Source organism: Homo sapiens, chromosome 5 (genome assembly GCF_000001405.40).
Source record: "Homo sapiens chromosome 5, GRCh38.p14 Primary Assembly".
NCBI classification, from domain to species: Eukaryota; Metazoa; Chordata; class Mammalia; order Primates; family Hominidae; genus Homo; species Homo sapiens.
The window spans coordinates 123,448,716-123,737,073 of record NC_000005.10 but is presented as its reverse complement, the minus strand read 5'-3'; the positions used below and the strand labels follow the sequence as shown (position 1 = coordinate 123,737,073).

At 36.3% G+C, this 288,358-nt stretch overlaps 1 protein-coding gene and 2 pseudogenes across 59 annotated transcripts, besides 8 other annotated features; 1 reads left to right on the top strand and 2 right to left on the bottom strand.

Annotated features, from left to right (window-relative positions):
• On the bottom strand, positions 99,602–101,011 carry KRT18P16 (keratin 18 pseudogene 16; annotated as a pseudogene).
• Positions 107,718–108,219: an enhancer, noted in NCBI's record as "H3K4me1 hESC enhancer chr5:122964549-122965050 (GRCh37/hg19 assembly coordinates)". NCBI's record gives its function as "activates a minimal SCP1, AML or CMV promoter by ChIP-STARR-seq in naive H9 embryonic stem cells {active_cell/tissue: H9 hESC(naive)}" and the evidence as "EXISTENCE:reporter gene assay evidence [ECO:0000049][PMID:30033119]".
• Positions 120,025–224,897, bottom strand: CSNK1G3 (casein kinase 1 gamma 3). 59 transcript variants are annotated; one of them, XM_017009060.2, is made up of 16 exons: positions 224,504–224,897; positions 222,526–222,666; positions 191,233–191,657; positions 186,772–186,846; positions 183,927–183,967; positions 179,510–179,579; positions 163,533–163,681; positions 161,111–161,345; positions 148,921–149,006; positions 148,563–148,647; positions 146,516–146,664; positions 145,660–145,755; positions 141,940–142,035; positions 132,244–132,350; positions 131,712–131,735; positions 120,025–122,732 (listed from the first exon to the last, which is right to left on the bottom strand). In XM_017009060.2, the coding sequence occupies exons 3-16, from the start codon at positions 191,408–191,410 to the stop codon at positions 122,678–122,680; spliced, it is 1,446 nt and encodes a 481-aa protein (XP_016864549.1). In that variant the 5' UTR covers positions 191,411–191,657; positions 222,526–222,666; positions 224,504–224,897; the 3' UTR covers positions 120,025–122,677. The 59 variants fall into 59 exon arrangements, with proteins under 59 accessions (XP_016864549.1, XP_016864548.1, XP_047272711.1 ...); XM_017009059.2 differs by lacking the exon at positions 222,526–222,666 and adding an exon at positions 204,421–204,505; XM_047416755.1 differs by lacking the exons at positions 141,940–142,035; positions 222,526–222,666 and adding an exon at positions 204,421–204,505.
• Positions 187,213–187,352: an enhancer, noted in NCBI's record as "active region_23006". NCBI's record gives its function as "activates an Ori minimal core promoter by ATAC-STARR-seq in GM12878 lymphoblastoid cells {active_cell/tissue: GM12878}" and the evidence as "EXISTENCE:reporter gene assay evidence [ECO:0000049][PMID:35858748]".
• Positions 210,914–211,101: a silencer, noted in NCBI's record as "fragment chr5:122861667-122861854 (GRCh37/hg19 assembly coordinates)". NCBI's record gives its function as "represses an EF-1alpha promoter that drives an FKBP-Casp9 reporter gene in an ReSE screen in K562 erythroleukemia cells {active_cell/tissue: K562}" and the evidence as "EXISTENCE:reporter gene assay evidence [ECO:0000049][PMID:32094911]".
• Positions 223,576–223,725: an enhancer, noted in NCBI's record as "active region_23005". NCBI's record gives its function as "activates an Ori minimal core promoter by ATAC-STARR-seq in GM12878 lymphoblastoid cells {active_cell/tissue: GM12878}" and the evidence as "EXISTENCE:reporter gene assay evidence [ECO:0000049][PMID:35858748]".
• Positions 224,246–224,315: a silencer, noted in NCBI's record as "silent region_16276". NCBI's record gives its function as "represses an Ori minimal core promoter by ATAC-STARR-seq in GM12878 lymphoblastoid cells {active_cell/tissue: GM12878}" and the evidence as "EXISTENCE:reporter gene assay evidence [ECO:0000049][PMID:35858748]".
• Positions 224,486–224,575: a silencer, noted in NCBI's record as "silent region_16275". NCBI's record gives its function as "represses an Ori minimal core promoter by ATAC-STARR-seq in GM12878 lymphoblastoid cells {active_cell/tissue: GM12878}" and the evidence as "EXISTENCE:reporter gene assay evidence [ECO:0000049][PMID:35858748]".
• Positions 224,756–224,965: an enhancer, noted in NCBI's record as "active region_23004". NCBI's record gives its function as "activates an Ori minimal core promoter by ATAC-STARR-seq in GM12878 lymphoblastoid cells {active_cell/tissue: GM12878}" and the evidence as "EXISTENCE:reporter gene assay evidence [ECO:0000049][PMID:35858748]".
• Positions 225,126–225,185: an enhancer, noted in NCBI's record as "active region_23003". NCBI's record gives its function as "activates an Ori minimal core promoter by ATAC-STARR-seq in GM12878 lymphoblastoid cells {active_cell/tissue: GM12878}" and the evidence as "EXISTENCE:reporter gene assay evidence [ECO:0000049][PMID:35858748]".
• HMGB3P17 (high mobility group box 3 pseudogene 17) lies at positions 267,858–268,476 on the top strand (annotated as a pseudogene).
• Positions 268,477–288,358: the final 19,882 nt, after the last annotated feature.

Genomic DNA, 288,358 nt, shown 5'->3' with positions numbered 1-288,358 from the left:
AACAGGTAATTCACAAGAAATAAGCCTTCAAATTGCCAATAAGTATGAAAAAAGACTCAACCTCACTGGTCCTTTGGAAAAGCCAAGTTAAAATAACAATTATATTAAATTTCCACTTATTATTTTAACAGTAATTAAAAGAATTGTTAATAACCACAGGTGACAAGGCTGTGGGCAAATATGCATTTCCATAGGCCCAGAGTAAAGGTATAATTTGGTACTGTTTGAAGATCAATTTGGTAGTATCTACTAATGTTTAAAAATGCATATGCACTTTGACACAACAACCATACTTCTAGCAATCTATACTACAGAATAGTCTAATATGCACACAATAATAGGGCAATATTAAATTGAGATCAAGGACACTCAAAGACATTGTAGTATAAAGACTTTAGGTTCGAATGCTGCTTTTGACTCATTGGCTGTGAGATTATGGTCAAGCTGCAAAATCTCTGAGCCTCAATATTCTTATCTGTAAAATGGGAATGATTATGGGACCCAGTTTATAAATTCCTTGGAAAGGAACGATTAAATAATTCTTGGAAAGGGCTTAACATAGGGCATGGCACCTCATAAGCCTTTAGTAAAAAAAACTTTTCTTCATCTTCTGCAGTACTTTCTAGAACTTGAAATCGTACCTATCATATAACAAGAGCTTCATAAACACTTGTTGAAGGAATTTCATATTACTGTTTTTCCTGCAGGTTCATTTCCCCTGCAATACGATTTCCGTGGTGGATGCTGTCATCTCTGATGTGCCACTGAGGCCTCCTTCAAGATGCTATGAGTTCAGTCAGCAGCCAGCATTCCATTGCAGACCCCTTCAGGAATTATCTTAACTGAATAAAGCCACCTGGTTCAAGGACACAACGCCTTCCTAAGGTGGTCCACATTTAAGTGATTTATTGACATGAGGACTTAGCCCATCCCTCTTGTCCTAACTTGGTAGAGTTTTGAGAAGTCATTCTACCTCCAGAACTCCCCACAGGGTCACCTGAGGTTCCAGCTGAGAAAGCATTGCAGCTCAAACTCTCTCTCTCCTAAATCCTGCTTTCTTTTCCCTCCCAGGTGTTGGTCTTAAGAACGCACCCTAACAAACCCCCTAACTGCTAATCTCTTCTGATTGGCTTCTAGAGAAACCCAATCTGTGACCGTCTCTAACACCTGAATCTAATGTACAGGATCCTCTCTTGTAATAGCCTATTGTTATCCCTCATCACAATTTGTGAATAATAGCAATAATAATAATAATTTTGTATTTAATATCTCCTTAACTAGACTATGAGTTAGCTACAGACTCTGTTTTTATTTAAAATTCTCATATTTTATCATAGAACTTTTAATTAATTTTGACCTTTAAAAATATTGCATAAAAGTATTTATCATGATTACTAAGCTTTTTTGTGCCTCCTTAAATTTTGTGCCTAAGGTAAATGACTCATTCACTTCATCCTGGTCCCAACTCTAGCAGTAACCACATATTTTTGTTATCGTTGGTTTGTTGGTTGGTTGGCTGTGTGTGTGTTTTTTGTTCATTTTTGACACACCTAAGGCAATGCCTGATATATAGTAGTCACTCAATAAACATCTATCAACTGAATAAATAAATGAATTAACTGCAAGAATTTTCATTACAATGCTGTTTGTGATAGATGAAATGTAACAATAAATGAAAGTTTACATTATGATGTATGCTATATAAAATTTTTCAAAAAATATATACATAATACATATATATGCATGCTAACATGAGAAAATTTGTAATATATATTGACAAGTTAAAGAGAAAATTGCAGAATAATATATATAGTTTGATCTCATTCATGGACAAATACATAGAAAGAAAAATAGATGATAGATAATAGAGATAATCTGAATATAGCATATTATATAGCAAATGCTAACAGAAGTTACCTTACATAAGTGAATAGAATTGTAAGTTTGAGAAAGGATATAGAGGAAAACTTATATCCAGTACTATATGTACTTCTGAATTGTTTGAATGTCCAAAGAACCTACATGCATGTTAGTTTTATAAGGTTTTTAAATAAAATTTTTCAAAAATATTTACTAACTCCAGGAAGTCTTCTGTATTGGAATACTGCCGAATACCACTTTGTCGTGAGCCTTCTTACCACAGGGCACTGGCCTCCACTTGTTTGCATGATGCACCATAAGGCCCAAGTGATTCACATCTATGTGTATTCTGTCTCACTCACCAGATGGAAAAACTCCTTTAAGGCTGAAACTGATAGCCCTATTTCTTATGGCTTTCCAATAATATAGTTCAATAGTACTCTACTGTTGTATCTAAGGTTATTTCTGACCACCTTATAAATATGAGGCCATGTTGGTCTTTCTTATAATATTTGCATATTGCATACAAATCTGTTACTGTGAGATTTCTTTTATATGTATGCCTCATTTTACATGTATGCCTCTTTATATACATGTTAGAAATTATACTAAGCAGTAGGCTGAACCAAAGTTATAAAAAACAATTATGGGCCTGTTTTAGTTAGGGTTCTCTAGAGGGACAGAACTAATAGGATATATGTATGTATGGAAGGGAGTTTATTAGGGAGAATTGGCTCACACAATCTCAAAGCAAAGTCACATGATAGGCCATCTGCAAGCTAGGGAAGAAGGAAGCCAGTAGTGGCTCAGTCCAAGACCAAAGCCTAAAAAGCAGGGAAGCCAACAGTGTAGCCTTCAGTCTGTGGCCGAAGGCCTGAGAGCCCCCAGCAAAACACTGGTGTAAAATCCAAGAATCCAAAGGCTGAAGAACCTGGAGTCTGACATCCAGGGGCAGCAGGAATGGAAGAGAGCATCCAGCATGGGAGAAAGATGAAAGCCAGAAGACTCAGTGAGCCAGATTATCCCACCTTCTTCAACTTGGCTTTGTTCTAGTGGTACTGGTAGCCCATTGGATGGTGCCCACTCACATTGAGGGTGGGTCTTCCTCTCCCAGTCCACCAACTCAAATGTCAATCTCCTCTGGGAACAACCCTCATAGACACACCCAGAAACAATACTTTACCAGCCACCTAGGCATTCTTCAATCAACTTGACACTAATATTAACCATCACAGAGCCATACCTACATATTCTGCAGGTTTCCTTCCCATAGGAGTTTCCATGCACCAGTTTTACTTATGGTAAAACTAAAATAGTATCATAGGATAACAACTAAAATAGTATCATAGGATGTCAAACTTTAAGAGAAATGACTACAAAACAACAACCAATTAAGTATGTCATTAATCTCTATCATCTGTAAAACTTTCCAGAAAGTATTGAATCAGACAAAAGAGGCAACAATAACCCATGACAGATTTTTAGTAAAGTGTCTTATACTGTACTGCTGACAAAGACATACCCAAGACTGGGAAGAAAAAGAGGTTTAATTGGTCTTACAGTTCCACATGGCTGGCGAGGCCTCAGAATCATGGCGGGAGGTGAAAGGCACTTCTTACATGGCAAGAGCAAGAGAAAATGAGGAAGAAGCAAAAGTAGAAACCCCTGATAAACCCATCAGATCTCACGAGATCCATTTACTATCACAAGAACAGCACGGGAAAGACCGGCCCCCATGATTCAATTACTTCCCCCTGGATACCACCCAGAACATGTGGGAATTCTGGGAGATATAATTCAAGCTGAGATTTGGGTGGGGACACAGCCAAATCATATCATTCTGCACCCTGGACCCTTCAAATTTCATGTCCTCACATTTCAAAACCAACCGTGCTTTCCCAACAGCCCCCAAAGTCTTAACTCATTTCATCAGTAACTCAAAATTCCACAGACCAAATTTTCATCTGAGGCAAGGCAAGTCCCTTCTGCCTATGAGCCTGTAAAACCAAAAGCAAGCAGTTACTTTTTAGATACAATGGGGGTACAGGTATTGGGTAAATACAGCCATCCCAAATGGGAGAAATTGGCCAAAACAAAGGGGTTACAGGGCCCATGCAATCCCATAATCCAGTGGGGCAGTCAAATTATAAAGCTCCAAATGATCTCCTTTGACTGCAGGTCTCACATTCAGGTCACACTTATACACCAGGTTCTCATGGTCTTGGGCAGCTCCGCCCCTATGGCTTCACCGGGTACAGCCTCCCTCCCAGCTGCTTTCACTGGTGTGGGGTGTCTGCAGCTTTTCCAAGCACATGGTGTAAGCTGTCCATGGATCTACCATTCTGAGGTCCAGAGGACAGTGGCCGTCTTCTCACAGCTCCACTAGGCAGTGCCCCAGTAGGGACACTGTGTGGGGGCTCCAACCCCACATTTCCCTTCCACACTGCCCTAGCAGAGGTTCTCCATGAGGGCCCTGCCCCTGGGGCAAACTTTTGCCTGGCCATCTAGGCATTTTCATACATCTTCTGAAATCTAGGTGGAGGTTCCCAAACCTCAGTTCTTGACTTCTATGCACCTGCAGGCTCAACACTATGTGGAACCTACCGAGGCTTGGGGCTTCCACTCTCTGAAGCCACAGACCAAGTTCTACATTGGCCCCTTTCAGCCATGGCTGGAAGAGCTGGGACACAGGACACTAAATCCCTAGGCTGCACACAGCATGGGGACCCTGGGCCCAGCCCATGAAACATTTTTTCCTCCTGGGCCTCTGGGCCTGTGATGGGAGGGGCTGTCATGAAGCTCTCTGACATGGCCTGGAGACATTTTCCCTATGGTCTTGGGGATTGACATTAGGTTCCTTGCTACTTATGTAAATTTCTGCAGCCAGCTTGAATTTCTTTTCAAAAAATGGGTTTTTCTTTTCTACTATATCATCAGGCTGCAACTTTTCTGAACTTTTATGCTTTGTTTCCCTTTTGAAACAGAATGCTTTTAACAGCACCCAAGTCACCTTTTGAATGCTTTGCTGCTTAGAAATTTCTTCTACCAGATACCCTAAATCATTTCTCTCCAGTTCAAAGTTCCACAAATCTTTAGGGCAGGGGAAAAATGCTGCCAGTCTCTTTGCTAAAACATAAAAAGAACCACCTTTGCTCCAGTTCCCAACAAGTTCCTCATCTTCTTCATCTGAGACCACCTGACCCTGGACCTTATTGTCCATATTGCTATCAGTATTTTAGGCAAAGCCATTCCCATTCAACAAGTCTCTAGGAAGTTTCAAACTTTCCCACACTTTCCTGTCTTCTTCTGAGGCCTCCAAACTGTTCCAACCTCTGCCTGTTACCCAGTTCCAAAGTTGCTCCACATTTTTGGGTATCTTTTCAGCAACACCCTACTCTACTGGTACCAATTTCCTGTATTAGTCCATTTTCATGCTGCTGACAAAGATATACCCAAGACTGGGAAGAAAAAAGGTTTAATTGGACTTACATTTCCACATGGCTGGGGAGGCTTCAGAATCATGGCAGAAGGCAAAAGGCACTTCTTGCATGGTAGTGGCAAGAGAAAATGGGAAGAAGCAAAAGCAGAGACCCCTGATAAACCCATCAGATCTCATGAGACCCATTCATGATCACAAGAATAGTTGGGGAAAGACCAGCCCCCATGATTCAGTTACCTCCCCCTGGGTCCCTCCCACAACACCTGGGAATTCTGGGAGATACAATTCAAATTGAGATTTCGGTGAGGACACAGCCAAACCATATCATATACAAGGATTTTTTATTTTTTTTACTTTTAATTTTTGTGGGTACATAGTACATGTATATATGAGGTACATGAAATATTTTGATACAGGCATGCAATGTGTAATAATTACATCATGGCAAAGGGGTATCTATTCCTTCAAGCATTTATCCTTTGTATTACAATCAATCCAATTATTCTCTTTTAGTTGGTTTAGAAAATTACAATTAAATTGTTTTGGTTATAGTCACCCTCTTGTGCTACTAAATACTAATTAATATTTATTCTTTCTATTTTTTTAATTTTGTGGATACATAGGTAGGTGTATATATTTATGCAGTACTTGAGATGTTTTGATATAGGCATGCAATGTGAAATAATCACATCATGAAGAGTGGGGTATCCATCTCCTCAAGCATTTTGTGCTATCAAATAGTAGGTCTTATTCATTCTTCTTTTTTTTTTAACCCATTAGCAATCCCCACCTCCCATCTAGCCCTGCACTACCCTTCCCAGCCTCTAGTAACAATCCTTCTACTCTCGGTGTCCATGAATTCAATTGTTTAATTTTCAGGTCCCACAAATAAGTGAGAACAAATGATATTTGTCTTTCTGTGCCTGGTTTATTTTACCTAATATAATCACCTTTAGTTCAATCCATGTTGCTTGCAAATGACAGGATCTCATTCTTTTTGATGGCTGAGTAGTATTCCATTATGTTCTACATTTTCTTTATCCAGTCATCTATTGATACACACTTAGGTTACTCCCATATCTTGGCTATCATGAGCAGTACTACAACAAACATGGGAGTGCAGATAGTTCTTCAATATATTGATTTCCCTTCTTTTGAGTATATATCCAGCAATGAGATTGCTGGATTACATGGTAGCCCTATTTTTCATTTTTTGAGAAACTTCCAAACTGTTCTCTATAGTGGTTGTGATAATTTAAATTGCCACCAGCATTGTATGAGAGTTCCCTTTTCTCCCCATCTTTACCAGCATTTGTTATTTCCTGTCTTTTGGATAACAGCCATTTTAACTGGCTTTTATCATCTCTGGGGTGGGATATCTCATTGCAGTTTTGATTTCCATTTCTATAATGATCAATGATATCGAGCACCTTTTTATATGCCTGTTTGTCATTTGTATGTCTTCTTTTGAGACATGTCTATTCAAATATTTTGCCCATTTTTAATTGAATATTTTTTCTATAGAGTTGTTTGAGCTCCTTTTATATTCTAGTTATTAATCTCTTCTCACATGGGTTATTTGCAAATATTTTCTCCCATTTTCTGGGATGTCTTTTCATTTTGTTGTTTCCTCTGCTGTGCAAAAGATTTTTAACTTTATGTGATTAAATTTGTCCATTTTTGCTTTCGTTGCCTGTGTTTGTGAGATAATACTCAAGAAATTTTGCCTGAACCAATGTTCTGGAGAGTTTCTCCAAAGCTTTCTTGTAGTGGCTTTATAGTTTGAGGTCTTAGAATTAAGTCTTTAATTCATCTTGATTTGATTTTTGTATGTGGTAAGAGATAGGGGTCAAGTTTCATTCTTCTGCATATGGATATCCAGTTTTCCTAACCAAATTTATTGAAGAGACTGTCCTTTCTCCAATGTATGTTCTTGGCAACTTTGTTGAAAGTGAATTCACTGTAGGTGTATGGATTTGTTTCTGGTTTCTCTATTCTGCTCCATTGGTCTGTGTCTCACTTTTATGCCACACCATGAAGAATGGGGTATCCATCTCCTCAAGCATTTTGTGCTATCAAATAGTAGGTTTTATTCATTCTTTTTTTTAACCCATTAGCAATCTCCACCTCCCATCTAGCCTTGCACTACCCTTCCCAGGCTCTAGTAACAATCCTTCTACTCTCTGTGTCCATGCTGTTTTGGTTAATGTAGCTCTATATGGTACAATTAGAAGTCAGGAAATGTGATTCTTCAGTTTTGTTCTTTTTGCTCAGGATAGCTTTGCTTATTCTGGGTCTTTTGTGATTCCATATAAATTTAAGAATTTTTTTTTCTATTCTGTGAAGAATGTCATTGGTATTTTTATAGGGATTGCATTGAATCTGTAGATTACTTTGGGTAGTATGAAGATTTTAACAATATTAATTCTTCCAATTCATGAACATGGAATATCTTTCCCTTTATTTGTATTCTCTTCAATTTATTTCATCAGTGCTTTTATAGTTTTCATTGTAGAGATCTTTCACTTCTTAGGTTAAGTTAATTCCTAGGTATTTAAGTTTATGTGTGGCTACTGTAAATGAGATTACATTTTTAATTTCTTGTTCTGATTGTTCACTGTTGGCATATAGAAATGCTGATTTTTGTGTGTTGATCTTCTGTCCCACAATTTGTCCATTTCCTCTAGATTTTCCAAATTATTGGCATATCATTCCTCACAGTAGCCACTAATAATTCTTTGACTTTCTGTGGTATCAGTTGTGATTTCTCCTTTTTCATTTCTGATTTCTTTGGGTCTATTCCCCTTTTTATCTTCATAGTCTGGATAAAGGTTTGTCAATTTTGTTTATGTTTTCAAAAAAACAAACTTTTTGTTGACCTTTTGTATTGTTTTCTTCAATTCAAATTCATTTATTTCTGCTCTGATCTTTATTATTTATTCTAATTTGGGGTTCAGTTTGTTCTTGCTTTTCTAGTTCTTTAAGATGCATCATTAGGTTACTTATTTGAAGTTTTTCTTCTTTTTTGATGTAGACACATAGCTATAAATTTCCCTCTTAGTACTGCTTTTGCTGTGTCTCATAGGTTTTGGTATGTGTCTCATAGATTATGGTATCACTTGTATCTAGAAATTTTTCTATTTCCTGTTTAATTTCTTCATCAACTCACTGGCCATTCTGGAGCATTTTTATTTAATTTCCATGTTTTTGTATACTTTCCAAAATCCCCCTGTTGTTGATTTCTAGTTTTATTCCATTGTAATTAGAGAAGATGCTTGATATTATTTCAATTTTTTTGCATGGTTTCAGACTCGTTTTGTGACCTAACATACGCTCTATCCTTGAGAGTAAGCCATGTGCTAAAGAGAAGAATGTGTTCTACAGGCTTTGGATAAAATGTAATGTAAATAACTATTAGGTCCATTTGTTCTATAGTACCGATTAAATTCAATGTTTCTTTGTTGAGTTTCTGTCTGGGAGATCTCTACAATGCTGAAAGTGGGGTGTTGAAGTTTCAGCTATTATTGTCTTGAGGTCTATCTCTCTCTTTAGCTCTAATAATATCAGTATTTCCTTCATATATTTGTGTGCTGCAGTGTTGGGTGCATATATATTTAAAATTATTATGACTTGTTGGATTGACCCCTTTATCATTATATAACATTATATAATGACCTTTGTATTTTCTTAGTTTTTCTCTTGAAATCTATTTTGTCTAATATAAGTATCGTTACTCCTGCTCTGTTTGGGTTCCTTTTGCCATGGAATATCTTTTCCATTCTTTTACTTTCAGTATATGTATATCTTGATAGGTGAAGTGTGTTTCTTTTAGGCAATAGATTATTGAGACTTATTTTTTTAAATCCATTCAGCCACTCTAATACTTTCATTAAAGAGTTTAGTCCATTTACATTCAATATTATTATTGGTAAGCAGGGACTTCTGCAATTTTGTTGTTTTCTGGTTGTTTTATGATCTTCTCTTCCTTCTTTCCTTTTTTCCTGTCTTCCTTTTAGTGAAGGTGATTTTCTCTGTTGGTATGATTTAATTTCTTGCTTTTTGTCTTTTGTGTATCCATGTTGTTCAATCTGAAGTTACCATGAGGCTTGCAAATACTATCTTATAACTCATTATTTTAAACTGATGACAACTTAACACTGATTAAACAATTAAAACTCTACACTTTAACTTTGCCCACCTGCTTTATAAATTTTTTTCTCTTTATGTCTTATCGTACTGTATCTTGAAAAGTTGTAGTTATTTTTTACTGGTTTATCATGTAGTCTTTCTACTTAAGAATAGTTTACACACCACAATTACACTGCTACAATATTCTATATTTTTCTGTGTATTTACTATTACCAGTGAGTTTTGTTCCTTTGGATTCTTCCTGTTCATTAACATCCTTTTCTTTCAGGTTGAAGAGCTCTCTTTAGCATTTCTTGTAGGATAGGTCTGATGTTGATGAACTCCCTCAGCTTTTGTCTTGGAAGATCATTATTTCTGCTCTGTGACCGAAAGATATTTTCACCAGATATGCTATTCTAGGGTAGAAGGTTTTTTTCCTTCAGCACTTTAAATATATCATGCTACTGTCTCCTGGCCTGTAAGGTTTCCACTGAAAAGTCTGCTTTCAGATGTATTGGAGCTCTATTTTATATTATTTGGTTTTTTTTTCTTTCTGCTCTTAGGATCCTTTTTTTATCCTTGACCATTAGGAGTTTGATTACTAGATGCCTTAAGATGGTCTTCTTTGGGTTAAATCTGCCTGGTGTTCTATAACCTTCTTGTAAATGAATGTTTATATCTGTCTTTAAGTTTGGAAGGTTCTCTGATATTATCCCTTGGAATAAAGTTTCTACCCCTCTCTCTCTCTCTACCTCCTATTTAATGCCAAAAACTTAGATTTGCCCTGTTGAGGTTATTTTCTAGATCCTGTAGGTATGCTTCATTCTTTTTTCTTTTGTCTCCTCAAACTGTATATTTTCAAATGGTGTGTCCTCAAGCTAATTCTTTCCTCTGCTTGATCAATTCTGCTATTGGGTGACTCTGATGCATTCTTCAGTACGTCAACTGCATTTTTCAACTCTAGAATTTCTGCTTGATTCTTTTCAATTATTCAAATCTCTGTTATACTTATCTGATAGGATTCTGAATTCCTTCTTTTTATCTCTAATTTCTTTGTTTCCTCAAAATAGCTATTTTGAATTCTCTGTCTGAAAAGCCACATATCTCTATTTCTCTAGAATTGATCCCTGGTGCCTTATTTAGTTCATTTGGTGAGATGATGTTTTCCTGGATGATCTTTATGTTTGTAGATGTTCGTCAGTGTCTGGGCATTAAAGAGTTAGGTATTTATTGTAGTCTTCATAGTCTGGGCTGTTTGTGCCTTTTTTTTTTTTTTTTTTTTTTGAGAAGGCTTTCTAGGTATTCAAAAGGACTGCACCACAAGCCCAGTATCACTGTGGTTTTTACAGACTCATAGAGGTACCACCTAGGTGGTCTTGGATAAGATCTAGAAGAATTCTCTGGCTTACCAGGTAGAAACTTTTGTTCTTTTCCCTTACTTTCTCCTAAACAAACAGAGTCCTTCTCTCTCTCTCTCTGTGCTAAGCCACCCAGAACTTGAGGTGTGGTGATGCAAACACCCCTGTGGCCACTGCCACTGGGACTATGCTGGGTCAAATCTGAAGTCAGCACAGCACTGGGTCTTGCCCAAGGCCCAACGTAAGAACTACCTGGCTACCATCAATGTTCACTCAAGGCCCTAGAGCTCTATAATCAGCAGGTCATGAAGAGAGCCATGTTTGTGTCCTTTTCTTCAGGGTGTCAAGTTCCCCCAGGCCCCAGACAGATCCAGAGATGCTGGCTGGGAGCCAGGCATTGGAATAAAAAAACCTGAGAAATTTGCTGGATGTTCTATTCTGCTGTGACTATACTGGCACTCAAATCACAATATAAAGTCCCTCCCACACTTCATTCCCTTTTCCACAAGCAGGGGAGCCTCTCCCTGTGGGCACAACCACCCCCATCCCATGGTAGGGGAGTTCTTCTAGGCCACCACCAACATTCACTTAAAGTCCAAGGGCTCTTCAATCAGTTTGTGGTGAGTGCTGCCAGGCCTGGGACTCATGTTTCAGAGCAGTGGGGTCCTCTCTGGCCCAGAGCAGGTGTCTAGAATGCTGTCCGAGAGCCTTGGCCTGGACTCAGGGAACCCAAGAGCCTGCTTGCTGCTCTATCCTACTGTAGCCAAGCTGGTACCTAAGGTGTAACAAATTTCCCTTTACTTTTTCCTCTGCTTTTCTCTAACAGGTGTCTTTCACTGTAGCCACCACAGCTGAGAATGTGCTGGATTACTATAGTCAGTATATCTCAGAACCCGGAGTCTACCATATACTACCTGGACATTGCTGATGGTTATTCAAGGCCCAAGGGCCCTATATTCAGCAGGTAATGAATTCTGCTAGGATGGGGCCCTTCCCTGCAAGGCAACAGGTTCCCTTTTGGCCCAGGGTGTGTCTAGAAATGTCATCCAGGAGCTAGGGCCTGGAATGGGGACCTCACAACTCTGCCCAGTGCCCTATCCTATTGTGGCCAAGATGAAGATAAAGTCCTTTTTACTCTTTGCTCTCTTCTTAAGTGGAAGGAAGAAGATACTTTTATTCCTGTGAGCTTCACTGCCAGGTGTTGTGGGAGGGATGGTACAAGCTCTCCTTTAGCTGCCCAACTGGTACCTCCCTAAGTCACATGCAACCCTAGTCCTCTTGGCCCAGCTCAACACTAACAGTTGCCTAGAAATTGCAGTCCCTTTGTCCTAGACTGCTTTTGAAGATTTAGGACCCCAGAGCACTTTGGGGCTGCAATGGCAAGGCTTGCCAAGAAGCTCAAGCTTCAATTGATGGGATGGGCAATTCCTTTCTGGCTAGGTCGGGTCCAGATGCTCCCTCCATGCACAGACAGTGGCTGAGCCCAGCACATCTTTGATCTCCACTATGACAGAGCAGCAATGACTTCAATGGAAAGTCCCCCGGTCGCTGCACTCTCCCTCCCCCAATGCATAGACCCTCCATGCTGCATGGCCATTGCTGGGGGATGAGAGAGGGATGGTATTGGTAATCTGAGACTGTCTCTTCTCTCCCACCCTCCTCAATACCTCTTTCCATTATATGAAGTTAAAACCAGATGCTGTGATTGTTCACCTGATGTTTGGTTCTTGAGACAGTGCTTTTCTGTGTATTCAGTTGTTAAAATTTGATGTTCCTGCGGAAGGTATGAACAGTGCAGGTTCCTATTCCACCATCTTATTCCCTCCCCCTTATACAGTGGTTTTATCTTTCTTCTTCTAACTCTTGATTCTGGAGATGGTTCAACATGTTCTTCCAGATCCTGGAATTCCCAGGGGAGTGAATGGCTAGATGCTGATGGGCATGGCTGTGAAGACTTGGAGAAGACAAAATTAAATGATTTCCCAAGAACCAAGGTCACTGAGGTTTACCTTTATGTTTCTCTTAGTAAATGTCCTGCAGTTTCTACCTGTCTTAGATTACATTACAACATCGTTCTTGAAAGTTGACTTATGTTTGTGTACAGCCTAAAGTGAATAGAGTAGATCTAAACGTGAGTTTAAATCTCTGAATGCAGAGATATTCAATATAATTCATTCTTATTATATTTCCTGTTGACAACACATTAAATTTGGAGACCAATTGCATTTAAAATTTCATTGTTCCCATGTCTGCATTCAGATTTAGAATCTAACATTCTTATCTGCAGGCTGCAAGATTGTTTAGATTCTAAACTTTCTGTTGGAGGATGGCGAAGAATATATTTTAAAAAGTTAATGGGGAGATTTTTTTAAACCTGGCTTCTGACAGTTATAAATTTTAAAACCTCATTTTAGCTTCCAGTTAAAACTAATTGTCTTTATTTAATGCTCCAATTAAAAATGAATGTGAGCAACTGCAAATGTTAAGATTAGCACAGACACCTAAGAGGAAAAAAATAGTCGTAATTCTCTGGTTTATGTTGAAGTAAACATGCTTCAAATTCTTTTTTCTTTTAAATAAAGTCACTCAACGTTTACCACTTATTTGTTATCCATCATCACTTACTATTTCTCAACCAAAATTTTCTTGTGCATTTTATGCTTACTTTCCTGCATGTCATTGATAGTGCAGATAAATTAACATAATCATAAAAGCATACAGAAAACAGCATCTAACATGTCATTGAATAGCCAAGGCCCAATTTTACTTGGAACCCCTTATAATCAATGTCAGCTCAGAGAAATGCTGATTCCTTTTCATAAGAGTCAGTGCATAATCATAATCATAATCTGGAAAGACAGAAAAGTCATACCGGAAGTAAGTGCCAGATTTAGCGCACACTGTTGGAAGTCACACTTTTATCCTCAAATACAAAGGTTGAAAAGATCATGCTTTGGATAAATTCTGTCTTATAGGAGAATATTCATGTGTCTTAATTCTAGTTTAGGATTGAGAGTTGTTCTAAATTTTTCTTCTTTTCCCTAGAAAATTCAAAACAACAATTGAGATATTGAAGCTCTCCACCGACTGGGAAAATAGTAAGTTCAACAAATAAATTTATAAATAATATAGCCCAGAAAATTTTCCTAAAAATTTCTTCCTCCCTCCTTACAGATGCTTAACTTAAATGCCGAGGAGTATGGAGCTACTTCTTTCATTTCACCGGAAACTAATTGTAAATGCAAAATAATGTGCTTCTTGAACTGCAGCTCTACCTCTCCATTAACAGAATTGGCTCTGGAAACATGGTGTAACCAAGAATGAGTGAGGGCTTTGGCATCAGAAGAACATCAGGGTTTTGCTTTTTCTCTTCCCATTCTTCAGCCAATTATTTACCTTTTCTGAACCTCAGTTCCATCATCTATAAAATGGTCAAATGAATTGTCTACACAGTAATGCACGTAACACAATGACATGGTACATAAGGTTGCTCAGAGGGTAACTTTTTCCTATTGTTTCCCTTTTGTATGATTGTATCTTTTCACAGCATGGCCTATTTTCTTTATAGCAAGGGCACTAGCAGCATCTGCCATGCTGGGAACATTTCGCAAGTATTCAGCAGCATCCTGGATTACTAAAGGCACGAACTAGGACTCTGAATTACCAAAGAGGTGAACAAAATTATACACTTAGTGATGACTCAAGTCCTTGGGAGTGAATTAACATTTACCTGTTCTAACTAAATATCTCATTGGGTAAATTGTTGGCAGATGTTGAAAGAAAAAAAATTGCTATGAAACAAATATGATTTTATCAAATGAGCTAAGCTCTGATTTTTACTTTATGTTTTTGCAGAAATAAACATATCTATCACATCAGTGAATTTATGCTAGGCTTCTTAATATTAATATTCTATTTTAGAGATTTTTTTTTCAAGTGTTCCTTTTTTTTTTTTTTTTTTTTACAAAATCCTGATCTAGGCTTGCTGCTAAGAATACCAAAATGACATTTTAAAAAACATTGAAACTCTCCATCTATTGGGAATATAATAAATACCACCAATAAATTCATAAATAATACAACCTAGAAAACATTTCTATAAATTTCTTCCTCCCCCCATTCCCACTGAACCGGCAACTTATGTCCCTGAGGCATTCGAAAGAGTGACCAGAGTATTACAAATGAAAGTATAGCAAGGTAAGCAAAAAGGAGACAACTGATTCCTCTGGGAAAAAAAAGGTCAGCACTTACCAAAATATGTATCCCCAAGAGCACACAGAAAACCAAACCACTACAGCATTCTTGACTTCATAAATACCGAAAGAAAAGGGAAGAGAGCATGTGTTAACCACTCACACCCCCTCATTAAAAGGGGTTTGGCATATGAAAGATAAGCTATTGCCAAAGTAGCAAAAAAGACTTTTTCAGGCCCTACACCCAAAGTCTATCTGACACAAGGGGCCACAGCATGACACTAAAAATGATGTGCTTCCTGCCTAGGAAATGATACAGATGGCCGTGCCTGACTGAGTGCAACAGTAGTGTAATGGCAGGCTCTGAAGGCTGCTTTATTTGGTAATTGTTTGGGAATAGGTCTCTATACTAGCTACATAATTTCTCACAGGGATGCTATATCATCTGAGAGCTTCAATTCTATTCACCTGGAAAATATAATCTACAATGAGGAAAAAAAAAAGTGTACAACAGCATGACCATGTCGTCTCTACAAAGCGAAAATGCCTGCAGTAAAGAACGACACACTGATTTAAGCGCTGCTGTCAACATTTGCTTCCTGTGGGCTCCAAGGACCAATACACTCTTGCAGGGAAGCAAATTTGGGTCTTATAGACAGACAAAGCTCCTAGAACTGATTATTCAGTCAAGTCCCTAGGAACTCTTAACACGTTTCATATTTTTCAATTTGAAAGAATGTACTACTCATCTAGAAACCTCCTTTCTCCCAGAAATATAATCCATCAACAAAAATATGACATCGGCAAAAAAAAAGGAGAATTAAATGTCATCCTATTTACTATTACCTTTTGAGTGTCCTGCACATTGATGTATGTCTAATATCTAGCTGCCTGTCTAAAAATAATCATTACTCAGCAGTACCATTCTCACCCGTCACAGTGAATGACTCAGTAAAATGTTGCTGAGTAGGGATCTCAAACGCTACCAGTCCTGATAAACGGCATCACAACAAGGTTCATCCCAGGAAGTATGTATTTAGAGAATTGATCTAAGACAAATGCACTAAGAGAGACAGACCGACAAATCCAAATTGTTTAGATAGATCTTAGCTCTGGTGACAAGTTCTGATATATTAATAGATTTTCAATTTTCATCATGTCATTGGATATTATCACTTGGAAATTACCATTCATTTTAATGTTATAAATTGTCCTGACATTTTTAGCCAATGACTCAGACCAGGATAGAGCTAGGAGCCTTAAATACATTGTCACTCTTTAGAACTGACATTTATGCCTACCCTACCAATTTCTATAAACATTCAAACTTTTGAGGCAGATAAAAACAAACAAAAATGAAAAACCACCTGTACAAATTGGAATGAAAGGAAGCTGATTAATCATAGGCTGCTAGTGTGGGTCACACAAAAGTTGGTGTAGCCCACCTGAAAGATTCAGGAGACTAGAGCAAGTTTCCACTTCATTTCACTTCACAGTGTCAGCTCTTTTTTGGCTCCAGGCACTGTTCTAGGCCCATGGATAGAAAGGTGAGTAACACCAAATTCTTACCCTCAGCAACCTCTCAGTTTATTAACAGAGAAAAGATAAAACACAAACCTTTACAAAACTCATAATAAGAATATTTAAGAGGGTCATCTGAGGAGTTAAGAAGGGAGGAGGGAAACCTGATTCTTTCTTCAGAGGATACTGGAGGGATATGAAGAGTTAAGCAAGTCTCAAACACAGAGGAGCTCACACTTCACCATGGCATGTGATGAGGGAAGGTTCCTGCCTCAGAATATTGTTGAGGGGATCAAATAATGTCATTTGCTGCAATGGGTGGAACAAATTACTCACTGTTGACTTAAAATCTGTGAACATTATTTCTGTCATAATTATATTGCCTTGGAAGAAGATAGGTGCTCAGGGCTCTTCATGCCCAGTTCATCCTCTTCCCATTGGGTGGCCCCTCTAATGGGTACATCAGTGGCTGCAGCAGCAGCTTGACCTGCACAGTGAGATGCCTCTTTTTATGCTACAATGTACATGAAGGGATGTATATCCATATGTACCTAGAGGAAATGTAGCATTTAAACTAGTATGCTGTGGCTCCTCATAAAATGCTGATTTATCAGACTTCATGCCAGTGATCTCATTGGGTGGAAATGTTTGATTAAAACAAGTCTTTCCAACTGGATTATTTTTGTTTAAGGTATTTATGCCAAAACTTCCTTTATGCGTTCTCCTCAATGGACTGTGTTATATGGACCCATCACTGCTTTTTGTTTCTCCCTGTGATTTTATACCACTCAAAGAAGCCCGTAGCAAGTTCCAAGTAATGGAGTGTGAACTCAAAAACCCTTTGATTTTAGAACTGAATGAAGTCCTAGAGGACAGTGTCTATAGGCAATTTCATATAGGATTGTGACTGCCGCCATGCAGCAGACTCCTCACCCCATAGTTACCTCCCCAACTGCCAATCAGTTCCTTTCAAGACAACCTCTGTAACTATATTCCACAGAAATAGGGGGTGGAGGTAAAAGTCACTTAACATGTTCAACAGTGATATTTCATCTCTTATTCTCTCCCTTTCAGACCTGGATATTACCACATAATATTTGTTTTTAAATAACTATGTAATACAGCAGTCCCCGACTTTTTGGCACCAGGGACTGATTTCATGGAAGACATTTTTTCCGCAGATAGGGGAAGGAGGAGGATGGTTTCAGAATGAAACTATTTCACCTCAGATCATCAGACATTAGACTCCCATAAGGAATATGCAAGCTAGATGCCTCACATGCACAGTTCACAATAGGGTTTGTACTCCTGTGAGAATCTAATGCCACTGCTGATCTGACAGGAGGTAGAACTCAGGCAGCAATGCTTAAGTCATCCACCACTCACCTCCTGCTGTGCCGCTCAGTTCCTAACAGGCTGCAGACTGGAACCAGTCTGTGGCCTGGAGACTGGGGACTCTCGATGAAATGGATTCCATAATATCTATTACTTACCTGAAACAATTTTTCCTTTTTGCTAGAACACATGGATTCATGTGGCTGTTGTTCTTGTGTGAGGCATTCTAAGGTATCTGTGACCTTTCAGAGACATGGGCTGTCTCTTGGAAAGAAGAGAAAATAACACTGAACACTCTTAGCATGTCTCGATTAAAGTCCCTTTGTTTAGAAATCATGCTTACGTTCTGGTGTACACCAGAAACACCATTCACATTTTCATTAATTCACCAATAAATTTAAATAGCTACTATGTGCCAGGAACTGTCCTAGATGGTTGGCATACATCAGTGAACAAAATAGACCAAGACTCCTGCCATCATAGATCTCACATTCTAGCAAAATCATACTGGGTTAAGACAGAATGATATTATAGACAGAGAAAATGATGAACTAGTTGACAAATAGTGTTAGCTGTTCATCCATCTGGAATACAATAAAATTAGATTCCTACCTCACACTAGACATAAAAATCAATAACCAGTAGACATTTTCATAATTCAAAAAAAATTTCTAGAAACTTAATGTAGGAAAGAATTTTTTAAACAGGACACAAACCAAAATCCATATTGTTATAGTTGAGTATATAATAGTTAAAAGCTTCTGCAAACAACAATCAAACCACAGATTGTGAGAGGGCACACAGCCAGGAAAGAATTTTGTATCCAGGAAGCATAAAGCATTCCTAGAAACTAATGGGAAACAAAGATAAAAAGATCAATTCCTTAAATGGGCAAAAAATATGAGAACTAATTCATAGAAGAGAAAATTTGGCTAGTAAATAAACTTATGAAAAAACGTTCAACTCCTAAAGTTATAAGGAAAGTGCAAATTAAAACAGCAATGAGATACAATTTTACACCCATTAAGTTGGCAAACATCTTAAAGTCAGACAGTACAAAGTGTTGATGAAGATGTGGAATAATAGGACTTCTCATATACCACCTGGGAGAGAGAAGATTGGTACAGGTATCTTATAGAGCAATTAGGTTATAACAAGTAAACTTAAAAGATGTTGAGCTTACACTCTATTCCTCTGGAGAAACTTGCATGCATACACAAGCAGACCTGCTTAATAATGCTTCGCACAGCACTATGCAAGAGCAAAAAACGGGAAGCAAATTAAAGGCTTATTAACAAGGGACTAGATGTATCACAGAATATTCAACAATGGAAAACTCTGACTGTTAAAATGAATAAATTGGGGTCACATTAACATGGAAAGTCCTCAGAAACATAATGTTGTAAGAAAACATGAGTTGTAGAAAGACACATACAGTACAGTAACGGTTTTCAAAATCTGTAAAAAATACACCAATTAGGGAGTAGAGATTCATACCAAAAGTACTTTCAAAAACCATTAAAATAAAATACATCAAATTCAAATCCATGATAGTGGTTATTTCTGTATGGGGGACAGAGGAATAGGGCTGGGGAGCAATATTCAACTGTGAAAAGACAAAATTACAACAAATTTAGTTTAAGGATTTAATTGGCTTTTATTTGCAATTCTAGAATCGAGCGACACTCTATCTATAAAATAGAATGAATGGTCCAATGAGCCAAGCAGAGGTTGTCTTTATAGGCAGAAAAAGGGCTGAAGCAAGCAGAATCAAAGAATAAAAAGCAGATTGGTTGTTTTGAAGTTACTTTCCTAATAGGGTTAAAACAGGAGACTTCCTTATTATGCTGACTCAGGTGGAATGGAATCTCCAGCTGTCTGGAAAACTGGCCTGTTTAAAGTTCAGTTGGATTATGTGGTACATAGCATAAGTGACTCCACTGTGGTTTGGCATAGTCTGCTGGTGCCTAGTACAGGAGGCTACTCCAAAACAATAGCCTCTCATAAACTTTATTTAACACAGCAATCCTAAACTCTTACTGTAAAGATTTGAGATTTAAAAAAAAAAAATCTGAAGTGAATATGTAACATCTTAAGATTTAACAAATCTGATTGGTAGATATGTAGATGGCCACAATGTTGGCGTCTATACTTTCCCACAAACGTAAGAGTTTATAACATTATTGATTTTTAAATAAAATAAAATAAAATAAGATTAGATGAAATTTGTTTCATTGTACCTGAAATAAGGCAAATAGAATTTGAGAACATGGGCTCATACTACCTACTCTGAAGAAAGTAATTTTAAAAATCAGGCCATGTTCTATTTTCCACTTGTTCCTGCCCCCACTCCCAGAGTAGACCATTCACTGGCTATCCCTGCAGTTGGTGGCAGCTGGCTGCTGCCTGCATGAAAAACCCCTTTGCCATTGACCCCACCCGCCACTGCCCACAGACTGTTTGAACCTGTAGAGAATCTATTTTCAGGAAGGAGTGGGAAGAATAGGAAATCATCCTCTAATACTTGGTCTTGCAATCTATAGGGAAGAAACTGACACAATTCACTGGCCGTTCTCTATGTTTCATTTTCTTTGTAATTCCCATTTTGTTGCATTAAGAAAAAGAATCAAGGTATGACCTTTCCCAGACAGAACAGACATTGCCAATAGAAACACAAAGTACTAATAGTAAATCATTGCTTACCCTTCTTCAAACCTATCTTAAAGTTTTTTAAATACTGGCTTCATTTATTTGTTTTAATTTCCATAGCTAATAGGTTCATGTATCATCTTGTCTTAGGCACTGCACACCACTTCCTTTGTGAAATGACATCACCCTTATAAAGGCAAGCAATTTAGTATCATCTTTCTTTTCCACATTACACTCATCTCCCTAGTGAGGTAGAGAAGACAAGCATCCAGATTATATAAAAATCCCTAGCCAATAAAACCTAAGGCCTTTTATATCGTTGGGATGTTTGTCTCCTTCAAATCTCATGTTGAAATGTGATTTTCAGTGTTGGAGTTGGGGCCTGGTGGGAGGTGATTTGATCATGGTGGTGGGTGCCTCAAGAATGGTTTAGCACCATCGCCTTGATAAGTGAGTTCTCACTCAGTTCATGTGAGATCTAGTTGTTTAAAAGTGTACGGCACCTGCCCCCTTGCTCTGTTGCTCCTGCGCTTGCCATGTGACATTCTGGCTCCCTCTTTGCCTTCTGCCATGACTAGAAGCTTCCTGAGGCCCTCACCAGAAGCCAAGCAGATGACACCACCACACTTCCTGTATGGACTGCAGAACTGTAAGCCAACTAAATCTCTTTTCTTTATAAATTATGCAGCCTCATGTATTTCTTTATAGCAACGCACAGAAAAAGGCCTACTGCAGGTTTAAATACAAAGTTTTGTTTTATTACATTATTATATATCATATTCTTCAAAGATGGTTTTTAAAGCACTAAGATTTTTTGAATAGCTTTATATGTTTAACTGGTATCAATGGATACTTTTTTTTATAGTTAGACTTCTCCACGTTTTACTTTTTTCTTTTTATGTTTAATCAGCAAGGACTGTGCTTCCCAAACTTTAATGTATATATTAATCACCTGGAGATCTTGGGGTGGGGCTTGAGAGTCTGCATTGCTAGCAAGCTCCCAGGTGATCCTGATGCACTACCTTTGAGCAGCAAGAAGCTCAAGTACATTTTTCAAGGATGGGTAAATAGTAAATTACCCAAGTCTTTGCATATTTGAGAGTGTCTTTCTATTGTCTATATATATGAATAACACCTTCACTAGGAACAGAATACTTGAAGCATAGACTTTCTCCCTCAAATCTTTTTGGTTAGATGCTTTATTATCTTCCAGCATTCTGCGTTGCAGGGAATATTGAGGATTACTTTCTATGAGCCCCTTAGAATATAAGACCAATTATTTTTTCTGCCTGGAAGCTTGAAGGAGGGTTTTTTTAAGTCATATAAATTCAAAATTTTGTCAGAATATGTCTAGATATATTTCTACTTTCACTTAATTTGGTCACAAACTTAATTTTTAATTTGAAATTAATAACTTTTTCAAACTTATAAAAATCTTTCTATTATGAATATGTTGAAAGGACTAAAGAAAACCAGTGTATAAACAATTATAGGATACAAAGTGGCAAATATGTGAGATAAACAACTCAAAACATCTAATGTACAACATAAGGACTATAGTTAATAGTAGTGTATTATATTTAAGATTAAAGCTGTTTTGCCATGGGAGGAAGAATTGGTAACTATATGAAATGACACATATGTTAATCTGTCCCACTGTAGTAATCATTTACTATATGTATCTTATAGCATCATGTTGTGTACCTTAAATATGCACAATAAAATTTATTTTAAAAAATAATTAAAGCCAGAAAGTGAGAAGACAAGCCATAAACTGAGATAAAATGTTTGCAAAAGACATACCTGATAAAGGACTATTGTGCTAAATATACAAAAGTACTTTTAAAACTCAATAACAAAATGAACAACTAGACTGAAAAACATCCACACAGCTGAACAGGTATCTTCCAAAGAAGATACACTGATGTCAAATAATCATATGCAGAGACTTGACATCATACCTCATCAGGGAATTACAAATCAAAGCTGCACTGAGATACCACTATACATCATTAAATGGTGAAAATCCAAAACACTGACAACACTAAGTGCTAACAAGAATGTGCAACAACAGAAATCCTCATTCATTGCTGACAGAAATGCAAATAGTACAACAAGTTTGGCAGTTCTTACGAACTAAACAGATTCTTACTGTAGAAGCTAGCCATCGTACTCCTTGATATTTATCCATTATTTGAAAACATATATCTATATAAAAACCTGCACCCAGATGTTTGTGGCAGCTTTATTCATAATTGCCAAAACTCAGAAGCAACCAAGATATCCTTCGGTAGGTGGATGGTTAAATAAACTACAATATATATAGACAACAAAATATCAAACAACATTAAAGAGAAGTTAGCTGTCAAGCCATGATGAGACATGAAGGAACCTCTATTAGTCCATTCTCACACTGCTAATAAAGACATACCCAAGACTCGGTAATTTATTTTTTAAAAAAAAAAGAGGCTTAATTGACTCACAGTTTTGCAGGGCTGGGGAGGCCTCAAGAAACTTACAGTCATGGTGGAAGGGGAAGCAAACACGTCCTTCTTCACACGGCGGCAACAAAGAGAAATGCAGAGTGAAGTGAGGGAAAAGCCCTTATAAAACCATCGGATCTCATGAGAACTCACCATCACAAAAACAGCGTGGAGGTAACTGCCTCCATTATTCAATTACCTCCAACTAGGACCTTCCCACAACACCTGGGGATTATGGGCACTACAGTTCAAGTTGAGATTTGGGTGAAGACACAGCCAAACCATATCAGAACCTTAATTGCATATAACTAAGTGAAATCCTCACAACACGTGGGGATTATGGGAACTACTGTTCAAGATGAGATTTGGGTGAGGTCACAGTCAAAGCATATCAAAACATTAATCGCATACAAGTAAGTGAAAGAAGCTAATCTGAAAATAATTATATCTGTTTGGCTCCAACTTTATGGCATTCTGGAAATGGCAAACCTATGGAGATACTGAAAGAATCAGTGGTTTCCAGTTTCCTAGCAGGTGAGAGGAATAAATCAGAGCAGAGAAGATTTTTATGGCAGTGAAGTTATTCTATATGATACTGTAATCGTGAGTACATGTCATCATACATTTGTCAAAACCTGTATAATGTACAACACTATGAGTGAATCGAAACTAACTATGAGTGATATTTGTGTGTCAATGTTGGTTCATTGGTTACAAAAAATGTAATTACTCTGATGTGAGATGTTGATGGTAGAGGAGGCTGTGTGTGGGGAGGATTGTATATGGGAGCTCTCTGTACTTTCTGTTAAATTGTGTTATGAACCTAAAACTGGTCTAAAAAATAAGACCTATATATTCAAAAATTAAAGGAAAGAATGACAACAATTCTCACATAATGACAACAATGTCTCACAGAATAGAAAATATCAATAGAGAATTAGAAATTATAAGAGGAACAAGGAAATTCTGGAGTTGAAAAGTACAGTATCTCAAATAAAAAATGTATCAGAGGGACTCAACAGCAGATTTAACCTGGCAGAAGACAGAATCAGCAAACTTTAAGGTATGTCAGTTGAGGTAATCCAGTCTGAGAAACAGAAAGAATAATGAAGAAAAATAAATAGCGCCTCAGAGATCTTTGGGAAGCCATCAACCATACCAACATATGCCTAATAGAAATCTCAGATGGAAAAGAAAGAGAGAAAGGAATAGAAAGAGTATGGGAAGAAATAATGGCTGAAAACATTAATCTACAACCCAAGAAGCTCAGTAAACTCCAAGTAGAATAAATTCAAGGATATCCACACCTAGACACAGCATAATTAAACTCTTAAAGACGAAGAAAGAAAAAAATTTTGAAAGCAGCAAGAGAAAAATGACCCATAATATACAAGGGATTATCAATAAAATTAACAGCTGATTCCTCAACAGAAACTAGAGACCTCAAGAGAGTGAGTTGACAAAATCAACACACTGAAAGAAAAAGATAGGCAGCCAAGTATTCTATATGCAGAAAAATTATCCTTCAAAAATAAAGGAGAAATTAAGATATTTTCAAATAAACAAAATTGAGAGAATTTATCACTATCAGGCCCAGTCTTCAAGAAACACTAAGGGATTCCTTCAAGCTAAATGAAAGGACACAGGAGTACAACTTGAGTTCACACAAAGAAACAAAGGACACTGATAAAGTTAATTACATAGGTAAATACAGGACAGTACAAATATATTTTTATAATTTGTTCTTCTATCTGATTTACAGGACAGCTGTATAAAGCAATTATTATAAAACTATAGATGATTACAGTATGTAAACATGTAATCTGATAATAATCACACAAAGAAGTGGGGAGAAAATGAAGATATACTAAAGCAAAGTTTTGTGTACTATTGAAATTAAGTTGGTAATAATGCAAACTAGACTATTTTTAGTTAAGATATTAATTTTAATTCCCAGGACAATCACTAAGAAAACAACTCAAAAAATATAGTAAAAGAAATAACAAGAGAATTTTTCCCTAGACTCATTCATACCCAGAGTCTCACCCATACCTGATTAAGATAATTTAGAAGATGAGACTTGTAACTTTGAGTGGATGACATTTAGATGGGGCTGATGCTATGAGCTGAGGCTTTGAGGGATGTTGGAAGGAGCTCTATGTATTTTGCATGTGAGATGTTACGTGAATATCGGGAAGCCAGAGGACAAACTGCAGTAGGTTTAATAGTGGTCCCCCAAGAATTTATGTCTAGGCCCTAATTATCAGAACCTGGACATTATCTTATTTGGGTGGGGGGAAGGTGTCTGCAAATGTAATTAAGGATCTTGAGGCAAGTTCATCCTGGATTACCCAGGTAAGCCCTAACTCCAATGATAAGCGTGCCTAAAAGAAACAGAAGAGGAAGAGGGGCAGGGGAGAAGGAAACGATGGCAAACTCCAAAAGAAGGTGAATTAGAGATTGGAGTAACATGGCCACAATTCAAGGAATGCTGATAGTCACCAGTTGGAAGAAGCAAAGAACAGGTTTTCCCTTAGAGCTAGAGGGAACATGACCCTCTTAGATTTCTGATTTCTGGCCTCCAGAACAGTGATAGAATACATTTCTGTGGCTTTAAGCCACCAATTTGTGGTCATTTGTTCTAGTAGCCATAGGAAACTATTTCATATTCCAGTCGAAAGGTAGAGATTGGCAGAACGGATTAAAAAAGAAAGAAAAATCATGACCCAACTATATGAGATCACACTTTAGACCAAAGACACAAAAATGTTGAAAGTAAGAGGGTGGGAAACAATACAATACTATGCACGCAAGAACCAAAAGAGAACTAGAGTTACTGGCTATACTAATATCCAGTGAAATATACTTTAAGACAAAAATTGTTAGTAGAGACAAAGAAAGACATGATAATAAAATGGTTAATCCATCAGCAAACATGACAATTATAAATACATATGCATCTTACAACCAAAACCCAAAATGCATGTAGCAAAACTGACAGAATTAAAAAAAAACCAGACGATCCAAAAATAATAGTTGGAGACTTCAACACTCCCACTTTCAATAATGGATACAACAACTGAACAGAAGATCAATAAGGCTATTGAATACTTTAACACTATAAACCACTTAGACCTAGCAGACATCTACAGAACACTCCATGCAGCAATAGCAGAATACACATTCTTCTCAAGAGCACATGGAACATTGTCCAGGTTAGACAAGATGCTTGGTTATAAAACAAGCCTAACTAAACTTAAAAGGGCTGAAATTATACAAAATACATTCTCTGACTAAAATGGAAGTCAACAGAAATCACTAACAGAAGCAAACTTGGGAAATTCACAAATATATGCAAATTAAATACACACTCCTAAATTACCGATGAATTAAAGAAGAAATCAGAAGAAAAATTAGAACATATTTTTAATGAAATGAAAAACACAACATACCAAAACTTACAAGTTACAACTAAAACAGTGCTTACAGGGAAATTAATAGCTATAAATGCTCATATGGATAACTATGTTAGTGGGATAATACTTATGAAATATTAATTGATGAGTTGTTTCTAACTTCTATTATTTCTCCTTGGGTTTCCCAGCACTCACTTCTCAAGGTAGCCAGGGAAAATACATCATTATTTTATCCATATTAAATCATTTAATCATCACAACCCTAAGCTATAAGTACTATTATTATCTCCATTTCACCAGTGAGGGAAAGCACAGAGAAGTAACTTGTCCAAGATCACAGAACTTATAACTGAGAGACAGGGAATGAAACTTAAAATGTCTGGTATGTAAAGACAGGATGAACTCAGCTAAAGGACTCAATAGTTGGCTTCTGAGTTGCAAAATGAAAGTTTAAATTTTTTAGTAATATACCACAACTTGGCAAACCATGGCCCATGGTCTGTTTTCGTAGGGACCATGAGCTAAGAATGTTTTTTCAATTTCTAATTTGTTTTCCAAAAGTCCGAAGAAGAATATTTTGCGACCCATGAAAATTATATAAAACCATTGCTGGTGGTGTTTGTCTTGTCAGAATAGAAGCCAAATAGCCTCACTTATCATGCCATACAGCAGTTCCATGGTTTAGCAGTGGTAAAGTTTTATTCCTATTTTTTTGGTTCAGGGCCAAGACTGAAATTTTTCTAAGTGAAAACTGCCCTCAACTGTGATTATCAAACACTGAATGGATTTTGAAGTTAGTTTTGTTGAAGACTTGACAATATTTCTATACTTAAAAGTTTTCCTTCAGATTTCTAGCTCTGGCTGTGACAATGTAGATGATACTGGGCTAACTCTCATGCTGAATGCAATTAGGAAAGCTGAACAAAGTATTTAAAAATTACTTCAAGGCATTACAGAGCAGTCAATGCAGGCAGTATTTAGGGGACTGCATGTTCCTTGAACAAAAGGAAACACAGGAAATGAACTCTATAATCACTTTGGCTTTTTTTCCTAAAAACATTTCCCAATTTACAGAGCTGAAGAATAAATGGAGCCCTAGCAGAAGCAGTGGTCTCCCTGGGCTCACAAAGCAGATCTCCAAGAAAGGGCAGCCAAAGAGATTAGAATGTAAGGGCAAAGACTCAAGGAGCAGGGACCCGAGAGAAAAGAACCTCAAAATCTGCAAACAAATTCCTCTTTTGTAGTCAGCTGACACTAAATTGCATGTGCACAGGATTGTGCTACAGAAAGTCCAGAAGAGAACAGCAGCTGGGAGGTTAAAAACCTCAGCACCAGCTGAGCTGCCTCGTGGTGCTGGAGAGACAGGGGTAGAGTTCAAGGCCCCAGCCATGTTAGAGGGGCTGGAATTTCTGTGCACCCAAACGGTCACATCAAAGTATGAGGACTACATTCTAGGATTAAGAGAGAAATATGAACCCTTTAAAAAAAAGCCATTTACAGAATCAAAATGATTTGCTGTATTCATCCCTCTGTCAAAAAAAATCAACCCTCTTTGGTCTAGTTTTCCCCCAGCATATGGTCTATTTGGGGATGGTCTATTACCAGCTGTGAGCTGATAAATGTTGCAAAACCATCTTGGTGGTGGGAGGGCATATCCTGATTTATAGCATTTATTTATTTCCCTTGTGTAAATACTTCCACTATGACCAATTTCAAGTTAGCAATGTGACATCATGAACAGAGATTTGGGAAGGGATGTATACAATTGAGTCTCACCAGCGGTGTGCACCAGCTCCAGAACACAGCTATAATCACACACCTAAACCCTGTATTTCACATCTTCAACCCAAATAAAAAGGAAAGAATGACCATAAACCCAAATCTGTGTAATAATTTATCATTTGTTTTAATATTTGGAAATGTTGAATTCATTTGAATAACTCCCTTTTCAGAGATTTTCTTTTCTATAAGGTGAGACTTAGAAGATAATATTATTCTTGAACATAATTTCTTCCCTAGGCTACAGCCTGAGTCTCTCTCTTTCAAAGACAAACAAAAGAAGTGACTTGGACACCAATGAATAATTTTTCCATTGATTTGCCTTAAACAGATGGTGATTAAACATAGTTCAATTCAACAAATATTTATGGAATGTGTACTCTATTTAAGTCACTCTGCAATGTAATGAAGGGTTTCCCATGTCTTCAATTATTCTTATCAAAACGAATATTCAACAGCCTAAAAGAAAACTTGTAAGGAAATATTTATTTCTAAAGATTGCAGAAAGGAGGGGGGAACCTACCCAAAGCAAAGAGCAGGGATATAACAGCATACATGATGAGTTGGAAAGACCAGAAAATGAAAACATTGTGACTCCAAGTCTTCATTTGTTGTCCTTCTGTGGCACATGACTCAGCTTGAAATCATTCCCACCATGACCCATGCCAAAAAGAGACAACGCTTACATTTTGATTTCATTAATCTGGGACCTTATTATCTTATTTTTGGCTCTCCTCCACTATCAGGGAAGAACCAGACAAGTCCTCTGGGGCAGTTCATGTATGCCTAACTCACTTGTTTTCCAACACTTAGGAAAATCATCCGGCCAGGCATGGTGGCTCACTCCTGTAATCCCAGTAATTTGGGAGGCCAAGGTAGGCAGATTATATGACGCCAGGAGTTCAAGACCAGTCTGGCCAACATGGCAAAACCCCGTCTCTATTAAAAATACAAAAATTAGGCAGGCATGGTGGCACACACCTGTGGTTATGCCACAGCTACTCCGGAGGCTGAGGCATGAGAATCACTTGAACCCCAGAGGCAGAGGTTGCAGTGTGTCGAGATCGTGCCACTGTACTCCAGCCTGGGCAACAAGAGCAAGACTCTGGCTGGAAAAAAAAAAAAAAAGGAAAGGTATCCTTGCTCTTCTTGAAACCCTGGCCTTATAATGCATTTTCTCCACAACACAGTCTTTCTTTGAGGAAGAATGATCCTATTGATTCTCTAGAAGTGATGGCTTGATGTCCCTTTGCGACTTGATGTAGAAAAACATATTCTAATATTAAATTATCTAGCCTGCTGAAATGGAGCCACTATGTTTTCCCTGGCTTATGTGATCCCACTTGTGCCAAATTCTACTTAGCTTTGTTATGTTTAGTTTATCTGTCATAGTAATGTGGAAAAGTGTATCAGTTCCCTACTGCTGCTATAACAAATTACCACAAATTTAGTGGCTTAAAACAACACAGACTTATCTTACTGTTGTGAATATGAGAAATCTGAAATTGGTCTCACTGGGCTAAAATGAAGAAGTCAGTACGACTGAATTCCTTCTGGAGTCTGTAGAAGGGAATCATTACTTACCTCTTCCCACTTCTAGAGGCTGTCTGCATTTTGTGGTTTGTGGCCCTTTTCTCTACCTACTAAGCCAACAGTGACCAGCCAAGTCTTTCCCACCTCACATCACTCTGACACTGACTCCCCTGCCTCCCTCATTTACTTATAAGGACCCATCTCAAATAATCTCCCCATCTCAAAGTTATCTGACTTAGCAATCTTAATTCCATCTGCAACCTTAGTTCCCCTCTTGCCATGTAACATGGCACATTCACGAGTTCCAGAGACTAGGACATGGACATTTTAAGATGGCCATTTTTCTGCCTACTGTGGAAGGGGAGAAGGTAACAGTGAGTTTCAGCTAGAAAAAGACCAAAGAGTAAAGAGTACACAGAACATTTTACAAGTCCATTTTTTCTCAAAAAAAGTAATTATACATTGTCATTCTGAAAATGAAAATACCTAATTTTAATGGACAATTCTTCATCCTGCATGTGCATGGTTGAGGTACATTTTTTTTGCAAGTGGAATGCCCTTAAAAATGTCTGCATTGCTACAATAGAGAGGTGCTTAATCTATTGACTGTTCTTCAGAAGTTGCTTCATGTGACCCTGAAGTTGAAGCATGAAAGTCAACATTCCACAGCCAAGAAGACAGATACCCAAAGGCATGATGAAACTCACCTACATTTTCACACTTAGTGACTGAGAGACCAACTTCAAAACCCTGTCTCTTGACTCCCAATTCAGGGTTATTTTCCTCTACAAGACCACATACCAGTGACTGAGGATCCTTGGTAACTTTCTTACTATTGGCATTAGGGAGAAATTGAGTATAAAGTCCATTACTTTAGAAAATTAAAGAACAGACATCTGAATGCTACCATAAGTACTGATACAATTTATTGTTGCAAGGAGGCTGAGTAGACCACAACTTTGTTCTAAATGTTCCTGTGACAGGCAATGTTGATTGGCTGACTCCACAGTTATTCCAAATTCCCTCGTAGGATAGAGGTTGAAAAATACTCATTTTTTCCTACTGCTCAATGAGAAAAAAAATAAGAACTCTGCCAAAGGATTGAAAGATACTCTGAGAAAGCTTTTGCCTTCATGGTTAAATTAACAATCAGGCCTAGATTTCCTCTTCCTTTTTATTCCTACTTGGAGATAGGCTTTTTTTTTGTTTGTTGCTCTATCCAGAGCATCAGAACATTGGCTGGAACATAAATATTTATTGGATAAATGAATAAATATTTTTGAATGGTGCCAGAAGTTACAGCAGCTACTTGAGACTTAAAAGGAAATCGGGAGAATTCCAGAAACATCATCCTTGACATCATGGTGTCACTGAATTAATACCAACAGCTGCTCCTCTCCATATTTCTTGTTATATGACAAGATTTAACTCCACTTGATATTTTCATATGCCAGGTTTTTTGTTCCTTGCAGCCAAAAGCATTCCTTCTCAACAGAGTCACTTGGTGTGTTGCAACTCCTCAAATGAGACATATAAAAATAGCCTTCTTTAGTATGAGGGAAATGTATGGGGTAATGGTAATCTTCAATATCTTGATAGAGGATCATGTATGCATTTTTCAAATCTTAGTAAATTTAACACTTAGGATTTGTGCATTTAATTATGTCTAAATTTTAATTCAAAGAATAGAAGCCACAAACAAGTATTGAATTCTGGTTAATAAAATGCATCATGAAGTTTTTACACGGAAGTATACAGGTATCTGTAATTTACCTTGGAATGAATCAAAAAAATAAGCTATGGATTGATGGATTGACAGAAGGATTGATAGACATGTAATAAGCAAGTATTTTCTAAAAAAAGTTAGAGCCAAGTAAGATGTATTTGGGAGTTTACCCTAAAATTAGTTCAACTTTTCTCTCCATTTGATGATGTTCATAATATCCTCATCTTATAAACATGTACCAGAGCTACAGAAAATGATGTTTCTGAAATTTTTACTTTATGTGAGACTGAGTAGCTCTCTAGCTAGGAGTAGTAGGAAATGGCTTACTACACATCTACACACATCTGAAAGTGTGTAGTAACCATATGGTTACATCTGAGGGTGTGTAGTATCCATTGTACTAATCTACCCAAAATGAAATTCTCAATGGTAATTTCTTTTTGAACTTGATAAAATTAATACTAAAGTTTCCTGGAAGAATGAATAGATAACAATCATTATGAATTAAGAAAAAAAGAGTAAAATGGAAGAATTCATTCAACTGTACATTAAAATAATAGAAGAGTAATGAGAAGGCATTTACCCTGATTGAAATATAATATACTCTATTTTTGGAATTATGGCATATAATATATTTTTTAAAACTTTCTGGAAATACTGGGTGACATGTAACTGACATCCTTTTAAAGGCATGACTGAGATATTAAAAAAAAAAAAAGTAAGGGAAGTCTCTGAGGCCAAAACCCCAGAGCCCAACTAAGAACCTCTTGCCAATTACTCCCTGTCTGACATAGAACACATTTGACCATGATGGAGTGTGAGAATAGAGACACCAAAAGGAGAAATTATAAAGAATAATTTTTTTAAGTAAGAACTACATTGGAAAACAAAGATAGCTTTATGGGCAAGTGTGAAGATGATCATATAAATAAATAATCTCCAAAATATTGACATTATGGTTTGATCAGGAAAAAGCTATTTTGAATTCTAACCCCCACCACATATGTTTATTCATATATTAAATATTATACAATATACAAAATGCTAATATATTATGTATATTATAAAAGCACAGCCAGAATGAAAATTTAGGTTGGGTACCATGGCACATGCCTGTAATCCTAGCATTTTGAGAGGATGAGGCTGAGGCGGGAGGATCATTTGAGCTAAGCAGTTCAAGACTAGCCTGGGAAACATAGTGAAACCCCACCTCTACAAAAAAATAAAATAATAAAATAATGAAGAAAGAAATGTAAATTTAAAATTTAAAATAGGAGTTGTCTATATGTGCACACATATGTGTGTGTATGTAGGTGTATTCTAATATGGATTATCCTGAGCACTGCCTGGGATGCCCACACTCTCCTCCCCTACTTTGTTGTTTTTGTTTTTGTTTTTGTTTTGTTTTTGTTTTTGAGATGGAGCCTCACCCTGTCGCCAAGGCTGGAGTGCAGTGGCACTATCTCGGCTCATTGCAACTTCCTCCTCCCAAGTTCAAGTGATTCTCCTGCCTCAGCCTCCAGAGTAGCTGAGATTACAGTCACATGCCACCACACCCGGCTAATTTTTGTATTTTATTAGAGACAGGGCTTCGCCATGTTGGCTAGGCTGGTCTCGAACTCCTGACCTCAGGTGATCCACCTGCCTCAGCCTTCCAAAGTGCTGGGATTACAGGCATGAGCCACCGAGCCCGGCCTACTCTCCTCCTCCCCCACTTTAGAAACCCTTGGTCTTTATGAATCTATGTCATGTAAAGTAAGGATAAATTAGTTAGAAAGTCCCATGTCCTTTGACTTCCTGGCTGATGACTGAATTTATTTCTTTAGTTTTAGCCTATAGCATAAATAATTCCTAGTTATTTTCCTGGGAATGCATTTATTACAAAACGTGAAGCGAAAGCATGGAAGCAGCAGCTAACTCAGTGGGGAAGAGATCAATGTGGAAAGCAGAGAAAAGCGTTCTAAGTCCCGAGGTCCCTGATGGCAAATATCCTTCTTTTAGGGACATAAAGCCGTTTACTTGGGAGGAATTTATAGCACATAATTTGACAAAACTAGAATATTTCTCATTTCTTACATGTTTTATTTTTAAATAAACAGTTAATGATCAGCCTACTTCTTTATTCCAAATAGATAAGAGAATAAGCCACAGTATCTTCCACCCCAATCATCTACACATCAGTTTTGGTGCAACTGGCTGGCTGGACAGCCCCCACTCTAACTTTTGCCACTCCCATTCTCCTCACACTCCACCTCTGGTCAAAAAGAATACGCCACAGATGAAGGTGAAGAATTTCTGGGTATTATATTTCTTTTACCCCAGCTGGATTGAGGAGTTGGATTTTTTTAATTCTGGAATTTTCCATGCTTCTAATCTTCCTTAATCATTAAAAACAACCCTTAAAAAAAAACTTTGGATTATTTCGAATTATATTCTTTCAATTGCTTTTGCTATTTTCCATTCATTTTTGTAATCTTGAGGATATAGCTATTTCAGCTTTGAGTAAATGTCATTAATAAAATTCAAAATAAAATCTGATAGTTTTTCTTAGCTTTTACAGAAAATTAAATTCTAGCTAATCTAATGAGAAAAAGAATTAGGATCGAAAGTTTGTTTTTTGTTGAGCTGTTTGTGAATATATGGAAAACTCCTATTCTTTCTTTCAGGTGTAGCCCTAATGCAGTCTTCTTTCTCTCCTGACACAGATGTGGGCTAGAGCTAGGATTGATTGACATACTCAAAGCTTCCCTTGCCATTCCACTGCAACCACACATCTATAAGTCAAACACCACCCACAGCTGCAGCTTCCAATCTCCTTTTTAAGGAGGAAGAGTTATTCCAAATACCACATAATAGACAGTATAACTCTTGGCGTATCAAAAGCCTTTGATTTTTACTTTAAAAGTTGACAAACTTTCAAAAATAAATTTTATGTTCTAATTCAAAAGACATCAGACATAATGTGATATATTATTGGTAGATTCGGAACTATCATGATGAATACCAATTTCCATACCTTCATATAAGAATGAAATAATGCCCTTAACATCTGTGGGAAATCCAAATCAGCCCAGACATGTATGCTTCTTAAATTCACATTCATTTCTAATCTTGTTCTTGTCCCTTTCCTCCCCTTCTCTTGTTATGAATTCCTTTATGGCCAATATGTCTGAATGCAGGGGCTCTTTTACCAACTGGAAATCTGTACCTCGTAATGGACTATAGCTTAGAAAACAGAAGCCATCCTGTAAGTGGTAGTGGATAGCCCTCATGAGAGAACCTGGAAGATATTCCTATGAAAAGTGTAAGGTACTCTTACCTAATTTGGTTGTTTATCAAACTCTTGGCTATATTTGGCTTTCAGCTGTAATACAAATTGTGAATGCAGGGAAGGTAAAATATCATTTAAGAACTAATCCTCAGAATATTCATGTAATAGCCCAGAGTATATCAGTATCTTGAGTGGAAAAACCAAGGCTCCAAGCAAAAATTTCTTATCCAAGTCACATTAAATCCATTATCATACTGAAAACTGAACTCATGCATTCATGCATATACTAAGTAGGTCTGTGTCCACTTGGAGATTAATAGATACTCTGAATTTTGATTACACATTACTCAGTCTGCTCTTCTAGCCCACAATCTCTAACACTTCATTTCACTCTATGCCTTAGAAATGTATTCCATTGAGAATTTCTAGGCATGTGCATGATGCCAAGAAGTCAGAATGAGTATGGGTCAACCCCTAAATTGGAGATTCTTAAGTAAAACAGGCAAAAAGTAATGTATAAACTGACCAAAAATAATCACATCCCCTTGAAACCAAGTATTTACTTTAAAAGATTAGGGCAATTTTTCTGCTTCCTGAATTGTTGGGATTATAACTCCAATTCTTCACTTACTTGGACTTTGCCAGATTTGGCTTCAAATCATGTGGCACTGATGTAAAACACACCCAGAGACCTACCATGAAGTTCAAGCACCAGGAAAGCAGCACCACAAGGAACAAGCAAAAAGTAGCAAAACAGAAAAGTTAACCACTCCCAGGATTTCTAGAACACAAAATCCGTAAGAGGCGAAACCAGCGAATCTCTCCTACATGGGAAAACTTTGTCTTATGGGGAATTTTCAGGCACAAAAATAACCCATGTGACAAATAAAGATGATAGAAACAGGTAGCAAAATCCTACAACGGGCAAGAATGCATCTGGTGTCATCTGTGACACCAAATTTCAGATTCTCTCTCACGTAGAAAAAGAGTGGGCTTCAGCCACAGGGTGGAGGGACTGCCCATTGAAAACTACATATGGTACCTCTAAAATGGTATACTGTCCCCACTGTTTTTTTAGAACAACTAGACCTGAAAATCTGTTCTGAATGGAATAATCCCCTTAAGATCTGTGTTTGGTTCCTCCCTTACTGAACAGCATCATCTCTCCGCTCTCCTTTCTACAATGTAGTGATGAATAAACTAAGTGCAAGAAAACCGCACTAATATGAGTGGAATCAAATAGATCAGGCAGGCACAATGGCTATGTTTCAGGAGGCTGGATAATTCAGGATTAAAATATGTGCCTCTGTATGCCAAGATGCAATGAGCATCCCAGCCATTTCATTCAGCAAATCAAATAGTCTCTCTTTCTCAAAGACGACCATGTTGTGGAGCAAATACATTTAGGACCAGTGTTACCGGAAGCAAAAGAATGTTTTTCCTAAGTGCCAGAAAACAGGCGATTTAGACATAAGCAAACAGCCCAAAGAACCTGCCTGACTCTTCCCTGGCAGAGGAGAGCCACAAATAAGGCAATAACATTTCAGTTTCATGAGTCAGATGCTAGAGAATGAAAAGATTTCCTCTTTCTGCTGTGGGTCATTGTGGGGATGACTTCAAGAGATATCACCATGGAGTTCACACAGCACAACAAGCACAACAATGGAAACTTGGAATGGCAGCATTGCCTGCTCTCTAACGTGCCAAATCCCTTATGTTAGCTCTTATACACATGCTATTTGCTTAGAGTATTATTTTTTTCCTCCTCATCTCTGCAATTTTGATAATAGTTTCTTTCCCATAAGTTTCTTATCTGACTGCAGAATCTAGTGGCCTTATAAGAATAATTGAAGAAACGTAAAGCCTCTCATTACCAACCAGAGAGCCTTAAATACATGTACCATAAATGTTTGTGGAATCAAACTTTGCTTAATCAACATCTGTTTGAGGCAAATAAATGTAAAAGTTATTCATTAGGGTCCAGGTCATCTCCACTATTTGAATTTGGGTAAGATTTGCTCCTGCTGTAGTCCAAAGGAGAAGTTATATTCATGAATATTTAATTAGTGCCACCTTTTAGAAAAAAAAAAAAAAACTAAAAGGAGAGCAAATAGCAGCTGCTTTCTAAAACCTTACTCTTTCTTGCATCCTCAACCTCCAATAAGAATTCTATCCAACCATGCTGCATATACAGATGTTTTAACTTTCCTCCCTGTGGCAACAATTGTAGAGTTTGTCTTACAACTCCAGCCCAACTCTTTTGGAATATACTCCACTGACAATTAGGGCAGGAAAGCTTAGGGCTCCCAGGCACTGGCATAGCTTGGGCTCCTTCCATGACCCAGTCTCTACCAAGTAGACACACCCACATGTGATTTGGAAGGCCAGAGGCAGAGCCTCGGCTTGTGCTGCTTCTTTCTGTTGATGAGCACAGCCATGGAAGATATTAATTTCTCTGTTGCAGTAATAATCAAGGACCCAGGGTCGAGTCCTTAGTATGGTGCCACACTGGACCCAGTAAGCCTTTCCTGGGGCCAGAAGAGGAGGACTGAGCAGAAGGCAAGAGAGAAAATATCCAGACTCAAGGTTCCTGACTCACAGCTCAGAAGGAAAAATAAAAACTTGTGGAGGGAGAGACAGCCAGATAGCTGAGGCCTGAATTGCTAAATAGTAAGGCTAGTGCCCTTCTCTCCTAACCTAGGCAGACAGCAACCCTTTTAGAAAAGTCTCACATCTGTGGATATGAACAGACACTTCTCAAAAGAAAACATTTATGCGGCCCAGAAACACAAGAAAAAAGGCTCACATCATCACTGGTCATTAGAGAAATGCAAATCACAACCACAATGAGATACCATCTCACACCAGTTGGAATAGTGATTATTAAAAAGTCAGGAAACAACAGATGCTGGTGAGGATATGGAGAAATAGGAATGCTTTTACACTGTTGGTGGGAGTGTAAATTAGTTCAACCATTGTGGAAGATAGTGTGGCAATTCCTCAAGGACCTAGAACCAGAAATACCATTTGACCCAGCAGTCCCATTACTGGGTATATACCCAAAGGATTATAAATCATTCTACTATAAAGACACTTGCACACGTATGTTTATTGCAGCACTATTTACAATATCAAAGACTTGGAACCAACCCAAATGCCCATCAATGATGGACTGGATAAAGAAAATATGGCACATATACACTGTGGAATACTATGCAGCCATAAAAAAGGAATGATATCATGTCCTTTGAAGGGATATGGGTGAAGCTGGAAGCCATCATTCTCAGCAAACTGACACAGGAACAGAAAACCAAACACTGCATGTTCTCACTCATAAGTGGGAGATGAACAGTGAGAACACGTGGACACAGGAAGGGGAATATCACACACCGGGGCCTGTCAGGGAGGTGAGGGCAGGGGGAGGGAGACCATTAGGACAAATGCCTAATGCATGCAGGGCTTAAAGCCTAGATGATGGGTTGATGGATGCAGCAAACCACCATGGCACACGCATATCTTTGTAACAAACCTGCACGTTCTGTACATGTATCCCAGAACTTAAAGTAAAATAAAATAAAATAAAATAAGAAAATTCCCACATTTAACGTGATGCTGTATTCAACATGAGAGAGATGGAGTAAGTGATAGCTGAGGGCAGATGAGTGTCAAGACAACTATGTAGGGTTCCACTCCAGAATTATATATAAAGAACAATCAAGAATTCTTAGTATCCCACCTTCAACAACAACTAGAGGGGGCAGAAATATTATGGGAGGTGTGAACAGGTAGATATATGAGGTCAGGAGGAGGTAGCTGCAAAGTTCAGAGCTTTTGCAATTAGAGGCAAAAGCCAATTGCCAACATGCACCACACCTCGGTGGATACCAGCGCAGGATGTTCAGGGAACAGGTACACCACGGAACATCACTGCAGGTAACAGAGTGACAGACTGATGCCTAAGTCCAAGCAGGACAAGAACAGATGAATAATACATAAGCTGTCCTGTGAAAATAGACTACTCCCGAGTGGTAGAAAAAGGACACAAGAGAGGCATAAAGAAAATACAGAAGACTGAGAATGTATGCAAAAGTAGCTGAGATAGAAATCAGACTACGATTGTAATAATATTTTAATTTCACTGAAAAGGCACTGATTGGACTGAAAATACTGGAATTACAAAAAAAGAATAAGTTGTCTGGTCAAGACAGTGACTGGGAGAGTAGAGGACAAAATGGAATTATAAAAAATTACAATTAAAGAAAATAAAATTACTTTAAAAAAACACACATCAATCGTTATGTGTAAATTTTGACCCTACTCTCACAGATAGAATTTATTAGTGTTTACCATGTGCCAGTCACAGCTCTAATTAAATATAATGAATATTATGTCATCTTGGTATAGTCTAATTATCTTCATTTCACAGGTAAGGAAACTCAGTCTCACAACTATTAAACAACTTGCCCAAGGATGAACAAAATTATCTATATGATAAAGATATGATAAAGTCATATCTATAGCCAAGCAGTTGCACAAATTATTCCCAATGACTAATCAGTCACTTCAGATGTTTTCTTTCTTCCTCATCCATTTGATAGATACTACAGAGACAGATAGTAATGACCGCACTTTGCACTGTGGGTAGGAAGGGAAGAAGAAAATGCGTCTCCCCAAAGCTGAGATTTTCTTCCCATAACTAGAGTTTGCTTTCCTTGCCTTTTTCTTAACAATATTTCCAACTTCATGAAAATAAAGACTAAGAACAAAAATCAAGGTGTTTGGACATGGAATAGATGGTTGTTGCTATATATTAGACGTGACCCATATCCTCTTCTGGGATTCAAATCACTTATTCTGTCATTAATTTACCAAAAGAAAAGGACCGGCTGTCAGATATTCTTCATCTCTAAGACTTCAAGAAAGAATTATAAAATCAATGTTTACATTATTTTTAAAATTCTAATGTAACATAATTTTAGTGTGGCATAAGATTTAACATAAAATAACTTGCCTATGGCATTTCCTTGTTCTGCCATCCCTTGGGACTAAGCCTGGATGCATTGTTTTGCAATGTTCAAAATTGCAGTCCTCCTTTGCTCACAGCACTTGTAACAGACCAAACAGGCTTATAGCATTCTGGACTCGCTCTGCCCAGCCCTGTCATCCAGATTCCATTCTCTTTCTCTTTGCCCATCAGGCCATCCCGGAAGCTGAGGAGGAGGGTGTGGGTGCCAGCTGTCAGTTCTGAGTTGGAGAGCTGGAGCCAACCCAGGCCCAACTGGGAGCCCAGAAACCGAGCTACCCCAGCCAAGCAGTGCCTGCTTACTTTGCTGAGAGCTTGCAGGGTGCAGTCACTGAACATGTTCTGGATGGTTGTCTTCATAACTCGTGCTGTCATTGTCAGACTGCTGAGCTGGGAACTTTTCCCAGAGGATCAGCAGCATATTTCACTCCAGCTTATGTGCTTCTTTCTGCATCTATTTTTGTATTCAAAACACAGCAATTCTTAGCATGTCCTGTTTGCTTTTGTATACACCCATTATGGAGCCCAAAATATAATAAGCACTCGCTAAATACTTATTGAATAGATGAATGAATAAATGGTAGAATTAATCAGGAACTCAAGGATAACCATGTAAAAATAGATTTAATTTAAAAGCAAGCTTTTTAGCCAGGCCCAGTGGCTCATGCCTGTAATCTCAACCATTTGGGAGGCCAAGACAGGAAGACCGCTTGAGCCCAAGAACTAGAGACCAGCCTGGGCAACATAATGAGACTCCAATTCTACAAAAAAAATAAAATAAATTAGCTGGGCATTTTGACACATGCCTGTATTCCCAGCTACCCATGAGGCTGAGATGGGAGAATTGTTCAAGCTGGGGAGATCAAGGCAGCAGTGAGCCATGACCACACCACTGCACTCCAGCCTGGTGACAGAGCAAGATTGTGTCTCAAAAAATAATAATAAAGCCAGGCACGGTGGCTCATGCCTGTAATCCCAGTACTTTCGGAGGCTGAGGCTGGTACATCGCTTGAGGTCAGGAGTTCGAGACCAGCCTGACCAATATGGTGAAACCCTGTCTCTACTAAAAATACAAAAATTAGCCGGGCGTGGTGGCAGTCACCTGTAATCTCAGCTACTTGGGAGGCTGAGGCAGGAGGATCGCTTGAACCCGGGAAGCAGAGGTTGCAGTGAGCCGAGATTGCACCATTGCACTCCAGCCTGGGCGTCGCAGTGAGACTCCATCTCAAAAATAATAATAATAATAATATTTTTTAAAGCAGCTTTTCTTGAATCTGGCATTGCTGTCCGGATACCAGGGTTCCCAGTGTGGATTCTTGGTGCTTCTCTAACTTTAACATGCATAAGAATCACCTAAAGATCTTGTTGTAATGCAGGTTTTGATTCTTTAGGTCTACGATTGGGCTTGAGTTTCTGCATGTCTGAAAAGCTCCCAGGTGATGCTCTTTACTCAGACAACATTTTCAGTAGCAATGTCCTAATCAATTAATTGATCCCACCGTCATTAGAATCTTAGTGAACTTCTGCGGTCAGGCAAACTTATCCATGGTTAATAAAACAACATGTATGTTTTATATCATAATAAGCAAGAAATAAACACAAAATCAAGATTTCATCAGCAAAGGAATAAATTTGGCTGATATAAAGGACTGGACAATTTCTCTAGTAATTTAAAAGGAGTGTTTACATGAAAAGTTTTCTCACTCCTATACCTCAGAATGAATTTCAAAACTTTCTATAAAGTGAATGAAGTGTTGCCACTTTTGAGTCATGGCTTAAATTCACTCAAGATTGTGAATTTAAGATTCACTGCATTCACTTTATAGAAAGTGGATTTAAATTCATTCAAATCTTCAGTTATGAAATATATTCAAACCAAGGTGTAGTTCTTCCAAACTGCCTCACTAACTTCACTCTCATGAGAAATGGAAAAAAAAAAAATAGTGAAAACCTGATCATCAGCTCACTTGACAGTTAATTTTATGTGGCAACTTGACTGGGCCACCAGATAGATGCTTAGATATCTGATTCAACATTATTTCTGGATGTGTCTGTAAAGATGTTTCTGGAAGTGTCTGTAAAGATGTTTCTGGAAAAGATTCGCATTTTAATTGATGGACTGAGTAAGGTAGATAGCCACTCCCCAGTGTGGGTGGCATCATTCAGTCTGCTGAGGGCCTAAATAGAACAAAAAGGTGGAGAAAAGTTGTATTTGCCCTCCCTCTGCCTTATTGCTTGAGTTGGAACATCAGTCTTCCATCCTCAGTGCCCCCGGTTCTCAGGTTTTCAGACTCAGACTTGGAATCTACACCATTGGCTCTCCAGCTCTCAGGCCTTCAGGCTACAACACTGGCCTTCCTGGGTCTCCAGCTTACAGACACCACATCATGGGACTTATCAGGCTCCATAATCATGTGCCTATACTTTATCATAAATCTCTTTCTAGATTATATATATAAAACATAGAATAAACATATATATACCAATAACATATACACATACACGCACACACTGATTATCTGGAGAACCCTGACTAATATACCAGAAGAGTTTTTAAATGTTGACATTTGTTGTTGACAAGAAGGAGAAAGTAGAGAGTAAAATGGAACTTAAATTAACAGAGTAAATTACAGATGAAGTAGATTGTAGTTTTCCAGAAACTGAAGCCTTTGGAGATAGAATGGAAAGAGACAAGATATTCCTCTGAGTAATGCAAAGCATGATTTTGGAGGAAAATATTCATTTATTTACAGTGGCTTTAGGTCACAGATTGGTATGTAGTGGCTTCTACAAATTAAATAATTACAGGAAAATCTCTCCCTTAAACTTTATGTTTTAGAAACAAATATTTTAAATAGTGGCCATGTTTAACCTGGGGGTTAATATGCAAGCTAAAATCACGATAGGACCTCACTAATAAATACATAACCTAAAATGCAGAGAACTGAGTTGCTCATACTCCCAAGTTTATAACACAGTCATTAATTATTCATATAAGCATCCTCTTTTGCTTCTATTTTTCTTCCTTTTGCCTCAATCTGCACTGCCAATCTCTTCCTAGACCTGTAGGAAATAACTATTGTGTTTCGCATTTTTCCTGGATATGTAGGTATATTTCAAATATGGTACTATTTTGTTGTGTGTTTATGTTTTAAATTTGCCCAAGTAAATGATGTTATAGAACTTGTTACCTTACTTTTTCCTCTGAACATTATGTTTGAAAGATTCATCCACATAACTCTATTTCTAATAGAGATAGAGTTTTGTTTCCTCTGTGAGCATCCCCAATATTTTTCACCCATCTGGTTCCCTAGATACAGTTGCATAGGTTGTCTACAATGCCCTGTTGTACAAATAATGCTTAATCAAATACACATGCCTCCTTAAGGACCAGAACACAAATTCCACAGGATGAGCAGGAGACCTGTGTATACTAAACTAAACTAAAACAACTAAACTAAATATCTCCAGATTACTCTCCAAATTAGCCCTTTGAGTCTGTAGTCTCTGCTTCACATGTTTCTGTATTGGTTCCCTATTTTTTTCTAAGGTTTTGTGGGCTTAGGGGGATTTTTTGTATTCTAGTTATCAATCTCTTCTCAGTTTTTGACTTCTCAAATAATTCCTCCTCACCAGGCATGCTTGCTCAGGCCTCTGATCCCAGCACTTTGGGAAGCCAAGGCAAAGGTAGGAGAATTTCTTGAGGCCAAAAGTTCAAGGCCAGCCTCAGCAACAAAGCGAGACCCTGTCTCTATTTTTTAAATAAGAATAATTTCTCTCAATCTGTTCCTTGTTGGTTGACTTTATTAATGGTGCCCTTTATTAAACAGAAATGTATAATTTTTTATGTGGTCAAGTTCATTTTTTTTTAGTTTTTTTTTGTTTTGGTTCATTGCAACCTCTGCCTCCCAGGTTCAAATGATTCTCCTGCTTCAGCCTCCCAAGTAGCTAGGATTACAGGCACTTGCCACCACACCTAGCTAATTTTTGTATTTTTAGTAGAGACGGAGTTTCGCCACATTGGCCAAGCTGGTCTCAAACTCCTGACCTCAGGTGATCCACCCACCTCAGCCGCCCAAAGTGCTGGGATTACAGGTGTGAGCCACCGCGCCCAGACAAGTTCATTGTTTTGTATCTTATGACATACCTTTGGGCTTTTATATACTAAGTCTTCCGCAATTCAAAATTACAAAGGTGTTTTCTGATTTATTTTTCTTCACTTCATAGTTTTACCTTTCATACATAAGCCTGTAGTCAATTTAAATTATAAATTTGAAAACTAACTTTTTTTTCTGTGTAATGGCCAGTTTTTCCAATATCAATTGATTAAAAAACAATCCTTTTCCATTAGGCCCCCTTCTATCAGATATCAGGTTCCCATGTAAGCATGGGCTTGTTTTAGAGCATTTAGTTCTGTTACATTTCTATGGCCTTGTAGTAGCCTTCAGTTTCTGAATTAACTGACATTTTTCTGAGATAAATCCAACTACATCATAATTATTTTTACTTTCTGGATTCAGCTTGCTAACATTTGGGTAAAAATTTTTACATCTATATTCGTAAGTGAGGGCCATACAAAAGCAGTCTTTCTTGAACTATTGGGAGCAGTTATGATCCCCCTAATTTTTCCCAGGCTATAGAATACAGACTTTGTAGCAGGAATAGATTCCTTGATTTCAGGGTGAGAGTAGGCCATTCTCTGACCATAGAAGATGAATCAGGATTGGTTTAATCTCAGTCATAGGAATTCCACACTCTTCTGCCGGTGATTGCTCTGGGAATCTGCATGTGACCTAGTTCTAGCCAAGGACATGTATTCTGGAGCTTCCCTTCCTTTATAAATAACCGCACTTGGGAAAAGCCCTACCGCGGCCTCTTCCTTTCCTAGAACTCTAGTTTGAGATTGTGAGGCTCTAAGTCACAATATGCAGTATCAACCATTATGAAAAAAATGCAAAAATAAAAAAGATAGAGAAAAAATGGTTAAAAAGAAACTAGGTTTCTGATAGTATCATTAAACAAGTAAATCAATTCTATCAGTTTTAAGCACTGTAGTTTTTATGTGTAAGAAAAGTAATCACTATTTGTTTAAGCATGGCTAAGTTTTTTTGTGATTTGATGCTGAATTCATCCTAAATTATACACTTCTGTCTTATAGTAGGTTTCCCCAGAAATAGACCCTAAGGTAAAGATTCAAGAGTAAAAATCCTATATAAATATTAACAAAGTGCAAAGATATATGAAACAGATAATATATCAAGATCTAATTGGGTTTCTTCTAGTAATATAAGGCTGATTTAACATTTGAAAATCAGTGTAATTCACTCCATCGAAGATTAAATTAGAAAAATCATATAATCATCTCAGTAGATGCAGGAAAATGATTTTATTAAATTAATCATTTATTCATGATAAAAATTGCTATCATGCTAGAAATATATGGGAACAGCTTATTGTGTAAAAGTATCCGTGAATCCTATTGCAAACATCATGGTGAATGGTAAAATATTGAAAGCTTTACCTCTGAGAATGAGGACAAGATATGGATATCTGCTTTCACCACTTCTCATCATCAGAGTCCTAGCTATTGCAATAGGGCAAGGCAAGACAAAAATAAGAAAAAGATTGGAGGAAAAACTAAAATGATCATTTTTTCCAGATGACATGATATTTAGGTATGTAAAAAAGTCCCAAAATATCTACAAATTAATATTACAATTGATACACGAATTCAGAGCAATTACAATATCCCAAATCTGTTTTATGTCTGTATACTAGCAACAAACAAAACTTAAATTTAAAGAAATTTTATAATAACATTAAAAAAACTAACAGCTTGGAAAAAATCTGACAAAATTAAAAAGTCTACAAAATATTACTTAGAGAAATACAGAAACCCTAAGTAAATAATGAGATGTAATACGTTCATGAGTTATGAATCAATATGCAAAGATGTTCATTTTTGTAGTTGATCTATAGAGTCAATGAAATTCCAAACAAAATCCCAGCAAGCATGTTTGTGGAAACTGGCTAATTTAAATGTTATACAGAAATAAAAATGATTGTTATAGCTAAGACCTCTTGAAGAAAAACACACTGGATCACAGACACACCCAGAATAATCAGAGAGAAAAACATATTGGGAAACTTCCACTAATGGATATAAAACCACATTAATCAAGGCAGTGATATATTGGTGTAAAAATAGACAAACCAATGTAACAGAATAGAGTCCAGAGCAAGATGGTAGAATAGGAAGCCCCAGAACCTCCTTTCCCCCAGGGAGACACTGACTCAACCAGAGTACACAGACTATACCCCTTTGTGAGAAATACAGAAAAAAGTTAAGAGGTTACTGCACCAGAGGAGAGCATGAAACCAACCACAGTGAAACCAGCAGGGAAATCTGTGGCACTGACTCACCATTCCAGAACTCCAACAGATCAATAAGAAAAAGACAAATGACCAAATTAAAAATGACTGAAAGATTTGAACAGACATTTTAGAAAAGAATATTAAAATTAAAAATTGCAATAAACAGGCAAAATGTTACTCAACCTTATAAGTAATTAGAGAAATGCAAATTAAAAATCACAATTTGATACCATTACACACTGAATGAAATAGCTGGAATTAAGACTGACATCAACATCAGGTATTCCTGTGAATCAACAGAAGCTCGCATATACTGCTGGTGAAAGTATAAATTGATACAAATAGTTGGAAAACTATTGGTCATATGTAAGGTTGACCATACATATACCTGATAGCCCAGCAATTTTGTTCTCTGTAATTTACATAAGAAAAATTTGTACCTATGTGCACCACAGGTCATATACACACAAAAAAAGAATTTTCATGGCAACATTATTCACAATGGTTAAGATTTGGAAGCAAATCAAATGTCCATAAAGAGTAAAATGAATAAATAAATTACAGTTTATACAATAGGATACCAGGTAGCAATAAAAATGAACAAATTATTGCTACATGCACCACCATAGATGAATCCTGTATATATGATGTTGAGTTACAATAGCAAGATACAAAAGAATGATTTCTATATGGTTCCATTTTTATAAAATTTGGAAACAGGCAAAACTAATCTATGGTTCTTAAACTCAAGGCAATGACTACATTTAGAGAGATAGAGGGAGTAGTCAAGAGAGGAGACACGAAGGGAATTTCTGAGGTCTGCTCCTATCATACTTCTTAAACTGAGTGGTGCTTACATGGGTAGGTACATTTTGTGTTAAGTCATCAAGATATAAACATAATTTGTGCATTTTCCTGTAAGTATGTTAAGAAAAACACATATAGTAAAAATTGTCCCTGTTTCTGCTAACTCCCTTCTACTCACCATTTCTACCATCCAACCCAGGGTAAAACTTTTTCTTTTTGATTTGACTCCCTCTATATTTTATTGTTTTGTGTTTTTTAATTAAATCTTTATTTTGATATGATTATAGATTAACATGCAATTGTAAGAAATAATACAGAGAATTTCTACGTATCCTTTACCCAGAAATTCTACGAATCCTTTACCCAGTTTCCTCTAATGGTAACATTTTGTAAAACTATAGAACAATATCACAACCAGAATGTTGACTTAGATACAGTCAAGATTTCAAAAAAAAGAACAAGAAAAAGATTTCCATCACCACAAGTATCTCTCATGTTATTTATAGCCACAACTGCTTCCCTCCTGCCCCCACCCATGTGGCCAACCTTTGGCAACCACTAACCTCTTTTTTTTTCTTTCTATAATTTTGTCATTTCAAGAATATTATATAAATGTAATCATAAAGTATATAACTATTGAGATTGAGTTTGTTTTAACTCAGCATAATTAGCCAGAGATTCTTCAAGGTTGCTGCATGTATCAGTAGTTCCTTCCTATTTATTGCAGAGTAGTATTTCATGGTTTGGATGTACCACTGTTTTTATAACCATTCACCTATTGTTTCCAGTTTGGGGCTATTATAAACTACTACTGTAAACATTCATGTACATGTTTGTGTAGAACACAAGTCTTCCTTTCTCTAGTTTTAACTTCCAAGAATGTAATTGCTATTTTATGGTACATGCATGTTTAGATTTAAAAAAACTGTGAAACTATTTTCTAGAGTCCTGTGCCATTTTACATTCCCATCTGCAATGTTTGAGGGATCCAGTTTCTCTGTATTCTCTGTTACCATGGTTTTTTTTATTTTAGCCATTCTTATAGGTGTGTAGTGATATATCATTATGGTTGTAATTTGGATTCTCTTGTTGTCCACTGATGTTGAACATCTTTTCATTTATTTATTTACCACCTATGTATCTTTGGTAAAACATCTCTTCATGCCTTTTGCCCATGTGCTGACTTGATTGTTTGCTTTTTTACCATTGAATTTTGAGAATTATTACTATATCTTAGATACAAGTCCTTTGTTGGATATATGGTTTGCTAGTCCTTTTACAGTTACGTGAGTTTTCTACCACTCTGTAACTTGTCTTTTTATTTTCAACAGAGCCATCCACAGAACAAAAGATTTTAATTTTTATAAAGTCTGATTTATCAATTTTTCCTTTTATAGATTGTGCTTTGGCGTCAAGCCTAAGAACGTTTGCCTAGGCCGAGATTCTGAAGTTTTTCTCACATTTTCTTCTGAGAGCTTTATAGTTTTATGTTTTGTATTTTAGTCTGTGGTTCATTTTAACTTTTTGGCTATGGATGTTCCATTGCTCCAGCATCATTTGTTGAACATTCTACCTTAACTCTATTAAATTGCTTTTGCACTTTTGTAAAAAATCAGTTGGGCATGTTTGTGTGGACATATTTCTTAGATTCTCTGTGTTCTGTCCCAGTGATCTATCTGTCCCTCTGCAAATACCACACAGTACAGATTACTATAACTATATAATAATGCTTGAAATTGGGAAGATGATTTTTCTCATTTTATTCTGCTTTTTCAAAACTGTTCCAGCTCTTGCAGTTCCTTTTTCTTTTCAAATAAATTTCAGAATTATCTTGTCTATATCTACAAAAACTCTTGCTGAGATTTTGATAGCATTTGCATTAAACCTTAATCAATTTGACTATGCTTTTCTGCACTGAATTATATGACCATGTGATTTTTCTTTTTTAACCTATTAATGTTGTATATTACACGAATATATTTTCAAATACTGAACCAGCCTTGCATCCCTGAAACAGACCCAACTTGATCACAGTGTATAATTCTTTATTTTGCTGAATTATAGGTGCTAATATTTTAAGTCTTTTTGAATCTATATTTATGAGAGATATTGGTCTGTAGTTCTTTTAGTTTTTGTTCTGTTTTGTTTTTGTATCTGTCTGGTTTTTGTAAATGGGTAACAGTAGCTTCATAATATTAGTTGTGAAATGTTTCTACCTATGCTATTTTCTGAAGCAGATTATGTAGAATTGATTTTAATTAGTGTTTAAACACTGGGTAAGATTCTCCAGGGAAATCATGTAGTTTTAGTGATTTATTTTTTGGGAGTTTATAATTATGAATTCAACTTTCTTAAGAATTTCAACAGAACTACTGAAATTGTCTTTTTCTTTTTGGGAGAGTTGTGGTCACTGGTATTTTTCAAGGAAGTGATTCATTTCATCAAATTTATGTGTGTAGGGTTATTAATAATATTTCATTATTACCTTTTTGATATCTGTGAGGTCTGTAGTGACATCCCTTGTTTTATTCCAAATGATGATCATGTCTACTCTCTTTTTTTGTCAGTGTGATGGTAAGTTTTATGTGTCAACTTGGGTGGGCCATGGTACCCAGATATTTGGTCAAACATGATTGTGGGTATTTCTGGGAAGGTGATTTTGAATGAGATTAACATTTAATTTAATTTTTTTCTAAATTTTGGATTCAGTGGGTACATGTAAATGTTCGTTATATGGGTATATTGCATAATGTTGAGATTTGGGGTATAGATGGTCCTATCCCCTAGTTAGTGGGCATAGTACCCAATAGGTAATATTTCAGCACAAACCCTCTCCCACCTCTCCCCTCTAGTAGTCCCCAGTGTCTATTATTCCCATCTTTGTATCCATGTGTATTAAATGTTTTGCTCCCACTTATAGGTAAGAACATGTAGTATTTGGTTTTCTGTTCCTATGTTAATTTCCTTAGGATAATGGCCTCCAGTTACATCCATGTTGCCACAAAGGATATGATTTTATTTTTTTATTCCATGGTATATCTGTACCACATTTTCTCTGTCCATTACACTACGGATGAACACCTAGGTTGATAACATGTATTTGCTTTCCTGAATAGTGTGGCAATGAACATACAAGTGCATGTGTCTTTTTGGTATAATGATTTATTTTCCTTTGGACATATACCCAGTAATGGAATTGCTGGAATAAATAGTAGTTCTGTTTCAAGTTCTTTGAGAAATCTCCAAACTGCTTTCCACAGTGTCTGAACTAATTTGCATTCCTCTTCTCTGCATTGATATTCTTTGACTTTTTAATAATAGCCATTCTGACTCACGTGAGATGGTCTCTCCTTGTGGTTTTGATTTGCATTTCTCTAATGATTAGTGATGTTGAGAATTTTTTCATATGTTTCTTGACCACTTGTACATCTTCTTTTGACAAGTGTCTGTTCATGTCCTTTGCCCATTTTTAATTGGTTTTGTTTTGTTTTCTTTGTTTTGGGTTTTTTTTAATTTATTTAAGTTCCTTGTAGATTCTGGATATTAGAACTTTGTCAGAGGCACAGTTTGTGAATGTTTTCTTCCATTCTGTAGGGGTTTACCCTGTTGATAATTTATTTGACTGGGCAGAAATTCTTAAGTCTGATTAGGTCCTACTTGTCAATTTTTGTTTTTGTTGCAGTTGCTTTCAGGGACTCAGTCATAAGTTCTTTGCCAAATCTGATATTGAAAAGTGTATGTCCCAGGCTTTCTTCTAGGATTTTTATAGTTTGATGTCTTACACTTAAATCTTTAATCCACTTGGGGTCAATTTTTGTATGGGATGAAATGTAGTGGTCTAGTTTCTTTCTTCTGCATATGGCTAGCCAGGTATCCCAGCACCATTTTTTGAATAGGGAGTCCTTTCTCCAATGCTTATTTTTGTCAACTTTGTCAAAGATCGGCTGGCTGTAGTTGCGCAGCTTTATTTCTGAATTCTCTAACCTATTCCATTGGTCTATGTGTCTGTTTTTGTACCAGGACAATGCTATTTTGGTTACTGTAGTCTTACAGTATAATCTGAAGTTGGGTAATGTGATGTCTCTGGCTTTATTCTTTTTGCTTAAGAGTCCTTTGGCTATTCAGTCTCTTTTTTTGTTCCATATGAATTCTAGAATACTTTTTTCAACTGTGAAAAATGGCACAGTATTTTGATAGGGATAGCATTGAATCTATACATTGCTTTAGGTAGTATGGCCATTTTAACAATATTTACTCTTCTAATCCATGAGCATGGAATATTTTTCCATTTATTTGTGTCAAATGTGATTTCTTTCAGCAGTATTTCATAGCTCTCCTTGTAAAGATATTTCACCTCCTTAGTTGGATGTATTCCTAAGTATTTCGTTTTATGTGACATTATTGTAAGTGGGATTGTGTTCTTGATTTGGCTCTCAGCTAGAATGTTATTGGTGTATAGAAATGCTACTGGTTTTTGTACATTAATTTTGTATCTTGAAACTTTATTGAAATCATTTTCCAGCTCCAGGAGCCTTTTGGCAGAGTTGTTAGGGTTCTCTAGGTGTACAATCATGTTGTCAGCAAGTAGAGATAGTCTAAATTCTTTTCCTATTTGGATGCCTTTTATTTCTTTCTTTTGCCTGATTGCTTGTGCTAGAACTTCTAGTACTCTGTTGAATAGGAGAAAGTGGGCATTCTTCTTTTGTTCCAGTTCCCAAGGAGAATGCTTCCAGTTTTTGCCATTTCACTATGATGTTGCTGTGGGTTTCTCATAGATGGCTCTTATTATTTTGTGTTCCTTCTATGCCTAGCCTATTGAGGATTTTTATCATGAAGGGATGTTAGATTTTATCAAAGGCTTTTTCCACATCTATTGAAATCGTCATAAGTTTTTTGTTTCTGATTCTGTTGATGTAGTGAATCACATTTATTGATTTGCATATATTGAACCAACCTTGCATTCCAAGAATAAAGTCTATTTGATTGTGGTGAATTAACTTTTTGATGTGCTGTTGGATTCAGCTGGCTAGTTTTTTGTTTTGTTTTGTTTTGGTTGAGGATTTTTGTGTCGTGTTCATCAAGCATATTGGCCTGAAGTTTTCTTTTTCTGTTGTGTCTCTGTTAGATTTTGGTATCAGGATGATGCTGGCTTCATAGAATGAGTTAGAAAGGAGCCCTTCCTCCTTGATTTTTTGGAATAGTTTCAGTAGGGTTGGTACCAGTTTTTGTTTTGTTGTTTTTTTTTTTTGTTTTTTTTTTTTTTTTGTACATCTGGTATAATTTGGCTGTGAATTCACCTGGTCAAGGGCTTTTTTAGTTGGTAGGTTTTTTTTATTACTAATTCAATTTCAGAGCTTAGAGATTAACATTTTACATTAGTGGGCTTTGAGTAAAGCAGATTGCCCTCCAGAATGTGAGTGGGCCTCATCCAATCAGTAGAAGACCTGAATAGAACAAAAGACTGATCTATCCTGAGCAAGAGAGAATTCTGCCAGTAGATGGCCTTCAGACTTGAACTGCAACATCAGCTCTTTCCTAGGTCTCCAGCCTGCCATCCTACCCTGCAGATTTTGAAGTTGCAAGCCTTAATGATCACATGAGCTAATTCTCACAAGAGAAATAAAACCTCTCTCTCTTTCTCTATTTATATCTTTATGTCTTCACATTCTATTGGTTCTGTTTCTCTGAAGAATCCAGACAAAGTTGGTCTTGCTAGAAGTGTATCGTTTTTATTGACCTTTTCAAAGAACTATGTCTTTATTTTATTAATTTTCTCTATTGCTTTTCTGGTTTCAACTTCATTGATTTCTTCTCTTAGTTTTATTTATTCCTTCCTTCTGTTTCCTGTGGGCTTATTTTGCTTTTCTTTTTCTAGAGTTTTCATGTGAGAGCTTAGATTATTGATTTGAAACTCTCCTCTTTTCTAAAGTATGCGTTTAGTACTGTAAGTTTTTTTCTCAGTACTGATATAACTATATGCCACAAATTTTGATATGTTTAATTTTATTTTCTTTCAGTTCAGTATATATGTTTATTTCTTTGAGACTTCCTCTTTGACCCATGGATTATCTAGAAACATCTCATTTAGTTTACAAGTGTTTGGAGATCCTTCTGCTGTCTTTCTGGCATTTATTTCTGCTTTAATTTCATTGTGGTTAGAGGACACTGTCTGTATAATTTCAATTCTTTCCAAATTTAGTTCAAATGTTTTAATGGCCCAGGATATAATTTATCTTAGTATATGTTCTGTGGGCACTAGAGAAAATGTGGATTCTGATATTGTTAGGTGGAGTGTTCTATACACATTGATCAGATATAATTGATTAATAGAGATTTTTTTTAGCTATTCTATATTCTCTCTGATTTCTGTCTAGTTGTTCTATCATTGTTGAGAGAGTAACATTAAAGTCTCTAACAGTAATTGTGTACATTTCTCCTTTCAGTTCTATTAGTTTTAATTCACATATTTTCAACTCTTTTGTTCTGTGCATTCACATTTAGGATTGCCACATCTCCATGGTGAAATGACATTTCTATCATTACATGACACTATCTGTCTCTCACAATTTTCTTTGCTCTCAAGTCTACTTTATCTCATATTAATATAGACACATCTGCTTTCCTTCAATTGATCTTCATATCGTATATCTTTTTCTATCCTTTTGCCTTCACCATGACTATATTATTATATTTGAAGTGAGTTTCTTTATTGACAACTTAGAATGGGGTGAGATTTTTTAATCCACACTTTCAATCCCTTTTAATTTGTGTATTCAGAGTATTTGCATTTAATGTAATTATTGCTATATTATGACTTACATCTGTCATTTTAATTTTTTTGTTTTCTGTTTTATCTGTTCTTCATTTCTCTGGGGTTTTTTTCCCCTGCTTTCCTGAAAATTACTTGGATAATTTTGAGAATTCCATTTGATTTAGTTATAGCATTTTGAATGTATCAACTTTGTATAACCTTTCTAGTGGTTATTCCACTACACTAGAACATATATATACCAGAGTCTACTGGTATTGTCATTTCACCAGGTCAAGTGAAATACAGAAACCTTACCTCACTCACCCTCCCCCATTTATTATATAATTATCTTGTGTTTCTTTTACATATATTTAGAACCATATGAAACTGTTACATAATTTTTGCTTCAATCATCAAGCATACTTGAGAAAATTCAAAAGAGAAAGAATGCTTATTGTTTTTAACCATATTTTTGCTGATCATATTCTTTTTATCTTCCTGATGTTCCAGAGCTCCTTCTTTTATTGTTTCCTTTCTCCTCTCCTTTCAGAACTCCAATGACATGAATATTAAGTCTTTTGTATGAGTCCTCCCAATTCTTCTTTTTCAAGATAGCTATAGCTATTCAGAGTTTCCTGTAATTTCACATAAATTTTAAGACTGGCCAGTCTACTTCCAGGAGAAAAACAAAACAAAAATACCAGGTAAGATTTTTATAAGTATAATATTCAATCTGTAGATCAGTTGGGGAATGCTGCCATTACAACAAGATTAAGTCCATAGACATGGGGACATGGGATGTTTTTCCACTTAAATACATTTTATTTTTTTATTTTCAATAATATTTGTAGTTTGTAGTGCGCAAGTCTTGCATGCTTGTCTTTATATCTTAAATCTTAAGCATCCATATGATTCTTTATTTGTAAATTTTAAATAACCTTCGACTATTAGCAATTAGAAATAAAGTCTTTAGCATGCTAACTTTTCTGCAACCCCTTCTCTCCTTCCTCTCTAACTTTGCTTCTTGTGTCATTTCCACATCATTAGAGTAAATACATATATATACTGTGTTGTTATTCTAATCACCACATTTGTTTTAGTCCCAGTTCTGTGGTTAAATATGTGTAATACACACAGAAGGCATTTTTCAATTTGATGAAGTCTATTTTTTTTTCAGAACTATATTCCTTGGATTTTTGGAAGTTATCATCTAGGTTTATAAGTGAAATAGCCTTATGATTTTATTTCTTGTATTTTCATTTGGATTTGTAACCAAGGTTATAGTAGCTTATAAATGAGTTGGATGCCTTTCTTTTTTATATTTTCTATAATTATCTGGATAATACGGAGATATTCTATTACTTAATTTTTTGGTAAAATTCTTCTATCATCTATGAGATTTTCCAGGGGAAATTCTTTGATCTCTTTTGCTGTTTTTTTTTTTTAATGATTATTGGTCTATTTATCTTCTTTCTTTTTCCTCAGATCAATTTTAGCATTTTCAGAAATCACTCATTTCATCTATGCTTTGAACTGTCTGTATATATTTTTTATAATATTTTTCTTATTTTAAACCCTGTGCTATCTGTAATTATTTGGCAATTTTTTCTGTACTTGGGCAATTTTTTCTGTACTTTATTTTTTCTCTCTCTCTTATTGTCTAATCTAGATCAGTCTCCATAGAGGTTTGTCTCTCATAAATCTTTTCAAATCAGTTCTTAATTTTGTTCTCTACTAAAGGCCTTTAGACATAGATTAATAATGCTAATGTTCTCCAGACACTTTGGTTATAAACATTTTTTCTGTAGATATAAGTTCAAAATATAATAAAGCAAATGAATTTTTTTTACATGTAGATAGCGCTCAAGACCAATGGGGTTTCTTTCTTATTATGACCAGTATTTTCATTTGTCTGGCCCTCTTATACATATTTAGTACCTAAATCATGTCATTGTTATCACCATTATTATGATGGACAAATCATTAGAACTTCAAAGTGTCTGAGTTGCCCATGCAACAGCTATCTTCCCAGGGGTCACCACATCATGACAAATAGCATTCTCCCTAAATAAATCATGTTTCCCAAGAAAACAAAAACACTTCTATTGATAAAAATGCATGCTGTGACAGAACTTCCTATATTTACTTGTTTTGTGGTGGTTGTGGTTAAAAAATAAAGGGAAAGCCAAGTGAACTCTTTCAAAAATTTTTTATAGGGGCAATGAAACTAAACTTAGAATCACATGATTTTGTGTGGTTTAGTGTTAAAAGTGACCATAGAAATAAAATAGTTCATTGCCCTCATTTTGCAATTGAGAAAGGCTTGGCCTGGAGAACTGACATATACAAGATGACACAGTGAGAACAAGAACTCTTTCAGACCACTGATTACAGCTTGAGAATAAACTGATTTTTTTTCCTTACTGGAACACACTAGAAAAGAAGCAAAATTCCCAGAAACTACAAACTTAGTAGTGATGGTATTGATGACAGGAGGATGCAGAATTGAAAATGCAAGATGGGAAACAGAACTTAGAGGAAGAATCCTACAAAGCAACTTCAGTGATGGAAACATAAATTTGCAAATGCTGTTTTATTTAAGTTATCATATAATAATAAATGAAAACTATTGTGAATTTTTGTAAATCAAAGCCAAAGTGCCCATTTGTTTTTTATTACTCATATTGGTATGATTGTTCTCACTGTTAAAACAATGATACGGAGGGTGGAGCCAAGATGGCAGAATAGGAACAGCTCCAATCTACAGTTCCCAGCGTGAGCGACACAGAAGATGGGTGATTTCTGCATTTCCAACTGAGGTACTGGGTTCATCCCACTGGGGAGTGCCAGACAGTGGGTGCAGGACAGTGGGTGCAGCACACCATGTGTGAGCCAAAGCAGGGCGAGGCATCGCCTCACCCGGGAAGCACAAGGGGTCAGGGAATTCCCTTTCCTAGTCAAAGAAAGGGGTAACAGACGGCACCTGGAAAATCGGGTCACTCCCACCTTAACATTGCGCTTTTCCAATGGGCTTAACAAACGGCACACCAGGAGATTATATCCCACACCTGGCTCAGAGGGTCCTATGCCCACAGAGCCTCGCTCATTGCTAGCACAGCATTCTGAGATCAAACTGCAAGGCAGCAGTGAGGCTGGGGTAGGGGTGCCCGCAATTGCCCAAGCTTGAGCAGGTAAACAAAGCAGCCAGGAAGCTCGAACTGGGTGGAGTCCACCACAGCTCAAGGAGGCCTGCCTGCCTCTGTAGGCTCCACCTCTGGGGGCAAAGCACAGACAAACAAAAGACAGCAATAAACTCTGCAGACTTAAATGTCCCTGTCTGACAGCTTTGAAGAGAGTAGTGGTTCTCCCAGCACGCAGCTTGAGATCTGAGAACCGGCAGACTGCCTCCTCAAGTGGGTCCCTGACCCCCAAGCAGCCTAACTGGAAGACACCCCCCGTAGGGGCGGACTGACACCTAACACAGCCAGGTACTCCTCTGAGACAAAACTTCCAGAGGAACGATCAGGCAGCAGCATTTGCAGTTCACCAATATCCGCTGTTCTGCAGCCACTGCTGCTGATACCCAGGCAAAGAGGGTCTGGAGTGGATCTCCAGCAAACTCCAACAGACCTGCAGCTGAGGGTCCTGACTGTTAGAAGGAAAACTAACAAACAGAAAGGCCATCCACACCAAAACCCCATCTGTACATCACCATCATCAAAGACCAAAGGTAGATAAAACCACAAAGATGGGGAAAAAACAGAGCAGAAAAACCAGAAACTCTAAAAATCAGAGCACCTCTCCTCCTCCAAAGGGACACAGCTCCTCACCAGCAACAGAACAAAGCTGGACAGAGAACGACTCTGACGAGTTGAGAGAAGAAGGCTTCAGAAGGTCAAACTACTCCGAGCTAAAGGAGGAAGTTCAAGCCAATGGCAAAGAAGCTAAAAACTTTGAAAAAAAATTAGACGAACGGATAACTAGAATAACCAATGCAGAGAAGTCCTTAAAGGACCTGATGGAGCTGAAAACCAAGGCATGAGAACTACGTGACGAATGCACAAGCCTCAGTAACCATGCGATCAACTGGAAGAAAGGGTGTCAGTAATGGAAGACGAAATGAATGAAATGAAGCATGAAGAGAAGTTTAGAGAAAAAAGAATAAAAAGAAATGAACAAAGCCTCCAAGAAATATGGGACTATGTGAAAAGACCAAATCTATGTCTAATGGGTGTACCTGAAAGTGACGGGGAGAATGGAACCAAGTTGGAAAACACTCTGCAGGATATTATCCAGGAGAACTTCCCCAATCTAGCAAGGCAGGCCAACATTCAAATTCCGGAAATACAGAGAATGCCACAAAGATACTCCTCGAGAAGAGCAACTCCAAGACACATAATTGGTAGATTCACCAAAGTTGAAATGAAGGAAAAAAAGTTAAGGGCAGCCAGAGAGAAAGGTCGGGTTACCCACAAAGGGAAGCCCATCAGACTAACAGCTGATCTCTAGGCAGAAACTCTACAAGCCAGAAGAGAGTGGGGGCCAATATTCAACATTCTTAAAGAAAAGAATTTTCAGCCCAGAATTTCATATCCAGCCAAACTAAACTTCGTAAGTGAAGGAGAAATAAAATACTTTACAGACAAGCAAATGCTGAGATTTTTTCACCACCAGGCCTGCCCTAAAAGAGCTCCTGAAGGAAGGACTAAACATGGAAAGGAACAACCAGTACCAGCCACTGCAAAAACATGCCAAATTGTGAAGACCATGAAGGCTAGGAAGAAACTGCATTAACTAACGAGCAAAATAAACAGCTATCATCATAATGACAGGATCAAATTCACACATAACAATACTAAACTTAAATGTAAATTGGCTAAATGCTCCAATTAAAAGGCACAGACTGGCAAATTGGATAAAGAGTCAAGACCCATCAGTGTGCTGTATTCAGCAAACCCATCTCATGTGCAGAGACACACATAGGCTCAAAACAAAGGGATGGAGGAAGATCTACCAAGCAAATGGAAAACAAAAAAAGGCAGGGGTTGTAATCCTAGTCTCGGATAAAACAGACTTTAAACCAACAAAGATCAAAAGAGACAAAGAAGGCCATTACATAATGGTAAAGGGATTAATTCAACAAGAAGAACTAACTATCCTAAATATATATGCACCCAATACAGGAGCACCCAGATTCATAAAGCAAGTCCTTAGTGACCTACAAAGAGACTTAGACTCCCACACAATAATAACAGGAGACTTTAACACCCCACTGTCAACATTAGACAGATCAACGAGACAGAAAGTTAACAAGGATACCCAGCAATTGAACTCAGCTTTGCACCAAGCAGACCTAATAGACATCTACAGAACTCTCCACCCCAATTCAACAGAGTATACATTCTTTTCAGCACCACACCACACCTTTTCCAAAATTGACCACATAGTTGGAAGTAAAGCACTCCTCAGCAAATGTAAAAGAACAGAAACTATAATAAACTTTCTCTCAGACCACAGTGCAATCAAACTAGAACTCAGGATTAAGAAACTCACTCAAAACCGCTCAACTACATGGAAACTGAACAACCTGCTCCTGAATGACTACTGGATACATAAAGAAATGAAGGCAGAAATAAAGATGTTCTTTGAAACCAACGAGAACAAAGACACAACATACCAGAATCTCTGGGACACATTCAAAGCAGTGTGTAGAGGGAAATTCATAGCACTAAATGCCCACAAGAGAAAGCAGGAAAGATCTAAAATTGACACCCTAACATCACAATTAAAAGAACTAGAGAAGCAAGAGCAAACACATTCAAAAGCTAGCAGAAGGCAAGAAATAACTAACATCAGAGCAGAACTGAAGGAAATAGAGACACAAAAAACCCTTCAAAAAATCAATGAATCCAGGAGCTGGTTTTTTGAAAAGATCAAGAAAATTGATAGACCACTAGCAAGACTAATAAAGAAGAAAAGAGAGAAGAATCAAATAGACGCAATAAAAAATGACAAAGGGGATATCGCCACCAATCCCACAGAAATACAAACTACCATCAGAGAATACTATAAACACCTCTACGCAAATAAACTAGAAAACCTAGAAGAAATGGAAAAATTCCTCGACACATACACTCTCCCAAGACTAAACCAGGAAGAAGTTGAATCTCTGAATAGACCAATAACAGGCTTTGAAATTGAGGCAATAATTAATAGCTTACCAACCAAAAAAAGTCTAGGACCAGATGGATTCACAGCTGAATTCTACCAGAGGTACAAAGAGGAGCTGGTACCATTCCTTCTGAAACTATTCCAATCAATAGAAAAAGAGGGAATCTCCCTAACTCATTTTATGAGGTCAGCATCATCCTGATACCAAAGCCAGGCAGAGACACAACAAAAAAAGAGAATTTTAGACCAATATCCTTGATGAACATCGATGCGAAAATCCTCAATAAAATACTGGCAAACCGAATCCAGCAACACATCAAAAAGCTTATCCACCATGATCAAGTGGGCTTCATCCCTGGGATGCAAGGCTGGTTCAACATACACAAATCAATAAATGTAATCCAGCATATAAACAGAACCAAAGACAAAAACCACAATTATCTCAATAGATGCAGAAAAGGCCTTTGACAAAATTCAACAATCCTTCATGCTAAAAACTCTCAATAAATTAGGTATTGATGGGATGTATCTCAAAATAATAAGAGCTATCTATGTCAAACCCACAGCCAATATCATACTGAATGGACAAAAACTGGAAGCATTCCCTTTGAAAACTGGCACAAGACAGGGATTCCCTCTCTCACCACTCCTATTCAACATAGTGTTGGAAGTTCTGGCCAGGGTAATCAGACAGGAGTAGGAAATAAAGGGTATTTGATTAGGAAAAGAGGAAGTCAAATTGTCCGTTTGCAGATGACATGATTGTATATTTAGAAAACCCCATCGTCTCAGCCCAAAATCTCCTTAAGCTGATAAGCAACTTCAGCAAAGTCTCAGGATACACAATCAATGTGCAAAAATCACAAGCATTCTTATACACCATTAACAGACAAACAGAAAGCCAAATCATGAGTGAACTCCCATTCACAATTGCTTCTAAGAGAATAAAATACCTAGGAATCCAACTTACAAGGGATGTGAAAGACCTCTTCAAGGAGAACTACAAACCACTGCTCAATGACATAAAAGAGGATACAAACAAATGGAAGAACATTCCATGCTCATGGGTAGGAAGAATCAATATCATGAAAATGGCCATACTGCCCAAGGTAATTTATAGGTCCAATGCCATCCCCATCAAGCTACCAATGACTTTCTTCACAGAATTGGAAAAAACTACTTTAAAGTTCATATGGAACCAAAAAAGAGCCCGCATCACCAAGTCAATCCTAAGCCAAAAGAACAAAGCTGGAGGTATCACGCTACCTGACTTCAAACTACACTACAAGGCTACAGTAACCAAAACAGCATGGTACTGGTACCAAAACAGAGATATAAACCAATGGAACAGAACAGAGCCCTCAGAAATAATGCTGCATATCTACAACCATCTGATCTTTGACAAACCTGACAAAAACAAGCAATGGGGAAAGGATTCCCTATTTAATAAATGGTGCTGGGAAAACTGGCTAGCCATATGTAGAAAGTTGAAATGATCCCTTCCTTACACCTTATACAAAAATTAATTCAAGATGGATTAAAGACTTACATGTTAGACCTAAAACCATAAAAACCCTAGAAGAAAACCTAGGCAATACTATTCAGGACATAGGCATAGGCAAGGACTTCATGTCTAAAACACCAAAAGCAATGGCAACAGAAGCCAAAATTGACAAATAGGATCTAATTAAACTAAAGAGCTTCTGCACAGCAAAAGAAACCACCATCAGAGTGAACAGACAACCTACAGAATGGGAGAAAATTTTCACAACCTACTCATCTGACAAAGGGCTAATATCCAGAATCTACAATGAACTCTAACAAATTTACAAGAAAAAACAAACGACCCCATCAAAAAGTGGGCAAAGGATAGGAACAGACACTTCTCAAAAGAAGACTTTCATGCGGCCAAAAAACACATGAAAAAATGCTCATCATCACTGGCCATCAGAGAAATGCAAATCAAAACCACAATGAGATACTGTCTCACCCCAGTTAGAATGGCGATCATTAAAAAGTCAGGAAACAGCAGTTGCTGGAGAGGATGTGGAGAAATAGGAACATTTTTACACTGTTGGTGGGACTGTAAACTAGTTCAACCATTGTGGAAGTCAGTGTGGCGATTCCTCAGGGATCTAGAACTAGAAATACCATTTGACCCAGCCATCCTATTACTGGGTATATACCCAAAGTATTATAAATCATGCTGCTATAAAGACACATGCACACGTATGTTTATTGTGGCACTATTCACAATAGCAAAGACTTGGAACCAACCCAAAAGTCCAACAATGATAGACTAGATTAAGAAAATGTGGCACATATACATCATGGAATACTATGCAGCCATAAAAAATGATGAGTTCATTTCCTTTCTAGGGACATGGATGAAGCTGGAAACCATCATTCTCAGCAAACTATCGCAAGGACAAAAAACCAAACACCGCATGTTCTCACTCATAGGTGGGAACAATGGGAACACATGGACACAGGAAGGGGAATATCAGACACCGGGGACTGTTGTGGGGTGGGGGGAGGGGGGAGGGATAGCATTAGGAGATATACCTAATGCTAAATGACGAGTTAATGGGTGCAGCACACCAACATGGCACATGTATACATATGTAACAAACCTGCACATTGTGCACATGTACCCTAAAACTTAAAGTATAATAATAATAATAATAATAAACAATGATATGGGCCGGGCACAGTAGCTCATACCTGTAATCCCAGCACTTTGGGAGGCCAAAGTGGGTGGATCCGTTGAGGTCAGGAGTTCGAGACCAGCCTGGCCAACGTGGTGAAACCTCCTTGTCTCTACCAAAAAAAAAACAAAAATTAGCCAGGCGTGGTGGTGGATGCCTATAGTCCCAGCTACCAGGGAGGCAGAGGTTGGAGAATCACTTGAACACGGGATGCAGAGGCTGCAGTGAGCCGAGATCGCGCCACTGCACTCCAGCCTGGGCGACAGAGTGAGATCTGCCTCAAAAAAAAAAAAAAAAACACGTTTACCTTCAAGTTATCTTTGCAATTATGGAGGATGGGGTGCAAGAAAGAAGGCAAACAGAAAACAGGCATCAACATGACTTTTACTAGGTAATTCTAAGTCATGCCAGCATTTCCTGTCCATCATGTTTGCAATCTAGGAGGAAGAGGAAAAAATATAATGTAATTTTATTTAAACTCAGAGCCTAATCACCAATGACCTTTAATCTCTGAAATCAGTACTACTGCCCATATGCTAAATGCAATTATGAAATTTGATTTCCTATATGTAGTACGCAATGAAACTGTTTTAATTGACACTGATATATATCTGTAATAACTTCTGTAGAAATTAAAAATCAATGCCAATTTCAACTCTCTGGGTAATTTTTTATTGAACAGATAAAAAATTCACATGAGTTCAACACTTGCAAATGGCAAAACAACAAATAAAACAAAAAAAAAACAACAACAAATAAAACAACAAAAAAACACAGCACTCTACTATTATAAACCCAGAACCAGTCTTTAGGCTACAGGGCTTACCAAGCTCATTGAACAAACTTGCTCAACCCTAAGTTGGCTTCAGAATTTAGGGAGACTCCCAAAATGTTCTGACAAGCAGGAACGCCTCAATAACTTTCACATTTTCTCTACTCCTACCCTCATATCAAACCACCAGCACTTCTATGCTTCATTCGCTTTTCTGAGACCTTTTTGTCCAGCCTTAAATGAGATACAGCTGAGGATAATGGAGTAAATCTCACTATAATCAAACTAGGTCCCTGTATTCAGACACCACACACTGGGAGGCCAGGTACACTGACCCAGGTTCCAGTGGTTGGCCTTTGATTAGACTATGCTAACCAGAAGAGTCAACATAAATGAAACAATGTGCATGAATGCAGGAATGCACACACACACACCACTGGGTAATTGGCGAGACAGCTGTTGCTGAAGCTGTTGCAACTTACAGTTGGCATTTATAGGTAACAAGTTCCCAGTACCTTTCATCACCAGTGGGAGGGACAGCATTGTCCTGTGGGCACTCGATATCTCTGAGCACCAGGCAGATTGAAAACAAGCCTCTCCTAAAAGGACAGTCAGCCCCTCTCTGGTGCATTCACTTCAGCTTTTCCTTCCTAAACTGCTGGCTAGAATTTAACAAGACTTTACAGACAGCAAATGCTGCAGATTGGGAAAGCTGTCAGAGCTATTATTTCCTTTTTCTTTCCCACATTGATTTCATTCGAAACTGAACATATCAGCAATTAAGCCTGTCAAATCTAGCATTCAACTTCCTATATAATTTTGAAAGTATTCCCTGTTGTCATCAGGCCGTCTGTGGTTGGGTCCTCTGTATGAATTCCCACAGGGACACGATCATACCAGGGGTCCAAGTCAGGTAGTATCTTTTCCAGGAATCCAAGCCAAGTAGTATTCCTCATAATAAGAAATATAAAGGTGAAGCATAATAAGAAATATATTCTTGTGTTAAAAAGAAGAGGAATAGAAGTGAATTGTATAGCAATAGAAATTGTATTCAGCTGGGTTGGGAAAAACCTGTGCAAAACTAGTGCATGGTCTAATTTTTATAATATAGATTTGTATTTATTTGTAAGTGTGTGTATGTATGTGTGTGTGTGCATACATATATATAGAGGGAGTGCTAGACTGTAACAAATAATAGCATGGTAAGATATATGCTTTTATTTATTTTCACTTATCCATATTTTCTAAGGTTTCTACGGTAATCTTGCATTAGTTTTCTTTTATAAAAAATGTTTAACTAGCGTGAGATGAGCTATAGGAAGAATGTGTGTGGAACATAAATCTCCTTATATAGGGCCAGAAAACCCAACTGTGTATAAACAGAAGGAAATATACAATTGTATGTAAGTAAACATACACAGAGCTCAGGAAAATAGAGTTGAGCCTGTGAAAACAGCAGAGCTGGAATCGCCTCCCCAGAATATTTATATCCACCCACAAAGTTATTTATATAAACTCATGGTCCAAGACTTCCCATGCTACATTCTTGCCATTTACACAGGCCCAGTGGCCCCAGAAGAGCCTCCTTTACAACTCTACTGTTGAGTACTTTAACCTTGCTCTGACATATAAATTCAAATGGCAATATATTATAATATGGGAATCTTCTCCAATCATGGAGCAGAAAAAAAAAGGAAAGTAAAGCCACCAAACTCTTCCAAATGCCATTTTTTTTGGGAGAAATAAGGGGCCAGAGGAGAAGAAGGGGTGGTTTAAAAACAAACAAAAAAATGATTCCCTCCTTTCAAGCCAAAAGCACGAAATCGTAACCGCCTTATAAATTTACCAATTTGTGCTCCATGTAAATCTCAAATGGGAGTTCTCCTAGTGAACCCTCCCCTAGAAAGTTGTTGCCAGGATGTTTATAGAATCATTACTGGTAAGTTTTTTTTTTTCTGCAGGAAAAGTCTCAGCTGCAGCTCCATTATTTGGGGGGTACAAAATGTATTTCAGGAAGCAGTATGCTCTTTTATTTTTTTTAAAGACTAATTCAGATCGTAATTATATTCTCACAAAGAAATTGAGAAATAGGAAATTTTTTTGGTAGATCAATGGCTTTATTCAAGCAACAGCTCATGAATAAATCTCTTTTTAAAGACCTAAAATGTGACACAAGCTCATTATTAAAAAATATTCAAATAACTAAGTATATAGCTTTAAGGGGAAAAGCTGTAGTATAGCATTCTGAACCAGAGCTGCATTCTCAATGATAAATCTTTTTTTTTTTAATTATTGGGGAAAGTACATTTTTGGTTAGATTAAAATGAGATCTGTGAGATCACTTTTCCTACAGATATTTCAACTGTAACAAAATAATGCAACACTAATCTGTAAGACTTTTTCGGTAATAGATGTTTTTCCTCAGTAAATCAATGCAAAGGCTAATTGGGGTGGAAGGTGGCTATCTCTCGTGGTTATAAATACATTTGCATTGCTATCAATCTTTTTTCCACCACCAATGTTAAACGAGGCTGAACAACCTAAAGAGGAGAAAAAAAAAAAAAAAAAAAAAAAAAATTGAAGTTCAATGTTAGCACATAGTAAATGCTGCCATCAAGTGGCCGAATGGAGAGTTGCCCTAACCAAAAAAGTTGTCACCTAAATTACTAACACAATGTTTAAAACCAGGAATCAATCTTACTCATAGTTTGACATATGTTTTTATTATAATCAGGGGCAGTATGCGGTCTGTGGCCCATTTTTGTATGGCCCTCAAGCTAAAAATGTGGCCCATAAAGTCTAAAAAAAAAAAACAAAACAACAAAACTCTGCAAGTGAATATTCCTACAGTAGCTTACTACTAAATCATATGTCCTGATCTCTTATTCTGTCTGTTGCAAGTTATATGTTGGTGACATTGACCTTGGACCATTTAATGTTAAGTCGTTGAATTCTATTTTCTGATGTAAAAGTAAATTGTTTTATTTAGTACTCTGAGCACCTAATATATGCAAACTTCATTTTAATAATTTTCACTTCTCATTGCTTAGGACCAACTTTGAAGTGGATGGGATATGTCTGAATAATAACAAGTAATTTCCCTAAAAGACAACCTAATGCTTTCACATATTAGACAGTGTGAGATACAGCTTTTCAAGTCCTTGAACATCCACCCCCATGTCTCTATGATTAATTGTAATATTAGTGATATTATTTCAATTTCATGTGTCAAGAAAGAAAAGTCTGATATGATGTTGAGAATCACAAAAATATGTACTTTTTTAAGTCAACAGATTTAATAGTGGTCATGAGAAACAAATTTTTCTTTTATTTGCAAAATAACAGATGCAAAGCATTGCCTACAAGTTAGAATGTTTATTCACAAAGACATTATAAATGATGCAGACAAATAGCTAATCATTGCTCAGTGAACAAACATTTTAAGTATGCATTTCATAATTAATAAAATTTTGAAAGTAGGCACAGGTTTTGAGGTTTCCAAAGTTCTATCATACTTATAATATAAAATATTTCTCAAAGTATAGTCACCATTCCTGGCAATGAAATTATAAGAAGTGCTTATTTTTTTTTAACTTTTATTTTAAGTTTGGGGTACATGTGCAGGTGTTTTACACAGGTAAAAACTTGCATCATGGGGTTTTGTTGTACAGATTATTTCATCACCTAAATTTTAAGTCTAGTACCCATTAGTTATTTTTCCTGATAGTCTCCCTCCTTCCAACCTCCACACTCTGATAGACCCCAGTGTGCGTTGTTCCCCTCTGTGTGTCCACATGTTCTCATCATTTAGCCCCCACTTATAAATGACAACATGCAGTATTTGGCTTTCTATTCCTGTGTTAGTTTGCTAAGGATAATGGCCTCCAGCTCTATCTATGTTCCAGCAAAAGACATGATCTCATTCTTTTTTATGGCTGCATGCTGTATGCATACTACATTTTCTTTATCCACTCTGTCACTGATGGGCATTTAGGTTGCTTCCATGTCTTTGCTATTGTGAATAGTGCTGCAATGAACATAAACATGCATGTGTCTTTATGACAGAACAATTTATATTCCTTTGGCTATATATCCAGTAATGAAATTGCTGGGTCAAATGGTAGTTCTGTTTTTAGCTCTTTAAGGAATCACCACACTATCTTCCACAATGATCGAGCGAATTTACACTCCCACCAGAAGTTTATAAGCATTCTTTTTTCACTGCAACCTCACCAGCATCTGTTATTTTTTGACTTTTTAATAATAGTTACTCCGACTGGTGTGAGATGGTATCTCATTATGGTTTTGATTTGCATTTCTCTAACGATCAGTGATATTAAGCATTTTTTATATGCTTTTTGGCCACAATGTATGTCTTCTTTTGAAAGTCTGTTCATGATCTTCACCCACTTTTTAATAGTGCTTTTTTTTCCTGTAAAGTTCCTTATAGATGCTGGATATTAGACCTTTGTCAGATGCACAGTTTGGGAAAATTTTCTCCCATTCTGTAGGTAGTCTGTTCACTCTGTTGATAGTTTATTTTGCTGTGCAGAAGCTCTTTAGTTTAATTACATCCCATTTGTCAATTTTTACTTTTGTTGCAATGGCTTTTGGCATCTTAGTCATGAAATCTGTGCCCATTCTTGTGTCCAGAATGGTATTGCCTAGGTTGTCTTCCAAGGTTTTTATAGTTTTGGGGTTTACATTTAAGTCTTTAACCTGTCTTGGGTTGATTTTTGTATATAGTGTAAGGAATGGGTTCAATTTCAATCTTCTGCATAAGCCAGTTATCCCAGCACCATTTATTGCATAGAGAGCCCTTTCCCCATTGCTTGTTCTTGTCAGTTTTGTCAAAGATAAAATGGTTGTAGGTGTGCGGCCTTATTTCTAGGCTCCTTATTCTGTTCCATTGGTCTACGTGTCTGTTTTTGTACCAGTACCATGTTATTTTTGTTATTGTAGCTCTGTAGTAAAGTTTGAAGTTGGGTAGTGTGATGCCTCCAGCTTTCTTCTTTTTGCCTGGGACTGCCGTCGCTATTTGGTTCTTTTTTGGTTCCATATGAATTTTTAAATGGCTTTTTCTAGCTCTGTGAAGAATGTCAATTGTAGTTTAATAGGAATAGCATTGAATCTATAAATTGCTTTGGGCAGTATGGCCATTATAACAGTATGAATTCTTCCTATCCATGAGCATAGAATGTTTTTCCATTTGTTTGTGTCATCTCTGATTTCTTTGAGCAGTGTTTTATAGTTCTTGTAGAGATATTTCACCACCCTGGTAAGCCGTATTCTTAGTACTTTTTCTTTTTTGTGGCGATTGTAAATGGGATTGTGTTTCTGATTTGGCTCTCAGCTTGACTGTTTTTGGTGTATAGGAATGTTAATAATTTTTGCACATTGATTTTGTATCATGAGACTTTGCTGAAGCTGTTTATTAGCTTAAGGAGCTTTTGGGATGAGATTATGGGGTTTTCTAGATATAGAATCATGTTATTTGCAAACCAGAATAGCTTGGCTTCCTCTTCCTATCTGGATCCCCTTTATTTATTTCTTTTGTCCGATTGTCCTGGCCAGGACTTCCAATACTATGTTGAATAAAAGTGGTGAGAGAGGACATCCTTGTCTTGTGCTGGTTTTTAAGAATGCATCCAGCTTTTGTTCACTCCGTATGATATTGGCTGTGGTTTTATCACAGATGGCTGTTATTATTTTGAAGCATGTTCCTTCAATACCTAGCTTACTGAAAGTTTTTAATATGAAGGGGTGTTGAATTTTATTGAAAGCCTTTTCTGCATCTGTTGAGATAATCATATGGTTTTGTCTTTAGTTCTGTTATTGTGATGAATCACATTGATTGATTTGCATATGTTGAACCAACCTTGATCCTATGGATAAAGCCTACTTGATTGTGATGGATAAGCTTTCTGATGTGCTACTGGATTCAGTTTGCCAGTATTTTGTTGAGGACTTTTGCAGCAATGTTCATCAAAGATACTGACCTAAAGTTTTCTTTTTTTGTTGTGTGTCTGCCAGGTTTTGGAATCAGGATGATGCTGGCCTCAAAGAATGAGTTAGGGAGGAGTCCTTCCTCCCCAGTTTTTTAGAGTACTTTCAGGAGGAATGATACCAGCTCTTCTTTGTACATCTGGTAGCATTCAGCTGTAAATCTGTCTGGTCCTGGGTTTTGTTTTTGTTTTTGTTTTGTTTTGTTTTGTTTTTTTGGTAGGCTATTTAGTATTGCCTCAATTTCAGAGCTCGTTATTGGTCTATTCAAGGATTCAGTTTCTTCCTGGTTCAGCTTTGGGAGGTTGTATGTGTCCAGGATTTTATCCATTTCTTCTACATTTTCTAGTTTGTGTGCATAGAGGTGTTCATAATATTCTCTGGTGGTCATTGTATTTCTATTGGGTCAGTGGTAATATGCCCCTTGTCATTTCTGATTGTGTTTATTTGAATCTTTTTCTGAAGTGCTTATTTTAAAAATTCAGATTCTTAGACCTTATTTTTGACCTATTGAGTCAAAATGTCAAGAAGAAAAGGGACCAGGAATTTAAATTTTTAATAAATCCCACAGGCAACTTGTATGACCTTATAGTTTAGGAACTTCCTCATTGTAGTTAAGGAGAGACTAAACTGATTTTCTCAAGATCTCAAAGCTAGACTTAGAGAATTGGAATCAAAAGTAGAAGCCAGCCTTCCTTACCTCCATTCCAAAATTTCTTACCCCATACTGCATGAACTGGGAAATACTTTCCCATATCAGGTCTCAGCATCCTTGCACTATTACTGGAAGCTATTACCTACATGTAGAGGCATTTCTTAAGTTCTATTTTATAATCCTTTAAAAAGTACAAAAATAAAATGTGCTATGTCATTAAAAATGAGGCATAACATTGAGTTTTTAAAATTATTTGTCATTATTAAAATTAATAATAGCTTGATTTCCTGTTAAAGGCAGCAGTATAAAATTGTCTTTGCTCTATTCTTTACTATGAAACCAAATAATAATAAGGTCAAAAAACAAATCAATAGATAAACCTGATGGTAGATTAAGTGCCCAAAGAAAGGCATAATAATCCTCCTACCAGTGGATGCACACGCATTTTGAATGTGACTTTGCCACCCCTTGAAACTGGTTTGGTCCCCTGACTTACTTTGACCAATAGAATGCAGAAGAACTGATGCTATGTGTCTTTCTAGCCTCAGCCGCCATTAGAGGTCTGCAGCTTCTCACCCTCATGGTACACAGAGATCTCCATGCTGTGAAGACACCCAGGATGAAAAACCATGTGGAGACAAACAGGCCAGACATTTCATCTTTTTCAGCCATCCCAGTTGATCCACCAGCTAACTACAGACACATAAGTGAACCCAGGTGAAACCAGCAGAACTGCCCAATCAATGAATAGAATTAGGAGAAGTAATAAACTGGTTTATTTAAGTCTAAGTTTGGTTTGTTAATAACAATATATCATTAATATGCTAAGAAAAAAACATAAGCCTAAACCACAACATATGAAAAAACAACCACAATGCTAAACCACAGCTGCTGTCAAGTGCAGTGAAAATAATGCAAAGATAGAGGAGAGCTCCATGAAAGACATCACACTCTGCAGGCCTTGAGTGAGGCATTTTTCACACTAGGTGAGAGATAGCAAGACAAAAAGAATCACCCTTTACTTGAATGGCCAACTGACTTTCATATAGATATTGTGGAACCCCGGGTAAACCTTATTTTATACCACACGGTGGCAATATTATCAGGCTGAATAAGAAAGTCTACAGACATTCCCCTTTTCAAGAGAGTGGATGAAACAGGGTGTTAGAGACATTATCAATGGTAAGAAGCCCTGCACAGAAGCAAGAAAAAAATCACTACCAAAAAAGAAAGAAAGGAAGAAAGGAAAGCAGAGAAAGAAGGAAAGAAAATAGAAAGAAAGGAATGATGGAAGGAAGAAAGCAAAGAAGAGGATAGATAGATGATAAAGTAAATAAATACAATTGTGACTTCCCTATGTGTCAGAGATTTCTTGCTAACTCATAGTTGATTTGTATTCATAGGGTAGAATATCAGTGAGAATGTATTCAAAGCCATGGCCTAAAACTCAAACTACCTGCTGTACTCTACTTAGCCTTCCTCTATGCTATCCATCATCAAATAGCTGATTCAGGTGTGCATTAAAGATGAATAATAGTCAGAAAAAAAGTCAGCTTGGGGCATGTACAAAGACAGTACCAAAACCTAAAGAAAAGAACATGGCAAACAGAAGACAAAAAATATGCAATACTGAAACACCAATCAGGCAAAAAATTAACACATAAATCGGGCACTCAAAAAATGGTACTCTTAAAATATCAGGAATTTAAAAAATTATAACCCCTCTGAAACAAGAGTTCAGACAAGATATAATAGGAGTCAAGGGAAAAGATAAGAAAATAGAGGTAATGAAAAGTTATGTGTCAGAGTGAAAAAATAGAAAGAAAAAATAAAACTATTACGTACATGAAGGTTACATTAGAGGCATCAAAAGAAAAAGTCATTTCTGAAAACAGAAAAATGTAAAATAACACAGACTGTTAAAGCATTAGAGGGAAAATTACCATTATGGAACCAAAGGAGATCCAACATGTGTATAATTGATATTCCTAAATAAGAAATATCACAGAATAAATATTCAAAGATATAATAAAATAAAATTGCCCTAAAGTAGAAAAAGAATCAAATGAATAAATTAAATTGGCATTGTGTATTTTTAAGACAACTACTATAGTATAAACTTGGAGATGAATGGAGAAATCATTGTAAAGACACTACCCAACTGTGAGAATTAGAAGTACTATAGAACAAAACATAAATGTAATAGGTCAATTTAGAAATGATAATAGAATCCACTTCAAGTAATATAAGGAAAGAAGTGGGAGGGGAAGTAAGATAAAGAGGAAGCATACTCACCTCAACATCTCTTAGAAGGGGAGTCAAACAGACATTGAATCTTAAAGTAATAACACCTCAAATCATGACTTACATATGTAAACACATTTTTAAAATAAACATCTTAGAGCATAGAGCAATCAAAAAATGATTAAAAACTAAAAGCTTACTAATAAAATTACAAGTTTTAAGTCCAAAGTAGTTGTCAAAATTCTGAATGTAAAGGAGAAGAACATAACCCATGTGTGTGTATATAATCCCCTCATGTTAGATCAAGAAGGAAAAACTTTCTATATAAAATTTTCTGAAAGTCTTGAAGAAAAAGAATGGCAAAGATACACCAGTAAACAAACAGACAGACCAGAAACTGCTGGTCAAAGAGGAGTCAGAGATCCACTGAGTTGTAGTTGAGAGACCCTACTCTTCCCTCATCCATGGCAAGGACAATGAAACCAAAATTTAACACATAATCATAATAAATAATAGCCCAATTTCAACACACCTCACTGCCTCTTTCGATGTTTATTCAACAGCATCAACAATTTTTAAAACCTTTTCACTATATTTGTAAGTCATTTTAAACTGAGAATTTAAACAAGCCTATCCTGAATCAAAGATTTCTTTTTTTTAATAGCTGTATTTCACGGTTGCTTTTACGAAAACAATACTTTCCCTTTTTACATAATTTTTTAAATTCCTTTTTATTCACTGGCACAATTTACTTCTTCACTCTAAAGAGAGGAGAAGAAAAAGGACTATCTGAAAGGTGATGGTAACCCACTGAGTTTGATATTATTTGCATACTTTTCACAATATGGTTCAATGCTTCTTCAAAATGCACTAAAGCGGTCTAACAGCCAGAAAAAAAGCTATGTTATAATCCTCCAGGAAAAGACACCTCCATAATATTCCATGCAGCTTAGGAGAACTCTAAGGCTCATGGAAAATATGAGCTGTTCCTAACACCAGAGAATCATAGGACAACGGGGAAAGTTGTCGTATTCCCCACCAACCTGGGTGTGATAGGTCTTCCTACTGAGGACATGATGACTGGAAATGACAATCTAGAAAATAACTGAGAGCCAAAACAAAAAGCCACCAGGATGTGGCAGGCAAAATTTTCACTGGGAAGTGTCAAGTTCAATAGAGACCATGGATACCACAAGGCTGGACATACTAGTAAGAAAGAAAGTCTCAGCAGAATTTACCAATATGTATCATAAGTGCCCAACCAGAGGAGTAAATGAGTCCAGGTGATTTTAATACATGAAATTGTAATTAATAAAAAAAGTTACATGTACCTAATCTGAGGTCCTAAAATTATTACTAGTTAAGCTGTAACATTTGAAAGTGAATTCATTTTAACCTTTCCACTAAAACGGACCAACAGGTTTTGGGTGAGAGCTTGAGTCAGTAAGAAAAAGATAAATCACCAAGAAGCTGTTCTCTTTTGTTCTCCTGCTGAAATGATTGTACAATATTTACATGAGTTGGTGTGCTTTCATGAGTTGACCAATCCTATCTAAATAAACATTTAAAATGCATATCTTGGGTATTACTTGTGAAATTAGCTAGGAACATTGTTTCCCTTGTGTCTTGAAAGACAGCTGACATGAGTAGTATATTGAAAGGGGGAAGTGGCTGAGAAAGGAAAAAAGCAGATACATGAGAGAACAAAAAGCTGAAAACTGAACGAACACATTATTTTCCTGTAGTCTAGATGTTCACGGGGCCAACAATTCACTTTCAAGCCTTAACTATTTTATTTATTTATTTATTTATTTATTTAGAGACAGAGTTTCACCCTTTTACTCAAGCTGGAGTGCAGTGGGGCGATCTCAGCTCATTGCAACCTCTGCCTCCCCGCCCCCCACTACTGGTTTCAAGAGATTCTCCTGCCTCAGCCTCCCCAGTAGCTGGGATTATAGGTGCCCGCCACCATGCCCAGCTAATTTTTGTATTTTTAGTAGAGACGGGGTTTTGCCATGTTGGCCAGGCTGGTCTTGAACTCCTGACCTCAGGTGATCCACCCACCTCAGCCTCTCAAAGTGCTAGGACTACAGGCATGAGCCAACGCACCTGGCCAAGCCATTAACTACTTTAACAGAATCACTTTCTTGAAAAAGTTATTTGTGCCTTAATTTCATATAGCTCATCACATAAAAATAAAAAGGCCAGCTGGACTTTGCATTCATACATTTTAGGACTGCCACTCTCCCAGTTAGGAACTGTTAAGAAGACAGTTGAGAAGCTTTTGTTTTTAAATCCTGAGGAAAGCAGCAATGATCACAATGAAAACTTGGAGTGCCTCTGTGAGCCAGGCTTTCTCACACATACCATCTCACATAGTTTAAGTGAGAGAATGCAAGGTCTTGAAGAGAAAATGGGATTTGGTTCTAAGGGATGAGGTTGCGGGTGGGCTAGGAAACAACTGGAAATCTCGGAATTAGTGGGGGATGGTTCTGGTTCTTATATAGAAGAGACCAGAATCTCCCTCTAATACGGTGTCCTGATGAGGTTGACTGAGATAAAAATGAATCCTAGGAGGTATGGCCTTGGCTGCTACAGAAGAATTTCCACTGGCTTAGTTGTTTATAGGGAAAACTGATGCTCTGAACAACTGACCAACCCACTTTTAAATGTTCCAACTGGACTGAAACAACGAGCAGGGTCTGATCAACTATGCTCACAGAAAACCAGAGCCCCTAGTCCAGATTTCTGGCCTGATTAAACTCTCAAGGATTTGTTCAGCTCTAGGGTGGGGGAGGGCCTTCCCAGTCATGACTGATATTGGTTGTCTTGCTAACCTATTTGAACAGAGGCTTAGATTTAATTTGACTTAGAAAAATAAAGCAATATGACGTGTCTTACACTTGAGTGTTATGAAACAAATACATCTCTGCCTCAATCATAGTCAACACAAGCTCTCCCTCAGCAAAAATGTATTGTGCTCAAATAACATCACTGCATTAAATGCAACTGTTACCCAGAGTTTTTAGTCTACTGTCATTCTCTTCACACTTTGCCCATAACATGGCTGTTACACAGATTTAAATGAAGTTAAGAAATATTATCTAATAGCAATTAACAGATGAAATTGATGTGAGGATGGGACAGAATTCTAAATTCAAGGCCAACCAGTAAGACTTGCCATTGACTTGCTAAGCTTAGATGTCAGTAGCCCAAGGGCTCTGATAGGTATCTCTCTTTGTGAGCCATTCCAACAGCCCAAACATATTAGAGGCAGTGAATACTGTAGCACTGCACGCAGAGATACTCTCCTCTGATCTTTACATCTTGTGGTTGGCTAAATAATGTCCCCAAAGGTGTTCATGTTCTGATCCCCAGAACCTATAAATATTAATTGATTTGACAAAAGGGACCTTGAAGGTATGATTAAGTTAAGGATCTTGAGATGGGATTGACCTATATTATCCAGGTGGGCTCATGTATTCACAATTATCCTTATAAAAGAAAGTTAAGACACCAGAGGGAGGAGAAGTTAATATGACGACTGTGGAAGCAGAGACTGGAGTGATTGAGTGATAAGCCAAGGAATATGGGCAGTCTCTGGAAGCTAGAAAAAGTAAGAAACAGATTCTCTCCAAAGCCTCCAAAACAAACCAGACTTACCACACCCTGATTTAAGACCAATAACACTGATTCCAGACTTCTGACCTCCAGAAATGTGAGATAATAAATGTGTTATTTTAAGCCACTAATTCTGTGATAACTTGTAACAGCAGTAACAACAAACTAATACATATCTCTTTCTTTCCATATTCAGAGTGGTGGATAATTTAGATTGTGCTTCTTTATGTAGCCTAAGAGTCAAACTGGTCTAATATTAGTTTAATTTTCCCATTCAAATTTTGGAATTCATGCATTTCAGGCTAGAAAGAGAAATGATAAAGCCATCCACAGTGATCATAATGAAAACATGGAGAGCCTACACGTTCCAGGCTTTCTCACACATGCTACCTGGTATAATTCTCACTACAACCCTGAAGGATAGGTGGCAATTTCCCAATATTTTGCAGAAAAGGAAATAGGTCCAGAGATTAAGTAGTTTCTTTCCTCAAAACACATCTCCTCCAAGAAGCTTTTCCCTAACCCCTCTCCTCCCTGTTATTAGGTCGGGTGGTATGACTGGGCTCCCTCACAATCTCACTATTCCCATAGCACTCCGAGTCATAACACTTATCCACTTGTTCACCACACCCACCCTCTCTACACAGCCTTGAAGCCAGAAAACTATGCTTCATTTATCTCTTCTCTATAAAAGTGGCTAGTATACAGTTGGGGTTCAATATATCTTTGATAAAGATATGAATTAAGTACAAAATTAACACAAAATGTAGGAATTATGTAAGTATGCCCAAAGGATGAGGGCCCCTTTGATAGCTCACACACCCATCCAGATAGGATATTAAGAATCTTCTGACCCTCCTACAAGTTCTGTGACCCCAGCCAGTCTTCTCAATTACAAACAAGACTTGATGATATACTTCAAATTCAGAGAAGCAAGGAGGAGATTAAAAACAAGGGAATAATCATCTCTAATTCTTATATCAAGTTGTTTTTAGCTAACACTGTAGCTAAATAGAAAGTTACATAAATTTCTTCTCCTAAACTATCCCATAAAATTCTCAGTGTTTATCTAAGGAACAATATACCATTTCTAGATAAAGTACCTACACTTTTTTTTTGACAACCTACCTTGTTGATAACATTTTTAGTCATTAATTTCAGATTCAGGAAGAGAGAATTCAGCCATTTTTCATAGTCCTGCTGAAATCAGACACATTTCTGCTCAACTGAGCGCAGGATAATGCTCCATGATCTACTCAACTGAAACACATCACCTCAGCCACCATACGTTGCCAACTATTAAAACAAAATGGGAATCAGCTTTGCAACCCAATAGTTTACCTAAAAGTCTCTCTTAGGCAGGTTTGAACTTTATAGCATGAATTTCATTTTGCTGTAAGCTCTTACATTTATATTACTGCTTAACATCCACTCTTCATAGAAATCTGCCCTAACAATTTCAAACTATATTTATTCATGCTGAACAGTCTGCTTAACTACCAGCCTAAAATGCAGTACAGTTACCACAGAAATATTTCCTGTTATTTCAGAACTGTGAAGGTCAAACCAGTTTTATGCAAAGGGAAACGAAATGTTTTGTGTCTTTAGGCTGTGTAGTATAATTTAAATGCTTTCCTTACTGTTTATGGTAGAGCCTTCCACTGTTCTTATTTCCCTGTTTTTTCACCATTGCTCTCCCTTGCCCTTTCTCCCATGCCTTCTCAACTGAGCACGGTTATTTCTACTACTCAGCCACTTATAGAAATTATGTAACATGTACATCCATTGAAAATTTAAGTTAAATGCCACCTTTTCTTAACCAGAAAGCAAGAGTTACATTAATGAAATTGTTCTGCAAACTTCTTTAATCACATAATTAATCCCTTGGATAAAGTAATTTATTTCATTCTCTATACTGTTTTGAGGAGTCAGATAAGCTCACAGAGACTGCCTGTTGTTGGGTTCCTATTAAACTTGCACACAAGAGCAACATAAACCCAGCCCTACTGTAAGTGGCTGATTTCCAATGGAGCCTTACGGCACAGTGACTAAGTGCTTGAGCTCTGGAATTAGAAAGACCTGGGTTTAAAACTTAGTTCTCCCTGTCATTCACCGTGCAAACCTAGGCAGCTTGCCTAGCCTCCTTTGTTCTGCATTCAACAAATTTTTGAGCACTCACTGCTCTATCATCATTATTTCTTGCTCATGGAATTTCAGCAGAGTGAGCCTAGGTACAATTGCAAAATTTGCAAATATTTTCTCCATTGAAAATCCAGTGAGTGCTGAAACCAGGCCAGGACCCCCACAATGTGGCTATAAGTGGGGAAAAAAAAGTTCTACAGGGCCAAGCAGTGTGTCAAAGTTTGGGCCCACAATAGGGTCAACCAAAGCACAACGCAAAAAGAATAGAGCAAACTTAGTTGTGGTTGGGACAAGTATCAATGTCAGGAGAGTCCAGTCTTCTGGCTAAGACACAGCAACAGGTAAAATCCTGGCTATATTCAAAAACAGGCATTTAAGAGGCCTTACAATTGTTCCTTGGTCTTCAGCTACCACTGCACAATTCACTATTACTAGAGATAAATGAGCAAGAAAGAGGTGAAGTTGAGAATTCCCATAAATCTCAGCTTACCACTTTCCTGTATATCACCTTTTTACAGATGGACACATACCTGTGTTATACATGACAATGTCATCCAATATGTGTTTTCCAATTGTAATGGGTTGAATAGGCCCCCAAAATATATGTCCACCCAGAACTTGTGAATGTGATCTTGTTTGAAAAGAGGGTCTTTGTGGATATAATTAAGGATCTTAAGATGAGATCTTCCTGATTAACCAGGTGAACCTTAAATCCAATGACAGTGCCCTTTTGACAGACAGAAAAAAAAAAGAGAGAGACCAGAGGAGAAAGCCATGTGAAGACAGAGGCACAGTAATGGGACCCCAAATAATTAGGCAAGTTAAAAAGCCTGACTCTGCTTCTAAAAGACAAAGCATTTATTCATTCAGCAGATGTTTTATGAAAGACCCAGAATTTGATGGGTATGGTCCAGTCAAATAATATAAGCTGGGGTAGTAGGAGGGTGTTTCTGTGATGAAGTCTACCAGAATACCTTGGGCTTATCCTTAACCTGTGGGTAGCACTGCTAATTCCAGGTCTTATCAACAAATAGATCTGGGATTGTTAATGTCTTAATTTTCCCTTTGTCAGGGTTGTCTCAGGAACCAAGGAAGTACAGAGTCATCAGGAGAAGGACACCAGTGGCTATTACTGTCAGGGCAGTGCCTGGAACAACGCATTACTTCTTCCCTCTTCAGCTTCTTCACCCTATAGGCAGCTGCCACTCATGCTTCCCTGGCACTTTTCCATGGCCTCAGGAATGTGGTAAAAATAAATTCAGACTTTAGTGTTTCTGACTTAAAGTATCATCATCTTTAATACATTGTTTTTAATGCATCATCTTATTGCATTAAAGTGTCCTTAATGCAATATCTCCATTCGAGAAAGAGACTGACAGTGAGAGAGCAATGCTTCCTCCAAAGGAATGGCTTTTGCATATGATCACTGTAAAGATTTCTAGCTAATGTGGCAAAGCTCAGGCTCCCCTCTTTGAAATAAACACAAAACTCAATGTGAAGAAAAATCATAAGTACAAAATATAAATGGAAATATGAAATATAAAGGTATATGTGTGATATGGTTTCACTCTGTGTCCCCATCCAAAATCTCATCTCAAATTGTAATCATCACATGTCAAAGGAGGGACCCAGTGGGAGGTGATGGGATCATGGTGGCGATTTCTCCTATGCTGTTCTTGTGATAGTGAGTGAGTTCTCAGGAGATCTAATGGTTTTAAAGTTTTTGGCAGTTGCCTCCTTACTCTGTCTCTTTCTCTCTCTCCTGCTGGCATGTAAGTCATGCCTTGCTTCCCCTTCACATTCCTCCATGATTGTAAGTTTCCTGAGGCCTCCCCAGTCATGCAGAACTGTGAGTTAATTAAGCCTCTTTTAGTTATGAATTACCTAGTCTCAGGTAGTTCATTATAGCAGTGTAAGAACAGACTAATACAGATAATTGGTACCTAGAGAAGTGGGACACTGCTATAAGATACCTGAAAATGTGGAAGCAACTTTGGAAATGGGTAATGGGCAGAGGTTGAAACAGTTTGGAGGGCTCAAAAGAAGACAGGAAGATGTGGGAAAGTTTGGAACTTCCTAGAGGCATGTTGAATGGTTTTGACTAAAATTCTGACAGTGATATGGACAATGAAATCCAGGCTGAGGTGGTCTCAGAGGGAGATGAGGAACTTATTGGGAACTAAAGGGAAGGTCACACTTGCTATGTTTTAGCAAACAAACTGGTGGCATTTTGCCCCTGCCTTAGAGATCTGTGGAACTTTAAACTTGAGAGAGATGATTTAGGGTATCTGGTGGAATAAATTTCTAAGCAGCAAAGTATTTAAGATGTTACCTGGCTGTTTGTGAAAGTGTACAGTCAAATGCATTCACAAAGAGATAATCAGAAATTGGAACTCATGTTTGTAAGAGAAACAGAACATGTAAGTTTTAAAATTTGCAGCCTGACCATGTGGTAAAAAAGAAAAACCCATTTTCTGGGGAGAAATTCAAGCCAGCCACAGAAATTTCCGTAAGTAATGAGGAGCTGAATGTTAATACCCAAGATAATGGGGAAAATGTGTCCAGGGCATTTCAGAGATCTTCATGGCGGCCTCTCATCACAGGTCTGAAGGCCTAGAAAGGAAAAATGGTTTCATGGGCCGAGCCCCTGGCTCTGCTGCTCTGTGCAGCCTTGGGACATGGCACCGTGTCCCAGCTGTTCCAGCTCTAGCCATGGCTAAAAGGGGCTAAGGTACATCTTGGGCCTTTGCTTCATAGGGTACAAGCCCCAAGCCTTGGTGGCTTCCACCTGGTATTTGGCCTGTAGGTACACAGAAGACAAGAGTTGAGCTTTGGGAGCCTCTGACTAGATTTCAGAGGACGTAAGGAAACACATGGCTGTCCAGGCAGAAGTCTGCTGCAGGGGTGGAACCTTCATTGAGAACCTCTACTAGGGCAATGCAGAGGAGAAATGTGGGATTGGAGCCCTCAGACAAAGTTCCCACTGGGTAGTGGAGCTGTGAGAAGAGGGCCACCTTTCTCTAGATCCCAGAATGGTAGATCCACTGACAACTTGCACCGTGCACCTGGAAAAGCCACAGGGACTCAACACCAGCTTGCGAAAGTAGCCTTGGGGGCTGTACCCTGCAGAGCCACAGAGGTGGAGCTGCCCAAGGCCTTGGGAGCCTGCCCCTTGCATCACTGTGCCCTGGATGTGAGACATGGAGTCAAAGGAGATCATTTTGAAGTTTTAAGATTTAATGACTCCCCCACTGGGCTTTGGACTTGCATGGGGCCTGTAACCTCTTTGTTTTGGCTAATTTCTCCTATTTGGAACGGGTGTATTTATCCAATGCCTGTATTGCCATGTATCTAGGAAGTAACTAACTTGTTTTTGATTTTACAGGCTCACAGAAAGGACTTGCTTTGTCCCAAATGATACTTTGGAATCGGACTTTTGAGTTAATGCTGGAATTAGTTTAGACTTGTAGGACTGTTGGGAAGGCATGATTGTGTTTTAAAATGTGAGAAGGACATGAGATTTGGGAGGGGCCAGGGTGAAATGATATGTTTTGGCTTTGTGTCCCCACCCAAACCCCATCTCAAATTGTAATCATCACATGAGAGGGAGGGACCTGGTGGGAGGTGATTGGATCACAGGGTGCTTCCTCCATGCTGTTCTCAGGATAATGAGTTCTCACAAGATCTGATGGCTTTAAAGATTTTGGCAGTCCCCTACTCCTCCTGCCACTATGTAAGACATGCCTTGACTGCCCCAGTCAAACTCCCTACTTGATACCATCCCCAGAGCGGGTCATACCCTCTTGAAGTCTCTCTTCTAAGTTCTTTTCAACTTTCACTTATGGTACTTGTTGACTATTGGTCTCATGCCAGTATTTAGCCATAGATGGAGTTTACCACCCTCTTTCGTCTGCATTCCCAAGCAGCCCAACTCTGGGAAGACCTGGGCCTGGCACACTGGGGACCACTACCAGCCTCACACCGTCCATGAGCTGGGCCTCAATCAGAAGGACTTGGGCCCCCCATGAGCATCACCGGGGAGTGGGTCTTCAATATGCCACATTTCCTGCACCCTACTGTGGGGCAGGGATTCAATGCTGGGCTCTTCCCTGTTCACTTGCTGTTACTGAGGGAGTCCAGGTTAATTTCTTTTCCTCCACTGACTAATATGCTTAAATTCAGCAGGTTGCCATGTCTGATCTGGTTATGTTCAGAAGGACTTGCCTCCACACCTTCGCCTTCCATCATGATTGTAAGTTTCCTGAAGCCTCCCCAGCCATGTGGAACTGTGAGAAAATTAAACCTCTGTTCTTTGTAAATCACCCAGTCTCAGAGTAGTTCTTTAGAGCAGTGTGAAAACAGACTTATAAAATGTGTATGCAGCCACAATGATGAACCAAACTTCAAGAAGTCAGCCAAAGGTAGTGAGTGTTAGAGCTCATTGAGAGAAGCTGAGAGTGGGATAACGCAGATCTTCAGTATTACAGGGAGATCACCAGATGAAGAGTGAAATCAACAACTCCTTACTTGCAAAGGCAAGGTCTGGGTACACGGCAAAGCACTCACTCCTTATAGCTGTTTGACAACACACTGTGGCAAAGGAAATTGAGATAAATAAGGGGGAAAACCTGATACATTGAAAGAAAAACCCACCTGTTGGGGTGAGAGGAAAGAAATGAGATGGAGAATAGTGACCTGTTCTTGGTAAGATAAAAGGAACACACTACATCAATTCATAAGAAATCTTGTGACATGGGAACTTTCAATGTGACCAAAAAAGATATTCTACTAGATAATAGCAGAATCTAACCCACAAAAGGGGTTTTTTTCTTAAATTTGTAAAGCCTACAAAGACAATTAATTAACACAGCTCACTCTTGCAGCCCTTCTGTTATACTTTATTTTTAAAAGAAATAACCAGTCGACTAAAAAATAACTTTTCAAGCCTATTCTCTTCATCATTGACTGTGTTTCTGTGCCATCTATTCTATTCTTTGCAGCATCTAATGTCTTGATTTCTGTTGGGCTTTTATTTTTCTCTCTCATTTCTTTTTGAGCTCTACCATTTCACTATTTATCTCTTTTTGCTGCTGTATCATTTTTTTTCTTATGGCTTTTTCATCTCTTCTCAATGCTCTTACATCAAAGGACTATATTTTCTTTTATTTTGCTAAATGGTCCATCTTCTCCTACCTCACTTTTTTTCCCAAAAGCCTTAATTCTAAGATGAATAGTAACTAGAAATGAACAAGCATGAAATGTATAAAGCATGGAATGTACTACATATATAATATATTTAATGGAATGTATTATATATTCCATATAAATACACATATATATTAAAGAAATATATATAAAGAAGTACTTCAAGAAAAAAAAGATAGCCAAAAGCTAAGCCAGAAAAACCACATTATAAAGCATATTTTTAAAAGGCAAAGGAAGGTCAAGGAGAAAATAGCTTTTCTATACAATTAATAAAATAAAATAAATAGAAAAAATAAAACCATGATTTAAATGAAGGAAACATTAGAAATATCAAAAGAGAACCTAGACACTAGTGAAAATAAAGTCATAAATATTAACAATCACATTGAGGAAACTGAGCAAAATGACATGAAAAAGAGAAAACACTGCACAAATAGTAGACAGAAAATGAAAGACAAAAGGGCTCCAAAATAGGAATAATTGGTATTGCTGAAAAAGGAAACAAAAGAAATAAGACAATAGTTTGCAAAAAAGGACAATAGAAAAAAAACTTCTATAAAAGACTGAAGAGGCATATTGTGCCCCCTGAAGTTGATATAAAACAATCAACTCCAAAATTTCAAAGATGAACTTAAAAGATACTATAAGCACCCAGGCAAAAAAACAACCAATCAATCAACTCACCTATGGGGTAGGATGTGCAAGGAACTACTCCATTTGCCACGCGAAATCTTTTTTGCCAGAAGACAGTAAAGCAAGTCTACTAAGCCCAAGAGGTAAAAGGGTAGATATTTATTCCCAGCCAACCTATTTTTTATAAACAAAGGCAAATAACATTAATTATTAACCACAAGGAGACTAAAAAATAATTGAAGAAATAATAGTTAAAGGATTGGTAGAATAAATTGATTACACTCACATATAAAAGCTGCCAGACACGATGGCTCACACCTGTAATCCCAGCACTTTGGGAGGCCAAGGAGGGCAGATCGCTTGAGCCCATGAGTTCAAGACCAGCCTGGACAACATGGTAAAACCCCGTCTCTACAAAAAATACAAAAATTAGCCAGGCATGGTAGCAGGCACCTGTGGTCCCAGCTACTGAGGGGCTGAGGTGGGAAGAGCACTTGAGCCTGGGAGGTTGAGGCTGCAGTGAGCTATGATTGTGCCACTGCACTCCAGCCTGGACTACAGAGTGAGACTTTGTTTCAAATTTTTAAAAAATTTGTGAAATAATAAAAATATAAATATTAAAAATTATGAATATATTTTTCAAAAATAATTAAGAAATATTGAGAGGATGAAAGAAACAGTTTGGTATAAGAATGTAAGCACATTGAATTTTTTAATTTTGTAAGGCATATTATTACTAGATTGTTTAAAGTTAATAAATCAAGCAATGGAGATAGTTTAGGATATAAACGGGAACACTTAAAGATACACAAATAAAATAACCAGGCAAATTAAAATAATAGCATATCCTGTTAGCCTATGAGATGGTATGTTGCAATGACTTTAAATCTCCATAAGTCATTCTATAAATTGTGATACCAGAAAAGAAAACTGTTCCAGGCTATTTTTTAACTAAAAAAACTAAATTTTAAGAATTAGGTCAAAAAATAAACATGCAAACATAAATGACTAGCTTAATCATATATTAAAATATATGATAAAGCTATGGTAATTTTAAAAGCTGAGTAAACAAGTTGATTGAACAGAATAAATTCCAGTAATATGTATACAATGGGACTTTATTATATGATAAAAGCTATTTTTCTGAAGCAGTGTTGAGAGATCTGTTGCTCAGTAGCAGTGTTGGAGAAAACTAGCTGCAATCTGGAAATGCATCAACATAGACCCCATCTCACTCTTATCAAAATAAATTCCAAATAAAACAAAAGTTTTAAAAAGCTATAAACATGCATACCCTTTAATTCAGCTATTCTAATTCTAGGAATTCTAGGAATTTTTCCAATTTATATATTTTAACTAATATATGCATGACTATGGAACAATTTATAGGATCCATTTTTAAATTAAAAAACAAGGTACAAAATAGTACATCCAGTATGTTTGTACTTATGTAATCCTACACCATATGATATATATTTGGGTATGTGTGTAAAGTTTACACAAGCATAGAACTTTTCTAAAAAGGGTATGCATAAAATTGAACAATAGTTGCCTCTGGGGAAGAGAGACTAGTAAACTGCATGTCTGGCATCAGAAGAAGACTTTCCTTCATTGGATAATCATATGTACCATTTGGATTTCTATCATTGGCATACATTGTTCTTTGGGTTAATGAAATGATACCTAAACGGCCCAGGTAGCAGAGACAGCCAGAGAAGCTAGGTGCTGAACCGTGCCTCCTGGGACCCTGGGAACACAGGAACAATGAACTTACATTACAAGTTACAGGCAACGTTGATGCAAGTTATAACTTGCTTGATTAATTGAAAGCACTAACTTGAAAGATGCATGGAGTCAGAGTGATATTACACTGTGGTGGTATATCAGGTATTCAAAAAGTTAATTCTTAGTCATTGACCTAACATCATCTCAGCGCTAGGTTGTAAAGACAGGATTACATTCATGGCTTCTATTCTAAAATCTATAATACAGTTTAGGAAAATTATGGAACTTTCCTTCAGTTCCAGATCAAATCTGGCCTTCTTTACCTGAGGGCAGATTCTTTGATTTCAAGGCACAATTAAAATAAACTGTGAAAAATGTCTGGTGATGTCTGAAGCCTCCAATACAAGGGTCACAGTCAAAAACAATTCTTTCGTGGCCAAGTTTAATATGAAAATATTTTTTCCTAATGAATTTGCAGATACTTCATGGAAATAGAGCTCCAGTTACAAGGCAGAGCTTTATCATATTCTTTGTGATAACTCCTTAAGTTTCAGCACTCCCAAAGTGGACTTGGAGCCATATTTTCACAAGAACTTTATTTAAGCCAAAAAGAAATTGAATGTTGTTCACATGAGAATGACATATCCATTCCCTTATGCATTTTTGTGTGTCCAGAAAAAGGCTCCATATTCGATAGTCTGAAAGCATTTTGCAGCTGAAGAAAAGGGCATGTTTTTAGGGCAGATGATGATGGTGCTTTCTACTTGACGAAAGGTAAATAAAGAGGAGTTCAAGGTCTCACTGCAATTTAGATGTAGTTTACTCATCAAGAAAGCTCTTGAAAACCACTCACAAGTTAACTACCTGTCATTTCCTAACTAGACTACAGGTTTCATTTACTATCCTTACAAAACAGGAGGAAGAGCTAGCTTCAGAAACACATTTAGTGTAGAGATTCCAGGGGTTACAAGCTATAAAATCAACAGAAATTTAAAAGAATTTCACTAAATAGTGTTAAGTCCACTATTTATATAATGTTAGTTAAAATGTATGTTTATAATAAATATTTTAATTGTAAAATAGAGAATATAAGTACATTATAATTGTAAGGGGACTGATTCATGTAATATATTAGAGTCCAATAAGTATTTGACTTTTTATTTGCCCATCTTAACCTTATTAGTGATGCAAAATCATGTTTCCAGTTTAACAGACTTCTGTCAACCAATACTTTTCTTTCTCCCTTTTTCTGACAAAGTCCCATTTCATCTGCACCCTATATACATTGAAAATTTATTTTTCATTAGGCTTCTATCATAAAACCAATCCACAAACAATAATTTATTGTTTATCTGTAAAGCACTATGCTAGGCTCTTTGAGATGCCAACATATTTTTGAATAACAAGGCCTCTGATGGAAGGATGCTAGAAAAAAATCCATCTCAGCCTTGTTATCTGAGCATTTAAGCCTCCCAGCCGATTCTAGGTGGCATAGGTAAGTCTTTATAAAAGAAATGCAACCACTTAAATTTCCTTACATAAAATTTGATCCCACACAAACATTTCCCTCCACTTACCACTAATATCTATCTCATATCATACTAATATATTTGTAGATCATTTTTTCACTGGACATTTATAATATTCTACAATATAGTATAAATAAAGTGCGTTTAATTGCAAATCAAAGTTTCAAATTTTGCAAATGAAAGATTCATGATGTCATTGAAAGTGATGTTTACAACTGTTCAGATCACATCCAAAGCTGTTAACAAATAAGGATTTTCTAGAGTTGCACCAGTTAACAAAAAAAAGGCGGGGGGGGAGAATAATTACACATCTTTAATCATGTTTGGGTTTGTTGAAATTCTTGAATATGAGAAGTCGTGACTTGAATCAAATTAGGGAAATTTTCAGTCATTATCTTTTCAAATAATTTCTAAGCCCCATTCTATCTTCTTACCTTCTTGAACACCAATCACACCCATATTAATTCTTTTGCTTTTGTCTCACAGATGCCTGAGGCTCTATTTATTATTTGTAAATATTTTTTAGTGTTCTTCAGGTTAATTTCAATTTCTTTATCTTCAGGTTTAATAACTCTCATGTGTCATCTCCTTTCTGTTATTATGCCCATCCAATGAATTTTTTATTTTAGATATTTTATTTTTCAGTTCTAAAATTTCCATCTGGTTTTTAAAAAGTAGTTTATATTTTTTATGAGGTTTCCTTCCTTTTTATTCTCCACAAGAATATTTGTCTTTACATCTTTGAGTATACTTTTAATAGTCACTCTAAAATTCCTGTTTGCTAATTTTAAACTTGGGCCACTGTGGGTCTGGTTTCTACTGACTGACTCTTAAAAATGAGTTCCATTTTCCTGTTTCTTAATATGTTGAATAACTTTGGATGATATCTTGGGCACTGTCAATGTTAGGTTGTGGAGACTCTATATTACGCTGTATTTCTCCAAAGATGAAGACAACTGCATTTGCTTGTTTTTTTTGTTTGTTTGTTTGTTTGAGCTGGAGTCTCGCTCTGTTGCCCAGGCTAGAATACAGTGGCACGAACTCGGCTCACTGCAACCTCCGCCTCCCGGGTTCCAGGGATTCTCCTGCCTCAGTCTCCCAAGTAGCTGGGATTACAGGTGCCTGCCACCACGCCCACATACTTTTTTTGTATTTTTAGTAGAGACGGGGTTTCACCATGTTGGCCAGGCTGGTCTCGAACTCCTGACCTCAGGTGTTCCACCCGCCTCGGCTTCCCAAATTGTTGGGATTACAGGCGTGAGCCATTGCTCTCTGCCACTTGTTTGTTTCAATACACTCTTAATTAGGTTGTTTTCAAACTGCAAATTCTGTATTTTGTGTGATAGCTCAACTTTCATTTCATTTATTTTATCCTTAACTAAAACCTTCTCTTCACATGTGCAGTTTTCAGGGGTCACCTAGATATTTTATCAAAGATTATGCAAAGAATTTCCTCTCTGGAATTCCCTCCTCACTTTACATTCTCTGTGGATTCTCTGAAGTCTATTGTCTGGTAATGCAGCGCAGAAATACTGCAGATTTTACATTTGCGTTTTAGCTGTACCACAAACCAACTGCTGCCCTCTTCAGTCTTAAAGCCATGAAAATGGGTAAGTTACCCTGTGCCATCCCTTCTTCCAAGTGCTGACAACCCTACGTCTTCCTGTTTTTGTTCGCACTCTAGTTCCAGAGTTTATTGTTGTTATCTATAACCTGATCAGGTCTAGTAAGAGCTCATTCAACCATATCAGAAATAGAAGTTGAAGATTCATGCTTCAAATAAAAAGGTTAAATTAAATGTCAAAAAGTTAAAATAATAACTTTGTCTAATAATTTTGCAAAACTGACTTATTTTATGAGCATACTACAAAACGGAAGTGAAATGTCATATCTTGATAGCATACAATTTTGTTAGAAATGTTGCTCCAGAAACATTAATTCCTTTTTTGGTTTGTACATACTTTCAATTCCAACCTACATTTGCTAAAATTAAAATTGTTATTTTTAAATTTTTTCCGTTTTCATTTTTAAAAGCAAGACCATCAAACCTATCACACTTTTAAAAAGTTGCTATTTACTATAAACCATAGTCTACATTTTATTCAGATTTACTTTACGTAGCTTTCTTTCCAGCATTAATTATCCTCAGTTAAGGAGTAGTTTCTGTACTTTCAGGTCCATCTCATATACCTAAGCATTCCCATTTATGACGGCAATTGGGAATCCTCAGAACTCAGAACAGTAGTATTTTAGACTTCAGGCCTGTTCTCAATCTGCCCTTTAATCCAGTTCCTGAATCAGCCCCACTTTTTGATTAGGATCCTGCTCCTATGTCAAAAGCTTATATTTGGTCTCTCCCATATCTCACATACTTTGATTTTGTTATTTCCTCTCTGGTCTTCCCTCCTGTCCAACATCTTCTGCTATGGTATGGTACAGCTTCTGATATGACACCCAGAGGTCCCTGCCTCCTGGTATTCCTGGTATTCATGCCCTTGTGTAATTCCATCCTCTAAGTGTGAGCTATAGCTAGGGACTTTCTTCTAATGAATATAATACTGCAAAATTTGGGAATGTCAGTTCTATGATTAGGTTACAAATTATTCTGACTTTGTCCTGCTAGTAGACTCTCTCTACTTCCTCCTCAGCTTGCAGTTTGATGAAGCAAACTGCCATATTGGAGAGGCTCACATGGCAATGAGCCGAGGGTGACATTCAGCTAACATTCATTGAGGATCTAAGGACTTCAGTCTAACAGCTCATGAGGAACCAAATCCTGTAAAGAACCACATGAACTTGAACTTCCCTAATCAGGCCTTAAGATGACCACAGCCCAGTCAACACTTTGATTGCAGCTTGTAAGAGGCCCTAAAGTAGAAGAACTAGTTAAATTCTGTCTAGATTCCATCAAAGGACTTCAAACAATGAAAATATAGTATTTTTGAATAGTGGTTCTCAAACTTAAGCAAGCATCAGAATTACCCAGAGCATTTGTTAAAACATAGATTGCTGAGTCCCATCCTCCCCTTATATGATGTTGATGATGCTGGTCTCGGGGGTCACACTTTGTGAACCACTGTTTTAGAACATGACTCTGGTTACATATGGAAAAAAATAATGAGGGAGGAGGGCAAGCAAGGGACCTGTTGAAGGCTATTGTAAGAATCCAGGGGCCCTGATCTAAAAAAGTGGCATTGAGAATAGAAGTAAGTGGGCAAATATGTTAGATATTTAGGAAGTATAATAATCAAGAATTGGTAACAAGTTGGATAAGGAAGGAAAGAAAAAAGCCAGGAATGACTCCTAGACTTCTGGCTTAACAGATTGGGTACATGGTAATGTCGTTTAAGGCAGAAGTGGTTAAAAGTCAGGTAAAAGGATAACTATAAAATGTAGTAACAGGACAGTCACTGGCAACCTTAGTGGGAGCAGTTTCGTTAGAATGAAGGGAAGAGTGAGTGGGCTGTAGCCAAATCACAGTGGAGGAGGTAAGCGGAGACATAAGGTGTATACAACTCTTTAAGAAACTTGGCGACTGGGGAAAGAAATAAGTAAGACTCTAGCTAGAAAAGGACACTGAACTAAAGCTCAGGGTTAGTATTAAGACCAATCCAATCTATCTAATTCATCTTTCTCTGGATTAATTGAGCAGACAGTTCTGTGGATGCTGGTTTGGATAGTGAAAGGAGAAGAGGGAATCTGAGTTCAGATCATGGCAGGTTCTAGAGGGATTCTGGCATTTAGAAAATAGCTGTGCTAGTTAATTGGCAGGGGTGGGATAATGGCATCAGTTCATAGGGCAAAGTGGTGATATGAGGGCACTAAATATTCGTGATCGATGTGAAACTGATAAAATACTTTGCATCTTGATTTATTCATCAAGAGACTTTAAAGTGTACCTTCCTTTTTCTCAATAACTCTGCTCTTAAGATTTATCCTGAGAAAGTAGTTCTAAATATGAACAAGTGATTATGGAGGAAGATGTTCATCACAGCACTTTTTAGAGCAAATAATTAAAACCTTACACACCAAACAATAAAAAATAGATTAAAGAGACTATAGTATAACAGTTTGGTAGAATTATACTGCATTTTAAATGGCCATTTACAAAACGAGTAATAACATAGAAGAATACTTAGAGTATATTATGTTTTTTAAAAGTGCCTAAGGAGTGAGGGACAAGGGATAACACTAGGAGTAAATTATAACTGCTACATTCAGATATTCAAACAACCTGAGGCTTAGTTTTATTTCTTTAAAAAATTCTCATATTTTGGCTATATTTAAAACTTCACAATTCATTGTAAAATGTTCTGCCAACAACAGAGAAAATATAATGAAACTATAGGTACAATGTCCTTGGAAGACCACCATATAAGTAGGAAGGATAAGGTTACAAAAGTATCTGTTTTATTTAATTACTTTTTCTAACCTTATGTTTCCTACATTTTCACAACTCAAGGAGGAGGAGAATGAAGAAGAGAGGTGCCACATGAATTTTTAAGAACCAATTTTGCTGTTTTCTAGCAATAAACTAGATGTATACTCATGGGTCTGGATCACTAGCTAGCTGAATAAAGGAAACTACACTGTGAATCACTTTTCTTCCTGTGGTTAAAACTGAGATCTTCAGGTTCAAAGCAAAGAAGTAGAAAGCAGAAAACCTGAAATGACAGGTAAATAAATGCATACAGTTAACTGTTGATTAATCTTCTCAGGTGCAGGCCTTCCTCTGCACTTTTTATGGTACATCAATCAACCAACTATTTCTGGCGACCCTTAACTTTTCCCAATGGCTCATAAAAACTTTTCCTTCCTGGTTTGAGAGCTTTCATAAAATCAGACTGTTTCTTCCTTGAGACTTCACATCTCACCATAAAATTGACACCTAAGAGGAGTTTAAACATTGCTCATTAAATGTAATACTACTTCATTTCTCTTCTTTTAGGCAGAGTTTTGAGGTGGGAAAGAACATGAGTAATCAACCCAACTATTCTTCTTTTAGTGACTATCATAGAGGTTCTCCTTTTCTTCAAAAAAATGGAGAAAAGTTTGGACACCTCTCAAATCTGAAAGCAGTAGCAGATAGTGGAAACTTAGGATTTGTTGAAGTTATACAGAACAACTTCTATTCAGTTTTGAACATATGTACTTCAACCATTGATGACTCCCAGAGATGGTGAAATAGCCACAAGCATAGAAGACTGCACACACACACACACACACACACACACACACACACACACAAAGAGAGAGAGAGAGAGAGAGAGACCAGTACAGAAAAGATATAAGAAGCAGATTTAGCAGAGTGTTCTTTAGTGTAAAGTAGCCAAATAAAGAGATATAGATGATATGAGAGCCATTTTTATCCTGCAGAACCCTTAAGAGGCTAGGGTCTTGGAGACACAAGGGAAGAAGGTGTTATGGGTGAGACACAGATTAAAAACAGGAAGATGGTTTATAAGTTAATATAAAAAGAAGACGCTCCCTTTTTAACACCAAATATAGAACACTAAAGGCTAGGCACACACCCTTCAATGAGAGACATGCAATGTTTTCTATAGATATTAAACAATCTCAGATGAAAGACACTCACATGTCAATAAATAAGGATGCTCTAGGAAAAATGGCCTCCTGTTTGGCCACTCCAAGAAAAAGACTATGCACAATACACAAATAGATTAGAAGTAAAAAGATAAGGAAAAAGATATCCTGTGCAAACAGTAACCAAAAGGGATCTGCAGTGGGTGTACCAATGCCAGACAAAATACATTTTAAGACAAAAAATATCTTTTTAATTAAAAGGAAGACTCCACATCCACTAGGATGTCCATAATTATTTTTTAAAAATTTTAAATGAATAATAAGTATTAGCAAGGATGTGGAGAAATTGGAACCCTCATATATTGCTGATGGAAATGTAAAAGAGTGCAGTCACTGTAGAAAAGTTTGGCAGTTCCATAAATTATTAAAAATAGAGTCACCATGTAGCCTAGCATTCTACTCAGAGAATTGAGAACATAGGTTCGTACAATTGTTAATAGCACCCCTATTCATAGCAAGAAAAAGGTGGAAATAACTCAAATGTCCTTTAACTAAATGGATAAACAAAATGTGATATATCTATAAAATGGAATTCTATTCAGCCATAAAGAGAAATGAAAGCCATAAAGAGAAATGAAGTACTGATATGTGATGCGACATGGATGAAACTTGGAAACATGCTAATTGAAAGAAGCCAGTTTTAAAGGCCACGTCTTATGTGATTTCATTTATATGAAATGTTCAGAACAGGCAAAGCAATAGAGACTAGAAGTAGATTAGTGGTTGAAAATGTTCTAGAATTAGATAGTGGTGCTAGTTGTACAATATGTAAATGTATTTAATGCCACTACATTGTACACTGTAAAATGGTGAATTTTTATATGAATTTGATCTCAATAAATAAATAGATGATAGTGTATGAGAAGACGTTGGATGATGCCCAATGTATACTTGTGTTCAAAGATAGAGAAACGTGCAAGACTTTGCCTGTTTTAAGATTTTTTAAATTACAGAACAATATTTTTCCAATGATAAAATATCTAGAAGGAAGAACCCTTTTAAGTGAGTGATTGAGAAGTGTTGCTGGTCTGCGTTCATATTCTTTTTGTCTCCTAAAAGTATTATCTCCCTTTCACGTCACATACATTTTATTTACTGTAAGTATACTGTGAAAGCACAAAGGAGAAAAATGTAAACAAAATCTGATTTCCCCTCTAGAAGAGGAAATTTCTATTTGTACTGATATACAAATATATTGCAAATAGAAACTTATACATCTGTGTCTACACCAGCAAATAGACTCAGATCTTAGCTGGTTAAAACATAAAATGTGTTATGTTCCAAAATAAAATGAAACTTTTAATTTATTTTTTCAACTGATGAATGTACAACAAAGAAATCTGAAATCATTTTCCTGTTCTACTTAATTACATTCCTTATTTATTTCCATTAATGAAATCAGTTCAAAGCAATAGAATTTTGTGTATTTTCTTTGTTTTTATTTTGGCTAACACCTGATTTAGGAAAGCCTTTTCCTTTGTATATAATCTTCATAATGTAAATATATAAAACTAGTGGGAGTTTTTGTTTTTGTCCCTTATTTTGTTTTTTTTAATTTTATTTTAAGTTTAGGGGTATATGTGCTGTATACCTATCTGACAGCAAAATGATGTGTTGGATTGATACTGAATTTTTAGATCTTGAACTAACTAGATTTCTACATCTATACAAAAAACAATGTAAGATGATTAATATGGAACATTCATGAAAGGTCAGTACATGCATAATGCATCTAATATTTCCAAGAACTCTTTAAAAGAGCAATTTGCTTATGAAACATTTCTTATGTATATGAAGATATTTTTAAAAATGAATTCTTACCATGGCAGAGGAGGAAAGAGTTCTTCATTTCAACACAAGTTTATAATTCAATCATTTTTAAGTCAGTAACTTTATACATTGCCCGAAGGAAAACTGAAGGCCATGGGTAGCAAATACTATAACAAAATTAAGTTTGAAATAATTATGCTTGCTCTTCGAAATTTTTGAGAACCACCCTTAGTCTCTTGATGGTTCCGTTTTCTCTCAGATAAACAGCAACTTGTGGGCAGCCTCCTCTCAGACTCACTTACATCTCAATCAAACAAAAACACCACAGCCAATCCCTTTCTTACCTCCCTCATACACACCATCTCTACAAAGCCTAAATCTGGGCAGCCCCTTCTTCATTTCACTTTCCCCTTTCTTTGGAATCCTAGCTCATCTTCCCAAGGTTTTATTTTCCTCCACATTCTCTCTCTCCCCAGGAGCTTAGTCTATCCTCACTGATAGATTCTTCCCTCAGTAAAAAAAAGTCAAGCTTCTCCAATCCTAAAAACACAAGCAAAACACTCTCCCTTGATTCTGCTCCTCCCTCCAGTTATTTCTCTATCTCCTTTCCTCTCAGGCAAGCTTCTTGAATAGAGAATTCAAGCAATTCAAAGTCTCTGTTTCCTCACCTCTTCATTCACGTACTTCACTCGTTTTAAATTTTCATTTGAAAATTACATATACATGTGTGTGTGTATATATATATATATATATATAATATCCTCATGATCTGATCACTTCTTAAGAAAAATTATATGTTAAAATATGAAAGTTTGCCTTCTCCATTTATGCCTCTCTTTATCAGGCTCTTAGAAAACTATGCCAAGGCTTTCTCTGGGTTAAAGATGAGCCATCTCCAGGGTAGGACTAAAACATAAAACTTGCTCTTTTATTCCTCTGAAGTAATTTATATACCTTACCATCAGAAGGAAGCAAAAGCATGCAATAGTTTTCACCCATTTTATCTCCCTCAATGTCATGAGAACTTATACATGCTTACAGCTTTGAATATTTCTATGAGAGAAGAAAGGAAATATGCTTCTCAGTGTCCTAAATGTGAAAGGAAAGGTAGGACTTAAATATCATCATTGTTGGTATTTGGTACACAAAAAAAGGAGCATTGGACTAGCTTGCATCATGGAGCTTAATCACAGATAAACCTCTTATAGGGTGATATGGTTTGGATATGTGTCCCTGCCCAAATCTCATGTCGAATTGTAATCCCAGTGTTGGAGGAGGGGCCCGGTGGGAGGTGATTGGATCATGGGGGTGGATTTGCCCCTTGCTGTTCTTGTGACAGGGAGTGAGTTCTCAGGCAATCTGGTTGTTTAAAAGTGTGTGGCACCTCCCGCTTTGCTCTCTCTTCCTCCTGCTCCAGCCATGTAAGTCGTGCCTGCTTCCCCTTGGCCTTCCACCATGATGGTATGATTCCTGAGGCTTCTCTAGTAATGCTGCCAGCCTGCAGACCTATGAGTCGACTAAACTCTTTCCTTTATAAGTTGCCCAATCTCAGGTAGTTCGTTCTTTACAGCAAGGCAAGAATGGACTAATATATAGGGCTGTCTTCACTCTTTAAGTTTCTTAAGTAATTCGAGGAAAGAAGTCACACAAGCAAGAACTGAGAAACTAATGGGAATAATATGTAATAATCACTTTATATCATCTTAAGTAGAAATAGAAGGATTTTTGTTGAAGAGCCTTTCTAGCTGAATCTGTCCCTTGGTGTTCTGAACTTTTCACTCACTGTCTTATAGGAAGAACCCATTAATTAACTTGGGATCTGGTCAGAAGAAGAGTTTTTGCCAATAATTTCCTTAAACACCACACCATCTGACTTCTAACAGTTTTCCATTTTTTTCTTGCATTTATCCACACTTATCTATGGATGTTCACAAAACACAGATAAAACAAGAATTGCATTTCAAACAAATTCAAATGCTATAGGATTTACTTTTACAGTTCTGGCTCCCAAAGCAGCAAGAGTAGGCTAGCCCTGAGAAGACCAGGCAGTGGTCAAGTAATCACTGATTCAGTCCCCAGAATATTAAAGGAAAATACTGTATCTCTTGTTTCAAGGAGACTGACTGGAAAGAAAGGAGAGAGATTGAGGAATAACTAGATGGGAGATCAGCATCAAGAGAGGGTGTTTTCCTTGTTTTTTTACGATTGGAGGGGACTGGATGTATGTGTTTACTGGGGATTGGGCAGTGTTGGCCCAGATCTGAGAAGGAAGGCCAGTCGGAAGCTAAAATAGTGAATATTAAGGTCGTTGAGCAGCATCAGAAAATCAAGTCTTCTGTATCCATTATTTCATGTGATCAACACATTATATGAAAATGCCAAAGGCTAAGAGAATCTTCTTCATAGAATTTTTTAGTTTGTTTTCTTGAAGGAAGGTGTCTTAGTCTGTTTTGTGTTGCTATAACAGAATACCTGAGACTGGGTAATTTATTAAAAAAAAAGACTTTTTTTGCTCACAATTCTGGAAGCTGGGAAGTCCAAGAAGCATGGCATCTGCATCTGCTTGGCTTCTGGGAAGGGTATCATGTTGTGTTACAACATAGCGAAGAAGTAGAAGAAGTGGGCATGTGCAAAGAGGTCAAACATGAGAGTCAACCTCACTTCATAACAACCCGTTCTGGCAGAAACAAATTCATTCCTAGAAAAACTAATCCATTTCCATAAGAACTGTTTCAGTTTCTTGAGAAAGATATTAATCTATTTTAATGACCTAATGATCTCTTAAAGGATGACCTCCCAACATTGTTGTACTGGGAATTAAGGTTCCAACATGAGTTTTGGCAAAGACACCTAGACCATAACAGAAGGACTCCCTTATAGATATAAAATTGAGGCCCAGAAGGACTGAGTGACACAGCTAGTTAGTGGCATGAGGGATCCAGTTCCCTTTCTGAGGCCACTGTGCCACTGCTGAGGTGGAAAAGAAGAAGAGAAAGGAGAGAGGAAACATCTGACACCTACTTAACATGGAATTATTGCCGTCTGTCAGCAGTATTTTCTGTTTTCTGCAAAATAAATTCAATTGCCTCATTGATTTGTTGCCACACATACCTTACTTGCAGAGATTTGAATTACTACAAACATGTGCCCCAGTTTCATGCTGAGTAAATGTGCAATCAGGGTTTTCACACATCATCTTTTGCTTGACATCCCTACTCTCTGTATGACTTAAATGATAATAGCCAATAATACTACCATTCATTAAGTACCTACTGTGAACCTAGGATTTTGTTACAATTAACATATCACATCTTCCTCACCAAAACTCCATAAAATGAGGTTTATTAATTTCCTTCTCGAAATGAGGAAACCAAGGCTTAGGGAGTTAAATAAGTTGCCCAAGGTCACATGGTTTGGAAGTATCGGACCATGATTTAAACACAGGTTTACCCAGCTGTAGAATTCAAATCTTCAACCACACCACCACTCTATGTCTTAATCCTAACTGCCAACTTCTCTTCAGGGTCCCATGTTACCCTCATATCTAAGAGTCATAATTGTCCAAAATCACTAATAATAATTCATCTTTTTGTGAGAGAGCTCAAACTCAGCGCTATTTCTCTCTTTTCTCAGATTGATAGTATTTCGTTATTTTTTCAAATTTATTTATGTATTTTAAAGTGACAAATAAAATTGCATGTACTTATTAGGTATGACATGATACTTTGAAGTATATGAACATTGTGAAATGGCTAAGTCTAACTAAAATATACGTTACTTCACATAGTTATTTTGTGATGAGCATTGTTCAAAAATACAATATATGGTCATTAACTATAGCCACCATGCTACAGATCTCTTGAACTTATTCCTCCTAACTGTAATTTTGTATCCTTTGACCAACATCTCTCTAAATTGCCCCCTCACCCGCTCCCTGCCAAGCAGCCCAGCCTCTGGTAAACAAGATTATTTTCTGCTTCTATGAGATCAACAATTTTAGATTCCATATATGAGTGAGATCATATGGTATTTGTTTTCCTGTGCCTGGCTTATGTCACTTAATAGAATGTCATAGAGGTTTATTCATGTTGTCATAAATAACAGAATTTCCTTCTTTTTATGGCTGAATAGTATTCCATTGTGTGTGTGTATATATATACCACATTTTCTTCACCCATTTGTTCATTGATAAACACTTAGGTTGATTCCATGTCTTGGCTATTGTGAATACACATGGGAGTGTAGATATCTCTTCAACATAATGATTTCATTTCTTTTGTTTATATACCCAGTAGTAGGATTGCTGAATCGTATGGTAGTTCTCTTTTTATTGTTTGAGTGACCTCCATGCTATTTTCTACAGTAGCTGTATTAATTTATATTCCCACCAACAATGTAAAAGAATTACCTTTTCTGTATATCCTCACCAATATTTGTTCTCATTTGTGTTTTTCATAATAGGCATTCTTACAGGAGTGAAGTGATATCTCATTGTGGTTTTAATTTGCATTTCCCTGATGACTAGTGACGTTGAGCATTTTTTCATGTACCCACTGAACATTTGTACATCTTATTTTCAGAAATGTCAGTTTAGGTCCTTTGTTCATTTTTCAAATTGGATTACTTTCTTTCTTTCTATTTAATTGAATTCCTTATACACTTTGGGTATTAACCCTTATCAGATGTATAGTTTGCAAATATTTTCTCCAATTCTGTAGGTTATCTCTTCACTCTGTTTATCATTTCCTATACTGTGAAGAAGCACTTTAGTTTAATGGAATCCCACTTGCCTATTTTTGCTTTTGTTGCCTGTGCTTTTTAGGTCAAAAAAATTATTGCCCAGATCAATATAAAGGAGATTTTGCCCAATGTTCTCTTCAGACAGTTTCATTGCTTTGGCTCTTACATTTAAGTCTTTCATCTATTTTGAGTTGATTTTTGCATATGGTGTGAGATAAAGGTCTAATTTTATTCTTCTGCATGTGGATATCTAGTTTTCCCAACACAATTTATTGAAGACAATGTCCTTTCTCCATTGTATGTTCTTGGCACATTTGTCAAAACTCAGTGGCTGTAAATGTGTGGATTTATTTCTGGGATTTCTACTGTGTTCAGTTGGTCTATGTGTCTTTTTTTTCTTTCTTTTTTTTTTTTTTTTTTTTTTTTTTGACATCCAATGACCTCTGAACTTTTTATTGGCTTCCTGCTCCCCAAAGGGTACCCTGCTTCTGTTGGCTGAATGCCTCAGAACTTTGGTGTCGTGGGTCTCAGACACCACTTTGCCATCCACTGTCCGGTGGGTGGTGGTGGTCTTTTGGATGGTTTGCATGGAGTTGCTGCTGTCCAGAGCATCACCAAAATTGAAGTCCTCGCCATCTTCCAGCAGGCTGCGGTAGGTGGCGATCTCAGCCTCCAGCTTGACCTTGACGTTCAGCAGGTCCTCCTACTCCTGGGCCTGGCGCTGTCCCTCTGCCCGGGTCTGTGCCAGCTCTGACTCCAGGTGCAGCAGGATCCCATTGAACTGCTCCATCTGCAGGGCGTAGCGGGCCTCCACCTCCCTCAGGCTGTTCTTCAGATTCCAAGCTGGCCTTCAGATTTCTCATGGAGTCCAGGTCATCTCCAAGAACTGCACTGTACGTCTCAGCTCCGTGAGCGTCGTCTCAGCAGCTCCAACCTCGGCGGACTGAGTGGTGACCACTGTGGTGCTCTCTTCAATCTGCTGAGGCCAATGCTTGTCCAGCTCCTCTCCGTTCTTCTGAGCCAGCTCGTCATATTGGGCCCGGATGTCTGCCATGACCTTGGCGAGGTCCTGAGATTTGGGGGCATCTACCTCCACCATCAACCCAGAGCTGGCAATCTGGGCTTGTAGGCTTTTTGCTTCCTCTTTGTGGTTCTTCTTCATGAAGAGCAGCTCCTCCTTGACAGCCTCGATCTCTGTCTCCAGCTGCAGCCGAGTGACAGTGTCATCAATGACATTGCGGAGCCCGTGGATGTCGTTCTCCACAGACTGGCGCATGGCCAGCTCTGTCTCATACTTGACTCTAAAGTCATCAGCGGCAAGACGGGCATTGTCAATCTGCAGAACTATGCAGGCATTGTCCACAGTATTTGCGAAGATCTGAATCCTCAGGTTCTGGATGGTCTGGAAGTAATGGCATCAGTCTCTGACCTGGGGTCCCTTCTTCTCCAAGTGCTACCGGATTTTGCTCTCCAGCCTCCGGTTCTCGGTCTCCAGGCTCCTCACTCTGTCCAGGTAGGAGGCCAGGCAGTCTTTCAGGCTTTGCATGGTCTCCTTCTCGTGCTGGATGCCTCCTATTCCTGCCAGACCCCCGGCCATCCCCGCGGCCAGGCCCCCGGACTCCAAGCCGCCCTGGAAGCTGGTGGAGCGGGACACAGAGATCCGGGAACCAGAGCCCCCGGCGCCTGCATAGACTCTGGCTGTGCTGCTGACCAGCCGGGCGCCGTAGCTGGTCGCCTGGACAGAGCCCAGGGACCGCTAGTTGGTGGAGAAGGTGGAGCGAGTGGTGAAGTTCATGCTGTCCGGGGAGGAAGCCGACAGGACCCGACTCCGGCTTTACCGACCTGTTGTGTCTATTTTTATGCCACTGCTATGCTGTTTTGATTACCATAGCTTTATATATTTCGAAGTCAGGTTGTATGATGCTTTCAGTTTTGTTCTTTCTGCTCTAGATTTCTTTGGCTATTCAAGGTCTTTTGTGGTTCCATACAAAATTTTGGATTGTTCTTTCTATTTCTGTGAAGAATGTGATTGGTATTTTGGTAAGGATTGAATTGAATCTGTAGATCATTTTGGGTAGTATGGACATTCTAAGAATGTTAATTTTTCCAATTCATGAATATGGGCTATCTTTCCATTTAATTGTGTCTTCCTCAATTTCCTTCATCAATGCTTTATAGTTTTCAGTACACCTCCTCGGTTAAATTCATTTTTAAGTATTTTTTTTATCTGTTTTGTAGCTCTTATAAAGATTTTTTATTTCTTTTTCAGGTAGTGTGCTGTTAGTATATAGAAACACTGCTGATTTTTGTACGTTGATTTTGTATCATGCAACGTTTCTAAATTCACTTATTAGTTCTAACTTTTTTTGGTGGAGTCCCTAGAGTTTTCTATATATAAGATCATATCTGCAAACAGGGAAAATTTAACTTCTTCCTTTCTAATTTGGATGCCTTCTGTTTCTCCTTTTGCCTGATTGCTCCGGCTAGGATTTCCAGTACTATGTTTAATAAAAGTGCCGAGAGTCTGACTCTTAGCGGAAAATTTTCAACTTTTCCCTATTTGGTATGACTTTAGCTGTGAGTTAGTCGTATATGACCTTTATTGTTTTGAGGTACGTTTCTCCTATACATAATCTGTTGAGATTTTTATCAAGAAAGGATGTTGAATTTTGTCAGATGCTTTTTCTGTATCTATTGAAATGATCAGATGGTTTTTGTCCTTGATTTTATTAATGTGATATATTATCTCTATTGGATTTGCTTATGGTGAATTATCCTTGAATCCCTGGGATGTATCCCACTTGATCATGGTGAATAATCTTTTTAATGCACTATTAAATTTCATTTGCTAGTATTTTGCTGAAAATTTTTGCATCGGGCACATTGTCCTGTAATTTTTTACTTTTTGTAATGCTCTTGTCTGGCTTTGTTGTCAGATCAAAGTGTCCTCAAAATGAGTTTGAAAGTATTTCTTCCTCTTTATTTTTTGAAAAGAGTTTGAGAACACTTTGTGTTTGTTCTTCTTTAAATGTTTGGTAGAATTCAACCATAAAACAATCTGGAACTGGGTTTTCCTTTTTTTTTTTACTTTTAAGTTCAAGGGTACATGTGCACGTTTGTTATATAGGTACACTTGTGTCTTGGGGGTTTGTTGTACAGATAATTTCACCACCCAGATATTAAGCCTAGTACCCATTAGTTATTTTTCTTGCCTCTCCATCCTCCCATCCTCCACCCTCCCATAGGCCCCAGTGTGTGTTGTTCCCCTCTATGTGTCCATGTGTTCCCATCATTTAGCTCCCAATTATAACTGAGAACATACAGTATTTGGTTTTCTCTTACTGCATTAGTTTGCTAAGGATAATGGCCTCCAGCTCATCCATGTTCCTTCAAAGAACATGATCTCATTCTTTTTTACAGCTGTGTAGTATTCCATGGTATATATGTAACACATTTTCTTTATCCAGTCTATCATTGATGGGCTTTTAAGTTGATTCCATGTCTTCACTATTATGAATAGTGCTGCAATGAACATAAACGTGCATGTGTCTTTATGACAGAATAATTTATATTCCTTTGGGTATATACACAGTAATGGGATTGCTGGATCGAATGGTAGTTCTGTTTTTAGCTCTTTGAAGAATCACCACACTGCTTTCCACAGTGGTTGAACTAATTCACACTCCTGCCAACAGTGTATAAGTGTTCCCTTTTCTCTACAACCTAGCTGGTATCTACTATTTTTTGACTTTTTAATACAAGCCATTCTGACTGGTGTGAGGTGGTATCTCATTGTAGTTTTGATTTGCATTTCTCTAATGATTGAGCTTTTTGTTGGCCACATGTATGTCTTCTTTTGAAAAGTGTCTGTTTATGTCCTTTGCCCACTTTTTAATGCAGTTGTTTGTTTTTTGCTTGTAAATTTGTTTCATTCCTTACAGATGTTGGATATTAGACCTTTGTCAGATGACACGTTGCAAAACTTTTCTCCCATTCTGTTGGTTGCCTGTCCACTTCGTTGATAGCTTCCTTGGCTGTGCAGAAGCTCTTTAGTTTAATTAGATTACATTTGTCAATTTTTGCTTTCGTTGCAATTGCTTTTGGCATCTTTATCATGAAATCTTTGCCTATTCTTGCATTCAGAATGATGTTGTCTAGGTTGTCTTCCATGATTTTTACAGTTTTGGGGTTTATGTTTAATTCTTAAATCCATATTGAGTTGACTTTTGTATATGGTGTAAGGAATGGGTTCAATTTTGATATTCTGCATAAGCCAGTTATCCCAGCACCATTTATTGTAAAGGGAGCCCTTTCCCCATTGCTTGCTTTTGTCAGTTTTGTTGAAGATCAGATGGTTGCAGGTGTGCAGCCTTATATCTGGGTTCTCTGTTCTGTTCCATTGGTCTATGTGTCTGTTTTTGTACCAGTACCATGCTGTTTTGGTTACTATGGCCCTGTAGTATAGTTTGAAGTCAGGTAGCATGATGCCTCCAGCTTTCTTCTTTTTGGTTAGGATTGCCTTGGCTATTTGGGCTCTTTTTTGTTTCAATACGAATTTTTAAATAATTTTTTCTAGTTCTGTGAAGAATGTCATTGGTAGTTTAATAGGAATAGCACTGAATCTTTATATTGCTTTGGGTAGTATAGCCACACTTTAATGATACTGATTCTTTCTATCAATTTGTATGAAATGTTTTCCATTGTTTGTGCCATCCCTGATTTCTTTGAACCGTGTTTTGTAGTTCTTATTATAGAGATCTTATTAGCTGAATTCCTGGGTATTTTACTCTTTCTGAGGCAATTGAGAATGGGAACACATTCCTGATTTGGCTCTTGGGTTAGCCGTTGTTGGTGTAGGAATGACAGTGGCTTTTTTCTTTTGACTTTGTACCCTGCAAGCTTAAGGAACCATTTGGCCAAGACTACGTGGTTTTCTAGATCTAGAGTCATGCCATCTACAAATAAGGATAGTTTGACTTCCTCTCTTCCTATGTGGCTGCCCTTTATTTCATTCACTTGCCTAATTGCTCTGGCCAGGACTTCCAATACTATATTAAATAGGAATGGTAAGAGAGGGCAACCTTGTCTCGTGCCAGTTTTTAAGGGAATGCTTCCAGCTTTTGCCCATTCAGTATGATGTTGCTGTGGGTTTGTCATAGATGGCTGTTATTATTTTGAGGTCTGCTCCTTCAAAATCTAGCTTACTGAGAGTTTTTAATATAAAGGATGTTGAATTTTATTGAAAGCCTTTTCTGCATCTATTCAAATAATTCTGTGGTTTTTGTCTTTAGTTCTGTTTAATTAATGTATCGCATTTACTGGTTTGCTTATGTTGAACCAACCTTGCTCCCAGGGATAAAGCCTACTTGATCATGCTGGATAAGCTTTTTGATGTGCTGCTGGATTTGATTTTCCAGTATTTTGTTGAGGATTTTTACATCAATGTTCACCAAGGATATTGGCCTAAGTTTCCTTTTTTTTGTTGTCTCTGCCAGGTTTTGGAATCAGGATGATGCTGGCCTTATAGAACAAGTTAGGGAGGAGTCTGTCCTCCTCAATCTTTTGGAACAGTTTCAGTAGGAATCATACCAGCTCTTCTTTGTACATCTGGTAGAATTCAGCTGTGGATCATCTGATCCTGGGCTTTCTTTGGTTGGTAGGCCATTTATTACTGATTCAATTTGGAGCTCATTACTGATCTGTTCAGGGATTCAATTTCTTCCTGGTTCAGTCTTGGGAGGGCGTATGTGTCCAGGAATTTATCCATTTCTTATAGATTTTCTAGTTTGTGTGCATAGACCTATTCATAATATTCCCTGATGATTATTTGTATTTCTGTGGGGTCGGTGGTAATATCCCTTTTGTCATTTCTAATTGTGTTTATTTGGATTGTCTCTATTCTTTATTAATCTAGCTACTGATCTATATATTTTTGTTAATTTTTTCAAAAAACAGACTCCTAGATTTGTTTATCTTATGAATGTTTTTTCATGTCTCAATCTTCTTCAGTTCAACTCTGATTTTGGTTATTCCTTGTTTTCTACTAGTTTGGGATTGGTTTTCTCTTGCTTCTCTAGTTTTTTTAAGTGATGTTAGGTTGTTCATATAAGATCTTTCTAACTTTTTTGGGGGGCCTTTAATGCTATAAATTTCCTGCTTAACACTGCCTTAGCTGTGTTCCAGAGATTCTGGTATGTTGTATATTCATTCTCATTAGTTTCAAAGAACTTTTAGATTTCTGCCTTAATTTCAGTATTTACCTAAAAGTCATTCAGGAGCAGGTTATTTAATTTTCATGTAATTGTATGCTTTTGAGTAATTCTCTTAGTCTTGAACTCTAATTTTATTGTGCTGTGGTCCAAAAGAGTGTTTTTCATTATTTCAGTTATTATGCACTCGCTGTAGAGTGTTTTGTGTCTGACTGTGTGGTCAGTTTTAGAATATGTGCCATGTGGTGATGAGAAGAATGTATATTCTGCTGTTTTGGGGTGGAGAGTTCTGTAGAACTCATTTATCACATCCATTTGATCCAGTGCTGAGTTCAGGTCCTGAAGATCTTTGTTAATTTTCTGCCTCAATGATTTGTCTGTTACTTTTGGTGGGGTGTTGAAGTCTTCAATGATTTATTGTGTGGAAGGCTAGGTCTCTGTAGGTCCCTAAGAACTTGCTTTATGAATCTGGGTGCTCCTGTGTTGAGTGAATATATATTTAGGATAGTTAGCTCTTCTTGATGAATTGAACATTTTGCCATTACGTAATGCCCTTCTTTGTCTTTTTTTTATCTTTGCTGGTTTAAAGTCTCTTTTGTCAGAAACTAGGATTGCAACCCCTGCTTTTTTCTGATTTCCGTTTGCTTGGTAGATTTTCCTCCATCCCTTTATTTTGAACCTATGGCTGTCATTATGTGTGAGATGGGTCTGTTGAAGACAGCATATCATTGGGTATTGCTTTTTTTATCCAGCTTGCCTCTCTGTGTCTTTTAATTGGGGCATTTAGCCCATTTACATTCAAGGTTAGTATTGATATGTGTAGCTTTGACCCTGTCATGTATTGTTAGCTGGTTATTATGCTGGTTTGTTTGTGATTGCTTTATTGTGTCACTGGTCTGTGTACTTAAGTGTGTTTTTGTACTGGTTGATAACAGTTTTTCCTTTCCATATTTATTGCTTCCTTTAGGAGCTCTTGTAAGGCAGGTCTGGTGGTAATAAATTCCCTCAGCATTTGCTTGTCTGAAAAGAATCTTATTTCTCCTTTGCTTACAAAGTTTAGTTTGGCCGATATAAAATTCTTGGCTGGAATTTCTTTTCTTTAACAATGTTGAATATTGGCCCCCAATCTCTTTTGGGTTGTAGGGTTGCTGCTGAGAGGTCTGCTGTTAGTCTGATGGGCTTCCTTTTCTAGGTGACCTGACCTTTCTCTCTAGCTGCCTGTAACATTTTTTCTTTCATTCTGACATTGGAGAATTTGATGATTACATGTCTTGAGTATGATCTTCTTGTGACTTATCTTACTAGGCTTCTCTGCATTTCCTGAATTTGAAGTTTGGCCTCTCTAGCTAGTTTGGGGAAGTCCTCATGGCTGATTTCCTGAAATACATTTTTCAAGTTGCTTCCATTCTCCCCATTTCTTTCAGGCACACCAGTGAGTTATAGATTTGATCTCTTTACATAATCCCATATTTCTTGAAGGTAATGTTCATTTCTTTTAATTCTTTTTCTCTGTTATTGTCTGTCTTATTTCAGAGAGCCAATCTTCAAGCTCTGATATTCTTTCTTTATTTTAGTCTATTCTGCCACTAATACTTGTAATTGCATTATAAAATTCTTGTAGTGTGTTTTTCAGCTCTAACAAGTCAATTACATTCTTTTCTATACTGGCTATTTTGTCTATCAGCTCCTGTATCATTTTATTGTGATTCTTAGCTTCCTTGGATTGGGTTTCAACATGCTGCTGCATCTCAGTGATCTTTATTTGTATCCTTATTTTGAATTCTATTTCTGTCATTTCAGCCATCTCAGTTCAGTTCTGAATCTTTGCTGGAGACCTAGTGTGGTTGTTAGGAGGAAAGATAGCACTCTGGTTTTTTAAGTTGTCAGAATGCTTGAGCTGGTTCTTTCTCATCTTCCTGGGCTGATGCTCCTTCAGTCTTTAAAGTCGCTGTCCTTTTATCCTATTTGATGAACTAGAGAATTTGATTGTGGTGTAAGATGGTTTCAGTCAGCTGGTTTCATTTATGGAAGATTTAAAGGAGCCATGGCTCAGCTCACAACTCCTGGACTGCATGCTCTAACTCTGGGGAACTGTTATCAGTCCCGAGAATTTGTTCTCTGGCTTCTTGGGATTAGGAAATCACTGCACTGGCAGTGCCGCAGTGCTCCGGGACCACTGTGTCACAGCACTCTGATGGATGGTGCCACTCAAAGCTTTTTGTATGGTGGCAGCAGCAGGATCTGTTCTCATTTGCATGTGCCAGCAGCAGTGGCAGCAGCAGCAGCAGAGCAGGGTGGACTTCTTCTCCGCTGTGGCAGGGTACTGGCGGGTGCTGGGTGCTGGCCTCTGAGAAGGCATTCACAGTAGCAATGGAGGCAGCATGGCTGAGGGTACCTCTGGCAACTATGTGCACAGTGGTGCTGGTGGTGTGGTTAGCACAGGGGGCAGGGTGCTGGTGGGCATAGGACTGGGCGCACCCTCCATGAGCATTCACCCAGGTGGAGATGGCTGCTCAGGGTGGGGAAAGGCCCACTCTTCTCTGTGCCTAGTTTCACTCCCATGGCAGTGTTGTCACAGGGGTGGGGTGCTGGTGGGGGCGGGGGTGCGGCTGGCAGGCTCTGTGCCTGCCAAGGCTTTAACTGCAATGGAGACTTGGCGGGGCTGGGGTGGCCGGGAGCCGGGGGATGGAATGTACTCATGCTAGCATTTCTTCTTGATTATCCAGTTTGTTGGGGGTATAATTGTCCATAATAGCCTTATAATCCTTTATATTTCTGTGTTATCAGTTTTAATGTCTCCTTTTTCCTCTCTGATTTGAGTCTTCTTTTTTTCTTAGTCCAACTGGCAGGTTTATTAATTTCATCTTTTTTCAAAAAAAAAAACCAACACTTTGTTTTTTCATCCTTTCTATTGTTTTTCTAGTCTCTATTTTATTTATTTCTGCTCTGATGTTTATTATTTCCTTCCGTCTACTAATTTTGGGCTTAGTTTATTCTTTTTTCAAGACCTCGAAGTAAAATATTAGGTTGTTTACTTGAGATCTTCTTTTTTGATGTAGGTGTTTATTGCTATAAACTTCCATCTTAGAAGTGCTTTTGCTGCATCCCAGAAGTTTTAGTATGCTGTGTTTCCATTTTCATTCGCCTGAATACATTTTTTAATTTTACTTGTAATTTCTTCGTTGACCCATTGGTTGTTCAAGATGTTCAATTTTCATGTGTTTGTGAATTTTTCAGAGTTCTTCCTGTTATTTTTAGTTTTGTATCACTGTGGTCAGAAAAGATACTTGATATGATTTCAATCTTCTTAAATTTGTTAAGACTTGTTTTGTGACCTAACGCATGATCTAGCCTAGATAATGTTCCATGTGCACTTTAGAAGAATGTAAATTCTGCAACTCTTGAATGAAATGCTCTGTATACATCTGTTAGGTCTATTTGGTCTAAAGCAGAGTTTGAGTCCAATGTCTCAATGCTAATTTTCTGTCTGGATGATTTTTCCATTGCTGAAAGTGGGGTGTTAATGTCCTATACTGCTACTGTACATACTATTATTGTCTATTTCTCCCTTTAAATCTGTTAATACATGTGTTGTATATTTAGGTGCTCTAATGTTGGGTGCATATATATTTATAATTGTCATATCATATCCTCCTGCAGCATTAAGCCCTTTATCATTATATAATGGCCTTTTTCATCTTATTTTACAGTTTTTTACTTAAAGCCTATTTTGTCTAATACTCATGTAATACACATCTAATACTTTTGATTTCCATGTGCATGTAATATCTTTTTTCATCCCTTCTTTCAGTCTATGTGTGTCCTTACAGCTGAGGTGAGTCTCTCATTGGCAGCATATACTTAGGTCTCTTCTTTTTAAAAATCCATTTAGCCATTCTGTGTCTTCTGATTGGATAATTTAACATATTTACATTCAAGGTAATTATTGATAGATGAGGACTTAACCACTGCCCTTTCACTTATTGTTTTCTAGTTGTTCTGTAGATTCTTTGTTCCTTTCATTCTCTTTTACTGTCTTCCTTTATGATTAAGTGTTTTTCTCTAGTAGTATGTTTTCATTCCTTGTTTTTTGCGCACATCTACTATAGGTTTTCACTTTGTGGTCACAATGAGGCTTACCAAAAAAAATCTTATAATCAAAACAAGATATTTTAAGGTGATAACAAATTAACTTCAATTAAAAAAAAACTTTACTTTTACTCCACTACCCCTGACTCTGAGTTTTATCATAATTTACATCTTTCTTGTGTTCAACATCCCTTAACAAATTATCATATTTATTTTTAATAGTTTGTCTTTTAATCTTCACACTAAAGGTACAAGTGATCTTTTTTTACCATGATTACAGTATAATAATATTCCAAATATGATTGTGTCCCTGCTTTTACTAGTGAGTTTTATACTCTCAGATGTTTTCATGTTACTCATTAGCATCCTTTTCTTTCAGCTTGAAGAACTGTCTTTAGCATTTCTTGTAAGACAGGTCTGGTGATGATAAACTTCAGCTTTTTTGTGTGTGGGAAAGTGTTTCTCTTTTTCTCTTTCATTTCTTTCTTTTTTTTTTTTTTTTTTTTTTTTTGAGACAGGGTCTCATGCTGTCACCGAGGCTGGAGTGCAGTGGCATGATAATGGCTCACTGCAGTCTCCGCCTCCCAGGTTCAAGCGATTCTCCTGCCTCAGCCACCCGAGTAGCTGGGATTACAAGTGTATGCCACCACACCCGGCTAATTTTTTGTGTTTTTAGTAGAGATGGGGTTTTGCCATGTTGGCCAGTCTGGTCTCAAACTTCTGGCCTCAAGTGATCCATCCACCTTGTCCTCCCAAAGTGCTGGGATTATAGGCATGAGCTGCCATGCCTGACCCTTCATTTATAAAGAACAGATTATCTGGGTACCATACTCTAATTGGTTGTTGTTGTTGTTGTTGTTGTTGTTGTTTTCCCCTTCACCACTTTGAGTATATCATCCCAGTCTCCTGGCCTATAAGATTCTAGTGAGAAGTCTGCTGCTATGTGTATTGGAATTCCTTTATATGTTATTTGCTTCTTTTCTCTTGCTGCTTTCAGGATCCTCTCTATCTTTGATGTTTGACATTTTGATAATAATATGTCTTGAAGTAGTCCTATTTGGACTGAATCTGATTGAAGACCTTTAACCTTCCTGTAATTAGATATTTATACCTTTCTCCAGGTTTGGAAAGTTTTTTGGCTATCATTTCTTTAAATACACTTTTTGTCCCTTTATTTTTCTCTTCTGCTTCTCTAACTCCTATGGACTCAAATATTTTATCCTTTGATACTTTCTCACAAATTCCGTAAGTTTTCCTCATTTCTTTTCATTCTTTTTCCTTTTTTCCTTCTGTTTATTTTCAAATAACCTGCCTTTGAGTTCACAGATTATTTCTTTGCTTGATCAATTCTGCTGTTTATATTCTCTGTGACATTTTTCATTTTGTTCATTATATTTTTCAGTTCCAGGATTTCTATTTGATTTTTATTATCATTTCATTCTCTCTGTTAAATTTCTTGTTCTGATCACTTATGGTCTTCTTTTTATTGAATTGTTTCTCTGTATTTTCTTGAAGTTCGCTGAAAATGGTTACTTTCAATTCTTTGTCAGGAAGCACATTCATTCATCTCCATTTCCTTAGGGTTGGTCACTGGCACTTTATTTTGTCCATTGGTAATATCATGTTTCCCTGATTATTCTTGATCTTTGTTGTTCATTGGTGTCTGAGCAGAGATTCTAGGTATATCATCTGGCATGCTCTCTAAACCTGGTACCACTGAAGTACCATTGAGACACTGAGGGATGCCCTAATCCTGGGATCACTGCAGCCATATGATGCCAGGCTGGAATCTCATGTCTGCTGAGGATATCATGGAGCTGGGATGTGCCTGAAACTCACAGCTGCTGAAGTCTGCCTTCCAATGGGGGTTGTCCAGAGCCCAAGGCCACTGTAGTAAGCTGTCAGTGATGCATACAGCAGACTGATCTCACCTAATAGAAGCTATGCGTTCCTGCTGATGCCAGGGCACGTCTGGAGGTTCGGTCTGCAGGTACTCCCCTAAAGTCAGGGGTTGTGGGAGGTCTGCCTGGTGCTACCTAATTTTAGGTTTGAAGACAAAGTCCTAGGCTCACTTCTCTTTCCTGCAATTTCATGCTATCTTTTCACTTTGCTGCCTGGGATTGGGAAAGGAGTGACATGGGTAATGTGAAACTGTCCTTTCTACTCCCTTCAATGCATATTTTTAATAATTGTGCTATCACTGGCCCAGCATGGTGGCTCACACCTGTAATCCTAGCACTTTGGGAGGCTGAGGCAAGCGGATGGCCTGAGCTCAGGAGTTCAAGACCAGCCCGGGCAACATGGTGAAACCCTGTCTCTACTAAAAAATACAAAAAATTAGCCAGGCGTGGCAGTGTGTGCCTGTAATCCCAGCTACTTGGGAGCCTGAGGCAGGAGAATTGCTTGAATCCAGGAGACAGAGGTTGCAGTGAGCCAAGATTGCCCCACTGCACTCCAGCCTGGGCGACAGAGCAAAACTCCATCTCAAAAGAAAAGAAAAAATTGTGCTATTACCAAGTACCAAGATGGTTCACCTGACTCACTTAGCTCCTGTGAAGGTATTTTTGTGCATGGATAGTTGTTCAAATTGATGTTTCTGCAAGGGGAAAGATCACTAAAAAGTCCTCTTCTGCCATCTTGCTTTGCCTTTTTCCATTCTTCTCCATTTTTATTTTTAACGTGAATAAAAGAGACATAATCTACTCTGCCAAACTGGTCCTCTTGCAGAATAAAGACTCAGCAGAAGGATAGTCTTGAGCATTAAAGCTTACCAGTCCAGGTACCAGAGCTTGTTTAATACATTTGGATGGAGATCTCTCTATATCTTTAGGACATAGTATACAGAATACAGAGTGTATAGTTTTCTGATTTCCTAAGCACTCCATACTAAGTTTAATATTTCACATTATTTAGGGCAATGCTTTTCAAGCATTTTTAAAAAGAAGAACCCATTTTTGAAACATTTTTCCTGGAATCTTAGTGTAACAGAAGGAAAGAGAGGGTAACAGTAATAACGTAGCAGAAAAAAGTGTAATAAATTGACTATTTAGAAAGGTGCAGCAGGGTTAAAAGAAGTCAAAAAGGCTGATTATATTCCTGGGTGTGGTATTTCACTGGAAAAAGCTGCTGTTGACCAACAGACTTTCTAAAGCCTGGTTATTGGAGCAAGGCACTTGCTGATCAGCTGTTGTCTAGAAGCATGGGGCTGTCATTAACTTGCTTACTTTCAGAAGACTAGAATGAAGCTGTTGTTGACTAGCTTATTTTCAGAAGCATGGCCAATGGATGATGTCATTGATTGATTTTTTTTGTATATTTATTAAAGTTATCTTAAATTAACAGTGGTTACTTGTTCACAACTTCAGGCTTTGGCTAAAATTCAAATAGCCTTTTTCTTTCTTGAATATGAAATGTAAGTACTTTCAAGTCTTACTCCCCACTTTTGGTATTCATTGAAACCTGTAGGAGAGATAAGGGATTGTTCAGATGTTTATTTGTGGAGGAATAATTTTCAGCTGCTGTTACCACATAAGTAATTTAAGCATTCCACATTACTGTGGAGTAAAAATAGCTCTAATTGCCAATATTCTTGCAATTTATCAAAAAAAAAAAGCCTAATAAATACAGGACATTTAGGGCACCTGACAAAGTCAATAAAGGATTCAGGACAAAATACTGTACAAGGAAGACATGATTGATTTTCTACCTATATGACATTTAAAATGAGATTTTCATTTCCAAGACTTAATTTAAGATGGCTAGAATGTAATGGTATAAGAATAATTGACATGTTTAAATGATTTTTTTGCAATGAGGATGAAGGTGAAAATAGAAGATAAAAATCATGAAAGGGATTGTTATATATACCATCTACCATCTGGTTAGAGATGACCAAATGATTCACTCCAGAAAACTGAGCAGGAAGTTTGAAAACAATACCAAGAAGTCTTCACACTAATGCACATACAAGACTATGATCAAGAAGACTTACAAACAAATCAGGGTAGTGTAAGTAAGACATAGAAATCGTTGACATGGTATGATGAGGTTTCTGACTGGAATACACACTTATGAGAAGGAAGGGGCAGAGGAGTATACTGAGAGGATGTATACTTGCAATGAAATTTAGTACACCCAAGGTAAATGCACTGTGGAAAATATTTGAGCAAAGAGAGGGGAAATTAAGATACCATTATGAAAGTACATTACAAAAGGCCAGGCCAGTTAAAGAAAATCAGTATTTAAGCACACAAGTCACTGCCTGACACAAGGTGTTCAAGAGGAGCATAAAATACTAAACATAAAATTGAGTAGTGATAGAGGCCCCCAATTGTCTGGAAATTTCTAATTCTTATTTTACTTCAGCTAGGGTTTCTGATGTTCTCTTTTGTGGGAGCTAAAAATCAATACAATGTATCTCATGGAGATAAAGAGTTGAAGGATGGTTATGAGGCTTTGAAGGGTAGCGGGGAGGGGGGTGGTGTGGGATAAACTGGGGATGGTATTATGGGCACAAAATATAGTTAGATAGAGCTGGGTATGGCGGCTCACACCTGTAATCTCAGCACTTTGGGAGGCTAAGGCAGGCGGATCACTTAAGATCAGGAGTTCGAGACCAGCCTGGCCAATATGGTGAAACCCCATCTCTACGAAAAATACAAAAATTAGCCAGGTATGGTGGTGCACACCTGTAGTCTCAGCTACTCAGTTAAACCAGAGGTTAGCTGAGATCGTGCCACTGCACTCCAGCCTGGGAGACAGAGCTAGACTCTGTCTCAAATTAATGTATGTGTATATATACACACATATACACACACGTGTATATATACACACATATACACACGTGTATATATACACACATACACACGTGTATATATACACACATATACACACACGTGTATATATACACACATACACACGTGTATATATACACACATATACACACACGTGTATATATACACATATACACACATGTGTATATATACATATACACACGTGTATATATACACACATACACATATATACACGTGTATATATACACGTATATACACGTGTATATATACACATATATACACGTGTATATACACATATGTGTATGTATACACGTATATACACATATGTGTATGTATACACATATATATACACACACACATATATACAGTTAGATCTAATGAATAAGATCTAGTATTTGGTAGCACAATGTGGCTATAGTCAACAATAATTTATTACATATTTTAAAACAACTAAGAATGAAATTGGAATGTTCCTGACACAAATGACAAATGCTTGAAGTGCTGGATAACTTAATTACCCTGATGTCATTATTACACATTGTATGCCTGTATCAAAACATCACATGTGCCCCATATAGATACCTATCATGTACTTGTAATAACTAAAAACAAAAACAAAAAAACTTTAAACCCAGAAATTCTGTAAATTCTTTATATGCCTAAAATCTAATCTTCCAGGAAATAGAGAAAGCAAAAATTGAAGCTACTATTCTGTACCACAAAAATGACCAGCAAGAGGAATTTGTTGATAAAGCAGAAGGGTCAGGCACCTTGAGAGAATGTGAGCATCTCATCTTAAGGTCTATGATACCTTGTGAAAAGAACTCAAGACTCTGATTTCATTTCTGCAATGAAAAGTGATCCTAAAAAGCAAAAACGTTTGAGAAAAGAGTCTCCTAACAAGCTCAGCTTTTAAAAGGGTATAGGAAATAAACGTAAAAAAAAAAGGTAACATCTTTAAGGTTTCATATTAGCTCGAGATTCTTTTTAATGCTAAAGCCAACAAAAAAAGAGCTCTATAATCTGTATGTGGAGCCATATGTAAAGGAAAGGCTGAGGGATGAGGAAGAGAATGTAAGGCTCAGCTTTTTAAAATCAAGAATAATCTTTAGCCTGAAAAGTTAAGTGGGGAAAAAGGCAAGAAGGAAATAAAATCCAAAACTCATGTCAAACTCAATCCAATTCCTTTTTTGATGGCATAATGAGAATGAGTGGGCATGGAAACAGACCAAATGGTTTACCTGGATTTCAGCAAAGCTTCTGATAAATAGCTAATAGTAATTAAGTGGTGTTGAAGGACTCATACATTACAGAGAACATTTAGACATGTTATTGGTTCAATGAATACTGACCTTAACATGGACTACAGCTGCTTCAGACAGGACTGATATTGACCTTAACATGGACTGCAGCTGCTTCAGACAGGATTTTGCCTGGTCCTCTCCTGTTGTCATTTTTATCAATAAATTAAAGATTTCGAATTTGTTGATGTCACTAAGTGAGGCAGAATGGTAACTGTACAATGTGATAGAATTAGGGCCCAATATTTTTAAACACATAGAAATAATGGTGTCAATCTAGGAAGACAAAGTCTAATAAACACCAGACCTTATTCTCGTCTTAAAGAGAAGTGTACACACTGTATGAGAAATCAAGGTGTTGCTCAGTTTAAAAATTGTACTTTTAATGAAAGTAATGGTAAATGCATTGAGAGCTATTATAAAGATCATCCACTAATCCTCAGAATCACACTTCAAAGTAGGCATTATCTCCAGTTTAAGGTGAAGAAACAGGGTAAGTGAGTTAACTTGCCACAGTTCTCACAAGAAGTTTAGACTGAAATTAAATTTGTCTAATTCTGACATTCATGCTCTTTCTAAAGCTGCACACTGCTTCAATATCTAAGTTCATACGTGAGCCAGACTTAGACCTCATTTGATTTCTAACTCCCATATGTACTGTGGTTGCATTTTCCATAATATTTTAATTCTTGGTGCTACTTCAAAATGAAATTTTCTTTCATAAAAGGAGGAAAGGTCATCTTTTGGTAAGCAGTTTCATGCAATTAGGTAAAAACTAATTTAATTCAAACATTCAAATCTTTCCAGTGTGGCACAGAACAAATGTTGGCAAACTATGGTCTGCAGGCCAAGTTCAGCCCACCTCCTATTTTTGCTCAGCTCACAAACTAAGAATGACACTTAACATTTCTAAATGGTTGAAAAAAATTAAGAGGGAATTTTATGACACATAAAAATTATATGAAATTCAAATTTTAGTGTCCATAAATAAAATTTTATTGGAACACAGCCATGTTCATTCATTTACACATTGACTATGGCTGCTTTCATGCTACAAAGGCAGAGGTGAATAATTGTGACAGTAACCATATGTGGTGCTTTCATTGTTTTGCACTGCTATTCAACATGCTACAAATCTCAGTGATGGCTATAAAACTCAACAGCATTTCAAGTGTCATACATATTGTCATACGGACATTTTATTATTTTTTATTACCAGTGCATATACATCATGTCAAAAAAAGTTTTAAAAAGTGGACTTTGAGTGTTGCACTTTTAAGGCACAGTGGAGTGTGAATTGTAGTAGAACTATATGGCAAAGCATTGTGTTTATTATGCAATGACACTTTCACTGTGCTCAAAAATATATTTCCAGACTAAGCACTCATCACAATATTCCCAACCCACAGGAAATCAACAGAACAATTAGAAAACTTAAAATGTAGTATCTTATCACAGCATAATCTACTAATTTAAAAAATTAGAATAAGGGTGTAACCAAAGTAACTTTCTGAGTGGCTCATTTGTTAGCCAAGCAAAGACAGCTATATACTGATGGTGAGTTAGAGTTAATTTAATTGTGTTTGATTGTAGCAACCAGAAAGTGGGCCCAAACAAAAACTTCTTTATGACTACTAGCTTTTCAGCAAGAATACTTGCTTGGAGACATGAGGACACTGTGGCAACACCAACAGTTAATTAAAAAACAAGGCAAATGATTTCAAGTAGCTTTGCTTGGCTTTTGGTGAGTCAACAAATGTTACCAATACTGCCCCGTTGTATACTTGAGAAGTCAATGCTGAGTTTGAAGTGACTCAAGAACTAGCCTTTATGAATAGTCTGCATACAATAACTACAGGAAAGAATATTTCAAAGAAGTCGAGAAAACACCAATTTAGTACAACCTGAAGTAGAATCTGCTAAGATGTGTGGCAATTCATGGTGGTAAAAATGTGTGAAGTGGCCAAAAAAAAAAAAAAAAAAAAGAAAAAAAACCCGCATAGCTGAATAAATTGCTCAATGGTTATATGGTGCATTATTCATCAGCAGGTATTTGTGGGAAATATTTGAATTGTCATCCAACTAGTAAAGTCAATGGTAAATTTTATTCACTTGTGATCTTAATCATCATTGGTTCCATTTAGTTTTGTTAGAAATAGAAGTTGAGTATTCTGACTTGCCCAATTACATAGCGGTTTGATGGCAGCAGTAAAGGTTTTTGGCTTTGTTTGTTAGACACAGGATCTCACTCTGTTGCCCAGGCTGGAGTGCAGCAGCATAATCATGGCTTGCTGCAGCCTCGACTCCTGGGCTCAGGACATCCTCCCACCTCAGCCTCCTGGGTAGCTGGGACTATGGATGCATGCCACCATGTCTCGCTAATTTTTTGTAGAAACGGGGTTTTGCCATGTTGCCCAGGTTGGAACGGTAGTTTTATTGTAATTTTTTGAGCTCAGAACCAAGACTGAATTCGTTATGGATGAGGAGAATCACCCTCAAACTATTTTCAAACACTGAATAGCTTTGGAAATTAGCTTTTGCTGCAAACTTAATAATGCTTTCTAATAAATTCAACCTACAATTATGAGGCAAAACAGCACTTACATGTGAAACATACTGTGACAAGGTCATTTTGATGGCAACAAATGTTGTTTAAATCACAAGTAATATCAAGCTGGCTTTATATATTTCCCATGCTGTCAAGATAAGAAACAAGATCTCCATTCCCGCACAAACTTGCAGTGAACGTATTTTCCAAGTTCTACTATAGTTCAAGCTGCATTACTGAACCTTAAGGCAACTGCAAAGGAAATTTTTCTATTTAATTATTCACTTAAATATACAATTGAGCATCCACCTAACCTTCAACAGGAAGTGATTAATATGCAATGTAATGACAGCTAAAAGGCAAATGGCAATAGCAGAATCTAATAGAATTCTATAAATACCTTCCAAATGATGAATATGATCAATTAAAATTACACAATCACAACTGATAACAGTACATGGATGTATCTATTTGAGTGAGAAGATGTTTTCAAAGATGAAATACAAAAAATCACATTACAGGCCAGCATTAACAAATGAATGCTTGCAATTAATTTTGAACCCCAATTTAGTGAGATATCCCCTCAAAATCACTCGATTCTTATCATTAGTAGCCCTGTATCACACAAAAAATTCAAGTATTAATATATTTTGAATTTTATCAATAAAATATATGTGAAAATTTTTCATTCTCATTAAATATATAAAAGCCTCAATTTTGCCTTTTGGCTCACAAAGCCTAAACTTTACCAAAAAAGATTCCAACCCCTAGTCTGGAGAAGTGCCAGAGTGTCTGACCATTTAAGTGAAATCAAAGTATAAATATCCCAATAAACAATTGGTTTAACAAAACCATTTTTATATCCCAATAATATTACCTGATCATTCTTCTATATATAGTCCTTTCTTTGGTTATGATCCATGTAGTCTTATGAACAAGTAAATGTCCTAAGAAAATAATTTATGTGGGTCTGTATTAGAATTGGGCAGAGAAGAAATTAGTTATCCTGAATATCAGCAAATCTTTATAATTCTATTTGCACTCTAGTAGAAAAAAAAGTTTTTAACTCTTCTCAACCAGTTCCATCACCATTGTGTCTCCTCAAGGTCAAACCATGACTCAGGCTCAGCTACTGGGAGAACAATATTCCCTTGTCCATAGTAATTGGCTCAGGGGTGGGCACATCAACCAATAAGGGAATGTCAGTCTTAAGCTTCTGTTGGAAATATTGAGAAAAATGGCCCTTTGTTTTTGCTGAGACTACTAAGATGGTAGGGTAGAAGTCTCAAGCTGCTGGATGACCACTTTACCATGACACATGGAAAGTCTTCCTGACAGTGAAAACAGCAGGGTAGGAAAGCAAAACCAAAAGATATGGAGAAGATTCCTGTCTTAACTCCAGGATTAAGCATGTCTGAAGGCAGTCCTACCACTGAACTTTTCAGTTAAATGAAATAATGTACACTCTTATTGCTCAAGCCAGGTTAAATTCTGTCACTTTCAATTCAAAGAGTTCTGACTAATGCAACTATACATTCATTCAGACTGAAATCCCAATCTTAAAGTCGAATTTTTCTAAATAGAGCCTTTAACAGTTTTGTGTCATCTCCAGATCTTTCTCCTGCTTCTGAAGGTCTCTGCTGCTTAATGGACACAATATTCACAGGGTGAGAGAGGGCTGCTTTGCCTTTTCTTACCTGTAGCATCCCTCAGTAAGTAGCGTACCATTAATGCCATTTTGTAAAATCCCTTAAAGCACCTAGCACAATGATGAACTATGAGATACTGTTAGAAATATGGGCTCCCCATCTACAATGATTTTAAAGTCATTCACTTAAAACTGGAATAATGCTTAATTTCTGTGAACATAATAGTATGATTCCATTCTCAAAAAGGAAAAATGATGCTATTTCCCTTAATTTATCAGAAGATGTATTTAATTATTGCTCTATTAAACAGTTCAGAGAAGTATAATTTTTTTTATATTAAAGAAAGCTTAGATCCTTCCTAGTGTGTGCTTTTTACCACTGGATTTCAAGAAAGCAAAACAAAACATAAAATAACAAAAGCATATTCCTTTAGCTCTGCTTCTCATATATAACAGACTAAATAAACCAAATTTTTATAATTCCTATCTTAAATTAGGGAGTGACATTATTTTACCCATCTTTAGAGGAAATGGGAAAGAGCAAGTTTAAAAAAACTACTTTTATTTTTTTTTATTTCTTTTTCAGTTACATACTTTTAAACAGGGATGTGTTTCATTATTCAGACATTCAGGCAATGTTGACTTCATTAGTGTTGACAGAAAATAAGCATAAAAATGCAAAACATTGTTGGCTTAACCTGAACATACCTGCATTACCTATTATTGACCAGTTTGTGTTGCCAAAAGACTTATTCCTCGGCATTAAAATGGAGCACTTAAAAATATTGCTAAAAAGCAAATGCCTACACACTGGTCTTTGCAGCAAATAAGGGTATTTATACTTTTAAAATATTTTAAGTCCATAATTGGATTAATATACACACCTTCTTATGTATAAGGAGTTCAGATCATATAAACACTGTACAATCCAAAAAACCCTACTGAGAATAAAACTAAATAGGCTTATGATAAGAAATACAGATATTCGCATGTATTTACAAATATCATAGACACACAAGTTTGGTCAAATACTGTAAAGAAAGAAGAAGTGGTTTCACATTATAATGGCCAAAATGTTTATCTACCTTGCTCAAAGCAAATAAAAATATAAACTCAGTATGTAACTCCTGCAGTTTAAGACATCATGACAGTATACAGATAGATAGAAACTGTTGACCAAATTATACAGCAAATGTTTTGTAGGTTAAGTGTAGGTCTTTAAAATAAAAAAAAGATCATTCATAGGATTCATAGCAACAATGATAAACAATGTCCTGATTTGTGGTGTTCATGTGGGTGCCTAATTCATCAAAAAAAAATGCATTAAACTTTTGGCTAATAAGAAAAATAAATTACAAAGTACAATTAAATCCCTGTAAATGCAATAATGAAGTAAAAAAATGTAGCTTTACTTTAATATACATCTTAAATGTTACCTTGAGACAATAAAAATAAATAAGCATGCCTGGAGGCACACACTTAAAGACAACGAAGAGACTGCATGGGAGGAATAAGTAACAATTATATAAATGAAAGATGAATATGAGATTTATTCAAAATAATTATCTTTCTAGCCAGTCTTTGTTTTAACCCTTCTTGAAAATTTTGGCTAGTAGAATGTGACAAAACTACATGTGTGTCTTTATGGCTTAAAACAAAGCATACTTGAAAAGTGGAATGGGCTTCCTTTTTTACAGAATTTTTTGTTGTTGTTGTTGTTGTTCATATGCAGGCACTTCAAAAGACTATGGAGGCAAAGCACCTGACCCATCCTTTCCAAAATATTTTTCAATCATCAAAATTATGCTAAAGAGTAGGAAAATTCCAGAGAATCAGCAAAGTTGAATACAAGAGACTAATGTGCACAGAGGGCATAGAGTGACCCACTTTTTATTGCTGGGGGTCTTTTTTTTAATCAAAGAGCAAAATAATTACACAGACACCATTGCATGGCACATCCAAAGTTTTCTGCTTAAGGGAGAATGTAATCATTCAGCAGTAAGTTTCGGTGAGATTTCTTTAGGCTTCCACCTTATACACTGCAACAAGGTTCACATTTACTACCTCTCCTTAGTGTATTTCTTTATAACTCCAACATACATCACTTTTTAAAGTATTCATTTCTTGCTGTCTAACATACATTATTATTTGGAAGCATAAAGTTACATTGTACAAATATTTTGCATTTTTAAAAATAAGCGCTTTTGCCACTTCTGCAACACAGTACTTCACATAGTGATGCAACAAAAGCGGAGCACATATTTACCACACTCCTTAAGATTCATTTTACCACCACCATCTGCCGAACCCATATTGCTTTTTCCTCAGTACCTCTGGGCAGTGACTGTACCATGATTTCACGGAGAGAATGTTAATATGACTTATGAATAACAGTACCATCAGTAATACTGAAATCAATGCAGATGTCACAAAATATGAACTTCTCAAGGAATAACTTCTTTTAAATATTTGGGCAACTCTGTTTTCTCTGTTGTATTATCCACTGAGAAAAGAAAATTCCTGTTTGATTATGCTCTTACAGAAGTTATAAAAAACCAGATTAGGTATATAACTGGTTGACACTTAAGATACTGTACTGCTTTCTACAACAGAAGAACTTCTGGAAAATGTTCTATGGAACTATATTCATTGATACCACCTCATTGGTCCATTCCATTCACTGATGGGCAAAGCACTCATGTTTTGACAAAACTTTAAAGCTTCCATAAAGGTTAAATTAGAGAAAAAAAAAAAAAGAAAAAGAATGTAAGACAACCACAAAATGAAGTATGAAAGTATGACATTTTTGTTTCTAAGAGTGAGTCCTTGAAAATATACGTGGTCACTACAGAGATGATTTTAATCACAAGACAGCAGATGAACATGTAAGTAACTCCCCAGGATCTGTCTGTGTCCAGAGTCATTTGTGGCGCTGTATGGTTTTCCTTTTCCTTCGTTTGAAAAAACAGCAGCACCTGCAGATGAGGGAAACACTCTTTTTATTTTAAAAGCACTAAAATATCACAAAGTTGACTGTATCACTTTAACTTAAATGATCATAAAAAGCAACAGGCTAGTGCAAGATAAACAGTGATTACACCAATGAAGCATACGTATTAGTGAAAATATGGCAGAGCTATTACTATTATGTTTCATTCACATGCCTTTTAAGAATAGCAAGACATTCTATGCAACATAAAAAGGAGCCATTAAATTCAAAAGGTTTTTCACTAAGAGTAATTAAGAATTTCATTCTATGCATTCTCACCCTTTCTCCCTGATATTTATATGTGACTGTTGAAGCCATTAGGAAGGCAATAATGATCCTAACATTGGGGAGTTTATTCTCACCAATAATCAGTTTAGACTCCAAAAATAAAAAGACACTCCAATATACACTAGTCAACATTTTCCATCATATTAAAAAAGTGAAAGACAGAAAATACATTATATAGAATACCAAGACTGGCAATTTTGAATTCTTTAAGGGTTAAAGAAGGTCAAGCTTATTGAAAGTTTAGTTAAGGTAAAAACTATGCTTAATATTTAAAGTAGCACAATTGAGGTGATTCCATTTTACAAGTCAAAACTGTATATGCAAAAAAATATAATACTGACTTTTATTTCTAGGTGAAAAAAAATCTTGGCTGGGCACAGTGGCTCATGCCTGTAATCCCAGCACTTTGAGAGGCCGAGGCAGGAGGATTGCTTGAGCTCAGGAGTTTAAGAATTCAAGACCAGCCTGGACAATACAGCAAGACCCCATCTCTAAATATCTCTCTCTCTCTAACTACATATACACATACACAAATATCTCTAAATATATATATACACACATACATATATAAATGTACACACATATATTATATTATACATACATACGCACACACACACACACACACACATGCACTGGACATGGTGGCACCCGCCTGTTACCCCATCTCCTTGAGAGGCTGAGGCAGGAGGAATGTTTGATCTATGATTGTGCCACTGAACCCCAGTCTGTGTGACAGGGCAAGACCCTGTCTCTAAAAGAGGAGATGAACACATCAAGGCTGCTGTGGGAAAATGCTGTGGTCTGGTATGAACTGAAAAAATCACTGATCTGCTCCCACCAAAAAAAAAAAAGAAAAAAATTAAATACACATCTATCTTAAATGCCTCACAATCCTTCAAATAAAGGCATGAAGGTATGGCATTTTCCCCTTCCAGACATAAAAGAGTCTATTAAAATATACAACATGACAGACACTACATATAGTTAGGCACCTTTTCTTTTAACCTTTAAACAGTCAACCCCTTCCTAAGGTTGAATTTACTTTTGGCGCAGGCAAGCATGGTTGAGTATCCCTGGTTTCCACTGAAGTCCTCTGTGGGTATGTGGGCATGTTTATAAATCATATTTTGTAATAAAAGCAAAGTATATTTATATACATGGTGATTTCATCATCGAGAGCTGCCAATTCAGACTGTGTATAATATGCCCTTATAAAGATGTTTCTATAATTCTTACTAATCTATATTCATAGAAGAATAGTTTTGGCCAGGAGGGGTGGCTCATGCGTGTAATCCCAGCACTTTGGGAGGCCAAGGTGGGCAGATCACAAGGTCAGGAGTTCAAGACCAGCCTGACCAACATGGTAAAACCCTGTCTCTACTAAAAATACAAAAATTAGCCAGGCGTGGTGACAGGCACCTGTAATCCCAGCTACTCAGGAGGCTGAGGCAGGAGAATCACTTGAACCCAGGAGGCGGAGGTTGCAGTGAGCCAAGGTCGCGCCATTGCACTCCAGCCTGGGCGACAGAGTGAGACTCTGTTCCAAAAAAAAAAAAAAAATAGCTTCAAGTGTCCCACCCGGCAAAAGATTACAGAATATAAAATAACTACTAGGTATGTTTTATATACTTCTGTGAAATAAATGTAAACAGAAATCTACACTGTCCAGTTAAATTACATAATCTCTCTACCCACATTATCTTTAGTCAAAAATAATTTTAAATTATTTATTGTGATTTCTGCCATAATTATGAAACTACTATGAGGGTACTGCAAACCAAATTACACAACTGCATTTTTTTAAGTAAACCAAACAGTAAACACCGACTAGACCGTGGAATGTAAATAATTTAAAATTGTGGACCAGCTGATAAAGATTCAACTAGAAATATATGTAATGATGAATGTTTATCAACTTTACTCTCATGGAGGTGACTAGCAGAAAGAACTGAAATGGATTACCCAGTCAAGAGCCTAGAGAAGAGCTGCCACAGTACAACAAGACTACACATGTAAGAGATTTGATCTGGATTTAAAAAAATAAGTCAAATTTATTTTTAACTGTCAGCTACCTAATATTTCTCAAATCTCAATTACTTTCTAAAAGATAAAATCCTTTACTCCAAATGAACCTTTAAATTTAAGACTTAGAAAAGAGCAGAAAAATATCCAAATAGCAGAAAGCAAGACATAAAAATAGGTATTTAGAAGTGACAGACCAAATACTTAGAATATTAAATTTAAGAATATGGCCATATTTCAATGGAAATTTATTGTTTGATATAAAATTCCTTTAATAATGTTCACTATTCTTAAACACTATCCTTTCAAATTCCAAAGTAGATTCTTTCAAAATTTTCTAAAGTTGTATTAGCCCTTTGAAATGGGCAATTTAATGTAATACACATTTTGATGAACAAGACAAAGTCCCAAATTTTCTACACTTGTATCAGCAATTTACTTTGCTTAGTTTGTATTTCCAGTACTGAGAGTTCTGAGAGTTGAGTTCTGAGAGTTGAGTTCTTTACACTTAAGTAATCTTTCCTTCAACAGTGTTTTACTGAACTACGCCAAGCATTTATTTGAGACTAAATAAGATTTTCAAATAAATTCTAATGGCCCTTAAATTCAAACACAATCTAAAAAGGACATCTATTTTAAATAATTCCCACTAAATAAAGAACGTCCTTATAAAGATTTGCAAAAGTAAAGCTGGCATGCTATTAAAGTTACTACCACCAGAGGACAGCATTGCCTTATGTGATACAAATGCATCCAAATAGACAAGAGAGAGGTTCTCAAAATACGATATACTTACAGAAGTTAGGAAGTAAATTGATGTTTTAACCTTATGGCTTATTTCTTAAGATAAAAGTAATTACCGAAACAGCTAATTTATAGTCTTAGAGATTAAGAAATCAGGTCTCATCTCAATTGCTTCCTCTTCCCCAGCACTTAATCTGAAACAGTGCTGCTCCCATGTAGCCACTTGAGCACACTATTGTTTTATTTTTCTGTAATAACTTACTCCTACTTTGAAATTATTTTATTTATTTATTATCTGCCTTTGCACTAGAATTTAAGCTTCATAAAGGACTGCTCACAGTTATAGCCCAACAAACTGGCACAAAGTTAGTACTTATTTAATAGTGGTCCTCCCACTTCAGCCTCCTGAGTAGCTGGGACTACAGGCGCCGAGCTGGTAAATTTTTTTTTCATTATTTTTAGTGGAGACAACATCTCACTATGTTGCCCAGGCTGGTCTCAAACTCCTGAGCTCAAGCAATCCTTCCACCTCAGCCTCTCAAAATGTGAAGCTACATCTCTACTCTAAAATTCTTTGGGAATATATGTTAAGTCCTACTTATGATGAACTTTAGAAACAACCTTAGTTTCTTTAAATACAATTAGGCAACAAACAGGCAATCAAAATGGATCAAAGTCCTAAAACACATACAGGCTTGTGCTATTGACACCGCACCACCATTTCTCCTTTGTTCATTGCCTTTTTCTTCATATATTTGTATATACTTCCTTCTCTCAAATCCACCCAGAAACTGAAGCATGTTTCCCTATCTGGATATGATGTTCTTATTTATCCCTTCTAAGATGACTCATTGCTCATCCTTTGGTTGAGAGACTGTTGGTACCTCCTAGAACTAACCACGTAGGACTCCAGAACCTAGTTTCTCCTGACCTGGGTTGATGAGTGTACAGAAAGTATATTTTATGGCATCTAATCTTTAATTCTTTGACAAAGAATATTTCCCCTTAAGGTTTAAACCTGAAGTGTAATTTCATATCTCTGGATCTCTTGATTTAAAGAAAAAACGAGGAACCATTTAGCTAAGCAAGAAGAGTTTAGATCAGAGAACAAGATCATCTACAAAATTACTCCAACCAAAAGCCTGCAGGCCCATCTTCATCTCCAATTTCTTCCTCCCTATCCACTTGCAACTAGTCCCTTAAGTCTGAAATGACTTTCAAAATTTTCCCATTTTCTCATGTTGGCTGAGTTCTGAACTTTTCAACTTGCCTCCACCACTGCTAAGCACCTTTTAAAGGACTTCCCAGTCTAAGTCTCTCCTCTCTCCAATCTGCCATCCAAATTGCCCCCATCATAAATATGCCATGCCCTTTTCCTCTCAAATCTCATCAATGATTCTCCATTGACTAAAGCATTAAGTTCACAGAGCTCTTCAAGAATTTTGTTCCCAACCTATTTCCACCCTCCTCTTAGTCTCATTCTCCATTAGGCTTCCTTCCCAGGTGGCCTATACTATGAATGGAAGGAAGGGAAAAGTAAGAAAAAGCAAAAATCTCCTTGTCATTCCCAGAACACACCACGTGGGATTTCTTACCTCAGTATCTTTGCACATGCTCTTCTTTCCACTTAAAATCCATTTGCTCTCTCCCAAAAGAGTTATACAGTCTCTGTCACTTTGTATTATAATTTTTATACCTCTCTCTTCCTCACTGAACTGATCTCTTGAGGAAATAAATTATTCTTTACTTATCTTTACAGTTCTAGAGACTATCAAAGTCCTGAACACTTAGTATTATAGAAACTAAACAAATGGTCCAATACTATAATCTTAAAACATTTTTTAAGGAATAGTTTGTTTACTAGAGAATACTAACCCAAAATAGAAATTATCCATCTAGTTTCATAGGAAAACTTAATTTATATTTTTAAACCATTTTCTGCAATCTGCTGAACCCCAGGAAGTGACATAAGCCTCATAACTGCTGCCAAATTAATTTTCCTAAGGATCAACCTGATCATATTGTTTCTTGGCTTAAAACCACATGTCATTTCTTGGCTTCCTTTCTTGTGCTGAGAAAGATAATGTCCAAATTTGGTTACTGGCTACCAAGGCCCTCTGAGATTGGGAAATTAGCCTATCTCAGTTTTCATTAACGTGTTCATATATTCTCTGCCTGCATGAGTTACTCCTCCAACTGGTTCAATTCTTTCCTTGCGTCAACCTCTTCTCTCTGACTCCTTCTATCCATTTCCCTTGCCAAATCATTCTCATCTTTGAGAACTAGTGTAAATGCATCCTTACCCATGAGGACTTCTCCGATCTTCCCAACTAGGAGGACATACTCCATTTTCTGAACTCCAGTAAAAATTATCCCTTTCCTATAGTGCTAATCATGTAATACTTTGTATTAGACCAATGATCCTTAACCCTGGCTGCTCCTTAGAGTCACCTTAGAAGTTTTTTAAAAATACTGATAACCAGGCCCCACCACAGACCAACTAGTAAAATCAGAAACCTTGAAAATACAGCCTAAGTATTAGTACATCTTTAAAACTCCCTAGGTGACTATAATGTGAAATCAAGGTTGAGAACCATTGTATAAAAGTTGTTAGTATACTTTCCAACCAACTTAATGGTATGCAAACTTTGACATACCTTAATAATCATCACATTACAAAACATGATAATCTGTTCGGTAAATGTTGGAAGAAGGAAAGAGAAAGAATAAAGGATGGTTTCATACTACTTAAAAAGTAAATAATTAAACTAAATTATTTTGTTTTCCTAAGTTCCTGGAAGGAATGATGAAGGTGCTATCATTTGTATTACCTGTCTTAAAATTCTCAGCTACAGTAAACAAGAAAGACAAAACCTCATTACTAATGAAGCTAATCAGCTTTTCCATCATTTTCCATATGGGAGAATAGAGTATTTTCCATCATTTGGAAATCAAGTATTTACCCCAATGAGATACTATTCTCAGGAAACATGAGGATGCTAAAATGTGCATTATAGAATACATTCTAGTAAATGGGGTGGGGTGAGAAGGATCTCTGCTAATTATAGGTAAGAAGAAAGATGAAAAAGAAATTCTGAAAGAAAATTCTAAGCAGGTCCCTAGTTACGTGTCAAATGGTGGCACAGAGAAGAGAAGTATAAGATGCAATTTAGAAAAGGAGCTGGGTATGATGGTGTGCACCTATAGTCCCACCTACTGGGGGGGCTGGGGCAGGAAAATCACTTGAGCCCAATAGTTCAGGGCCAGCCTTGGCAACACAGCAAGATTCCATCTCTTAAAAAAGAAAAAAAATCATGCTCAAATTTCTTAGTCACAGATTAAGAGGGTATGAGGAACACAATAACAAACGTGTAGAAATGTCAGAATAAACCTAAAGAAAAAATCTTGTTTAAATAGAATGTTTAATCAGCAAAGAGGTAGGAAAGTTCTGAGGATTTCTGTAACCTACCTAACCCACCTGAAGTAAGGCTTCACTGATATTATGAGTTGCTATACTTTTTTTAAAACAACCATTTTATTAAGATATTTTTCACGTTATAAACTTTATCCTTTCAAAATATATAATTCAGTGTCTTTTAGTATTCAGAATTGAGCAGCTATCACCACTATCTAATTTTAGAACATTTCCATCACTCCATAAAGAAATCCCATCCTCCTCTTCCCTGCCCTGGGCAATCACTAATCTTTTGATGTCTATGTATTTGCCTATTCTGGACATTTCATTTAAATGGAATCACATAACATGTGGCCTTTTGTGTTTGGCTCCTTTCATTTAGCACAATGTTTTCAATTTCATTTCTTTATATTGTCAAATGGCAGTCCATTGTATGGGTATACCACATTGTTAATTATTTAGTAATGATTTATTAGGACATATAGCCACTAGGAATCTGAGGATGAAAAAATACCTGTTTTCAAGAAATTCAGTAAGTTTCAAGAAGTGGGAAGTACATACAGAGGATAACATAGCAAATGCAGATTTAAGGAACCAATGCTATATAAAGTTCAGAATGGAAAACGGAGCTGCAAAAATAGATGGGCCAGACTATGACAGGTATGAGAAGCCTTGGTGCCATGCCAAGAAATCTGGACATGATGTGGCAGGCAATGGAGAACCCTTCCTATAGCAATAGCCTTCCCACCACTTTCTTCTTTCACATCCTCCAGTGTCTACAGATAGGGACCCAAACACACACCCACACTCATCCCAACTAAATAACTGTGCCATTCTTCAGAGCCACCTCCATCAAGTATTCTCTGATCATCCAGGTCAGGAAGTAATCTTTATCTTTACAAGCTCTAACCATTTTTTAAAATACCTTTTTTATCGTATTAATCACATACTGACATATACTAGTACAACTGCAATCTTCCTGCTGGCTTGTAATCTACTTAAGAACAAGGACAGCATCAGGTATGTCAGAAACCTCAGCAGTGTAACTGCTGAATGAATAAATGGATAAATGTAATAGATTTTATTAAAAGCAAGTCTCCAGGAGGATGTAAACACAGAACAGCCAGTTTCAGTGAAGAGTGTGTGTATGGAAGTAAAAATATAGGACACAGATAAAAGAGGCACAAGCCCAAGAACAGAGATGAGAAACGTCACCAGCAGTTGGAAGAGAAGAAATAAATAGGGGTGATAATAGCTATTGAGTACCTGCCGTGTGCCAGACAAAATACCAGGGCTTTATCACATTTAATTTTCTCAACCTATGAAGTAGGTATTATTAGCTTCATTTTACAGAAAAAGAAACAAGCTTTCTTGAAGGTAACAAATAAGTGGCAGAAACAGGATTCTATAACCTATGTCTAACTGCAAAGGACATGTGCAGTCGAATCTGCCACACCACCACCCTACTTTCCTGTCTTAGGATTGTACCTAAAATTCCCAAACATAAGCTGTTGTTTTTATATTTGATTTAAAAACACACAAGTAAGACTATACTTTCACGGATTTATTTCTGTAGTTCATAAAAATATACAAGTATATAGCTAATTATATCCTGACATACACTAGTCTTAATCTTATGTCAATAAATTCTATAGTCAAAAGTGATTAAAATGGATTCTTAATCACTGCTCTTTAACAAAAAAAAATCCACAAAAGTTTCCTAATTTTGCAGCCAACAAATGAGCATAATTTTGAAAATTATATAAGGTGCCTTTAGATATGAGTAAAATATTTCAAAATTTACTAAACTAAGCAACTTCCTTTATTCACTCCCAGTCTGACTCAAAATTTGTCCTGAAACTGAGAGAAGCATTTTAAGCACAGTATTACAATTAAAGGCAAATGTCAGAAAATAATTTAAATCTAAAATTATTTCTATTAATGTTACTTTCCATAATATCTGCAATTATTAGCAACCATTTAGATGAGGATTTTTAAAATGGCTTTCTCACTACAAGGTTATCATGAAATTTATCAATATTGTACTCAAGGGCAATGATAATTGGTTAGTAAATGAAATACTGTTTTAGTGATACTACTGTGGGGGATGAGATCTGCTACATGTATTTAACAATTGCAAAGAGAAAAAAGAAAGCTTAATGCAAAAATCTATCTTTCTATTTAAATAGCAAATAAAAACTATTATAAAACAAATGCACAAGCACAAGCAGGGTTGGTGTATCATCTATGCAATTAAAAAGTGGCCCCAAATCTATGTCACTTAAAGTAAAAAAGTTGCAGCAGGCAAAAGAGCTCCTCAAACAATTATTTCTTGCTTTTCAGAGCTATCTTAATGATATCAAATACTTTTGAATAACTTTTACCAATTATAATCACTGTGTTGAGAGTTTTGTTTTCAAAAGACACAAAATGATGCTAAATCTTTGAAATTACAGTCAATGGAGCTATTTCTGCCTGCCTACACTTGAGACTCACCACATGTTCAACACTTTCTGGCAGCTATACGCACACACAAAAAAAAAAATACAAGGAAAAAAAAGAGAGAGAGAGAATCAGAAACAGCTCACATTGAAATTATCACATTGTTTTTCATGCTTAATTTTTTCCAAGCAATGTTGTTATAATTTATGTTTTGAAAAAACTAATTCAAAATATTAAAACATGCATTTTATAAAATTAATTTCTTATGCTTACAGAAAAAAGATTGATAGTACATCAATAACTTTCATGCATCAACACTCCTAAAACTCAAAAGCTAAAAATATGTTGTTAATTCCAAATAAGAATTTGAACACAGTTCTTAAATATTTTGTATTATTAAAATGTTTACTGGAATAGCACTATTTTAAACTCATTCTAGTGATTAAAATAATTAAGCATACCACTTGTTTTGCATGCACCTATTCCCTGAAAAAAATTTCCTGAAATAATTGTATGTAACTATAAATCTCAAGCATGCATAATTTAAGAACAAAAAGTTACTAAAACAAGTAAAACAAACACATACTTGGTTTCATCCATCACTTCTACTTCAGTAGGGGCTGTGATGGGTGCATTTGAACGTCCTGCGGTGGGGTCATCTGTGTTTAACTCTCCATTTGTAGAACTTACAACCTGTTTGAAAAAAAAATTTTTTATATATGTATATGTACACACACATGCTCATAAATATACATACATATTAAATAGGTTATACAAGGATAAACATAATTGTTAAAGTATTTCAATTAGAAAGTTAATGTGAGGAACACAAAACAATATGTAGCTGTTCATAACTAAATACAGTAATTGGTCTAGCATTTTATTAAAGATTAAAGTCATCTAATATGCGCTTTTCAACTTACTTCCTTTCCTTATTGAAATCTGTGTCTTCTGTCTCCTTCCCTCTGGTTTTTAAGGCTAACTCCTGCATGTATGTCTCAATCAGTTTCCTCTTGTGTGTCTATGTCCTCTGGCACCTTGCTATATCATGAATTACTTTCCTTGAATATTGAAAAACTTCAATATTACTCCTTCTAATGGATCCTTCACTTCAATCTGCAATTATGCTCAAGTCTCCATTTCAAACTGCCCATTTAAATAGAGACAACACCATTCATTCACCCAGTTGTTCAAACGTAGGGGTCACTGTGATTCCTCTTTAACTTAAAACCCACATCTAATCCATAAATGGCAGATCCTGTTAAATCCTTCTCCAAACATATCCCATATCTAATCAATTCTCACCATCTCTATTACTACAAGGACTCCAGTCCAAGCCACTATGATCTCTTATGTGATTAAGAGCAAAAACCTATTATCTAGTCTTCAGCTTTGTCCCCCACTCAAATGTATTATCCACACAGCAATCAGGGTGCTCCTTTTAAGATGCAAATCACATCATGTATAGCTCTCTGCTTAAAACTCTCCAACTGTTGGCTTCCCGTTTCACTTAGAATAAAAAATCTATATTCCTTACACAAATTGACAAAGTCCCACATGATGTGATGCCTGCCTACCTCTCTGAGCTTACACCATCTTCTCTGAAGCTCACTAGCCTCCATCCAATATGTCGAGATTCTTCCCACTTAAAGGCCTTGGCATTACCTATTGTCACTGCCTAGAATTCTCTTCCTACTTATTAGCTGACTTCTCATCTTTCAGATTCTCAAACAGCATCTCTGAGACAGGCCTTTTCTATCACACAGCTAAAAATTTCTATGCTGACACAGCACAGAAATTATGTTACACCCTATTTTAAATTATTTGTACAGTATTTATCAGTATTCATGTTTTTCTTATTTGCTTGCTCATTTATTTGTTGTGTTTCTTGACATCCATCCCTACCTCCATTAAAATTAAGCTCCAGGATAAGAGAGACCTTGTATTGTTTCCTGCTATGTCTCGCAGAGAATAGGAACTCAATAAATATACGTTGAAATAAATGAATGCATGTATGCATGAATGAAATCCTGAAACAAGATAAAAATGAGGAAATTCCCAAATTCTCCCAAATTCTCTTGTTTCTGCAAATTTACCTTATTATTTCTTCCTTTTCCCTTATCACTAAACTTTTTGGAAAAAAAAAATATATAACTCACCACTTCCATTTTTATAAAATTTTCCATGTGTTTATTCCTTTACTCCTTGCAATCAGTTCTCCAACCCTACATAAGAACTCTAATAAGAGTTATCTTAAAGGTTACTAATGATTCCTAGAAAATGTATTCAGGACACTTTGCTCGGTGCCTCATTTTCTTGTACATCAAATCACTTGGCGCTAGCTGATCATTCTGGAGTAAGATGGGTCTAGACTCAAAGCCTAGCTCTACCACTTACCAGCTATGAGACTCTGGGAAAGATACCTTACCTTGCTAAACCTCAGTGTTCTCAAGTATGAAATGGTGAACAGTAGCATCTAATTAACAAGGTTGATATGAGGGTGAGATGAGATCAATACATAAATGTTAATATATAAAGCACAGTGCCTGGCATATGGGAAGAGGTCAATAAATGGTGGCCATCATTATCACTATGTTTTATCTATAATGATGGCTTCAACTCTCACCTCTAGGTAAAGGACTCCCTGGGCCTAACCACTCACCCATATCCTCAGTTTGCTAAGCCAAGTTTGGCACCTTAAACTCTGCATTTCTAAAGGCAAATTTATCCTACTCCCTCTGAAATGTATTCTCTTCCCAAGGCTCCCATTTCAGTTAAAGCCCTCCCATCTTCCAGACTTCCAGGCTCAAAAATCTAAGAATTCTCTTTGATGCCCCTCCTACCCACTACCTAATCTCTTTAAATGAAATAAAAGGTTAGCAACCCTGTCATGGGCTACAGAGTTGACAACTGACTATTAGACTTAAAAGTAGTATTTATAGTACCTCATATTTCTAAGTTCTTACTTTAGTCTACAACATGCTTAGGCACTGTTCTAGGTATTTGGAATACCAAAGTAAGCAAGATAAACATCCCTGTCCTTCTAGATCTGACACTTTAGTGTAGAGAAACAGGACCCTCTCCAACTCCAAGGAAAGTATTAATATCTACAAATCAACCAACATATTTAACTTAGGAATTGTAGAAATTCAGTTTCCTATATCCTATATGGAATAAGTACTTAGAAATGAACACTGCAGTTGTGCCTACAGCTGAAAACATACAAAACTGCCTTGATAATCTTCAAAGGCAATCTAAAGAAAAGAATATTCTTACATCTAAGCATGCCTCTCCTTTTCTGGGGCACTTGCTTCCCCCTTTCTGTCATTCTATTGAACTGTAAATTTTTTCTCTTTATTTTTCTCTCTCTCTCTCTGAAAACATTTAAAAATAATTATTTTTTCTAATTATTGAACATAATTTTGTTCTTTATTCTTAATTTTGAAAATGTCATTGCCTCTGCACTAAATTGGAAAGGAGACACAAAGTAGTATTCTTATCTCACATATTCTCCACTACCTTGAACAGAGTGCCTGTATCCAGTACATAATCAAACAGTTCACTGAACAATTTCCACTGCTCTTTTCTCAACATACTATTCAACAGGTTTCCTATTCTCCCTTTAGTTCAATGGCCCTAGACAGCTAGCGGGATGCCACCTCAACTTACAGGCAGCTCCTCTAACATGTCTTCCCTTATTTTAAGCAGCATAATTGAAAATGAAAAACTCAGGTAGTCTAAATTCTAGCAACATTACATATTTTCTAGCAACAGTGACTATATATACACTGTAATTATATAATCGGATTTACTTCAGTTCACAGAGGAAGACTTTTTATACCTGACTTTGGTAAACTTTATTTTATTGAAATGTTTCAAACCCCATTTTACCTGGTTGACCAGAACCAGACCAGAAGGAAGCAACATCTTCCTTTAATGTAATTTTTCCAGGGTTTCCCAGATTCCCCAATCCTCTCAGTAAAGGCTAGTATCCCAAGTTCAGAATAGAATCACTGTGGTAACAGAGTTAAGATAGGATACTGCTGTTGACTTTCATAAACTGGCCTATTTAACACCGGTGACTTGAGAGTGTATCATGGCATTAAAATTATTTTCACTTAAAATTTGTGTCTTTTTGCAAAAGGGTTTTACAAAGAAGAAATGAAGATATACTACTGTAAATAATATATCATTATACTCCTGGAAGGCTAAAACAATCAAATATGCACAAATATTTTTATAAGCCAAATTCTAAAGAATAATTCTATTAAAGTGACATTTCTAGAATTATAACTTGAACTAGAAGATGAGTCTCTGAAATACTAGTGTACATCAGGCTGATTTCTTGAAAGCACATAAAAATGACAGATATTCTGAGGTTTGACATTTCAAAAAATAATTCAGGTATTATACAGGATTGTTGTTGTTCTTAAAAAAAAATTCCCTCTGACATTCCCAATTTGACAGGAAACTTAATACGGTTCTTATTTTAAGAAGATAAAAAAAAAAAAAAGGCAACTAGACTCCAGTTTTACTGTCAGAATTTAAGAGGGATGTTGGAAAAACAGCCCACAAGCAAGTGTGAGACATAATTGTAAACTTAACAGATGCCTGACAAATCCAATTCCAAAAGATGTTATTCTTATAGATTTCAGAGTACAGACATAACATATAGTATTTTTATTGTCAATGATTTTTAAAATCAATTAATGTACTTTCCAAATATAATGAATTCATACAAATTAGTTATACTACTGTCTTCCTAATTTCTTTCTTTCTTTTTTTTTTTTTTGAAATGGCATCTTATTCGGTCACCCAGGCTGAAGTGCAGTGGCATGATCTTGGCTCATTGCAACCTCCACCTCCCGGGTTCAAGCGATTCTCCTGCCTCAGCCTTCCAAGTAGCTGGGATTACAGGTGTGCACCACCATGCCTGGCTAATTTTTGTATTTTTAGTAGAGATGGGGTTTCACCGTGTTGGCCAGGCTGGTCTCGAACTCCTGACCTCAAGTGATCACCCGCCTCAGCCTCCCAAAGTGCTGGGATTACAGGCATGAGCCACCACGCCCCTCCTGTCTTCCTAATTTCTATTTGATACCTTGTAAGCAAGATTACTAAGTAGAACCTTGATACAATGTATGAATTAACCAAATATTTTAATTAGCCAAATTCTCATCTAATAATGTATTAGAAATACTAAAACATTATATATTTTATTTATGTATTCAGCTTTTTAAAAAGGCATCTATAAGAAAGCACACTAATGAGATATATTAACAGTTAAAAGAGTGACTTCCAAATAATTTCCTGAACCTGTGCTAAAGTATACATATACTATATGAAACCAACTTATTTACATATCCTAAAGACTAAAGGTATAATTGATACTCTTGGTATTCCAAAAGATGACCCTAAAGCACAGATAGTGACATGCTCACCAACTTTCAACAAAGATAAGCCAAAATGGATTTTCAATTAACTTTCACTTAGGATAATTATTTTCCTTGATCATCCCAGTCTTCAGAGATGTTACTGTAAATGTTATTGTAAAAAAAAAATAAATTCATAATGCTGATTTACCCCAATGATACTAGATAAGGAATTTCCTAAACTAGATGAACTATAAATTATTTATGTAATAAAGGCACATAACCATACTCCCTCCACAATCTCTCTTTTGCAGATTTCAGTACCCCAGAAAACTATGAATAGAAAGATGTGATTGTAATAGTCACTAGATTTTGTTCCTTGTTAATAACTGCATTTTCAAATATTTTGTAGACTGAAACTAGTATTAGAAATGTTTTAGAAAGGTCAGTATTCACGATTAATGTAATTGAGACAATAGTATCTACTATTCCTCTAGACTTTTAATCACGTTTTATTATCATCTCAAGATACATTTATTATCATCTCAAGATAATCCTTTTCAGTTATCACCAACTGTATTTATTTGTTCTGATGCTTCACTGGCTAAAAGATCAGACTGCTTATTACAACAATGAATGTTATTCTTTCGTTTTCCTCAACAATGCCTGGTTGCACAACATATCTGCACCATTTGTAATTCTGCCCCTTTTTCTCCCAAGTGCTCAGAGTCACATTATTCATTAGATTCAAACCAAAGACTGTACAACTATAAGAGATTTCCAAACAATCAGGAGGTATACATAGTACATGTACATAGTACAACCATGTAAAATAGTTTTCCAGCAGTGTCCTTAATGTTTGTCTTTTTCCCTTTGCTTACAGTTGCCTCTATATAGGATCAGATTTTCAGTTTGCACTGAGCTCGATGGATTTGTGCTACAGTGAAAAGCATAGCTAAAATGGAATTAGAGATTACTACTATCTGTTGTCAGTGGTATATTTTAAAACCTAATTTTGGGGATCTTGATTTGCCATGTAGAAACATGTCAAAAAGGGGTAACAACTGAACTTTTCCTTTCCCGTCAGCCCCATACCCAACTAAACTCTACCTTCTAATTCTTTTCAAAGCCTTTCATTTCTTGTTTATCCCCACTACCCAACATTTTTCCTCAACTACAGACTTTTGACAGCTGTATCCCTCATTTAGACTTGTCTCCTTTCAATCTAGTGTCCAGCAAACGCAATCTTTAGAAAACACTAGTCAAATTTGGTCTCCTAATCCCCCTTATGGCTACCCATTATCCTCAGAATAAAGCCAAATTTAGTAACAAGACCCGTTAGATCCTTCATGATTTACCTCCAGCCTACCTTCTCAGTCTCATTTCTCAACACACACCAGCTTGACTAAATCAGCTTCCTCAATATGTCTCTCTCTCCACAACCTTATTCATATTGTCTTCTCTGCCTGGTATACTCCTCTCTTGACCCCTTCTATCTTCAGTTGATTAACTCCCACTGATTCTTTACGTCTCAGTTTAGATGTCACTTTCCCCAGAAAGTCTTGACTCATCCAGGTTAGGTGCTTTTCGTATCAATTCTCCTAGTACCCTGTGCTATCTCCACTTATCACCCTGCCTGTTCATCAGCCTCCTTGACTGACTTCTTCATGGACACAGCCACCATGTCTTTACACACTTCTTTTCATTCAAGAAAACCTACAAGAGCCTAGCACATAATGAACACTTAGCAATTTGCTGAGTAATGAATGGCCAAGAAACTGAATGTGGTAGGTCTGAGTTTCTCAGCCATATTTATTACTACCAATGATTCTAAGAGGGAACCGAGAGGGGCACACTTGATTCCCCTAGGGGTTTTCCAGAACACAGGCTGATACAAAATAAAGGTAGTAGATATCTGAATATTATTCTTAGTCTCGTGAATGGAAAAAGTTTATCAAACGTACAGCTGTATCTTTTTAGCTAGTGACTTAACATGACTGAACTAAAGAGATAAAATAAGAAAAATCCCATTCATCAATGCTTTCTTTTGACTGTACCTCTAATACTTCACTTCCCAGAGATCAATAAAATGAAAATACTACTCAAGTTTCTTAATTTGCAAAAACAATAGATTCTACTTATCTAACACTTCCTAAGCCTCAACATCTATGCTAAATACTTTTTAAATTAAATTTTCATAACAAAACCATAAGGTAGAGGAATTGTTAAAATCCTCATTTACTAATAAATAATCTTGGCACAGAGTTTGAACTCAAATCTGACTGCAGAGCTTAAGCTCTTAATTGCAACATCATCAACCTGGTAACTCTCAACTTGGTAACTCTGTCTGGTCTGCTATATAATAATTCTGGAAAGGCAGGGAGTTCAAATTTAGACTCTGCTGATAACTTCTACTAAAAGTACATGTGAAATAAATACCTGAGGATCTTTCTATAGGTCAAAAATGGCAAGAGGTTTCATCTTACATGTCAACTCTAAACAGCCTGGAATGATTTTCAGTGCTTCACTGACAGCAATGATCAGTTCCAAGGAAAAGACTGCAATGATAGTGAGGAGTGAAAGCCATAGTCTTACCGAGGCTCATTTTAAGTAACTTGATTCTGTTTCTGGATATCCTAAACCTGCGTCACATTTCAATACCAGACAGTGACTTATTAATTAGGGAAATGTCTCTCCTAAAAAAACTATTTGATGACATACTCTTAGTATGTTTATTAAGAATAATTTTTTAATTGCCATATAAAGTCTTTGCATCTCCTGTAAAGCCAATGCTTGAAAGTTTGTTCAACAGGTGATTTAATGACCATTGCACAAATAAGCCCAAGGCAAATTCTTCTCATATTTTTGTATTACTGAAAAGTTTTTTTCTCTTTCTCTCCTCCCTTTATCAAACAATGAGAATAATATTAATAGAACATATTGTTTCCCTTTCTGCCTTCATTCAGAATCAAATATAGTATTCAATTATAATATCAGTTCAAATTTTAGGTACTTTTCTTTGCTCTTATTACGTTTTAATTTATAATTTCATTAGTCCAATTACACAAGGGTCACATTACAAATTTTCAAATAATTTTGAAAGTGTATAGGACATAAATTATAAATGAATTCAGTCTTTATTTTGGAGTGGGAAGGATTCAGGCATGATCCTACTTAGGCTGTCATATTAGTCCATCATATCATGTGTCAGTTAATATTACAAAATACATGAAGTCAATGAAAATACTATTCTTTGTTTTACCTATGTATTTCCATATTACTAGAAACCTATTAAGTTAATCACTTATTGAATATTAGGATGAAGTCAGATGTAGTCTCAGTACGCTGAAAACTCTTAGAAATAATGAGAAACGAGCAATGTTCAAACATCTCTGTGAAAACATGTGAAACAATAAACGTGAAGTAGTGAAATAATGAATGAATAATGAAATTCATTCACCCTTTGACAGTCCAAAGGAATCCCACGAGCCACCTCAAGGAATCACATAAGAGTAAGAAGAGGCTAAGAAAATAAATCTGGTAATGGTACAGAAATGGTAGGAAAATTTTCTAATAGTGCCTTAATTGTTACACTGAGCAAAAACACTTGCACACATACACACAAACTTAAAAACATGTAAACATATACAGATACATACAAAATATAGTTTGTGTTATGCAAATAGAATATATTTGCTGAATTAGCTTTTCTAACTATATGAATTGAAGTCATAAAAATTTTTACAATTTAGACACTCTTGCCTCTAAGTTCTTCACCCTAGACTTTTATAGATCTACTCAAATAAGTCTACCACACATTACTGAAAATTCCATAAACTGCAAAATTCTACAAAAGTACTCCATTATATAATTTAAATTACCTCTAAAATTTAATGATGAGAAAAACGTGAGGGCTCATAAGATTTAATCATAATTTAATTTTTAGAACTCAAATCAAGAAAGAATAGCACCCAGAGTACAGAATCAGTTGATTAAATATATACACTAAGAAAAATGCAAATTTGATAAAATGGCAAATTATTCAAGTGAAAATATGTAAAGAAAAAAATGAAAATGTAAAAAAAATTCTAAATTGAAATGTACTGGGATAACATTTGTTATCTCACTTACTTTAAGCTGGCTTTTAGATTACCTTAAACCGATATTTTAAAAGACAATACGAGACTCAGCAATCTTTCCCTATTTCTACAATATACATAAATGATTAAAATTTATGGGGCAACGGAGGGCAGAATATATATAGTAGCGGTCTCTAAGTGTATAAAAAAGGTGAAAAGAAACAAATCATAAATAAGGGACTGCTTTGAATTTATCTAAAAAGCCATACAATTTATTGAGGGGAGTATTTAATAAACACTTCTTATTAAAATTTCCATCTGATATTTTCTATAAGTACAAACAAAACATGTATTATAAAAATTAGGGTCATGTTCGTTTGAACAATTAATCAGAAAGTACATTCTGAGTACTAAGGATGAAAAAAGATATTTAACTGATTATGTTTGAAGGAGGCAAAGTCAATGAATGGGAAAAAATACAAAAATGTTCTATTAATTTAAGCATTAAAAAGACTGATCTTATTATTGGAAAGTCAAGTTTAATACCTATTTCAAGCATAATACCGTTTGTTTTTCTAATCTGCTATATGACTTAAATATTGTAGCATATAGTTGCAAAAATGAACAAAGGAAAAATCTTGGTATTCCTGATGGTCTTTCTAGACCACGTTAATTTTGGTTTTTCTGGTTAAATAACAAAGGAATAGAATTATGGATAGAGTAGTTCAGCAACAAATTTTCCATTAAGATATGAAATCATGCCATGAGTTCCAAAAAAAAGGGTTAGTTGTATAAATCTGGGTAATAATCACTCATGCAAAAATCAGAAAATACCTGTACCGAGCCACCATGTCTGTCTGCTGCAAGGTGAGCTCTCAAATGGTGGGGATTTGCCTGCTGGGAGTCCCAAGCTGCCCTGTGGTCTGCCGACTGCCATTTATTTAATGCATATGGCATGCATGGAAGAAGAAAAACCCAATATGTTAAACATTTTATCCTCATAATATATAAAACAAACGTATAAAAGGAAATTTAAAATACCCTTACTATTCTGAATCATGGTGCAGTTATCTTTGTATACAGAATGTGGAGTGATTTTAATTAAGTTGCCAAATTGTGTAATGATCAACAATAAAAATAAAATAGAACCATAAAATTTTAGAAGTAAAAATACTTTAGAAATCACAGACTCTACCCTCTAGCTTTATAAATGAACTAATAAAGAACCAGAAAGGTAAAAATGCCATGACCAAGAAAGAACTCCAAATAAATCCTGGGCACACTAGAAGTCCACCCACTATATTTTTACACAGTAGATGTCATCACTGGTTTTCTGATGAGGAGCTATTTTTAGCAAGGTACAAATGATGGCCCTTAAATAACTGTACCTGAGATTCTAAAAATATTTTCTCTCTTGCTTAGTCCCCCATTTCTGATTCTAAGGATAATATGAGAAAACAGAAAAGTTCTTTGAAAAGGGAGAAGCACTATACAGAATACTATGAGAATATGACAAAACAATTTTTTTTCTAAGTGATAATCCTACATATATGAATCTCTCTGCTTCCTTGATCTCCTTTTATCTGGTTCAAATTAAGGAACCCATGTCTATGAAATAATCTGAAAATTCTTGATGTTTTTAGATCCCTTGGCAAATATGCATGGCAATAACAAACATCATAATCTACCAGTAAAATTAAGAGAAGTTTCTTAATAGGGGACAACTTCTGTTTCAGGAAAATGTGGACAACACTAATAAAAAGTAGGGAGAAGAATATACTATTTAAACTTTATTACATGTTTGGTTCTGAATTAGCTGCTTTATATATTACCATATTTTGAGGTAGATATTATCATCCACTTTTACTGATGAAGACAGTGAGACATTAACCACTTCCCCACAGTTACAGACCTACCAAGGAGTACAACAGGAATTCCAACTCAGAGCATAATGCTCTTCCAATAATACTACCTAGCTCCTTACGAAAATTAAATATATTCTAAAGCCTTCAGTACTCTTTTCTTTCTTTTTCAAACAAAGTCATGAAAATCTTGCCACAAAGTGCCAAGCATATTGGAGTATGGGGAGCCTCAAGCATATTGTTGGCCAGAACAACCTTAAGGGGAGAGATGTAAAATTCAAGTAGACACATGAATACATGTTCTGGCACTAAGCTTCCTAAATTGTACAATGCAAAATTACATACTCTGTGGCATAAAGTATGTCATCAAAACTATGACAGTTCTATAATGTCTTTTCGTTAAACCCTCCAAATCCATAACCAGAATTAAGCAGATTTGTAGCTTAAGTTGAAATCAAATCAGATGAAGTCAAGTCTAGACAAGATCAAAGAATAAAAATGATGCTAAAATTGAGACAAACATCTAGGGCAATGCGCAATATTTTGGGGTCATGGAACTCTCTAAGAATATAGTAAGAGCTACACGCCCTCTCCTGAAAATAAACAATTACATGTACCCAACAATTTCAGGATCCCCTCAACTTAACTCATTTATCTAGGGGCATTACAAAGGTTTAAGTCACGTGACATAATCTATCTTCCTCTGGGATTGTGAACTGTGGGTTTCTTGTAGAACTTAAGCTGCTTAGTGGTCTAGAGATATTTAAGAAGTTTTTTTTAAATATACAACTTTTCTATCATGATGAAAGTGTGTATATTCACATCCCAAATTCAATATATAAGCCTATCCTAAAGAATTGCCTAAATATTATATATATGTGTGTGTGTGTGTGTGTGTGTGTGTATATATACACACACACCCACCCTACATTTAGTGCAAGGACTGGACAAATGAAACATGGTTCCTACCCTCAGTGAGCTTATACTCTAGTTAGCAAGACATGTCTGAAAGATGTAGAAAACTAAAAGTCTAAAACATTAGATTTATAATTTAATTCAACAATAGAGGAATTTCACTTATTATAATACCTAACAGCTCAAGTGGAGAATTTCAAAGAATACCGTATTAATCTTCTTCCAAGTACATTCAAGGAATTAACTCTGGTTTATAAAACACAAACTAAGTCTCAACTTCTGAGCCATTTCTTTCTTTATACAGAATCTTTTCACAGCACTCCAGCTATCAACTAATTTTAATTTATATATGAAGTAATTTATGTATGAGATGCTTTATAGTACCAATTTTTCTAAGTCAAAAATTTAATATTAATCTTTTAAAACTGGCCATGCTATATATATATATATAGCATAATATTGTTAAACACTCCCTAAAATGTAGCATTTTATTTTGCTATGATTTTTAACAAGTGGTGTTCTTTCTTTTGATTGTCATCCTGTTTTAATCTTTAATCTTCACTTAAACTTTGATGGGATAAACAATATAAAAGTCAAAAAGGACGGCATACTATCCTTCTCCAAAATGGATTGTAAGAGAAAATTTCTAGACACTCCTTAACTCAGTGTGATAGTGAAATTTTTAAGTCAAAGATGTCTTCGATAAAACTTTTTTACCAAAAAAAAGAGAAAGAGAGAGAGAAAAATTAAAACATTGCCCAAAAATTTCAACAGCTTTCTATTCCTTTACCTGGCCAGGAAACATGAACTCGCTACTTGATCAACTTCTATGCCTTATCTCAGACTGACTCTCTACTCCCTCTCTAATCCATCTCTACCTACCTCCTGCTCCAAACAAATTTGAACCGCTTGCTATTCCTCAAATTCTCTATTTTTAAACTTCTGCTTCATATTTTATATTATTCACTCTCCCCAAAATGCCCTTATCTTCATTTCCCTTTAAAAACTCCATTCATTCTTTAGGTTCATGTCAAAAGCTACCTTTTCCATAAAATCTTCATAGAGCCCCACATATGATCTCCATGCTACTTTATTAGTGTTTCATGTAATATAGCTTATTCTCTTTTTAAATATAGCTATTTCTGTATTTATTGTAATAATAATAACAGTAACAGCAGACACAAGAGTTTTGATTCAAAGCTTACTGTATGCTCTAAATTAACATGCATTATTTCCATTTTATAGATGAGGAAACTGAGGCTTTGACAGATTAACTTATTTGCCCAGGGTCAAGCCATATCCATGTATGCCTGATTCTAAAGAATTGAGTGAACTCTTAGCTACAACACTGCTTTTAGACACTGGTGACAAAATCATTCTTAAAGGTTATACAGTCTTCTTTACTTCTGAATTTCTATAATGTGTAGAACAGTAGCTTTACAATAGCAGAAATTCAATAAATAATTTATTGAACTAAACTACAGTTAGAAAGTCCAAGTGTTATTACAATTCATTCTAATAGGGTATCCAAATACTTCCATTCTAACAGAATATCACATATTCCTAAAAGTTTACACTAATTTGTACCATTAATTAAGGATTTATGATTAAACATTTTAATGCTATTATTAAACTAATAAACAGTGAAATTAAGAGAAAATAGATTATCTATTAAAAATATGTATTTTCAATCCTTCAGTCTGTTTTATCTATTGAAGAAAAAAGTGTATGTTTCAATCATGAAAGGAAGGTATTTCATATCTAAAGGGCAGCAAACCTGGTTTTTGGATTGTTGCATCTTATCTCTGTGTTGATGTGCTTCTCTGTTTGATGACAGAGCAGGATCTTGCTGAACTGCACCCACTGGAGTAGGCTACAATACAATAACAATTGGTATCAATACATTCCATTTTAAAATTCTTATTTAAAATCATTTAGCTGCTTAAAAGAATTAAGGAAAAAAACAAAAGACTGTTAAATAAACTAAGGCTTTAAGTAAAGGCATCATTATCAAAATATGTTGTTAAAGCTAAGAAGGTAAAGCAAAAAGAATATACCTACTTTTTAAAGTGTTTTTAAAATATTCAAATTCTTTATAAAGTACTTATTTTTACATCTACAGAACACTTAATGCTGCCATTACTTTTAGGCTACATTTTCATATCAACATGATAAAAATGTATATGTTTATGCCTCTCATTTCCAAAGCAAATGTATACATAGAATAAACTTTTAAGAAAATTAAAAGAATAAAAAAACTAATAAAATTACTTATTTCCAATATTTTGACTTGAAGAGACTCATACAAATTTTAATTTTCATCAAGGGATTGAAGTATTAAATTAATCATGAGAATATTACACAAAAAAGAGTATATTTGACATTAAGAACTAAATCAGGATGAAAAGTTAAAAGTAACTCTTCATGCTAAAAGGCAAAGAATCCAGATGTAGGGCTTCTGAAAAACTCAAAGAACACTAGTACGGCACTACCTGCAGAAATGTCCCTTAAAAAACAATAAAATGAATCCTTTAAAACAACTATTTGTTCTCAACTCTTTTCAATTGAAGATATTGTACTATTAAAAAGGCAACAGATACTGTAAGTAATATATTATTATATAGAATACTCACCAACTGTTTACCAATCCAGTCATATTCATAATCAAACATATATCCTTTTCGATCAAACAAGTCAGTAAAAAGCTTTCTTAAGTAGTCATAGTCTGGTTTTTCAAAAAAATCTAGCCTTCTTACATAACGAAGATATGTTGCCATTTCTTCTAGAAATAATATAAAAATTATTTGGACTATACTTTTCTTTAATACTCAGTAATAAAATTAAGTATCTAAAAGCACATTGTATTATATAAAAACACTTGAAAAGTAACAAAATTACATTGCAATTTAAATTTTTCTGAGTTTAATTACAACAAAATAAAAAAGAGGAAAAGAAGGAAGGGAATAGAGACACAAGAAAAATGGGAGGTTTAGTTTAACAACCACTATTTTTGCTTCATTTCATTAGGAAAAGCTAAAATTTTCATTTTTATAAGATTATTTTTAATATTTGGTAGTATGAGAAGTTGAATAAGCAGTTTAATAATGCATGATTAATCACAAAGCATCATATTCAGTTTATAAATTTAAAATTTTATTTAAAATACCGGTGAGAACTGATTTATATGAAAGCATCTGTATTGGCTTGCTGGATTTCCTTTAGAATCAGTGACATAAACCAACTAACTAATAGAGAATTCAAATTCCTAACCTTGGCTTTGAGCAGTATTCTAACCAATTAAGCTAACAAAGGAAAGCTAAAACAAATCTCAAAAACATAACACAAGAGGACAGTGTAAGTCTTCTCTTAATTTCTGGTCATATATTTAACAATTATTTGGCGATATACAAATCTCTGCATGCTATTATAATTCCAAAATGTATTAGATACATGTATCTAATACATGCAAAAACAAACAAACAGACAAACAAATATATAAATATAAAACAATGGGCAAAATGGTGAGCAATTAGTAAAGCAGGGCATTTCACCATCAGGGCACAGAAAATCACTACAGTAAGAGATGGTAAGTTACACCTAGCATTCACAGGCAGCCCCAGCCAACAGGAAAAAGATCACACCCAGCACAATGAGGCAACAAAAGTGGTGTGCAGTGACCTTCTTTAGGTGGTGACTCTCCCACTATTCCACTTTCTAGCTAAATACCTGGCTAATTTGATTTGGCAACCCCATTTTTCCCACCTTTATATAGGCTTCCTTAATGACAACTACCCTATCTGCCTACACTAAACTGCTAGTACTATTAACCGACATTTTAAAAAATCTACTTCTAGATATTATAGCAAGAAAGGAAAATATATAATTAAAGTTTGCTGTCAATGAATAATATAAACAAGCTTGAGAAAGAGCTACTTTTGTTATGTTGATAATATTATTATTACATTAATAACGCCAGCATTATACAGGAGAACTACGGAATACTAAAGTGAGATAGGAATTCCGTATTTTATCTTCAAATTTAGCTCTCTTTTCACTTAATGTGGCTGCACAAATAAATCACAGTCATTATCTTAATATACTAACAAGTTATTCTTATTCCTTAATTGATGTAGAAATCTTAAGTAAATTTTTTTTGGCTTAATTTGAGTTGCCATAAATCTACTTGAAAGCAAAATTATTTTCATAAATGCATACAGCTCCCCAATATAAAATTAGCCCCAAACTAGTGAGGTCAGTAAGGTTTTACTGGCCTTACTTAATTTAAGTTTAATTTGAAAACTAAACCAAATCATACTTCACATACCTCCTTTGAACTTGACATTGAGACCCAAATGACTAACACTGAATACCAAAACTTTGTAACTGGCATTTCTTAGCAAAAATTTTAACTCATTAAAAGTATATCACTAAAGAAAATATTACTTCAGCTGGTAATGATCAACACTATTAACAGACAGGATTTTCTTCTATTAATACCATTTGCAAAGCAAATACACAAAGTGTCCCTGTGGGTTCGGCATCAAATGCTGACAACCTTTAAATCATATTTTTAGCTCTTTTTTTTTTAAGCATAGAAAAAAATATGTATAAACTTAAGCAATAAAAATTAGCATTTCTAGTTTTCTGTATATAATGTATCAACCTCACATTATTCATTACCTGGAAAATTTTCACATAACACTTCTATTGGTGTAGCCCGTTTTGTATCTCCAATTTTCTGATACCTCTCCTTTAATGTGTCAGCCTAAAACAGAAAAAAAAAATCTTGAGAATGTGGTAATTTAAAAATTATTTAGCTGGGACTGCACACGGTAGCCTGTAATCACAGAGCTTTGGAAGGCCAAGGCAGAAGGAATGCTTGAGCCCAGGAGTTTGAGACCAGCCTGGGCAACACAGGGAGCCCTGATGCCTACTTACAAAATAAAATTTTAAAATATGAAAACTGTTTAGTTGGAAGACAGGACCTTAATATCTTAATATTTTATGAAATTCAATAAAGAAACACAAAAACAATTACCTTTAAGCCTTGCCAAGGAAGACTGCCTCTCAGAAAATACATGAACATATGACCTAAAGCTTCTAAATCGTCTCTTCTACTTTGTTCTGAAATACAAAAGAAATATAAATTTCACTTTTCTCTAACAGTTAAGAATGGAAGAATGGAGAGTTTGTTCTTTCATTATGTATAAATTAATTTCCAAAAGTTCAACATATAAATACAAAATACAGATCTAGTAACTATAAGTGATAAAATTATATCTATATAAATAATGTTTTTACATTAAGATTATTGAGCATCTTTAAAATATTCCATTATAATTTTTAGATGCTGTTAGAGATTTATTTATCTGCTTAGATGTCTATTCATGGAAGTACAGGCCACGGGGAAAAGAGTTCCATGGTCAGAGTCACTGTATACTACAGCTCTGTCTTAAAGATTCAGAAGGTAACGTATTAAAACTTCTGAGAAATCTAGAATTTAAAATGTTTAACTTTTTCAACCCTGCATTTCCTAAAGTTATATGAGCACAAAACTCCCATGATAAATACTCTCCATTAAATTAAACACGATTATGGAGTATTGTGTGTAATATATTTTAAGAAAAACTTGTGTTTGACACATACCAACATTAATAACCCCTTCACTATCACAAAAAATACTACTTGAACAAACTGTCATTTTCAAGTTGTTGTTGTAACAAAATGTCATTTAGCACATAAGTGAATAAAGATTACAGACTAAGGCTCAGGGAGATGCTTATAAATACTTGCTGACTGAATGATATTTCAATTTTTCTGTCACTGAAGTTAAATACTTAAGATTTCTTGATGTTTCAAAATAATACCAAAATGCTAACTACCAATGAGAAAATACTTTAATAAGAGGATGTCTGTTTATGTGCAAGATGTTTTATCCACATGAACAATCATACTATCTAGGCAGTACTTAATGCTTTCAGAAAAGCAAACTTTTCAAAGTATGGCTCTGAACTAGGATGAAGGGTCAGAAAAGGTTTTGATTTTTACTGTGTAAACATTCTATACTTGTTGATATGGTTTGGTTGTGTTCACACCCAAATCTCATCTTGAATTCTCATGCGTTGTGAGAGGGACTCAGTGGGAGGTAATTGAATCATGGGGGCAGGTCTTTCCCATGCTTTTCTCCTGATAGTGAATAAGTCTTATGAGACCTGATGGTTTTATAAGGAGTTTCCCTGCACAAGCTCTCTTTGCCTGCCACCATCCACATGAGATGTGACTTGCTCCTCCTTGCCTTCTGCCGTGACTGTGAGGCCTCCCCAGCCATGTGGAACTGTAAGTCCATTAAACCTCTTTCTTTTGTAAATTGCCCAGTCTCAGGTATAACTTTATCAGCAGCAGCAGCATGAAAACAGACTAATACACTTGTTTTCAATAACACTTGTTATGATTTAAAGATACTATGTTTGTGTTTTTATTTAATCAATATATATGCTTCCACCAGACTGCAAGTTGCAGAAGTATACATCAAAATTGACAGTCATTAAGGCTACAAGATTGGAAGACTAGAGAAGAGATTTCAACTTCCCATTTCGCATGCTAAAAATGTGATATAACGGAGAGGTTTTTTTATTTCTTGTACTTTTTATTATAAAATGTAAGTATATGCTATTAAAAATAGCAAATTTTCCAAAATAAGTAGTGGCCTTAAAGTCCATCTACATCCACTAATGAAAGTGGGGATGAGAATATGAAAAAAACTAGTTATAACTTTTATAACGAAAATTTTACTTCATTAGATTCTCGTAGTCCTGAGGGTATAGTTTGGTAAGTTTTAACAACAAACACACCTGCATAACTACCACCACAATCAAGAGGCATTTCTAATGCTCCAAAATGTCTCTTGCCTATTACTCTCCCCCAACCCCCACAATACCATCAGCCTCAGGCAACCACTTATCTGCCTTCATCACTACAGATTAGACAGGTGCACATGAATGGAATCATACAGTATAGATTCGTGTCCAAATTCTTTCACTTACTATGTTTTCAGGATTTATCCATGTTGTTACGTGCAACCATAGCTCATTACTTTTTAATGCTGAGTAGTATATTACAATGTGTTTATTCATCTGTTGACAGACATTTGAATAGGTTCCAGTTTGGGGCTATTGTGAATAAAGCTGTTATGAACATTCTTCTTGTACTAGTCTATGTTGACATACATTTTCATTTATGTTGGGTTAATATCTAGAAGGGGGATTGCTACATGATGTTGTAAGTATAGGTTTAACTTTATAAAAAACTTCTATATGATTTTCCAAAGGGGTTATGTCATTTCACATTTCTACCAGCAATGTATGGGAGTTTCAGTTGCACCTGTCCAACCTCTGTATGGTCTTTTAAATTTTAGCCATGCTAGTGGCTATGAAGTATAAGCAGTAATAAATCCTTTCAGAAAAGCAAACTTCAAAGTATGGATTAACTGACTTAATTTGTATTTCACTGGTGACTAACACTGAACTTTATTTCATGTGTTTGCCTGTTTAAAAAATTGGATTGTCTTACTAAAAAGTTGTAATAGTTCCTTGTATATTCTGGACACAAGTTATTTTCAGATATGTTTTGCCAATACCTTTTCCCTTCAAGAAAACAGCTTGCTATTTTTTTGTTTTCTTAAGAGTATGTTTAAAAGAAATTTTACATTTTGATGAAGTCCAATTTATCAGGGGTTTTTTCCTCTTATTTTCTATACTTTTTGATGTCCAATCTAGGAAATCTCTACCCACAAGATCACAAAGATTTTATCCTGTTTTTTCTTCTAGAAATTTTATAGTTATGGTTCCTACATTTAAACCTATTACTCATTTTGAAGTAATTTTTTTTTTTGCTTTTGGTGTGGAGTAAGGATTTAGATATATTTTTTTCAATACTAATATCTAGCTACTCTCATATAGTTTCTTGGCAAAACTATCCTTTCCCCTCGAGTTGCTTTTGCACCATTCTCAAAAATCAATCGGCCATCTATGTATAAGTCTATTTCAGACTCTGTATTCTGACCAACTTATCTGTATCTGCCTTCATATCAATACCACCCAAAATAAACAGAAGGACAAAATAATGACAAATGAGGAAATCAATGACCAATGGACAATCAGTAATGAAAACCAATGAAAACAAAAGCTGGATTGGAAAGTTCAATAAAATCATTAATCCTCTCAGCAGGCTAAAAGAAAGAAACACAAATTACCAATAACAGAAGAAACAGAAGAGGCATCAGAACAGATCCCACAGATATTAAAAGAATGATAAAAGAATACTACGAAACAACTTACATGTAAATTAAACAACTTACATGAAATGGACAAATATCTTGAAAGCTACTAATAACTAAAACTGCCTCAAGAAGAAAATGTGAATAGCTCTGCATCAATTAAAGAAATTAAATTTATTATTTAAAAACTTCCCAAAATACAATCCAGATAGCATCGCTACTGAATCCTATTAAACAGTTAAAGAATAATACCAATTCTACATAAACCCAGGATTGGAAGAGTTCCCAACTCACTGCATTACCCTGTTACCAACAACAGATAAAGACATTACAATTAAAGGAAACTATAAGAAATATTCCTCATAAACACAAACATGAAATCCTTAAAAAGATAATACCTCATGACTAAGTAAGGTTCATTCTAGGAATGTAGGTTTGGTTTAACTTTTAAAAATCAATCAATGTAATTCGCCAAATTAATAGAATAAAATATAAATCATATTGTCATCTCAGATACAGAAAAAGTACTTGACAAAATCCAACACGTATTAATGATTTTTAAAAAAATCTCAGCAAACTAGGAATTACAAGCCAACTTCATCCTGACAACAACTACGAAAAATGTCAACTAACATAATTCTTAAATGATAAAAGACACTCCTAAGATCAAGAACGAACAAAGATGTCCACTCTTACCCTTTCTATTCAGTATTGTACTGGAAGTTCTTGCCAGTACAAAGAAGCAAAGAAACAAAATTAACAGATATTCAGATTGGAAATGAAGAAATAAAACTATTGCTCTTTGCAGACAACAGGATTGTATATGTAGAAAAATCCAAATAACCTACAAAAGGTCTATTACAACTAGTAGGTAAGTTTTAGCAAGGTTACAAGATATAAGGTTAATACATAAAAATCAACTGGGGCCAGGCTCGGTGGCTCACACCTGTAATCTCAGCACTTTTGGGAGGTCGAGCCAGGTGGATAGCCTGAGACCAGGAGTTCAAGACTAGCTTGGGCAACATAGAGAAACCCTAACTTTACAAAAAAAAATTTTTTTTAATTAGCTGGTGGCTGGGTGTGTTGGCATGCACCTGTAGTCCCAGTTACTAGGGAGGCTGAGGTGGGAGGATTCCTTGAGCCTAGGAGGATGACAATGCAGGGAGCCATGGTTGCACCACTGCATTCCAGCCTGGGTGACAGAGCAAGACCCTGTCTCTACAAAATAAAAATAAAAATCAACTGGATTTCTGGGCCGGGCGCGGTGGCTCACGCCTGTAATCCCAGCACTTTGGGAGGCTGAGGCGGGCTGATCACCTGAGGTTGGGAGTTCGAGAGCAGCCTGACCAACATGCAGAAACCCTGTCTCTACTAAAAATACAAAAAAAATTAGCTGGGCATGGTGGCACATGCCTGTAATCTCAGCTACTCGGGAGGCTGAGGCAGGAGAATCGCTTGAATCTGGGAGGCGGAGGTTGTGGTGAGCCAAGATCGCGCCATTGCACTCCAGCCTGCGCAACAAGAGCGAAACTCAGTCTCAAAAAAAAAAAAAAAAAACTGGATTTCTATACTCACAACGAACAAGTGAAAATTGAATTTTAAAACCAATACCTTTACAACAGCATTAAAAAACAGGAAATATGTAAGGATACATTTATCAATGTATATGCAAGACCTATATATAATATGCATATAGTTTAAAAAACTTAAAATACTATACATGTAAAAGTATGCTGAGCCCTACAGTAAGACGCTCTGTTATGGAGAGGAACTCAATATAAAAGGCACTTCCTCTTTGAATTCTATCCAAGGGGAAGCTTTAGTCACATAGTGCCAATAAGCCACGGTCATAAGGTGATCTCGCCTACATGGTTCTATCAGAGAACAGTATTAGTCTCATAACCCACAAAGCATTTCAAAATTCAAGCCATAAATATTAGCTAGTAAAACAAATCTATTACTGAAACTCAGTCTGAAATGCTCTTTACCCTCATAATTTCTTTTTTTGTGTTCTTTCACCAACTGACATATCTGGAAATAAATTTTACCATGTAGTAAGTTACAGAAATCACAGGAAGGCTTTCTCTTTGAAACACAGTAACTAAAGAACACCCCCTAGGGTCTTTAACAGTTCTTTTACATGAAAAAAGTCTCCCAACAGTAATCTGGCCCCTATTAAAGCCTGTTCACATTTTTTAAAGCACTTAACTACAAAGGCCTGTTTGAAAGCGAATGTTTTTCCACAAGGCCAAGAATCATTATAAGAACTCTTGCTATGAGCACCTAAGGAAACCAGAAAGTGATTATTTTTCTTTAAAATAGGTATCATTAAAGATTATTTTAAATAGGTCTTGAAACCAATTAAAAAGGTACATAGTCCATTAAAATTTTCCTCTTCAGGAATATATGTACCATAAAAAATAATCAACACGTATTAAGAGTCTGTGTCCATGTTTCATATATACTATCTTTCAAAATTACAGCTACACTGAAAACAGTTATTTGTAATCCCAAATAAGGAAAGTAAAGCTCAGAAAGATTAAGTGACTACTTCAAAACTAGGTACCTAATAAGTGGAGGGCAAGATTTCAGCCCACTTGTCTGCATTTTTTTCATTTTGGAAAGCATTTCATCACTTAATCAATGTTGATTGGAAACCTTCTGCAATGCTTTTCTATTTAAAAATTCTACTCTTATATCTCAACATTATTTATTTTTCTTTAAATCAGATTTCATTCCTCACTTGCCTAACACTGTTTCCATTTCAATTGAAATTTCAATTCAATTTTCAACAAAAAAAATTCCCTTTTTCGTTAACTCAAATTTATCGATGCCTCACACAGAAGCAGGAAGTTTTCTATGATACATGCATATATTTGCAAAAATAAACTTACTACTGCATTTTCTACCATAATGAAAAACAATGAGGCCAAAAGACATGTTGGCTAAGCAAAGCACAGACATGAGAAGACAAAGCCAAGACAGCTCAAACAACAAAAATTCTCCCTGAATAAAGTTTAAATCATTTCTTATAAGTAAAAAAAAGATAAAAATTATCTACTACAAGGAAGAAAAGGTTCACTATATTTCCTTCTTAAATATTAAAAGTTACTTTAGTTGGCACTACCCTAAAAAAAACAAAAATACCTCTTCCTCAAGATTCATTGAGCTCAGTTTTCAAAATTATATAACAAGGATTTTTTTTTTAAAAAAAGAGAAAACAAACCTAAAAAGGAAAAGAACAAAACACAATTATGCAAGACAATACACAGGAACAGTTCACTAATCTAAACACCTAATCTAGTAATATAAACAAAACTTAGAAAAAGTTTTCTGTGCAACTGAACCCAGTACATGCATTCACTTAATTCCTAAAGTTCTCTTGAAATCTAGTTCTCTTAATTTAGACATAATTCTTGTAAGTTTGGTGACAAGGTCAAAAGAAGTAAATCAAAGGTAGAGAAAAGCAAAGTGTTGCCAGCAGTAGCTATACTACACACACTATCAAAAAGTAAGGGACAACACAGGTGAAGGCCAAAAAAAAAAAAAAAAAAAACAAACCCAAAAAACAAAAAGAGAATCTATTACAAAGTATAAATAAAATTGTCTCCAAATTTATTTAGATAAAGATATCCATCCTAACCTTCTCCAACTGATCTTGAGAATATTGCTATATAATAGTAATCATATAAAAAAAACTATACCCTGAAACATCAAGAAAATACCAATTATGTTCATTATACTCTAACAAAAAATTATATAATACATTTTAAACTGTTAAAATATAATTATAAAATGTAAATACATGTTTTTAAACTGCAAAAAAGCTGTGTGAGCAGCTTAAAGAGCAGGCCTCAGAAACTGGAACAATTAACCTAGAAATTAAATTATATGAATCACACCACAGAATGATAGCACAGAAAGAAGGCATTTTTGGAACACCATAATTCTGTGGTTCCTTCTCTCCTATTCAGAGAACTTACCACTTAGAAGCTTGAAACATCATTCTTCTATTAACACTTACAAAGCAACTCCCAACTTATCCCTCAAATCCTAGTTTTTTTATTCTTGAATAATCAATAAAAATTTAAAAATAAAAGATCTGATTTTTATTTCAAGGCTATTCACCAAAGAGAAATAGACATTATTTACTTAATATCAAATGACTTCAACAAGAGAAGACATAAAAGGGAAAAATAGTCATCCAAAGGAAGATTATGAGGTTCAGGGCAGCTAACAAAAGTCTTTAAAAAGATATTAAAAAGCAGACACTTGATCAGATGTGACACAAAAGTAACAATTCAATATGTCAACACTAAAGAAAGTTTTCATGCAAGGACACATGGAAATCCACATCTGTAACATAAAGCTTTATCAAGATTGCATCTTGGACAGAGACTTAAGCAGCTATAAGAAAGGTATAAATGTGAACTGCAACATCTGCCTTCTGAACATAAATAACCTAGTTAAGATCAACAGATACTACAAGAATAAAATGTTAATTCTTATTATGTGATTTTACACTATTCTTCTATATTATTATATTAGGAACATCTTTTTCCTTTTTAAGTCTAAGATAGTGTCAGTCTCCAAAAAGGAAAAATACTTACAAACCCATATAATGTTCCTTTGACCAAACTCTCTATTTTGAAAAGTTCATGTGAGCAAGAAGTCCTTGAGTGCCTAAGAATGAATGAATGGATGGAAAGATGGGTGAATGAATAAGGCTTTAAAAGTAATCACCAAGATCCAGGCAAAGCAGGGAGGGCAGAAATAAGATACGCACAAATTAAAATCACATTAAAAGGTCATGTTTTCTCTGCTCCTTTTCCTTCTTTATCTCTTCCTGACTCCTCACAAAACCAAGTACTCTAAACTTAAAACACCGCTATGTATTCCATATCCAAAGGCATCGCAATTTGCCAAATGCTTTAATTCCTCAGCATCCAAACTCATATTACCTTACTCTTAACTTTTTAAATAGGAATTCATGTAATCTTAGAAACAAAATTTTTTATCTGTTAATATTACCCACCTACTCCTGAGTTTTACATGAAAACTGAGAAGCAGAGTGTTTATAAATGGGGAAAAGTAAACATTAAGCATTCGTTGTTTGCTATACCTGCCAAATAAATACATTTTTATTTTATTCCTGAAAGAGGAGTAAAGAGAGATTATTATAATAGTTCAATCTCACTTCCTAGGTACTGATGACTTTTCCTAACAATGACAAACATATCACACTCACTTCGCCATTTCTACAAATAGAATGCTGTTACATTTACCATTGTTCAGATAAGGAACATTAGGCCCTAAGGAAGTTGTGACTTCATGTCTCACAATAAAATAGTGGTGAACCTTTGTTAGTTGTTATAAAATAGTCTGTTAACAACTCCCGTAAAATGAAAATTTCTCACAGACTCTGAACATGTAAATAAATATAGGTGTGCCTGGTTTTAATTGAAGTCACAACCCCAAAAGTTGTATAGCTACCCAATCATATTTTTAAGTCTACCAGGAAAGTCAGCTATTGAAAGCTACTCCCTGAACATATTAACTGAATAAAACTTGTGTTTCATAATTTTAAATATTTGAAACTTACTTTTCTTAAAAAAAAAAAAAAAACAGCAAATTTACATTTTTCAGGCATTTCAGATGTCTGAAAAGAAAAAAATACCATAAGCCTACCGTCAGGTCAGCTGTTAGGAAAGATGCCACATCCTACTGAGTTATGATTGAGAGGCAGAGCAGGGACATGCTCTATAGAGTAGCTAAAGCTGGGGAGAATGTTTAGAGGAAAAGCTAAGATCAGGATTTGAAAGTTGGATTAGACGACCTCCAAGATTCTGTCCAAATCTGTGATTGTATATTTGAAGGTACTTTTGAGCAGCAGTGATGGATATATACTGATTGGTTCACATTTCTGTCTATCTGTTGTAAGATGTCTAATAGTATCTGAAAGCAGAATAATATCTAAAAGCAGATAATTAAGTTTGTACTTTCTCTGATATGAATACTGAATGTGGCAAATGTAATCTAGAATTGACTTTTTAAGAAACACACTAAGGTAATTCAATAAGAAAGAATACGATATCATAGAAAGAACCTCAACCCCTATCTCACACCATATAAAAAATCAATTCTGATGGAGCACAGATATAAAAGGCTAAAACTATAAAGCTTCTAGAAGAAAGCATAAAATGTAATGAAGGTAAAGATTTGTTTACCTTATTACATGAAGGTAAAGATTTGTTAGAATTCAAAAGGCAATAACCATAAACAAAAAAACTGATAAACTAGACTTCAAAAATATTTAACAGTTCTGCTCATCAAAAGATACCATTAAGAAAATGAATAGGCAAGCAAAGACTGAAAGAAATTACTCATAATGCATATATATGACAAAATAATTATACCCAGAATATATAAAGAACTCTGTAAATTAACAATGAAATGACACACACTTTTCAAAAGAAGATATACAAATAGCCAATAAATACATGAAACAGATCTCAGAAACAATAATCACAAGGAATTAAAAGACTACCCCTTGGCCACTAGAATAGCTACAATGAAAAAGACTGACAACTCTAAATGTTGTCAAGATTATGAAACAAACAAAATTCTCATTCATTACTGATGGAAATAAAAAAAGGTATGAACACTCCTGAGAACAGACAGGCAGTTTCTTATAAAGTTAAATAATACCTGCCATAGGACCAAACTGAAAAATATGCCCACAAAAAGATTTGTAAGAATATTATACAAGTTTTATTCATAAGTCAAAAACTTAATCCAAATATCCATCAACATTCAAATGGATAAGCAGTTTGTGATATGTTTATGCAATGGAATATTACTTAGCATTAAAAAAGAATAAACTACTGATACTTGCAACAACATAAATGAATCTTAAAGACATTATACCCACCAAAAGAAGTTGGATGGTTCTATTTATATTAAGTAATAGAATCAGCAAAACTCATCTGTTGTGATAGAAATCAGATCAGTGATTGCTTCTAGAAAAGGAGGGGAATGACTAAGATGGGTAAAATGGAAGTCTATAGGATAATGATAGTGTTCTAAATCTTGATAGTGTGTGGGTTACATAGTATGCACATTCATCAATACTCACAAATTATATAATCAAATGTTGTATATTTTACCCAATGTAAATTTTACTTCAATAAAAAAAAAACTCTTCAATAAAATAAGAATTACAAATGTTATAATTCTATTAGACTTGCTATATAAAGTGGTATCATTTGGCAATCTGAAACTACTTTCTGAGTATCCTCAGCTTTTAAAAACAAGTAAATATATTGTAAGTAGTGATAGCCAGATTTCTCACTGTTAAAAAAAAAGATACAAATATGGAAAAGGGATGGAATTACAAATATAGAAAAGGGAAATACTATTTTGTACTGACAGACTGAAATTAAAAGTGTATCAGTATAAACTCAAAATTTTTAACAGATATTAACGTATGTCTCTGTGTGTGTGTATACATACGTATATATGTAGGCATATTTCTATGTGTGTATGTATATACATATATGCACAAACATTTCCTAGTTCTGCTGCAGAAAGGGCCTGGCAGTAACAACATACCACAGTAATGAGCATATCCAGTGGCCAAATCTTGGTTTCTAAATACCATTATCCAATAAAAGGATTCAGAACTTCTTGGAGAAAAGGACTGATTATGGGGCTGCAGAAGAGAAACTACAAGATGAGTTTGTTTATAAGAACTTGCTGCACCAAAAGAAAGAAAGTACTCAAAGATTCATGAGAACATGTCAAAAGGACAGAGAAGCCAGCTTGAAGGAGCAACGGGTGGCCAAATCTGGAACCCTTTGGCTATCAGAATAAATAATGATAATGCATTCAATACATTACATTAAATAAGATAAGAATTAATAAGTTCATATAGACATAAGTCAATAACTGGGGGAGAAGGTAAAGCTTCTGCTGACATTAGAATATCAACTGACAAATAAGGAAATGTAAATATTAGAAATAATGGAGTTAGAAAATCATCAATGGATGCTAAATCTAGAGGGCAAAAATCTGATGAGGAACAACATGTTTACATAATCCCAAAATCTAACTACAAGAAACTTTTCAGTAGAGAAATTTGGCAGATATCGTCCAAGCAAGTGATCCCAACATGATGCACTAAGAACACATCACTTCTGTGATATTTGTGCTCAAAATGCCTACCCAAATCTAGTCAAAAAGAAATAACAGACCCAAATTGGAGATATCCTATAAAATAGCCTGTGCTCCTAAAAAATATTAAGGTCATGAGCCATAACGAACGACTGAGGAACTGTTCCAGATGAAAATGATTTAAGGGATATGATAAATATGAATCTGGGTGAAGGAAGAATGCTATAAAAAATCCTGTGAAGTTGATATTGTTTTACTCTTTTTACCAATAAGAAACCCCTTAAAAAGGTTAAACTTGTCCGAAGTCATAGTTAGCATACAGGTAAGCCAGCTCTGCCCACCTCTAAGGTATATGCTGTTAGCATTATACTTATTAGGCTAGTTGCTATTTCTGTGGCTAGCCATATTGGAGAGCTATGGTCTCAATCCAAAATTTCCACATGTACTGAATTCAGTTAAAATTTGGTATTCTCTCATATTTTGTAAGAGAAATGATTAAATGCATCCCCATAACTGTATCAAAGTTGAACACTTCAAGTTATATAAATACAAAAAATACAGTGAATGTAAAGATAGCTGTCACTCATTTACTCTATAGTAACTTACTTTCAAAGAGTTTTATTAAAATATAAGTGAAAGTAAACTCTAGGTAGATGTGATAAATGAAAATTATAATAAAAGCTATTATAATCTGCAAAAACTGAACCATAACAAATAAAAACTCACAGTGTTAGCACAGCTGCTAAGTTCAAACTTCCATACTTACGAAAGGTACACATACCTTTTCCTAAATGTGTGTTTATGCTCATATATCTAGCTGTTCCTGTAAGGCTCTTGTGTTCTCTGTATGGTATGTGTTTCTTTGTCTCCGGATCAATATATTCCTTTGCCAAACCAAAATCTATAATGTGAATAACTTGCTGGGTTTTGTTTCCTGGTCGTCCTATTAAGAAGTTCTCAGGTTTTACATCTCTGTATATCAAGTTCTTTGAATGGACATATTCCATGCGAGAAATCTTGGTTTAAGAAAAAAAGAAGAGAAGTTTTATTTTGGGCTTTGACTAGCCTAAGCAAGTATGATAAAGGCAAGACAGAATGAAAACATACAAAAGAAATAAATCAGAAATTGTTTCAACCCTTTAAAAGTAAAATGATGTCAGCCTATCATTCTTCACATAGCAAATTGCAATTTAAAATCTTTGCCTTTACTGTTATGGTCACTGCTAAACGAGAGTATTTGAATTTTATGAATTCCTTTCATATCAGCAAGCCTGATTCAATGAACACTTTCAGAGGATGCTACTTCATAAAATCAAAAAGCCACATTGATATAAGACCTTGAACCCAAAAGTATAAGCAGACATATGCAAAACATTGCAATATAATCTTCCTTATCAGTTCAATAACCAAGCAACTTTTACAAGTATATTAAAGAAACTTAAGAGTCTAAACTATTAAGTAAAAACAACAGCACTATTCAGTATCTTTTTCTTTTTCATAACATGTTTCCTTTACTTTTTCCTAGGTATTAAACATTTAAAAATGATTAATCTTGAAGCTAGAAAGATCATAAAGCTAGAAAAGTCTGAAATCCAACTCTAATATTAATAATATAGCTCATTTTTGTTAATTATTTTACAGATTCTCAATGTTCATTGTACAAACTGTCATAAAATAGAGTATTACAAATAAGAAAATAAAACTGCTTCATTTAGTGATAATCATGGTTAACAATGCAATGTAAACATATGGCTACACAGGCCATTCTAGTTTGTTTAACAAACTTTGCAGCATATAATGTACAATATTCTATGTCTATATATTCTTAATTAATGATATGAGCATTTGCAAAGTCATGAAATATTCTTTGTTTTGTTTGGGGGCAGTTGGTTGGTTTTTTGATGTTTTGTGTGTGGGGGCAGGGACAGGGTCTCACTCTGCCACCCAGGATGGAACGCATAGCTCATTGCAGCTTCAACCTTTAACCTCCGGGCTCAAGCAATCCTCTTGCCTCAACCTCCTCAGCAGTTGGGACTACACAAGCACACCACCACACCTGGCTTATTTTTTTTTTTATTTTTATTTTTGTAGAGACAGAGTCACACTATGTTGCCCAGATTGATCTTGAACTCCTGGGCTCAAGTGATCCTCTAGCCTCAGACTCCCCAAAGTGCTGGGATTACAGGCACAAGCCACCACACCTAGCCTATAAAACAATCTTTAATATGCACTTTTTAACAGCTGCATATTTTCCTCTGGATATTAATTTATTCAACTAACCCTGTTATTTCTGCATATTTGGGTTGCTTCTCCTTTTTTTATTATAAACATCCTTTCATATAAAGCTTTAAGTACCTATGAAAACATCCATAGGATAAATTTGTAGAATTAATGAGTCAATGAATAAAAACAATTTTAAGACTTCTGCAGCACACTTCTATTGGCATTTATTTCGAAACTGCCTTAAAATCACTCTCTAATTGTTATCCAACGGATTCCCTGAAGTCTAAGTAGTTTATCAAGACTCTCTCATTAGTCTGCCTCTTGTTTTTCCAGGTCATAAAGTCTATTACCAAAATTAAGAATCCATGTTTCTGGCCCGGCACGGTGGCTCACGCCTGTAATCCCAGAACTTTGGAAGGCCAAGGCGGGCGGATCACAAGGTCAGGAGATCGAGACCATCCTGACTAACATGGTGAAACCCTGTCTCTACAAAAAATACAAAAAATTGGTCGGGCGTAGTGGCATGCACCTGTTGTCCCAGCTACTCGGGAGGCTGAGGCAGGAGAATTGCTTGAACCCGGGAGGCAGAGGTTGCAGTGAGCCAAGATCTCGCCACCGCTCTCCGCCCTGGACAACAAAGCAAGACTCCGTCTCAAAAAAAAAAAAAAAAATCTATGTTTCTGAGGGTTCTCTTTTGAAGTAATCATCTTTTATATGAAGAAATGGCTAGCAACAACTTAATTTGCAAACTGAGCATTTTGATCTTAAAGCAATTATTAGTTTTTATACAAATAAAATATACTTGACTCAGTTATTTTAAGTTACATGGATCCCAGAAAGACAACATGAAAAGTAGAAACATTTGTATTACGTCAAACGCTCTGTAAGACAATATCACAGAACTTTAAACTTTTAATATGAATTTGTGACCAACAACCATGTAATTGTTCAAACAACTTCAAATACCTTATTTTACTTACCAGTTGTATAGCTATCATGAGAACTGTTTTAAGAGAAAATGTTCTGTCACACAAGTCAAACAAGTCTTCCAAACTAGGTCCCAGCAGTTCCAGCACCATAGCATTGTATTTACCACAAGGGCCGAAATAGTAAACTTGAGGTATACCATCTGGGGGAAAAGAAATACTCATTTAATAATTTCATCATCTTAAATACTAAGGTTTTCCTCTTAAAAACTGATATTTAAAATTTTATAGTTTCAAGAACTAAAGCAGTACTATCACTTTTTCCAGATACATACTTTTCCTGACCAAACCTCCCAACCTCCCAATACCTTCTCTTTGATGTTCACATTGTAGCCTGGATACACCTCTATTGCAGCTGCATGACTGAATTACATTATAAACAGTACTTCATTGTTTCTCTCTACCACCTTATTACTGGACAAAAGCTGGGCTTTTTAGCTTTATATTTCCATGGCCTGGAGAAAGGCTTAGCACATAGGAGAGATTCCAGTTCTACTGAAAAGAGAGTCACTACTGGCTTTAATAACCATGTGATAGGCATACTGCTAAGATCACCACTGTCAAGATTCCCATCCTCTGGCTTATACACCTTGTATAAACCCCTCCCTTTGAACGTGAGCATGATTCCTGGGATCTCACTATTGTGACCAGGCTAACTTATACGGCAAATGTAATTAAGGCTCCTATCAGTTGACTGTAAGTTGATCAGAAGGAAGAGAATCCTGGTGGACCTGACCTATTCAGGTGAGACTTTAAAAAGATAGTCTAGAAGTCAGAGATATTGGAAACAGCAGAGAAACTCTCCTGCTGGCCTTAAAGTAGCAAACCACCATGCAGTGGAGGGAGCCACATGCCAGATAGGAATCCTTGAGGAAGTAAGGGCCACACAGTTCTATTGCCATGAGGAATTGAATTCTGACAAGAATCAGTGAACTTGGAAGAGAGCACTGAGGCTCATGTAAGATTGCAGTCCAGGCTTACACCTTAATTTCCACATGGTAAGACTCTAAACAGAAGACCCAGCAAAGCCATGCCCGTATTCCTGACCCATAGAAATTGTGAGATAATAAAGTCTTTCATCTTAAGCCAGTAAGAGATAGTAATAATTCATTATGAAGCTATATAGAATAATACAAACTCCAAATATGAAGTCTGAATAATACAAACTCCAAATATGAAGTCATCTGTATTTTATTTTCAGAACTAACAGACTCCCAATAAACTGAAATGTAAGTGATCAATTTACTTTATATGGAAGTTGTCAGAATCAAAACAGAGTCACTTGTATTAAAACCCTGACAAACAGAGCTAGGGAAGGAGATGAAGGGAGGGTTCTCACACATATATATATATATGCCTGATAAGAAGAACTACCACAAAAGACTGCAAAAACCACAACCTGGAACAAAAGCCACCACAACTTTACAAAAAATTACTCTGTGAGGACATCTGCCCAGGAACTGCCTGTCCAACTTCAGACTGAGGCCATTCTTGTTAATGATCCTTGTAGCCAAGGGTAACTCTCTCAAAACAACTTATGTGACCCTCCTCATTTTTCCTTTAAAAACTCTTGTCTTCCTTTACCTCCCTGAATATACTCACATATATTCCCATTGTAATGCCCACTCGTAAATAACTATCATTTTCTTTTAGACAAGTCTCCCTATTATTTAGTTTGACACTTAACACTGCATTTATCTATTAGCATGAAAAAATGAACTTCTTCCACCACAAATGTCTCAGTTTTACTTCCAAGTGATTTTTTTTCAGTATATTGAAAGAGAAAACAAATCTAATGAAAACTTCTCATTCTTTTTAATAAAACGTTTTTTAAATATAACATTATTATTATTTACCCTATTATTTTGAATATAAATCATTGCAGGACAGAATAGAAAACACTGAACTAAAAACCAAGAAAACTACATTCTTAGTCTAACCTAATATTCATCAGCTGTGTGGCTAGCTTGTCATTCAACCTCTCAAGTGGGCCTCAGTTTACTTATCTATTATAATATTAGTGATTTGGATGAGACAAGTATTTCTCAGATATGAATATGAGTGAGGCAGCAGAACATCTGCAGGTGGGAATGTAAGCTAGTGTAATCACTGTAGTCCCAGCTACTCGGGAGGCTGAGGTAGGAGAATCACTTGAACCCAGGAGGCGGAGATTGCAGTGAGCCGGGACTGCGCCACTGCACTCCAGCCTGGGCGACAGAGCAAGACTCCTTCTCAAAAAAACAAAACAAAACAAAACAAACAAACAAAAAAAGATAGTGTAATCATAGCAGGAATGGATACAAATTCAAACTGCATACATGGTGCCCTCCCCAGAAACAGAGATTCTGATACACCCCAATGTGTATGTATCACCACCCCCTGCAAACACACACACATCACACACGCTTGTCCCATCTCCTCTTGCTACTGGGAATCAAAGACACTCCTACCACAGCCACTCTTAGATGTATTTGTCATATCTACCCCTCACATGTGTAAAGGTGGAGAAAAGGTTCAGAAACAGGGAATGAGAGGCTTGTTAAGTTTATTCCAACTCTAAAATCCTGCTTTTACAATGCTATATACATTAAGAAGCTGGAGATGCAATTAAGATTTACAGACAGCTCTCAGCTACCACAACATCGACAGCTCTCAGCTACTAAGCTTTGAAAATTCTTTCCATAATGCTTTTTCCCCCTCTCTGCCACTGAAAGTTGTTAATTTACATCCTCTCAATTTAACAATCTCTAATAACTTATTCCACTACAGTTTGTTACTTCTGATATGCAGGGTGCATGGAAACCAGATCAAAGCTTGTTAGAACTATATAAAAAATGTAAAAATAAAAAGGTTTTGAACTTCTTCAATGAAAGGACTGTCGGCTGGGCGCGGTAGCTCATGCCTGTAATCCCAGGACTTTGGGAGGCTGAGGCCGGTGGGTCACTTGAGGTCAGGAGTTCGAAACCAGCCTGGCCCACATGGTGAAACCCCATCTCTAATAAAAATACAAAACAGTTAGCCAGGCATGGTGGCGTGTGCCTGTAATGCCAGCTACTTGGGAGGCTGAGGCAGGAGAACTGCTTGAACCCAGGAGGTGGAGGTTGCAGTGAGCCAAGATCGCGCCACTGCACTCCAGCCTGGCTGACACAGCAAGACTCTGTTTCAAAAAGAAAAAAAAAAAAAAAAAAAGAAAGGACTGTCAAAACGTTCTCTACTTCCTTCTGAATCACCATCTATATTCCCAATAGTTAACGTTGTTGAGAAATGACTTCTGAATAAGATAGATAGCAGTATGTTTTGGTTTATAAAATGACTGGTTTTTTCAAAAGTTTTCAACAGTTTCCAAAACAGGAAAACCATTTAAGGAATTTCACTGTCTTAATTAATTGAACAAATACTTACTGGACATATACTATATCTTTATGGGACTGGGTTGGGCATTACGGATACATAAGTGAATGAGAAACCATGCTAAGAATGTTTTAATCCAGGAATACAAAGTTGGGTTAATATTCAAAAATCCACCAATATAATTCACCATAATAATAGAAGAAATGGCAAAAACCTTAAGATTATCTTAAAGGGTGCTAAGAAAGCATCTGATTTAACACTCAAAAATTTGGAATAGAAGGTTTCTAAATCTGATAAAGGGAATCTAGGAAAAGTTACCAACTAACATCACATTTAATGGTGAAAGATTGAATGCTTTCCATTAATGACTGAGAGCAAGAGAACTTTTAACTTTTCTATTCAAGAGTACAACGAAGCAAAACAAATAAATAAATAAAAAGCATTCTCAAGAATGAATGAAGAGACTCTTACTTCAAGAAAAACTGACATTTATTACCAATAATAAAATTAAAGCTTTCAAGCAATTTGAATTTTGTAAAAATTTTTATATGCTATGATGACCTTGACAGTTTTCCAATACTTAAAAGCTTGTTCTGATGAAATTGTGGTGATATTAGCTATTATGATTTAATGTTGGGTAGTGAAATGTGTTAGTATTTGAAATACATGCATAACTCAATGAACCAGTGTCCTCCAAAAGACAATGCATGTAGTCAGAAATGGTTCATTCAAACTACAATGGATTTTAATGTATGAGAATAGAAAAAGTTTTTTGGTATGATTTCTATACTCTACATTGTAACTGACCTTTAAGAAATGACCACTTGTCAAATTTTGGTGTAGTTTCAAAGGCATATTCATAATTTAAAAATTAATTAGTCAAGACTGACAAAGTTGTGGGTTAAAACATTGATGAGAATAGAAAGCAGCACATTTTTGGAGGAAAATTACCCTATCCTTTTGTTTTTGAAGGAAAATTACTCTATCCTTTTGCTTTTGGAGGAAAATTACCCTATCATTTTCAAAGCAAGCATAAGTATGCATATAATCATGTTCAAGCTTCATTGTTTGTTACAGTTACAAAAAGAGTTGGCAGCTACCTAAAAATCCACCAACTCTAAGCTAATTAAACAAATTATTAGCTTGGTGCAAATGTAATTGCAGTTTTTGCATTGTTGCAAATTGCTGTTTGATACTGGAATACATTCTTAAATGTCGTCATGTTATACATCATTTTAATGCATGTTTCTCTTTTTATGTATTTTTGCTAATGACTTATTACTTGCTGTTTATTTTAAATTTACTTTAGACTATGGAAATGATGTTAGACAAAAAGCAAATTTGAGTGATTTTCTTATTCGAGTTCAAAAATGGGTCGTATATAGCAGTGGAAACAACATGCAACATCAGCAATGCATTTGGCCCAGGAACTGCTAACAAACATAGAGTGCAGTGGCAGTTCAAGAAGTTTTACAAAGGAGACAAGAGCCTTGAAGATGAGGAGCATAGTGGTTGGCCATCAGAGGCTGACAATGACCAACTGAGGGCAATCATCAAAGCTGATCCTCTTAAAACTACACAAGAAGTTGCCAAAGAACTCAACGTCGACCTTTCTATGGTCGTTCAGCATTTGAAGCAAATTGGAAAGGTGAAAAAGCTCGATTAGTGGGTGCCTCATGAGCTGAGCAAACATTTTTTAAAAAAACATCATTTTGAAGTGTCATCTTCTCTTATTTTACACAACAACAATGAACCATTTCTCAATCGGATTGTGATGTGAGACAAAGAGTGGATTTTACATGACAACCGGTGACAACCAGCCCAGTGGTTGGACCGAGAAGAAGCTCCAAAGCACTTCCCAGAGCCAAACTTGCACCAAAAAAAGGTCATAGTCACGTCTGGTGTTCGGCTGCTGGTCTGATCCACTGCAGCTTTCTGAATCCCAGCGAAACCATTACATCTGAGAAGTATCCTCAGCAAATCAATGAGATGCACCGAAAACTGCAATGCCTGCAGCTGGCATTGATCAACAGAAAGGATCCAATTCATCTCCACCACAACACCGACCGCACATTGCACAGCCAACGCTTCAAAAGTTGAACAAATTGGGCTATGAAGTTTTGCCTCATCTGCCATATTCACCTGACCTCTTGCCAACCAACTACTACTTCTTCAAGCATCTTGACAACCTTTTGCAGGGAAAACGTTTCCACAACCAGCAAGATGCAGTAAAAATGCTTTCCAAGAGTTCATCAAATCCCGAAGCACTAATTTTTATGCTACAAGAATAAACACTTATTTCTTATTGGCAAAAATGTGTTGACCGTAATGGTTCCTATTTTGATTAATAAAGATGTGCTTGAGACCAGTCATAATGATTTAAAATTCACAGCCCACAACTGCAATTATGTTTGCACCAACCTAATATGTCATACCCATATTACGGAATATAATACAGCCTTTGACTATCTTTGGCGATAACTGTGAAAGACAAACTTTTATTACTTACTTCTTATAATACTGCTGATTAAAATTTTTGTTGTTTTAAACCATGTATTACTTTTAAAATATTTTTTTTTAAAATGGAGTCTCACTCTATTGCCCAGGCTGGAATACAGTTGTGCGATCTCAGCTTGCCACAACCTCCACTTCACGGTTCAAGTGATTCTCCTGCCTCAGGCTCCCAAAATAGCTGGGATTATAGGCACCTGCCACCACGCCCAGCTAATCTTTTTATTGTATTTTTAGTAGAGACAGGGTTTCCCTATGTTGGCCAGGATGGTCTCAAACTCCAGACCTCAAGTGATCCACCCACCTCAGCCTCCCAAAGTGCTGGGATTACAGGCGTGAGCCACCACGCCTGGCCTTAAAATAAAATATTTCTAATGAGTCACTGATATGGTTTGGCTGTGACCCCACCCAAATCTCATCTTGAATCGTAACTCCCACAATTCCACATGTTGTGGGAGGAACCCAGTGGGAGGTGACTGAATTATGGGACTGGGTCTTTCCTGTACTGTTCTCATAATAGTGAATGAGTCTCAAAAGATCTGATGGCTTTAAAAATGGGAGTTTGCCTGCACAAGCTCTTGTCTGCCAGTGAGATGTGCCTTTCACCTTCCGCCATGATTGTGAGGCCTCCCCAGCCACATGGAACTGTTAAGTCTAATAAACCTCTTTCTTTTGTAAATTGCCCCGCCTCAGGGCAATTTATCAGCAGCAAGAAAACGGACGAATACAATCATTAAACATACATACGAATAGAAAAGATAACATAAGAAAAAAGCAGAAAGCTAACATTACTGGAAGCACTGGTGATTTCTACCTTCACTTTTTTTTTTAAACTTTTCCTAATTTTTATTACGAACATATGCTATTTTTGCAATCAGGAAAAAAAGTGCTTACTTTAAAGATTCTAGGACCACAAAGAAAAACTTAAAATGATATTTACACCAAACTATAATTTTATTTCCCAGAACAAGTCTGGACAGTTTTTTTAATCACTGAGCAAACAACTTAAATTTTTAAGAGTTAAGAAGAATTGCAATTAACAAACAGAGGTTGAGGCAGGGTATATCCTAAGCAAAAACAAACCAAAACCACCAGAGCAACGTAAATGGTAGGTTAGGTCACAAGGTAGAGATTCTTTAGAAATGGGAGAGGTAAGGAAAAAGAGGGCACGACAGGCTCAGAAAGGTTTGTTCTTACACCTGGTGAATTTTCAATTATAAAATCTTACTCCACCCATTCCAGTGGTTCTAAAATTATTTTTATTTGATACTAATATAAAAAGCTATCCACTGTGAATTCATGAAAGTTACATCTGATAATTTCCAATATCTTTACTTTTCAAGAGAAGTTTATTTTTTCCCAAGAAAAGCTCAAGGAGTATGAATACAAAATTCACATATTTGAAAATACAATCTCACCCTCACTCCCCCAAAATTCACTTCATTAAATATCTCATTTTATATGTTGGTATTCCCTTTAAGTGACAAAACAAAATTAGGTCACACAACAGTAATACACAGAAACTATTAAAGACTGCTTGGTACTTTGTGTCAAGTTTTTAAATACTTCAGTTCCTTACAGGTAAGTATTAGTTAAGTAGACCATTAAGGAAATAATATCATGATCCATTTCACAGTAATATCATGATCCATTTTCAGGTCTAGAATTCTTCATGTAAAATGTAAAACAGTGATATAGTTTGGGTGTTGTCCCCTCTAAATCTTACGTTGAGTTATAATCCTCAGTGTTGAAGGTGGGGCCTGATGGGAGTTAACTGGGTCAATGGGGCAGATCCCTCATGGGTTTGTGCTGTTCTCATGATTTTGAGTTCTTATGAGATTTGGTTTAAAAGTGTGTTGCACCTCCCCTTCACTTTCTCTCTCTCTTGCTCCCACTCTCTCCACGTGATAACTGGCTTCCCCTTGCCTTCTGCCATGATTGTACACTTCCTGAGGCCTTACCAGAAGCTGAACAGATGCCTGGCACCATGCTTCCTATACAGCCTACAGAACCGTGAGCCAACTAAACCTCTTTTCTTATAAATTACCCAGACTCCAGCATTTCTTTATAGCAACACAAGAACAGCCTAACACAAATAAGAAGAATTAGAACAAAAGTACTAACAAACTTATTAGGAAATTTAAACTTCCTGATTTAATTTAAACAGCTCTGATTAAGAAAACCTAAATTGTGGCTAGAAATGCTAAGTACAGAATTATCACACAGTATCACCCTATCTTTTTTTTAGGGTAATTTTGCATTAAGGCATTCTTAACCTTTAGCACAAATGCTTATACTCCTAGATCAACAGTTTTCAACATGTGGCCTGAAGCTCTTGAGGACAGAGGTGGTCCGTGAGACCCTTGCAGGAAGTCAGTAATATCAAAATTATTTTGTAATAACATAAATATGTTTTTTTCACTCTCATTCCAGAGACTATGGGACTTGTGTTATCACAATGTATTAAATGCAGAAGATATGGGAATCTAGCTGTTTACTGTTAAGCCAGACATTAAAGACATTTGCAAAATATGTAGAACAATGTTACTTTTCTCATTTTTTCTGTTTTGGAAAGTATATCAACAAAATTGCCTTGATTTTAAAATGTCTCAATTATTATTTTTATTTTAAACAAATATAGCAACATTTTTATATTTCTGTGTTAATTTCTAATATGGTAAATATCAATAGCTACAACCCACAACAACAAAAGTGCTCTGAGATACTCAAAAAGGGTAAGAGCATAAAAGAATCCTGAGACCCGAAAGTTTAAGAAGTGCTGTCCTAGCTGAATAGTAAGCGCTGCTATGAACCAACAGGTGAACTGAATTATGGACTTGGTAACAGTCCTTCCATTAAAAGACCACAATATCTGCATTTAGCAGTAAAATTCTATCAATTAACCCCAAATAAAAGGAATCAAGTTATTCTACTGTAAAAAAGAGCAACAGTCCTTTCTGTGATGATTTAATTTACACATTTAGAAATTATTCTAACATTCAAACAACATTAAAAAAATAACATCACCTACAAACAAGTAAAAATTTAACTGTTGCAAAAACTGAATGGAACTTAAGTTGTTATCCAATTTGGGCCTATAAAATTTAAGGAAAAAATGGACTCTATGATTCTTCCCCCTAGTCCCTAAGCTACAAGCTTACAAATCTTTTCTTCTTACAATGCATTATATAACACTTAAAGCAAAACTAAATATGAAATTTTCATAATTTTTCATGGTTTTATACTTTCTATCTTTTTACTATTACACAAGGAATTACAAAAATTATGTATATTTAGTAATATCCTATTCAAAAGTATGGTTTGCTTTTTGCTTAAGATTCCTATGTGCTTAATTAATCATTGAAAATACTATAATAACCACACCACACACAACACTAATGCCTGCACCATATAAACCAAACTAAAACCACTATCAGTTAACACCTCTTTCTGATAATGCATAACATTCTTTAAATGTACCCATTCTCCATAAACTACAACTTTAACAGAAAAAAATTGTATACTTCCATCTACTATGATAGTAGTAACAATGTAAGTATATATTCACATATAAATAAGTAAATGTTTAGCAGTGTAAAACTTGTAGAAATTTCCATACAGAGAGATCTCTAACTTTAAAGAATTAGAAGTATTACATATTTTTAAAAACTTCTTCTAAAAGCAATTTAGCTATGACAGAAAAAGGAATTCTAAGAATCTGCTACATAAACTGTTGGTTACCTGGGCTGAGATTAAGTTTACACTACTGACTAACCCACTCATATCATATTTTCATTATTTTTGTTAATATCAAAATACAGTAAGCAATAGTCTAAGTATTTATTCACTTAACTTTCATGCTTTTTACAGTACTTCCTTTCAATTTTTTCAAACAACAGCTTATAATATACATAGAGCAGAATTTTTTGAATGTCTTACCTAAAACATGGTCTGAGAAACTTGATCTGGTAACTGTGAATTAAATCAGTTTTAGATACTACTGAATGGTTTATACCCACAACTTTTAACAAAGTTTATACTATTACCCATAATACTTCTCAGAAGTGAACAGTACAATAAAATTTCCGTATATTACAAAATCACCAACGTTCATTTAACCAGCAGACGGAACTAAATCATCTTAAAAATAAAGTGAAAACGTAGGCATCGATAAACCAGTGTAAAAAACTGCAGGGAGCACATAAATCCAGACTTTTTAACAAGGCACAAATCAAGAAGGCAGAAGGATCAGCATAAAGAAGAAAGAGGGGGCTTTTCAAACACCTTTTAAAAGACAGCATTATAAAGAGTTATAATTTCAGTAACAGCACCTGTGGCTACCATCAAATTATTGCTTAGAACTACATAGTCCAAGGAATCTCAAAAAGTCAAGCCACTCGAGAAATGATGATTTAACATATGAATGGTGTCAAACAGTATTTTTAATATCATCTCTATAGTCAGAGATTTGCCAAGAATAATTTATGACAGAGAAAAAGATCATTTACTTCCTCTGATAAGTAGTAATTTATGACAGAAAAAAAGGTTATTTTTTCCTATGATTAAAAATATCAGCTAATTAAGATGTTCCAAGGAATGCATTAATTGCAGTTTCTCCTAATGTAGCCTATTTAAACTCATGTCAAAAAAAATTAAGAAGTGTTACTGAGAATCACAGACCTCCAAAAACAATTTTCCCATAAATTTCAAATATGTTCTATGCATTTTCATGAAATATCAACAATTCAGATATACTTACTTTCAAGTAAATGAAGAAACTGAGTTAATTCTAATAATTAAAGCCCACCCTTCTCAAGAAAGTGACTAATTTTAGATGGCTGAGTTGTATAGTTCAGCAAGTTTTAATATAAAACTTTCTGCATATCTCCTTGGTTACCACTTCCATTAATTAAAAAATTCTCACCAATAATTTTTTCCTTTGATCTCTAGTTGTCCAAAATGAGAAAATAAATTTACCTAATCATAGGATAATACAAATGAAATTAATTTTTAGAATTTAAAAATTTGAAATTGTATTATTTGTCCAGAAATAGAATAAACTCAAAATTAATAATACGACAATTTTGTGTAATATTAAAATATCAAACTTTAATCACAGGGTCACAGAAGTTAGAAAATATAGGAAATTTGAAGATTATACATCCCAACTTCACATCTAATGAAAGAAAACAGTCTATTATTGTTAGTTAAGAATTTATTCTTTCAACCATTTACCAAGAACCTACAAGTGCCAATCATTCTGCTACCAAGAAGAAAAAGATGAACATATCATTATCACTGCCCTCAAAGAGTTCAAAATTCAGTGGAGAAGACAGACATAGACAAATAATAATTACCATACGATAAAAGAAAAATAAAGGTTTCAAAGGTTTACATATTCAAAATATCAGATCAAATAAGAAGATTTTCTGGAGAGGAAAAGATGTCAGAAAATGCATTGCTAAGCAGGTGACATTTAGCTAGGGCTTAAAGAAAAATAGAATTCATTAGAAAAGAAAGATATTCGAGAAAGAATACAGACGTGAAAATAGTAAGATCTACTCAAGGAATAGTAAGTGTAGTGCAACTAAAAAGTAGGTCAGTAGAAAGAGAAACGAATTTGGACTTTATACTAAATGATGTGCCCCTCTGTGCAGGTAGAGGTAAAAAGCTGGTTGAGATATTCAAAAGGAAGCCCAATTCGAAGAAAAGTAACAATGGGGACTGGAAGAGAATTAAGTCAAGAGAGATTTTAAGAGACAAAATTGACAGAACTTTTTTACTATACCAATACGCCAAAATCAGAGGAGGCTAACATTTCAGCTTGAACAGATGTGGAACTAATGGAACTAGGTAATCCAGAAGATCAAGCAGGAAGGTCTTTTAAGAGAGAGAGAAACTGTCGAGAAAATAAGGGGAAAAGAAGGTAGGGAACTCAATTCCAGCTATATGAATTTCTGATTTCAGTAGGGATATTCATATACAGCTAGACTTTAAGAATAGAAGCAGGAGATAAAGAACTGGAAGTTGTCTTTACACAAATAGTAATTTCATTTCTTCCTCCTTCCCTCCTGTTACAAAAAGTCCAGGATTGCAGGATGAAGCCACACACCAAGGTTAGGAGCCTGGTTCCTTACTTTTGAGCAGCTGTACCAACCCTACAATTGCCCACCTCTGAACTCACTTGTCTCACATTACATCCCTTTACTTGTTTAAGCTACTGCTTTCACAACTTTTGTTATTAAGAGTCAAATCTATTTATATCCAATGGAGTAGTCCACACAGCTTTGTTCTTGCTATTCTTTTCTTGTCAACCTCTATACTCTCCTCAGGGAGATCTCATCCATTTCTTTAGCTTTAAAAACCATCTATGTGCTGATGACTCCCAAACCCAGGTCTTCATTTGACTCAACGAATACTGAGTAGATGTGACAAAACAAGACTATTCAATACATTAAATTTTTGCTATCCCAGAGAGTGATAATGGTATAAAACAATAGTCTAATCCTATGCAAAGCTAAATAATGTAATGTAAAGAGGGATATTGTCAGAGAAGCTACATAAAGGAAAGAAACATGGATTTACAGGAGGATCAAAACCCAAACGGGCAAAACCAAATTGTATATTTTTTCACAGATACCCCACTAAATAATTCTAAATAAATCTATTTTCCAATTTATTTGTGGTAAAATACACATAGAATTTGTCATTTAAACCATCTTTAAGTGTACAGTTCAGTGGCATTAAGTACATTTACATTACTGTATAACCATCCCCACCATCCATCCATCTCCAAAATTTGTTCATCATCCCATACTGAAACTCTTACCCAATGAACAATAATTCCCCATTTCTGCCCTCTCCCCAAGCCCCCAGAAAACACCATTCTACCTTCTGCCTCTATGAATTTGACTATTCCAACCTCATGTTAAGTGAAATTTATTTGTCCTTTTGTGACCGCCTTATTTCACTTTGCAGAATTTTCCTTTTTTTAGTACAATGGCATGATCAAAGCTCATTGCAGCCTTGACCTCCTGGGCTCAAGCGATGCTCCCACCTCAGCCTCCCAAGTAGCTGAGACCACAAGTCTCAGTGCTGGGATTATAGGCGTGAGCCACCACACCTAGCCTTCCTTTTTAAAGCTGGATAATATTCCATCTTATGTATATACCACATTTTATCCATTTTTCTGTCAATGTACACTTGGGTTGCTTCTACCTTTTGGCTAGTGTAAACAATACTTCTATGAACATGAATGTACAATTACCTGTTGAAGTCATGCTCTCAATTATTTTATGTATATATCCAGAAGTGGAATTGCTAGATCAAATGGTAGTTCTATGTTTAATTTTTCTGAAGAATCAACATACAATTTTCCACGGTGGCTTTTTTAAATTTTTACACCAATGCACAAGGATTCCAATTTCTCCATATCCATACTAACACTTGCTTTCTGTGTATTGTTTTGTTTTGTTACAGCCATATTGAGGGGTATGAAGTGGTATCTCATGGTTTCCAGCTGCATTTCCCTAATGATTAGTGGTGTTGAGCATTTTTTTATGTTTTTCATCAGCCATTTGTATATCTTTGGAGATTTGTCTATTCAAGTCCTTTGTCCATTTTTCAATTGGGTTGTCTATTTTTGTTGGTGAGTTTTAGAAGTTCTTTATATATGCTGGATATTACTTAAATATATCTATTTTTAAAGAGAATATTAACAAGCAAATTGCTATATAAATGAAATTCAGCATACCATAGGAAAATTATAGGTTGAGTTACTCTAAATAGCCCGTTTATAATTAAGAGCAGTCTGAAAATATAATCTTTTCAGATATGAATTCCAAAATCAAACTGTTTAAAAGTCATCAGTTCTTCCAAAACAATTAAGCACTCTTGTTTTTCTACAAAGCTCACAAAGGTACTTAAAAATGCTTTCACAAAACTCACAAATGACCAAAAAAAAAAAAAAAACCACAAAAAATATGCCCAAATTCATGACTCGTACAAAATACTAAAAAATATCCACATGTGTCACAGCTCAGAGCCACCATGATGCAAACCTTCAGTAAGACCATTTGTATTTCAATCTATGTAAATGACACCCATAGAGCAGAGAGGAGCATAGCACCCTTAGTAAACAGAGACTACCCTGTAAATGGTGGTCCCTGCAGTTGTGCAACACTGCAGTCCTATGGCATACAAGTCCTAAAAGATGTTTCATTTTTATTCTTACTATCTCTGACATAGTTTTTAAATATAAAACAGAAAAAAGTTAAAATAATAAAAGTACATCTTTGTTACTCAATTCAATGACTTGCTAAACTCTAAACTGACTAACTCATTTCTAACTAAACCACTCAATCCTATTCTTCCAAATGACAGTTTTATTACTGTACTAGATAGATCTGGTTTTTTTTTTCATCACCGTGGCATCCAATCCCCCTTATATAACACCTCGATTTCCCAGTAGGCAATCACCTCCCCCATTCTCAGTCTCTAAAGTTCGGATAAGCATTTGATCTAACTTGAGGCAATCAAATTCATAGTAATTAAATCAGGGATAAGCATGACATAAGGCAGTAAGATTTAGTCCTACAACTTTTGCTGAAATTTTTAGGAAAGAGATGCTTTCATAATTGCTAAGCCTAGGTTATTGGTGGCAACCTCCAGAATCTCTTAAGAAGGGCCAACTAGAGAGTGAAGCTTACACATACTCATAAGGCATATCATAGAGACTTGACATGTTGATGACAGTATTTGAAGCACTGGATAGAGCAATGTCTAATCTATCAAGTCATTTCCTTGAATTTCCAAGTACATGAGTCAATAAATTCGTTTTATACCCACTTAACTTCTTATTTGCTAGTATAATAACTAATATGTATAGTTTCACATATAATTCGTTTTATCCCAATAGCCTTTAAATCCCAGTTGTCAGTGATAATTTTGATAACTCCCTGAGGCCTGTCTGTATCAGACTTAAATATGTATTATAAGAAGTCTGTAGTGATGAACACATTACTACAACATTTAAAACTTATTGCCCCTACAATGACTACTCATTTGCAAAGTGTGCTCTTAGAAAAAACAGAATGTAAAACTGATATCAGTATGAAATGGACAGCTCTACCCACTAGAATGTAAACATGCTTACAAAAAGATACATGAAGAAATTCCATTTTATTAAATCTGGAGAAACAAAATTCCTCTACCTGTATTATACAAGAAGCTATACAAGTAAAATTCTTACAATTAATTGAATAGAAGTATACAGAAAAGTGCTGTGAGAACCTTTTAACATAAAGGAAATGTAACAAACAATAGAAATTTTTTCCATGAATTTTCTCTAGTGGCATGAAATAATCTCACTTGAATTTAGAGTTTATCTAAAAACATACCCATATTAGTTGCCTACGGCTGCTGTAACAAATTACTACAAATTTGGTGGCTTACAACAACAGAAATTTATTTTTTTACAGTTATGGAGGTAAGAGTCTGAAATCAGTTTCATTGGTCTGAATCAATGTCTTCGCAAGGCCACACTCCCTCTAGAGACTCTAGGCGAAAGTACTAGAAGCCTCTTCCAGGTTCTCTCCACTCTGCTCCACAGTCACAATGCCTACTCCTTTTCTGTGTGTGTAAATGTCCCTCTGCCCCCACCAGATAATCCAGAATAATCTCTCCATCTCAAAATCCTTAATTTATCATACTTGCAAAGTCTTTGTCATACAGTAACATGTAGAGGTTCTAGGGATTATGATACAGATAACTTCTATGTGGCCATTTTTCAGCCTACCACTATATTGTAAGTCACTTCAACAGCTATAATAGTGCCTCCAAAAAGACTAAGAATATGGAAGAAGTATGCATTTTATATTTGCAAATTAAATTTTTTCACAATGTTCTCTACTCATATCAGCATAAACATAAAAAGCTCCAAATTTGTCATAAAATAAAAAAGGGATCCTAAGACCATAGTAAGAAAACGTATAGTAAACATAGCCTTGCAAAGTGATTTCCTTAACCAAACTTAAAATACCATTCCTTGAAACTAAAAAGTCATGACAATCCACTTTATTTCAAATTTAAAAATTAATATAAGACTTTACCTCCAGATCCTAACTGCTTATAGAATCTGTATTCCAAATGTAGCTGTGGTGCTCTTGATTTCATGGGCTCCTAATTGAAAAACAAACAAAAAAAGACATTTAAGTTATTAAAAGAGCACTAGGTCCCAACACAAATGTTATAAATTTTGGTGTCAATGCCTATATTATGTAATAGTCTACCAGGCATCTTTGTCTAAGATTAGATTCATATAAAAATCAACTTTCTGTTCAATGTAAAATAAAATGATACTACAAATGTACATAAACTAAGTAGCCATTAGATCAGGCAGGAGAAAAATCCCTTAAGTTTGACTCTTTGACCCTGAGAAAAATATGTTCTGAACATTCATCACTAGAGAAATGATGGCTCTTATGCTATTTCTCCTGTTCTCCAAATTCACCTCTGAACTGTGTATTTCTTACATAAAGGTTCTAGATTAAAGTTAAGTCATAGGATAGTAAGAACAAAGATGGTAATTTGAAAATTTTGATAGTAGCAACAATGTCTTAATTTTTTTTCACTAAAGTATAACTTATATGCAATAAAACACACAGTTCATAAGCGTTAAATACATATTAACTCCATATATCCCTATAACCACCACACCAATCTATAGAACATTTCCATCATACCTTTTTTACTTCTATCACCTTTGGATTAGTTTTGCCTGTTGCTGGATTTCACCTAAATGATATTATACAGTATATGCTTTCTGTTGTGTCCAGCTTTTATCATTCGACATAAATGTTTTTGAGATTCATATACACACACCACACACACACACACACACACACACACAAACATGTACAGAGGAAACATGGGTTTTAGACGTTAGAAATAATATTAAATATGAAAATACAAGAAGTAGAAAACTGTAACAGGGTAACAGGAAATTTTAAAAAGAACCAACAGAAAAGTATAACAAGGTAATAGAAAATTTCAAAAAGAATCAATAGAACTTTGAAAAATAAGAGAATACAATAACTAAATTTAAAACTCATTTTGCCAGCAGATTAACAGAAGAGAGAATTTGGAAACTGTAAGGCAGACAGAAAAACTATATAGAATGCATCATGAAGGAAGAAAAACTGGAAAACAGAAGAAAAGGATCAGACACCTGGACAATCCAGTGAGAAGATTTAGTATGGATTTGATAACAGTATCAGGAGGAAAGGAGACAGAAAAGTGAGCAGATGCAATAACTGGATAAATTATTGCTATGAATATTCCAGAATTGATGAGGTTAACAACCCACCAATTCAAGAGGAATGTGAATCCCAAACAGGATAACTAAAAAGAATTTTACACCAACACATCATAATGAAACTGTGACCAACAACAAAAGAATTCACATAAGCAATATTAAAATCCCACTGCAAAACTTATAAGTTTTATTACAGGAGAAAACAATCAGCTTAGTTCTTGAGAGGCAGGATAGTACAGTAGTTAAGAGCACAGACACTGAAACTAAATTGTACTAGGTTTGAATCCTAAATCCTCTATTTCTAGCTGTGTGACTTTCAGCAAGTTACTTAACTTTTCTGTACTTTCCAGTTCCCTCATCTGTAAAATTGGGTTAAAACTTAACCTTTCTTATATATAAAGTACTTAAAACAGTGCCTTCTATACATATAGCACTATATTACCTATAATTCTTCAGTTAACTACCTAGAAGTACATAACCTTAAGATGCAATAAAAAGATGTCCATGTACACAATCACAAATGAAATTAAATATATAACTTATTCAATCACTACTCCCCCTTAGGATAAAAATACTGACCCAAATCTGACTTAGTTGAGTCATTTCAACTAGATTCCAGTACTTAAGCAGTAAAATTTTAACACTATATAATAAAAGTCACCTTCCCCAGGATGACATTTTCATTATTCATGTACAACAAGATATAAGGATGGTAGCTGAGGTAATATTAACAAATTATCCTGAAACAAACTGTTGATCTGAACTAGGGTAATATTAGATAAATGTAAAAAATCTTTGTAAGAGATAATGGAGTGAAAGCAGTCACAGAAATCTGCTCTCTGAACTCAGGTTATCAAATAATGCCTTTATTTGTACCGAGCAAAGTATAAAAGCCAGATAACACTGAGGTATGCAGACATAAGATGTTCAAGTGATTACTTTTATGGCAGGTCTAAACAAAATCATGTTATCTGGCACAAACAGATATAACAGACACAAATGAAAAAACATATAAGGAAATCATGAACTATCATTCAACAATGTATGTGAAAAGTTTTCTGTCCTTCCGATATTTTGGATGAACTTGAGGTGAACGTGACTAGATACCACTCTACAACCTCAAAATACTAGAGACATAGATCCAAAAATATTCCTAGTTCCCCCAAAGAACAATGTATAACCATAATTATTACATGTAATGCTGATCATTGTGCTTTAAAGAAAGACAAAACAGAGAGGAGGAAGAATGTTTCCCCCTAAAAAGGGGAGAAAACTAGTTAAGAGGACAGAGATACAGCACAAAAATAAACTTAAAAAAGTGATATATGTGTATGTATATAAGAAGGCTGAAAGATGACATAATAAACGTTTAGTAAGGCATCAATGGTATGAACAAGTTCCAAATCTATAAATAACAGGACCTAAGGATCACCACTTAATGAATGAAACAGACAAGGAAAGCTCAGCCTAGAGCAGGGGTTTCTGCTTTGACACGATGGTTTATCTGCCTTAATATATCAGATAACTATCATTCACATACAAAGCATGCTCCCATGAGTAGAGCTGCCCACTACAGGCTGTTGTATCAATAGCACAGACTGTAAACACTGCCACACTTTTATCCTTGCACACCACAAAGATTGTTGTAGGTTCAGGACCACTGGCCTACAACATGAGAAAAGGAAGAATTTCAAAGAAATGAAAGTCAGCAATGCCTGTTCAAACAACGTCCAGGCTGGGCACAGTGGCTCACGCCTGTAATCCCAGCACTTTGGGAGGCCGAGGCAGGCGGATCCCACAGTAGGCCTCCCCGCTGTGATTAATATTCACCAACCTCTTTCTGATTTCATGCTCATGAGGGGACCTTGAAATTTTAACTTGGCTTTCTATGTACATCGGCCCATAGAAAGAAACTTGGGCTTTCTAGACCTGTAAAATACCTCATTATTAGTTAGAAATTCACTCTTTCCTGAATCTGAGAGCTTGATAGTGTGAACTGATTACTGTGAATCCACCTCTAAGAAACGCTGACAACTGGTGAGATAACCTAATCACGTTTTGTTTCATAAGCCAAGGACCAGATCTTAATACCAAGACGGACTCATCTAGGTAAAATCCAGTCTAAAGCCACATGTCAGCCAACCAATCTCTCTTCATGGCACTGCAACCCTACTCCACATCTTTATTTCAAGTGAAAATAAACATTTGTTACACTAAAACTTGGTCTATATTCAAAAGATACTTAAAATTAAATAGTGGAGTTTTTCTATTTCCTCCCATTTGCCTCTTCTCCTAATAGTCTCTCTTTTATATATTCATTTCATATTACCCTAATAACAGAGGTTATATTGACAGAGACAAGGTTGAAAAAGGCAGAGAAAACCAAGCCATGCTAAACCTCATACACATACATATATGTGTATGTATATAAGAAGGCTGAAAGATGACATGATAAATGTTTAGTAAGGCATCAATGGTATGAAAAAGTTCCAAATCTATAAACAATAGGACCTAAGGATCACCACTTAATGAATGAAACAGGGAAACCTGGCTGCAAACCAGACAGAAAAGTTGTACCAGGAAAAGTATGTCTTACAAAAATAATTCCTAGATCCCAATTTTTCCAAAGAGATCGCTCTGCTCTGCAGCTGTCATACTGGGCACATTGAAAACTTCAGAATAATTCCACGGGAGTTTGCTTTCCCTGTTATCTATCACCTACCACATCAAGCATTTCTGCATCCCTCAAAGTCAAGCAATAGCCAGCTTTGCCATATATATGAAGTAACAATTTAAAAAGAAATTTCAGAAGCTACCTGGAAGTATGTTTTCAAAGAATATAATCCTGAATACTAAGAACACTTTTGTTTTACCAAAATGTTTGAATCAGAAGGCAAAATCTTGTTAATTTTTATCTAATTAAAAATCCTTCCCTAAATTAAAAATAGGGCCAAGATCCAGTTCTACAATGCTGCCAAAGTAAAGGGATTGAGTTTTTGTGGCACAGACAAACATGAATGTCCTACACATTACCATATACTTTAAGAGCAGGATGATGTTAGGAGCTTAGCAACAAAGATTAGCTATGCATATAACTGTCAAATAAACATCCAAATTATAAATGACATGAAAACAAAAAATAATTAAAATATATAAGTTACTTAAAAAGTAACAAAGAAATCATTAAGAAAAATTAAGAAACAGGAACTTACCAACTTAATTGCCACATATTCATTTGTGTATAAATTTTTCCCTTGAAAAAGAAAAAAAAATCAGATTCTGCCAGTAATTGATTTTAAAGATACATTATATAAAACTGTACTCTGAAAAAAAGCACATAATACATTTAACTAAAGCATAGGTTTTTGCTTCTATTTGGCAAAAAAACTTAACAAGGAAATATTCAAACTTATTATCAACTCGATGTATTTAGTATTTCACCTAGATTCAGAGTAGAAAGTGATACAGACACTACAGATACTAGTAGCCCACTTATAAAAATGGAAAGATTCTGACTTTCTTGGAATATTGTATACAATTTAAAAGTAATCAATAGTCAAATGCATGGTCAAAAAATTTCAAAACGAGAACTCCTATATAAGAATAAGAATACCAAATTCCTCTTCCAACTATCATTTCATTTTAAATTCATCATTATTATGAGATGTAATCTTACTAGGGCTCATATTTAATCCAGTAAGTATATTAAATAAACATAAAATATCTGAAATAATATTTAAAAACATTCAATAATTGGCTGTGATAAACTAACCACTTTGAGGAGAAAAATAGTTACTGGTGCCTCACCTTACAACAAAATTAATTCCAAATATCTTGAGTTAAATATAAGCTAAAAACAAGAAAGAATATTTATCACATCCACATATTAAGGATATTCTGAGCAGAAGAAGATCATGGCCGGGCGTGGTGGCTCATGCCTGTAATCCCAACACTTTGGGAGGCTGAGGCAGGTGGATCATGAAGTCAGGAGTTCAAGACCAGACTGACCAGCATGGTGAAATCCTGTCTCTACTAAAAATACAAAAATTAGACAGGCATGGTGGCGCACGCCTGTAATCCCAGCTACTCAGGAGGCTGAGGCAGGAGAATTCGCTTGAACCCAGGAGGCAGAGGTTGCAGTGAGCCGAGATCACACCACTCCACTCCAGCCTGGGCAACAGAGTGAGACTCCATCAAAAAAAAAAAATTAGGATCATAACGTTTTATACAGATTTGATTACATAAAATATTTAAAATATCTAATATCACTAGAGATTTAATATCACTAACTTGTAAAGAATTCAAGTGAATTACAGTAATCTTTAGCACTGCAAATCAAAAATAATCTAGAAAATTCCAATTGGTCAGCATCTGTAGTCAAAGTAGAGTACTAAAGAGAATTTTGGAAGCACTAAGTATATGAAGATAATTTGATTAATGTATAAGTACACTAAAAAGAATGAAAAAACTGTACAATATGATTTCTGAATTTCCAGTATTTTTTCAATTAGCATGTATTACTTTTATAGTGAGGAAAACAAAACAATGATAGTTTTTTGGGGTTTTTTTTAATAGTGAGAGTAACTGGCCCTGGTCACATTGGCTACTGAACACAGAAGAAGCAATCAACAACTATGACACATGTGATTTTCCAGCATAATGGCCTGAACCTCCTTCCATACAGCAGCTGATGAACAGTAGCAAAACTTCTAGGCAAAATTTCAGCTTCAGTTGTGTTGCCACCTTTGTACAGTAGTGTTTATTTATACAAATATTATAATACTTTTCTGAATTTTGTCCTTATTGTACAAAATTGAGAGAAAATAAAGGGCAAAAAAGAAGTATTCATATTAACGCTAAGTAACATAGGTGTCATAAACTCAATACAGTTGGCAAAAAGGATGGAACTCAACAGAAGTTCCAAAAGTGGTCAACTTTAAGCTCTATTCATATACTCATTGAACCTATATACATATTTTTAAAAATTACGGAATATTTCATATTTTTAGTCAATTAGTTCAATGTTTAGATGTGCCTTCATATACATTTTCAAAAATGCATTATGAATGAAAAGTTAGGTTTCCTCTAGTAAACTTGGCAGTAAATAATTTAATGATATTCACAATGAAGAACTTGATGTCAAAGAACATTAACAAAAGACAATTCTGGTTTTGAGTTCCAAGACAGAATTTTTATTTCCCAAACATATTATCATCTTTTCATAACTATTTTGTATATGATGTTTATTCACAAGTACACAAGGAAAAAATTTCACAGGACAAGAAGTTAGGTTAACTACAGATCTCAAAGAATCAAAATATAACAAATGCCTCTAAAAGTACTATTTTTGTTGGCTTTCATACCTTTGAGGTCACAGCAGAAAGCACTAAATCCTAAAAGGATCATCTTTTTTTGAATACTAGAGATGTTGCTGAAACTTGAAGTCACAATTATGAACAAAGATTAAACAATAACACAAGTGCATTTTTGTCACCTAGCATAGCCACAGCCTCACTTTTAATCAGTATTTGTTATAAACATAAACAAACAAATGATGCACAAAGTATGTGTTTATGTATGGTGTGATTGAAAGGGAGGGAATGTGCATGTAGTGAGAATCCCATTAAAAGAAAAATCCAAGTAAACTGGTGCCGGTTAAGTGATGTTTTAATCCAATTTTAAAAGACATTTCCAGTAAAGCATTGTGCCATATTAAACTTGAAAATATAGTTTTACCAATTTTGTGGCTTTGGGGTGGTAATTATCAAAAACTATGTTCTTCAAAAACTACACATATATGTTTACAGCAGAAACAACTATTTACCCACCAATAGCCATTCTCCCCCTACAGAATGCCCAAGCTTGAAAATGGCTGCCCAGCTAAAGACTACATTGCCTGCCTCTCTTTCAGCTTAGTGTGGCCATGTGACTTAAGTTCTGAATGTCAGTAGACATTAAGTATGTTCCTCCTCACTTCCAGAAAGGAATGTATATGCTCCTGCCCCTTTTTTTCTTTATTCTTCCTGGCTGGGAGATGGAAACAGCTAAAGCAATTACCTTGTGCACAGAGACGGAAGTCACATATTAAGGATGCAGAGGTACCCTGACAGCCTTCGGGTTTCTCCCTCTGGTCTGTGTCGTGTGAAATGAAAATAAACCATTTGCTTGAAACCACTATATATTGGAATTTTTCGTTACCGTCTTACAGTCTATTCCTTAGTTATTACATTTTTCAGGTAAGTTTTATAATAGCTTCAGTTAGAAACAGCAGAAAAATCAATAAACATGAAAATGATGAACCCATCCAAATCTACATATTCATTTGATACATATAAGGCCTGCAGAATTTTCAACAAAGCAACTATCAAACATAAACAATAAAATAAGGAGTTATTAGCTATGTAGGAATAAGAAAAGAAAAAACAAAAATAAGAGATGTTATGGAAGCTCCTGTGGCATACTTAATTATGTCAAAAGTTACAATATCTTATTTCAGGTATGGTTATTCATTAAACAATACATAATATTCTCTTCTGTGCTCTTTTATGATAGACAGATGTGGCCACAGAGCACAAAGGAAAGTCCCTCATGAAAACAAAGGTTACTATACTTAACAAATTCTAAACAGGAAGTCACATCGCATGCCACACAGGGTCACAGGGGAAACACTAGGTTTTGGTTAGGTGGCAGAAAAACAAGAGCAAGCGGAGTGCCTAGGCCAAAGCATTTACTGGGGTTTCCCAGCGAAAGGCAATGCAGGGCAAGGTAAATGGTAAAGGATTACTTAGTTTGAATAATTCCAGTGACTTTTGGGCTATAAGAATGGGTCTCTAGCTTCCAGGTACCTGGCCCTGGGGAAGATAAGGTAGAGGAATATTGCCTCTTGGGTGTATGGGCCAGATAGAAAAGGAGTGTGGATTGGTTAGAGCACATATCATAGGCATGCTCCCAGCTGAGTTTTTGGCTAATTCTAAGAATTGGCTAACCTCTGGAGGGGTAATCTCTTCCCAGCCAGAAAGGTTTTTTAAGATGTCAAAACATCATAATATACAGAAAAATAAAAATACATATATAATACAACCCTATATTTTAGCTAGCTATGTTTGGTCTTATTCAGTGCCTGTCAAAAACATTCCTAGGAGTTTGACTGCCTAAACTAGAAATACATCTACCAATGGCAGAATGCAAACCTTACTACCAACACATAAAATAAAACTACAAACACAGAAGTTCTCAACTATGATGGTTCAATTTGAGATATTTCAACTTTATATAATGATGCAAAAACAACATGCATTCAATAGAAATCATACTTTGAATTTTCCTGGACTAGCAATATGAAGTATGATACTATCTCTCTATGCTGGGCAGGTGCAGTGAGCTGCCGCTCTCAGTCAGCCACACAATCATGAGAGTAAACAACCAATATTGTACAGCGTACTGTGTTGCCAGCATTTTCTGGATATTGTGTTTTGGGGTTTCCAATGTCATTATGTCTATAAAATGCCCATTTTCAACTTATGATATTTCAACTTAAGATGGGCTTATCAGGATGTAAACCCATCTTAAGGAGTATTTGCACATCAATTCACCTTCCTTATTATCATTTTTTTTTTTTTACAGACAGGATCTCACTATATTGTCCAGGCTAGACTCAACCTCTTAGAATCAAGCTATCCTCCTGTCTTCCTAACTCAGCCACTCCACTCCAGTAACTGGAACTACAGGCATGCCCCACCACACCTGACTGTTCATTCTAAACGAAAAACAGAATCCAGATAAAAATGATAAACACACGTATTTAAATTTGAAAGCAAATAAATAAATATAATTTAAAATTATTATTTCAAATGTTTACCCATTTTTTTTCATCTCATGGCCTTTTTTTTTTTTTTTTTTTGAGACAGAGTCTTACTCTGTCACCCAGGCTAGAAATGCAGTGGCACAATCACAGGTCACTGCAACCTTAAACTCCTCAGCTCAAGTGATCCTTCTGCCTCAGGCTCCTGAATAACTAGGACTATAGGCATACACCATCACACCTGGCTAATTTTTAAATTTTCTGTAGAGATAGGCTCTCACTATGTTGCAGAGGCTGGTCTTGAACTTCTGGCCTCAAGCCACCCTCCTGCCTTGGTCTCCCAAAGTTCTGAGATGATAGATGTGAGCCACCATGCCAAGCACCACAAGTCTCAAGTTTTAAATGCCCTGCAATGTCTGGGACAGTATTCTACCCCAAAAAAGAACTGCCCAGCCCCAAATACCAACAGTACCTTTATTGAAAATCACTTACCTATAACATGTATACCTTATAGTCTTTCTTAGCCAATACTAACCATATAAAATTTCAGTACCAGTAATCAAATGTTCAAGATGTATCTATTAATGAGGTTTTAAAGAAAGTACTTTAAGAATATAAACCAGCTTTTAACATTAGTGTTTATCCAGGTATAGAAAGATTAATGCTCATAATAACATTTTCTTAACAAAGAAACCATCTGAGGCTTTTTGAAAAAGCAGTAAAATACCCTTTTAGAAGTCTATGAAAAAGGAAGAATAAATGATTAAATTAGCTCTATGCGTACATATTATAAGTATACATAAAACACAGATATATAGAGATAATACATTTAAATAAATTTAAATAAACATACACAGATATATATATACACACATCAAAGACCCATACACAAATTAGATAGATAGAATAGACAGACAGATGTACTAAGAAGCCACGATACTCCTATTCCTGCTTATTCACAGACTACAAAAGAAAGGGGTGCTTTACCTCTTTTTCAGTATATGACATATATAGCTTCAGTATATGGTACATACAGTTTCTCATATTTCTCGTATTGCCCTTGTTAAAATGGTCAACTAGCTTTGTGTGAATACACACACACACACACAGACACATACCTATATACATGTGCCGTGTGTGTATATATGTGTGTGTATTCACACAAATACATATGTATCTGTGTGTGTGTGTAGTTATTTTGAAATAAATTATATGAATCAGATTCTGAATAAAAATGGCCAAAGTATATGCAAGTATAGTGTTGGTCTTTTTACAGTATCATCTAAATTTAATCCTCACAATAACCTAGGAAGTGGTAATAATCCTGATATAAAGAAAAACGTGAAGCCCTGAGTGGTTAAATGACTTATCTGTTCCATAAGGCACTATTTTTATATTTTACCAGCATATTATCAATGTCTAATCATGCCTGGTACATGATAAATATGTAATAAGTACTGGATGGATGTTGGTGAGAATTATACACAATAATAACAGATTATAAACACGTAAATAATGTTTTCTCTAACTCCAAAGTCTGAAACAATTTAAGAATTTCATAGTATCTAATTCAATACCCTTCAAATAATAAAACATAAAACATTCACCCTTTCAAATATTTGAGTCCCTACTAAATTTGAGTCTGCCAGTCACATCATGTAACAAGTATGTATAAACTATATCATTGCCTTTTATTGGCTTGCTTCATTCAAATATTTAATGTGTATCAACTTTCCAAAACTAGTAAGATGAATGAGTCACTACAAATTAGGGTACTTCACAAGATGAAAAGAAGAAGTAGTTGAATACATAAACATAAAATTGGATTTATTTCTAGCAGCAGGATTGAATCTAAAATAAATTGAGAAGTCAGATTTTCTTTTTACATCTAAAGTTCACTCTTGGTGGTCCACTGACCAGAGCCCTCCTGGTACCTGAATACTGACTTCTATACAACCATTATAACCATAACACCCTCCTTCTTAGTTTTTTGCAATGGAAAAGCTACATCACTACTGTACTGGAAGTTAAAATACCTAGATTTTGATCCTGAGCTTGTTATTCAATTGTTGTGAACATCTGACAATTCATTTTCCCTCACTGAGTTCCAATTGCCTTGAATATAGAGTTAGGAAGCTTAATTAGACCAGTGTTTCCCAAACTTGCCTAATTATAATAACCTGAATCAATACTCTGAGCCCCTTGTTAAGAATATAGACTCCTGAGCCCCACCCCAAACATACTTGGGGCAGAAGGAAGGGTAAAAGGAAAAAATTAAATTACAATGATGTAAATTTCATTAATTGTATGCAGTTTCAGTATATTAACTTGACTTTAAGCCATACCTATGCCCCAAAAGTTATCAATTACTAAACATTTTTGAATCTGAAAAAGTGGCCTAAATATCATTCCTAAAGAACATTGCAAAGGCTTTACTGGCAGCTATTTCAGCCTACTGGGCTATTTTAATTTAATTGTTTGTTTTCTCATAATCTGGATAGTCAATCTCTGGATGGCTAAAGTAGACACTCCTATACTAGGGAATTCCTTACACATGAAAATACAACTACAAAAGAAATTTCCAACATCTTTATTCTTTAAAATTACCACAACCATTAAACAACTAAACAATTAAATAACTAAATCATTTTCATTAAAAAGTATCTTCCAATTTTTAAAATGTTTCTAACATAATGGAATAAACAAAATAGTCTTACCTAATCGTAATTCTCCAAAATTGCCACATCCAATTTTTTTTCCAACTCTAAAGTTAGGTCCAACCATTAAAACTCCAGACGATGAAGACCCAGTTCCTCGAGTGTTGTGTCCCGATCGACCACTAGGTCGTGCCATTCTATCATCTGATTTGTCCTTGTCTTTCTTTTTATTTTCCATATCAAGTTTGCGGTACTCCACTTTGAATTCTTTAATCAAGACAAGCACACTGAAACAGGGTATTGTGAAAATAGGTACATCACTAGGTAACTGTACCAGATGGGTAATGTTAACATTCAAATTGCAGTAGGTAGTCAATTAACTGGAGCATGTTCATCCCATTCGTAAAATTTTTCTTAGTGTCTTTTCAGCAAAACATGTCTTCAAAATTATCTTTTCAATGATGTGAGCTGATATTGATAGAGAGCTAGAATATTAAGAAAAGGAAATTAGTCAACTAAGAATTTTAAAATATATGTCTGGGAAATTAGATAACATAACAAAAGCTTAGGCAAGAATTACTGCTATCTATTGATGCCCATTGAAATCAAACCACAGTATACTTTTAAATTAACCACTACCCTTTATTTATATACCTTAATAACAAAGATACGAAACAAAGATATCAGGGATTCAATTACTTCTTAAAAATTAAAGGAACAAAATTATACTGTTTCATAAATCAACATACATTCACTAATATAAACCTCCCAACTTAAAATTACCTCAATTAGACAAAAAGTACTCAAAAAATTCCAGTAAGTCAACATAAGATTTTCAATTTAAAAGTAGAAAGAGAATGAATTATAAAAATAAAATACCTTAATAAAAATATATTCCCCATGTTCATATACTTAATAATTTTCAAAGTCTTTTTTAAATATATATTATCATATGATTTTCATTTATTCAAGTATTACCTTATAATTACACATGGGATTGGAGCATAGAACTGACAATATCAAGAACATTCTTCCCACCCCTCAAAGAAAACAATTAATTCTTATATAACATTTAACGTGGGCCTTAAAAACATAAATGTAATTTCACAAGACTGTGAAATGTTGACAGGCATCAACCTTATCAGATGCAGAAATTAGGTATTAAATTTCTAACATGCAGATAAAAACATTAAAGCTCAAAATATTTTTCAAGGCTTTTGGAAGAGTCTGCCCCATTCATAGTCTCTGGGAATTGCAGTGATCAAATGTACCTTAATTCTGTGGTAATTCTGCACCTTTACAGGATTTCCCTACTTTTGTTTGAACAAATTGAGTGGGCTATCATTCGTTGCTATTAAAGAAGTTATAAATTCAAAATATAGTCACTAATGAAGAAACAAGGATTGATATCAAATACTTATTCCTATTACAAAAATTTTCTAATTATATAATGCAACCATAAAAAGGGTTGAAACGGACAGTATTTTCTGATTAATTTTCAGCAACCCCCAAATATACAATTACTGTTACAAGTAGTGACTAACTGGGGCCGGTGGTGTAGGCAATAAGGGAATTTACCAAGACAGTTGGTAAAGAAAGGCAGGCTTATTAGAAAAAGTAGGAAAACACTTTGCAAGAAAGCAATGGGCAGATGAGCAAGAGAGGAGCTGACTGAAAAGAGACTAAGGCTTGGTGGGGATTTTATAGGATCGTTCTTGTGCTGGAGAGGGCTATGTGCAGTACTGGTAACGCCAAGGTTGCAGTGAGCTAACCTGCACTTTTCTATTAGCAGAGGGTCTGGTGATAAGTTGCGTATAGGAAGACTGTGAGTTTTTTGCACAGGAGGACTGTGAGATTTTTGCACAGGAGGGCTATGTGTCCTGGACTGTGAAGAAAGGCAGACTTACAGTTTATCTGTTTTTTCTTTTTATGCTCCCCTGCTCCCACCAGCCTGACTCCTTTTCCCTAATTAGGATTCCACCATTAGTCCTAACACCCAATCTATTTATGAAGTTTCTTGTTTTATTTGCCATATTCTTATTTGCAGATGAAACTGAGTTCCTGTTTACTCTGCTTCTAGCCATGACAGAGTAACTATACTGAACATCTCTGCCTGTTGTAAACAAGTAGAAAGCTGGACAAAACATATGAAGCACCTGTTTTTAAGCATCAAATAAAAGGCAGCACAGACTGTGATCCCTTAGAAAAAACACAAAAGGTGAGTCGCACCTTCATCCAAGCTCTCTGGCTAGGAGCAATTTCCTGACCACAGCACAAAGAGGTGAGGCTCAGGCAACACACAGTGATCACAGATCAGAATTTGCAGCTGTTGAAGTAAATGGAATTTGTAGTACACAGTATCAAAAATGAAGGAGTTTTGCAGTGGAGTGGTGCGGTAAGGTGGTGGTAGGGCAGAAGGCTAGGCTACATGTGTACAAGGGAATAGTCTAAAAAAACCGAACAGAAAATAGTTACTACAGTGTTAAATGAAGAATGGAGACACTAGAAGCTGCACAGAACTGAGAGACTCTAAAGTTCCTATTCAGTCATAGCAGAAGAACCTCACTAATATCCCAGGCATTCAGCTCAGAGGCCACAAAAACTCTTAAAAGTAAGGACCATACCCGACATAAGGCCTACTCTAGACTGTCCCAACTGAAGTCTAAAACTAAACCTAGATAGGATTCAGAGTAGCTCTGAGCACATTAACTGCATTCCAGAACAAAACTCAAGTCTCAAAAAGACAAAAAGCCAGACTCTCAACAACACAGAATTTCCAATATCCATGACACAACTAAAAATTACCAAACATGTAAAGCAGCATCAAATGTAACCCATGGTCAAGAAACAAAGCTGTCACAGGAGACAGACTCCAAGATGACCCTGATGTTTGAATTAGAAGATACGACTTTAACACTAGTAAATAGCTGTTAGAGTCCTATTTAACCAGAGAAAAAGAAGAGGGCGGAAAAAAAAAAAACGAATAATAGCTAAAAACTCCCCAAATTTGGTAAACACACACACACACACACACACACACACACACACACACTAAATCTAGGCATATCACAAACTGCTAAAATCCAAAAATTTGAAAAATCTTGAAAGCAGAGAGAGAAAAAAATACACGACATACAGCAGAACTAACTTCTTATCAAAAACAATGGAGGCCCAAAAGAAAATGGAAGGATATTTTCAAAGCAATGAAAGGGGGAATAAAAACTTTCAACCTAGAATTATTTTTCCCCTCTTTTTGCCACAGGTGTTGATCAATTCAGAATTCTACATCCAGTAATATTATTCTTCAAAACAGGGAGAAAAAAAGCCATTTTTGGATGAAGGGAAGCTAAGAATTAGTTGCCAGCAGACCTGCACAACAAGAAATGCTTTTAAAATAGTCCTTTAAGCTGAAGTAAATCACATAATATCAGATAGAAATTTGAAACTTTAAGAAGAAATCAAGAGCAATGAAACTAGGAAATGCATGAGTATTAATTTCCTTTAAAGATAAATTACTATTAAAGCATAAACAATTTCTTAGTGTCATATATAACAGGTAGAAGTAAAATATATGACAACATAAATGGCAAGGAGGGGGAGTTGTAAATGGAACGACACTGTTTTAAGATTCCTTCTTGAAAATTATTGAGAGAAGATTTTAAGTCTTCTCACCACATACAAAAAAAGTAAGGTAATGCATATGTTAATTAGCTCTATTTAGCTATTCCACAATGTATACTTATTTCAAAATATCATGTTCTACACAATAAATATATATAACTTTTATTTGTCAAATATATAAAAAGAAAACAGATGGGGAAAATATTCTATTTGTGAAGAATTATGTGGTTCCACATTCATTCTAGGTAGCCAATGATAAGTTAAAACGCACATTTTAATACCTAGTTCAAACAATAAAAAATTAGTTACAATAGGAATAGCTAAAAAAACAGTACAAGAAATAAAATGGAAGACTAAACATTACTTGGTTGAAACAACAGAAGAGAAACAAAAGACATACAAGATAAAACAAATAGCAAGACAGTGGACTTTAAAACATACATAAAATGAAATAGACCAGATTTTCCCCCAAAAAGAAAAAAATTGTCAGACTATATAAAAAAGCAAGACTCAACTACAAACTGTTTACAAGAAACTATTTTAAATACAAAGACACAGCAGTGGCTCACAACTGTAATCCCAGCACTTTGGGAGGCAGAGGTAGGTGATTCGCTTGACCTCAGGAGTTCAAGACCAGCCTGGGCAACATGGTGAGAGCCTGCCTCTAATAAAAATACAAAAATAATAAGCTGGGAGTGGTGGCACACACCTGTAGTCCCAGCTACTTGGGAGGCTGAGGTGGGAGAATGGCTTGAACCTGGGAGGCAGAGGTTGCAGTGAGCTGAGATTGTGCCACTGCACTCCAGCCTGGGCAGCAGAATGAGACCCTGTCTCAAAATAAATAAATGAACAAATACAACTATACAGATAGACTGAAAGTTAAATAAAAGAAAAAGATATACTGTGTAAATAGCACATATAAGAAGCTTGTGAGGCTGTATTATTATTATACAAACTGGACATCAAAACAAAGGATTATCTACAAATTTACAGAGGTGCATTTCATAATGATAAAAATATCAATTCAACAGAAAGACATAAAAACCATAAATATGAATGAGCAAAACGAGGCAAAACAAAACTAAAAAGAAAAAAGGCAATCATTGTTACAAATTTTTTAATAGCATGATTTCAGTAATCAACAAGGTATAAGACAAAATATCAGTATGTATATGGTAGATCTAGATAATACCATCAACTACCTTGAGCTAACTGCCATGTATAAAATACCGCAAAATAAAATTCCCTTTCAATGCTCACCAAGAAAGATCATATGCTGTGCTATAATTTAAATCTCAAGTCACTAAAATATTACAGAGTATATTTAGTCAAAATAGAATTAAATTAGAAATCGCCAGACTTGTTGGCTCATGCCTGTAATTCCAGCACATTGGGAGGCCAAGGTGGGTATATATCACTTGAGGTCAGAAGTTCGAGACCAGCCTGGCCAACATGGTTAAACATGGTTAAAAATACAAAAATTAGCCAGACGTGGTGGCACATGCCTGTAGTCCCAGCTGCTCGGGAGGCTGAGGCAGCAAAATCGATTGAACCTGGGAGGCGGAGGTTGCAATGAGCAAAGATCATGTCACTGCACTGCAGCCTGGGCAGCAGAGCAAGACACTGTCTCAAAAAAATAAAAAATAATTAAATTAGAAATCGACAGCTGTATAGCATCTAGAAGAGTCCCAAAATTTGAAAATTAAACACACATTTAAATAATTCAGGAGTTGAAAAAAAAATCACAAGAGAAATTAGAAAAAAATCTAATTTGCAATTCTAATGCTTAGCAGAAAACTAGAAGCTTTAAATGCCTATATTAGAGAAAGTTTTTAATCGGTGATCTGGACCTTCTTCTTAAAATAGCTAGAGAAAAGAGCAAATCAGACAAGAGTTGAGGAAGTACTTCAATAGAGTTATCACTAATACAGACTTATAGGAAAATATAGTCTTAATGAGCAAAAAATGTAGTCTTAATGAGCAAAAACAGGAATTCTCAGCTGATAAACGGAAAAATAAAACAGAAAAAAAAAGAGACCCTCAAATAAAAACTGTCATATCTGAAATGAAAAACTTCACTAGATACACTCAGTGGCAAACTGGATAAAGCAGAAGAAAGTGTCAATAATTTCCAAAGAAATTATCCAGAGAGGAAAATCAACAAAACAGAAAATAGAACACAACAGAAAAAATAAAGACAAAAACTGATTCTTTGAAAAAGGTCAACGAAATTTCTAACTCTTAGCAAAAATGATCAAGAACAAAAGAGAATATACAAATTACCAATAAGAACAATGAAAGAAGGGATATCAAAATGATCCTATAAATACTAAAGGACAAAGGACTATGAGTAACTTTAGGCCAATAAATTTAATACAGATGAAATGGACAAATCCCTTGAAAAATGTAACACAGGGATACAAGGTAAAACAAAATATCAAAAGTTCCATATCTATTTTTAAAACTTAATCTATTAAAAAAAAGTATTCCCATAAAGATGATTTCACTGGCAAATTTTATCAAATATTAGGAAAAAGTAATACTGTTCTAAAGCTCTTTCAGGACACAGGAATAATCAATTTACTTTGTGAGATCAGCACAATCCTAATACAAAAGCCTGACAAAAACAATTCGAGCAAAGAAAATTAAACCTGCATTTCTCATGAGCATAGATACAAAAATTCTTCACAACATAAGCAAATATGTAGAAAGTTTAACAAATAATAATCAAACAGAGTTTAATACTAGAAATGTACCACTGACTTAACATTTGAAATCAATGCACTACCAAACTAACAGAAAAAAGAAAACCCACAGGGATAATCTTTTTTTTTTTTTTTTTTAATCTGCTCTTTCACCCAGGCTGGAGTGCATTAACACAATCACAGCTCACTGCAGCCTTGACTTGCTCAGGCTCTGGTGATTTTCCCACCCCAGCCTCCCGAGTAGCTGAGACCACAGACACACACCACCACACTCAGCTAATTTATTTTTTTGTACAGTCAAGGTTTGCCATGTTGCCCAGGCTGGTCTCAAACCCCCAGGCTCAAGCAATATACCCGCCTCAGCCTCTCAAAGTGCTGGCATTACAGCCCAATGAGATCATTTCTACAGACAAGAGATTACGTTTGACAAAATTCAACCCACAACCAGGCGTGGTGGCTCATGCCTATAACTCCAGTACTTTGGAAGGCAAAGCCTGGAGGATTGCTTGAGGCCAGGCCAGGCTGAGAAACAAAGCAAAACCCCGTCTCTACAAAAATGCATTTTTAAAAAATAATAATTTGAAATGGATCATAAACCTAAATACAAATACCAGAACCATAAAGAGGGGTATCTTTGCTATCTTAAGGTAAGTAAAAATTTCTTAGAAGACGCTAAAATCACTAATCATTAAAAATCTTAATAGTCATCAAAATTAATCATTTCTCATCAAATGATAGCTTTAAAAAACAAATACAAACACTTCCAAATGGGCTAAATTATTTTATATGAGTGTGTATAAATACGCTGCAACTGAACAATAAGAAAAACAACTTTTAAAAAAATTATTATACTTTAAGTTCTGGGATACATGTGCAGAACGTGCAGGTTTGTTACACAGGTATACATGCGCCATGGTGGTATGCTGCACCCATCAAACCGTAATCTACATTAGGTATTTCTCCTAATGCTATCCCTCTCCTAGCTCCCCACTCCCCGACAGGCCCCAGTGTGTGATATTCCCCTCCCTGTGTCCATGTGTTCTCACTGAACAACTGCATTTTTTTAAATATAGAAACGATCTGAATAGACTCTTTTCACAAAGAATATATACAAATTGCCACAAAGCATATGAAGCACTGCTCAGTATCATTACTTGTCATGCAAACATAAATTAAAACCATAATGAAATACCATTTCACACCCATTAAAATAGCTAACATTTAAAAGACTGACAATATCAAGTGTTGGTAAGAATGAAGAACTGGAACTCTCAAAAAAGTGCTGGTGGGAGTAAAAAATAGTATGACTTTGGAAAAAAGGTTGACAGTTTCTTATAAAGTAAAATATACACCTATCCTATGACCTAGCAATGCCACTCTTAGATGTTTACCCAAGGAAATAAAAATGTATGTTTACAAAAAGACTTGTACACTAATGTTTACAGCAGCCTCACTTATAGTAATAGTCAAAAATTGGAAACAATCCAAATGTGCATTAACAGAAGAATAAACAAATTGGTATAGTCATATAATAGATGACTACTCAGCATTAAAAAGGAACGAACTGCTGATACATGCAACAATATGGTGAATTTCTCAGATATTAGACTGAGGAAAAGAAGTCAGGCATAAACAATTACCTATTACATGATTCTAGTTATATTTGGCTCTAGAACCAGCAAAACTAAGCTGTGGTGATAGAAATCCTATCAGCGGTTAAGTAGGGTGGTAGGAAATTTGACTGTAAAATGTCATGAGGAAACTTTCTGCAGGAAAGAAATGTTCTATATCTTAATTGGGAGGAAATACATGGATACATACATTTGCCAAAACTCATCAAACTATATTTAAAATCTATGCATTGTATGTAAATTGCATCTCAAAATATGATTTTTAAAAACAACTGCCCCCATACACACATAAAAAACTGCGTGTTTCATCTCAACATGTATGTTTTCCCCAGCACACCATTACTATAAAACTTAGCTTTTATGCTACGTTTTGTACAAATCTATGGGGTACATATACAATTTTGTTACATACATAGATTGCATATGGTCAACCTCAGGGCTTTTACCATCACCCAAAACATGTACATTGTGCCCACTAATTAGTTTCTCATCATCCCACTCCCTCCCACCCCCTCACCCTTCCAAGTCTCCACTGTCTATCATTCCACTCTCTAAGTCCATGTATAAACATTTTTAGTACCCACTTAGAAGTGAGAACATGTGATATCTGACTTTCTGTTCCTAGCTTAAGATAATGACCTCCAGTTCTATCCATGTTGCTGCAAAAGACATGATTCACTCTTTCTTATGGCTGAATAGTATTCTATTATGTATATATACTACATTTTCTTTACACATTCATCCTTTGATGGGCACTTAGGTTGATTCTATATCTTTGCTATTGTGAACAGTGCTGCCATAAATGTAGGAGTGCAAGCATCTTTTTGACATGTGGATTTCTCTTCCTTTGGGTAGATACCCAGTAGTGAGATTGCTGGATCCAGTGGTAGTTCTATTTTCAGTTATTTGAGAAGTCTCCATACTGTTTTCCATATAGGTTGTACTAATTTACATTCCCACCAACAGTGTATAGGAGTTCCCTTTTCTCTGTATCCTCGCCAACATCTGTGATTTTTTGTCTTTTTAGTAACAGTCATTATGATTGAAGAAAGATGATATCTCATTGTGGTTTTAATTTGCATTTCCCTGATGATTTGTGATGCTGAATATTTTTTATTATGCCATTGGCCATGTGTGTATCTTCTTTTGAAAAATGTCTATTCATGTCCTTTGCCCACTAATAGGATTATTTCTTCTTCTAATGCCACTTTTTTAACAATTAATGAACTTAATATTTTATTTTAGAAGTTTTATTTGACATATAATTGTACATATTTATGGGGTACATGGTGATGTTTCAATACACATACTATATAGTGATCACATCAGAGTAATTAGCATAGGCATCATCTCAAACATTTATGATTTATTTGTGTTGGGAACATTCAATATACTCCTTCTAGCTATTTGAAACTATGCATTACTGTTAACTATAGTCCCCCTACAGTGGTATGGAAAACTAGAACTAATTCCTCCTATCTAGCTTTAAGAAGCTTTTTTTTTTAAAAAAAAAAAAAAAGCCCTTCATATTTTTTCAATTTAGAAGGAAATAATTTTCTTTTGGCAAATTTTCATGTTATTTTAAATATATAGCTTTTTATTTATGTTTAATTAATCAAATATCAAAAAAAGTATGCTACATGTAATAAGAATTCCAGTATTACAATGAAGTAAAAATATCCCTTGGGATATCCATACCCCTTGTCTTCCATCCCACCTGCCCTTGTCAGAGAGAATCATTACTTTTCATTTGATGTGTATGCTCCAAAGCTTTTAATGCTTGTGCATGCATATAAATACTTATGTACAGAAATATGTGTAGGTGGATTGGTTCATTTTACATAAGAGGTCCATATGAAGCCTCTGGAGAACCAAAACTGTTCCACAATAAAAGCATTTAAAAGCACATAAAGGACTTTTGCCTTTTCCCTTTCCTATTCCTTCCCCTGACATGAACCCTAGAGGAGCAAGGGGCAGCTAATGAATGGGAGAATGCAAGAAAGAAGAATGAAGAAACAACAACTACTTCCCTTCCTCAAAAGAGGATCCAGAGTCAAGTGCCAAGTCTGAAACTAGGAGGGAGAGAGAGGCAGAAAGAAGTGATGAGTTAGCTTAAAATTGAACATCAAAATTTGAACGGGTCATTTTGATATCTGAAAAGCAATCCATTGAGAAAACAGAACTATTCTTATAAAGATACATGACAAGAAATCAGTGAAAATGGACTAGGATATCATTCATGAGTCAAGAAGTGAAAATAATAAAAGATGTAGATGACAACAGTGGTTAGGGAGAAACTAAGCCATTTCCTATTTTATTCCATCTAGTTTAGTACATTCAGGTAACTGTTCATAAACTTGTAATAATGTATTTTTTTACTTTTCAAAAATACTTTTAACAAATTAGAATTTTAATTAAAATATTTTCTTAGTAAGAGTCTTAGTATGTTATAGTATTTTCCCTACCATAGCACCTATCAAGCAGTATTAGAATTGCCTACATGTTTCTCTATACCAGGAGTCATGAAACTACAGCCTGCAAGCTATTTGCCTATTTTTATAGAACCTTAGACCTACGAATAGTCTTTACATTTTTACATAGTTGGGGGTGGGGGATTATAAGAATAATAATATTTTATAACATGCGACAATGATAAGAAATCCAAGTTTAGTCTTCATAAATAAAATGGTATAGGAATCCACGCTAATTTGTTTACATGTTGTTATGGATGCTTTTGCGCTACAAGAGAAGAGTTGAATAGTTGTGACAGAGACCATATGTGGTGCTCTTATCACTTCACACTGCTGCTCAGAGAATCATAGCAGTGGCACAGTTATAACTTGACAGTAGTGCCACACACATAACCTACCGCTACATCGTACTTATTTTTTATTACCAATGCATATGGATCATGTCAAAACCAATAGAGAAAGTGGACTTTCACGGTCGTGCTTTTAAAGCACAATGGAGTTATTCGTTCTCAAATTAGATGAGAAAGCATTGTGTTTATTATACAATGGCACTATGCTGAACAACACAACACACTTGGACATGACCAAATGTATTAGTTTTCTATTACTGTGTTACAACTTATTAAAATCTTAGAGGTTTAAAACAACACAAACATTATCTCGCAGTCTCTGTGGATCAAAGCCTGGGCACAGCTTAGCTAAGTGATCTACTCAGGCTGTATTCAAGGTATTGGCTAGACACTTTCTCATCTGGAGGTTCAAGTGGGGAAAAAATCCTCTTCCAAGCTCCTTCAGACTGTGGGCAGAATTCATATGCTTGCAGTGTATAACTGAGAGCCCCAGCTTTTTGCTGGCTGTCAGATGGAAGCCACCCTCAGTTTCTAGAGGTTGCCTAGAGTTTCTAGAAGCTACCTATAGTTTGCCATGTGGGCTTCTCCAAAATGGCCGCTTATTTCTTCAAGCCCTCAAGAAAAATCTCTAGCTCTGATTTTCTAAGACTGAGTATTATATAAGGTAGCATAACCTTCTCTTATACCTAAGTCCCAAGCTTTGTATCCTGCTCCAACACACCAATTCTCCCAGGTCTTGGAATCCTTGATAGCTGCTTCCAGACCTCTTTATATTATAAAGAACATAGAATTAAACAAAAGTAGTCCTAGAATCCCATTTAGCTCCTATGTAGTTGTACAGCATTGAGCAAGACACTTAATCTGTCTAAGCTCATTTTAATAATTATAAAATAGAAGGATTAGACTTGGAAATTTCTAAGGGTATTCTTATATAATATGCAGTTTTATAATTGCCTGTCGTATTTGATGACAAGGGCTCTAGTATACGTAACTTTATGATCCCTGAACCTAGCACACTGCCTGACACCTAGGACAGTTAATACATACTGTAGATGAATAAATGAGTTCTTTCTATCTCTAAACATTTCTAGTCAATAAACCCCATCCGTGCACAGGATCCCAAGAATTTTATGAAGAAAAAAAACAGCAGAGAAAACAGAACAGCAAAAGAAACCTAAAGCATTTACCCAGAAATATTAGCCTAGTCCCTCAATCACAAATATAAACTGACAATCAAGCACCACTAGATACATCAGGAAAGCTAACAATATGAAAAACACCCTCTTCCAAAAAATAAAAAATAAAAAAAAGAAAAAACCTCTGGGGGAAGCAGATCATATGAAGAACAGAAGAGAACTTACTTTAAAAACAGCAGCAAAAATTGAAACAATTAGCCCCCAAGGGCTTTTGAGAAGTATAATAACACATAAATATATAAGAAAATAATGCTGCATTAAATGGAATAAACAAGAACAAAGTGGGGGAATAATCCTAATATTTAAAACAAAAATATAAAGACATTAAAAAATAAAGAAAAAAAGACGGAAACAATCCAATACCTCCAACTTCCAACTAATAATAAAAATTAATAGGGAGGACAGAGAAAATTAAGAAAAAGAAATCATAAAAGAAAATTTTCCTAAGCTGGGGCCAAAAGGGACCTCAGAAGGTTAAGAAGGAAAGAAAAGCAACTCTATCATACTACTTGATTCAAAAGCTTGTCATAATACCGTACGATAGATAACTGATTTTCAACTTTTAAATTCAATCTTAGCAAAAAGAAAAAATGCAAGATAAAAGTCCTGTAAAAATATAAATTTAACCAACCTTGACAGTGTTAAAATAATACTACAATTGAAACTGACAGAAGCTCAGCTGTTAATGGGAAATAGGTAAGGTAAAAGGAAGGACGGGGCAAGAATATCCACATCCTGCAAAGTACAGAGTTAAGAGATAACCTAAAAATTTACTAAAACAAGAAATAGAGATGTAAGAACATTATTTAAAGTGTCAATGGTAAGTAATAGATTAAGTAAACTTAATAACTACCCAAAAATTTAAAGACAGAAGGGAAACTGGGAGTATGTGAGTTAAATTTCATCCTTAGTGGAGAATTAAAAGATAATACAAAAATTTGACATAGTATCAAAGAGAAAAGTGTATGCTTATTATTTAGAATTCATAAAAGTAACCACCTGAAGCATTTAAAACTAAAATAACTAAAACTGGTTCTATCTACTGAAAAATTCAAAGACTAGAAATAAAGGGCAAGAGACTATTGCTTATATTTCTTTTCCACATACGGGCATTAATTTAATAGACCTATTAATTCTACTATCAACAAACGAGTAACTTGCATCCTAAAGATAACTAAAAAACACTGTGAAATTTGAGAAGAATATTTCAAAAAATTTAACAGTACAAAGTATTAAGTGCCTCTACAAATCAGTTTTTGCTTTTGTTTGCTTACTTTTAATGAAAACAGACGCCATCAATAATAGTGGAGACAGCTGTGGAGTTCTTAACATGAAATCCATACACTTCCTGAGAATTTTCTAAAGAGAAAACCACAGTTTTCAACAGGTTTGATATCAAAAGATTATGTGATCTTAAAAAAAAGTTAAGAACCACTGAAAAGAATACTGTTATTTTCTCACTGAATTGCTTTATAAATATATTCTTAGAAGCAATCTATCCTAAAAACTTAAGTAATATCAGCACTTTATTTAAAAGCCAACCTTGTTATAAAAAATTATTTAGGGCAGTTTGTAATACATGCACTACAAAAAGGATGAAGAAAAGATTTACATAAAAAAATCAGCAGAGAAGTAAAATGATCTTAGAAATAAAACTATGTAATACTAATATACCATGAGTTTCAGTACCCATTCAAAGCAAATGTATTTTTGCACTTTATAGTAGTCAGGCAAAAACAAAAATATGATTAGAAATAGAATTAGCTACAAAATTCAGAGTGTACATTAAAATTATACCCGTTGCTAAAAATACCTTACTATTACACCAGTTGCTAAAAATACCTAAATATTCTTAAAAATTAAGAGTAATCTTAATATTGTATTATACCTGCAGATGCAGTCAATGGTAAAAACTGAAAATTTCCCTCACAGAAGCTTTAGATTCAAAAATTACAGGAAGAGAATGGAAAAATGCATCTTGAAAACTTAAAAATTAGGCACCCATTAAAATAAAAACTACTGAGAGAAGACTCACAGAAATACCCCCTGCTTACAATTTTTTGTAACATAGTTACTTGTACTGCTCTACATTTTTATTTTTACAAGAGATATTGCCTCTTTAACTGAAACCTTAATCCATCTACTACTAAAAATAACAGATATACATTTAATGTAGCATAAAACTACATGTGTGAATAAATGGTAATAAAATATTTACAACTTCAAATCTGTAATTATTCTCAGTTTACTAACTTATTGAAATATCTACATTCAAAAGGAATTCTTCAAAAGAAAGCTTTTAAAAATTATCTTTGAGAATGAATATAAATAATTTATTTGCTTTCACAAACAATTACAATTTTGATATAGTAATATCTACTAATAAAGATAAAAATGAGCTGCTAAATACAGAAAACATTAGACATAATCTGATTATATGAATAGAAATGTCAGCCACTGGCATACTTCTAATTTGATGACCACTGATGAATCTACAAAACACAGAACAGAAAATCAGATTCTCTAATATGCATGGCCCAATAATTTAGGACTTGACAAAGCCAACTGACCTCCTTAAGACTGCAAACTAAGTCTTAAGTCTTAGTCTTAAGTCTACTTAAGTCTAAGGAGAAAGTAGTCTGAGAACATATCGGTATTAAGTATTGAAAGTTCCTATAGGTATATTTTCATATTTAGCATGTTATTCAATATTGTTTACAAGTATAAATTTACAACAAATGGAAATTTAAAAATCAAAATTTATAGTCAAATGTTACTTGTCATAGAATTGATTTCCCACTGCTTCGTTATCTCAAATGAAAACCTCCAAATTTAGTATATGAAACGACTCATTCAGTGTTTCAAATGCTTTATTCAGTCTCAATAAAAATTATATTACAATACATGTCTTCAGCCTTCTCCAAAATTTAAATCAGTAAAGATATTTGTGATGTGAAGGCTAGCCGTTACATCACATGCTTCTATTAGCAGCAAGTGTCCCAGTTACTGGTTTCTGGCATTAGCTCAACTGTGGTTGTCTAAGAAAAGAATAAACACTTATTTTTAAAAGCTAAATCATTAACTGTAATGTCAAAAATGGATATCAATTTCTAAAATTACATACTACAGAAACTTTTTTTATCCCAGAAAGATTTAGTAACTATCATCTACAACACTTTACAGTTTTGAAACTTGATTTCAGTGATATCTTTGTACATTCCTATTAAGACCCAGGAATTTCTAGCTTTTAAAAATTACCACCCAGTTTTGTTTAAACAATGTTCTCCAAACTGTGGATCAGGGCCCATTAATGGGCCACTTAATCAATTTAATGGGTCTCAGACAACAGTTTTTTTAATAAAATAGTACCAAACAGGAAAGAAAATGGAAAGTACATATGTAATAAGGATAAATCATGTTTAACAAGATTTGTAGGCTTTAAATGAATGTACATGTATCATTGGGTCAGTAATCAAAAAGCATTTCTACAGTTTAAAAGCTACTGTATTATGGCACAGGAGTATCATCAAAACATACTATATTATAATCAGTTACAATTAAATAAATTATTAAATGAGAAACCTTATTAAAATCTAAATTTCCTAGGTATAAATATTACTGGAAGTCTAATTAAATTAATAGTCTAATTATTCAGCTCTCACTGTTCTCCAGTAACTACAATACGACCGTTTCATAGGTCCTCAAAATGTCTTTTTATGCCTTCTATTCTCAATTTCACAAGTGAATTTACACTCCCATTTGTAATACCCTTTATCATAGCCCATATGTCTCAATAGTTGGAAGGGGAGGAAATATTTAATTTATGATTTTTTTTTTTTTTGAGACAGGGTCTCACTTTGTCACCCAGGCTGGAGTGCAGTGGCCCGAACACATCTCAAAATAGCTGGGACTACAGGTGCATGCCACTACACGAGGCTAATTTTTGTATTTTTTGTAGAGACAGGGTTTTGCCATGTTGCCCAGGCTGGTCTCAAACTTCTGAGCTCATGCAATCTGCCTGCCTTGGTCTCCCAAAGTGCTCATGTAAGTATGAGCCACCACACCCAGCAGAAATATCTAATTTGAAAATGCACACCCTCCTAAGCATTTACTGTACCTAAACCCAGAAAAGCAAAGAGCACCTTCATCTTTAAGAATGACAGGAATCAAAACTCAAGACGAGGTCATGCTAAATTTTTATTACCGAAATATTCACCATACCAACCTCCGTGAGCAGGTCATCTTACTATCTAAAATCAGAAATTTCACTGCAAACCCTAATCCTAACAATGCCATAAAATTTAAACTGCAAGCCATCAAGGAAATTTTGGGATGCTTATTTTCATTCAACAAATATTTACTGAGTACTTACCATGCACCAGACACAGGTACAGGTCTAGGTGCTAGAAATACAGTGATGAACAACTTGCCCCCAAAAAGATCTCATCAGGACTCTTAATGATCTATCTACTTCCATTACCCACAACTTTCTGTAGTACATTTTTAATACTGATTTAAAAGAATGTTCTTTCATCTCAGGAAAACCAAAAAAACAGCTGATTTATTAGCAGTTATGTTTTATAAAGTCACTGCAAATACTGAACCACTGCTTCCAGGATAAATACAGAGTTATGTTCCGCCAGCCTCTGGTCACAAGATTTTCATCAACCAATCAATACGTAACTTTGTTTTTTGTATGTTTCTCTTTCAAGACACCTTATTTAATACACATCTCTGATTCATTAACATTGCACTAATAGCCAACAGCATTATACTCATGCCTGAACTCAGTTTATTTAACACATGAATTTTTTCCATAAGGCTTATCACACCTCTCTTGCACTTAGGACCACTAGGCAGCAGCACATCAGCCCTAAGCTTGGGGGCCATTTTAAACAGTGAAATCACCAGGAAAAAGTTAATAAATAGCTTGCAAAAAGCAAACTCTTCTTCAGAAAGCAGAGAATCACTTTATTCAACGTCAACTGGGAACACGCACATTGGGTGACTCAAAATTTTTGCCACTCTGTGTATGTACGTGTCTGTGAATGACTGGGATTACTGAGTTTAGGGTTACAAATAAATTTTAGCAAGCAAGTAAATTTACAAATATGGAATCTATGAATAATGAGAATAAATTCTAATTGGTGAGGGGGATTTTCTCTTAAAAAGTAATCTAGCTAATAAATGAATAAGAAATGACAACTAAATTATAACCATTACACAACTCTTAGTAAATTAATGGACTAGGCAAGGATCATCAATGACTGCTAACATTCCAAAAAGAAAGACAACTTTTGATCTTCCCAATGGAAGAAAAAATAATTGAAATTGATCAAACCTCTACACCTCACTACCGATTTAGAGGAAAGATATGGGACAATGTTTTCACTCTTTAACCTTAAGATACTCCATTTGTTAATCTGATGTCCTCAAGGAAAAAAAGTCATTTTATTCAATTCTGTCTCCCTAATACCTACTATAACACATAGCAGTCAACATTGATTAAAAGTTCCTTAAATAAATAAGTGAATAAATGAATGAACAACCTCTTAGAAATTTAAGAATGTTAATTTATATGATCATCACTTTTTCAAATAGAAGAGGAAAGAGAAAGTTATGGGCAGGCAGGCAATTTATAGCTCTAAGAGATACTACAGGTGGAATAACACTCCACAAATCAAAGGTCATTTACACAGTGATTTCAACTCTTCAAAACAAAGCTATGAGCCAGAAGAAAAAGAAATTCACTAAAGGAGGTCACAAAATGCATATTCTCTTCATTAAACAATAAGAGCCTCTAAATTCCACTTGAGTCAGATACTTTCATTTTTAAATAATTCTAATAAGTTTATAATAGAATACAAATTAAAAGGGAAAAACTGAAGTGACTAGTAAAATTATGACTGAGAACAAGGAAGACAAACAACTTTATCCTCATCAATAGATTTACAGACATCTCTGCATAACAGCACTTTATAGCTGAGGTTCAGAATGAGAGCCCTAAACTAACAAGAAAAGATTTGAATATGTTAGAAAACACGGAGAAAACAGTACTACTTTGTAAAGTTTGTCATTAAAAGAAAAAAACCTAAAATAAAATATATTTTGGTAAAAGGGTATGCTTCAGTATTTCTAATTTATCTATCAGGTCATTCCCTATAATGCTAACTAAATGAGAAAGTACATCCAGAAAAGTCAGTGGTTGTATCACACATGGTTCTCATAACAGTTATATTCGTTCTTCTCAACTACAGCGAAATATTCTAACTTACAAAAATATATAACTACTAATACATAGACTAGTATATGCAAAGGCCACAAATTTAAAAGGCTTATTTGAGAGTAATGATGTTTGGGTAAGTATGTGTCAACTCTCCTCATAGAACAGACTTAGTAGTATAACTGATTGTAAATTATAAGTTAACAACTTCAAAATTCTAGAATGAAATGTGCAAGCTGAAATAGAAACAAGCTGAAAAATAGAAACAAGCTGAAAGTACTACTACTGCTCTGGAGATAGGACTTCCTTCTGCCCAGCTAAATCAAGAGACTTCTTCCTCCAAACTATGAAAGCCTTAAGATAGAGACTGAGAATTGACCCAAAGGTACCTTAAACCCCAAAATGAACACAAGGTTTTAAAAGCCTAGTTTTTCTCCTAGAGATCAGGGCTACATTACTTGAACAAGAAATAATAGTTCCAGAACACAATGAAGATTGCATTCATTGAAAAATGAGGCTCCCGTAAATCACTATTTCTAAATGACAGAGCTATAGCAATGAAAATATCACATTCAGGATATTACTGTCCCAATATTGCTGGTGTGCAATCAAGCTAACAAATCAAAGTGATTCAATACAGCCAACTTGAATTTTAGAACTGCTTACTACTAGAACTCTTCTATATTGCCAGTGGGAATAAAAATGGTACTGCCACTTTGAAAAATAGTTTGGCAGTTTCTTACAAAGTTAAACACACACTTGCCATATGACCCAACAATCCCAACTTTAGGATCATACTCAAGGAAAAAAAAATTATGTTCATACACACACACACACACACACACACACACACACACACACACAATCTGTACATGAATGAAACATTTCTTAATGGGCAAATAGATAAATGTGGTGAGGTACATCCATACAATGGAATATTGCTCAGCAGTAAAAAGAAACCACTGACACTCGCTACAATATAGATGATTCTCAAATGCATTCTGCAAAGTGAAAGAAGCCAGAATCAAAAGGTTATATAACACATGTTTCAATTTATATGATATTCTAGAAAAAGCAAAATTATAGAAAGAGAAAACAAATCAGTGGCTGCTAGGAGTGGGAGAAGTTGACTGCAAGGGGAATTTTAAGGGGTGATAGAACTGTTTTTGTGTTTTGATTATTGGCAGAGTGAATTTTAGAGAGAAAAACTATTTAATATAAAAATATCTTAAAATCATAACTAATTGAAATGCTAAAAAAAAAGAGAATATTTCCTTTAACAAAACTGTCTGGCCACCCACTAATAAATTTAATTTTAATTTTAACTTCTGCCATTTAAAAAAAAATTGATTTCTAGGCTGGTGGCTCATGCCTGTCATCCCAACACCTTGGGAGGCCAGAGTAGGAGGATCACTTGAGGCCAGCTCAAGACCAGCCTGGGCAATATACCAAGACCCTGTGTCTACAAAAAAATAATAATAATAAATAAATTAAATTAAATTAGTCAGGCATGGTGGCATATGCTTGTAGTCCTGGCAATGTGGGGGGCTGAGATGGGAGTATCACCTGAGCCCAGCAGTTTGAGGCTGCAGGGAGCCATGATTATGCCACTGCACCCCAGCCTGGGCAACAGAGTGAGACCCTATCTCTAAAAATAAAATGAAAAATATTTCTATAAAGTATTTCTACTTTTTTTTTTTTTTTTTTGAGACGGAGTCTCGCTCTGTCGCCCAAGCTGGAGTGCAGTGGTGCGATCTTGGCTCACTGCAAGCTCCGCCTCCCAGGTTCATGCCGTTCTCCTGCCTCAGCTTCCCAAGTAGCTGAGACTACAGGCGCCCGCCACCACGCCCGACTAATTTTTTTGTTTGTTTTTTTAGTAGAGACGGGGTTTCACCATGTTAGCCAGGACAGTCTCGATCTCCTGACCTCGTGATCCGCCCGCCTCAGCCTCCCAAAGTGCTGGGATTACAGGCATAAGCCACCGCGCCCAGCCAGTATTTCTACTTTTAAGCCTGAGCAGCTAAGTCAGATGCTTGTGTTTATTATTTTATTTAAATTGGAAACACTTTGTGTGTTTGAGATTGTCTCATACAACTGTAACAATGCAAACTGCCAGGCATGGTGCCTCACGCCTGTAATCCCAACACTTTGGGAGGCCGAGGTGGGCAGATCGCTTGAGGTCAGGAAGTTGAGACCAAGCCTGGTCAACATGGTGAAAATACAAAAACTAGCGGGGCGTGGTGGCACACGCCTATAATCCCAGCTACTTGAGAGGCTGAGACAGAAGAAGTGCTTGAACCCGGAGACAGAGGTTGTAGTGAGCCGAGATCGCACCACTGCACTCCAACCTGGGCGACAGAGTGAGACTCCGTCTCAAAAAAAAAAAAAAATGCAAACAACTGGTGTAGGACAAGCTTGGTGCCTTGCAAGGCGTTTAATCAAGGCTCTCCCATGTTAACATTCTCCCTAATTAAAAAAAAAAAAGACAGAAACAATCCATTCAACAAATAAGTGATCATTAAAGACCTATTATGTGCTAAAGGCAGGAAATACAAATGGCAAACAAGACAACCTGTCTGACATCACATAGTTTAAATGAGCAACAACAGAAAATATGATACGAACTACAATAGAATTATAGTGCTTTCCGAGCACAAAGCCAGTGCATATAACCTAACTGTGTTAAGTTTTAAATCTTATTCTTGAGGTGGAGAAGAATGGCTACCTATAAGGTTCACATGCTCCTATTAGGATCTAGAGAGTGCCTGGTATCTTGCTGAACTTGAAAACACAGCTTAAAAAGCATATAACACCAGTGCTCCCCCCCACCCATTATCCTTCAGTGTTTAAGGATGGAAAGAAAAGAGACCACATACACAGAACACTACCTCTGCACAAGAAGTACAATAACCATTCCCTTAAAACAAGGTCCTCTTCAGAAAACTATAATACTAAAATATACAGATTTATTTGTCACCTTTCTGGCAGGCAGAAAATTTTTCTGATACAGAATACGATAACTATAAGTTTTTCTTCTTGAGGAATATTATCTTACAGTGGGGGAGGAGGAGGAAGAGGAAAAGAAATGAGAAGAACCACAAAGTATGGGAATAGGAACCGGAGGCAAAAAATAAGAATAAGCCAAAGCAGATATAAATATACTTGAAACGAAGTCTTAAAAACAAATTAAGGAAGTTTAAGGAAACTAAAACAGAGGGATTGCAACCACACCCCTGCTTCTTTCTATTATTAAAAAAGTAAGCCAAGATATGTAAAAGAGAGGGCTGCCTGTAGGCGCTTTGGCATGAAGTTATCATGTGCAAAGGTAAAATTATGTAACCCCAAGGACTAAAAAGAGTGTTTGATGAATACTCAGTCATGCCAAAGTTACCCAAAACATTTTCCGTCTCAAGCATCCTAATTACACAACGCTTCTGGAACTACAGTGGGACCCACAGGACCAGAGTTAATAACTTAGTATCAAAAACCCAGGAGAGTTTTCAACAACTGTTAAAGAAACTAACACAGATTCAAATAAAATGCCACTTTGCATTTATATATTTACAAGAAAAAAGGCAGAAGAAATTTACTAGCACCTTACTGAAACTCCACCTCAGAGAAGTAAGATATGGAATAGTTTCTATTAAGGGGTTGCTGCAGGTCCATAGTTTGTTTTCCAGCATTCTGGCAGTCAAACATGTCTTAGAATTCAGAATGTCTAGAGATTTTTGACAGGTGATACAGTGGGTATACACCATATATTTAACACCACCTCTAGAGAAGGCTGGGATAGTACAGAGAAGCCTAGGACAGCACACTATAATCAAACATTTGCTATTTCCACAATGAAACCTTTAAATATATGAAATAAAGAGAACAGTTCAGAACAGATTTTGTGAAAAAATCAATTTGTACCAAACACACAGAAAAAGTTTTGGGTTTCAGAGTGCTGTGGATGTTAGAACTGTTGAAAAGGAATTAGGTCCTATAGAACGGTACTCATTACTCTTTATCATGTACCAATTTTATTGTGGCATTTTGGTGAATCCAGAATAATTCTAAAAGTCTCCTACTGGTTCACATAACACGTCCTCTAAACTCTACCCGGTGCTAAATTTCTGTACCACATTCTCCTATCAGGGCAGTTTTCAGAAATCTAACCCTTGCAATTTATAGAACTGCCAAATCCAATTTTGCCACCACACAAAAAATGTTCATTGAATTGAATATATTGAACTCATCCTAAAATGGCTTGCTCTCATTTTGTCACAGAAAAAAACACTGTAACTGCTGAGGGTGTTCCTGACCCAGGAAGCAACATCAAATCAGTCACTAAAAGGACCCTAATTTTGTCCTAAATATCAAGATACAATAACCCTATAAAACCCTATTATCATAGTGTATTTATGTGTATATATTTCCAGACTATATGCAATATAAACAATATAAACTATATGCAATAAACACAATATACTATAACTAAGGTAAAATTTTTTCACTGAGCGGGAATAAACAGAGACCGTTCCTCATCAACAGTGGTATAAAAAAGAAGAAAGCAGAAGTGCAGTTATACTAAATAATCTTTGAAGTCCCTTCCATCCTGATGTTCCATAAAAAATACAGCTCAATGATATTGTAAATATGATAAATATAACCTAAAATGAATAACTTTTTATTAGTAACACTTCTTCCCCTCTTATAATTTATAATAACTTTAGAGATATCACTTAGGTCTCCTAAGATTTCCAGAAACAACTGAATTGATGCCTTAATTTATATTTGATAAATTTCCCCATAACAAACTTTCCAAGCTTCAGAAATCCTCTAACTTTGGCGTTATACTTAATCAAAGACTGCTAATGAGCAATGAATATAGGGGCCTCACTAAGGATGCTAAGTACAATTGACCCTCATTATCTATGGGCTCCTCATCCTTGGATTCAACCAACTGCAGATTGAGATATTCAGGGAAAAAAAAGCATCTGTACTAAACATGCACAGACTTTTTTTTTTATCATTATTCCCTAAACAATACTTCATAACAACTATTTACACAGCACTTACATTGTATTAGGTATTACAAGTAATCCAGGAATAACCTAAAGAATAGGGGAAGGTGTCAAAGGTTATAGGCAAATACTGTGCCATTTTATGTCAGGTACCTGGCCACACCCTCAGATTTTTTTTTTCTTTTTTTTTTTTGAGACAGAATCTCGCTCTATTGCCTAGGCTGGAGTGCAATGGTGTCATCTCGGCTCACTGCAACCTTTACCTCCCAGGTTCAAGCGATTCTCCTGCCTCAGTCTCCCAAGTAGCTGGGACGACAGGCGTGTGCCACCACGCCCCGCTAATTTTTTTGTATTTTTAGTAGAGACAGGATTTCACCGTGTTAGCCAGACGGTCTCAATCTCCTGACCTCGTGATCCGCCTGCCTCTGCCTCCCTAAGTGCTGGGGTGAGCCACAGCACCCAGCCCATCCTTGGATTTTGATAGCCATGAGGGGTCCTGGAACGAATCTGAGGAACTGTATGAAGCTATGAGCAGAAGCCACTACTTTAACTTGATTCTCTTGCTAATATTTTCTTTGCATTTTCTTCTGTGTCATCTTCATACCTCCACCTCAAATTTTAAAAAGACAGTTGGAAAATAAAAGAAAGCCATTTTTTTAAAGGGCTGAGAGTGTAAAAAGAAGGAGAAATTAGTTATTTTCAACCCTGCAGGACACTGGAATCGTCTGTAGAAATCCTAAAATATATCAATGCCCTAGCCCTTTCCAGGCCCTACTGATTATTTATGGAATATAAATTAGCATGGGTAGAATCCCAACATCTGTCTTTTTTTTTTAAGCTCCCAAGAAAACTGTAATATGAACTCGGGCCAAGAACCACTAGTAAAAACTTTCTCCACAAATCCTTCCCTCCTCTCATCTATTTAGTTAAATGTTAGCATTCCCAGCCCATAGCAAGGACTGCATGAACTATCTTTAAAATTGTCCATTTTTCTTCTTTCATTTACTCTGTCACAGAAGAAAAATTACTAATTTTCAACTGGAAATTTTTAAACAAGTGTGTATAGTAAAATTAATTTTAGCTTATTGGATATTCTCATTCCCAAATGCTCAGGATTTCTTTTTCAGTCTTAAAAAAACCACCTTCATTAGTAGGTATTAAGGTAAACAGCAAAGCATACAATAATAAGCAAACTCACAATATGCATTCTAGTTATCGACTTTCAATAGATATCAGAAAATACTCAAAACAATTATCTTAAGGAGCTGATTATATTTTGATACTTTATTAACTACAAACATTTGCAGAATCTCAATTATATAAAGACACATCAGCAACAATATATCCTGATACTCGTATGACAGAAAAAGTACTCAGTAAAGATCCTTTTTTTAAAATAAAAACTGGCATCACAAGATTCCACATCTTTAAGATTTAAAGATTTACATTTTTGGAGTAGGGAGAGTCAGACTGTTGTCAGATTCCCTAAAATAAATGTAGAAAAGAAAATAATGTTTTGTAAAAAATATGCATCTATAAACACTTTTTTTCAAGGTCATCTAAAACTGACACCTACTAGTTTCATCTCCAAAACAATACTAGACTATTTTTGTACTCCAAATTAGAATTTTATTAAAAGGTCCTGTAGTCATAAATTTGCACACCCTAAGACTTATAGAATACCATAAATTTTCTCTCTTCTGTCCTGATTACCTAATATATTTGCCTGCCACTTGAAAGTATTCATTGCTAGAATATAAAATAAGTATTTCACAGAAATAGAAAATAAACATGACACACAGTGGGTGTAAAGAAAAAAAACATTTTCACTTCCCTTTTTACTAAAGGAAATTCTGAATATAATTTTAACTCTAATAAATCACAGTCTAATACACTGCCTAGTATACCACCTGAAGTCAAACCAAACAAACTAAAAAAATAAATAACACAATAATTTCAAAATATTCAGAAGTCCACTAATTTTATAATGTATATTTGTACCAAAAGATATTATATGGCCAATTTCAATTTAAAATTTTAAGATAAGTAATTTTAATACATCCAATTTTAAACATAAAGAAATCTGCAAAGTATCAATACATTTGAGGCACACTTTATTCATGGTAATATACAAGGAAAGCAGTTATATATTAAAATCTAAACTGGTAGAAAACACATCCCACCCCAAGATTCTACCCCCCTCAAAAAAAAAAAAAAAATTACTGTTTTTTCTGATGGTAGAAATAATGCACAGTGACAGCTGAAAACCCAAACAATATAGAGAAGTAAATGAAGTATAAAAATAAAAATCATCCTAAATCTCACCATTTATAAACAACTGACATTAACATAAATATTCTTCCAGAAGATGGATGGATTTACTCCATATACTTACAACCCATACATATATGTATCTATGTATACATGTATAGTATATATGCACATATATATTCCTTTCATTTACATATATTGATGGTAAAGAAATGCTTAAGATCATTTTCTTGAAAATAAAATAATGAATTGTCCCAAACAGTCTGCTTTTGCATTTTCATTTAAGCAGGCTAGGTTTAAGATTATTCCATGTGTGTGTGTCTGCCTGTCTTTCTGTGTGATGTTGTCATTGTTGTTGACTGCTTGAGGCAAGCTGAAAAATTTTGTCTGTTTACTTATTTTACTGGAAAAAAAAGAAAACTTCTGGTTAAATTTTTCCAAAGCCTAAGAACACAGGTATCTGTACTAAAGGTGATTAGCTGACTGATTTACATTGGTAGCCCACAGTCCTGAGCAAAACTGTAAAGTAGACAAGATTATTATGGCCTCCTAATTCTTACTCAGAAAGAGCACTCCACTAGTAATTAGGATATAAGAGTTCTACTAATCAGGTGTGTGGCTTGAGCATTTCAATCTTCCTATGATTCATTTTAAGTCTAAAATCCTATGGTCCTTCCCTTCCTCCCCAACCCCTTACCAACTCTGCTGCTCTCAAAATATGTAAAAACCATCCTTTCCTCCAATCTCACTGGAATTCCAGGATTCAAAATAAATCCTTCTGACCAAGAAACTCCCATTTCCTCAATGCACTTATTCTCCCCTAGATATGATAAGCAAAGTAATCAATGAAATCAAAGGTATGGGCAACTTCATGGTGAGGAAGGAAAGCAACAATGCAGAAAAAAAAATTTAAACAAGTTTATAGGAAAAAATTTTAATGTAAAATTAAATGGCTTCATGAGTTTCATAGAAAAAAATTATAATCTTTCAACTTCACCACCTATTTTATTGATTCAAAGTTAGCCAATGAAAAAATAAAGTAGTGTTTTTAGCTCCTAAAATATTCAGACCCAGCCGGGCACAGTGGCTCATGCCTGTAATCCAGCACTTTGGGAGACCGAGGCAGGCAGATCACCTGAGGTCAGGAGTTCAAGACCAGCCTGGCCAACATGGCAAAACCCCGTCTCTACTAAACATACAACAATTAGCCAGGAAAGGTGGCGACTGCCTGTAATCCCAGCTACTCAGGATGCTGAGGCAGGAGAATCACTTGAACCCAAGAGGCAGGGGTTGCAATGAACCGAGATCATGCCATGGCACTCCAGCCTGGGAAACAAGAGTAAAACTCCGTCTCAAAAAGTAACTTGCCAGCCACGGTGACTCAAGCCTATAATCCCAGCACTTTGGGAGGCCAAGGCAGGCAGATCACTTGAGGCCAGGAGTTCGAGACCAGCCTGGCCAGCATGGAGAAAGCCCATGTATACTAAAAATACAAAAATTAGCTGGGTGCAGTGGCATGCACCTGTAATCCCAGCTACTTGGGACGCTGAAGCACGAGAATCGCTTCAAAACAGGTAGACACAGCGATCACTATTTATCATCTCTCTAACATCCATATCCCCCAAATTCTTCCTTCCCACAATTTTTTTAAAATATCCTCCCTCTTCCATCTAACTCAGAAAAATGTGATCCCAACACCAATTGCAGAAGGTATCTCCTGATTAGTAGAAACCAACCATGATAACCTTACTTCCCTTATGATAACTAGTTAGGACGTTCATGTGACCTAATTCTGGTCAATAAGATACGAAGAGAAAAATATGTTGGTAGGCTTATGCAAAAGATGTATTTGCTTTTCCAGAGACACAGACAGAAAGAGAGAGAGAGATCCATTCCATCCTCTGGCCAGTGCATGTCTAGATGTGATCTTGCTGCTGGCCTTAGGATGACTCCAACACACAGAAGACAAACAGCCAAGAAAATCACAGAGGGGCAGACCAGAGCTCTCAAGTACTAGCTTGGAGCCACCCACCCTACCTTCATACTTCAATGTGCCATTTCAGCATCTACTGTAATTCAGCAAGCAATGTGGTTACACCAAAATAAATAGCATACCACATATACCACTCCTTCTCCAACCTGGACTTCCTGCTCCTTCAACTGAAAGTTCTCCTTTCCATTTGGACTGAGCTAGGTGAGATAGGAGGCTCAAGTGCTCCTGGTATATATCAAGGGTGTCACATTTCCTCCTTCAAAGAACAATCTCCTCTACCCCAGCATTCCTAATTGGATGGAGATGTTGGAACTATAAGAAGGCTTACCCCTTCAACCCTGACAGTACATAAAAGTTGAAAGGTAGCTTATGAAATCAGATTAGGGACCATACTGGGAAATATGTGAGAACCATAGATTGATCACCTGACTAGATAAACAATTCACTCTAAGGAATGAACCTCTGGGAATAACAGGATCTTCCTTTTTTTTTTTTTTTTTCTTAAAGAGGATGTTATTAAATAAATCTCTAAGCAGTAGTGTAAACTAGGAAAGATGATGTTTTAGAAGCAGACTTCTTTAATATATTACAATTAATAAATGGTTCTGAAGTTAGCCTAAAAAGGAAATCATTTCTCAACATCTACAAACTCTATACATTTTATTACAACTAAAACAAAAATGTCCATTCACAAGACAATCTTATAATACAGAGCTATGGCCTTTTCTTCCAGTGTGGGTCTATCGAAGAAAGTTCTATTTCCTTTTTCTTGCAAAAACTACCCCCATAAAACAACACCTGTGATTTCCAGTTTCTGTTTCTTAAACACAGAAAGACATTTTACAAACGTGAAAAATAATATTATTGCAGATTTTTTTAGATCGTTAGGTGTTTTTTGTTTTTTTTTCCCTAATCATTTAAAATTATTTAACCCTCATCTATTTCAACCATAATTGATTTTGGCTACTCACTTGATTTCAAAGTAGCCAATTGGTTCTCATACAAACGCCTTTTTATCTTCAGAGTTCACTGAATAATAATTCATTAAACTATGTGATTACAACATCAAGTGCCATAACAGTGTGTTGGGTACAAACACAAATGTTTCTTGGTAAGTCTACAGTAACTGGGGGGAATAAAAGTTCAAGATAAAACTAAAGAATAGTCTACTGTCATTCAATGTAGCATGAGCATCAGTCAGCAAATTCTACAGAGAGAATGAAGACTATCATTTAATCTCACGAGTGGGTTAAGCAGAGGTCAGGTATGAGAGATTTTCCTGTAATAGGGTGTTCCCGAGAGTCTTTGCTTGTCTACCCACCAATCCACCCTCTAAAATTCTTATCGGCAACTTCTGAAATGAAGGACAGAAGATTTACACAGTGCCTACTATGTGGCAGGCATCACATAGTCCTTGGCACTTCATATGAATTTCCTCCATTTTGATGAAGAATATAATGGCAGAATAACAGGGTAACTCTCTTCCCTTTTTTTCCAAATGTAGCTATCAACTGAAGAAAGTACTTCCAGGTAACACAAAGTGATCTAAATAAATGTAATAAATTTGAATACAACTTCAACCTCACATTACTAACCTAGAGAAAAAAAACATTAAACTTTGTATTTAAGAAAAAGAGTATCATGAGACCATCTCTCATTCCATTGAAAAGTTATGAAAAATGCGGACATGATTTAGCCATGTGGACATAACTTACTCATAAATTTTCAATAAATTACAACTATGTAATATATCATTGGTAAACAAAGCGACCAAAAAAGTGTGTCTTATCTCCCCAATACATAAACACTTCAATTCATTGTTAAGAGTTATTTCTTATAACTAAGATGATAAGCACGAAGTGGCAGGAGAGAGTATAACCAATCACTATGGTCTAACAACAAATAAACACATACTTTCCTTAGGTTTCATAATAGAAGGGAAGCCCAAACATTTATAGTTGCTAAATCTCAGCTTTCAGAGAGAGCTTAAAAAAAAGAAAAAATGTCTAACAGCAGCCTCCACCATGTCGCTAGAAGTTATATATTTCTACATTTATCTCCCATTCCATATTTCCTGAGCAGTTCAGATGCCCTTGAAAATCATTTCACATTATTAAAGCACATTTGATTTCTACACATTAAGAATCCAAGCATAGTTCTGTCCTGCAGATCAGCAAAAGGTGATGCTCTGAGGTGCCTTAAATTACCAGAACCATACTGTCTGCACCTACAGGATCCCACAATTAAAGACAGATACCTCAAAACTACCGCTTCTGAAGAAATTACATCATAAAGAACCAACACTCAGACACATACTATCAATTAATACCACGAATTGCCAACCGCTTGAGAAAAGACCAAAAAAAGGATGAAGATGGAAGATAAGAAAAAACAGATCATTGGTGGCTTAAGACTTTGAAGTCAGAAAAAAAAACTGACTCAAATATGCACTCTGCTACTTCCAAGATATATCTTCAACACATTATTTAAACTCTAGAAGACTGTTTCCTGCTCTCAAAAATGAGGTTACACCACCTAACTCAGAGTTGTCGTAATAGTATCATTTATGGCCTCTATACAAAGTAGGCACTTAATAAATTATAGGAGGTATTGTTGTTACTGGGAGGTTGAAGGGAACACAAATTCAGTTATAAGTCCTTTTTGAATACTAAGAGGGGAATAATTAGGGAAGCTAAGAGGGGAATAATTAGGAGAAGAAAAAAAAACTTCAAACAATTTTCCCTGTAACATGATTTTACTTGCATTTATAAACTGATTTTTTTTTCTAAGCACTCCTTTGATAATGATTAAGTGTGGGGTTACATTATTTTAGGGTCGTCTAATATTTAAGATGACTTAAAAACCTCACACACGTTAATCCCGAACTGTGAAAATTTCTCATCTTATCATCCCTCTGTTACTATCAATTTTCCTCACGTACAGATTCTTTTATAATTACTTCATTAAAACCACTTTCTGTGAAAATATACATTCTTTACATTTCATCTCATCCACAGCAAATCTCACTATTAACAATAATATAACTATTCAATGACCTATATTTTGTTATTCAATACTTCAGCATTCCTTCTATTTAATTTGACACATCCTTTTGGGAAGCCCTTTGGAACAAAACAACCGCTTGTTCCATTCTGAAAAACATCTGAAACAATAAACTATACCAGAATAAGTCTACTCCCAGCATGGAGAGGATTACAGGATGGATCAGAGGAGACACAGAGAAGTAACTGGAGAGCTTCTCATTTCTTCCTGAGTCACATTTTTACAGTCTGGATTGATTTCATGTATAACCAATTACTAGATTACCAGACACACCCATATTTAAATGCAAATAAAGAAATTTAACGAAACTATATATAGATTGTTTTGGATTATATACTTTTCTGCTTTCCTTCAGTAGTGCCAATGATAGAAAATTGACTATTTTATTATAACTTGTTTCCTTAAACTTACTATCGTTATTTGCCTACCTACTGTCAGCCTACGATCTGTACATTTGGACCTTCATGCCTCAAACTGACTCATCTTTAAATACAAGCTGAACTTCCATGGCCTGATCTCCACCTACTTTCATAGCTTCTCCCACAAAGACCTCCTGGCAAAACAGCCTTATGTCCAGTTCAACAAGCCCTATAACACAATCACATGCCTTTCCTCAGGCTGTTCCCTTCACCGAGAAAACTACCCCCACCATCACCCCCTCAGTCCCCATTTTGCCTATTAAACTATGTTAAGGCCCAGATGGAGTGTTACCAGCTCTACATCCATTCAAAATTTCCCAGTCAAAAATTAGTATCTCACACACACACACCCCATGCTTCCAATACACCTCCAACAAAACCCACAGGAATCTGTGAATTACCTCTGTGTATGTCTGCTTCTCCCTTGAAGGCAGTACTGAGTCTCATTCATCTTCATATTCTACCCACTGTTCCATCCTTGCCACAGAGTAAAGGTGGTCCTGGTTGAATTAAACTATTCCTTGATTCCACTAATTCCAGTCCTTTATTTTCAAGGAAGTAATAAATGCCTTTCATGTACTGAAGATTTTGTTAATATATTGTAAATGCTTGCTAAATCTAATGATGAAAATGTCAATAATTACATAACACACTAATGTTTAAGCTGATGAATGGCAGAAGGGGGTGGATGACTATAATAAATCATCAGTAAAGACAATCGTTTCTCAAGATCCCCAAAAAAATGTCATTCATAACAACATTAAAATTAACCTTTCTGTCTCCCATTTCAATAATTACTTCTATTTAATGCATATTCAGAAATGCCAGTTCACATAAAGCAGAAGTGTCTGTACATTCTGCTAAGAATGTATGTCAAAGCCACACAATGTATTTGATAACATCTTTCTTCCAATGTCCATAAAGGTAATTTTTATCTTTTATCTTTTGTGCAACTATAAAGGTTAACTATACAAAAGAATAAGACAATTTATCCTAAGATACAACTGGAGCAAAGTTTGTAAATAATTACAAAATACACTAAGTACAGCTCAAAAAAAAAGAAAGCTATTAATGTCACACACCAGATCTGATTTTTTTGGTGAAAAATATTTTCTTAAACTAGTTTCACATCTAATTCCACATTATTCTCACAATTTCTGTAATGTTTTTCTTCTAAATTTACCGGGAAAGCCAATATTCTTCAAAGAAACATCTTTAAAAAGAAACATCTTTAAAAAGTATATACTTTTCATTTTATATCCCATCTTAGATATAGTTTGCCATCTCTCATATCTGTGGCCAAATGTCATTTGAATCGGACTAAGTAATTGCAAAAAGTAAAATAATGACTTATTTTCTTAATTCATTAAAAATAAGTACATTTTTAATTCTCTAATTTAAAGTAAATATTTTAATAGAAGATTTAAAAGGAGCCACTGACCAGCCTGGGTGCTTACTACAAAAGAGTTGAAAGTAATTCACACAGTGTATCAACAGTAGCTGTCTCCCACACACACAGGCACACTCACTCTCTCCCCCATCTGAACTTTTCCTCCCTAAAACATGAGGTGGGAGAAGGGGAATGACCATGACACAGGCCTCACTACCCCCACCCCACGAGTAGACACACATCTCCCTCCTCATCCTGCTGAAAAGAAATGTGGAGGCTGTGGACCAAGAGACCCGATGCTTCTCAGTGTCACTTCCCCTGCATGTGGGATAAACAAACAAACCGGCACCATGAGAGTAACCATCAGAGTGATTTTGCTAACCTTTGACTAATGTCTTGGTTAAGTTTTGAGCTGAGTCAAAGCTCTAAGAAACAGGTAAATCCCTGTGTCCCCCCACCCAACCCCTTAAACACTCCAACGGGAAGTTTATCCCTGAGCTGAACGCTGGCCCCCGTCGCCTCCTCCCAGCCTATCCATGCCTCCTTCCTGCCTGAAGCCCCTACTCCAAAGGTAATTGTCTGGACACAGTCAAGGAGCACCGTGGGCGACACTCCCCACCTCCCAATCTCTCCTAAGGAAGCCCCCGCCGGCCCAGTTGGCCCACCTCCCTCGCCGCCCCAGTCGCGCCGCACCACTCCGGCAACTTTTGCACCCAGCCCGACCCGCCACCCGCGGCCCCCGCTGCCCCCTAGCCCTCCGCGCCCTCAGCCTCCGACCGCGGCCCCCTCCTGCCCACGCCTCCGGGCCACCCGCCATGGTCCTCGCCCACCCCTCCCCCGACACCCGCGCCTGCGGCGCCGCCCCCGCCGCACCCCACCCCACCCGCCCGGGACCCCAGCCCCACCCGGGAGGGAGGGCGCCGCGGCCGCGCCGAGGCAGCCGCCGGGCCGGGGCTGGCAGCGGAGCACCTACGCGCAGGGGGCTTTACCTCAAAGGCGCGGCCGCGAGCAGAGGGGTCGGTCCCGGGCGCGGGCGGCGCCCCCAGTCCGTCAGCGCCGGCGGGGGCAGCGGCGGCGGCACATCACACCCGCCGGCGGCCGGAGGAGGAAAGCGAGCCACGCAGGGAGCGAGCGAGCGAGCGAGCGAGGTAGGGGGGAAGGAGCGAGAGAGAGAGGTAACGCAGCGCTGCTCGGATTCGGTCCCTGCACTGCCGCTGGTGCCTCCTACCGCCGCCGCTGGCCGGAGAGTCGCCGCCCGAGCCTCTGCTGTCGCCACCGATGCAGCCCGGAATGAATGCACAGCAGCGCCTCGCTTATCCGGAGGTCAAACATCCTTCTGCCTCGGGCATCCGGATCGACGCCGGACCCGGAAGTGAACACATGGAAAAAAAATTAAAAAGGAAAGCGTCTGTTTAGCGGCGGCGGCCCCCAAGCTGCCCGCATCAGCGAAAACAGCCGAGTAGAGCCGAAGATTGCACCAACCTTCTTGGATTGGTCGGATCGCCGACCGGAAAGGAGACGGCGCGGTCATTGGCTGGCAAGGTGTATAAAGCCTAAGCCGCGCCCTATCCCCGTCTTTCTAGAGCCGTGCGTGAGGGAAAGTGGGGAGAGGCTGTGGATACGAGTGTTTCTCTGGATGAAGCAGTGGGCGGAGAAGCATAGCAAAGTCTACGCAGAGAACTGGAAGAGAACACCACCATGCTTTAGGAGAGCTACTAAGAACTGAGTGAGCAAAGAGCCTTAAGGGTACCATTGTGCCAAGTCAGGGTGCTGAGGCTTTCCCTGTTGTGCTCAGCCCGCCAGGTTCCAAAAAAATCTTAGGGCCCGGCCTAGGAGTATGACATCACTGGGTTGACATTTTTCCCCGCTTGTTTGTAACCCCAGTGCCATATCAGGGCTCCAACTGCTTAGAAATGTGAATTATGGCTCACATTTGCGTCTCATTTGCTGTTTGTAAGCTGAGGTAATCCTCTGAACTATATAGTGTGGCATTACCTGTTTTTCAAATTCACCTCCCAAAGTTCTGAGAAGCCAAACATCACCCAAGTTATCAAGTTGCAGCGCACAAACTGAAATCGGTGTTTCTGACTCACACTTAAGTCCACTCTGCCTACATAGAAAGACTGCATTCCTTTCATTTTCCCTCTTGCAGTTGCTTCCCTGGGATGGAGATAAGTCATTTTGGTAGACTTCTATGGAAATTGATCCACCATGAAGGCATGGAAACTATAATTTTTTAAAATTGTGATTCTTATGTCTCAAGTCCTTTCAAAAGTTAGGCATTAAGGTGTGCAGGAAGAAGAATCAGCCTGGTGCCATGTTTTTTAAATGTTCATTTTATCAAACCCGTTTATATTCTTAATATACTTACTGTATCAAGAAACTTGAGTCTTGTGTATCTCTATCTCTCCTGTCTACCTCTCAAAACGAAAAGACTAATGAAACAAATGCACTCCTTCATTTTCCTCCCTGCTTTGCTAGATTAACGGTATAGCTAATGTGTTACCTTTGGAAGGGTAGTTAGTATAGAAATCTGTTTTTGATTTTGGTTTGTAATACAACAGTGCCTTTTTTTTAAACCTCTCTTCTCACTTCTTCCCCAAACTGGAAGTTAAGAAGTGACTAGCATCACCAGCCTTAGAAGGGTAGTGATAAGAGCTTTGCTCCATGCTTACCACACCATCATTCTGTAGGAGACTCAAAAGCAGCTAAGATGTATGCATGCTCAGAATTGTGAATGACTTGCCTAGGGCAGATGACATATCCCAGAATTTCTGATCTCTCCCAGGACCCACTAATAGACAAGAAACAAAGTTAACAACATCTCACTCAATAGAAGAGAAGTGTCTGCAACACAGGAAACTCTAAATATTGTCCTCAACTCCCAACAAACCATTTTATTCTCTCTACCTCAAAAAACTCAGTTTTGATAAAGAACACCCACTCTTCTAAGTTTTCATAAATGGTTGAGAAAGTCAAGTGTATAAATATATGATCAAAACACATTTTTAAATTAAAAATGGGCTGGTCTAAGTACGGTGGTACTTACAACGAATTGCTCACAACCAGTTACAGATTTCTTTGTTCCTTCTCCACTCCCACTGTTTCACTTGACTAGTATTTATTAAATTATATTAGAAACGTATGGGAATAAATGTTTACATTTTTAACACTGCAGGGAAGACTTTTGGTTAAAATTTGGCCTATAAGCTCCTATAGATTAAAATTGGCAAAGCCTGGTGTAGTGGTGAATGCCTGTAGTCCCAGGAACTTGGGAGGCTTGAGGCAGGAGGATCTCCCAGTAGTCTAAGGCTAGCCTGGGCCACATAGTAGGATCTTTTCTCAAAACAAAAAAAAAAAAAAAAAAAGCAAGTAACCTAGGTAGGAGGCAATTAAATTTTCAGGTCATTCTATTAACTTATAAGAAAAATTGGTTTGGGAGGCCGAGGCAGGTGGTTCACCTGAAGTCAGGAGTTCAAGACCAGCCTGGCCAATGTGGCAAAACCGCATCTCTACTAAAAATACAAAAATTAGCCAGGTGTGGTGGTGTGCACCTGTAATCCCAGCTACTCTCGAGGCTGAGGCAGGAGAATCGCTTGAATCTGGGAGGCGGAGGTTGCAGTAAGTGGAGATAGCGCCACTCCACTCTAGCCTGGGCGACAGAGTGAGACTAAGTCTAAAAAAAAAAAAAAAAAGTATGTATATATATGAAAAATTGGCAATGTGAAAACAGCTTATATTAATGAAGGAAAAGCCAATACACAGGCATTGCAAGCAAAACTCTTTATCTTATAGCATGATGCTCCAACCTAAGCAGCCAGATTATACTTGTCAATCTGCTATATTACAAATCAAATAGTTTATTTGTTGTGTCACCTCACATTTCCTGGCATTGCCACTCTTCAGGTATTTATATTCTATTAATATTTTCATTATGATTATTGCATAAATTCATGTGATACTGTTGTCACAAGTTTTGTAGTACATTGGAAACTTGCATTTATCAAATTCTCTTTTCACAAAAGCTTTCTCTACATGTCCTGCAGATGCTTTGTGTGAGACAGAGAATGGTATGTAGAGTTTGTGGAATGTAAAGCTGGCCATTTTTTCTCCTTTGTAAGCAGTAAAACTTAAAGTTGAAGAAAGATGGAAATGAAACAGTTTGATTATGGTTTTAAGCAGGAAATTATGAGACTAAGATATTTACTAAGACTTTTCAAAATAAAAACAGATAAAACATTCATTTCCTTCTTTCAAATATTTTGTTTAACTGTAATGGTAAACCTGGCATGGTGATTAACTGGTTGCCAGAATAAGGCCTGAGGCATCACCAAATTATACTTAATTCTTTATTTTTTAACATTATTTTAAAGGAAAAGTACCTGGAAGAAAGATGTAATTAGGAAGAAGTAAACAATGAAGTAGAACGGGGAAGGATGCAAAATGGAGAACTGTAACAATAGCCAGGGGCTGGGAGTAGAGCAACATATTTTACTACGATGAAGAGGAAAATAATTTCTTCCCCCCGTCAAGCCTACAGTCAAGGGGAGAGACAAGAAGGATTGTGGGAGAAAGCCAGTCACATACAACAGCTAGATCAGGTTTTGGGGAAGCTATCGCTTAGCAACCTTTATTTTAGACTGTTACATGAGTACAGCTCGAAAAAGTCAAGACACTGTTTTATACCATCCTTAGAAGGATGATTTGAAGTATTTGGTAGGTGGTAAAATAAATGTACAATAATCACAAAACTTTTCTGAGAGGCTTTATTACATGTTATAATGTTGATCTTCAGAAATGTTTAATAAAATCACATTTCCAGGATTCCTTGTCTTAGCTCGGGTTGCCATAACAAAGTATTGCAGACTGAGTAGCTTAAGCAATACAAATTCATTTTCTCACAGTTCTGGAAGCTGGAAGTCTGAGATCAGGATGTCAGCATGGTCAAAGTCTGGTGAGATCTTTCTTCCTGACTTTCAGATTGGCACCTTCTCCCTGTGTCCTCACATGGCCTTTCCTCAATGTGTGGGCATGGAGAAAGAGGGTGATCTCTCTCTCTTCTTCATCTTAATCCTACAGAAGTCCCCACCTTTATGACCTCATCTAACCCTATTACCTGCCAAAGGCCCTACAAATTCCATCACATTTGGGGTTGGGGATTCAGCATATGAACTTTGGGGAGACAAAATTCAGTTCACAGCACTCCTCAAAGGGGTATTTTCCATGCAGAGAGTATATCATCTATAAATTAAAGGTAAAGGCTAGACAGGATATTAATAAGAGAAGACAACTTGTAGACCATGTTAAAACCTCATGGAGAAAAGAATACATTCTTAAGAGAGAGAACTTCCATGAAGAAAACGCTCCATAGGGAAAAGCTAAAACACCATAAAAATGTAAAAGTGTCTTGCCAAAAAGAGTGACTAAATCTCTAGCTAGGCAATTTAATTTTTGTTTTTTTCCATTAGCAGACCTGAATTTTGGCAGTTTTTATGTAAGTTTGGCTATCCAAAGAATGTTGTTTTGTGATAAATGGAAGTTAGCTAAAGCTGTGATTTTCTTGTAATGGTTTCAAGAACAGCTTGAATTCTGAGTAATATATCAATCTAAAGTTTGGAGATGGTCATAATAATTAGTCCCTGTTCCATTTTCCCTCTTCTTGTCTTCTTTTGCTCCCCATAGTTATATCTTCATATTTCTACCTCAAGAGTCCTTCCCGGCTCATGAGACAAATCTGAGCAAGACTAAATGTCTCATCAGCCCCCACCTATAGGAACCATGCAGCCCTCTGAAGATGTAGAATGCTAAGCAAGAGTACTGGATTAGAGGTAGACTTCAAGCTGTGCCACTTCCCTATATCCCTAATATTTTCCCAGTCTATAGCACTGGACTTCTCCTTTGCTTTTCTTTCATAATTGGAACTGTATCAATTCCTAAGCTCTCATCTAATGTGAAGGTTTAAGCTTGGTTTGGAAAATTTTTCACTAGTCCCTGTTCTGACTAGATCCTAGTTCATTGGACAGGATACTGTTATGATAGATTACCCTCAAGCTACTGAACTTCTTCAAACATCACCCACTGACTAAGCTTACTGGATTACTATATCCTTCTGCTGAATACGACTGCATTGGTGCCACAGCTTGTCTATGCCATCTCTGAACTTCATGTACTCTGTGGACAGTGAGCAAGGGCCTACCTGTGGGGATCAGCCTCTCTAATTATGTTTCTTTAGTCTCAGTCATGCTTGGTTATGCTTGGCCTTAACGTCATCCCTTTCTTCACCAGCTAGTACTGCTAAATTCCTGACATGTCTTCATCCTCCCACCTATGCTTATTGTGGTATCAATGCCATATCTGTCCGAACAAGATCACAGGGTCAACAGAAATTAAAATTGATGTGAGAGGACACTTTAGTTTAAATTCTCACTTCTGTTTAGTTCTCATTCTACTTCTGCTGTAATTAGGATTATACTACTTTTTGGCTTCCTTCTATATTCCTTCCTTATGCAAGCTTTTTAAATAGTCTACACCTCAGCTCATCTGTAAAATGAGGCAATAGTATCTGTACCATATTGATATCGGGAAGATTAAATGAATGATAATCTACAATGTACTTATCACAGTGTCTGACATATAGTAAGCAATAAATAAATGGTTGTTGTTAAATACCAGTATGACCCCTAGGAACCTGCGTTTTCCAGTCCAACATGAGCAGTAATCAGAAGTTGAAAATATCAGATCCCAAGTCGTTTCCTAGCTTTAAGAGCCTAAGACTTGGAACCAGATTGTGGTTCTGAAGCAAAACATTATTATTTGAATTTGCTTCAGGCCCTTTCATAATTTTATTTACCAAGTACTTATGGACATTCATGGTATATTGGCTGTCCAGCATCTATTTACCTTTTCCTAGTAGCACTCAGATTTCCCTTTGATGAATCTTTTTCTGTCTCACTCTGTTCAGTGATCAGAGGCTGTGCCTTCCTGTAGGTGTGGAGTAAGGGAGGAGGAGTAACGGGGAACATGTTGCTGAAACAATATCAATTGGATTCTCTCTCCCTAGATTTGAATTATTATTATTATTATTATTATTATTGAGACAGGGTCTCATTCTGTCACCCAGGCTGGAGTACACCTAGGTTTGAATTATGAGGTGAGGAACGTGAAGACTAAAAATGGTTGGAATGGGAGGGACTCCATCCCAAGAGTGGCAACCTGACCACACAGTTTCTGACACAGAATAATGGCTATGATCTTACTTGCCAGCCTCTGGAGCATTTTGGATTCTGCCTAGACCAGGTCTTCCAGCTTCCGTCAGTTCTGTGACTCCCCTAATTGCCTTTCACTAAATTCTGTTTGATTGCATTACCCAGAGTATATTTCTTTTGTTTGCAATTGAAGAATCCTGATCACCAGGTTTTCATTCTTAGCTTTTGGTTTTCCTCACCTCTTTCTCTCCCTCTCTTCTACAAAGTACTCTTTCTATTCATAATCTGGCTCTGTGCCCACGTGAACATTTAAATTCAAAGCTGTAGTTTGACCCTGTTTAACTTCTTTGGCTTCACCCTAACATAATCTTTGACTGTCTCACTGTTGTGAGGCTCTCTAGCTTCAGGTTTGTGTTCTCCTAATTGACAAAGCTAGCTACACCCTACCAAAGCTTTGTATCTCAGCGCAGCTGCCTTCTGTCACCAGGCAGCCCTACCTCAGCTTCTTGCTGAAACTCTGCCAGTTGCAGACCTAACCCTTTGTACTGTGACTTAATGCTTTGTGTTCTGCCAGCTTCGGTGACCTGATCTAACTGACAGCAAATTTCAACCAAATGCCAATGCTTGCTTTCTAGAACTGTTACTTTAGTATCTATTAGTGTATATCTGTCAATTTATATTCATAATAATAAAATCCAATATAGTCCTCTATCTCATTCCCTTTACAATACTATCTATGCTCCTCTGATATTGCTGATTCATATCAGCCAAGATAAATCAACTTGGTCTGTCTATAGTGAAAGAATTATGTGTTATAAAGTAACTATAGCAATTTGGGTACTCAGTGATGGGGTAACACTTGATTTTAAAAGCTGACTAATCAACTCAGTTCTGGTTTTCACATATTAAAGAGAATCCAGTTATGAAGTTTTTGAACTACAAACCAAAACAGCATTCCTCAGCTTTCCCCTACATGCCTTTAAATCAGACATTAATATCTCACTGGAAATCTGTCAGTGGCATTGAACAGGCTACTCTACAGAGTCACGATTAAGGTTACAAAAAAGAAGCTGAGTTTAGAATTCACTTCCACATATCAAAAAACCCCAATTGTAAATGATTAAGTGATAATAAATGTTAATTATTATTAAACTCAATAGAGTAAAATATTGTTCAAAGCAATAGAAAGAATATGTAGCACATATTAAGATTATGACTGGCCAGTAAAGGGAAAGAATGCTGATTTTATCCTGTACATATAAAATAATTTTTAAAAGATCATGATTCCAAATGACTTTAAAATGTTGTAACTTGTATATCTCTAGTGGGATTTATCATAAAGACAAAAAAATTACAAAAACTTGTTTGACTTTTTGGTAGTCATATTGTTGGTGCTCATACTCTTTTTTCTGATACTGTGATATGCGCGATGTGAGATAAAGCAAAATGAGTTACTATAATATATTGTAATTCTGTTATTCTTGACGTTGACATACATTAAAAGAATAACTAAACCGCCTTTAGTTGTAAATTTGAATTACAAGTATCATCATGAACTCACAGTATTTCGTACAGATATTTCCTAGTTCAGTTGACTGAAAAGTTCCAGAAGCAAGCCAAACTCAGTTGCAATGAGTATCTTTAGCCCTTACGCTTCAGACTTCATATAGCAGAGCCTTTGGAAGAGAGAAAAGTAGCATATGGTACTATATTCCTTTCCTATTGCTGCTATAACAAATTACCATAAATTTAATGGCTTGAAACAATAAAAATGTATTATCTTACAGGTCTTGAGGTCAGAAGTCCAAAATGGTTCTCACTGAACCAAAATCCAGGCATTAGCAGGGCTGTGTTCCTTCTGGAGGCTCTAGGAGAGAATTCATTTGCTTGTGTTTTCCAGCTTCTAGAGGTTTCCTACATTCCATTTCCGCCTTCAGAGCCAGTATCATACCACTTCAAATTCTGCTTCCATCATCACACCTCTGACTCTCACTGTTACTTCCCTCTTTCACTTAGAAGGAATCCTATTATTACATTGAGCCCACAAGGATAATCCAGGATAATCTCCCTGTCTCAAAATCCTTAATTTAATCTTAATGCAAAGTCCCTTGTGCCATTTGAGATAATATACTCATAGTTTCTGGGGATTAGGATGCGGACATCTTTGGGAGAAAGGACATATTTTGCCTACCACAAGCACCAAGTCAAATAGAAGGGTTTTAGGTTTTAAAAAGGGGTTGAATCTAACCACAGTTGCTGAGATAAGACTTAATACCTACAAATGCCACATCTGGCTCTTAGAATAATTTTATCATTATTGCCCACAGCCTCATGTAATGGCAAATTGGATGAAATAAAACTAACAACTAGTGAGTGCCCAACTGAAGACTTTCAGGCATTTTCTAGAAAACATTTCTTAATCACCATAGGTAGGTATCATTTTCTCTTTCTTTGTAAATGAGAAAAGTAAGACTCAGAGTTTAAGCAAAGTGTTCAGGTCATTCAGCTAGTAAATGACAGAGGTACAATTTCTATACAGGTATTTCTGACTCCAAAGTCCATGTATTTACCCTGCTTTTCATGATGTGGAATAAGGGGTGAGTTAGGAGATCCTGGGACACACTATCAGACTTAGGGTTGACTTATTATAATACAGTGTCTCCAGATTGAACCTGTTTAGACAAAGGAATAAAGGAAAGAGAGAAGGAGGAGGAAAGAAAGGATAGAGAGATCCTAAAGTAGTGATTTATGCCAAACTGAATTAGAGCAACTGTAAGTATGTATATGGGAGAGCAATGAAAAGAGACAGGCTGAAGGAAAGCCTTTTTAAAGCACAACTTCAAAGATGATAGCATTCACAGGAAACAGCACCAGTCAGAGAATTACTGTGGTGTGTACTCAGAATACTCTTTAATCAACTCTTATTGCAAAATGTCAGGTCCCAAAGAATGACAGATTCTTTAAGCTAAATAACCAATATTTACTTGTGTACAACTGGCTCACTTACATAAGTGATCCTTTCAGCCACATATCTACACAAATGATTATTAATAATTATTTTTAGTAAACATTCTCCAACCTTTAGCTGCTTACAACTCTAGGTTCTCTTTTCAGCTACTTTATCCTTGAAGATTCAGTAGGAAGTTGCATTGTTTGAAATTAGACAGTGTCTGTTCTAACATGTCCTGGTTAGGATTAGCTTTGATAAAAAGGTTGTGAGTCTAATTAATGGGTCTGCCATTAATTGGCAAGAGGTATTTAAGAATGTAACTTTAAACTGCCCTGTCAAATAATACTGAAAACATTTGAAAAAAATATTTTGGGGGAATTTTCTAAAAAATATGCAGCCTTTCTACTTCTATGGATATCTCAAATTTATGCTTTGATTTAGATACATCTGGCCCACATGATTTTGTATCTCCTCCACTGCCCCAACAAACACCTTGCATAGAACTTGCTTACCAAAATGTGGATTTCTGTTATGGATAACTTTTTTTTTTTTTTTGAGACAGAGTTTTGTATTTGTTGCCCAGGCTGGAGTTCAATGGCACAATTTTGGCTCACTGCAACCTCTGCCTCCCAGATTCAAGCAATCCTCCTGCCTCAGCCTCATGTGCATGTGCCACCACGCCTCCTGCATGTGCCACCACTCCTGAGTAATTTTTGTATTTTTAGTAGAGACGGGGTGTCGCCATGTTGGTCAGGCTTGTCTTGAAGTCCTGACCTGAGGTGATCCACCTGCCTCGGCCTCCCAATGTGCTGGGATTACAGGCGTGAGCCACTGTGCCCGGCCCTGTTATGGATAACTAAGTGATTACATTGTGGGACAATATAAGAAACTGTCCTATGAGACTCATTATAGCAATTACTGTAGGAATATTTTTAAGGGTGATATTTACTCCATCACACCATATCTTCGATGTGAGAACCCAAAGAACAAGTTTATTTTAAGTTACAATACCAGGAAGAATTATGTTTCTTTTATACAGCTGGTTTGTTTTAATCTTACGGGTGCCATAAATCATTTAACATTTCTATTTCCTTATGGTGCTGATTGCTAGGAAACCCAGAGCCAACTTTGTAGTCTATCTCAACGTATTCCATGTATCTTAAAACATGCATTTTAGTTAAGCAACTCTGGTGGTATAATCTTGTCTTGTATACTACTCCCTTTCATTTTTATCTTGTGCTATGTGTATTTTTGTAAACTGTCTTGATTTCTTTAAAGCACAGTATAGAAAATATGTTGGGGAAGTTCAGTTTATCTTTGTCTACTTAGGCACGTTGCATGAAAATTATTGGGTCTCTTTTTCCCCTCCAAATTTGGAGAGTATCTTTGGGTTAGTCTGGCCTAAATGTGACACTCCTGAATTTCACACCAAGGGTTATGGAGGGGCACCTCAAGGAGAAACACATTTGTCTCCTAGAGAGGCCAAAACTGAGATGCAAGAAGGTCAATATGACTTCTAATCAGGAGAAATACACTATTAAATTAAGTGTTTGGGTCAGAGAAAACAAGCAAATATAAGCTTAAACTCAAAAGAAGCAAGGACAGGCAAGTAATGGCACATGAAGCTGCTTTTTACGTGGACACTCGCTATATGTATTTTGCTCCAAAATATACAATATTCCTGTAATAGCATGAACTTGTGTGTTTAACCATAGCTAATGAATCTCCTGAGCAACATCCCCTGAATGGTCACTAGTAATTGAAAAAGAATTACAAGTGTAAGATAACTATCAACTCATTACACATTGAAAAAAATATAATAATAGCAATGCTACCATTGAACATTTATGGAGTGTCTACGATATATACCAGGCACTGTGGAAGTACTTTGCCTGCTTTCTCTCGTTTAATTTTCAGAGTCCCAGTAAGTTGGCATTTTTGTAAGTCCATTTTACAAATGAGAAATGTAAAGGAAAGCCACTAGAGGATTCAAGTAGAAGCTTGAAAGAATCTAATTTACATCTAAAGAAGACTCTGGCTGCTATGAAGAGATTTGACTCTAAGGGTAGCCAGTTTGGAGGCTGTTACTAGCACAACATGCTGACTAGGACCAGAATGGGATAATGGGATAATGGAATTGCTGAGAGGTTTTAGACTCATAATATATTTTAATTAACATGTGTGAGTGTAGGTGGGTGTGTATGTATGTGGTACACCATGTTTTTTCTCAAAGCCAATAAACTAAGTGAAAGTTATCAAATGTCAGTGAAGTTCTCCTGTCATTCTGCTCCATGCTGAGGGTGAAGCTAGGGCCTTTTTTCTGGTGATGTGATGCTACCAACTAGACCACCTTCCAATAAAGGGGTGTGATTTTGTTGTGGAAAGAGAGGAAGAAACTGCCAGCTTCCTTCTTCTGTTCCCTTTTGGTGAGTGCCGTGTCATTTCTCCTTTGAGCAGATTGTCATACCCACTGTGTCAGGGAACTTATGGGAAGAGATGTTAGGAAGTCAGAAACTTGGAAATATATTAAGGTCCCAAGACTTCTTAGTTATTTCTTGGCTTTTCCCTTCTATAAGCTTTCCCTCACTTTATACAGAGCTTTTATATGTAAATAAGAGCGATGGGGCTTCTAACAGCCAGGAAAATCTGAGGTAAAACTATGAGAATCAGCTTAAATCCTTGCCAGGTCTCAACCCCAAGGTACGTGACTAAAATGAATTTTTTGTAGATTACTAAATCCATGCTCCCCAAAACAAATTGTATTTCGAAATGACCTAGCATGACATAGACATTTCACTCCCACCAGAGTTCTAATTCTTGCCCTATTTTTCTTGCCTCAAACATATTTTCCTCCTTTATGATCTCCTTATTGTGTTCTCAGTAATATGGGTTTCCCATATGTCTTTCCACTGTCTGCGAGTAGATTATATGTTTTCTGGATTCTCTAATGTGGCATGAGGCTGCTACCATACTATTGGGCTAGCCTGAACCAGGATTCAAGATGGCATGTGGCAGTCATAAAGGGCGTCACTGTAAGTTTTTAGCTAGCTACATTTTAAATGTGTGCGTATATATAATATGCATTTAGATAATATATAATGTGTATATAATATACTTATATGTATGTATGTGTATATGATATACTTATATGTATGTGTATATAATATACTTATATGTATGTATATGTATATAATATACTTATATGTATGTATATGTATATATTAGAAAATAGGTAGTTGTTGTGCTGTGGGTATATTTGTTTTATACGTTATGCCTCCACCAGCTTCACCCATAACACACACACACACACACACACACACACACACAGTTTTAGTGACATTGATTCTACATTACTTCATGTGGGCAAAGTCAACTACTTTAACCTCCAAAAATCTGAACCACATGCTTTTCAGAGTGAGGTTTTGTTGCTCTCTGGGGAAGTACATAGATTTTTTTCACCTTTAATTCCATGTCCTTTTACAAACAGTAGATTCCTAGATCACTGTGAAGCCCATCCTGAAGAGCCTCACATGCCCTCAGATTGGATTATGATGACTGGCTTGGTAAAGTTACTGGAAATAAAGAACAGGAAACAAAAAGTACCTTTGCCTTTGGAAGATAGTCAGATCTAAATGTTCTGAAATTAACTCCACTTTAATTCTGCTTCCAGAACCCGAGCTAATTCCAACTCACCCTTTGGTCAAATCATCTACATCAGGGGTCCAAAGGACGGACCTACACTGGAATAAAGTCCCTAGGATAATTTCCCCCTGACTTTTTTACTCACTTTTCTTACTGTCCCTCCCCAAGGTATCCAATTATCTAGAAGAAAATATATTGCTAAGGTGACCCTTGGGCAGAGTTACTTAGCTTTTTAAATATCTTCAAAGTAAGGAGTAGAAGCAGCTTCCCACAATTACTAACTTCTAAACATCACTTTTCCCTATCTTATCTTTCAGTTCTTACAATATTTTTGTTTTTTTAAAAATCCCTTCATTAAATCACCTGTGTTGGAAATACCTAAAGTAGTTTCTATTTTCCTGATTGGGCACTGGCCTGTAGAGATCTGAACTAGCACCTGAGAAGAATGCCACTCCTTGGAGCTGAACTGATAATACAAAACTGGCTCACTCTCTCTCTCTCTTTTTTCTTAATTGGTAGCATTATCTTTGGCACAATTCCTAGTCTTTCCTTTGATATTCCAGTTTCTCCTACTGGGCAGTTTGCTACTTACACACCTGGTTCTGTTGTTTGGTTCCCTGGTTGATTAGAACCATATTACCCATTGTTGGAGCGGCAGCTCATGCTCTACACTCTCCTCGAACTTCGATTTCCTAACTAATTGCATTAGTCCATTCTTACATTGCTATAAAGAAATACCTGAGACTGGGTAATTTATAATGAAAAGGGGTTTAATTGGCTCGTGGTTCCACAGGCTGTACAGGAGTCATAGCAGCTTCTGCTCAGCTTCTGGGGAGTCCTCAGGAAACTTTGAATTATGGCAGAAGGCACAGTGGGAGCAGGCATGTCTTACATGGCCAGAGCAGGAGCAAGAGAGAGAGAGAGGGGAGGTGCCACACACTTCTAAACAATCAGATCTCATGAGAACTCACTATCGTGATGATAGCACCAAGGGGGAATGGTATTGAGAAACTGCCCTCATGATCCAATCACCTCCCACTAGGCCCCACCTCTGGCACTGGGGATTACAATTCTGCATGAGATTTGGGCAGGGACACAGATCCAGACCATATCACCAATTAGGCTGTATATCAAACTTAGTGCATTTTTCCTTCTGAAACATTACATAGTAGAAGAAACATTACATTTTTTCCCTCTGATAAATTACAAAGAAGTTAGAGACAGAAGACCTAAGTTTATTTATCAGCTCCACCATTGGTGTGTAACTTTGGACAAGATAACAAATCCATTTGAGCCTCAGTTACCAAACTTGTAAAATAATAATAAAACTTGCTTTATAGGATTATTGTAAACATCAAACGACATCAACCATGTTGAGGGCTTTGTGAACTACACAAGACTATGTGCAATTTATTGTACTTTTCTAAGTCATAGCTTATTATCAGACAGATTTTCTGCATACAATTCCTCTAACAGCAGTCTATGATTATTATGAAAAGCTTGTTATTTTAAAGAAGGTAAGAGACCTCCCTCAGTTTATCTTCTCAAAATCACAAATTTAAGAAGCCACTTACTCTACCAATATGTGAGTACCCAGGGGTACGCTGGTAAATGTATAACAACCAGCTCTTGGTAGAATATGCTAATTTGCATGGTGTAAATATTTCCACCATGCCCAATTTCAATCCACCAATGTGACATCAACTACCTTGCAAAATTCCTCATTATTTAACAATTGGCTGTCTAGCACACCGCTGTTTTAATCAGCCTTGTTACCATAACAAGACTCGTTCTTGGTGTTAACATAGGTTCTAGAAAAAAAAATTCTGGATATTGGCGTTACTCAAGATTAGCTTTCGGCCAGGCACAGTGGCTCACTCCTGTAATCCCAGCACTTTGGGAGGCCAAGTGGGTTGGATCACCTGAGATCAGGAGTCTGAGACCAGCCTAGCCAACTGGTGAAACCCCGTCTCTACTAAAAATACAAAAATTAGCTGGGCCTAGTGGCATGTGCCTATAATAGCAGCTACTTGGGAGGCTGAGGCAGGAGAATCACTTGAACCACGGAGGAGGAGGTTGCAGTGAGCCGAGATCGTGCCGCCGAACTCCAGCCTGGAAAACAGAATGAGACTCCATCTCAAAAAAAAAAAAAAAGAAATTAGCTTTCAACCTGGAGACTGTCAGAGTGAAAAAAATTAGCTTTTTTTTTCTTGACTCCTTATCAGTTAGGGTTGATAGAATGCTTATTTCTATAATAATGTCCTTTTTCACTGCAAAAATCTTGAACATGAAGCCCTTCTTTTATTTTCCTTACTAGTAAAATTGCACTCTGATGATAAGGATATGATTTAATTTTAACTTAATTAACTCTCAAGAGTTTAAAGGCTGTAAAGTATGTTTTGGAAAGATTAACATGTAATATAATGACTACTCAAAGTGAAAATAATAATAGAATTTACATAGTACTAACTACAGAATATCTAATATTAACATGTATTTTTAAAATATTAACTAAGGTCTCCGCATCTTGGATATTGAAGTATACTTTTGCATTTGCTTTGTATTTCATTGGCTGACAGTTCTCTTATGGTCAATGTAACAAGATGATCACCATGGAGAGACTGCATTGGCAACGCGCCTGTGCTCCAACTGCACACATGCTTCTAAGAATTGATCTGGTTTCCACTGACTCTTAGAGGTAGGAGTGCTGGGAGATTTCCAGCTGACTCAGACCATTTCCAATTGAAGGGTTTTTAGGTGTGTAATTTCTGGCCTGCTGTGGGTTTGAATTAATTCCACTGCATTTTTATACATTATTATGTTATTGCTGTTGTTGTGATAGGTTCCTTCTGCCACCCTAGACCTACTCCAGATCGGAATTAAATCCTTAAATAGGCAGGGTGTGGTGGCTCACAGCTGTAATCTGAACACTTTGGAAGGCTGAGTTGGAAGGATCACTTCAGGATAGAAGTTCAAGACAAGCCTGGGCAAAAAAGCAAGACCCCATCTGTACAAAAAAAATTTTTTTAATTATTTGGGCATGGTGGTGTGTGCCTGTAATCCCAGGTACTCAGTAGGCTGAGGCGAGAGGATCACTTGAGCCCAGGAGGTCGAGGCTGCAATGAGCTGTGTTCTTGCCACTGCAGTTCAGCCTGTGTGACTGATCGCGACCCTGTCTCAAAAAAAAAAAAAAAAAATCCTTATATAAGTTTCTATAGACTAGGGATAAGCAAGATCAGAACCTCAGAACTAATCCCAAATGGAAATCCTGTTACCACATCATGGCAAAAAACCATACTGACACACCCAGCCATTTGGCACACTCTCGGACACAAGTTTATCATATCTGTGGTCTGAGTAGCTCTATGTATTCATCTTCTGGAGAAAAAAAAGAATGTTAGGACAAATTGAGATTTTACTCTGTCCTCTCTCAGCTTTCTTCCAATCCATGCTAAGGACAACAGAAGATAAGGTATCTTGTAAAGCATCATACAACAAACTTACATTTGAAAATTGCTATGGAATGCTGCTGAAAATGTGCTGCAAGAAACACTGGATAGGTGACTTTTCAGTATACCTTGAAATGATATTTATATGTCTTACAATGAGCTTAATTATTATCTAAAAAGGAAAAAGCTTGGGCTGGGTGTGGTGGCTCATGCCTGTAATCCCAGCACTTTGGGAGGCCGAGGCAGGAGATTCGTTAGAGTTCAGGAGTTCAAGACTAGCCTGGGCAACATGGTAAAATCAGTCCCTACAAAAAAATACAAAAATTAGCCAGACATGGTGTTTAGCATCTGTAGTCCCTGCTCCTCGGGAGGCTGAGGTGGGAAGATTGCCTGAGCTTGGGAGTTTAAGGCTGCAGTAAGCCATGATCACACCACCGCACTCTAGCCTGAGCAACAGAGTGAGACATTGTCTCAAAAAAAGAGAACATAAAATAAAAGGTGGCAATTTGAGGACTTAATGTCTCAATGGATTACATCATGACTTGTTTCAGCACAAAAATGGAAAATAGCCATTGCATTTGGCTATGCTGTTCTTATATTTATCTTTATTTAAAATTATATTTTCTTGAGAACACAAAATTTGAATATCATGAGAGTCCTCCTTATAAACTAAAAGTATTTGAATAAACTTGAACTTATCCATAAATTTTTCTTTCAAAAACACCATTAAATATTGCCAGTGATTGGTGTTAGAAATAGCCAGTTTCCAAATAGTATATTAAATCTCTGTCAGAGGCACTAAGAAATATTTTTGGAAGGGCATGAATTCCTCTAAAGCTTAGGTGTAGTAATGAGTCACACAATTTTTTTTTCTTTCTTTTTTCTTTTTCTTTTTTTTTTTTGAGATGGAGTCTCACTCTGCCACCCAGACTGGTGGAGTATAGTGGCGCAATCTTGACTCACTGGAACCTCCACCTCCCAGGTTCAAGTGATTCTCCTCACTCAGCCTCCTGAGTAGCTGGAACTACAGGTGCGTGCCACCACACTTGGCTAATTTTTGTATTTTTAGTACAGACAGGGTTTCACCATGTTGGCTAAGCTGGTCTTGAACTGCTGACCTCAGGTGGTCCACCCACCTCGGCCTCTCAAAGTGCTGGGATTACAGACATGAGCTACCAAGATCGGCCACAGAATTTTTTAACTACCTAGAGGAATCCCTTGTGGATGGATCATCTATATACAATTATTTCAAATTATTTTATTCTGCCCATGTTTTCAGCTTCTGAAATTAAACTAATGAGGTCTATAAGTATGCAACCAACTTGTTTTTAATTGTCCTAAATTTACCAACTTCAAGTACCAAGCTGATTTTGACTTTTCAGTTGAAACTTTTTTTTTTTTTTTGAGATGGAGTCTTGCTCTGTCGCCCAGTCTGGAGTGCAGTGGTGCTATCTCGGCTCACTGCAACCTCCGCCTCCCGGGTTCAAGTGATTCTCCTGCCTCAGCCTCCCTAGTAGCTGGGACTACAGGCTCATGCCACCACATCAGCTAATTTTTTGTATTTTTAATAGAGATGGGGTTTCACTGTGTTAGCCAGAATGTCTCGATCTCCTGACCTCATGATATGCCCGCCTCGGCCTCCCAAAATGCTGGAATTACAGGCGTGAGCCCCACGCCCAGCCTCTATTGAAACTTTTATTGAGATAACTATGGATTCACATGCAACTGTAAGAAATAATACAGAGTTATAGATTCCTTGTACACTATTCCCAGTTTATCCAAATAACATTTTGCTAAACTTAAGTATATCATAACCAGGATATTAACATTAATAAAATTGGCCCATTTTATTCAGATTTCCCAGTTATAATTTAACTCATTTTTGTGTATGTGTGTGTATAAGCACCATACAATTTTATTACCTGTGCAGATTCATATATCCACTGCCAATTATATAATCCTAATTGGATTATTTAGTTTTTTACTATTGAGCTTTGAGAGTTCTTTATATATTCTTGATACCAGTCATTTGTCAGATACGTGGTTTGCAAATATCTTCTCCCAGTCTCTACCTTGTCTTCTCCTTCTCTTAACAGGGTCTTTCTTGGAGCAAAAGGTATTTATTTTGATGAAATCCAATTTATCAGTTTTTCCTTGTATGGATTGTGCTTTTGTGTCAAGTTTAAGCACACTTTGTCTGGCTCTAGATTCCTCCTATGCTTTTTTTCTATTAACACAAGTTTTATAGTTTTACATCTTATATTTAAGTCTATGATCCATTTAAAGTTAATTTCTCTATAGGTATTCTCCAGCACCCTTTGCTGAAAAGTCTATCATTCCTCCTTTGAATAGATATTGCCCCTTTGTCAAAATTAGTTGAGCATATCTGTGTGTGTGTTTTTCTGGGTTATCTATTCTAATACATTGACCTGTGTGTTTATCCCTATGCCAATATCACATTCTTGATTACTGTACCTACATAGTAGATCTTGATATCAGGTAGAGCAGCTTTTCCCACCTTACTATTTTTTGTCATTTTTTTAAAGCTATTATAAGGCCTGTGCCTTTCCATATAAATTCTAAAATAAACTTTTCTATGTCTTCACAGATTCTTGCTGTGGTAGAGATTTCATTAAACCTATAGATAAATTTGGAGAGAGTTGGCATCCTTACTCAGTGGAGTCTCCCAATCTATAAATATGGTTGTGTCTCCATTTATTTATTTATTTATATTCTTCATTAGCATTTTCTAATTTTCATCAAACAGATTCTGTACATGTTTTCTTTAGTGTGTTTCTAAGCATTTAATTTTCTTTGGAGCAACTGTAAACTGGTATTATGTTTTAAAATTTGGTTTCGGCATGTTTATTGTTAGTACACATAAGATGATTGATATTTATGTGTTGATCTTGTACCCTGTAATCTTTCTGAGCTCCCGTACAAGTTCTATAAGTTTGTGGGAGGTTTTTGTTTTTGTTTTTGCTTTGGAGATGTCATGGTATTTTATGTATAGACAATTATGTAATTGGCCCGTAGAGATAACTTTATTTTTCCCTTACAAATGGTATGCCTTTTATTCATTTTTCTTACCTTTTTCCAGTCATTAGAACTTCTAGTACTATGTTGATTAAGAGTGATGGGAGTGTACACCTTTGCCTTGTTCCTGTTAAGTATGATGTTAATTGTAGGATTTTTTTATAGATGGTCATTACCAAGTTGTAGTAATTCACCTCTATTACTAATTTTCTAAGAGTTTTATCATAAACAGGTGTTGGATTTTGTCAAGTACTTTTTCTTTTTCTTTTTTTATTTTTTAATTTTATTTTATTTTGTTTTATTTTTGAGATGGAGTCTTGCTGTGACGCCAGGCTGGAGTGCAGTGGTGTGATCTCGGATCACTGCAACCTCCACTTCCTGGATTCAAGCAATTCTCCTGCCTTAGCCTTCTGAGTAGCTGTGACTACAGGCGTGCGCCATCACGCCCAGCTAATTTTTGTACTTTTAGTAGAGACGGGGTTTCACCATGTTAGCCAGGATGGTCTCAATCTCTTGACCTCGTGATCTACCCGTCTTGGCCTCCCAAAGTGCTGGAATTACAGGCGTGAGCTACCGCACCTGGTCTCCTTTTCTGCATCAATTGATATGACCCTATGGTTTTTCTTCTTCTTTAGCTTATTGATATGATAGATTACATCATTTGATTTTTAAATATTTAACCAGTTTTGCATACCTGGAAAAAAAATCCCACTTGGTCATGGTGCATAATTTTTAATACATTATAGAAATTGGCTTGCTAATATATATTAGCAAGCCTATATATATATATATATATTTTTTTTTTTTTTTTTTTTTTTTTAACAGACAGGAGTCTTGCTATATTGCTTAGGCTGACCTCAAACTGCTGGGCTCAAAGGATTTTCCTGCCTTAGCTTCTCAAGTAGCTGGGACTATAGGCATGTGCCACCACACCCAATTAGTTTAGTACTATTTTGTTGAGGATATTTGTATCTATATTCATGAAAGATATTGATCTGTAGTTTTTGTTTTTTGGGTTTTGTTTGCTTTATGGTGCTGCCTTTGCTTGGTTTTGCTATTAGGGAAATACTGGCGTTATAAAATAAGTTTGGAAGTGTCCTTGTCTCTTCTATGTTCAGGAAGAGATTGTGTAAAATTAGCATTAATTCTTCTTAAGAAGAGATGCCACTACTGGTTTCTACCTATTCCCACCTCCATCTGCTGCTCTGATGTCTCTGGATTGGGGAGGAGGGTCTCAGGCTTGTGGAGACAAAGAAGATTCCTAGATCCAGCTGCTGGGTCTCTCCTGCTAGTTCTCCCTGTCTGCTTTGGTATCTCTCAATGGAAAGGGGAGACTCTGGCTCAGGAAAGGAGTGTATCTCCTCCAGTCACTTATTTCCAGTTAGTTTTCCAACCCATCCCCTTTGCTGGTGTTGTCAGACTCAACTGATTTTGTCACTGGGACTCCAGTGTGGTCCAGGGAAATGAATGAGCCTGTCTAGTTTGCCTCCTATTGCTAGGTCGGCTTTCAACCTAGGTCTGGGTGGCCTTTCACTGTTGAGTATGGGCATATAAGATACCGTCACTGTGCTATTCCTACAGTCTTGGGGTCCCACACCATCTTGTCTTCTGCTGACTACATTTTAGAGTTCTCCTTTGGTTATTTTTTTTTTGTACTGTTTCCAGGGATTATAGTTGTGCTTAGTGGAGAGAAGCAGAAAAAACAGGTCCAAACCATCTTTTCCAAATTGGAAATGACCTTTACTTTCAATCATAGATGCCCAAGTACTCACTCAGCTCTAAAAGGTCTTGAGTTGCTTGAATTCTCCATAAATGAACAAGGCCTTAATATGAAGATGAGGAAGAGGAAAAGACACAGCCATACATCATTGGAACTGATTCAATCTAGTACAGCACAAATCACAAAGAGAAAAAAGCAAGCCAACATCATGAAACCGGGAACAACATATTTTTCTTTGTAATAGACACTGGCTAGCTTGTATTTTCTTGATATTTACCTCTCTGCTTCACGTTTTTAATGTAAAGCAAAGTTTTTCATCCAATATTTTAATATGTGGATTGTGGAAAATTTGTAAAACTTGGGAGCAGTTGTATTATTTGAGAAGTTAGCTCAAACTGTTGCGCAAACACAAAACATTTTATCGTTCATCAGCCGTACATTAAATGAAACATCAGGGTGGAGATAAGCAGTAACATGTGTTTGTTCCTTATTTTACCTTATCTTCCCTCTTTCCTTTTTAATCATCAGTTGTAGAAAAGATATATTAGTTCCTTAAGAAGTATTACAGGGATATATTTTTCTATCTTGAAACTATTCCAGTTTTATACCCTCATTATTGATCAATTTTACCTGTAAAAGTCAAAAAGATGCTATTTATTGAAACTGCTTATTTAAATTACATTTAATAGGCCAATATTTATCATTTGAGGTTCTTTTTTTTTTTTTTTTTTTTTTTTTTTTTTTTGAGATGGAATTTCGCTCTTGTTGCCCAGGCTGGAGTGCAATGACATGGTCTCAGCTCACTGCAACCTCCACCTCCCCGGTTCAAACGATCCTCCTGCCTCAGCCTCGCAAGTAGCTTGGATTACAGGTGCATGCCACCATGCCCGGCTAATTTTTGTAGTTTTAGTAGAGACAGGGTTTCACCATGTTGGCCAGGCTGGTCTTGAACTCCTGACCTCAGGTGATCCACCCTCCTCAGCTTCCCAAAGTGCTGGGATTACAGGCATGAGCCATTGCGCCCGGTCCATTTGAGGTTCTTAGAGAGAGCAGTACATCCTTTGGCAGAGATGGATTGCATTGAAATAATAGGGAACTTCTGAGGATGAGCCACGTACTTCTGTGCTCATATTTTGCAAAGAATGCCATAGTAGAGGGAAATTACCTTAATCAACTGTGCCTACTTATATTATGCAAGTAATTCTTATAAAATGATACCCAATTCAGTGTGATGCTAGTGTAAGAAATATGCATATTAAACTTTCTAACTTAGGTAGAATCATAACAATATACCAGGTATTCTTCCCAAAATTATTAAGGAGCAAATCTAAACTATTACAAAAGCCAACTGCATTTGAAGTAACATTTACTGATGAGTATTACTATCCTTAAAAAAAAAAAAAAACTTATTATAGCAACTGTACTTTAGCTCCAGAAATAGCACTCTCCCACTCAGAAAATACTAGCAGCAACAGAAGTTCAACTGAAAGTCTTGGAAAAAAGCTTCCATGTTATGAAAGATCTGCAGATTTTTTTGAGCTACATTAAATTTACTTAAATAAGACATATTGGAAATTGGGCTTTACTTACTAGACTATTTTTTGAATTATAGAAGAATGTTTATATTTTTGAATGATATTAGGAGGAACTCTAACAGTTGTTGGAATTTTGTGAAAAAGTAAAAAGCACAGTGAAAACCTATCTAACATTGACTACATACTATTTGTTGGTTCTAAAGAAATGGTTAGACTGCCTTATTAACTGTAGTCATAGTAATATACTCAAGTAACCTAACATGATAGTCAATATTTATATATTCAAGAATTAACTTTTAAAGTTCTAGGTAACCTAAGCTAAAAGAACCCAGTCTCTTCTGCTTACACTTTTCCAATAATATCCAACAAATCATTAGAAACAAGCTAGTCCATAGTTTGTGAACTCCTTAGGAGCAGGGATCCACTGTTACGTATCTTCATAGCCCTAGAACTTAGCACCATAGTTTATACAAAATGGCACAGTGAGGGTTCACTAGACAGTGGTTAAATTAATTTTTAAAAAGAACTAAAAGATAAATGTTACTCAACCTAACATTTATATGCCATACACTGATAGGCCATAAGCCCCACAAAAGCCCAGTGAGATTCAACGCATTGATTAGCAATGTTTTGGTTGCAAACAACAGAAAACCTAAATAAAAACCTAGCTCAAATAATAAAGGGAATTTATTGGCTCATATAACTAAAAAGTCCAGTAATATGTGAGGCTTTAGATACAATTTCAACACTGTTTTGGCTAAATTTCTCTTCTGTTCTCAGCTTTGCCCTCATTCATGTGTCTAATTCAATTTCAGCTGGCTTCCTTCATGGCAGCAAAATAGCTACAGTCATTTCAGGACTCACATCAGCACATCTCATCCTTCCCAGGGATAGAGAGTGCCTCTTAAAGTAGATGTCTTAGAAGATTCAGCATGTACCCCAGATGCCCTTGTGAAATGTCTCTCTAAGCATTAATTTAAATTGGATTACATGCTAATGGAATGAAATGATTTGCTTGAACCCATCAAAGCCAACTCTTAGACTTGGGTTGGGCTTAATCCCTCCCAAACTGCCACTAGCTGGGAACCCTGGGATTCTCTTAGGAAAAAAGACAAGAGAGCTAAGTGCTGTGTAGGCAATCAGCATATGTCCACATATTCTTAGCTCCAGTTGGGCTCAGAGAGTTTAACGATTGAGAGTGGTTTAAATCTAGATCCTGACTCTAAAGCTTGTGTTCTCTCCACTTTAAATTGTATCAAGTGTTTGGAGAAACTACCAGATAGTATAAAACATTATCCTTGTTCTAACTTCAGAAAACTAAAACTAAAACTCCTATCCTAAGGAAAAAGTGTGGTTTAAATAGAATATCTTCTCTTTCCCACCCCTTCCCTATAACCATTGTTCCCAGTATCCTTACTTCCACTTTCCCTAACCCACTGGAATTCTTCCCATCTTTCCTACCCTAGCCCACTGCTCTCATACTTCCAGGACTGTGGTGCATGATCCAAGATGATCTCCTTTTAATTCTCAATGAACTCCTATCCCTTTAGGTGTTTGATTAAACAATTCATCGTTAATAATAACATAATGCACTACCATTCCCAGGGATATTTGCAACTTTTATCATGACACTTGTTGGATACAACCCCACACACTCCTTGCCCCTAAGCGTATCTCCCGTAGGAATTTGAAGGGAAGGAGACAGTAACAGATGAGTGAGAATTTTGTTGCAGACAAATCTTCCCCAAACCTCTGAAATCAAACTCTGAAAGTGATTGTTCCCATTGAGTTTTTCCATAAATGAAGTACCTTGGCTTGCCAAATTGTCTTTTTACAAGAGCATTGTCTTTCCTAGAGTATTTCCATTAGCTAATCCTTCTCTTTTCCCACTCCCATACATTTTCAAGCTGCTTTTTATATTTCAAGGTTGTTTTTTGATTGATGTTTCTTATGTGATAGCTGTTTTGTTTTAAGATTGTTCTGTTATCTACTATACTTAATAATAATTATTCTCACTTAAAATGACTTCCAGAATTCAAATTGCTTTGGAATGTGATTGTATCCACTCACTCCCCACAAACACCTAGGTTTTATTGTCTTAAGGCCTCTTTAAACACTCAAGAACTAATAATAGAAGAAAAATTAAAAGCACAGTATGTTGAAGAGTCTAAAAATTCATCTTTTTAAGAATGATGAAATTTGGGATTTATTCATCAAAATGTCTGTTGGCTACTTTGTCATCATATAAAGCCAACCCCAGTTGAATTCTAAATTCAGGAAACTGTGATGGAATTGAGTGGTACAGTGTTGGTTAGATCTCAAGGACATATGAAAAAAGGAGAGTTACGATACCTTAAACTGCCAACGTGTTTGGACTGAAAAGAGCTGGACTGTGGGTTGTTTAGGACTCTTAAGTGAGCCAGAATTAGACCGTGGGCTCTAGGTTACTGACCCTTGCTTTAAGGCATGCAGGCTGACACGAAGTCTGTGTGTAATTGTTTTATGCTCATAAGCTTTACCAATGTTTTCTGCTGTGTTGCAATTATAAACATGTTTGCCGCTTAGCTGGCTGCATGTGAGACACTCCTTCCCGCCCACCACCCACACAGAGAAATACTGCTCTTTCAATATTCTGAGCTGTACAGCCACTACAGAATCAACCCCCACACAGTAACTGTTAAAGTACTTATTATGTCCTCTTTAAAATCTGATTTGTTAAGTTCTGTTTTTTTCCTAATCGAAAGCAACATTGCAGTGTACATATTTATAGACTTATTTCTAAATTGGATTTTAAAAGACTCTTTGTGATCTTTCCAAGACAGTGTCACAATTGTTGAAATTTTGAGTAATTTTTATTGCTGGCAGAATGCGATTTCTTTTAAGGAAAAAAAAAACGGTACTATACAAATCAGGGAATTTCAGATGTGGGTGGCAATTCATTTGGACACATCCATTTAAGCTGAAATGAACTAACTTATGGGCTTGATTCTGTCTGCCAGCATTTATAGAGCATTCCCCACATTCATAATGTGACAGCACACTGGAGGTGGGGAGTGTGGGGCAGCTGTGGGGGGATTGGCAGATGCAGTGTCCCCATTAAGAGCTCCTGCTTACTGTTTCTAGCTGAATATGAAGTATTCTTTCTGCCCACTCAAGAACAGATGAGGCCAGACTAAACAGAGTCAGAACTGGGGAGTAGAAAACAATAGAATATCTTCTTAAACAGAAGTTTGGAATATAGGGGAGGGGTTTCAAAATTTATACAAAAAGGCAATTTGACACTATTGTATCTTTCCATGAATTATGTGTACATCTTTGATTATTGGTTCTTTTCAAATATCAAAGCAGCAATCTTAGAGCTAGTTTCTTTGTGCCTGTAATACTTAAAGGCTATTTTCAGATCAAATTTTGTTAAGAAAGGCTGGGCAGGCTGAACCCTGCCTCTACACCTTTCATGAAGCAAGCATTTATGGAGCACCTGCTATGTGCCAGTCACAGAACTGAGTACAGGGAGATAACAATAAAAGCAAGAAGGAGCCCTCCATTTATGGCACTCTGTCTAGTGTGAAGGGAGATATTTAAACAAATAATAAACATCTAGTCAAATAAATTCTATAATTGAAACATGTACTCCAGGAAAGGCTGACCAACAAAGATGACTTAATAGGCTGGAGTAAACGCTGGTGTTGAGATAGGAAGAATGATTAAATGGAACCAGTGTTTAAGTGGTCAGAATATGGATAAATAATGTCCTGCTCTGTACCTTTAGTTGTCTATGTAACCTCGTAACTTAGAGATGTGGATGATGAATCCTCAGATACTGGTGGTTCTCTGTGTATCCTTCTTCCCCATAGTCAGGACCACTGGGTTCCTGCCGGGCTCTACTCTAAGGCCAATCTTGTATTCAATTTAAAAAGATCCCTGTTTCAGCTAGCATAGAGTATCCTGTCTTGTGACAGAGTGAGCAAGTTTCTGATGGCCATGAACAGCAGATGTAAGAGGAGGAGGAGGGTGCAGGACACACTCACTGAGAGCCATTAGATGAAGGAAGTACATTTATAACTATAAAGTGCTAACTATGTTGTTATCCAACTTAAAGTGACAAGGTTTAAATTGAAGTTCAGAGAGGCAAAGTGACCTACTCAAGATCACATAGCTAGTATTAGAGCTGAGATTGTAACATAGTTTTCCTGACTTTAAAGGTGGAATGGGCCCATTCTAACCAGCCAGGCAGTTACTTTAAGTAAGAATGACATGGCATCCTGTTTCTTAAACTGGGTGGTGATGGGTACACTGGAGATTATTATTTGATATTTCTTAAAACATTACATGTGTTATCATTGGGATTTTATGCCTATTCAATATTTACTAAAACAATTTTTAAAATAAAATTAAATGGGGATGTTGGATAAGCCAGGACTGTATAAAGAGATGTTTGCGAATTTAAAACAGAGAGAGCGAGAATTTGGCAGACAATTAGTTGGCATTGGCCAGATCCCACCAGGAATGTTAAAAGTATTTTCATAGAAGCACAGTGCTGGGAAATCCACAAGAGGTCAGGCAGAGAGCTCCAGGGTTTTTAACAGCAAAGAACAGGGCACCAAGCACAGATTGGAAGTTCAGAAAAGCACCCAAGCCTTTGGTAGGGATGAGGGACTAGCAAGAAGCAAAGCAGTATTTCATTCCAACTTCAGATCCAGGAAATAAGACAAGGTCCTGGTCACTAGAACTGGAGTCTCAGAAACAAGGAAATTGAATCTCAAGAACAATACAGAACCTATGCTAGAACTAAACCATAATGCATAGCCTGACCAAAGTAAGAGCGTCTCAATGCACAGTCCTCTCAAAGCTGGACTGGAGTTAAAAAAAAAATATTAAGGGGCAAGCCTATAATGAAAAGGTTGTGAAAACACTATAAGATTATGGAGAGAAGAAGATATTGGGACAATGACTACACTAATCCTAAAATGTTAGGGTGAAAAAATACTGCCTATAGGGGATATCTGTTTTGTTTTGTTTTTTTTCCTGCCCTTCCTCCGGTAACAGATAGTTTCCTAGTTTGCTTTTGAGACTCCTCCTCATTTACCATAAAGGCATAGTGGTTGCCAAAGATTCTTGCCCACCCTAGACCTCGGACCCTAGCTAGATCAATTCTCTCCCTCCCAGAATGTTAATCTCCGAGTAAGGAAGGACAGCATGGAAAATAATTGATGCTATTTTATTCCTAATTCTGGACTTCAATGAACACCTAGTTGCCAAGCTGTCTAGTTCCTATCCTTGCTGAAGTCTGGGTCTTCATTATTTCCTGGATTTTGGAACTATCCATATCCATCCAATGTATTTGTTTTCTTTAAATTAGCTAAGGTGATTTCTGTTGATAAGAACCAAAGTATCAATGTTAAAAATGATAGCAAGATTCTGGTTCTTTTCAGAAGCAGCCTTCCCAAAGGTAGAGTTAGAATCAATGTCCCCAAGTCCACAATTTGGGGAACCCCAAAGAGCTGCCCTCTATCTGCAGAATCATGTTTCTCCAGAACTCTGCCAAGCCAGGCAGATTCTTCCATCCTAACCTTCTCCAACCCTACATTCTGACAGCTAATGAAAACATTTTCCTAAGCTCCAAAATACTTAAAGCATGACCTAATTCTCTGATTTCTCTACAATTTAAAATATTTCTATGTTAATAGGTTAAATATTGTCTTTATATTCAATGTTGGAAAGAAATGTCAGATCTAAAACAAATACATTATCACACAAACAATATATTTTTGATGTACTGAAATTGAGTGAAAAGATTGTGGACAGGTAAAGATATATACCTAAATTAGATCAGGCTAAACATAACCACTTTATTAGAAATGTGACCAAGAAAATGATCATTTTCTTATTAAAAAGCTAAAGCAGAAAATAATTCTTTTTAGCTCCATGTCCAAAGGTTTCTTTTTTCTTAAAGCACATCATTTAGGAATTTACAAACTTGTATAGATACAAATTTTTTTCCAGGTCTTTGACTCAATCTCAATATTTTCATTATAAAAACTCAAAGAGCCACAAATGGTGAAGATAAAACAATGAGCCTTAAACTACAAAGAGGTAACTGAAGTTATTCATAGCCATTTTTACTGGCAATCAATATGGTATTGATTTTCTCTTCTTGCTACTCTTGCAGTAATGTCCTTGGCTTGAAACTCAGCCTAAGCTAGGAAATATTAGCAAATGAAATAATTCAAACCTAAGAAAATGGCAAGAGGAAACAAGAAAGTGAAAGCCTGTATATACTTCAGGGATGAAAATAACTGTCTACTGGTAGTTCATTCTGCTAGTCAGAAGGTGGTACCATGGTGACCCAGGCTGAGATTAGGCCTAGTGTGAAATTCCTGGTTTCACTGTGCTCCACAGCTAAAGACCACATGCATATCCTAGCTAAGAGCATCTGTAGTGACACAGAGAAGTGGCCAAGAGAGTCTGGATCTGGATGGATTCACATCACCATTACTGCAAAACCTACTCAAAGTGCATGCCCTACTGACTGTGAGTCAATAGCATTATCTGAGTACATGAGGAAAAGCAGAATCTCATTCAAATTTAAAAAGAATTGATCAAATTGGAAAATTTTAAAACTATCATGCATTAAAACAGACCATTACAGAAGCCCTGGGGAAATTCATTCCAGAAGTGGAGGACAATGATTTCTTACAAAATTGAACATGTTGAGGGCTATGTTGAGTAATTCACAGGAAAACATCAAAGCCCAAATTTCAACTGTGAAAACTAGATTCCAAATAAAGAAACATCAATTATAGTGTCATATTTGATCAATGTAATTTCAGTTACTTTGAACAAGTCCATAAAATGACTAGTCTATGCTTTGTAAAATTGTCATTAATCAAATCAAGGAGTCACATACGTACAAAAAGCTAACATGGTAGATGAACTGTGTCTGCCTCTAAATCACAACAGTGGTTATAAGACACCGGCTTTTAAATATTTCTTTCCTTCAGCATCTTCTTGAAAACATATTTTCTGGGGAACATCTACTATCCGACAAGTGTTAAGTCCAAGGTAAAGCCACAATTATTCTACATTAAAAGTACAAAGATGGGTCATTTAAATATTTTTCAAAGGACTTTTCAAAATAGTGATATAAGGCCAGGTGCCGTGGCTCACACCTGTAATCCTAACACTTTGGGAGGCCAAGGCGGGCAGATTGCCTGAGCTCAGGAGTTCGAGACCAGCCTGGGCAACATGGCGAAACCCCGTCTCTACTAAAAATAGAGAAAATTAACGTGGTGGCACCTGTCTGTAATCCTAGCTACTCTGGAGGCTAAGGCACGAGAATTGCTTGAACCCGGGAGGCAGAGGTTGCAGTGAGCTGCGATCATGCCATTGCACTCCAGCCTGGACAACAGGCACTTCCCATCCCCCTGACTCTGTCTCAAAAAAAAAAGGTAATATAAAAAGATTATTAATTTTTTGGAGTGCAATATTCAGGATGTGAGTCATGTTTATTTTCACAGAGCAAAACTTCCTATAGCCACAGGAAAAGTTGTACCTTGTTGCAAATGGCAGAGTTCCATAGTAAGAGAGGCCTGAAATTGAACTTGGCACGTAAATGATACAGTTCACTTATAAAAGGAGAGAGTCAACGGCACCACAACCAAACTAAAATCTGCGGTGTCCACATAGACAGTCTCCCTGTATCCCAGCATATTTGTTTAAGCCCTTCTTTGCAGAATCTTCCAGAATGGTACAGAATGATTTTCTGAGCTACTCCTACACTAATTTCCTTTTGCCAAAGCATGGAATGAACCCAATAGCCTTTTTCCCCTCTGTCCCATTTCTCTTGCTAGTAGGAAAAACAAAAACAAACACCTTAAGCTTTGTTCGTGTGTACATTTTAGTTAACTATAATACTATCCTTTTCTAACATTAAGTAATATGTCATTATTCAGGTATTTTCCCATGCTGGCATTTCATAGAAATAATAGAAGTAACCTTGTAGTTCACCCAATCTAACACTTCACTTACTGATAAGACAAAATTGTGTCCTAGAGTTAGAGGATTGGTTTTAGTTCACTTCTCCAAAGCATAAAAATGATTGCTTTTGCCATGTTTGCCATTTCACTGGCACTGTATTCTCTTTCCACATACACTGGAACAGCTCATTTATTCTGGGTTTTAAAAGAAAGGCTTAGCTCTAAACAACACAATTAACTCTGCAAATTACACAAATACATTACCTTGAACAAAACACCCATTTAAATGACTAGTATGTGCTCATTAATGTAGAAAGCAAATACTTGGGGTAATTTTTTTTTTGAATAAGCTACTGCCCATTAGAACCCATGATAACAATTAGATGTCAAAAATATAACTAAAGAGAGATGTGCAGTCTCCCTGGTAGATCTGCTGTTGGTATCAGACACCATTGAACTAGATGGCCCCACATTGGATTTTCCAGACACTGCAACATATGCCATCCTATGCAGTAAATAGCGAGATCCAGGGTCCAATACGTTTTGTCAGGTATCATTTGATAATAAGAATTCTAACTGATTGGAAATTGTTAACTGGGCGTAGGAAACTTCTAGGAACAGACCCTGATCAAAATGCAAGGAATCTGGGATTGGTTGCCTGGTATGCTTAGGCTTAAAGACAATAAAATTAAGCCAGTGTTAAGGTATGCTACTTTGGCAGCCTAGTCGTTCACATTTAATTGAGTTATCACCTCTGTTCACCCAGAATGAATACCCATTAAAGATAAGACTTCTTGGGCAATCTCATGGCTAATGCCATAGACCATATAAAGCACATGAGTAGAGTGATTGTGTATCCAGTTTCTCCTGGATATTTTATGCTCATTATTTTTGCTGTGGATGATAAATCCTAGGGTGAGGAGATCAATGAAAATTGGATATAGTAGCTGCTTCAGTTGGTGTCAGCTTGAAGTTGGTGAATGGCAACAGACTTCTGTGGCAGTGCTTAAAAAAACAAAAAAGAGCAGATCAACACACAAAATATTTTATGTCTTCAGATTGCTAGGATAAAATGGCCAAAAATAAAACTCAAAATTTGATCAGTGGGCTGTTGAATAATGTCAATTAAACCCATAGTTTCTCCAGGTCTCTTGTGTAAAAATCAGAGCAGCTATTGAGAAACAGCAAATCTATAAGAATTAGAATAGGCTGAGCATGGTAGCTCACACTTGTAATCCTAGCACTCTGGGAGGCCGAGGTGGACGGATCACTTGAGGTCAGGAGTTCTAAACCAGCCTGGCCAACATGGTGAAACCTCATCTCTACTAAAAAATACAAAAAAATTAGCCAGGCATGGTGACGGGTGCCTGCAGTCCCAGCTACTCGGGAGGCTGAGGCAGGAGAATCGCTTGAACCCAGGAGGTGGAGGTTGCAGTGAGCCGAGATTGCACCACTGCACCCCAACCTGGGCAACAGAGCGAGATTCTGCTTTCAGAGAAAAAAAAAAAGAAAAAGAAAAAAGAACTAGAATAGTGATTTTTTTGGAAAGAGTTGAATGACTCAAAGGGTAGCTTCTTTTCCTTTTTGGATAAGGCTATTCCTGAATTTCTTGAAAAACTTCTAATGGCCTTACCTGAGGACGTTTTCAAACAAGGGAAATCTGAGGCCAGGTGCCTGAATCCACCAACCTTGATTGTCTCCAGGCCTGTAATTAGAGTCCCTAGAGGACCTTTTTGATTAATACAACAAACATGGCCTTGAAGTTTGGAGAGCCTGCCTTGAGCTATCACAACAATCACAGCTCTTCATCTACTTCTCAAACCTGAGTCGACATATAGACATCTCCAGAGATTGAGAGGAGGCTGGATACACTTAAGCATGGACCCTGTAATAACAAGTATGTTCTATGTTTTTCTTTCTAAATATTCACAAAGGAAATTGTAGTTGTTTCCTAGAGTAACTGTGTGCTGAGGAAAGAGAAATACCCAGGACTTTCAGGGATGATTGGACACTGGCTCTGAGCTAACGCTAATTCTGGGGGAGGGGGGTTGATTATCAATGTGGTTCACTGGTTGGAATGAAGGCTTAAAGAGATCAGGTAATGAATAGAGTTGTGACCCATGGAGGCCCAGTGGGCTCCTGAATCTATATAATGATTATATTCCTGATTACTAAATGTGTAGTATCAGTACAGATAATCTCAGCTGATGACCAAATCCCCACACTGCATTTCTGACCCCAAAGTAGCAGTTTGCATCTGTTTTTGGCATAATTATTAATTAGTATTCCCTTTTACTATGAAAAATATCCTGGTTTTAATGAGAAAGTATATGGCCACGCTAGCCATTTTGGTAGGAAAGACCAAAGAAAACTCTTAGAATTCCCCCTCCCTGTCAGAAGAGTAAATCAAAAGCCATATTCTGGGGAGAAGGCTAGGAGAGGTGGGGAGGAGATGCAAAGTTAAATGCCACCTTGGAAGACTTAAAAGATGCAGGGAGTAGCTTATTTAGCTTATGCAGAATTCACCTGGGACTCAGAAAATGTTTCACAAAGACCCTTGTCCAGTTGATTATCACAAACTTAATCTGCTTCTTGAGTCATGGTGGTCAATCCAGATATAGTTTCTTTACTGGAGCAAATAAAAACAATTTTTGGTTTGCATCTATTAATCTGACAAATGTTATTTCAAAAAATAGAGAATCTCAAAAGAAGTTTATTTTTACTTTTTGGAAACCATAGTTTACTTTTCTTGTCTCGGGATTATAGTTCTTGAGCTCTGTGCTACAATTAGGTCCACAGAGTACTTGATTGTGTCACCATTCCATAGGGCATCATGCTAGTAAACTACATTATTGTATCATGCCCATAAAACCCAGAAATAAAATGTAGCAGTGATTTACAGGGGCTCTCACCTGTCTGAAGCACATAAGGATATCCTTTCCAAAATGAAGAATAAGTTACTGCACCTCGCACCTGATACCATTGAAGAAGGAAACATAACACTTTATAGGCTTCCTTGGATTTGGAAAGCAACCGATAATATGGGTGTGCTTCTTCGATTCATTTACACGGTGACGTAAATGACTGCAAGATTGGGCTGGGACCTGGGACTAGAAAAGGCTAGATAGTCCAAGCTTCACTGCAGGCAGCTTTACTTGGCTTTTTTGACCTACTGAATACAACAGGACTCGAAGATTTTGTAACTGATTGAAATGCTCTCTAAACCCTGTGGAAATTCCAATTAAAAAATCACAGCAGATGCCCCTGGGGTGTTTGAACATAAGCACATCCACTTTGCCAAACAATAATTCCCCTTTTGAGAAACAGCTTTTGTTTGCTATTGGGTCCTGGTACAGGCTAAGTTAGAGAGATTTGCATTAAAAATGGACATTCCCTGGGATACTCTTGTGTTTTCTTGATAAGCTCATGAAAAAAAGTTGTTACCCTGAGAAAACATAACCTATACATGGACTCAACTATATGGGCTTCCCCTCATCAAGGCTGGCCTGGCTATTGCCACTGCTGAGTGTCCAATATGATAAGCCTCTGAGGTGGTACTCAATTCTAGGGGACCAGAAAGGCACTTGGTATCAGGCTGATTATATTTCTTCATGGAGGGACAGTTTTTATCATCGTTGGAATAGACATTTATTTTGGACTTGAATTTAAATGATTGCCATACATCTGTACCACCATTTAATAAACACTTTATTCATTAACAACCTCTCTTTCTTCTTTTCATCTATTTACCTTTTAGTGAAATAAGGCAATACACTGATCTCCGTGGAATCACAGTTTTTATATGCCCCATCACTTGAAAGCAGTTTACCTTTATAGAATGGCAGAATGCCTATTGAACATTCAATTACGTAGTTCAGAAAACAATATCTTACCAATCTAGAGTGCTATTCTGTAGATGCAGTAAGTGCTCTGAACCATAGACAAATATTTGGTTCTCTTTCTTCTATCGTGTCTTAGTCAGTTTGGGCTGCTATAGCAAAATACTTCAAATGGGTAATTTAAAAACAACAGAAATTTATTTCTCACAGTTCTGGAGACTGGGAAGTCCAAGATTAAAGTGCCAGCAGATTCAATGTCTGGCGAGGGCTTACTCTGCTTCATAGATGGTGCCTTCTTTCTATATTCTCACATGGCAGAAAAGGGGTCAAGGCAGCTGTCTTTAACCTCTTTTATAAGGGTACTAATCCCATTCATGAGGACAGAACTTTCATGATCTGATCACCTCCCAAAGGCTCCATGTCTTAATATCATTACTTTGGGGTTAGGTTTCAACATATGAATTTTGGAAGGACACAAACACTCAAACCATAGCCTATAGCAACACTATATGGGTCCAAGAACCAATGGGTGAAACAGAGGGTGACACCTCTTACTATTAAACTAATGATCCTTTGTTCCTTCCTTTCTTAGGGTTTGCTGATTTAGAATTCTTGATACTCAATGGTTTCCTACTCCAGATATAAAAAATTATGGTTCCATTGAATTAGAAGAAACAACCTCCACCTAGCTATTTGATTCCTTGTGCTATCGAGAAACAGGCCAAGAAGGGAGTACAGTCAAGTCTTACATAAAGTGTGCTGTTTACATTCTGGAATCTTGTATTTTCATATATATTATGACTTGTTTGGCTTAAGACAGTAAAATGTCTTATTCTAATAAAATTAGTATAATAATTTTCTGACAGATATCATTGAAGTGTCTTGAAAAAAGGGGCATCTTTTCCTAATTTGCATAAAAACACCCTGTAGACTAATGAGTCCCTGGTTATAATGATGCTTAGGAGAGTTGAATCTGTCTATCCAAGGTAGCATAGTTGCTGCTATACAAAGGGGTGAAGAAGTATGTCGATGCAAAACGGGATGTCTGAGATGCCTCCTAGTCATGCAAATATTTTGTCACATTGGACTTTTCCTTTTGTGTATGATCTTATAATCTTCCCCAAAGCACCCGAGACTTTGTTCTCTTTACAAGTTTGGAGAAATGAGTTTAGAGGAGGATAGAGCATGAGGAGAATTGCCTCATCTTTGAAGAGAAACTCTCCAGTACATCACCATGAATGATTGTTTGATGTCCCTATATTTCTCAAGAATAATTTCAGATGAACACAGTCTTGATCACATGTCTGAATGAAAGTTTCCAGAAGCTTGAAGAGATGATATATTTGGCTCCTGTGGCTATTGTAACAGAAGGGATTACACAATGGGAGTTTCTGCCCAAATCTCTGACTGAAATGCTGGAATTTCTCCCTGTTCTCACACAAAAGAAAGCAACTAAAAAAATCAACTGTCTGATATCACTATAATTATTATGTGGTATATGTATGAAATAATTAAGTCAACCTACAAGTAAAATTTAAAAATATTGAATTTTTGACTTTATAAAAGCAATTTAGATTTTAAACAGCCCAGCCTTGTTCAACACAACACACATCCAGTGTTGGAAAAGAATGTTGACAGTTTCTTACAATTAATTGAAATGAGATCTAACTTTTGAGGACAGAATACATATAACACTGACACATGCAGTGACAAGTTGACAGTGTCATTTCTCACAATGCTGAAGGTGACCAATTGTATGATTTCCAGGATATTCCTCTTGAAATATCCTATTTACTTGTCTAGATTCCATTTAAGGGGTCAGGGTATGCTGCAAGGTATTGCCTGCAGAAGCCTGAGAGGAGTTAGATGCCAAACAGGGCAAGGTGAAATGTTTTCCTAAGCAGTCAGAAGCCCATAAGTAAAGGAGTGCATATAAATTATGGTGGAAAAGGGATGCCAAAGACAAGAAAAAAGTTATGAGTTAGGTCAGGTGCCAGGAAAGCAGAAATAATCTGAAAGTAGAAGGGTCAGGGAAAAAGGTTTCAGCATAGAATCCACAAAAGATGCCAGCATACTGGTTACATGGTATGTGAACTGTCCAGAAAATGTTATGAGCCATGCAGGACCAGGCATTGATTAGAAAGTTTCTGGACCAGAGAGGGGAGTCTGAGTTACAAGTAGCAGCATAAAATGTTAAAGCCTCTAGGTTTTAGCCCAGACAGCACTTACAGGCTTTGGTCTGCACCTATGCTCATAACATAGTTGCTGGGATGCAGAGCTCTGCTACTGGGGATGCCTGCCATATCCCTTTCTGGGTCACTGGGCTACTTTTGCCTGTGAAGAAGAAAGGTGATCCACTTTGCCTCATCATGTTACATGAGGGCTTAGCACCTCTTCCACTTTTACGTGAAGATAGAACTGGCTGCTTATGTGTAAAGAGGACCCCCTCCCCCACGCCAAGCAATTTATTCTTCCCTTAACTTTTGAGAAATTACAAATTGTCCTATGACACATAATAGAACTACCATTGGTTTACATGGTTGAAAAGTCTTTCTCTTCAAAATTCTCAAGAGAAAGAAGGGCAATCATTCTTATAGGCGATGCTATTTATTTATATCAATGCAAAATTCCAACAAATCACAAGGGAAGAGAAAGGAATCAAACCTTAGATCTATGTATTTGGCAAAGTAATTAATAACTTGAGATAGATGAGTGTTATTGTTTGGATACTTCTAAACAAAACACTCTAAACAAAATTCAGGAATAGATTTATATAAAGGCATTATGCCTTAAAGGCAAAATTGTTTTGTATAAAGTCATTTTTGAATTCTAAAGCAGCTTACATTTTTCTAGATAGCCATCAGTTGATCTTTAAGTCCCTACCATTTAATATCTGGTAAACTCCAAACCATTAGTTTAATTCCATATTTCCATGGTCTAATTTTATTTTTTTAAATATAGTGTTATTAAGTAGTTACCAGGAGCTAAAAGTGCCACATATGCCAAAACAAAAATAATCATTTTATTGAAATTTTACTATGTAGAAAACAAAAGCCATTATCTATTTCTAAACATGCCAATCACAAAGGACAATTTTTAACATAATAAGGATTGATATTTTATTCAGTCAATATCTACTATCAAAAAACAAAAGAGATAAAAATTCTTGCCCTCATGGAACTTACATTATGGTTAACTTCTGACTACATCATTCTCCATATTTATAAACTATCCAATCTTATCAATCTGTCTTCTGCTTCATTCCTCAAATTTACTCTTTTTTTCAGATCCCCTCACCACTGGATTAATTTAGGCTTTCATTATTGCTTTTAATATTTATTCATCTATTTCCAGATAATTCATGCACTTGGTTAAAAAATAAATAAAACAGTAAAAAACGCCTAACACCCAAACTTGTGTGCTCTCCTTTCCTCTTCTCAGAGACAACCACTTCTGCTGGGTTTTTGAGTATCTGGAAAGATACTCAGCACCTATTTGTATTTTATATAAATAGTAACATACTATATACACTCTATTTTGTATCTTGCTTTTTGAAATTAAAATATTAGGGGGATTTTTCTATATCAGCACATATTAGCCTCATTTATTTTAATAGATTCATGGTTAATAAATATTTATCAACCACAATTTACTTAAATAGTCCCCTATTGTATTAGTCAGGATAGGTTAGCTTATGTTGCAGAAACAAATAACCCTACAAACCTTGGTGGTGTATTTCTTGCTTACAAAATGTCTGTTGAAGTTCTGGGCAACTGTCCAAGGCAAATGCCTTCCATGTGGCTGCTCAGTGATGGTTTATTATTGATTCTACCATCCTATTGCTGTGCCATCTGGAACAAATGTTCTCCTTAGTCAATGCAGCAGAGGAAGAAGGAGCTTTGGCATAGAAGTGGGCCCACATTGCTTCAGTCTGAAAGAGGCACACATACACTTCTTCCAATCCATTCACCAGAACTAGTCTCCTGGCCTTTCCTAACTACAAGGAGAGCCGAGAATAAAATTCTCTAAAATTCTCGCATATGCCTGAAAGAAAAGAGAGTTGACCTTGCGTTTAATTAAAAATCCCTTTGAAAAACTATATTTGAAAGCCATATTATTAATCTAAATCTTCTCTTTTTTTCTTGTTTTTTGAGACAGGGCCTCAGTCTGTCACCCAGTACCCAGGCTGGAGTGTAGTGGCATGATCTTGGCTCACTGTAACCTCTGCCTCCTGGGTTCAAACCATTCTCCTGCCTCAGTCTCTGGAGCAGCTGGGATTACAGACATGCCCCACCATGCCCAGATAATTTTTTTTTTTGTATTTTTGGTAGAGATGGGGTTTTACCATGTTGGCCAGGCTGGTCTTGAGCTCCTGACCTCAAGTGATCCACAAGCCTAGGCCTCCCAAAGTGCTGGGATTACAGGCATGAGCCACCACACCCAGGCTTAAATCTTCCTAAGGTGGTACATTATATATTTTTGGGTGTTGAATAAACATACTTTGGCTAGCCAGCATTAGTGGAGTACTCATACTCATTGATAGCATACCCAATCAATGAACGGCCTTTTACAAGTATAAAATAGCTTAGTTAAAAATGACCATCACAAGTTACATCTGAATTATTGCTGCCATTTTCAGAAAAAGTAAAGATGAAAGATAAATATCAAATATTTTAGGAATCATTTTAATACTGGTTTGGTTCATATTCAAATAAACTACAGAATCTCTCAGACTGGCAATAAGAAAGATGAATGAGTACACTAATGTTTATAGTAGCATTATTCACAATAGCCAAATGATGGAAGCAACTCAAGTGTTCATCATAAATGAATGGATAAACAAAATATGCATATACATACAATTAACTACTATTCAGCCTTAACAAGGAAGAAAATTCTGATACTTGCTATAACATGGATTAACGTTGAGGACATTGTGCTAAGTGAAATAAGCCAGACACAAAAGGACAAATACCATACGATTCTGCTTGTATAAGGTGCCTAGAGTAGTCAAATTCACAAAGACTGAAAGTAAATGGTGTTTGCCAGGCCCTAAGGGGAGGATGGGATGAGGAATTATTGTTTAATGGATATAAAGTTTCAGTTTTGCAAAATGAAGAGTTCTGGAGATGGATGGCTGCACAGCAATGTGAATATACTTAATGCCACTAAATTATATACTTCAAAATGGTTAAAATAGAAAATATTATGTTATGTATATTTTCCCACAATAGAAAAAAAGGTGTACAAGTAACAATCTTTTGAGAATGATGACAAAAATCTGTGAGAAAACCTTGCATTGCTCTGATTCCTTAAAGGAACTAAAGAGGCAATGGGTATGAGTAGGGAACTAGCAAGCTGGAAAGAGAAAAAGCTGTAGTCAGAGAATAAGAAACTGGAGTTAATGACTTAGGATGTAAAAAAATTTCAAGTGGTGACAGGATCTAGGATATGGCCATGGGAGCATATGGCTGCAGTGGAATAAAGGAAAAGCTAATGGAATATGTGCATGCCAAAGAAGCAAGAGGCCAAAATGCTGAAAGGGACAGCCACATGAATGTTTAAATCACCCAGGAGGAGGACAGAGTTTGGGATGAAGAGGAAGATTGTGAGTAAGGGGCTAAATCTATAAATAAGTAAAATAGGAAAGTTCATCCCTTTTGATTAGCATTTCTGGACTATATTTAGCCTCTAGATATAGTCATACGCCAGAGGAGCTTGGAGAAGACAGCTTGTATAAATGAGAATGACAGCTAGCTAAGAAGAGCAGTCCCATGGACTGTTCAAGTCTGCGAGAGCAGCACATTCCTTCCCTGTAGGAAATGCGCATGGGAAAGCATATTACAATCAGAAGCTATTTAGTGAACACGGGATGAGGGAAAGGGTGGTGACAGTTGAGAGGGGAAGAGAAGAATTGTAGTGCTTAAATGCCTAATGACATCACCCCATAATAACCTGGTTTATCAGCCTCCAAAATAGGGTCACTCACCGCAGAGTCCCAATAGAGCAGTTAGGATTCGAATATCTCTTTTCCACTGGACACGCTGAGCGGGTATTGCCAAGTTTTCTCTTTGATGTCCTTTTATCTAGGCATTCATGCTGACTACTCAACTTTGGTTGACAACCCCCACCTTTTTTTTTTTTTTTCTTTTTTAGAGACGAGGTCTCCCTCTGTCACCCAGGGTTGAGTGCAGTGGTACGATCATAGCTCAGTGCAGTCTCTAACTCCTGGGCCTAAGAGACCTTCCCACCTCAGGCTCCTAAGTAGCTGGGGCTATAGGGATTTACCACCAGGACTGGCTTTATTTTTTTCTTTATAAAAATAATGGCATCATTTAATGTGTAACCAGTTATAAAATGACTCAGGAGACATTCTGCCTCTGTAAATTATGTTGGCATTTCCTAGTGACTGAATGTTTGTGTTCCCCCCAAATACCTATCTTGAAGTCCTAGTCCCCAGTGTAATGGTATTGGGAGGTGGGGCATTTGGGAGGTAATTAGGTTTAGGTGAGGCCATGAGGGTGGAGACCCCATGATAAGACTAATACTCTTAGAAAAAGAGGAAGAGACTTGAGATATCTCTCTGTGTGTGTATGCACACCAAGGGAGACCATGTGAGGACATAATCAGGTAGATAGGAACCCCTCTCCAAGAATCAGGCAGGCACCCTAATCTCAGACATCCAGCCTCAGAACGATGAGAAATACCTGTTGTTTAAGCTACTCAGTTTACGGCATTCATTATAGCAGCCAAAACGAAGAAAGCATTTTTCTGATAACATTATTTTTTGTCAATTTTAGTAGACTCTAGGAGCTGGGTATTTGCCTTACCTTATAGCAACTATTTTACTTTTACTATCACTATTATCATTACTGTTTTATTATTTTGTTCAGCTTCTCAAAATTTCTGATGCTCGGACTGCCCTTCTAGCCATATTATTATTATGTTTTCATTAATTCATTCATTTCAGTGAGTCTTCTACATAAAAGGCACTTCCACTGATACATTAGGTACTAGGGTCCCAAGGGTCCTAAACTAAGCTGGATCTGTCATGGAGAGACCTGAGTTCCTAAAACAATGATCTGATTTGGACCAAGGACCACTCTAATGGAAATGGGTTCTTAGTCTCAACTCCGGAGGAGGCTGCCACTAATTGGATTTTGCTCAGGCATCCATCCAATTTTGAAGGGCCGTTTTAACTTGCTGCCTCTTACTTTTTGTTGAGTACTTAGAGAAGTGCATTAACACTTCCATGTCCCTAGAGATTCTTTTAGCATAGTATCACATTAAGAAAAAAAAAAGCCTGTGGTATCCTAAGCATAAAATAGCTTTTCATTTATTCCTGCCTCCAAAATTTTAATTTATTTTTCCTTTTATTATGGATAGCTGTTATAGATGCAGGTGGGAGGGAACATCGGTATGCCTTCTCCCAGATTATTTGCCTTTGGATTTTTAACTTAAAAACATTTTTTTCTTTATATTATATATGTCAATCACCAAACAATTAGAAAATACCCAGAAAACATAAACAAGAAAAACAAAACTAGATAGCATCCACAGTTCTACTCTCAATCACATTTAACATTTGATTACACATCCTTCCACTTATTTTTAATCTGCTGTCTGGTTGTGTCTCTCTTCAGATTTACTATGTGTAAGAAAACAGTTTTTTCACATGTGCAATCATACATACTATACATATTATTCAGTAACTTGTTATCTTTTGCCTGCATTGTGAACATCTTTCTATGTTGATACATATAGATTGATGTCTCCCAATTCCATAATCTCCTTCTTATAATGTCTTACTGTTTGAAAAATGACCAGAATTCCTAACATGATTAACAAGGACCAGTCTGCCCTCAACCTCATCTTATACTGGTTTTTCTATACTCCAGACATTTCAATCATTTCTCATTTCCTTGGAAAGACATGCTGTTATCCATGTGATATGGTTTGGCTCTGTGTTCCCACCGAAATCTCATGTTGAATTGTAATTCCCAATATTGGGGGAGGGACCTGGCGGGAGGTGATTGGATCATGGGAGCAGATTTTCCCCTTGCTGTTTTGGTGATAGTGAGTGAATTCACATGAGATCTGATGGTTTAAAAGTGTATAGTACTTTCCGCCTTGTTCTCTGTCTCTCTCCTGCCACCATGTGAAGATGTGCTTGCTTCCCCTTTGCCCTTCCATCATGACTGTAAGTTTCCGGAGGCCTCCCCAGTCATGCTTCCTGTATAGCCTGTAGAACCATAAGCCAACTAAACCTCTTTTCATTATAAATTACTCAGTCTCAGGTAGTTCTTTATAGCAATATGAGAACAGACTAATACACCATGCTCTTGGCTGAAATTTCTTCCACTTACGTACCTCTTTCCTGAAAAACTCCTGCTTATCTTACTTATATAAAGTCTTTATTTTAAATATAGGTCATATCTTCCTGTTTTATGATCTTACAGCACCCTGTTTTCATCATGGCACTTATCACAAATGTAATTAATTGATGATTAACATAGTTATTTAAGGGATCTCTTTCCCACAAAACTACAAGCTCCATGAAGTAAGAGACTAGTTAGCTTAATATTTGTGCTCCTAGCACCTAGCAAAGTGCCTGGCACATAGTAGGCACTCAGTAAATGTTGTTTGTTGAGTGAATTGTAGTGGATTTAAGATAAAAGGAGGAAAGAGCAGGTGCAAATGTAAATTTGTAGGTCTTAAGATGACAAGTTGAGGTGCCCTGCATTGCCCAAACTAACAAACAATACAGTCAGGAGGGTTAAAGGTGATTGTAACAAATTAAAAGACAAGATGTCTGCTTATGCCTTCTTTGCACAGAATTGAAGAGAAGAATGTAAGAAGAAAAACCCAGAGGACTCTTTTGATTTTGCAGAATTTGGTCTGAGAGGTAGAAGAGGATGTCTGGGAAAGAGAAGTCTAAATTTGATGAAATTGCAAAGGAGAATAAAGTATGCTATGATTGGGAAAGATAAGTCTAAATTTGATGAAATTGCAAAGGCAAATAAAGTATGCTATGATTGGGAAATGAAGGATTACAGACCAGCTAAAAGAGGCAAGAAGAAGAACCTTTATGCCCCTAGAAGACCAACATCTGGTATTTCCCATTCTGTTCAGAATTTTGTCCCAAGATTAAATCCACAAACCTTTGTGTCTCTATTGGAGAAGTAGCAAAAAAAAAAAAAAAAAAAAAGCTGGGTGAGATGAGGAATAACTTAAGTGACAGTGAAGAGCACTCTTACATCACTAAGGCAGCAAAACTGAAGGAGAAGTATGAGAAGGATGTTGCTGACTGTAAGCATAAAGGAAAGTTTGATGGCACAAAACATCCTACTAACATTGCCTGGAAAAAGGTGGAAGCAGAAGACGAAGAAGATGAGGAGAATGAAGAGGAGGAGGCAGTGGAGGAGGATGACTTTAAAACCATTTATCTATCTCTATGTGAATATCTTAGAATACGGGAGGATTGTAATTGATAGTTTCTTATTGTGAAGTGTCTATTGGCCTCATTAGATTTAATTACAAAATCTGATGATGATCATATTGTAGCCTCTCAAAGTGCTCTAGAAGTTGTCAGTGGTTTACATGAAGTGGCCATGGGTGTCTGGAACACCCTGAAATGGTATCAAAGTTGTATGTATTTCCAAACATTTTAAAAATGAAAAAGCACTGTTGTGTTCTGTTCACTGTGTACTTTGTTGTTGGTGTAACAAGGCATTTAAAGATGTTTCTGACTTTTTTAATTTGTAAGGTGGTGTTAACTGTATGGTTATTGGCTAGAAATGCTGAGTTATTAACCGTTCATATTTATAGTTTGTAAAAAGAATAAAACAACCAATACAAACTCTTGATGCTTGGTATTGAGGCTATAGGGAGAGATGTCTTTTGCAGGGGCCATAGCTCAGAGGGTGCACTGTGAGGCTGGAACTGTTTCCACTGTGATGGGCTTCCGTTTAGCTTAGGGTAGTCTTGTTTTTTTATATAGTGACATAGCATTGTGCTGCTTGGAATAAGGGGGTCAGGTGGCATGAGAAGTGTTAGAATTTTTTTTTAGTTAAATGCAGTCGTTTTTAAATTGTTTTTAGACAAACTGTAGAGCTTTTCACTGTCAGCAAAGCAAAGAGCCACTGTGTCAATGAAAGTTCAATAGCCTTCCGTACTTAAACAAGATTTGCAATGTTCTGGGTTTTTTTATGTTTCAAATGCTGAAATGTTTTCAAACTTAAATAAACTGTACTTCAATTTTTAAAAGGTGACAACTTCAGGAAACTGCCTTTTATAGTTACTCTCTTCTCAGTAGGGTAGGAGATGAGAAAGTCTTCTGGAAGTGATTAAGATTCTGGGAGGTGGAAGAAAGGGTAGCAGATATTGAAGATAACATGAAACATTTTGGAATAATCATGGTGAACAATTGGAGAGTTGGGCAAGTAATATAGTATCTCTTTAGGCCATGTGAGGGTTAAGGTTAATAGTCATTAATAAATGGCAATATTAACCTACCTGGCATAGGATTTTCTTCAGCAGAATATCAGAGCCTGAGTGGGCTTGGTAAAGGCAGACTTAAATAGACTCATTTAGGGATAGTAACATTACAGAAGGTAGGAGAGAAGGACAATTTTGAAAATAATTTTAGGGTACTGGCAAAATAACATTTAACTAGGTTGGATTATTGTATCTATGGTCTATAAGAAAGGAAGTGAAGTCAAAAGGTTGTCAGGAGAATAAAGGATCAATGGGCTAGAAATCTAATGAGGCTTAAAAAAATTGTGGTGGGAGTATATTTCAAGGAGAAAATGGAAAAAAGGAAGCTTTGTTCACAGCACAGAATCTTAAATTAATCCCTTTGAAGTTGATGGTAAGTTCCAAAGAATGACTATGGGAGTGGGTGGCTCAGGTGGGATGATGGAGGTCATTGTGGGAGATGTGTGACGCAGGTGTCACACAGACCACCCAGGATATTGTATCACCTAGGATGAAAGCCTAGCTTGAGATACAGAGGAAGAGTGCCAAAAACTTCAGAGAATGGAAGAGGACGTGACCAGGATATTAGAAATATGGTTCTACCAACCCAAATGTCTATCAATGATAGACTGGATTAAGAAAATGTGGCACATATACACCATGGAATACTATGCAGCCATAAAAAAGGATGAGTTCATGTCCTTTGTAGGGACATGGATGAAGCTAGAAACAATCATTCTGAGCAAACTGTTGCCAAGGACAGAAAACCAAACATTGCATGTTCTCACTCATAGGTGGGAATTGAACAATGAGAACACTTGGACACAGGGTGGGGAACATCACACACTGGGGCCTGTAGTGGGGTGGAGGGAGTGGGGAGGGATAGCATTAGGAGATATACCTAATGTAAATGACGAGTTAATGGGTGCAGCATACCAACATGGCACATGTAAACGTATGTAACAAACCTGCACATTGTGCACATGTACCCTAGAACTTAAAGTATTAAAAAAAACTTCTAGAAAAAAATATACTATTATATATAGCAAAAAAAAGAAATATGGTTCTAGACATTGCTATAGTTTAAATTATGTACATGAGACTGCTTAAGGAGAGCTCATAGCATGAGAAAATGGAAGAAGATCACCAATATTTACAGAAGAAGGAAAGGAAACTAAGCCCAGTAAAAAGGTAGGAAAACGTGGCCAGAGAGGGAAGAGGAAAACCAATACAAAGTATTGAAAGCAAAGAAGGTGATACCAATTGTAATGTGCTTAGAATAGTGTCTTGCTATTTTATAACTGAAAAAAATGTGTCAATGAAGAAGAGAGTTTAAAAGAGATGATGATTATATTTAGTGATGAATGAGTTCTTGGTAACCAAGAGGAAGTTGTAGAATGGATATGATGCATCAAATTTAATATTTTAATTTTCCCCTTCTTTCAGATTTTTTGAGAAATATATAGTAATCAGTCATGGGATAAGAGGTCTTATCATTCTTTTCCACTTTAAAATACCTGTTCTCATTATAATCATACATTGGTTTTAAAATTTCTTAGGAGACTCCATCACCTTCGGTTACGTCAGTGATTTGTATACTAGTTCCCCACCTCCTTAAAAAAACAGGTTAGTCTCATGGGAGCATTGCAATTCAACTGCTTTCCTTATGAGAAATTGTCAAAAATTAAAAAGATGAGGTACTCTTCCACAACTTTGGAAACACTACTACAGCATTCTCAATATTTAAATAAATGTTTTCTGCTGAGTATCCATGCTTGGCTCTATTGATTTTTTACTGTGTAAGTGTGATCTGGCTTGGAATATGTAGTATGTTATGAAGTATCTACTTAAAGATTTATTAGGCATATATTTTCAAAGTAGAAGGGAAATAAGGTGTCAATGATTGTTTGACCAGAGATAGTATTATAAATTGTGCATAAAAGGATTTTTATTTGAAAATGCATTCTACATGTGCTGTATAAACTATTAGGAAGCAAAAAGCATATGTATAAAATATATATAAATGCATAGAAAACAGCTATCTGTTCATGGCCAGTATTTGTTGAATGTCTGCTGCTATGTGCCAGACACTATACTAGGCACTCTGGATATGGTACTGCATGAGGCAGGGAAAGGCCTGCTTCACAAAGACTGTGGTATCTTGGGAAAAGAAAACCTTAAACTAATATTACAAGCATGATGACTATTCCAATGCGGGAAATATCTAGTGCTATGGGGATGTATAATAAGACACTAGAAAGACACAATCAAAAATATTAACAGGTTATTTCTGGAAATCAAGAAAAATTACAAGTGATTCTATATTTTTTATTTTATTTTATTTTTCAAACCTTCTGTTTTGAGCAAAACTTTTTGTATTAGTCAAGATTTTCCAGAGAAACAGAATGAATAGGATATATAAAGATATGTATAAAAGGGGATTTATCATGGGGTTTGGCTCACGTGATTTTGGAGGTCAAAAAGTCTTATGATCTGCCATCTGCAAACTGGAGAACCAGAGAAGCTGGTAGTGTCATATTCCACATCTGAAGGCCTGACAACCTGGAGTTCTGATGTCCAAGGGCATAAGATGGATGTCCCAGCTCCAGAAGGAAGAGTGAATCCATCCTCCTTCTATCTTTTTTGTTCTATATGGGCTAATTTCTTCCAGAAAACCCTCATAGACACATCCAGAAATCATGTTTTACTTGCTATCTGGGTATCCTTAAACCAGTCAAGTTGACACACAAAATTAACCATCACACTATTGTTACCAGAAAAGACGTAATGTTCACTGGGTGAAAAAAATTCAAACAAAGCATTTTAGTGCTGCTTCATCTCTTGCAATTCTGATCAACAACTTTAGCATTCTAAAGTTTATTTTAAAACATTAAATGCTAAACTAAAGACAATGTTGCATGTTCTTTTCTTGGATTAGTCAGTGAGGATTGCTGATTTTTATTCAATCCTGGACATCCTGGTAGCATTTGGATTAAAGAATACATTTATATGCATAAAAACAGACATTTAGACCAATAAAAAGGAATAAAGAGCCCAGAAATAAACCCACACATGTATAGTCAGCCAGTCTTTTACAAGGGCACCAAGAATGCACAATGGGGAAAGGACAGTCTCTTCAACAAATGGTGTTAGGGAAAATGTGTATCCACATACAAAACATGAAATTGGACCCTTATTTTACAACATATACACAAATTAACTTGAAATGGATTGAAGACTTAAATATAAGGTCTGAAACCATAAAACTCTTAGAAGAAAAGATAGGAGAAAAGCTACTTGACATTGGTCTTGGATGTGACACCAAAAGCACAGGCAACAAAAGCAAAAATGAACAATTGAGACTACAACAAACAAAAAAGCTTCTGCTTGGCAAATGAAACAGTCAACACAATGAAAAGACAACCTATGGAATGGGAGAAAATATTTGGAAACCATGTAACTGATAAGGGATTAATATCCAAAATATCGAAGTTCCTTAACTCAGACAACTCAATAGAAAAAACTCAAGTAACCCAATTTCAGAAGGGGCAAAGGACCCGGATTGACATTTTTTCAAAAGAAGATAGACAAATGCCCAGCAGATCTGTGAAAAAATGCTCAAAATCACTGATCATCAGAGAAATGCATATCAAAATCACAATGAGGTATCACCTCACACCTGTTAGGATGACTACTATGAAAAATAAAAGATATAACAAGTGTCAGTGAGGATATGGAGAAAAGGGAACCCTTGTACATTGTTGGTGGGAATAAAAATTGGTACAGCCATTATGGAAAACAATATGAAGTTTCCTCAAATAATTAAAAATAGAACAAGATATAATCTAGCAATTTTGTTTCTAGATATATATCCGAAGAAAATGAAATCAGTATCTTGAAGAAGTATCTACACCCCTGTGTTCATTGAAGCATTATTCACAGCAGCCAAGAGATGGAAACAACCTAAGTGTCCATCAACAGATAAATGAATAAAGAAATTGTGGGACATATATACATTAGAATGTTATTCAGCCATAAAAGAAGGAAATCCTGGCATTTGCAACAACATAGATAAACCTGCAGAGCATTATGCTAAGTGAAATAAGCCGGACACAGAAAGACAAATTCTATAAGATCTCACTTAAAAGTTGAACTCAGCTGGGCGCGGTGGCTCACGCCTATATTCCCAGCACTTTGGGAGGCCGAGGTGGGTGGATCGCCTGAGGTTAGGAGTTTGAGACCAGCCTGGCCAACATGGTAAACCATCTCTACTAAAAAAAAAAACAACAACAACACAAAAATTAGCTGGGCATGGTGGCGGGTGCCTGTAATCCCAGCTACTCGGGAGGCTGAGGCAGGAGAATCACTTACAACCTGGGTGGCAAAGGTTGCGGTGAGCTGAGATGGGGCCATTGCACTCCAGCCTGGGCAACAGAGCGAGACTGTGTCCCAGAAAGAAAAAAATTGAATTCATATACAAGCAGAAAGTAGAACAGTAGTTGCCAGGGGCTGGGGAGTGGGGAAAATGAGGAGATTGTTGGTCAAAGGGTATAAACCTCCAGCTATAAGATGAACAACTTTTGGAGATCTAATGTACAGCATGAGTGGTGATAGATGTGTTAATAATAATAATAAATAGCTTTATGGGGGGTTTACAAAATAAGCACAGATTAAGAAACTCAAATATTCAAGGCCAAGTTTCATGCTATACTTATACAGGATGATGAACAGTTTGAATTTCAATTCCTCCACAGGAAGAAAGCAGAGACTGAGATTGACCACCAGAGTATATAAGTAGGTTAGGAATTCTGTTTAAAGCTACTGCAAGTGATGCTCACATTTGTTGCCATTAAATTACGGATCTAAAGGGTAGTTAGTGATTCAATATCAGACTCTGCCTGGTGATAATTAGAGAGAAATAACTTTTATAACTGTGTATTATATGTTTTTTCTGGATTCTGAAATGACTTACTTATTCACATACTAAAAAAAAAATCCATCTCAGTGAGAAATAGGCAGATGCCTAGAGCATATAACAATTTTGTGCATACAGGACATTGTGTTAAAAGTGACTAATGACAATTAACAGTTAAAAATAGATACTCACCTAGAACACCTATACAATACACACATTACATTTCTAAAGGGCTTAACAATTAAATGCATTCAATGCTAAAACTACCTGGACCATAATCTCGTATTCGAGACCTTGTAAGCTCTTCATTATGAACATTATTTACTGTAGATATTTGGAAGTGTCACAAGATAGAATGCCTGGGCAGACATGCTTTTGTGTTACATACACTATAAATGTATGGTACAAACTATAAATCAGGTTGACTTCTCATTTTTCAAGTGAGAGTGAATTATCACTTCAGCCTGGTAATTGGTATATTATGTGAGCTAGTTGATTTTTTAAACTTTAAAGGTAGTATGTAATGACACATGCACAAAAATTTATAATATATTTCAGCTTGCCTGAAGTCAAACTTCAGACATTAAACACACGGAATCAATGCACTACTATAAATAGAGAATAGTAGATAGCATTTTATTTGGTCTTTAGAAGATCAGTGTGAAGGAAGTTTGGGCAAAACAGCAAGTGTTTAAACGGAAAACAGTGTGACAGGGATTATGGCAGGGTTGCAGCATTGGCAATTAGCTAATGTCAATGATACACTTAAGAAACACTGTGCAAGACAGCTAATAAATCACAGCCAACCATCATTAATAATCCATGACAGAAGGGAAAAGAGAAAGAAAGGAAAGAGAAGAAAAAGGTAGAGGAGAGTGCTCTGTAGTGGGCTACACAGTAAAAATGAAGTGTGCTATAATTAGAATTATTTCTATTACCAGAGGACCCAGGAAAGGCTTTCTAGTGAACAATTCAACAAATAACCAGGGGGTTGATAAGCATATTGCTAAGTTATGAGTTTTTCACGTCTTCCATTTCATTTTAATTGTGTGCATGTGAGTATGTGTGCCTTTTAAAGTCATGGTACCAGATGACTTTATAATAAAAGGCACACATAGATATAAGGGAGTTAATTTTGACTTCCTACATGTTTCTAAAAATATTATAATTCCAAACAAAAAGGTAGGTAATATATTGCCATATAGTCTCTTTTGGAACTTCTTAACTGGACAATTTGCCAGCAGCAACATATAATAACCACTGGACTCAGAAAATAGTACCCCAAAAGGAAGGCCTCAGAAGCAAAGTTTTTCTCTGATCTGCCCTCCTATCTCTCACTCTCGTTTTCCCCCAAGGCTAGCCAAAGAAATTAGGATCCCTCTTCCCTGAGGTGAGTCATAGAAACCAGAATCCCTTCCCTCAGAGCCAGCTATAAAATCTAAAAATATTATAACTTTCTCACCCTGCTCGTAAAAACTGGCCATATCAGGAGTTCGAGACCAGCCTGGCCAATATGGCAAAACCCTGTCTCTACTAAAAATACAAAAATTAGCTGGGCATAGTGGTGCATATCTGTAATCCCAGCTACTCAGGAGGCTGAGGCAAGAAAATCGCTTGAACCCAGGAGGTGGAGGTTGCAGTGAGCCGAGACCTCACCACTGCACTCCAGCCTGGGTGACAGATGGCAGAGTGAGACTCTGTCTCAAAAAAAAAAAAAAAAAAAAAATAGACTAGTCATAGGGAAATTATCTGACCTACTTTGTTTGAATATAGGTCATAAGAGTCCCATTCCTGAGAGGGTCTCACCCCTCACTCAGAAGGAAGGAATACATGATCAGAGAGGCCAAAAAGAATCTAGACAGACAGGCCATGCTGGGCTTCCCCCCTTAGCCTATTAACATTAGATCTTACCCTTTTGTCCAATCATATTTTTACACAGCTTCCGTACTTTGTTGAACCCAAGCATGAAAATGGACAATTTCCCCTCTATCTTTGGGTTTTCATTCTGAAGGCTCTCATGTCAAGTAAAACTATGATCAAATAAATTTGTACACCTTTCCTCTTAGTAATCTGCCTCTTGTCAGTGATTTTCAGCAAACCTTCAGAGGGTGAAGGGAAGCTTTCCTTTGGCTCTGACATAACCATTACTTGAAGTTTACCCATATACAGATAACTTTACACTCTTCTCATATCCATTTAATGTTTCCAGTCAATGTTATTACCTGTATCTTAACAATTATGCCAGAGTTCACAGTGAGAAGTGCAGCATGCTAATTTTTAAACACTGACTAGGCTATTAAACTGGCAGTTATGATGTGGTGTGATAAGGGGAATGCCAGGGAAAGTAGGAGGTGCTATCGTCAAGGCATGACTTCAAAGGTCAAGGAAAGCTTCCTGCAGTGACGCATAATAGGAGACCTGAAGGGCTTGTAAGAAGTAAACAGGCAAAGATAGAAGAGGATTGGGGTGGAGAATATGATTCAAGCAGAGGGAGTGTCATGTGCAAACCCCAAAAGTAAGAAGGAGTATAGCAAGATGGAAAATGGAAAAGAATTTAATCTAAAGTGATAGATTTTGAGGTATGAGTGGTGATAGATAAATCTAGAGAGGTAAATTGAGACCTAATTAATCACAGAGTTTTGAGGCCAGTGACAAGGCAGTACAGAGTTTAAGCAGGGAAATGGCATGATCAGGTCTGGAGCAATTACAGTGATCCAGATAGGCTATGATAAAGATTTTTTTTTTTTTTTTTGAGATGGAGTCTTGCTCTGTTGCCAGGCTGGAGTGCAGTGGCACGGTCTCGGCTCACTGCAACCTCCGCCTCCTGGGTTCAAGCGATTCTCCTGCCTCAGCCTCCCAAGTAGCTGGGATTACAGGCAGGTGCCACCACACCCGGCTAATTTTTGTATTTTTAGTAGAGATGGGGTTTCACCATGTTAGCCAGGCTGGTCTTGAACTCCTGACCTCGTGATCTGCCCACCTCGGCCTCCCAAAGTGATGGGATTACAGGCGTGAGCCACCGCGCCCGGCCAAGCTATGATAAAGATTTTAAGCACTAGTTGTAGTGGCCTTAGATGATGGTTACATAGAGTTATTGAAGGGTATAGAAAGAGGTTGGAGGCAGAATTCACAATAATTACTATTCATTATTGAATTACAAATTCTTAGAGGAATTTCAGATTATTATTTTACCCCCATGTATGTAGCACAGAATAAATATTCAACAAATACGTGTCAAATTAATTAAGAAATAAAACAAATTCAACCAAATTTATTTTTCTTCTTTTATTTTATTTTATTTTATTATTATTATACTTTAAGTTTTAGGGTACATGTGCACAATGTGCAGGTTAGTTACATATGTATACATGTGCCATGCTGGTGTGCTGCACCCATTAACTCGTCATTTAGCATTAGGTATATCTCCTAATGCTATCCCTCCCCCCTCCCCCCACCCCACAACAGTCCCCAGAGTGTGATGTTCCCCTTCCTGTGTCCATGTGTTCTCATTGTTCAATTTCCACCTATGAGTGAGAACATGCGGTGTTTGGTTTTTTGTCCTTGCGACAGTTTACTGAGAGTGATGATTTCCAATTTCATCCATGTCCCTACAAAGGACATGAACTCATCCTTTTTTATGGCTGCATAGTATTCCATGGTGTATATGTGCCACATTTTCTTAATCCAGTGTATCATTGTTGGACATTTGGGTTGGTTCCAAGTCTTTGCTATTGTGAATAGTGCCGCAGTATACATACGTGTGCATGTGTCTTTATAGCAGCATGATTTATAATCCTTTGGGTATATACCCAGTAATGGGATGGCTGGGTCAAATGGTATTTCTAGTTCTAGATCCCTGAGGAATCACCACACTGACTTCCACAATGGTTGAACTAGTTTACAGTCCCACCAACAGTGTAAAAGTGTCCCTATTTCTCCACATCCTCTCCAGCACCTGTTGTTTCCTGACTTTTTAATGATTGCCATTCTAACTGGTATGAGATGGTATCTCATTGTGGTTTTGATTTGCATTTCTCTGATGGCCAGTGATGGTGAGCATTTTTTTATGTGTTTTTTGACTGCATAAATGTCTTCTTTTGAGAAGTATCTGTTCGTGTCCTTCTCCCACTTGTTGATGGGGTTGTTTGTTTTTTTCTTGTAAATTTGTTTGAGTTCATTGTAGATTCTGGATATTAGCCCTTTGTCAGATGAGTAGGTTGCAAAAATTTTCTCCCATTCTGTAGGTTGCCTGTTCACTCTGATGGTAGTTTCTTTTGCTGTGCAGAAGCTCTTTAATTTAATTAGATCCCATTTGTCAATTTTGGCTTTTGTTGCCATTGCTTTTGGTGTTTTAGACATGAAGTCCTTGCCCATGCCTGTGTCCTGAATGGTAATGCCTAGGTTTTCTTCTAGGGTTTTTATGGTTTTAGGTCTAACATTTAAGTCTTTAATCCATCTTGAATTAATTTTTGTATAAAGTGTAAGGAAGGGATCATTTCAGCTTTCTACATAAGGCTAGCCAGTTTTCTCAGCACCATTTATTAAATAGGGAATGCTTTCCCCATTGCTTCTTTTTCTCAGGTTTGTCAAAGATCAGATAGCTGTAGATACGTGGTGTTATTTCTGAGGGCTCTGTTCTGTTCCATTGATCTATATTTCTGTTTTGGTACCAGTACCATGCTGTTTTGGTTACTGTAGCCTTGTAGTATAGTTTGAAGTCAGGTAATGTGATGCCTCCAGCTTTGTTCTTTTGGCTTAGGATTGACTTGGTGATGCGGGCTCTTTTTTGGTTCCATATGAACTTTAAAGTAGTTTTTTCCAATTCTGTGAAGAAAGTCATTGGTAGCTTGATGGGGATGGCATTGAATCTATAAATTACCTTGGACAGTATGGCCATTTTTATGATATTGATTCTTCCTACCCATGAGCATGGAATGTTCTTCCATTTGTTTGTATCCTCTTTTATTTCATTGAGCAGTGGTTTGTAGTTCTCCTTGAAGAGGTCCTTCATGTCCCTTGTAAGTTGGATTCCTAGGTATTTTATTCTCTTTGAAGCAATTGTGAATGGGACTTCACTCATGATTTGGCTCTCTGTTTATCTGTTATTGGTGTATAAGAATGCTTGTGATTTTTGCACATTGATTGTGTATCCTGAGACTTTGCTGAAGTTGCTTATCAGCTTAAGGAGATTTTGGGCTGAGACGATGAGGTTTTCTAGATATACAATCATGTCATCTGCAAACAGGGACAATTTGACTTCCTCTTTTCCTAATTGAATATCCTTTATTTCCTTCTCCTGCCTAATTGCCCTGGTCAGAACTTCCAACATTATGTTGAATAGGAGTGGTGAGAGAGGGCATCCCTGTCTTGTGCCAGTTTTCAAAGGGAATGCTTCCAGTTTTTGCCCATTCAATATGATATTGGCTGTGGGTTTGTCATAGATAGCTCTTATTATTTTGAGATATGTCCCATCAATACGTAATTTATTGAGAGTTTTTAGCATGAAGCGTTGTTGAATTTTGTCAAAGGCCTTTTCTACATCTATTGAGATAATCATGTGGTTTTTGTCTTTGGTTCTGTTTATATGCTGGATTACATTTATTGATTTGCGTATATTGAACCAGCTTTGCATCCCAGGGATGAAGCCCACTTGATCATCCAAATTTATTTTTCTTTGCAACGTAACTTAGGAGAGGTGTTCTCATCTCCATTAACATTGGCAATGCCTGGAGTGGTGGCTTTTTTTGGTTTTTGTTTCCATTGAGCTGCCCTAACTTGAGAAAGAGAAATTACTGTTCCAAAATGTTTATTATGGAAATTTTAAAACATATAGAAAGGTTGAAAGAATACCAAAATAAATAACCCACCACCTTGTTAATAATTTGCAATAGTTCCTTTGTGTGTGTGTGTATATACATTTGAAAGTTACAGACATCACACTTCACCTCTAAATATTTCAGCTGTAATTTCTAAGAAGATGGGATATTTTCATATAAAACTATAATAGCATTATGGTCCCTAAGAAATAGAACAGTAATTTGCACATATAATAGTAATTCCAAAATATAACACTAATTTACCTAATATAATCATTTTCAAATTTCTCCAATCATCCCAAAAATGTCTTTACAATTTTTAAAATAAGGATTTAATCAAGATTCACAGATGTGCTTGGTTGTTTAGTCTCTGGAAATGAGAGCTTTCTGAGTAAAGAATAAAAGTTTAGAATTATTTGACCTGGGACAAAAGTGCTGAGAATCCCTTAATATTTGATAGACAGTATTGTGAAACCAGGTTTATTTCCTAATTGGAAATGCTTTCTTTCTCTTTAGCCACTAGTTCAGTTGGCAAGTGCTTTGTATTTATGAGTCTTAGGTCAAAGATTCACTCTCCATGTGATTTTCCTCTTACTTTATGGAGAATATCTGTCCACGTGATCATACATTGTACTCCATGCCCTGGGTAAGCACCTGATAAAAAAAAAAAATTGGCCTTTGGTCACAGGCAGGAACTGAATAAGTGTATATAGATTATTAGGTGAAAATCTAGTACACCTTTGGTGGAAAAAAACCCTCAATAAATAATAAGTTATTAATTTGGTGGGACATCTTCAAATACAAAATAACCCATTGGCTTAAGTGCATGCTTGCATCATGGGGTAATTTGCACAGTGCTTCCAGTTGAGTCTGTGACTGGGAACAAAGGATAAGCTGAGATAAATGACAAGCAAAGTTGGACATCACTCTCTCCCATGGCACTTGCCAAATAATCAAAATGTAGAAAATATTAAGTACAAATATCTGAGCCTATTTTCTAGGAATAATATTTGTCCTCCTTTCACTTCCCTTTCCCTCTCCCCATCCTTCCTCTTTAATTGAAATGCCAATAGGAATTTGACAGTGATGGACACCCTAGTGGCCTCATAATGAAGTTTGCAGATCGGGTGCAATATCTCCACTTCTAGTTGCACAAGACTGAAAAATGGTTATAATTATCCTTCTTTGCATATGTTCAAGCACAGTATGGTATTGCAGGGTGCTGTCTCTTAAAATTGTGAAACTGCAAGTCATGGTGTTTTCAGAAGACTCGGTGAATATTGGTTTATACCTTTTAGTTCCTAACTACTTGAAGCTTCCCTGTGAGCTGTATCAGAGAGGATGGATAACCAAAACAGAAACATTTGAACTCTCTGAATAACTGGGGTAATTCCTTTATGAGCTTTCTTTTTCCTTTTAAAATTTGAAAATAATATATACCATCCTATATCACACACTCTGGTTTTATGTTAAAACAAGCAACCTGATTTTTCAATGCATATTAAATATAAATATTTGCAAAGGAATATTAGTGATAATGATGATGGGGCAGTCGTGATGGTTTTGGAAAGTTTGTATGTGAACAATAGACCTTTCCATTTATATATATATATATATATATATATATCACTTTCTGGTTTCAGGCTGCTACTGCTATTTATAGTCTACCCTTGATGGTAAGCAGATGTCTCTACTCTTAATCTCTTTCCGTAGCCTTTGTTTCAGGCAAGCTGGCTCATTTCTAATTGTTCCACACTGGGCTAATCCATCCCTTTTGCTTACAATATGCTTGAATGGCACATGGTTAGATGCTGCTACAACGCAGATATTAGGGAATCCCTACATAGTGCATTCTGTGAACATTCCCTGCTCATTGGCATTACATAAAAATGCCCATTATTGAAATGCAGAGATAAATAGGGTTCCAGAACCAAGTGACTACTAGTGCTTCAGGACCTTACTATTTTCTATTAAAGTTGATTCAGAGATAAAGCTCACAAAACTGGAAACACCACCAGATGGGACATCAACTGGAGGTTAGATGTACTTCAGGATATATTAGCAACTGTAATCACAAATTGTTCAGCTATATATTCATAGTAGAAAAGATTATTAGTGGATCAGGGATTCCTAATCATCAGAGTGTGTGGCAGATTAATGTGAAGAGAAGGTTTACAGCCAGGCTTCAGATTATTGTGTACAGCCTGCAGCCAACTGTATCTCTACTATGCCTGTAGTAACAGTGGGTATACATACTTGTGCATATAAACATGACTCATCAGAAATGTCCTGCAGAAAAAAAAAAAATAGTTCGCCATTCCTCACTACTTGTAAACCTACATTTTTCCCTTAGAGTTTCATGTAGATTAATTTCCTTTTCTGTCTACCATTCTAACTCTCAAAGAAAAAGCCTTCTAGGAAATATAAATCAGTGGGTTGCCTCAACTGACATAACACTGAATTGAGAACTTTATCAATAGTTGATATTATGGAGACATTTAGTACTTTTGAGGGAAAGTTGTTTAAGGAAGTAGATACCCATGGGACTATCTTACTAGCACTGCATGCATTTCAGGCTTTTACTGTGCTCAATCAGTAATGTGTTAAAATCACAAAAGCATATGGAAAGCTTTACTTTGTTTAGGAAATATGTTTACTGAATACAGTGCAGGCATATACAGTTGCCCAAAAGGGAAAACTAAGAGGAGATTCTGTTTGCTGATTGCTTAAAGGGGGTTTCAGGATTTTATTAGCATCTTTATGTAACCAGGAAAGGGGAATCAGAGTCCTGGACTGAGCCTAAAGTAAGATTTAAGCCCATTCAAACATGTCTGAGGAACTTTTAAGCAGGACTTTCATGAGTCCATTTGCCAGAGAGTTGCTCTTTGAAAAACGGGAGAGGTAGGGAGGTTTTGTGCCTCAGGTATCCCTGTTTCATAGCCAGGGCCCCAAGCGTGAAGTTTAAAGAGAAAGGCGTAGTAGGCATGAAGCATCGAAGCAAATTCCCTAAAGCACTCAAGGGAGTAGAATGTGGCATCAAGAGGCAGGAGGCTAAGTATTCCCTTCCCTTCTGGGTGGAAAAGACCTTGGCTTTGGTACAGTAAGACTCCTGGAAATCCAATGTTGGGAGCATCTAGGGGAGGCACCCTGGTGTGGCTAGACATTAGCCTTGTCACAGGACCAGCAGCAGGGGAGGTAAAACGTACCCTCAGGTAGCTTAGGCAGGATCTGAGTTTTTGTAAGCCCATGAAAACCTTAAATGGGGAATCCAGACATATATTGGTAAGACTTTAAGTGGGGCAGAATTCCTGAAATCACAGGCAGGGGAATGAACCAGTGTTCTCCCCTCAATATTAGCCTATGTGCAATAATGACCACAGACAACATTTCTTCTGAGCATCTTACAAGTCCTAAATCATCGCCTTTCTAAGTTGGATACTATTATTATCTTAAGGGTTTTTTTTTAGATGATAAAACTGAGACGCAGAAAAGTTAAATGACTTACCTAAGGTGACACAGTAATAAATATAGAGCCCAAAATCAGACCCACCCAGACAATCTGACCCCAGACTTCTCTCTTTACCCCTTTACTATACTGCCTTGCAGTATTAAACACACTGGTCTGAGATCAATCAGGTTACCTATGTGACTTTCTATTTTCTTTCAGGAACATCGTCCAACCCTTATAAATCTAAGTAAACATTAGAAACTGTTTATATTATGATAAATTAATTAGCATTGAAAGTTTTCTCTTTTTTTTTTTTCCCAAGACGCAGTCTCGCTCTGTTGCCTAGGCTAGAGTGCAGTGGTACCATCTCGGCTTACTGCAACCTCTACCTTCCGGGTTCAAGCGATTCTCTTGCCTCAGCCTCCCAAGTAGCTGGTAATAAAGGAGCCTGCCACCACGCCTGGCTAATTTTTTGTGTGTTTTTAGTAGAGATGGGGTTTCTCCATGTTGGCCAGGCTGGTTTCAAACTCCTGACCTCAAGTGATCTGCCCGCCTTGGCCTACCAAAGTGTTGGGATTATAGGCAAGAGCCACCACGCCTATGCATTGCCTAGCCAAAAGTTGTCTAAGTATCATTGGATTTGCAGGAAAAATGGCACTTTAGAATTATTTATTAATTTGACAACTGTATCTAAACACTCATGAATAGCTGTCAAATTAGTGAAGGTAAAAAATGCAAAAAGAGTAGTTGAGGAAGCTTGGTATATGGAATGGACATGGAATGAGCAAAACCTAGTTCAATTTTGACTCTTTTGGCCACATATTTTACTATACTTACATTAATTTCCTTAATGAGAAGCTCTGAATCTAGTAGATGACAACAAAGGAAAGAGCTCCAAAAACATCGCCGGAAACATGCAGGGTTCATAGTAATCAGCTACTTAGAGAAGCATAGAGAGGAAGTAGAATAGGGCACGGAGGGGAGCCTTCCTCTCTTTTAATCATTCTATGTTGTGAAAGCAGATGCATTATAGATTAAAGATCGTGTTTGCATCTAATAGGAGAAGGGTCTGGCTTGACTGTTAGGAGAGGTAGAAAAGCTTTTTAAACATAGCATTTTGATTTGTTTTTTTTAGTTATGGTCTTTGAGAATTCAGCCTGTCAGGGTTTGAGACCTTTTCCTTCAACCTTTTCGTCTGGGTTGTATTCTGTTTAAGTTTTTACTCCAGGCTGAAGGAACCTGGAATCAAGAGTAAATTTACATTTCTTTCTGGCTTCCTGTGATAGGCAAAGGAGGAAAGGATCAGGGCCCCAAAACACTGTCTGGGATTAAACGCTGTATTAAGTTTGGGCCCAGCTCACAGGTACCTAAGGGGAGAGATCGGGAGGGACATACATCCTGGTAACTTTGCAGTGTATTTGTTGGTTACCGTATATTAAGGGCCAAATTTCTGAGTTTCACTTATAAAATGATGATAGCACTGTATATCCTACTTACTTCCCAGAATTGTTTCCAAGATTAAATAAGATGATATACATGTAAGTTTTTAGAAAACTATGTAGATTATTTTAAATTAGTAAGTAATTATTCTTTAAACTATATATTTGTGTGCTATGGCTTTTCCATTAGTAGTTATGATTATCTTAATATAATAGGATTCTTTATTAATCACAAAAGCAGCGATTTTATAATATCTTTTGAAAGTAAGTATATTATACTACAATTTGTGCTCTGTAGTCTTATTCAAGTTGAATGACTTTTCATTTATATATTTTTTATTCTTTCCTAAATTTTGAGTGCCTTGAATTCAGGGAGTATTGGATTCATCTTTATTCCCAAGCTTCCGTCACTCAATAAAAGTATGTGACCCAGATGAGTGAATATGCAACCAATCAGTGATTCATAGTCACCAAGGTACATATGTGAAGAAAATGTGATAAAATTTTCATCAAGTGAAAAATGTAGATTGTTAAATAATTTTTGAGAGAATAGAAGTGTTGGATTATTTGTTAAATGACTATACTAAATGTCTTCAGTTCTGGTTTAATGTGTTTGGAGGTTCATAAATTCTTTCAGGCTACTAGGATGCCCTTTTAGTTAAGATAAAACCCTATTTTACTAATGGTACCCTAGTGACCTCTGGACATTAGTGAAAACTGCCTAATTTATGCCTGTGGCTAACTCGTTTATCAAATAAAGTCCCACCCAGAATACAGACATAAAGAGAAGCAGGGTTTAGATCACTCCAGGGGCAACTGAGCATCTGTTCAGTGCCCCAGGAGGCAAGATATTGAAAAACATATTTGAGAATGAAGAGATGTAGGGCCCTAATCCTGACTCTGCCACCAAACAGCTGTGCGACCTCAGCTAATCAAGCCTGTTTTCTAATCTTGAAACTCGCAGTGGATCTCAACCACTACTAATTTACCACAAATATATATATGTAGCATAGATGGCAGGCCTGAGTTTTTTGAACAAATTTTAAGACATTATTATAATGAAAGGAAGCACAAAACTCATAAAATTTTGTGTTTGCATTTTGTTGTTGTTTACTGTTTTTTTCTGTTATGGTGAGACCCAGGAGTTTGGTGGATTTATACCATATAAGAGGTTGAAAACCAGTGGAACTGAATGATTCCTACTACATGTTCCACACTAAGGTTCTGTGAGTCTAGTTAATCACTGAGTGTTTGTATGAAAGGAAACAAAGCTGGCCATGAGCCAGAATTTGTTCTAGTTGTCAAGCCAAAGCCTGCCCCTCAAAATAATGAGCTTTTAAAGTGGCTAAAACTGTTTTTATTCTTACAGTGAGCAGCTTGCTTATAATAAAAGGATAGCAGACTTCAAGAGTGTTCTATTCCCTACAAATCTAATATCCACATCAAATGAATCTGCCATAGACAATTATAGTTGCAAAAATTAGAAATGATTGTCATAATTTTTCCCTTAGAGTTTAACCACATATGACAGGGAATTTTTTTCAAAGTTATCTGCTGTATTTTAAAAAGCCAACAATTTTCTTATTCTGTGTAAAATGCAAAATTTCTTTCTAAAAAAATTAAATGAGACAAAATTATTGTTTTCTTCATCTCATTGAAGAAGAGAAAACAAGACAGTATGTTCCAATTAGCATAAATACACAACAGATATTTTCTGCTGCAGACTTAGATCTCTGATAGGAGACATTATGTCTGGTACAAGTTATCAGGAAAGGATCGAAAGTATTTTGTAGCATGACATAAACAAAGGCACAAAAAGCAGAAGGGAAAAGAAAACTGTAGCTACCACAGCAACAATGAAACAGCATAACATTTTACTAACCTTTCAAAATTTTCAAGATTCAGGAGTGACTCAAAAGCAGTGAGTTATTTTACAGAGCTAAAATCAGAATCAGAACACTTTTAACAGTTCTAAAGGAGAGAAAAATAGAAACCAAATAATCATTATGAAAACTTGCAATGATTAAAATAATTAGAAATATTAACGGGAAAAAGGAGTATGTGAAAGGACATGAATTGAAAACAAATGTATATGTGCCATTATATATTACCACAAATCCGCCTTTACCTCCAAGTAGACTAGCCTAGGTAATAGATTTATCTAGCTCTAATTTATATGAACTGGATCATGGAAGGATAAGATTTCTAGAAGAAAGTCATTAATCTATTAGTCAGTGTTTTCAGAACTGAGAACTGTTGCAATATGTATATACTGGTTGGGAGACAATTCTCCGTGGGTCTTTCACATTTATGCACATATTGTGACTGCCCTTTTTTGTGGATAATCTCAAGGGTGTTTGTATAGTGAATGGACTTGGCAAATGGAGAAAGTGTTGCGCTTCTGAACAAAGGTTTGCTTACAGCCTTAGAAGATAGAGACAGTGTCAAGCCTCTGGGGCAATGGACAGGCATGCCTAATATCCAGTATAACAAAGAGAATATCTCATTCCAAAGCAAAGGGCAGGCATGCTCACTGCCCATTGTAAAAGATTCTGGCTCTCTAAGTTCAGGTTCCTTTCCTGGAACACAACCAACAGTGTGTTACAGCTGTCATCTGCCCCATTTGTGTTGTCCTGTAAGAGTTGGGGCTCAGAGAACCAGCACAAAAATTCTGACACTGGCTCCTGCTATCTTTCATCTCTGGTCCAGGAATCTTGTCTTTTTTTCAGCATCCATGAAACTGTGGCAGCATAACTTGTAAGCCAGAAAGCAGGGTAAAAATCTCAGAACCTTCACAGTTCTTGACAACACTGACATTTGTAATTAACATCATGGTCTCTTCTCTGGAGTTCTAGTAAATAGAAACATTTCATGTGTTTAAAATGGATAATTTTTCAGAATGTATAAACAGTAGTTTTACTGTCATATGGAGAGGAGATACAGAGGTATGTACACAATTTGATCACCCCAATAAGCCCTTAGAAGTACCAGTACTTGCATATCTAGAAATTCTGATTGTCTGGGTCCTTAGAGTTGATACAGCCTAGGGACTAACAAAACTCATATGAGATCGATAAATAGTTCATAATGCCTGTGCGTTCATTTACATCAAAAAATATAATCTCCGGCCAGGTGCGGTGACTCATGCCTGTACTCCCAGCATTTTGGGAGGCCAAGGCAGGCAGTTTGCTTGAGCCCAAGAGGTCGAGACATGCCTGGGCAACATGGCAAATCCCTGCCTCTACAAAAAAATATATAAAAATTAGCCAAGCATGGGGTTGCATGCCTGTAGTACCAGCTCCATGGGAGGCTGAGGTGGGAGGATCACTTGAGCCTGGGAAGTCGAGGCTGCAGTGAGCCATGATCATGCCACTGTGCTCCAGCCTGGACATCAGAGC

Bases quoted from the DNA above. Each gene is read 5' to 3' on its own strand.
- CSNK1G3 (XM_017009060.2), bottom strand. From the start codon at position 191,410: ATGGAAAATAAAAAGAAAGACAAGGACAAATCAGATGATAGAATGGCA. The intron at 148,648-148,920 runs GTAATTGTTTTT...TTTCTGTTTTAG, and splicing joins TTCCTTGGCAAGGCTTAAAG to GCTGACACATTAAAGGAGAG. The intron at 122,733-131,711 runs GTGAGTCTCAAG...CCTCATCTGCAG, and splicing joins CAGAAAGTGTTGAACATGTG to GTGCTGCTGTTTTTTCAAAC.